The 214,917-nt window shown below is 35.0% G+C and overlaps 10 protein-coding genes and 3 long non-coding RNA genes across 26 annotated transcripts; 8 read left to right on the forward strand and 5 right to left on the reverse strand.

Moving 5' to 3' along the window:
- The first annotated feature begins 9,132 nt into the window (after positions 1 to 9,132).
- Positions 9,133 to 14,204, forward strand: LOC141404689 (C-type lectin mosGCTL-7-like). Its single transcript, XM_073988290.1, has 3 exons — positions 9,133 to 9,375; positions 9,607 to 9,715; positions 13,858 to 14,204. The coding sequence occupies exons 1-3, from the start codon at positions 9,217 to 9,219 to the stop codon at positions 14,136 to 14,138; spliced, it is 549 nt and encodes a 182-aa protein (XP_073844391.1). The 5' UTR covers positions 9,133 to 9,216; the 3' UTR covers positions 14,139 to 14,204.
- On the reverse strand, positions 13,863 to 108,109 carry Ptr (patched domain-containing protein). 3 transcript variants are annotated; one of them, XM_073988267.1, is made up of 9 exons: positions 107,977 to 108,109; positions 30,317 to 30,447; positions 30,099 to 30,244; positions 21,960 to 22,174; positions 21,717 to 21,898; positions 20,717 to 21,060; positions 20,315 to 20,653; positions 19,929 to 20,242; positions 13,863 to 18,744 (listed from the first exon to the last, which is right to left on the reverse strand). In XM_073988267.1, exons 1-9 carry the CDS (start codon positions 108,022 to 108,024, stop codon positions 16,849 to 16,851), a joined length of 3,615 nt encoding a protein of 1,204 aa, XP_073844368.1. In that variant the 5' UTR covers positions 108,025 to 108,109; the 3' UTR covers positions 13,863 to 16,848. The 3 variants fall into 3 exon arrangements, 2 of the variants coding, with proteins under 2 accessions (XP_073844368.1, XP_073844369.1); XM_073988268.1 differs by lacking the exon at positions 107,977 to 108,109 and adding an exon at positions 72,765 to 73,945; XR_012413063.1 differs by lacking the exons at positions 13,863 to 18,744; positions 19,929 to 20,242; positions 20,315 to 20,653; ... (2 more) ...; positions 21,960 to 22,174; positions 107,977 to 108,109 and adding exons at positions 28,585 to 29,554; positions 72,765 to 73,951 and having other exon boundaries at positions 29,838 to 30,244.
- LOC141404688 (solute carrier family 25 member 35-like) lies at positions 105,959 to 109,177 on the forward strand. The gene is made up of 4 exons (XM_073988289.1): positions 105,959 to 106,332; positions 106,413 to 106,588; positions 106,650 to 106,785; positions 108,226 to 109,177. Exons 1-4 carry the CDS (start codon positions 106,261 to 106,263, stop codon positions 108,757 to 108,759), a joined length of 918 nt encoding a protein of 305 aa, XP_073844390.1. The 5' UTR covers positions 105,959 to 106,260; the 3' UTR covers positions 108,760 to 109,177.
- Positions 108,225 to 126,142, reverse strand: LIMK1 (LIM domain kinase 1). Of its 6 annotated transcripts, none has more exons than XM_073988253.1 (8): positions 126,016 to 126,142; positions 124,896 to 125,655; positions 124,167 to 124,241; positions 122,757 to 124,047; positions 122,454 to 122,608; positions 120,770 to 122,394; positions 109,269 to 118,952; positions 108,225 to 108,732 (listed from the first exon to the last, which is right to left on the reverse strand). In XM_073988253.1, the coding sequence occupies exons 2-7, from the start codon at positions 125,618 to 125,620 to the stop codon at positions 118,570 to 118,572; spliced, it is 4,254 nt and encodes a 1,417-aa protein (XP_073844354.1). In that variant the 5' UTR covers positions 125,621 to 125,655; positions 126,016 to 126,142; the 3' UTR covers positions 108,225 to 108,732; positions 109,269 to 118,569. The 6 variants fall into 6 exon arrangements, with proteins under 6 accessions (XP_073844354.1, XP_073844352.1, XP_073844353.1 ...); XM_073988251.1 differs by having other exon boundaries at positions 124,167 to 124,253; XM_073988252.1 differs by having other exon boundaries at positions 124,167 to 124,253; positions 125,729 to 126,100.
- Positions 126,143 to 127,937: 1,795 nt separating this feature from the next.
- Plekhm1 (Pleckstrin homology and RUN domain containing M1) lies at positions 127,938 to 131,104 on the forward strand. The gene is made up of 7 exons (XM_073990780.1): positions 127,938 to 127,981; positions 128,138 to 128,302; positions 128,689 to 128,882; positions 128,947 to 130,034; positions 130,102 to 130,270; positions 130,411 to 130,764; positions 130,837 to 131,104. The coding sequence occupies exons 2-7, from the start codon at positions 128,173 to 128,175 to the stop codon at positions 130,975 to 130,977; spliced, it is 2,076 nt and encodes a 691-aa protein (XP_073846881.1). The 5' UTR covers positions 127,938 to 127,981; positions 128,138 to 128,172; the 3' UTR covers positions 130,978 to 131,104.
- Positions 131,105 to 136,977: 5,873 nt separating this feature from the next.
- wal (electron transfer flavoprotein subunit alpha wal) lies at positions 136,978 to 138,576 on the forward strand. 2 transcript variants are annotated; one of them, XM_073988287.1, is made up of 4 exons: positions 136,978 to 137,071; positions 137,142 to 137,233; positions 137,306 to 137,446; positions 137,527 to 138,576. In XM_073988287.1, the coding sequence occupies exons 2-4, from the start codon at positions 137,189 to 137,191 to the stop codon at positions 138,334 to 138,336; spliced, it is 996 nt and encodes a 331-aa protein (XP_073844388.1). In that variant the 5' UTR covers positions 136,978 to 137,071; positions 137,142 to 137,188; the 3' UTR covers positions 138,337 to 138,576. The 2 variants fall into 2 exon arrangements, with proteins under 2 accessions (XP_073844388.1, XP_073844387.1); XM_073988286.1 differs by having other exon boundaries at positions 136,992 to 137,075.
- Positions 138,577 to 141,561: 2,985 nt separating this feature from the next.
- LOC141404694 (uncharacterized) lies at positions 141,562 to 142,298 on the forward strand. Its single transcript, XR_012413065.1, has 3 exons — positions 141,562 to 141,705; positions 141,772 to 141,857; positions 141,928 to 142,298. It is a non-coding gene; the product is annotated as an uncharacterized lncRNA (long non-coding RNA).
- A 601-nt stretch (positions 142,299 to 142,899) lies between these two features.
- On the reverse strand, positions 142,900 to 150,034 carry LOC141404695 (uncharacterized). Its single transcript, XR_012413066.1, has 3 exons — positions 149,134 to 150,034; positions 143,657 to 143,971; positions 142,900 to 143,478 (listed from the first exon to the last, which is right to left on the reverse strand). It is a non-coding gene; the product is annotated as an uncharacterized lncRNA (long non-coding RNA).
- Positions 150,035 to 150,357: 323 nt separating this feature from the next.
- LOC141404693 (uncharacterized) lies at positions 150,358 to 151,093 on the forward strand. Its single transcript, XR_012413064.1, has 3 exons — positions 150,358 to 150,501; positions 150,568 to 150,653; positions 150,724 to 151,093. It is a non-coding gene; the product is annotated as an uncharacterized lncRNA (long non-coding RNA).
- A 5,170-nt stretch (positions 151,094 to 156,263) lies between these two features.
- Positions 156,264 to 159,023, forward strand: Fmo-2 (Flavin-containing monooxygenase 2). Of its 2 annotated transcripts, none has more exons than XM_073988285.1 (6): positions 156,264 to 156,476; positions 156,566 to 156,898; positions 156,954 to 157,146; positions 157,254 to 157,425; positions 158,128 to 158,663; positions 158,739 to 159,023. In XM_073988285.1, the coding sequence occupies exons 2-6, from the start codon at positions 156,699 to 156,701 to the stop codon at positions 158,907 to 158,909; spliced, it is 1,272 nt and encodes a 423-aa protein (XP_073844386.1). In that variant the 5' UTR covers positions 156,264 to 156,476; positions 156,566 to 156,698; the 3' UTR covers positions 158,910 to 159,023. The 2 variants fall into 2 exon arrangements, with proteins under 2 accessions (XP_073844386.1, XP_073844385.1); XM_073988284.1 differs by having other exon boundaries at positions 156,293 to 156,502.
- A 5,782-nt stretch (positions 159,024 to 164,805) lies between these two features.
- Vha16-1 (Vacuolar H[+] ATPase 16kD subunit 1) lies at positions 164,806 to 172,574 on the reverse strand. Of its 3 annotated transcripts, none has more exons than XM_073988291.1 (4): positions 172,369 to 172,574; positions 171,375 to 171,478; positions 167,266 to 167,455; positions 164,806 to 167,002 (listed from the first exon to the last, which is right to left on the reverse strand). In XM_073988291.1, exons 2-4 carry the CDS (start codon positions 171,448 to 171,450, stop codon positions 166,798 to 166,800), a joined length of 471 nt encoding a protein of 156 aa, XP_073844392.1. In that variant the 5' UTR covers positions 171,451 to 171,478; positions 172,369 to 172,574; the 3' UTR covers positions 164,806 to 166,797. The 3 variants fall into 3 exon arrangements, with proteins under 3 accessions (XP_073844392.1, XP_073844394.1, XP_073844393.1); XM_073988293.1 differs by lacking the exon at positions 172,369 to 172,574 and adding an exon at positions 171,600 to 172,299; XM_073988292.1 differs by lacking the exon at positions 172,369 to 172,574 and adding an exon at positions 171,650 to 172,229.
- Positions 172,575 to 178,323: 5,749 nt separating this feature from the next.
- Trap1 (TNF receptor associated protein 1) lies at positions 178,324 to 181,038 on the reverse strand. Its single transcript, XM_073988295.1, has 4 exons — positions 179,749 to 181,038; positions 179,444 to 179,682; positions 178,688 to 179,380; positions 178,324 to 178,620 (listed from the first exon to the last, which is right to left on the reverse strand). Exons 1-4 carry the CDS (start codon positions 180,694 to 180,696, stop codon positions 178,446 to 178,448), a joined length of 2,055 nt encoding a protein of 684 aa, XP_073844396.1. The 5' UTR covers positions 180,697 to 181,038; the 3' UTR covers positions 178,324 to 178,445.
- Positions 181,039 to 204,433: 23,395 nt separating this feature from the next.
- On the forward strand, positions 204,434 to 205,802 carry LOC141404612 (mitochondrial import inner membrane translocase subunit Tim17-A-like). 3 transcript variants are annotated; one of them, XM_073988078.1, is made up of 2 exons: positions 204,434 to 204,584; positions 205,080 to 205,802. In XM_073988078.1, exon 2 carries the CDS (start codon positions 205,097 to 205,099, stop codon positions 205,607 to 205,609), a length of 513 nt encoding a protein of 170 aa, XP_073844179.1. In that variant the 5' UTR covers positions 204,434 to 204,584; positions 205,080 to 205,096; the 3' UTR covers positions 205,610 to 205,802. The 3 variants fall into 3 exon arrangements, with proteins under 3 accessions (XP_073844179.1, XP_073844181.1, XP_073844182.1); XM_073988080.1 differs by having other exon boundaries at positions 204,448 to 204,548; XM_073988081.1 differs by having other exon boundaries at positions 204,539 to 204,660.
- The last annotated feature ends 9,115 nt before the right edge of the window (positions 205,803 to 214,917 follow it).

Below are 214,917 nucleotides of genomic sequence, written 5' to 3' on the forward strand. Positions count from 1 at the left end.
CCAGGATTTATCTTGGTCCCTCTTTCATCTCAAGTGGACACTGACCTCCCCGTGGTGTTACCTGGGGAACTGCCATTAACACCCGTTAAAGGTAGTGCGATAACATGTGCCGCGCGATCACCCATAAGAACGTTAAAAACTTGGGTTTGGGCGTCGGGTTAGTAACCCTCCCCTAGAAAAAAACAGTCTACTATGAAAAAACGAAAGAAAAGAAAAACAAGCACCTCTAAAGTTGACGATCCCCGCAAACGATTTAAGGACCATGATCTGCGAATCTGGAATGTTCGCACTTTTTATAGAGTGCAAAATTTTTCAACATCAGCTTTATTTGCGCTCATGCTCCCACTGAAGACAAGGACGAACAGACCATAGATATATTTTACGAGCGCTTAGAAGAAACGTATGACCGTTGCCTGCCCATGACATTAAAATTATACTAGGCGATTTGAATGCCAAAATTGGAAAGGAGAATATCTTTGGCCCAACAATCGGGAAATTCAGTCTCCACAGTGAAACATCTGACAATGGTACGAGGCTGATAGACTTTGCAGCTGCAAGAAACATGGTAAGTAGCAGTTCGAGATTTAAGCATATCGATATTCATAAAGGCACCTGGCTGTCGCCAGATCAAAGAACAAGAAATCAAATTTATTACGTTGTGATAGATGGAAGACATGATCGGTGTAAACATAGACGCGGACCAATACCTTGTAGCAGCAAAGGTACGTACCAGATTAAACGTTGCAAATAAAACACGAAGAGATACAACACGGAAGTTGGACATCGGTAAGCTGCAATCACAACAGATAGCCACAGCATATTCCACTCAACTGGCCCAACTGCTTAATCAAAGCACTCCTCGTCCCGGTAACATATCAGCACAATGGCAAAACATTGCCCACTCCATGCAAACAGCCGCAAAATCAGTACTTGGATACCAGAGACCTCCACCAAGGAATCCATGGTATGACCAGGAGTGTTGTGCTGCTACCGAAGAGAAAAATGCGGCATACAGGGCTACTTTACAATCAGTAGCAACACGTAGCGCACGAGAGAGGTATCGGGAGAAAAGGAGAGAGGAGAAACGTCTTTTCCGTAGGAAAAAGAGAGAGATGGAAAAGCGGGAGTGTGAACAAATCGAGATGTACAGGAGACAGAATGAAGTCCGAAAATTCTACCAAAGAGTGAAACATCAAACTGATGGCTTTGGAACTGGCACATCCCCCTGTAGAGACCAGCAAGGTAATCTGGTAACTGATACAGATAGTGGGCTAAGGATATGGAAAGAGCATTTTTTCAAACTGTTGGTATCCAATAGTAGCGAAGTCGACGAAGATACCACTGATTCAATCCCAGAAGATGGTATTGTAATGTATACCACTCGGCCAAGATGAGATAAAGACAGCAATAAACCGGCTGAAGAATAATAAGGCAGCAGGAGCTGATAGCCTACCGGCCGAGCTGCTTAAAACAGGAGGCGACACGCTGACAAGGTGTATGCATCAGCTAGTTAGCACCATCTGGCAGGAAGAAAGCGTACCCGACGATTGGAACCTGAGCATCCTGTGTCCCGTCCATAAGAAAGGAGATAAGACTTTATGCTCCAACTATAGGGGCATAAGTCTTCTCCCTATCGCCTACAAGATAGTGTCAGAGATATTGTGCGAACGACTAAAGCCCATGGTCAACGAAATAATTGGACCATACCAATGCGGCTTTAGACCTGGCAAGTCCACCATTGACCAGATATTTACCCTGCGGCAAATCCTGGAAAAGACCCAAGAGATGCAGATCGACACCTACCACCTTTTTGTCGATTATAAAGCAGCCTTCGACAGCCCGCTACGTTCAAAGGTATTCCAAGCAATGTCTGAATTTGGTATCCCCGCAAAGCTCATTCGGCTTTGTAAAATGACTCTAACTGTCACAAGATCTTCAGTTAAAATAGGAAAGAACCTCTCCGAGGAGTTTTGTACCAAAAGACGTTTCAGGCAAGGAGACAGCCTTTCGTGTGACCTTTTCAACATCCTGCTAGAAAAGGTTATACGAGAGGCAAACGTCAAAAGAAGTGGCACAATCTACACCAATAGCCACATGTTTCTTGCTTATGTTGATGATGTAGACATCATGGGACAATCAGTAAAAGAAGTAACCGATACCTTTATGAAAGTCGAATGAGAATCTGCTAAAGTGGGTCTGGCGGTAAACGGCGAGAAGACCAAGCTGATGGTGTCGACGAGCAATGCGTCCATTGAGATCGGACCAACTGTTGAAGTTGGTTCATATAATTTTGAGGTAGTAAAATACTTCGTATACCTCGGCACCGCCGTAAACATATTTTTCCATGGAATACGCCGTATTTATCTAAATAGTACTCCTTAAAAATGTCTACAAGACATATGCAAAGGGTCTTTCATATTACAAGGATCTTCAGAAAACAATTTTAAAAGTGTTCTTTATCTCTGAAAGACCTCCCAAAGCAATATTCTCTCAATGGAATACTTCTTAAAGGGGTCTTCTATGTAAATATGATTTGACCATTCTATAGATCACTTTTGAAAGGGATTTTCTTTCAATAGAGTCCCTCTTAAGGTCCTACATAAGACGTCTGAAAGCGTTATTCTACGTGTAGGAGAAGAAACAAAGTAAAGAAAGAATACCCCTTAAATGGTGTCTTTCATCTACAGTTTCTTTAAGTAGTCTTCTATATACAGACGATGGAATCCTTCAATAGTTTTTATATCTATAGATTCATAACCTCTCATAAGGGTCTCCTATAAATAGAACATTTAGATTATTAGATAGAAGGGGTATTCTATCTGTAGAATATGTTTTCAAAGAGGTTTTCTTTATATGGAAGGCCGCTTAATATCGTCATTTCTCTATAGAAGAATGGTATATTATCTATAAAGGAAATCTCCTATTTATAAAATAACTCTTGAAGTGGTGTTCTATTTATTAGAGATTTCTTTAAGGGTCCTTATAAGAAGAAGAATACATCGCGGGGTATCATGTGGTCTTTTATAAACACTCATAGATATTAAAGAGTCTTTTTTATACCCCGTTTAGACTAGGCTTGATTTAGCAAGCATTTTCATACAGTGTATGTTAAATAAATCGAGATATTGCACTTAATCATCGTATAAGTGCGTAGTCTAAACCAAGTTATATGTGGGTCTTGTCTATGTGGAGTCATATATATTTAAGGTGTTTTGTATATAAAATAACTTTTGAACGTATCCTTTTTGTAAAATGCTCCTTTAGTTATAAAACACATCTTCAATTCGTCATTTTTCCATAGCAGACATATTGAAAGTGTGAACATAAGACCTCGTATTAAAGGCGTTTTTTAAGTAAGTTTACATTTACGAAATCCACTCGATTTCAACTGTAAATTCCATTGCTTAAGCGTCAAATAAAATCCAATGGTTTTCAGATGAGTTTTCATTTGACGCAGGAATTGACAGTTGAAATCGAGTGGATTTCGTAAATGTAAACCAAGCATAAGATTTGTTTGGTACACAACATAAAGTTAATTACAGGAGCTTTCCCTCTTCCCAAAATTAAAACCATAAAATTGTTTATAACAACCCACTGTACACGCCAACAATGCATAATAGCGATTTTCTTTGTTGTTTTTGTTGTAAATATGGTTGGCTAACAGTTGCGTTTAATTAACTTCAAATGCATCAACGTACTTGGCTTTATTGTCAAAGTAATTAGAGTAAGAAATACAAAGCATACTTTTAGGGATAATGATGAAATTTCTTGTACTCTTTCGTTCCTCCCATGTGCTTCGTTAAAAGCGAAAATTTTCAATTGTCATCCCCCTATTTCGAATGCATTTGATGGGGATTTCATATTCTTATCGTTAAAATCATCAAAATAAATGAAATGAATAAAGGTTAACGGGGAAATCAAAGAGAAATTTAACAGAAATTTTAATTAGTTTAATGAAGTAATAAAAATAAATGCTCGTGAAAGTTTTTCCCCTACCTGGGGATTTCTCATGGCACAATAAGAGAGGTAGAGTCATGCAAACATATGATTAAACTTTTTTCATAAATTTACCCTTGACAGAACTCAGCGTTCAACCATGGTAGAACAAAGAAGGTAAAGTAAATGCTACAAAAATACAATTCAACAACAACCACAAAGGAATTTGTTTTTGTTTGTAACGTTACTGTCACCGGTACATGTAAACAAAACAAGAAAATGTCTATAAATTATTGGAATTTATAAAACTAATAATAACAAATATTTTTTCACATTTGATTGAATATTTTGAAAAACATGAATGAAAATTCGTCACATTTTCAATTTGAAAGTATCCATATCATTCCACCAAATGGATAATTTCTCACAGAAGGTATAATTCTTGCAAAAATGATTGGGGTGGCTAAAAATTCATTGAAAAGGGAGAAGCTGTTTCAAACTTTTGTTTTTGAATTCAAAAAGCACATGTTTATTAGGGCTTTATTTTTTTAAAATTTATTAAAATACAACGCACATTAACAAATGTTGTACCGCCTCTATAAGCGGTATAGTAGTGTTCGGCACGTTGTTCGGACATGGAAGAGGTTACATATCATTGATATGAAGAAGTCTTTACGGGAAATAGTTTTTTTCTGAATGATAAATTTTTTCCTCAAAAAATATATGTCCCTAATATACATAGAAAATAGAAATAAAAATATAAAATGTCGTATGGAATTTGACACTAACATTACAGCCCAGTTCAATCAGCTGGGTATTGCTGTTATCTTGTTTTGTTCCACCATGGCTTTCAACATTTAAAATGAAATTAAATTCATTTATTTGTACGTACAATTTGTGGCAAAAATACAGTATTTATATATTTTTAAATACACGCCTTGCACGCTGAAGGTCGTGGGTTCGATTCCCCAGCCAAGCAACATCAAACAATTTTCAACGGTGGCAAAATACTAGAGTTGAGTAATCTAGTTCCTAGTTCCTTGTCCTAGTTCCAAAACGTATGAGTAACATCATGAAATATAACGTGTGATAGTAAGTATACGCAGTGTGTTCAAAGAAAAAATGTGGGCCATTGGAACTGCGAAGTGAACTAGATAGTTCCATATAGTTCCTTTGGCACAACTCTACAAAATACCCCTCAGTAATGTTAGCGACATTTCCTGAGTATTTCAGCCATGTAAAACGTTTCTACATGTGGGGTCTTAAGACGCGCCGTTCGGACTCGGCGATAAACTGTAGGTCCCATATCATTGAGCTAATATGAATCGGGATGCACTCATTGATATGAGAGAAGTCTGCCTTGTCCCATCTGGTATGTTTGTGGAACAATTATATAAAATTGCGGTAATTATAGTGCCGATAAATCAAAAGCCTCAATAATTCGTAATAAATTGTCGGCACCTAGAAGATCTTTCCATCACATTTCAACCCTGTAGAGGAATTCTATAATTTGTCACCAACAAAAATCGGTAAAATTAACACGCAAAATTATGAATGAAAAGCTCAAATAAAAGTTGAAAACACTGTTGCTATCGGTTGCTGTTGTATCGGAAATTTTGAAATTTTTGGGAAAAACGCATAATTTTAAGAAACTAGTGTCCACGGTTTCATGTGTTAGTCAATTTTGCCTTTTTGCCATGGTAGAACAAACCAGGTTAAGTAAGTACTACAACAAATACAACTCAACAACAACCACATAGGAATTTATTTTTGTTTGTAACGTTACTGTAAAAGATAAATGTAAACAAAATGAGGAAATTTCTCACATTTGATTTAATATTTTGGAAAACATGAATAAAAACATTCATTCACCTGTTGGACCAGTATGTCAGGAAGCATGGACTTGTCCACGGAACTTCATCGGTATAAACTTCCAGAGGATCTCCGAAGAGACCCTAAACTGCACTTGGACACTAATGTTAATTTTTTGTGGGGGAGGTATCCTAAAGAGAGGACCGATATTGGTCATTTTTAAAGTTAAAGTAAATATGACGAAGGCCAAATTTTGGACAAATCGGTTGATCAGTTCGAGAGTTTTGTGCTCTTCAGCTACTACGTATGGTGTCATAGCGTTTTTTTTTTTTAAACTTTCGGGCTGTTTTCCCAAGAAGTATGGACTTGTCACTGTAAAAAACTTTTACCGTCGTAATTGAGACATCGATTAAATATTTCTTTAACAGAAATCAAAGTTAGTCAAGAGCAGGGGCTGGATTCTCGTTCTATGAAAATTTGAAATGAAAAATATTTGGTGTGTCTTTTTATTTACTGAATGTTGCTGAAACATTTTTTTCAGCAACTTTTCCTTTATACAACTGTCAAAATCTGCAACATTAGTCTTATGCCAGACTATGAAAATTTTCATTGAAAACGTTTTGCCATTTTCTTCCAAATTTTCATTGACGTCCACACACACATATGAAATCATATGAAAATTTTGATATTTTCATTGCATTGCATTGCTTTGACTGTTACGAATTTAAACACAAAGAATAATTTCAGATTACAGAACCTTGTGTACAGAGTTTCACCCCTTCACACCTCTTGCCTATAAACTCATTTTCACGTACATGAAAATTTTCATAGTCTGGCATAAGACTTAGTAATAATTATTACAAATTATCACGTAATTTTTTTCATTTGACATTTATTTCCTTTATAAAATTTTTCATTTCACATTTTCATAGAAACAGAATTGAGCCCCAGGTCTTAAAGTGAACTTATCCAAAAATTTGTGTGGGAGATACCCGAAGGAATAGGCAAAACTAGTCCATATTCAAACCTGATGTATATCTGGTAGAATATAAGGATGCGTAAAGTATGGACCAAATCGGTCCCTCCCTTCAAAAGTTATCGTGCGCACAATTTTTCCTCGTTAGCATAAATGCTGAGGGTATACAAAGGTGTCATTTAATGTCAAAATGCCCACATCATATGGTAGAACCTAAAGAATACTAATTATTATTTATGTTTACCTGTTAAGGCGATGATGACCATATGTTTTAATTTTCTTATTTTTCACTTTCGAGACGAGCTGATTCATCAGAAGGTTTTTGTAAATGAAAAAGGATGTCAGAGAAATTGTCATCACAAACCACTACACTACATGTTTCACACTTTGGTGAGAAGCGCTCATCAGGTGTATTTTGTAATGAAATTCACGCTAGTGTGGGTGGACCGGGTCTAACTCAATTGTCAATTTTCAATTCAGATTGAGTTCCATAGTAGAGTAAAATCATGAAATTGCTGTAGTGGGGACTTCGATCTAAGAACTCCTAATTTTATGAAATTTTTTAATGAAATTCACGCCTGTGTGGACCGGCAAAACTGCAATCGTTGCCATATCAGATTTTTCTAATGACTACCTTTATTATTTTGCAATGGGGATTTCTTTATGGCTATATCATAACATATGCTTTTTCACATGTATGACATCAGCTGGTCTATATATAAGTATAGCCAAAGTGACAACATACATGTGAAAAAGCATATAGTGTGATATAGCCATAAAGGGTTCTCTCTCCACACACACAATCTCAACAAGCATTTCCTATCACACATTACCCGATGCAGTCACTCCCACTAATCGATGTAGTCTAACCGTTCGGGAAGAAATGAACCACGTCCACGGCACTACTTGTGAATGCCGCTTTCGAGACTTTCTAGAAGTTCTTTTAGAGACAAAATTAGTTGGACGAAAAAAAAAAAGTTTTTATTTTGCTTCCTATTTTTCTTTGTTGCTATTCTTTACCCCCTGTTTTTGTAACTATTTTTCGTTCGTTCGTCTATATTCGTAATAATTTAGGCATCCATAGCTCATGCCTCAGATGACATACGGACCTAATTTTTCATAGACGCGTTCCATATAGTTGAGAAATCCTCTTTTAAAAATTAGAGCTCTACATTTGCGCTGAGGCGAGTAAATCGATCTACAAAATTTGACAGTTCGTGTGAGAAGAATAAAAACTTTTACAAAAACAGGGGGCTAATTTTTTATTTTTTTATTATTCAAATTATTGCTCTGTTCCAGAACCTGCAAGAAGCAACTATTTTTTACTACGATAACATTTTTTCCTTTATGTTATCGGAAAAAATAGTAAAAATTAGTAGATTCTTGAAGTTCTGGAACAGACCATATTTCTACAAAGTACATACGTTTTTAAAAAACTATTCTTATGATGTGATATAGCCATAAACCGTTCTCTCTCCAAACACACAATTCAATTAATTGAAAAAGCATGCACTCACACAATGGCACCCCCAAAAGTATGCAACAAATACATATGGTGAATATCGCTGAATTTGAATATGAAATACAAAGCATAATTTTAGGGATAATGAAGAACTTTCTTGTTCTCTCTCGTTTCTCCCATGTGCTTCGTTAAAAGGGAAATTTTTAATTGTCATTCCACTATTTCGAATGCATTTGATGGGGATTTCATTTCCTTATCGTTAAAATCATCAAAATAAATGAAATTAATAAAGTTTAACGGGGAAATCAAAGAGACATTTAATAGAAATTTTAATTAGTTTAATGAAGTAATAAAAAGAAATGGCCGTGAAAGTCTTTCCCCTGCTTTGGGATTTCTTTAGCTTGTTTAATGAGTGTTAATAAAAATTAATGTGGAAGGAGAAAAAGAATACATAAATATATGGGTGATTAAATGAGTGGTAAGAAAATTGTCTTTTTTTTGTGGAAAGGATATAGTTGGTAGAGGTGCTAGGGATATAAGAGTACTGCAGTCGAATTTTCTCTATAACAAATCTTTTTATAAGACATAAATATTTATTCTCACACTAAAAAGTCCCTGTATAACGAATTTTCTCTATAGCATAATAATACTTCGTTCCGACTGCTCACTTAACCAATCCAGCAGGGTTGATATTTAAATATTTATTATCTGCAATAAGGGAATAATATTTTAAAAACTTAACTTTTAGATAATTTCTATAGCATATAGTTTGGAATCATCTCTTTCATTGTTCCAACAAATTTTTAGTGACTACCAAGCCGGCAAATAGCTCACACGTTTCATATGTTTTTTTCATCCTCATTTGTCAATGTCAAATTTGTTGAACGTGTTTGAAGGTAATGTAAATTTCTTTGATAAGGTTAAGAGAAAAATCCCCTATTTTTGTGAAGAAAAAAAAAACTATATTCTCTATATATAACAGATGTAGGCCAGACTAAGAGTATAGTTTAAAACTTGTTAAACCTTAAACATGTCATTAACATTGAAAGTTACGATTTTATTTGCAGTCTTTGCTATATTTGGTGGTGGCAGTGATGATGCCTTGGCCACACAGGTGATATCTCCACGGTCCCTGGGCTTAACGGTGGTATTGGGTGAAAAGCAATACTATGTGGGTGTGTCGCAAAAGGTGAGAGAATTAAAATAAAACAAAGGTTTTTGGGTTCAGCATTTAATTCAATATCGATGGAAGGTAGGGTTTTGGAAATATCCTCGCAAACACCTGATTTGAAATATTTAGATCACCCTGGCCTCCTAAGCCCCAACATCTATTTTTATGGCTTTTGTGGTTGTTGTTACCAAATCTAATCTCGTCTACTTGCTTCTTATTTAACTACAAATTACCCCTCTTATTTTTTAGATAAACTGGTACCGCGCTATTCAAATTTGTGCAGCCCGCGATATGTCACTGGATTCAATCGAATCTCAAACCGAATATGACAATATGAGCAGATACCTGCATGCCAATTGTGAGTATACAAAGAGGAAAAAACCCTGAAGAATCCATAAAAGGCCTTTAGAAGATCTTCTGTTTATAGAAGATCTTTAAACGGGCTACTGTCTATAGACAACCCTGAGAAGGTTGTTTGCCTAAATATGACCTTTAGAAAATCCCCTGTCTATAGAAGACCGTTAGGAGATATTCTTTTAGAAACTCTTTCATCTATAAAAAAAAACCTTAAAAAAGTCTTCTGTATATAGAAGACCTTTAGATGGTCTTCGGTCTATAGAAGATCTCCTGTATATAGAAGACTGCTGAAAGGTCTTCAGTCTATAGAAGATATTTGGAAGGTCTTCTGTCTATAGAACACATTTAGAAGGCCTTCTCTCAATAGAAGACCATTAAATGGTATTCTGTCTATAAAATACGTTTAGAAGGTCTTCTGTCTGTAGGAGACCTTTAGGTTAGGTTAAAGGACGCGCAGCTGTCGTATTGGACAGCCACTCCACTCGGAGACCTTATGGTCCATTGTGTTCATCCTATAGTGTGGGTAGGAGACAAGAAAAGAAATAATTGCATAGAAGGTATCGAGTTGAGAAGTAAGAAATAAGAATAATTAAGTAAGTAAGAAAATAACCCTGCGTTTACAAATGACAGGACAGTTGACTTCATGTATTGGTTGTCAAAATCCCAAAACTTGCCTTTGTGACGTAGGCGTCCAGACAACTACAAAAACAGTTGTAAAATTATTAATGAAAATCATCGAATTCCTTTTGTTTTCCGTTCGCATATTTTGTTTTTGTTCATGTTCTTTTGTTTTCAACACATTTCAATTATTATCTCACACATTTTTACAAAAAATGTCAAAATTTTGTTAACCCGGCTGTCTGTGAAAAAATGATGGACAGCTGGTAGCCAAACGACAAATGTATGTATGTGTTAGTAAATCAGAGTTGTATTTGAAGACAAACTGTCTAGTGTAAACGCCTAGTAAGGGAGAATATTTAAGAAAGTGCTATGGATTGAAAGACAATTGAGAAATTATGAAAGGAGAGCGAGTAAGGAGGTTTTGCCATATTAAGATGCTGTAATTCGTTCATGTTGAAGCCACTTCAGACCCTTGGCGAGAAGAAGCAGTGTTGTCGGCTCGGCAGAATGTTGTCAGAGATGATATTGTATGTTCAACCATTGTTTGGATTCTCCTGGTCCTGAGCACTGGACAACGGCATAATAAGTGCTTAATCGTCTCTGTTTCTTCTTCATCTTCGCATAATCTGCAGTAGTCCGTGGAGTCATCTCTATCCCATTTGCAGGTCATTGATCTTATTCTGCAGTGTCCCGTGATTACTCCAACCATTAGTTTCAGGTCGGGTTTTCTCATAGAGAGTAGAGAAGTGGTCTTCCGTTTGGAAAGGTTGGGCCAGATTGCCTTTGATACCTTACAGCCAGGTTCGTTGTTCCAAATCTCACCAGCCTTCTCCCTGTATACTTGTTCTAGGAGCCGCATGAAGTGACACAAGGGTGGCTTGATTGAGTTATCGATTTCGATGTCGTTTGACTCAGATCCGCGACGCGCCAATTCATCCGCTTTTTCATTTCCCTCGATGTCGCAATGCCCCGGGACCAAGCACAAGGTAACGATTGATCGTAGGGCCTCCAAAGCTTTCCTGCAGTGCAAGACCGCAGCAGACTTGATTGAATGGGATCTAAGTGATTTCAGGGCCGCTTGACTATCCACATAGATAGTCTACGGTCCAGCTATGTCGCCTTCCATGTTTTTTATCAACTCTGCTGCTTTCGTGACCGCAAAAATTTCGGCTTGGAAGACGCTACAATTTTCGTTTAGCTTGTACGAGATCCGTAAGTTGAGGGTATCGCTGTAGACGCCCGCTCCTGTTCCCCCTTCCATCTTGGATGCGTCGGTATAGACCTCTATACAGGGTGGAGGTGGGGAGTTGTGTGTCCAGGCTTCTCTATCAGGTATCCGAACTTCAATATCGTCGAAGTGTAATTGTGGTGATATATAGTCACTGATTACCTCCAATCCCACTGATAGTCCAGGTCGTCGTAAAATAACAGCGTGGAAAGGAGACCTTTAGAAGCTCTTCAGTTTATAGAAGACCCTTATAGGAAGAAGGTCTTTTATATATAGAAGACCATTGGAAGGTTTTCTGTATATGGAAGACCTTTGGCAGGCATTTAGAAGATCTTCTATCCACAAAAGACCATTAGAAGCTCTTCTTTCTGTAGTTGACCTGTAGGGTTTGAATAAGCTTACAACGATCTTCTTTAAAAGACCTTTGGATGGTCTTCTGTCTAGAGAAGACCTTTTGGAAGGTATTCTGTCTATAGAGGGCCTTTAGAAGGTCCCTAGAAGACATTTAGAAGGTGTTGAGTCCATAGAACACCTTAAAACGGTCTCCTTTAGAAGGATTTATATGACCATTAGAAGATCTACTGTCCATAGACGACCTTGGAAGGTCTTCTGTCTTCGTTCCTATGATCCCAATCTTCGGATTACCTTTGTTTCGGGTTAGATGAATTGCTCTTTCCATTCCGAAGATGCACTGACAGAAGGGATTTCGGTCTCTTTGGTAGTGATCGTCTTACTAACCTTCACGCCGCCATACGAAACAGACAGATTAGGGCGTCGACTTCTTCGCGGCGGACTGACCTCATCTTCTTCAAAAGTGCAAGTCGTGGTTTCGGTGTGGTCGACTGCGTTCACAGATCCATCATTGATTTTGGCTCCTTATTGGATGATCTACCTCTGCCCACCAGCTGTATCGCCTTTTTCACCCTGTTATGGAATTTGGGAAGTCATCTTTTGTATTGAGTTGGAGACTAAAGGTCTCAACTCCTTTTCAGTCATCACAGGCTGAGACTGAGTTATCACATTTGGATTCCCCTTAGAGTTAAGGATGGGGTTGTTGAGAAAGGAAAAGACACCAACCGGACGGTTCGAATGCTATTTCGATTCTGATCTTTATTTAATCTATTTTCTTTAAGTACTACTTAAACTAGTCTATGTAAGGCTAAACGCAGACATACAATCTTATCTATTTAGCCAGCACACATGGTGGGTTGCTTTGTCCCTACATTGTGCGCCTGCTACCTACTGAGCGTATCGCTATTTTCGTGTGTGGACTTTATGACCTTCTTTGTTATTAGTGCTCACACACATAGATTTACGATGGCTCGGAATTTAAAATACATATATTAAAATAGAGTACACATTGCCGTCTGCGCCAGCGCGTGAGAACGCTGCATATGGTATCTTCAACTCTTATCTTAAAACTCTTCCATTATCAAATCAATGGAAAATGTGAAAATCTGTTCAAAGTATTTTGAACAGGGGTAGACGAGGGCCTTGACACCTTCTCAACCTTTCCAAGTTGCGGATTTATCAAAGCTGTATTCCCACCACAACAGGAGGTTCCCACAGTTGTCAACTTCAAAGGGGTCACTCCTGCACTTGAAGTGAGACTTTCAGTAATAGCAGATTACCTCTTAGCTATGTGAGGATAGTTCTTTAAAACGTCCTCACAAACATGAGGTGAAATTCACTGATGGTTTTTGGATCCGTATTAATGCTTTCGTCCATTACTTCCTTCGCTTTAAATTTTGTTGGTACCTGTAACCGTGTGATTCTCCCTTAACAAGTTTATCACCAACGCGATCCGATGTTAACAAGTCCAGTCAAATTGACAGTAGTGAAGGAGTCGCTGTCATTCTCCGTATTTGTAATGGTCAGAGGGAGAGAGGCTGATACTTTTGTGGGAGTGAAAAGTAAGAGTGCCAAGGCATCCACCTCTACTGCCGACCAAGAAGAGGGCACACAAAATTCTGAATATTGACACCCTTTGACAGTGTGTTAGTAATGTTGTATGCACGCATGCTGCAAAACAAAAACAAATCAAAACATTTGCTCTTTTTTGTGTGCTCTTTCATTGCTTTCGGGTCGTGTGTGTGTGAATTGCCGAAAAACTTCGTAACTTTAACAATACCAACGAACGGCATTGCTCTACATCAGTGTTTAAGGTTTCTTTTAGTAGAAATGCGAATATCCCTAAAATCGTTAAGTATATTGAAGGGTTCCTATCTGTATGAGGAGATTTTTAATTAATCTTTTGCTTTATAGCCCAATGTTTAACTCATTTCTCCCTTTAGATATATTGGATGCTGGTTTTTGGATTTCTGGTTCTGATTTAGCCACTCGCAAACAATACACCTGGCTTTCAAGTGGTTCCAATTTTAATTATACCAAGTGGGCAAGAGGTCAACCACCTACTGGCAACAACAATCCAAATCGTTGTGTCTCGACCAATAGCGCATTCGAATGGACTACTTCGAATTGTGCAACAGCAGAAAACTTTTTCATTTGCTCCAAACCCACTGTACCTGCATGTGGAGCTAAGGGTTCATGTCGTTATACTTACAGTTTCTTTTAGAAAACAAAAAACAGCAAAATTCTATTAATGTATAAAAAATAAATTTTCAGAATTTAAAAAATAAAACAGTGTTTTTTTTTAATTTTTTATAGTTTACAAAAAAACTTTATTACACAAAATAGTGATTGCAATATGTTCGTTGTTTTTTTTTAATAATTTGTTTTTAATTTAAATAAAGCGTAATAAAAGCAAAATAGTATTTTAGAAATTCTTAATAAACTAATGAATTAACAAATATTAAAAAAAAAACTATAGCATTTATTAACTATTTGCATAAAGAATTAAAAATGTTTACAAAAATATACAACAAATTGAGGAAAGTGTATTTTTTCCTACTCAGTTTGTGAGGTTAGCAGGCCACCTTAGAAAGTTGTTTGAATGACACGACACACTTTTAAACCTAATTTACACTGGCACCTAAACTAGAGTTTTATAGCTTGTTTAGACTATAGCTTTTTGTCGACTTCACCTTCTTTATGAGGATTTATTTGACGTATACGCAAAGGAATTGACATTGTATTTAATATTAGAAAACCCTGAGATTTATTGATTTGAGGAAATCTCAGTTTTTTCAGAAATAAGGATTGCAATAAAGTAACACTTCCCTCGTGAATTAGTCATTCCTCTACCTACCCAATAACTAGGAGCCACATTGAATATGTGTTTGACTCGCGAGTCTCTACCAACACTATGGTCATAAATTTAATCATAAATCATGAAACATTCTGCGAGATTTTGGGGGTTATGCTTGGTTTATATTACGAAATCCACTCGATTTCAACTGTCAATTCCTTTGCATATACGTCAAATGAAAACTTATCTGAAATACATTGCATTTCGTTTGACGTTTAATCAATGGAATTGACAGTTGAAATCGAGTGGATTTCGTAAATGTAAACCAAGCATTAGTCTGAACGAAAATTCGCCGTGAGTTTTGTCTTTCCGCCGTTTCACCTAAAGGGTGAATGGGAGAAAACTCACGGTGAATTTTCGTTCAGAATAACCCCCCCCCCCCTTTAACATGTGGCGCATACACATTACAACATGAATAAAAATGGTGGATCTGTGTAAACATGATATCAGCATTCAGCCCTCCTTTTTCGAAGGTCTCTCAAGTGTGCCTATTTTATTTTTTTTGTTTTTATCAAAAATAATGACTTTTTTTAAATTTTTAATTTTTGTTTATTTGCAAATTTACATAAAAATTTTGTTTTTTGTTTGTAATATTTTTTATTCTACTAAACTATAAAAAATAATGAAAATTTTGTTTGTTTATGCTTAAATATTGGAAAAAATGTATGCATGAGTATTGTTTGTTAAATTTTAAAGTACTTCTAATTTTATAAGATATATTTATACGAATTTTTAATAAAAAACCAATTGAATTTTTTTTAGATCACATAATATTTTTCTTTAGAAAAATATTATTGAACACACACGCACGTACCTACAATATTGAATATCTACAAAAGAAAAACCCTATGAAATTGTGAAATTATTTTGCAAAGAAAACATATAACGAATATGACTGTAAATAGCTTGAAATTCCCTAAGAGAATTAAAATCTATTTATGGACCTTACCAAAACAAAAAAAAAAAAAAAAAAAAATAAAAGTATTTATATATAAAATATTAAATATAAACTAAAGTAGTTTGCTTTATAAATAGTGTTTCAAATTAATTTATGATTTTCAATAACTTTCTAAAAGTAAACAAAAAGGCCAGGGGAATTTTTAAATTGCCTGTGAAAAAAGATTTTGGCTTGGCCAATAAAATTTTCGTGTTTTCCTCAGTAATTTCTCAACATAACCTCAAATGAAGTGGGACGTATTTGTAAAACCATTCAAAGATCTTATAATTTTAAAGCGCCTCTCCATACTAACGGTATTATTTCGAAAATCCATAAAAAAGTTTTAAAATGTTAATCTGTTTCTTCATTACCTCACGTTTGCTGTCCATAAAAAAAACAAATTCGTGATATGGCCTGGCGGCTTTACAATTTGTACATGAAGATCAATGATGCCAACCCCTCCATGTATTTTGTGTAAAAACGCGTTTTTTCTTTGTTAGCCGTTTCTTATAGTACGTTTAGATTTACGAAATCCACTGGATTTCATGTGTCAATTTCCACAGCGAATACGTCAAATAAAATCCACTGGATTTATGACGTATACGCAATGGAATTGACATTTGGAAATCCATTGGATGATTTCGTAATTCTAAAAATTCTACTAATCCGAAATATTGTTTTATGAGAAATTTTACAATACTATCCCCTGGCTTTCTACTCCTCTTTCTCTCTCTAGAGTCACATTTCAAAAATCTTTTCCTAAAACTTAAAATATACTTAAAATAAAAATATTACATTAATTATTGTTTTGTTTCATTTCTATAGTTTTTATAGATTAGGAGCAAGGCTAATCATTGTCGCTTTCTCTTGAGAAATTTGTAAAAAAATTGCTTGCCTAAAATAATTAATTTAACAAATTAATTACATTAATAATAGTGTGGTTGGTAGTGGTCGTAGGAAAGACCCTAATGTCACATCATATGCGGCATTTCTTCTAAATTAAAAAACAGAAATGAAAAAATTACACACTATTCACACTTTGCTTCACTGCTTGGGCGAAAAACGATGGGTATTTTCCATTCAAATTCGCGCGAACAGTGAATATTCGCAGCAGCAACGGCTTTTGATTATCCTAAAATATCAGTGATTATAGCCGAATTGATATTTCGTGGGTGGCTGCTGTTGTGACGTTTTACTTTGATTCGGATAATAGAGATTGTGATGTGACGAGGAACGCCTTGGTGGCTCGGGACGATATGTGGCGGGATAATCACCATCTTCATGGCTGGGATTGCGTGATGGTGAATGGCGGCGCATAACTCTTTCTTCTATATTGGACGTGGGCCAACGTTGAAAATGGCGTGTTGATTCATCGGAGGAACGTCGACGTTGATAACGTTTGGCTGAGGAGGTGGTGGTGGCAAGGTGTGGATTATCCAGTGATTGTTGGTGATAGGTGGCTTCATCACCACTTCCCGCCCCAACTGCAGTTGCCCCTGCTCCGGTGCTAACCCGTGGCAATGCAGATCTATATTTACGTCTAGAACGTTCATCCAAAGATGAGGTGGGTGTAAAATGGCGTCTGGCTTCCACAATTTCATCATCATCGATAAATTCACCATGACGTCTCTGCAAATCAGCACCGTAATTATCATAGGCAAAACGCTCACCACTGCTACGACGTTTACGTTCCTGGTGTTCCTCTAGTCTTGTGCGCCATTCATGGGCTGTGACTTTTTGATTATATAAAGCTGGATGGGCAGCGAATTGGGCTGGGCTGTTGTTGGCAAACAGATCATGATAGGAAGATTTTCTCCATCCCTCCTCATAACGACGCTGGGTTGTTTCATCTTCCAAGGCCTGGCGTCTTTGGGAACGAGAAGAACTACTTTCAGAGGAATCTTCTCCCGATGTGCCTATGCCCAAATCTTTTTCATCACCATAGGCCTTATAGGGTGCACCCAAAAAGCCTTTAGAGGTAAAGCCATTGACACCCGTCACATTCGAGGCATATGGCATATAAAAGGCATTGGCAAAGTTTTTATCCATTTTGGCCAACTTAATTTTGCCATCAATTTCAACAATTTCATCCTCATTATCTTTATCACGTCCAGTCCATGTTTGCCAAGAGCCGGGACCGAAGAGTGACAACAAAACTGGCAGCAGGAACAAACCATGCATGGCACCAAAGAATATGACCAAGAACACCATTTTAAAGAATACCAAGAAGATGTAACTCTGGGCTAACAGCAATGCCACAATACCCAAAATCGTGGAACTGGAACCTTGAATAATGGGCAAACCCAGAGAATGGAAGGCCTCACGTACCCTAGCCTTGGGACTCTTCTTTTTCGATGACATATAGGTATAGCAAATGTGAGCCGTGAAGTCCACCGAGAAACCAATACACATGATGAGATTAATCATGGAAATCGAGTCCAAATTAACATCCCACAATGCCATATAGCCGGCCACACCCATTTCAATGGATATCACAGAGAAAGCTACCCACAGGGAGCACAAAATATTTGGTATGAAAATAAATGAGATAATCATCATAATAATGGCACCAATAACCATGGACTGGATCGAGGTGGGACGCACCAATTCGAATTGATCGAAGAACACAAAATAGGGATGGAATATGGTGGCATTTAAAGGTGAATCTTTGCAAATTTGCCGCAAGTCGCGTACCATTTCTTTCTCATGATTGGTATCGGTAATGTTGACAGCTTGTATGAGGAATCGTGAAGCCACAATTTTTGTGCCATTTTCATTGAACTTAACATCCAAAGAGAAAGGATTTCCGGGGAATAGCCAGTGCTCTTTCACGGCATCAATGAAATCTTGTTCTGTATCCAAGGTCAAGTTCAAGTAGTCATTATTACGATCCACAAACGAGACAAAGGAACGTATCCAGGATTCGGTGTACAAGGAGTTGGTCACATACGAAGTGTTTTCCAAGTTGCGAGTTAATTCTTCAATTTGATCCTGTACAATGGGATCGGAATAGTTTAAGTCGCCAGTTATAATGACCTGCAAAAACAAGAGAGAGATAAATGCTGTTAGGTCAGGATTATCAGAAGAGGTAGGTATTACTGAGAAATTTTTCCTAATTTATTTTGATTTTACTTAGCAGATATTCAACGGAATTAAGTTGTAAATGCGCTATTCGATTTGATGTAAATGCGCTATTAGATTTTATTTAAATGAGATATTTGATTTTATGTAAATGCACTATTAGATTTTCTATTAGATTTTTGGTCTGTTCCTTTACTTTTGAAAATGGTGAAACCGGCAAAAGTAGTACAAGTTGTAAACTGCTCCCATATGAATTGTATGGTGTCTGAAGTAAAGGAACGCTTTTCGAGTAAAATGTTGTAAAACATGAAGATTCTTGCGCGTAAAGGAACAGAGCTTATATGTAAATGCGTCATTAAACGGCTTTTGCACTAGAGCTTTTTGCGGGTTATAGTACGTTTAGACTTACGAAATCCACTCGATTTCAAACGTCAATTCCATAGCATATACGTCAAATAAAATCGAGTGGATTTAAAACTGACGTATTTGACGAATACACTATGAAATTGATATTTGAAATCGAGTGGATTCATAAGTCTAAACGTACTATTAACCTTCCTTGTGAGAAATTTTTTGACGTTTGCGCTATGGAATTGACATTTGAAACCCAGTGGGAGTCTAAAGCGGGGTACACACGATCAGTCAGACGGTCAGTTTTGCTCAAATAATCGGTTGCTTGCCGGTGTGGCCGTTCACTTTTGTCAGTCATCAGGCAACCACAAAATATTTTGTGGTTGCTGGACGATTGGACAGTTATCGATAATTCCGAAAAATCGACAGTCAAAACTGATCGTGTGTACCCCGCTTAATAGCGCATTTACATAAAATCTAATACCCCGTTTACACTTAACCAGATTTAATAAACCCACTGGGTTTCACATGTCACTTTCATAGCGCAATCGTCAAATAAATCCTCACAAAAAAGGTTAACCCGGCATAAAGCTCTAATTCAAAAGCCGTTTTAGATATAAGAAATCCACTGGATTTCAAATTATAGTTTCGAAAATGTCAAATAAAATTATTTGGCGTATACGCTATAGAATTGACATTTGAAATCCACTGAATTTCGTTAATCTGAACATACTATAAGATTCCGAAACCACAGCTGAAATAATCTCTTTCAATGTCGCTCAACTCACCTGCATACGATATGGAAATTCACGATAATAATCATCTTCACGATCGAAAAATTCCACTGAATAAGAATCTGAACGTGAAAGCTTGCGTCGTTCCAAACCCTCCTTGATTTGGGTAATGCCATAACAAGCACCAGCGAGATAGGCACCAAAAATCAAAATAATTAAAAATTTGCACCAATTGTTGTTGATAATGGCTGACAATTTGTCACGGAAGAATTTCATTAAAATGTGATCTTTGTTATCGGTGGGATTGTCGGGATCTTCACGGTTGATACCACCCGACATAATGGCTCTATAGAAAATGTTACGTTTTTCTGCAAAAAAAAAAAAAGAGGGACATTTATTAATTTTCTCATTTAGGAATGTTGTTACTCTCAATCTCTTACCCTTTAAGGCCACCGATAATGGCTGGACCTTGCAACCGAATATGGCATGCCGGTTTTGTTCTTCCCTATAACCTGAGATGGCCATGCAGGCAGCAAAGAAGGTAACATGCCACAAGAATGTGAAACCCACAGCAAATACCGAATATTTACAAAAGATTTGCACTGAACGGAAGGGACTAATGATGCCAATCCAGAAAGATATCAAATCTGTCAAGGAGGTTATGGTAATGGAAACAGCTGCCTCAGACATCATGTGGGCCATGCGATCGGGTACCGACATTTTCAACGAAGTTCGACGCCAAGCAGCCAACATAACAAAGGTGTCATCGATGCCAATACCTAAAGGAATAGAGGAACAATTTAGAAACCACAAATTAAAGAGATTCAATTCAAAATACTTACCAATCATCAAAAATGGTGCTGCCAAATTGATGCCAATAAATTCAATACCCAAATACATGGCCAAACCGAAAGCAGCACAAGTGGCCATAACGGCTGAAATGTTACCCATTAAACCCAACCAAGGTTTGGAACGTACAGCATCACCCATCATACAAGTGATGACACTAAATAAGGCCATTAAAATAAATGTGGAACTAAAATAGGGCACCACCGTTTGTGTGTTCTTTTCCAATTCATGATCCAAAGTCCGGGAGGCAAAATAGGCCACTGAAATGTGTTTAAACAGACCGGTATTTTCTGCCTCGCCGACTACATGCAAAAATTTTTCTTCCCATTCGGCACCTCTGCAAAAACAAGAGACATAATGGTTAAAATCTTCTTTACACTGTCATCTATAACAAGTGTCTATGTTGGTCAAATAAGTGGTTTATTTAACAGATATTCAATGAAAATGGCAATTTAAATTACACATTTTATTAAAATCCATTTGGTGTAAATGCAGCATAAAACCAAATTTACTTGTCATTTAGTTGACAGATATTCAATGAAATTGACAACTTAAATGTTTATTTTATTTTTAGTTTTAAAATCCGTTTGTTGTAAATTCAGCTTAATAGTAAATTCGAGTTGATTTCAATTGTCAATTCCTTTGCGTACACGTCAGATGAAAACTCATCTGAAATCCATTTGATTTCATTTGACGTTTAAGCAATGGCATTGACAGTTGAAATCGAGTGGATTTCGTAAATGTAAACGTACTATAAGTATCATTGATGGGTGTTAAACAGGATTTATGTGACAAACAATATACACAAGTCAGTGTGTTCGTTTACTCAAAATTTTTACAAATTGTTACTGGATGTTGTTCGTTTACTCTACAGTACAATGCAAAAGACATTAGCCGATTACAAGAAGTTACTGAACTTGTACAAATTTGTACAAATTGTTGAGTAAACGAACACACCTAATGTGTGTAAAATAAATCGACTTTACTACTTACTTTGCATCTTGCCGTTTGGTATCCGCCGTCACAAAATATACCAATTGTATAGCTGGCACACTTATAATAATATTATCCTCGGTGACTTTGGTACCACCAAAAAATACCGGAAATGCATGGGCATCCCATGTCACTGGATTAAACATCAAGGGAAATGTCAAGTTCAATTCTCCCGACTCAATCTGCAACAACAGAAACTTTTTATTACTTATCTGAGAAAAAGAGGAGATAACCTTGACTTACATCATCCATAATATAGTCCAAATTGAGAATATCATTTTCAAAGCACTCATTCTCCCATCTGGCACATGCATCCTTATACGTAAACGTTTCTCCATCATATGTCACTGTGGCATTTTGTATAATATTATCCAATTGACGTAATTCTTTGAATACTTCACGACGTATCATATTGTCATTGCCATCTTTTGGTATGACAATTACACGACCAAAACGTCCTATAAAATAATTTGAAAAAAAAAAACAAAGATGTTAAAAAAAATTGGAAAAAAAGTTAAAAATAATTGCAAAAATACTATTAAAGATCTTTTGACGTTAGTGAAAAATTGATTGCTTTTTTTACACGTAGGCAATAAAATAGTCAACAACAATAAAACTAAACTGCAAAATAATAGAAATTGTGAAAAATATTGGAATAGAAGCTTGTTTAATGCGATGCTATAGATGGAAGATACTCAAAACCTGCTTAAGACATGTTGGCGGATTGTTAAAAATTGCCCTACAATCACATTGACCCAGAGAATGGAATGCCTGACACCAAGAAACCAATACACATGATGAGATTAATCATGGAAATCGAATCCAAATTTACATCCCACAATGCCATATATCCGGCCACACCCATTTCAATGGATATCACAGAGAAAGCTACCCACATGGGGGCACAAAATATTTGGTATGAATATAAATGAAATAATCATCATGGCACCAATAACCATGGACTGGATCGAGGTGGGGCGCACCAATTCAAATTGATCGAAGAACACAAAATAAGGATGGAATATGATGACATTTAAAGGTGAATCTTTGCAAATTTGTCGCATGTCGCGGTAAGTGGACATCTCGTATGTGGGGTTAAACGGCGTTTGCACTAGAGCTTTTTGCCGGGTTAACCTTTTTTTATAAGGATTTATTTAACGTTTGCGCTATGGAATTGAAATGCAGTGGGTTTGTTAAATCCAGCTAAATGCAAACGTTGTATTGCTATGTAAGTGTTAAATGTGATTTACATTAGCTCTTATTATGAACTCTAATGTAAACGAACTCTTATTTCCGTTTTTTCAACAAAAGACTGTTAGTCCCAATTTACATTAGGCGAGTTTACTTGCGGCAATTGTCAGTTTGTAGGTGAAAGAGGGGGCTGAGAGGCAAAGGGTTACCATATGTCTCGCCTCTTTCTCCATCAAACTGACAATTGCCACAAGTAAACTCGCCCAATGTAAATTGGGACTTATAGATAGAGTAGGAATATTCCAGCAAAAAAAAATGGATGTGGTGCAATGTATATTTATGATTTCACTACATCCTATGATGCAGTCCACACGGAGTTATGAAAAATTCACTCCGTTCGATACATTTTATAAGCAGTTGGTTTAGAGATCCCTACAAAAAACTGTTGCCTGATCCCTTTAAGCAGCGACACATTTCTTCAAAAGACAAACAAGACTGAATACATTTCGAAGAATTTGTTATAAAATAAAAAATACAAACTACGCAATGGAATTGAAATTTGACATAAACCTCTCGACGTAATTTTTGTTTCTGCCGTTCAGATTCGACGAAAGAAGTGTTATAGCTCATTTAGACTAGCCATAAATCCTCAACTGGATTTAATTAATCCAGTACAAATCTCATTGCATTTAGATATACCTTTGGAGGATTTAAATGGCAGTCAGCTGATTTTTGTTCGTAGCACAACTACCAAGTTAGATGCATCAGCCCATCTGATCGAATTCGAAACGCCACAAGAAGTTGTTGTAAATTGAATTCGTCTCAAAAAACATACGGCAAATTACAAATTTATTGCTTAATATAAAAAATGCTAGCACATTATGCTACCAATGCTAACTAATGAGCAAATAATGAATTATTATTAGAAAACTTCGCAAATAAAAAGTATTTGCAAGTTCTTGCAAGTACTTTCTACAATTTCCATTCCTCTTTTATTGAAGAAATTTGTTATTGAACAGCATTTTGTAAAAGTTTGTACAAACTTTTGGGTTATCGAACAGGCCTATTTTATCGTTTAGACATCGTAAACATTAGTCTAGGTTGATTAAAATCAACTTTGTATATCAATGCAAATTTATTTTTTTTCGCCTTGTTTACAAATTTTGACATTTAAAATTATTTTTGTTGTAGAAATTCAACGATGCATCTACCTTGTTTCTTGTGCCAGCTTGCAACTTTTTATATTTTCTAGCAACATGTTGCAAAAAAACAGAGTTGTATACGAAGATTTATGCCGGATTTAAAATAAATCCACTCAATACGAGGATTTATTTTTGTATGGGAAATCTGGTAGATTATCTCCGGATTTAGCAAATAAATCCTGAAAATTCGCTAAGCCCGACTAATGAGGTCATATCTAAATGGCCTATTATCGCATAAGGCTCTTTAGTCCGTGTTTATACAGGGAAAGTTGTGGGAAAGAAAATTGTGTTTATGGGCGTGGAAGTAGAGAGGAATAAGAGGGGGTACACACACATCTGTACTGGTAAATTCTGTTTTGTTTCGTTTTTCTTCGTATACAACCTGAAGTTGGCTGCAGATTTGTTTTTGCATTTTCTTTCATTTTATTTTCAATGTCGAGAAACAAACAACAGCGAAGACAATTGAATAAAAAACCTTTTAGAGGAAGAACTATTTTTTTTAAGCAAAAACAATTCGAAATAACTGGAAATATCAAAATTAAAACGCTTATGGCTATATTACACCATATGCTTTTTCACATGTATGACATCAGCTGGCCTGTATATCGTGTGATATAGCCATTAACACTCCTTGAAAGAGTTGTTCCCTTCTGGGCCGTTCCCTGGGGAAATAGTTTTCATTCTTCAATTTGTTATCTAGTGTAATTAATGAGTAAATTTCTATGTATTCTATGAAGTGAGTAATTTTGTTAAACGTTCAGTTTTGCTTTTACTACGTGATCATACGCGTATGGACACAACGTTTACCCCTTCTTTGGTCATATTCACACATTTATTGTTCTTTTTTTTCAGATATATGTATTTATATTGTTCATATTAAGTTGCATGTTTTGTTCAATTACTATTACGTTTTGAGTTTAGAAAATAAAAGAACGCAGCAATGGCAACAAATAATCATAAAATATATTGCGCTTTTTTGTCGGTTTGCTTCTTCACAATTGTCACCAAAAAACCCCTCCTGGGTAATAAATCTAATGAACAATCGTCACCACCGCCATCATTATCATTGGAAAACAAAACAATTGAATTGCTTTTCTTTGGATGGATGGATAATGGCTACAATGACGATGTTTTGTTGTTACAAATTATGTTGGAGATTTGTTTAGGCAAAATAGAAAAAAATCAAGGCGAAATGTGCAATATGAAAGGAAACTTTAGAGAGAGAATTGTGGATAAGTAAGATTTTTAGGGAGAGGGTTTAAAGTTGGATTTAAAAACAAGGATAAATCGGTTTTTAAATCTAACATGTTTTATAAAACATACAAGTGTAAAATGTGTTTAATACTTTGATTTTAATAGGTGTGTTCGTTTTCTCAATAATTTGTACAAGTCCAGTAACTTCTTTTAAACTATTAAAGTGGGGTACACACGATCAGTTTTGCTCAAATAATCGGTTGTTTGCCAGTGAGGGCATACTTTTTGTCAGTCATCAGGCAACCAGAAAATATTTTGTGGTTGCTGGACAGTTTGACACTTATCAATATTTCCGAAAAATCGACAGTCAAAACTGATCATGTGTACCTCGCTTAAGGTCTTTCGCATTATAGTGTAGAGTAAACGAACAACATCTAGTAACAATTTGTACAAATTTTGAGTAAACGAACACACATAATATTAGAATTGAAATGTTTGTAATGACACGTTTACATATAAGCGGAATTAAAAAATCCACTGGATTACAAATGTCAATAGGTCTGTTCGATAGCCCAAAAATTTGTACAAACTATTCGATAACAAACTTGTTCAGTTCAAGAGAAATAAGAAGTACTTGCAAGAACTTACAAGTACTTTTTACTTGCGAAGTTATCAAACAGGCTAAATATAATTAAATCCTCATAAAGAAGGTTAAACTGGCAAAATGCTCTAATGTAAACATACCTTAAAAGGTGGTTTAGTTAGTCCTGGTCCACACTAGAGTGATTTCGTTGAAAAAATTGCATGAAATTATGCGTCTCTAGATCGTCTTCCATAGTAGAGCAAAATCATAAAATTGGTGTAGTGGGGAATTCGATTTAAGAACGCCTAATTTCATGAAATTTTTAATGAAATTCGCGCTAGTGTGGACCGGGACTTAATTGAATGATAGAGCCCAATTTACATCTAACATATTTTATAAAACATGCGTCATTTAAATTGTCAATTCCATAGAATATTTTTCAAATAAATGACGTATGTTCCTTAAATACTAGTTTTAAGTGCAAGTGTGAAGCGGACTTAACCGACTGAGATTCTGCTAAATCATAATGACTAAACTGAGAGATTTAAACAAAATTTCAAAAGAAGTGTGCTTTGAACTAAACACATAGAGTCATCCAAGCAAGTAAGTTCTATCCATCCATCTGTCAGTCAGTGTTATTCTAACCCTGCGTTTACAAATGACAGGACAGTTGACTTCATGTATTGGTTGTCAAAATCCCAAAACTTGCCTTTGTGACGTAGGCGTCCAGACAACTACAAAATCAGTTGTAAAATTATGAATGAAAATCACCGAATTCCTTTTGTTTTCCGTTAACATATTTTGTTTTTGTTCATTTTCTTTTGTTTTCAACACATTTCAATTATTATCTCACACATTTTTACAAAAAATGTCAAAATTTTGTTAACCCGGCTGTCTGTGAAAGAATGATGGACAGCTGGTAGCCAAACGACAAATGTATGTATGTGTTAGTAAATCAGAGCTGTATTTGAAGACAAACTGTCTAGTGTAAACGCCTAGTAAGAAAACACAAATTTACCCTGCGTTTACACATGACAGGACAGTTGACTTCATGTATTGATTGTCAAAATCCCACAACTTGCCTGTGTGACGTAGGCGTTCACGCAACTGCAAAAACGGTTGTAAAATAATGAATGAAAATCGTCGATTTCTTTTTGTTTTCGGTTCAAATATTTTGTTTTTGTTTCATCTCAGTCCTATTGTCTTTTTTGTTATTTGAAATAGTTTTGTTTTCATTTATTCAAAAATGTCCATGTTTACTGTCTACGAAAATTACCAGACAGTGCCGAGGCAACTAGCCAAATGTTTGTATGTATTTGTAAATCAGAGTTGTATTTGCAGACAGTCTGTATTGTGTAAACGCCAAGTAAAGATACAATTAAGTAGATCACCAAAAAATAAATAGGTTAAGGCCAAGCACGGTGGATGGTTGAGGTTAAGGCAAATCATGACCTCGGCTAACTTCTTGTGACAAAATTTACATGAGTCATCTTTAGTTAATTACAACCACGCCACAACCATCATCTTCAAGGGAAAACATTTATGCATTCCAATAACAATTCAATGATTCAATTGAAAACAAACAAAAAAAAAAAATAGACAAAAGTCAAACTGCACTTCAAGCTTTGTTTGAAATGAGATACACCAAAAAATTAAATGAAATGGGTGTGGGAATAAAAGATGAGTAAATAAAGACGGGTCATGGCCCAAAACAAAGATCGGCAATGAACATACGGCACAGAAAAAAATTGTTATTGTATAAAAAATAACAAATTACCTAGAAACAACAACAACAAAAAGATTGCTTTTTTGGCATGGGACCCCACACATGATTTTAGTTTTTGTGGCGGCCTTTTGATTGGAAATTAAAAACCTTGTGAGATTCTTGATTTTTTGTGAATTAGTTCATCACCCGAACTTTGCTTAAAATGATCCAGTGTTCCTTATTCTCTTCCCTCTTATGAAGAATTTGCCATTAGTCATTTGTGATGAAACAACCCAAAGCTCAGCTCAGTAGTGCCTTCAATTGGTTTTTCTTTCATTACAAATTCTTGTTTACAGCTACTTTTCTACACCGCCACTTTAAGAATCAGAGGCAATGCTGCTCTCAAATGATGATCATAATAATTTTATGCATCCCCATACATGTGTATTCCGTATGTATGAATGTTCGTTATGTGTATCTTTCTTATTAAGTGACGTACAATGGAGAAAACAGAAAGTCCCAGAAAGAAAATGTTTTACTAAAGTGAACGACAATGATTGAAGCTTCCAGACAATTCGTTGGATTTTTTCAACAGATTTCCAGTGACTTGCTCTAATACAAGATACACAAACAGCATGGTATGCATGTGAGCAAATTAAATAAGGCAGGTCAAATTGTTGGGAATGAAAAGGCCTTCAATGCAAGGCCCTATTAGAAAGCTGTGCTCATAGAATTTTCATATAAAATTGAACTTATCACGACACTGGAAATCAAAGCACTTCCAGGGGGCAAGTCGTTCTAAATTTAGATGGAGCCCCAATATTTCTTCCACACTTCCGATGTTTTAGATATTTCTTTTCAGTAGATTTTACTATGGTTTGAGATATAGGACTCTGAGAGGACCATATACATTATAGTCATAATAATAGTTATGGTAAACATATTTTTGTGCCAAAAACATTAATTACAGCGTCTATTGTTTTTTGTGGGAACAAATCAAAATTTACTCGGGATAATCTCTCATATATTTTCAATCAGCAAAGAATAAAAATATTTGAATATTTTCTCAAAGCAAGGCCCCTCTTGGCCGAGGCCCTCTAGCCTCTGCTGACCCATCTTAAAGAAGAACTATCACCAGCGTCATCCACAACATCATCAAATGAACCGAGAACCCACCGCCGAGTGATGCTGCTGGGCTGAGTGGCAGAGGGCACACAACAAACTACGTATGAGAATAATTCTTCTAGAGATCTGTATGACAGTTTGTGTGTGTGTGTACGAACACATGTCCAACGTGCAAACATATTTAAATTTACAGCTTAGTTTAGTAAATTGAATTAAATCGCGCTCTTATTATTTTTTATTTAAGCTGAAAACAGACACATTCCCATCATCAACGCTTAAATTGAAATGTAAAGAATTGAATGAACGCAAGCAAACAAACGAAGCAGAATGGTGGTGATGATCTGAAATGACTTCAAAAAAAAAAATCGGTCATAAAAAAACAACAACAAAAGAAGAAAATAGAAAACGAAAGTCAACGCCTACCCATTGACATGACTTGGTGCTTTTTGGCACTTTTTGAATGGATGAATGGAACTTAAATGGAAATTCATAACAGAGATTGTCATGTGTAGATCACTAGTTTGAGGAAGATTGCCTAGTGGATTGATCGTCATCTCAAAAACAAAACTTTCACATGTGCGATTTCGCAGAGTTGGATTCATTTTTTGGAGTTCATCAATGATAAGTGCAATGACAACCATCCATAAATGTTTAATGACTTTACAGCGCATTTATTTCAAGACGTTCATAGGGCGTATAAGTATTGTCGTAACATATACGCACTATAATCTGAAATATTGAGATTGATTGTGAATCTCAATATTTAAGAACTAATAGACAAATTATCACAATGAATCGTTTTTAAGACAAAACAAAAATATATGCTCTGTTCCAGAACCTGGAAGAAGCTACTATTTTTTACTACGATAACATTTTTTCCTGTATTTTATCGGAAAAAAATTGTAAAAATTAGAAGATTTTTGCAGTTCTGGAACAGACCAATAAATTTATCTATAACTAATAATTGGTCTGTTCCTTTACTTTTAAAAGTGGTAACTGTGGCAGAAAATGGTAAAAGTGGTGAACTGTTCTCATATAAATTGTATGCTTTTAAAAGTAAGGGAACAATTTGCGGGTAAAAAGTGGTAAAAACTGGTAACCTCTGGCACGTAAAGGAACACGACTAATGCTTCGTTCCTATTAGCTACCTCATAGAGAAGTTCTACTGTATTTTCAAATAGAAATAAGTAAAAGAAGTCTTATCGCAAAGAGTGCTATCTATCACGATTTTTTAACACAATGGGAAATGGGACTCTTGTCACTCGCCGAGTTGAAATAATACGAGACAAGTTTTATTTTTTCAAATATTTGGAAAATTTTACATCGTATATTTTCTTGCCAATCACAATGAATTTAATATTTGTGCTTATCTTCACACTTACCCGGTCTTGTAATACGTCCAACATTAAAACGATGTGTATAATTAACCTTAAAATACTGTTCAACTATGGCCCTTTCAGCTTTACCCTCACCATTTATGGGTGAGAATAGATATTCTGGATCAATTTGATATTTTAATTGTTGATAACTGTAACGAAAGAAATTCATTTATTATAATGGAAATATTCATCAATTGGTTATTTTTTTAATATTAACTTACCCCGTAATACATAGTAACGTTAATAATATTGGCACAATTATAAAATATCCTGGATGTCGGGCAATAAATTTACCCAAATAAAAGAAGGTTTTATTTAACGTATTGTCCACACAAGATATGCCACAAGCCATCTGAAAAGAAAATACAATACAAATTAAAGGAGATTAATTTAAGGTTGAAAAGGATATTTTAAGTTCATATTTATTTGTTGAAGTTGTAAAAAAGCACTACAAATATCTTGAAGTGGCAACTTTGCAAGTCATATGCAATGGGACTTACAATGTCAAATTCAGTGCTATGTAAACGTACTGTCATTTTCTGTTATCTAATCGACTGTTATATAATTGCAGATCATCGTCTTTTTAGGTGATATTTTGTACTAGTTATTACGAAACGTTAAGCCGAAAACACATTCAACGTTTCAGTAAAGTTGGGTGTCATTTCTGATAAAAGAATAAAAGAGTCAGGACAACATAGCTCCATTTCTTCTTTATTCGTTTGTCGGAATTGACGCCCAACTTTATAGCTCATTTAGACTAGTCATAAATCCTCGACTGGATTTAATAAATCCAGTACAAATCTCATTGCATTTAGATACACCTTTTGGAGGTTTTAAATAGCAGTCAGCTGATGTGTGTTCATAGCACAATTACCAAGGTAGGTGCATCAGCCCATCTGATCGAATTTGAAACGTTAAAAAAAGTTGTTGTAAATTGAATTCGTCCCAAAAAAAAAATACGCCAAATTACAAACTTATTGTTTAATATTGAAAATGTTAGAACATTATGCTACTAATGCTAACTAAAGATCAAATAAAGAATTATTTTATTGCTCAGACATCGTAAATATTAGTCTTGTTTGATTAAAATCATCTTTGTACATCAAAACAACTTTAATTTTTGCCGCCTTGTTTACAAATTTTGACAATTTAAATTATTTTTATTGTAGCAATTCACCGATGCATCTACCTTGTTTCTTGTGCCAGCTAGCAACTTTTTGCATTTTCTAGCAACATGTTGCAAAAACCAGAGTTGTATACGAGGATTTATGCCGGATTTAAACCAAATCCACTCAATACGAGGATTTATTTTTGTATGGGAAATCTGGTAGATTTTGGCTGGATTTAGCAAATAAAACCTGATATTGTGCTAAATCCGACTAATGATGTCATATCTAAATGGTCTATTACTGAAGCGTTGGATGTCTTTTCGTCTTCACTAAATTCTGTCTTTTTACACAAAAGCAGTAAAAGAAAGCGAAATGAGAGAATAATTTTGACAATTGTTTGCTGGGAACTTGCTAACCCTGCGTTTACACATGACAGGACACTTGAGTTCATGTATTAATTGTCAAAACCCCAAAACTTGCCGGTGTGACGTAGGCGTCCCGACAACTGCAAAAACAATTGTAAACTTATAGGTATGTTATGTCTTTGTCGGGTTAATCTTCCTTATGAGGATTTGTTTGACGTTGAATTTACATTTAAAACCCAGTGGGTTTGTCCGGTTATATATAAACGTACTATTATGAATGATTTCTTTTTATTTTCCGTTCACATATTTTGTTTTTGTTCATATTCTTTTGTTTTCGATACATTTTAATTATTATCTCACACATTTTTACAAAAAATGTCAAAAATTTGTCAATGGACAGGTAGGAGACAAACGACAAATGTATGTACATATGTGTTACTACATCAGAGTTGTATTTGGAGACAAATTATCTGGTGTAAACGCCTTGTAAAGGTTGCTATAAGAATTTTTCTCGGCAACATTTAGGGGTAGTTTACACTATATGTAAATGTCATATGACATGAAATTTTCTATCATTATATAGTCGCTAATATGTGCAATATTGGAGATTTTCATTACGCCATTTACTTTGTGCGTCCACACCAGCAAAAATGTAATAAAATTACGTCTCCGCATTGCATGCGTGGGTAGATATGGAATGTTTTTATTTCGTGTCATATAACATAGATAGATAGTGTAAACTACCTCTTAGCAATTACGATCAGCTGTTTTACAATCATCTGTTAATGGTTCAAAGTAAAAAAGTAAAAAGTAAACAGACACCTTCCCAGCAAAAACCAGCAAGCAATCAGCTTGCTTGCCAAAACAGAACAATTTGTCCGCCAAAAGAAGAAAACACGTTGTATTTTACTAAAAATAAAAAAGAAAATGAAACAAAAAAGTATTTTTTCCATTTTACAAATTTGTTCTCCATAAAACAATACAATTAAACTATGCTATTTCCACAATAAAATAGTTTTTAATTTTCACAAACTTAAATGAACAAAAAACTAAAAACAGATGATTGACTGTTTTCAGGAAGAAGAAGAATTGCTAGTGCTTGCTAGAAGAAATTTGTCCAGCAAGAATTTGCAAGCTCTCAGTGAAAGAACTGTCAAAACGTCTCTCTCGAATCGCGCTCTTTTGCTGGTTTTTTGTGTTAACAGACGATTACTAGCAACAATTGGTACAAGTTGTTACCAATTTTAGGGTAACCAGCAGACCTAATATTGCGATTCCGCCATTTATTATTTTATTAATCTATCATTTATCTTTTTTATTTTATTGTGGAACTGGGCCTGTTCGATAACTTCGCAAGTAAAAAGAATTTGCAAGTTCTTACAAGTACTTGTAACTACTTCCCATTTCTCTTTTATTGAACAAGTTTTTTTTTTTTAAATTTTGTACAAACTTTTTAGTTATCGTATAGACCTACTTTCACACATTGGCGCCAATGTTTTTGTTTTTGTTTTGGTAATCAACTGTTCTCTTCCTAAATTTTACTAAATGCTGTCCTTTTACTTTTTTTCTCTATTTTAATGTGAAATAGTAAAATCCTTCTTATTCTCTGAAAATAAGTTACTGGATAAATCTTTCGGAAAAGAAGATACAGATGTTCTCTTTAATCCAGTTAGAATGTTATTATTGGGAGTATTCTTGTTACTCAATCACACGAACATCAAACATCCGTGAACATGTCTAATGTAAACAAAAACTCTGCAACTAAAACTTTATTTGCACTGGCACCTAAAATGCATAATTGTTTTTGTTAAATCCGCAATTTTTTCAACAGATATTCAACTCATCACTCGTTTTACTAAAACCCCCTTGATGTAAATATGCTATAACCTTGTTAACGTATCCCTTATTGAGAGAAATCGGGTTTCTTAATAACACGAGTATCAAGTAGAGAGACGAGCTTTGTCTATTTGAAATTGCCGTGGAAAAATTGACATAAAACTTTCTTCCTCGACATGAAGATTAACTATAACTAAAAAAAAAAAAATAGACAATTTACAATTCGTGTAAACAAATGCATACACGACAAATCACATTAATGAACTTCGTCGCCGTACTTTATTGTATCACATTCTTACTTATTAATGATTTATTCCTTTTATGTTTCTACTCATGGTGGTACTCTATAGACGAAAATGTCATACGTAATATCTTTGCATTGACATTTAATAATTGGTCTGTTCCTTTACTTTTAAAAAAGGTAAAAGTGGCAAAAATGGTAAATCATATAAGTGGATTTAGTCAATCCAGTGGATTACAGTGCTCTTACATTTTGTTAATTCAGTGGGTTTCAATTGTCAAATTCATGCCTACGCGTCAAATAAATCCTTATAAATGAGGTTAACCGGGCAAAAACGTATGACAAATGACATCGGTGGGCATTTTCGCTGATATTCTTCTTTTAGTTATGTTTAGTAGGTATATTCCTGTTGTGTTTTACTTTTGTTGGCCGTCATTGATATTATTGATATTCAATTACATAGTGCCGAGACGGTTTTAAACCCCTTCAGAAACTAACAAATCTTCCCTTTGAATTATCATTTTATTATAACAAGAAGACGAAACTTCACATGAATAATTCACAATTTAAATATGAATGAATGAAATATGATGAAGTAATATCTAAAACTCAACAATCATTGTACAGTCGTTAACCTCGTCTAATCGTTTCTTATTAAATATGTTGGAACACTTACAACAATGGCAGCAACAACAATGAAACTATGACCCTACTCATTAATAATAATAATAATAGTTGTTGTTGGGTTGATGGGTTGGGAAACAATTCATTTGACACTGTGAAACTATTAACGCAGCAAAAAAAACGAATAATCATCATGCCAATCATCACATTTGGGGGGGTTTTAAAGGGAAACAGATAAACGATTCACCTGGAAAGGCATGAAATACGTGTTCATTGTCATATGGAGAGGGAATTTATGCATACGCATTCATACATATGTATGTAGATATGTATATGGAGGAGACTCTAAACGTTGTATTAATAATAATTGTGTGCTTGACAAAACGCTTTAAATCGCTTTTAATATGAAAAAATATATACCCACCTAATGTTTTTTAATAGGGTTACGCTTCATTGTCCAATGCAACAAAAAAATGAAATAAAATAAAATTAGTAAGGGAGTCTTATTTATGTCTCACCTTGGCTAATGTTGGGTTATTTGTTAATAATTGGCGTTTAGAAACTAGAGGTTTAAGAGAGGGATGACATGACACTTGGCAAGAATTAAGGTAAACGCATGTAAATGAGGGAATGTTGGTATATTAGTGTGTCAGTATTGGTATTATAATAGCCTCTTTATATTAGAGATTTTTGCAGGGTTAACCTTCATTAGCAGGATTTATTTGACGTATATGCAATGAAGTTGACATTTGAAACCATTTGAAATCCGCTTATATGTAAACGTACTATAAGGCTTTCAATTTGTAAGGAACGAAAAAATATAAAGTGTGAATGGAGCCTAGATAGCAATAACATAATTGATTGATACCATGGCACAATAATACAGGTACAGCGGCAAAAACAGCTGATCTTCATACTAGTTGTCAAAATGCATTATTGCGAATAAAATCACATACAAAATGTAAACAAGCAATACACGGTAATGCATTAGCTGTGTCTGGTTACCCTAAATTTTGTAACAATTTGTACCAATTGTTGCTGGAAGTCGTCTGTTAACACAAAAAACCAGCAAAAGAGAGCGATTCGAGAGAGAGACATTTTGACAGTTCTTTCACTGAGAGTTTGCAACTTCTTGCTGGACAAATTTCTTCTAGCAAGCACTAGCAATTCTTCTTCTTCCTGAAAACAGTCAATCATCTGTTTTTAGTTTTTTGTTCATTTAAGTTTGTGAAAATTAAAAACTATTTTATTGTGGAAATAGCATAGTTTAATTGTATTGTTTTATGGAGAACAAATTTGTAAAGTGGAAAAATATTTTTTTGTTTCATTTTCTTTTTTATTTTTAATAAAATACAACGTGTTTGCTTCCTTTGTTGGCGGACAAATTGTTCTGTTTTGGCAAGTCAGCTGATTGCTTGCTGGTTTTTGCTGGGAAGGTGTCTGTTTACTTTTTACAATTTTCTACCAAAAGAGAATAAAAACCCCTTACTCTCTGAGAAAGTTCTTGCTGGGAAAGTAACCAGACAGATTTATTATTGTGAGCAAATTTGACGTTTTGCATGATTTGATGTAACACCTTCTTATTCCACTATTATTGATACATAGCGATTCTTCACTAAATTTTACCATAAAAATAATTGTTTTCAAAATGAATTTACATTGAAAGCCCTTGTATATGTTTTACTAGGTGCATATTTAACTACATTTATGGCCATTTTTCATAATAATAAAAAAAAAACTAAACAACTCGAACTTTGGGGTTTTACTTTATGTTCAGAGTAACACACATATTTTTTTGTAAATTAATGCTCGTCATCTCCCTGAACCGAACTCAACCACTAAAATATTTTTTTAGGTAATGTAACTACATTATCGTGCATCAAATGAATGGGGGTTTGGAAGTAATAAAACAAAAATAAATATTAAATACAAACACGAACTGCAGTTGGCAACAACAATAGCAATAAAAAAATGAAAACGTTTGCATTAACAGTAATAACAAAAAATAAAAAAAAATCCATACAAGTGGTTACTGGATGGACGCATTAAACATCAAAACTCAATTATGACGAGTACAAACAACACTTTACACAATTGGCTATGGTGCTCTTACGTTTGTAAAAACTGTTCATGATACTTTCAAAAAAAAAAAAAAAGGCACGCAGCACTAAGGTACAAAAAAACCAAACCAATTTTTGAAATAAATACACTTTTCATTAGCGTCTTTATGCCAAACAATAGATGGAATCAATCATCCAAAAAAAAATTTACTACACATTCATTCATGAATTTCCTAAGCTCTGCAACAGAGTCAAGGGTTTGTAATATCTATCTTGAAACTGTAGACAATGTTGTCTGTCCCCTGTCATTACTACCCCCGTACCTCTGTCCATGATGTTTGGTGATACTTGAATTTAAAATTGAGCCGGCTTTTTGGCCTCTCCATCATCAAAGTTAAACTGCACAAGTTGTTAGCTTTTTTTTTTTGCTTTTTTGATAATGAACTTTGTTGGCATTTGCGACATTTTTTCTCGTGCTGTTTTTTTGCTGTTGTTGTTGTAGATTTCATTGTAAAAAATCTTGATTTATGGCCAATGGGTTTTTGGTGTTGATGTTGGCGTTGATGACAGCCCAGCCAACGTTAGTTGACTGCTCTGCTATCCAAGCCATTATTGTTAACAATGTTGAAAAACATAAGCAAATTAAGTGGAAAAAATTTCGTAATTAAATTCATGGCTAATGATAATTATATTTTTGTTTCTTTTTTCTCCATTTTTTCAAGACGCCAGCTGAGTTGTGTACGCAACATCCACGTTTTTTTCCCTGAGGATGCTAATCATAATTGTAATCTGGTGTTAATAATGACAAGTGTCAACATGGTTGCTTTTCTGTTACATTTTGGAAATCAAAAATTACATTTTTGTTTTGAAGTTGGGCCACATGTTTGCCTTGGAGCTTTTTGAGAGGCTAATCTCCTTTATGAGAATTTAGTTAACACAAACAGCAATTGACAATTTGACAGTGCAATGTAAACCTATGGTTATTTTTGGTTGCTTACACGACTGTTTAAGTCTGTGTTTAGACACACAAATTTCTCGGGAAAGTAAATTGAGTTTTTTTTTGGGAGAGAGCGGAGAGGGTAGAGCTCTTCAATACTCTTTCCTACAAACTGAATTTACTTTCCCGAAAAATGTGTGTGTCTAAATACGGACTAAAATGAAAATTTAGCTAATAGGACATATCAAATCGAGCAAACACCGAAAAATATGGCACTTTAAGGTACTGCTCTCTTTCTCTCTCACTTTGTATTTGCTAAATTGTGCTGTTATATTATGAGTTTGTTGCTTAAGTCTTTTTTGTATGTACCAACAATAACGGTGCGTTTACATTAGTAAATAAAAGCTTTGTTCCCGTACTTTTTAATAGTAAAACTCGTAAAAAAGAGAGAACTGTAAAATTTTTTTCTCACACAAAAGTTTTTTGAAATAGTTCGGGAACGGAAAAATTGAAAATACGTCAAAAAAAACTGGAACAAATGTCAAAGTCGGCGTACCAGCCAATCAGACGCCGGCAACCATGTTACTATTTTTTACACGCTCAAATTTGTCGAGTAAAAAGTTTTTAAAGAGAGCGCAATTCAGCCGTTTTCTGGACAGAAGACCTTCTAAAGGTTATCTATGGACTGAAGACCCTCTAAAGGTCTTCTATGGCCAGAACGACTTCTAAGGGTGTTCTGTGGACACAAGACCTTCCAAAGGTATTTTATGAACAAATAATCTCCCAAATTTCTTGTATGAATAGAAGATCTTCTATCGGCAAAAGTCCTTCAAAAGGTCTTCTATGGACAGAAGGCATGCTAAAGATCTTCTATGGATAGATGACATAGAAGACATTTAGGTCTTCTTGGCTAGTTGGATATGGCTAGTTACTTCGATTTCAAGGGTTAATTCAGTCAATTTTATAAGAGCAGGAGTAGCAGTCATCATTACAGTATTTAGGACCATGCCAAAACCATGGATGTTAGGACTCGTATGTCAGATATATATTCACTGGACAATAGCCGTAGACTATCCTCGCATTTTCACATACAATATCAGGAACCTATGACTTATCCGGATGACGTTATTTTAGTTTATAGTACTAAAATACGAAATTTTTCAAGGTCCAATCTGAGTTATCAATATTTTCCCTATATATATTCACCATAGATATTTCAAAAACAGTTTGGATCGAGCACACATAATCTTCAAAAAACATCAATAAAATATATTTTGTGACTGCAGATAACGAAAATGCGAATAAAAACGGTAGAATGTGGTCCTAAATCATATATAAAAAGCGAAAGCTTCTGGAAATGTTAAATATTATAGCTACAAATTTCTTTTGTTCAGAGACTTATAATGAAATTTCATTTGGGACATTTCTTCTTTTGACACAACCCCCAAAAAGTGAAGTATTTTAGGAGATTTTGACTCAGTATGGAATAAATTTTAATAAAGAGTCTAAAAGTTTAACAAATAATTTCTACCTATAATATCTAATATTGTAACGTAATTTTCTTAACAAAGTATTTTACTCAGATATCTAGTTTGTTCTAGGACTAACCATGAAATTTTGTGTAGAATATTTCTTCTTTTAATATCTTTCGCCTAGAACTAAATTTTATGTTACTTTCATGCATCAACTCGAAAAAAGAACAAAACAAATTTTTTCAAAAAATATTTTGGTGTTTTGTTGGCAAATTTGATGTATATATTTTCTTGATATATATTGCAAATACATATTTCATTTATTCGGCGACTGAAATTTGATGGAGAATATTTTTGTCTTTGACGTCTTCTATCTAGAATGAAGTTTTGTGGGACAAAACTTAATAAACTCAGATAAAGTACAACATTAACCCTAAAATGTGATTTTACTTTTGGCAGATTCCTGGCGTTCAGGTACGATTTAGAGTTTTGTGTGTATTCGGGGACCTATGGTAAAATTTTATAACAAATAATTTTGTAGAATATTTTGATCTGATTTGATCACATTTAAAATGAGTTTTTAAACGTTTTTAAATAAAGGGGCCAAAAATACCCCTTTAGTGACTCGCATGAGGGTTAATTTATTTCATAAAAAGATACCCCGCATTGTTGTCAGTAATATTGCCAAAGACACTTTATACCTAAAATGCAAGGATTCCAAGGAATCGGATGTCGAATATTTCAAAACCTGTAGAAATGGGCGTAACTTGCCACGCCTATTTAGGTTACTTCCCGACGTAAACTTTCAAAACGCCGATACGCGTGTCTTCTTTTTTTCAATCCTGTTTCATAATCTGGCCGATTTATCTTGTAATTACTTTTTAGTGTTGTACAGTGTAATCTACATTTTGTGTAGACTGTCTTGATTTGGTCTGTCTGTGGAATAAGTAGGCCCACTGTTTATGATACCTAACCCACAAACACCTTAATTTTTACGCTGGTCACTTCCAAAACTTCGTTTGTCACCTACGGAAATGTTATTTATTTTTTAAAATTATGGATATGATAATATGTCGTTTAGGGCCACCACTCCTGTTATTTTATTTTTTTTTTCTTACTGCCATAGTCTGAGTTATCTTACGTCAAAACACAGTACAACTTTGTGCTATTTAATAAAATACGGGAACAGACCGAAAATGTCAGATGTTATAACAGTTTCATAATGACGTTTGTAGCTTAAGTCTTTCGTTTTTACTCTCTTTCTCTCTCTCTCTCTTTTGAAAAGATATATTCTGTTATCTATAATAACATACAACTCTTGTTAGAATCCCTGTTAAACAGCTACATATGTAGATGTTAATTTAACATCCGCTGCAGACAGGGATGCCATGTTGGCGGTTTTCCCGCTACTTACGGTGATTTTTGATGTACAAAAACACTTTTAAGAGTCGTAGAGATTTTTTATTTTAAATCGCTACAGTAGCGATTTTGGCTGTTTACGGTAGCGGTTTTTACGCAACAATGTTTATTACCATCACTTTTAAAACAAGCAAAACAGCATTGCTCTGCTCCAGAACCTGCAAGAAGCTACGATTTTTTACTATGATAACAGTTTTTCCTTTATGTTATCGGAAAAAATAGTAAAAAATAGCAGATTTTTGTGGTTCTGGAACAGACCATATATTGTGAAGCGAGTGATATAATTGGTCTGTTCCAGAACTGCAAGAATCTACTAATTTGTACTATTCTTTCCGATAAGATAAAGGAAAAACTGTTATCATAGTAAAAAAATAGTAGCTTCTTGCAGGTTCTGGAACAGAGCAAATCATACATTTTGATAACCGATCATGTTTAATAATATAGAAAAGCATGGGAATCGAATATTTTTATTGAAGAAATGGATAAAAACATCGATGCGTGATTTTTAAAAATTTTCGCTTTCTGTGTAACAGAAACATTTCGTAGTGTTTTTTGGTCCTTGTCGGTAGTGATTTGTGGCGGCTTTTAACACAACGTGTCTGTAGCGATTTTTAACTCGGAACAGTTGGCATCCCTGGCTGCAGATGTTCTTTCCTAATTAGTTCTTTATGGCAACAAAGCTCTGGTGGTCATTCTTTAAGTTCATCTGATATTATTATTATTTTTTAATAGAAAATCTATCAAACACAACTATTATACACATATTGTGAGCAATCCTGCCCTAGTGTAATGAACTGTTATTGAGTAATCACTTCTCTCAATGAACTTAACATCACTGTTGGGCAGAAATGCTCGGCCTCATACACAAAAGTGTAAAAAATACATGAGTCTCTCGCAATTTGCCCACCATTGCTTAACATAATCAACGAGAGACCAGTAATTACATTAATTACTCTCTCTCTCTCTCTCTCTTGTTGAGAAATCAATAATAAGGTTTGTTGCTTAAGTCTTTTGTTTATATTTTGTGAGAGATTGAAAATAAATAAAATAAGAGTATTTTGTACAAAACAAGAAGTAAAGAGAAGAGAAAAAGGGAACAGATAACTTTTAATTAGATTAGGGAGTTCTGTTATCAAAATAAAGCTAGGACAATAAATTAAAAAAACAATGGATTTTAGATTAAAAAATTATTTTTAATTAAAAAGGAGGAAAAAGACAAAAATAAAGATAAACATTATTAAAGAAGAAAATTAAAATTTGTAAAACTTTTCGAATTAATAAAGGGAACCATTTTAAAAAATAAATTCTTGTAAATTCAGGAAAGGAGCAATAATTTTATTCATGCTGCCTTAGCAGTGAACATTTTTGACCATAAAGTTGTCCCATCTTTATACTCACTCATATGTCTTTGCCATTTATTTCAATTACTTAACGACCTTTTGAAAACAAAACAAATCTTTCTTCAATTTGCCAGAAAATAACATAAATATTTCTTTCGTTGTTCAAGGATGATGTCTATGAATGAATTAACTAATTTGGGTTTACAATCACCACCAAAAAAAAAAAAAAAAAACAAATTAATTAAATAATCACCCAAATGTTAATTGGTATTTTATAATGTTGTCATATTAAAGCTAATTTAAACGTTTTTAAAATGTGACCTTTAGATTGTATGGTTTAGTGATTTTATAGTCAGGTTTTTAACAATGTAAAACAACTTAGAGATAATTTTTATGTGGAGGAAATGAAGTTCTCTAAAACATGTCTTGCAAAAAAGGGCCCCATTGTATAGTCTATTCCATAAAAAAAACATTTAATGCCTTAATTTTTCCAAAGAAATGGAAAAAGAATCATTTAATAAACTATAATGGCTTGTTTCTCTAAGAGAATTTGAATTTGATTTCGAATATCATTATATGCTTTGATGGGTTCCAAAAGTCTACCATTATTTCCCATCTTTTCCTCCATTATTTCCCATCTTTTCCTTCAAAAAATAGATTCTTGCAGTTTAGTTTATTTATTATTGGAATCATTTTTGTCTTGATTCAAACAAAAAAATAGTCTACAATAATTGAAATTTAGTGGTAATTATAATGAATATTGTTTCAAGAGAGAGTCGTATTTCGTAGACCATGAAGACATTCACATTTTGAGGCAATTATTTGTTTGTAAACATAACTTTGGGCCACCATCAGACTCATAGCCCAGAAATACAGAAGCGCAAACACAATTAATGTTTTACTCATGGAAAAAAATATTATTTAATTGCAAAATATTACTTAATATTAAAAAATATATATATTTGAGGAAGCTATGCAATAAATTAAATACAAAAGGACGGCATTGAAGCGGTGCTTCTATAGACATTTTCTGAAAAGGCTACTTCTATAAACCCTTTCCGAAATGATGCTTCTTCTATAGACCCTTTCTGAATAAACATTATTTGAAACATTTTAGTCTTGATTCAAACAAAAATAGTCTACAATTTGAACTCCAACTGATCATAAATATCACCACATTTCAAGTAACCATTTGGAATAAGAAATGCCCTTGAATTTTGCAGCAAAAATTTCAACATATTTTTATTAATTCGATCTCCAATTAATGCCCATAAAACTGTCTAACATTCACACTTGGTATATTACATTGAGGGCCATAACAAGTTACACATTAAACAAATTTGGCCATGATTATAAAATGCAAAGAAGCTGTAAAACGTTTAATTTAACACAGTTTTGCAATGCAAAAACATGTCAAAGAGATTTGGCAAAATTTCACGAACAGACCAACTGTGTGATGGTGTATCATGATAACAAATTTGAAGGATTTGGCCAATATACACAAATACCTACAATTTCGATATGTCTTTGCCAAGCCAATGACCGTAAAAAGCCAAAAAAAAGGTTAAACTTCAATAGCAAAGCCAAAATAATTATTATTGGACACAATTAAGTGGTTTGCCATGTTAAAATGTCCAAGAAAAGGCAAATATGATTGATATACCACCCACACACATACACACACACCGAGAGAGACATAGAAACTTTTTGGCAAAATGCAAAGAAGAAGTTTGAATACCTAAAACCTCATTATCTATTACAAATTCATTTAGATTTTAATACGAATTGAATATTAAAAAAATTAACACACACACACAAACATACACAACAATATGTGTACATGAGCAGGCACGTTTTATTAATATGAAACTGTGGTTGGTTGACGTTCAATTTTTAATAAGTTGGGTCGAGGCCAGAGACCAGTGGCATTCAATGTCTTGCCAGACAGCTGTGGCTATTTCAAATCTATTTACAATAAAAAAAATTATGTATGCTTTAACTAACTAATCTCTTGATTCTAGTTGTTGTTGTTGTGTATTAGCCAAGTGAACTTTGTAATGAGTTTGCTTTGTTCTTGTTTTTATGCCATTACAGCAGAAATGCTGTTTTATTTGAAGTAGTTTGGTGACGCCTTACAATATCCACTCTCAAATCCACAAAGTCAAAGCTTTGTAAAGAATATGTATGTATGTATGACACACAAGTCCACTTTCTAACTATGTTTCTGTGTTAAAACTTAACATGGCTAATGGGAACATTAACGTTTTCATTCATTCATTCATTCGTGTTTATTGTTGTTTAAAGTATTCTCTTTTTTATTATTCAAAACAATAATGGAATCAAGAAATTATAATCAAAACATCAAAAAGCAAAATTATTGAATCAATTAGAAATGAAAAACAAAAGCGAACAAACAAATTTTGCTGCTTAAGGCATTGGCTTTTGATATTGGCCACAATGTTTGCGTTTGTCTGGTGTGTGTGCAAGTATCTTATAAATAGAAATAGGAAATTGGGTCAAACAAGAAAGAAAACTACGCACAAAAATACACACACTAGTACATACACGGACCATACATAAATATGTATAAAAGAAGCTAGGCAAAATTCATACATTCCACACGACACTCACAGAAAGACAGAAGACAGTAAGTCCAACCACACTTTTGCTTGGGCATGCCCACAGTTATGCCGGAATAAACAAGTTTGGGTTACATGCATATTTAATCAATTGTTGATGTTAAACAACAACAACACCAACGATTAACTAAAGGCAATTTAAAATTACAACAAAAACAACAGCATAGCTAAAAAAGGAATTTTTAATAAAAAATAGGTGAAACTTATAATGGAATTCAAACACAGTCATCATCAAACCTTCACACACACGCACTCACACACTCTTTTCAAGGTAAAGAATGCCAAGACAATTTGCAAGAGGAAGACGCCAAACCAAAACAAAAAAAAAGAAATCAATTTCACTCTCTTTTTACTATGCAAAGACATAATTTATTACAGAGTTATACAACAACAACAATAGCAGTAATACTAATAAAGAAATTCCAAACAAGTGTAGAGAAGAATACTGTAAATTATTACGGTACATACGAGAAAGAGTTAGTGACTCTTTAACGGATGGTAATCACAAACAAAACAAAAGACTTAAGACCCAAACATGAAAGTGCAAGTTTACCTTTCTTTAATTGTGTGGAAACAGAGAGAGACAAACACAAATTGTCTGTATTTCATGGCCGAACAAATCACTTTTAACGCCTTTTAATTGACAGACGACACAACTCGGAAGTTAACTAAACCATAAAGTGGAAATCATTTTTTTTGAGCAATTTTTTTCAAACAAAACAAAAAAATCTTAAAAAAATTTATGGCTGAAATTTGTTTTTCTTAACAAGTGTGGAAAAATACTTTGTGTTATACACCTTTTTAATTGCCATTTTTGTAATGTCTTCATACAATTTTTTTTTTCGTATTTCCTAGACCATGAAGACATTCACATTTTGAGGCAATTATTTGCTTGTAAACATAACTTTGGGCCACCATCAGACGCATAGCCCAGTAATACAGAAGCGCAAACACAATTAATGTTTTACTCAAGGAAAAAATTATTATTATTTAATTGCAAAATATTACTTAATATTAAAAAAATTATATATTTGAGGAAGCTATGCAATAAACAAGTGAGCAAAGGCTATAGTCGGGACGGGGCCGACCATGTGATACCCTACACCACTACCCCTGTGCATAAGCACTGGTAAACATTTCTTTTGGGGAATATAATCCGATTACCACCAAAAATAATATGCCTCTTTCTCCCTGGGACCCCCATAAGCAACCAAAATTTCGTGACCATCCGATCAAAATTACGACCTGTAGCTTGATTGCAAAAAATGGAAGAATTGAATGCATTACCGACTATTGTGGTATCTCCCTTGTCTGACCACCTTCGCCAACTTGCTTTACACCAATGTAAAGGTAATATTTTCTTCTTCCATTGACAGGCTTTGTCGTTGGAATACCCCTACTAGAAGCCGATATATTTACAAAGAATAAAACTTTGAATTTGTCTCCAAATGAGTTTTTCCCCATTCCGACCCCTAAATATTATCCGGCTATCACCAAAATCAATAGGCTTCTTCCTATGTGGGACCCGCATCAACTCCCAAAAAATTCGTGACGATCCGATTAAAATTGCGACCTGTAGCGTGATTACAAACAAATCGGAAAATGGGATGCATTACCGACTATTGCGATATCTCTGTTGTTTGAGCAGCTACGACAACCTACTTTACATCGTTGTAAAGGTGATATTTTCTACTTTCCTTGCCAGGTTTTGCTTTTGATATACCTCTTAAAGAAACAGAGATATTGGATTTGAAATAAAACGTTGACATTTCTCCAAATAAGTGTTTTTCCATTCCGACCCCTAAATATAATCCGACAATCATCAAAATCAATAGGCTTCTTTCTTTTTGGGACCCCCATTAACCCCCAAAATTTCGTGACCATCCGATCAATACTGCGACCTGTAGCATGATTACAAAAAAATCGGAAAATGGGATGCATTATCGGCTATTGCAATATCTTTGCTATTTGACCACCTACGACAACCTAATTTACACCGTTGTAAAGGTGATATTTTCTACTTTCCTTTCCAGGTTTTGCTTTTGATATACCTCTTAAAGAGACAGAGATATTGGCTTTGAAATAAAATGTTGACTTTTCTCCAAATAAGTGTTTGCCCATTCCGACCCCTAAATATTATCCGACCATCACCAAAATCAATATGCTTCTTCATCTGTGGGACCCCCATTAACCCTTAAATTTTCGTGACGATCCGATCAATATTGCGACCTGTAGCGTGATTTCCAAAAAAATAGAAAAAAGAGATGTATTACCGACTATTGCGATATCTCCGTTATTTGGTTACCTACGCCGACCTAGTTTGCATCATTGTAAAGACGGGATCTTCTACTTTCATAGTCAGGCTTTGCTTTTGGAAAATTTTCAACCAAAGCTGTGATATTTGTCAATATAATTAAAATCGCAAAAATAAAAATTGGGGTTTTATTTGCTACTATTGCGATATCTTCGTTGTTTGATCACCAACGAGCACCTACTTTACATCATTAGAAAGGTGATATCTTCTGCTTTCATTGTCAGATTTTGCTTTTGGTATACCCCATATAGAAGCTGAGATATTGGCTTTGGAAAAAAACGTTGTCTTTTTATCCACCTAAGTTTTTTGCCCTTTCCGACCCCTAAATATTATCCGAGCATCACCAAAATCAATAGGCTTCTTCCCCTCCGGGACCCCCATCAACATGCAAAATTTCGTGACGATCCGATCAAAATTGCGGCCTGTAGCGTGATTACAAGGTTTAGATGGACAGACGGACAGACGGACAGACGGACGGACGGACGGACTGACGGACGGACACACATAGCCAGATCGACTCAGCTCGTCGAGACATTCATTTTGATATATATAAGTATGGGTCTACGACCATTATTTCGATGCGTTACAAACTTTTTGGCCAAAACCAACTTATAATACCCTCCCCACATAGTGGTGTAGGGTATAATTAAATACAAAAGGACGGCATTGAAGCGGTGCTTCTATAGACATTTTCTGAAAAAGGTACTCCTATAAACCCTTTACGAAAGAATGCTTCTTCCATAGACCCTTTCTGAAAGAAAGCGGGTTTCTATAGACCCTCCCTGAAACAAGTAAAACGGTATCAGTCGGCTTTGCCGACAGAGATATACCCTCAGCCTGTGTATATTGAAACAATTTTTTCCCAAAAAAACTTATGTTTTTAAAAATGTTGGGCGTTTGAAACGACAAAAATTTTGATTAGGATTAAAGATCAAACGTTTTGCGGAGGAGATACTAAAACCATTATGGAAGTAAAAGTTTTTTTCATGGGCAAGTCCATACTTCTTGAGCACAGCCCGAAGGTTGGAAAACCCCTATGGCACCACATGTAGAGGCTGGACTACATATGGAGTCGTAGGGGTTTTCCAACCTTCGGGCTGTTTGCTCAATAAGTATGGAATTGCCCATGAAAAAACTTTGACCATCATAATTGAGGCAGTGAATGCAAGTTGCTTTAACAAAAATCTAAGTGATTCGATAGCAGGTCTTAAAGTGAACTTATCCGAAATTTTGTGTGAGAGGTACCGGATGGAGTGGACAAATAAAGTCCATATTTGAACCTGATCTATATCTGGTAGATATATTAGGATGTGTAAAGTATGGACCAATTTGGCCACTCCCTTCAAGAGTTACCGTACGAACAAATTTTCCGAACATTTTTGAACTTTTGTTGGGGAGGTACCTGAAGGAGTGGACCGATATGGCTTATCTTCTAACTTAAACTATGTTTGGACAAAATATTACTAAGGCCAAATATTGGACCGAATCGGCAGATCCGCGCAAGAGTTTTCTTGCGCTCCAACCACCTCACACGGTGTCATAGGTGGTTTTTGCAACTTTCAGACTATTTTCTCAGGAAGTATGGACTTGCCCCTGATGAAACTTGTACCGTCGTATGGGGGAGCAGTGAATAAAAGTTGATAAAACAAAAATCAAAGCGATTCGAGAGATGGTCCTAAACTGAACTTTTCCGAAATTTTGTGTGTGAGGTATCCGATGGAGTGGACCGATTGAGTCCATATGTATTGAAACTTAATTTAAGTCTGATGCACATTTTACGATGGGCAAAGTATGGACCAAATCGGTTAATCCCTTCAAGAGTTATCGTGCGCACAAATATTCCGAACATTTTCGAACTTTTGTGGGGGAGGTACCGGAAGGAGTGGACCGTTGTAGCCCATCTTCGAACTTGAATCAAATCTGGACAAAATATTTCGATACCCAAAATTTGAACCGAATCGATTGATCCGTTCGAGAGCTACCGTGCGCACCAGCCAGACAGGCAGACAGACAGACGGACATTGCTCAATCGACTCCAAATTGTCTGAAACGGATATCGTACAAAAATACTTGGGTTCTAAAACCATTATTTCGATGAGGCACATTTTTGGTCGTATCAAAGTGTAAATACCCTCTTTAGCTTAAAGGCTGAGGGTATAAAAAGGCGGGCCAATATAGACCCTTTCTCAAAGAAAGGGTGTTTCTATAGACTCTTTCGGAAATATAGCGACCTTCTATAGAGCCTTTCTGAAACAACGCGCGCTTATATATCCTTTCTGAAGGAAAGCGGATCCTTTCTGAAAGACAGGTTGCTTCTATAGACCTTTTCTGAAAGAAAGCGGGCTTCTATATATCCCTTCTGAAATAAAGTGGGTTTTTGTAGACACTTTCTGAAAGAAAGCGGGCCTTTATAGATCCTTTCTGGAAGAAAACGAGTTTCTGAAGACCCTTATTGAAAGAACGAGGTCTTCTATAGACTCTTTTTGAAAGAAAGCGGGCTTCTATAGACCCTTTCAGAAAGAAAGAGGGCATCTGCAAACCCTTTCTGCAAGAAAGCGGGCTTCTATAGATCCCTACTGAAAGAAAAGGGGGCTTCTATAGACCCATTTTAAAAGAAAGCGAGCTTCTATAGACCCTTTCAGAAAGAACGAGGGCATCTGTAAACCCATTCTGAAAGAAAGCGGACTTCTATAGATCCTTTCTGAAAGAAAGGTTGCTTCTATAGAAAGAGGGCATCTTTAAACCCTTTCTGAAATAAATCGGGCTTCTATAGACCCTTACTTAATGTAAGCGGGCTTCTATATACCCTTTCTGAAAGAAAGTGGGCTTCTATAGAGACTTTCTGAAAGAAAGCGAGCTTTTATAGAAAGTTTCTGAAAGAAAGGGTCCTTATATTAACCCTTCCGGAAAGAATGGGTGCTTATATAAACCCTTCCAGAAAGAATGGGTGCTTATTTAAACCCTTCCGGAAACAATGGGTGCTTATATAAACCCTTCCGGAAAGAATGGGTGCTTATATAAATCCTTCCGGAAAGAATGGGTGCTTATGTAAACCCTTCCGGAAAGAATAGGTGCTTATATAAACCCTTCCGGAAAGAATGGGTGGTTATATAAACCCTTCCGGAAAGAATGGGTGGTTATATAAACCCTTCCGGAAAGAATGGGTGCTTATATAAACCCTTCCGGAAAGAATGGGTGCTTATATAAACCCTTCCGGAAAGAATGGGTGCTTATATAAACCCTTCCTGAAAGAATGGGTGCTTATATAAACCCTTCCTGAAAGAATGGGTGCTTATATAAACCCTTCCTGAAAGAATGGGTGCTTATATAAACCCTTCCGGAAGGAATGAGTGCTTATATAAACCCTTCCGGAAAGAATGGGTGCTTATATAAACCCTTCCGGAAAGAATGGGTGCTTATTTAAACCCTTCCGGAAAGAATGAGTGCTTATATAAACCCTTCCGGAAAGAATGGGTGCTTATATAAACCCTTCCGGAAAGAATGGGTGCTTATATAAAACCTTCCGGAAAGAATGGGTGCTTATATAAAACCTTCCGGAAAGAATGGGTGCTTATATAAACCCTTCCGGAAAGAATGAGTGCTTATATAAACCCTTCCGGAAAAAATGGGTGCTTTCTTAAAGAAAATATACTTCTACAGACCTCTTCTGAAAGGAAGGATGCTTCTGTGGACTCTCTCTGAAAGAAGGGTGCTTCTATGCAAGAATGAGTGCTTCTATCTTTTGCAAGAATGGGTGCTTCTATGGGCCCTTTTTGCAAGAAAGGGTGCTTCTATGGACCCTTTCTTCGTTTAGAAATTTTCCGATATGCAAGTTTCGGCCAAATCGGATCCTCAATTCGTATGTTATGGTACTTATCAGACATTTTAGTAGGTGCCGACAGGGTTTTTTAAAGCATTTAGATCATTGTCTTAAGAAGTATTTACTTGTCCCCATAAAAATGTACGACCCTAGTGAGGACAACCTGCGGCAAAAAAATTCAAAACATTCCTAGAAATGTTCCTTATCCAAATTTGTTCGAAAAATGTTAAAGTTTCGTGTGGGAGTCGCGGCTTGACCGATTTGTCAATATTTGATCCTGATCTATTTCTAGACGACATATTACAAGCTGCAAAGTTTGGTCCAAACAGGTTACTCCCTTCGAGAGTTATGGTACTCAACATTTTACACAGAAAAAAATCCGGCGATAAAAATATATCATATTGACGAAATTCGATAAAATTATTTGATCACAAAGTAAAAAATACAACTGATAAAATATTTCACATATTGACTAAAATATTTATCGATTTTTTATATTGAACTAATAAAATGGAATATGTGGAATATTTTGATAAATATTTTTGTCAATATGTGAAATATTTTATCAGTTGTATTTTTACTTTGTGATCAAAAAATTTTATCGAATTTTGTCAATATGACCATTTTTTTATCGCCGGAAAATCGAAACATTTTTGAGTGAATCTTTGAATTTTTTATCAAATGCTTAAAAATTTTTTCTGTGTGGCGAAAAATTTTGAACTTTGGTGTGAGAGGCATCCGAATGAGTTGATCGATATGGCCCATTTTCGTATTTGATCTAATTTTGGACAAAATATTGCGGTCGAGCTATTTTTTAACCAAATCGGTTGATCCGCTGGAAAGTTATTGTGCGTACCAGTCAGGGCTAAATGGAACGGATTCTGCCCAAACCGACATGGCGCCCAACACTTTTGTTACGATTAGTCGCATTTTCAATGGTATCAAAGTGTTTACCCTCCTTAGCCTAAAACCTGTGAGTATAAAAACCAATAATTTTTTTATACAACAATTGATTGTTGATTACAGCATTACAAAACTCTTTAATTTGTTACTCCAGTAATTTCAACATAAGAAACAAAAACTTACTTAATAATTGTTTTTCCTATTGTGTTTTTATTGTTTGAATGCTGGCTGCATTGAAAGTAAATGTTGAATAATTTATTCTTCATAGTCGCAACAGCAATAACAACAACAATAAAAAATTTAAACGATGAATTGTAAAAAATAAGTTATAGAAATGCAGTTGCCGCGTTGTAACTTTGTAAATGAAAGTGAATGCAAGTTTGTTGGCTAAGTCTTTTGTTTGCGACTTGCATTAACAACAACAACCAAAAAGAGAGGGGAGTACGTTAGGAGATTGAAAATAGAGGGAGTTGGACATTAAGTAATTAGGAAAACCAAGAAAAGTTTGAAAAATTATTAGGAGTATGAGAGAGGGGGACAAGAGGGAATTTGACTTGAAGTAAAAAAAATATGACTGTAATTCTTCATAAGAAGCTTTAAGAAATGTTAACCATAGATAGAGAGAGATAGGTGTAGGAGAAATAGAGGGAGTTGTACATTAAATCAGGGGTGCTCACAACTGTATTTAAGAGAAATGTATATTTTCGTTTTTCTTGAGTTTTCGTTAGATGATTTACAATTTTTAAATATAATTGTAATTCAAACAATTTTGTAAGATGAATTAATTCAAAAATTACAACAAACTTCGATGTGTTGATGGATTAACAACATTAAAGGGAGAGTCTTGCATTTACGATAGCGTAAAGACGTGAGCAGCAATGCATTAAATAATTAGAAACCCAAGAGAAGTTTGAAATTGAGAGAGGTGTGGGTGTTAATTAAAATTTTCAGAAAATTCACTTAAATTTAAGTGAATTTATGATTGTCAATAAAAATGTCTATAGCTTAAATAAAATTCGAAACAAGAAGCTTTAAGAAATAGGCAATTACCTAAATGATTTTCAAAGTCATAATTTGAATTTGAAATTTAAATTTATAGTACATCATAAATCAAGGTTAGAACTTTTTTACTTCTAAATAGCTTGAACAAGCTGCCTTGTTTATTTAATTTAGTCAAATTACCATGAATATCATTAAATGTTTCCTGATATTGGCAATAAATCTTTTTTGATTTGACACATTTCTTGCCCTGCTGGCATGACACACAAATACAGTTCCTTGATAATTATAATTAATAAATTTATTGATGTTTTTATTTGGTGTTTGTTTCATTTCAATTCTGTTTCAAATTTGTCTTGTCTTTGGATGTTGTTGTTGTATTTCATTTGTCATTGATCCGCGTAGTTTGTTGTTATTGTTTGCTGTTAAATATACCTGATCGTAATATTAAACTGTTACGTCCACTTGACATCACCTTGACGATCAACCAATATTTGTTTCGTTTAGTTTCGTTTGTTTAGTTAGCGGTGCGTGTGTGCCAAAGCCACCGACCGACCACCTTCAGCTACATGTATTTAAGTTTTGTTTGTGTGAATATTTTGTGAAATATTTAAATCAATGTTAATCAGCAGCGAGACAGCAGTAAAACCCCACAATTTTAAATGAATCACTAAATAAAGTCAAACACAAACTCACACACACACACACCCTCACTCTGGCATAGAGAAATCATCATCATTGATTTTAAATATTTCTTGGCAGGCCGGCCAATGAAATGAAATTGAAGACGACTTGACCCTTGTCTTCACTTGGCTAGGCTTTGGTATTTGAGTTTGAATAATTTTTCAGCCGCAAGTTTTTAGTTTATTTTTATTTCAGCTATTGGCGGATGTTGTTAAAGTTTTTTTTTTTAGATTGGTGTCTAATGTTTCCCGTTTTTAAAAAAAATGGTTTGTTTTCTTTGGTTTGTTTTGAAGTTTTCAAATGAAAGTGAAACCATATTTCACACAAGACACACACACACATGGCCCAGTCATTCAAACTATTATGAGATTGATGATGGTGTGGAGTTAAACAAAAGAAAAAAACAATATTTCATCATTAAGCTATTGGTCGTAATATATAAAAACCTAAATAGCAAAAAAGTCTCTATTTTGTATTAAAAATCACGACGAAATCACGTTTTTGCAAGCCATTCACATCCTCAAAATAAATACTCAATGTTTCTTATGAAAGTGCGATCCGTAATTACGAAAGCAGGAGCTAATACAAGATTACACCATTTAACTGAACTTTAGCCAAGACAAGGAGGAGACTTCTCTGATATCAAAGAGTCCAGTATAGAGCTCCTTCTAACCGTCGAATCCAAATGCCAAAGTACAACACCAAATGTAGAGTTATTTGGTGTCGTACCCTCAGCCTTCACAGAAAAAAAATCCGGCGATAAACAAATTATCATATTGACGAAATTCGATAAAATTATTTGATCACAAAGTAAAAATACAACTGATAAAATATTTCACATATTGACTAAAATATTTATCGATTTTTTATATTGAACTGATAAAATGGAATATGTGGAATATTTTGATAAATATTTTTGTCAATATGTGAAATATTTAATCAGTTGTATTTTTACTTTGTGATCAAATAATTTTATCGAATTTTGTCAATATGACAATTTTTTTATCGCCGGAAAATCGATAAATTGTTGATTGAATTTTTTGATCAAATGGCTAAAATTTTTTCTGTGCTTAGGCTATAGAGGATATATACACTTTGATACGACATAAATTGTGCCTAATCGAAATAATTGTTTAAGACCTCAAGTATCTTTGGACGAAATTCGTTTCAGACAATTTGAAGTCGATTTAGCCATGACCTCCGTCTGTCTAACTGGCTGGAGCGCACGATAACTTTCGAATGGATCATCCGATTGGAACAAAATTTTGCACTTTGTAATATTTTGCCCAAACTTGGTTAAGTTTGAAGATGGGCCATATCCATCCACTTCTTCGGGAAACTCCCCACAAAATGTCAAATTTTTTTCTCTAAAATGGTGCGCACGATAACTTTCGAAGAGAGTAACGGACTGGGTCTAAGAGACATATGAAGATCAGAATCGAATATGAACTATATCGATTCACTTATTCCGATACTTTCCACGCAATTCGGAAAAGTGCAGTTTAAGACCTGTTTTCGAATTGTTTTGATTTTTATACAGCAAGCTTTTTTCGGAATCAGCATTACGATAATACATTTTTATACCCTCAGCCTTTAGGCTATGAAGGGTATATACACTTTCATACGGGCAAAATGTGCCTCATCGAAATAATGGTTTTAGACCCCAAGTATGTTTGGACGAAATGTGTTTCAGACAATTTGGAGTCGATTGAGCCATGTCCGTCCGTCTGTCTGTCTGTCTGCCTGTCTGGTTGGCTGGAGCGCACGATAACTCTCGAAGGGATGAACAGATTCGGTTCAAATTTTGGCTTTCGTAATATTTTGCCCAAACTTAGTTTAAGTTCGAAGATGGGCTATATCGGTCCACTCCTTCCGTTACCTCCCACACCTATGATATGTGATCCGGCTCGAAGGACCAAAGTGTAAAAATATGATATGTGATGCGGCTCGAAGGATCAAAGCGTAAAAATATGATATGTGATGCGGCTCGAAGGACCAAAAAATATCATCCGGATCACGGCTCGAAGGACCAAATTGTAAAAAAATATGATACGTGATCCGGTTCGAAGGACCAAAGTGTAAAAATATGATATGTGATACGGCTCCAAAACGGGACCAAAAAATATCATCTGGCTCGAAGGAAATGTAAAAATGTACGATATTTGATCCGGCTCGAAGGACCAAAATATAAAATTCTTAAACCTAATTTTACACTCACAAATGTTCAAAATTGTCTCAATTGGTACTAGCGATTTTTCCTTAAGGGAGCACCCGATTTGGTCCAAACTTTGGACTTCGTAATATCTATTCAAGCTAAGTTAATGTTCGGTCAATAACGTTTCACTCCTTAGAGTACCTCCCTCACAAAAGTTAAACATTTTTGTTTAGGTGAAGTTTAAGATTCGAGTTCGAGAAGTTTTAGGAAATTTTTAACCGAGAGCCATTCCTTGTTTACAGTGATATTATGCCGTAGGCAAGTTCATGCTTCCTGACATAATGGTCTAAAAAATCCTGAGGTAACTAACTAAGGCTGGTGGTCACGATAACTATCAAAACCAGTAAGGAAAGGATCACAGTCGGGCGGGGCCGACTATATGATACCCTACACAACTGTGAATATGTAATAAATATATGGGAGCTATATCCAAATATAATTTGGCACACTTATTTCTAGGCCAAATTCAGTCAATCGTTCCAAATTTCATAAAAATCTGACGTATATAGCGTGTTTGGTACAGAAAATACGTGAAATCGGCCGAAAATATATATGGGAGCTATATACAAATCTGAACCGATTTCGATATAATTTGGTACACTTATTTCTACACCGAATTCAGTCAAACATTCCAAATTTCATCAAAATCGGAAGTATATAGCGTGTTTGGCACAGAAAATACCTGAAATCGGCCGAAAATATATATGGGAGCTATATCCAAATCTGAACCGATTTCGATATAATTTGGAACACTTATTTTTTGACCGAATTCAGTCAAACATTCCAAATTTCATCACAATCGGACGTATATAGCGTGTTTGGTGCAGCAAATACGTGAAATCGGGCGAAAATATATATGGGAGCTATATACAAATCTGAACCGATTTCGATATAATTTGGCACATTTATTTATAGACCGAATTCAGTCAAACATTCCAAATTTCATCAAAATCGGACGTATATAGCGTGTTTGGTGCAGCAAATAAGCGAAATCGGTCGAAAATATATATGGGAGCTATATCGAAATCTGAACCGATGTCAATATAATTTGGTACATTTATTTCTAGGCCAAATTCAGTCAATCGTTCCAAATTTCATAAAAATATGACGTATATAGCGTGTTTGGTACAGAAAATACGTGAAATCGGGCGAAAATATATATGGGAACTATATCCAAATCTGAACCGATTTCGATAAAATTTGGCACACTTATTTCTAGACCGAATTCAGTCACACATTCCAAATTTCATCGAAATCGGACATATATAGCTTGTTTGGTACAGAAAATACGTGAAATCGGCCGAAAATATATATAGGAGCTATATCCAAATCTGAACCGATTTCGATATAATTTAGCACATTTATTTCCAGACCGAATTCAGTCACACATTCAAAATTTCATCAAAATCAGTCGTATATTGCGTGTTTGGTGCAGCAAATACGTCAAATCGGCTGAAAATATATATGGGAGCTATATCGAAATCTGAAACTATTTCAATATAATTTGACACATTTATTTCCAGACCGAATTCAGTCAATCGTTCCAAATTTCATAAAAATCTGACGTATATAGCGTGTTTGGTACAGAAAATACGTGAAATCAGCCGAAAATATATATGGGAGCTATATACAAATCTGAACCGATTTCGATATACTTTGGCACATTTACCCAGCAAAATTTGACGGAAGGGGTTCTTTGCGATGACGTGATTTCATGTCATCTTTTGCATTGGTTCAAAGGAAGTCGTGAAATATCCGATCTTTTCATTAGGATTTGAACCAATGCAAAGGAAGTCGTGAAAGATCCGATCTTTTCATCAGCATTTGTACCCATTCCATCGATCCAATAGAGATGATGTTTGTGTTTTTATTTACACACCTGTTTATTTTCATTTTGGTATGTTCCAGTACTGCAAAAATCTACTAATTTTTACTATTTTTTCCGATAACATAAAGGAAAAATTGTTATCGTAGTAAAAATAAGTAGATTCTTGCAGTTTCTGGAACAGACCAAAGTTGTTAGAACTGTCGTCGTGATGTTGTCTTACATTTCCTGCGTATCAAACAACTAAAACTTCTAAACAATTGGTATTATATGAAGTCCCAACCATTGAGCTAAAAATAGAATCGGACTGCACACATTGCTATTTTAAAAGTTCCCTTGTCTGTTCTAAATCTGACATAGAATGAAATCAATCAAATCTCGCTTCTTGGAATTTGAAAAAAAAGTCCGAAACGAAAAGGAACAAGAATCTGAAAATAAAGAAGAAACTACTTTTGGAAAGAAACAATTAAAAATAAATTAATTAAGCATAAATGGTATTTTCCATAAAAAGTCTCTCCTCCCCGTTCGTTACATTTTGTTCTCAGAGATCCCTAAAGCAAGCCGGTTGTAAATCCCTACATATTTCCGTCAGTAAACAAAAGAGTATAAATTACCAAAATGTTGTTATAAAATAACAAAATTATAAAATAAAAGTAATTTACGAAATAAAAATACTTAAAGGAGTGCTTTTGGAGTCCATGTTGAAATCTGAACTGGTGATGGGAAGATAATTGAAAAAACCTTTTGTAAGATGAAAGAATATCAGTTGCGGAGAACGGAGGAAGTAATCTTTTGCGTTGCAGCGGTAGTGATTACATTGCAATTTTGGATGTAAACTTTTGAAAAACTAAACTGATAAATTAATTGTAGTTATTTCATGAATTCGTTTGAATTAATAAAGAGTTTTGTTTTTCATGAAAACCATATTTCAATACAGCATTTCCATTTTCCAAACAAGACATGAACATTTCATGCCAAGGGGTTGGTGAAAATGACATGCTTTGGATCCAAAAATGAATAGCATCTTTTGGGGTCCACGCTCATATAAAATTCATCGATGAAGATGCTAAAAAGATGACATGCTAGATCACTTGCACCCATGATTGAATGTCATCTTTGGCATCGAACATTTTGCTGGGTATTTATAGACCGAATTCATTCACACATTCCACATTTCGTCGAAATCGGACATATATAGCGTGTTTGGCACAGAAAATACGTGAAATAAGCCGAAAATATATATGGGAGCTATATACAAATCTGAACCGATTTCGATATAATTTCGTACACTTATTTCTAGACCGAATTCAGTCACACATTCCAAATTTCATCAAAATCGGACGTATATAGCGTGTTTGGTGCAGCAAATACGTGAAATCGGGCGAAAATATATATGGGAGCTATACCCAAATCTGAACTGATTTCCACCAAAAGCAATAGCGTTCTTCCTATGGCTAAAAAAAATTGTAGTCCCCAATTTCAGCTGAATCGGACAAAAAATGCGACCTGTACGTTGCGAACAAAAATACATGGACAGACGGACATGCATAAATCGATTCAGAAAGTGATTATATGTACATATATCCCCAAAAGGAACTATGGGTCTATTTCGTTTCCTTTTGTATGTTACATACAAATGCACAAAGACATAATACCCCTTACCACAGTGCGGTGTAAGGTATAAAGAGTGAGTGACATTGGCCCAACCTTCGCTAATAGCGGTCGGTTCTGGTATCTGTCACACAAAATATCAAAATTGTTCACAAATGTGCAGCATTGGGACAACCTACGGCCACAAACGAATGTTTTTAATTTCTGTGCTTATATAGGCCCTTTTTGAAAGAAAAGCTGATTGTATGGACCCTTTCCGAAAGAAAGAGTGCTTATATAGACCCTTCCCGAAAGAAAGAGTGCCTATATAGACCCTTCCTAGAAAGAAAGGTGCTTATGTAGACACTTTCTAAAGGAAATGGATGCTTTTATAGATCCTTTCTAAAGAAAGGGTGCTTATATAGACCCTTTCCGAACGAAATGGTGCTTATATAGACCCTTTCAGAAAGAAATGGAGCGCCATTCAAATAAAATCAAATCATTTCAATTATTATGCTAACACTAATATGACAGGTATAATGTCATATAATTATTATTTTGCAAATTATTGCACATTGTTAAGAACGCCTAATGCTAATTAAGCAACTTAATCAAAATCTCCCATTTATTTGCTAAATACTTACTAACGCCAATCAACCTGCTAAATAAGTTGTGATAAAACGATGAATGAATGAAAATGAAACCCATTTCACAAACAGATGTGTTAATTTTATAGCGGTTTCTGACATCAAATGAAAAAAACACTCAATGGGGTGCTAATTTACTTTTTTTGCTTAATAAATTGCTCAATCTTATTTGTATAAAAATAACAACAAATAATATTGGCATTTTTCTATAGAAAGATATATGAGAAATATAGAAATATTTCTTTAATGAAGAGATGAAGATATTTGCCATTAAAAATTAAAAAAAAAACAACACACTCATATTGATGCCTGTGGTGCCAGCCAAAAATACCAAAAATTACAATAACAACAAGAAAAAGAAAAACTTACATATGTACATAAATAAATAAAATAAAAAAATAAATAAATTCCAACAGAGAAGAGCCACAAAACGAAAAAAATTAAATCGAAAAAAGTGAAAGTTGTGCACCGGGCCACCACCACCACTGACAACTTTTATTTATTTTTATTATTAATACATACATATGTATGTATGTGTATGTGGTGCTGTATAAACCAGCAAGCCAGCCACTAAGGTTGGGTCTGAGCCGGAATGCTTGCTTTTTCGTCTGCCATGCACATGAAGGCGATATTTTTCGGCCATTTAAGCACCATGCACAAATGCACTGAAAAAAGTGTTATAAGTGCATGTGTAAATGTGCGATATGCAGGCAGCCGAACACACATTTTTCCATTTTGTGGGTCTTTCAACACGGATGTAACAAAACGCCAGCTAAGGTTAAGACATGTCACCTTTACAACATGATATCACAAAGAGAAATATAACATCAACTATTGGCAGAAAAGAGAGAGAGACTTATACCAAAGTGAGAGTCACAACAGAAAATCAACTGCATAACTACAAGTCTATTGAAGAGGGTCAAGGACGTAGTTAAATCTTGTTGAAGCTGGGTTGGAAACTCCGCCACACAAGTCTTGTTTAATGCAATAGCCATGTTTATATGTTTATGTATGTATCGGTGTGTATCTTTATCAAGATATTGGTAATTTAATGTGTGAACTTTGTCTGAAGTTACCATCCACATTGCTGAAAGTCTTTTTTTGCAAGCGTGATCATTTTAAGCAGGTAAGGTATTAACAAGTCGATGTTGACACTTATCGGTTTTGTGGTTTTACAGTTATTAACTGTTTGCTTTTTTGGGGGTAGGCAAGAGGGGGGGCTTTTGATCACCAAACATAGTTGGGAAATACATACATAAATACATGCAAAATTTTGCAAAATCCCAGGCATATTATAATTACATCGATAGTTTTCACAGAGGCATAAAGAGAGTTTCAGAGGGAAGTAGAGAAAAAAAAACAAGTAATTTTAGAGAAGTTAAAAATTTTGTTTGTCTTAATTATTTAAAACTTTTAAGGCCGTTTAAGATCGGCCGTAAAACTAATTATAAAAAAATAAAAAAGAAATGCCTGTAAAACAAAGAGAAATTTTCTACAACCTTGATGTTATTGGAATGTTGTTGTATGTACATACATATGTATGTAACAAATTTGCACCAACGTAACCATAAACTATGTTTTAATAGGTAGTTTTTTGTAGATTTTACTCAAAAATTATAATTTTGGAAATTGGTGTAGAGATTAATGGTCTGTTTCTCTAAGACGATTCGAATTCAAATTCGTTCGAATTGCTACCAAAACTCCTATTGTTGTAGAAAAAGTTATTTGATTGAAAATACAATGAATCAAATATTTTTCAAAAAAAAAACAGAAGTTTGGTAATATTTCGAACAAAATTGTATTCGAATCGTCTTAGTGAAACAGACCATTACCTTCTCCATGTTACTCCATGTTTATATTATAGCTTTTTGCTAACCTTCTTTATGAGGATTTTGATTTGACAGCTTAAATCTACTGGATTTATTAAATCCAGTTATCCACAAACTAACATTATTTTAATTAATTTTTAAAACGTAATTACGATTTTTTAGCAGCTTTTATTATTTTTTTTTTTTTTTGTATTTTTGTAATAAAATATTTCACTCCATGTTGTTGTTATTATTTTAATAACTTCGCCTTAAGTAGGTGGCTAAAGCCACGAAAGAAGCAAAAAAAAGCAAATCAATTTCTTTATAACATGCGGGAGAAAGTTTCGATTGTTTTATAGAAATTTTTGTATTTGCTGAAGATATAAAGAAATATTACTTTGTCTTCTTCTTCTTGTTATTCATATTTTTTGGGGCAGATTTGTCTATCAATATTGAAATTAAAATTAATTTTAAAATTCCAGATGATGGTAGATTGCTTGGTGTAATGATGAAGATGACAACTTGACAGGGGTGGATTAATGGAATTTTTAAAAGAGATGTGGATGTGTCAAAATGCCAATAAAACAAGTAAGAAAGTATCAGCCTGCTGTGTCGACAGAGATATACATACATTAGGGTTATGACTTTTTAACATTTTTTGCTCAAAAATGATTTTGTGTAGTTAGAATGAATGAACTTTTGTCTATTAATAACTAAAATAACATTCAATTAATTATATTATAAATCGGAGCTATATCCAGATCTTAACCGATTTCGATATAATTTGGCACATTAATTTCCAGACCGAATTCAGTCACACATTCCAAATATCATTGAAATCGGGCTTATATAGCGTGTTTGGTGCAGCAAATACGTGAAATCGGGCGAACATATATATGGGAGCCATATCAAAATCTGAACCGATTTCGATATAATTTGGCACATTTATTTCTAGACCCAATTCAGTCACACATTCCAAATTCCATTGCAATCGGACATATATAGCGTGTTTGGTACAGAAAATACGTGAAATCGGGCGAAAATATATATGGTAGCTATATCCAAATCTGAACCGATTTCGATATAATTTGGCACATTTATTTCCAGACCGAATTCAGTCACACATTCCAAATATCATTGAAATCGGGCTTATATAGCGTGTTTGGTACAGAAAATACGTGAAATCGGCCGAAAATATATATGGGAGCTATACCCAAATCTGAACCGATTTCGATATAATTTGGCACATTTATTTATAGACCGAATTCAGTCACACATTCCACATTTCATCAAAATCGGACGTATATAGCGTGTTTGGTGCAGCAATTACGTAAAATCGGGCGAAAATATATATGGGAGCTATACCCAAATCTGAACCGATTTCGATATAATTTGGAACATTTATTTCTAGACCGAATTAAGTCACACATTCAAAATTTCAACAAAATCGGACGTATATTGCGTGTTTGGTGCAGCAAATTCGTGAAATCGGGCGAAAATATATATGGGAGCTATATCCAAATCTGAACCGATTTCGATATACTTTGGCACATTTATTTATAGACCGAATTCAGTCACACATTCCACATTTCATCGAAATCGGACATATATAGCGTGTTTGGCACAGAAAATACGTGAAATCGGGCGAAAATATATATGGGAGCTATATCCAAATCTGAACCGATTTCGATATACTTTTGCACATTTATTTGCAGACCGAATTCAGTCACGCATTCCGCATTTCATCGAAATCGGACATATGTATATAGCGTGTTTGGCACAGAAAATACGTGAAATCGGCCGAAAATATATATGGGAGCTATATTCAAATCTGAACCGATTTCAATATAATTTGGCACATTTATTTCCAGACCGAATTCAGTCACACATTCAAAATTTCAACAAAATCGGACGTATATAGCGTGTTTGGTGCAACAAATACGAGAAATCGGGCGAAAATATATATGGTAGCTATATCCAAATCTGAACCGATTTTCACCAAAAGCAATAGCGTTCTTCCTATGGCTAAAAAAATTGTAGTCCCCAATTTTCAGCTGAATCGGACAAAAATTGCGTCCTGTACGTTGCGAACAAAAATACATAGACAGACGGACAGGCGGACGGACATGCATAAATTGACTAAGAAAGTGATTATATGTAAATCCCCAAAAGGAACTATGGGTATATTTCGTTTCCTTTTGCATGTTACATACAAATGCACAAAGACATAATACCCCTTAGCACAGTGTGGTGTAGGGTATAAAAATGATTTTGAAATACTGTCAGACCTCGATTATCCGTAATGGTCGGGACCGGAGGCATTACGGATAATCGATTTTCCCGGATAATGGAGTAACACTGTTTCTCATATATTTTTGATGAAAAAATATACGTTTTTACAAATATTTACAAAAAAGTGAAATTATCAATTTAATGTGAAGTTTAAAATATTGACACTGTTCTAAAATAATGCATTTGTGCATCGCTTTTGTCAATTAAAATTTTTGTCGAATGAATTATAATGCCGGATTATAAAGATTTTATAGATATAACAAAATTTTAATTTGGGGCACTGCTCAAAATCGTTGATAAAATCTTTCTATTAATAACATTGTAAAGCTCTGAATTAAGTCAATTTTTAATGGTACTGACAAATGATGCAGGTCTCATAATGAATATGAAATTTTGCAAATTTTAATGAATAGCTGGCAAAAGATGCATTGACTTATATTTTTTAATTGTCGAAAATCACAATTAAAATTTTATTGCTTAAACTGTAACGTAGCAAAATTGAAATAAAAAAAACTCAGGAAATGCAAAATTAACAAAAATCAGTTTAAAAAATATTTTGCAAAATGTCTGTCTAGACTCTAGTGAATACTTTTAAACCCAGATAACCAAGTCTTTAGTTAGGAATTTTCAATTCTCTAAACTACACATTTGTTTTCATGCATTCAAAACACTTTAACTTATTTCATTGTACCTATTTTTTGTCGACCATTTAAACTTCGTAACAGCAGAAGGTATCAACAGGTCATTTGATGTCGTTGTTATTGTTGTTGTTATTATTATTTTATGCAATGAGCCATGCAATTATTTTCCATAACAAATTAAATAGATAAGAAGAGGAGATTTCTTGGCAGAAAACATACACTGGCCAACTAGGCTAACAGGCAGAAAGAAACTGTCAAGCAAACCAACAACAATCCATCAACTAGGCAACTAAACAACAAACTAACAAATTATGATTATTGTTATTTTGATTGAAGGCATATTTCTGTGTTTTTTACAAACTTATATCACTCACTCAAGTAGCACGCAAATATGCTTCCAGCTTATATTTGCATGAGTTTTTTTGTCGTTTTTTTTTGTTCGAAAATAATACTCCAAAGAAATAGCAGCAGAAAACGCAACACATAAAAAGCCACACACCAAAAAAAACCAAAAATAAAACAAACCGGACCAACCAATTCAAGTTATTGCATCGTCGTAACTATCAGTTTTAAAATTCACCATGATTACATAAAAATATCGGAGGCCAAAGTATGCGCAGAGTAGTACAATAATAATATCAGCACAAACTATCAGAAAATAAAACGCCAAACTAAACGAAGAAAAAAACTAAACAGCAACAAATTAAAAAAGCGTTTTAATTTGTTGCTGTTTTTGCTTCTTTTTTGGATTTGCTAAATAATAGGTCTGTCTGGTTACTTTCCCAGTAAAAATTGTCCAGCAAGAACTTTCTCAGATAGTAAGGAGTTTTTATTCTCTTTTGCAAGAAAATTGTAAAAAGTAAACAGACACCTTCCCAGCAGAAACCAGTAAGCAATCAGCTGGCTTGCCAAAACAGAACAATTTGTTCGCCAATAAAGGAACCATAGGAAGCAAACATTTTGTATTTTATTTAAAATAGAAAAGAAAATGACCCAAAAAAGGAATTTTTCAACTTTGCAACTTTGTTCTCCGAAAAAAACAATACGATTTTCACAAACATAAATCACCAAACAATTAAAAACAGCTGATTGTTTTCAGGAAGAAGAAGAAGAGTTTGCAAGTGTTTGCTAGAAGAAATTTGTCCAGCAAGAATTTGCAAACTCTCACTAAAAGAACTGTCAAAATGTCTCTCTCGATTCGCTCTCTTTTGCTGGTTTTTTGTGTTAACATACGACTTTCAGCAACGATTGGTACAAATTGTTACAAGTTTTAGCGTAACCAGACACTCCTAATAATGAAAAATAACTAAAACATGTGATTTGTGAGAGAATGAGTGGAGTTTTATTAGTAAATTAACATCAAATAAACAACAACAACTGCAACAACATATAGTTATGATTGTTGTTGATTATTTAGTTGGTTGCAGTAATGGGGCAACATTGTATTCGAATTCAAATGTGCACAAATACAAGGTGGCACAGACTATAATAGAGTTTACATGTGAACTTTGACCCGATTTCCGTTTAGTTTATCTGTTTCTTTGTTCGAAAAAAGATTTAAGCCATATTTTCTAGTCGAATTAGGTGTTAGGTGTGCAGTTCATATTTTCAGAAAGTAGAAACCAGAACTCCAAGTACTCATTCGAATTCGCTCGAATTCCACTCTCGAGTGAAACTCTAATCGATAAAAATTTTAAAACAGTCCTCGAACAGACCTTAAACAGAACCTAAACAAACATTTTGAATTTTTGTGAGATAGCAAATTATCGAACTCCGTTTAAGTTTGGGAGAAAAATTACCATGTGCAAAAGTTAGACCAATGTGTGTCACTACCCATTTTGTTGGTCACTGTTTGATTTTTTTAACATTTTCGGGCCAGCCCTTAACTGCACTTAAGCGAACATTTTGATCTTTTGAGAGGGAGTTACCCGAAGGTTTTGTCCAATATAGAGCTTCTTTGTACTTGATGCACGTTTGGAAGATGTTTTACGATGTTTCGCCAAATCGAATCGTCGACATCAGTCACCCGGCAGGGTGTTTCAAAACTTTTGGGTCATTATCTCAGGAAGTATGGACTTGATCCCCCCCTCTACAAAACTTGTATCGTTGTAAAAAAGGCCGCGAGGACAACCTCTTGCACGAAAAAATCATTCAAAAACGATCCGAACCATGTTCTTAAACGGCACTTGTGCGAAATTTTTTTAAAATTTGTGTGGAAAGTACCCCAAAAGAAACCAGTAAGGAAAGGATCAAAGTCGGGCGGGGCCAACTATATAATACCCTACACCACTGTGAATATGTAAAATATATATGGGGGCTATATCCAAATCTGAACCGATTTCTACCTAATTTGGCGCACTTATTTCATCAAAATTGGACATATATAGCGTGTTTCGTGCCTCAAATACCTCAAATCGGTCGAAAATATATATGGGAGCTATATCAAAATCTGAACCTATATCGATATAATTTGGCACACTTATTTCTAGACTAAATACCGTCGCTCATTCCAAATTTCATTGAAATCGGACATATATAGCGTGTTTCGTGCACCAAATGCCTTAAATCGGGCGAAAAAATATATGGGGGCTATATCCAAATCTGAACTGATTTCTATATAATTTGACACACTTATTTCTAGACTAAATTCCGTCGAACATTCCAAATTTCATTGAAATCGGGCATATGTAGCGTGTTTTTTACACCAAATGACTTAAATCGGCCGAGAATATATATGGGAGCTATATCCAAATTTGAACCGATTTCTATCTAATCTGGCGCACTAATTTTTAGACTAAATACCGTCGCACATTCCAAATTTCATTGAAACACGCTATATATGTCCGATTATATATAGCGTGTTTCGTGCACCAAATTCCTTAAATCGGGCGAAAATATATATGGGGGCTATATCCAAATCTGAATCGATTTTTACCAAAACAAATTGCGGACAATAAATGCGACCACGGGTGCCACCGTGGTGCAATGGTATGCACGCCCGCCTTGCACGCAGTCGGGGGGGTCGGGGGTTCGATTCCCCGGCCAGCCAACATCAAACATTTTTTCAACGGTGGCAAAATACCCCTCAGTAATGTTGGCGACATTACCTGAGTATTTCAGCCTTGAAAAACTTCTCTACAAGTGCTGTCTTAAGACACGCCGTTCGGACTCGGCGATAAACAGTAGGTCCCATATCATTGAGCTAAATATGAATCGGGGTGCACTCATTGATATGAGAGAAGTCTCCCTTGTCCCGTATGGGATGTTGTGGAACAATGTTTTTTTTTTAATGCGACCTGTACTTTGTTTACAAAAATACATGGACAGACGGACATGCGTACATCGGCTCAGAAAGTGATTCCATGTATATCCCTAAAAGGAACTATGGATCTATCGCGTATCCTTTTGCATGTTACAAACTAATGCACAAAGACATAATACCCCTTACCACAAGGTGGTGTAGGGTATAAAAATATTACGTGAGCAAAGTTTTAGCCAACATTTGTGAACCTTTGTTCTTCGAACTTGATCTAAAATATTGCGAGGACTAAATTTTGGACCAAATCGATTGAACCGTCCGAAAGTTATCGTTAGCTCCAGCCAGACAGACGGACAGACAAAAAGACGGTGAGGGATAAATCGACTCCAAATTGTCTGAAATAGATTTCGTCCAAACAAACTTGGTATCTAAAATCATTATTTCGATAAGGCAATTTTTTTCGTTGGGCGCCATCCTGCTGTGTGGTTTTCCAAATATTTTTGTTTGTTTGGATTTTCAACCTCGGAGACACTACAATATCAAATTATAGCTAAATTTGTTAAAAACTATGGAATAACCAGTCATCATAATTCGGCAATTCGTAGGTACCATTAACGAGGGCTAGACCAAAAATTTGTTCGTAAGAAGATTTTCTATGCAGCGAGAAAACGGAATGTAAAATACAGCTAATTCGGTTGTAAAATAGGATCAAGACATTCAAAATACCTTGAATCACGAGCACATATGGTTATATGGAGTTTTTATGAAAACATGGACTTGTACCGAAAAGTGTTGGCAAAAAGGTTTTCTGTCCCTACGAGGCCAAACTACGGGATTACAACCAATTTGAGGAATATACAATATCAACTATCTAAAAGAAAATCTTACTTCTGGAAGACGCATAGACAGTTAAATCTCTAGAAGACCTGTAGAATAGGCCGGGGCGATTTGTGTGGAATGAAAAAATCCTTAATAGGCCCTTCGCGTTTCTGATTCCTGGGATTGAACTGAGCAAAAAAGTCTACTGGACCATATGTCTACGATGAAAATAGAGCCTCCGATTTTGACTTTAACCCCCAGTTTATGTATTTCGAAACGAAAATATGTACGCATGAAACACACCCAAACCTTAGTTTTTTAAATATTATTTCCTTTGCTTTTGTTTCAAAACAAAAAACAAATTTGAAAAGCACACTCAAATTTGGTAGTTTTTCTTGCGTATTGATTTTCTTATCGACATACATAAACAGGCCCTAAGTTTTTTATCTACGTTTTTTGACATCTTGGCATATAACAGGCAAACCATTGAGATTTTCGAGTCAACACAAAGACAAAATTGTAACCAAGACAGTAATTAAGAACTCTCTAATACATCGCAAAAGCATTGGAACGCTTTTTCAGGCAGTTTTGGTCTTGGGCCTGGAGAAGGTGCAAACTTAAGTTTTTATCTATAGAAGATTCCATCGTTAGAAGACCTATAGAAGTTATGTCTATAGCAGAGTACGTAAAAATACTTTAAATAAAATGTCCAATCGTTTCGTATTTTCCATAGGAACAATACAAAACGAAACATAACCCTCGTTGGCCGAGCTCGCTGTTTAGTTTCGTTTTGTTTACATTCGTGAGTACGAACAAAACGAAAAGCGAAAAGTACTCAACTCCACAACAACAGATAGAAAACTAAATAGTACTTAACACATGTGAATAAATCAAAAACGTTTGGTGGTTGATAAAATTCACTGTGGTATGCTGATGCTAACTTATAGGGTTGTTAAGCAATCACGTGTGTCTGAGTGTGTAATTGACCATAACGCATGGCAAACGTTTCCCAAAAATACTTGTCGTTTCGGTGGTGAATGAAACAACTCGGCAAAGCATAGCTGAAGTTACATTTCACCAATCGTACGGTTTCCATCTTTTTACGTTGAAAAGTTTGTGTTTTTGTTTTGGTTGTGAGAATGAAACGATTCAGAGAAGCTGAAAAGTTTGTGGCTTTGTGTGATTGGTACGGGAATCGTTTTGTTTCTTTCCGTTCATTGGTCTATAGGAGACCCATAGACCTATAGAAGATCTGTGTAATTATTTGTATATATGTTCTAGTCTTCGGTAGAGTTGCGTCGTTCATGAACGAACCGGCTCAAAGGAACGATTCCGTGAAAAGAACGAACGGATCCGTATCCAGCTCATTATTTTATTTCGTTCATTTAGATCCCCGATGGACGTGTCATTGCTGCTTACAAAATTAGCAGCATTGGTTTTGCAGTCAAACTCTAAACAAACTCTGCGTTACCACAAACAGCACAAATTTCCACACAAAACAAACAATGATTCAGAGAGTTACTCTCGCTCAGTAACTCACCTCATTCAGTAGCACATCTCTCTGTCATATCTTTCTTTTGCATCAATCGTTCATCTGGTTCTTTCATATCAAAACCACCACCACTGCGTTCAGAAACAAAACCACCCCCATTAGCACACAATGTGTCATTCGTGAACGAACATTTTCAAAAGAACGATTCGGTGAAAAGAACGACGGAGTCATATGCAGCAGAGAACGAACGACTTCAAAAGAAAATAATACAGTCAAATGTATTGTTGAACGAAAAAGAACCAACGAACGAAGTAAAAGACCCGGATCTTTTTGGTGAACGGAATGAAAAAATCGATCCGCTCAATGAACGAGATTGCCCAACACTAGTCTTCGGACCATTGTTACCCACAGATAGATTTTCAGCAACATATTTTAATTTATTTGGAAGTTATTAATTCAGAGCAGCTATATCAGTGATCTTGACCACTGTGGGATGTCGACAAAATCTGGGCTAAAACGATGCTCGTGAAAGCAAACAGAAAAGTAAGAGCGCATTTACATCAAACAGGTTTTACCAAAACACGTGATTTAAGTTGTCAGTTCTATTCATTGTCTGTCGAATAAATGACGTAAATTCACAAAAAACTTCGTCTAGGTTCAAGTGCAGAGTTGTGTAGTTCCGGAATGAACTAATTCCCAGGAACTATTCCGAGCACGGAACTATTGGAACTATATCCAGCTCTTGTGTTTATATAGTTCCTTTAGTTCATATAGTACCTTTCGTGTTTCTCGTTCCTTCAATTTAACGCCTACGCCGATCTTTCGTTGTTGCTTTTTACCCGCAAAGTGTTGCCTTACTTTAAAAATCATACAATTTATATGAGAGCAGTTCACCACTTTTACCATTTTTTGCCACTGTTACCATTTTTAAAAGTAAAGGAACAGACCGATTATGTCAATTCACCCACCAAACAATAAAAGCATTTCGGTTTCGGAACTAATTGGAACGAAGGAAACAAAAAGAGCGACAAAAGAGAAAGATTCGTTGAACTATTTCGGTCTCGGAACTATTTGGAACGAAAAGAACGATGAAAGAGAAATTTTCGTTGAACTATTTCGGTCTCGGAACTATTTGTAATGAAAAGAAAAGAGAAAGAGAAAGATTCGTTGAACAATATCAATCTCGGAACTATGGAACTATTTTAAGGAACTAGTTCCTTTTGTGAAAAGGAACTAGAAAGATCGATCCGCTCCGGGAACTAGATTGCCCAAGTCTATTCAAGTGTAAATTAGATTATAAATTGGTAGGAGAAGTATGGCATAATTTCAATACTCATAAATTTGAAATATGCCATGTTGTATTGCCCGCATTTTTTGCCAATTGGCGTCTGTGTGAACCTTGCTATGGAGGCTCAAACTCAATCAGCTCGCCGCTTCCTTTGTTTGCTTTACAAATGTCCAATTATAAAGGAACGCCAGAGCCTCTTTGCAATTGCGCCGTCGTTCTCCTCGGTAATTTGGCTTCGTAAAGCGAAGAAATCAAGCAAATGCTTGGTTTACATTTACGAAATCCACTCGATTTCAACTGTCAATTCCTTTACGTATACGTCAAATGAAAACTCATCTGAAATCCATTGGATTTCATTTGACTTTTAAGCAATGCAATTGACAGTTGAAATCGAGTGCATTTCGTAAATGTAAACTTACTAAAAGATTAACACAGCATACTTCGCTATGTCGAACGAAAATGAAAACGAAAGAAAACAACTAAACTCGTGTATGATTTTTAAATTTGGTAGTTGTTTTAAAGCAAACACAAAGTCAATATTGATATGAAAACCAAGGTTTAGGCGTTTTTTCGTTTGCAATCATTTTCTTTCGACATAGTGAAACAGGCCCTAATTGAGTTCTGGCCATGGCTCTTTTAAACACTGCTTTAAAATGGCATCTTACAGTACGTTTACATTGCGATGGATTTAAGTTGTCATTTCCATTTATATACTCCAAATAAACAAAGACATAAATATAACAAGATAGGACATTTTAATGCTATCATTCATCAGTGAATGGCTTTTGAATTTAACATAATGTTATGTTACGATATGGTGAAATAACATTTTTTTCTTTTATACATTTTTACGTATTTAACCGAATTTACCGATCCAATTGACATGGAATTATTCTTGAATAGATCCTTGAATTCATAAATTTCGTTTCTGATACCATTACATGAAATGTTCCTCCTTGGTTCCGATTTTGAATTAACTGCAACCTGTTAAGGGTAATGTTTCTATACATAGTTTCGTAAACATTTTTTTGTTGCATGCATTTTGTCTAGTCTTATTTGTTCTATGTCTTTGAAATAAATCCCCGTAAGCAAAAAGCTCTAATGTAAACAAGCTATTGGCTTCTACTTCTGTAAATTTTGTTTTATTTTCTTCAGAAATATGGTGGCAGATATGTGATATTTACTACCTCTCTCTCTCTCTCCTTCCCTCCTCTATCTCTCGGTCTATCTTTATCACAAGTCATAACAATTGATCGCCTAACTTCCTAATCCCCAAAAGTAGTGACCAATCATGGGTTTAATGTTACATTTCCTAAGGAAATTGCCTTGATACCCCACTTCAGTCTCATTTTTAAGGCTTCACTGTATCCCCTACATCTCAAATGGATTGTATATATCACCACAATGCAGCTGTACACATGACACTTTGTAAAACATAATTGTTTTTGTTAATGTAAAATGAGTTTAGTATTTTTTGCGCTAAACAAAAAACACAAAAAATTGTAAACTCATTGGGGTCCAAAGAGATCGCTGGCAACAAAACCAAAAAAACCAGTTGTCGGTTTATATAACCAAAAAGAAAAACAATTAAATTATTCGATAGTGGCTCAAAATACATACATACACAATCACCAACAAATCGATAATGATGGTGATGACCATTATGATGATGATAATGGAAAGAAATACAATTCCATTCCAAACAAAAAAATCAATCTCATCATTGAAGCTATCACATGTACCCCCAAGTTTGTTGTTGCTGCAAAGCAAAGAAAGAAAGACGACAAAATTGCACATCCGATTTAGTTTTTCTGTTTACCATGGATGTTTTTCAAACTCTCTGTGTCTTTGGTTTTATCTTCTTGGGAAAAACCTGTGTACCTGCTGCTGCCGCCAGCCAGGTATTCATTGAACATGATATTTGATCTTCATGGATTTTGGGAAATTTTCCAGGTGCAAAAGAAAGTGCCAGACAGTTAACAGATATGAGGCAATTTTTTGTTACTGTTGTTGTCATTGTTATTTACTTACCTTGAGGCCGTTTTGTTGGTTTTTTGTTGTTGTTTTAATCCCAAAAAAATTTGAGCTGAGTAACTTTTTGGTGGATGATGATTTTAATCACTTGTTGTCTTGATTATATTTCTCCTTGTTGTTGTTGCTGGTGATTTATGCAAAAACTTATTTCAAAATCTCAGAGTTATGATGAAATCTTTTTCGTAGATTTTTTATTACTCAACATCTTCTCATTGGAGTGGCGTAGGAGACATTATCATTTATTTTTATTGATTTTTTTTTTGCAATGAAAATTTATTTTATTTTTTTATAGATTTCTTTTCGTTTTCTTTTTTCTTATTTTTTACGCTTAACACCGTTAAATATTTTTCTTTACTTTTTCGCTTAAATACTAGTTTCGTTTTGTTTCTTTTTTGGCGTTTTTTTCTTTTTTTGTTTCTTGAATATCGTGGACCGCACGCTAAAGCGCACAATTTGTTACTGATGATTGGCTTATCTCTTTTAAAGCCCGTAACCGCTCACTTTGTCATTTGATCTTGTAGAGAAACTGGCAAAAATTTCGAGAGTTTAGCAGTTTTGTGATTGTAAATCGCCCTGGAAGAGCGCCACCAAATGTTAATCTCCTTTTATGTTAATTTGATTTTTTTTTTTGGATTCAATAAAAACCAACTAAATTTAAATTTCATAAACAATTTATCTTAATATTTGGAGAAAATACCAGAAGTTTATTTGTTATTTTTCTCCTTTGATTATTGCACAATTATTCGGCAATTTTAGTTTCCATTAAAATGTTGACATAATTTAAATTTTCCACACCAACAACAGCAAATGTTTCACTTTGATCACTTTTTGACGTTACCGGCTCCTCACACAAACTCCGTTTTTTTTCGTCTTCTACTTCTTTCAAATCCAGTCAACAAACACCGTTTTACCACTTGTTGCCGCACCAGTCAAGTTGCCTTTAGCAATTGCAACACCCCACAAAACAAATGAAGAAAATAATAACGAAAAAGAAAACCCCAACAACTTCATCAAAAAGAAGAAAGTAGGTTTATGATAGACAGACGCAATACGAATAAATTTCTTAGTAAGGCAGGTCGGACTTTCCGTCTCGTCGACGACGTTGAATTTTGGTTCGTTTGTAACGTTTTGCCGCCGTGTCTTTTCGAATCAAGTCTTTACAGTTGAACGTTCACGATTTTAATAACAGAGGAAATAGGCTTAGCTCAAGACTTGAGCACAAGAGACGATGAGTTAAGCCAAGCTCACACACAGGTCATAAAACTAACTCTCTTTCTATGGCATGGATTGATTTTCTCTACATAATCAGTGCACAACTAACTCTCTCTCACTCTATCTCTGCCTCTTTTAGTTTTACTCTCATAACTGCAACTCACCGCTACCTTAATTAAAGGAAATTGTTTGCACACACACACACACACTAACACCATCGCATGTGTGTATACAGGTGCCGTTATATGCAGACTCACAGGTGCTAAATGAAGAAAAATACGCATTCGTTCTGGTGTTTTATGGTTGGTTTTATGACGTCTACACTTTTCCTTGGAAAATTGATCGAAATTTACCCTTACACCTCAAATGCTTGCACGCTTAGTACACGTTATTAAATATTAGTAATTACTCAGATTTTTGTAATCTTTTGTAAATGCTAACAAGGAAAACAGTAGCTCCCAGAACTACGTTTTTACTTTTCTTTCCAACGAAATCTAAATTTGTGTAAAAGTGAAAAGTTTCAAGGCCAATGGATATGTAATGGGCATCTCAATGCATTCCGTTATGTGAGATTGATAGCTTATATCCTATGTTAATAAGAGCCTAATGTTTGGTTTACACTTACGAAATCCACTCGATTTCAACTGTCAATTCCATTGCTTAAACTTCAAATGAAATCCAATGGATTTCGGATGAGTTTTCATTTGACGTATACGCAAAGGAATTGACAGTTGAAATCGAGTGGATTTTGTAAATGTAAACCAAGCATAATATCAGATATTTTATCCATAGCATAATGATAGGAAGTTATTTACCCAATTGAAGACCTATGGACAATCTTCTGCTCACAGAAGACCTATAAAAGTTATTTTATATGTAAAAGATCTACACAACCAGAGGTGGACTGGGCTGGCCGAGCACTTTGATAGCTCCAAATTTTGCGTCTATAGAAAGGGTCTATAGAAGCACAATTTTTTTAGAAGGGTTCTACAGAAGAACAATTTCTTTCAGAAAGGGTCTACTGAGGCACAAGGGTCTGCAGAATCACCATTTCTTTCAGAAAGGGTCTACATAAGCACCATTTCTTTCCACATTTTGCACGGTGAAGGAAGACCCCACTGCCAGCATAAGATGAGATTGCCACAGTTCACCAGACATCACTGTTGTGGCGCCCGATCTGAAATATAATGTATCCTGAGAACTCGTCATTTCATTTGGCTATGACCATCTTCCAATCATCGTTTCCGTTAATAGGCCAGGCGACTTCTGACGACGTACTTTTTTGAACACATGGAAAATCTGATTGGCAAGGGTTCAGAGATTTTACCAATCATCGCTTCAGAGTGCTGCTCATTTCTCTCATTTATTTACCCAATTGAGACCTATGGACAATCTTCTGTTCACAGAGGGCCTATAAAAGTTATTTTATATGTAAAAGATCTACACAACCAGAGGGGTACAGCGCTGGACGAGCACTTTGATAGCTCCAAATTTTGCGTCTATAGAAAGAGTCTACAGAAGCATCCTTTCTTTTAGAAGGGTTCTACAGAAGCACAATTTTTTTCAGAAAGGGTCTACTGAGGCACCATTTATTTCAGAAGGGGTCTGCAGAAGCACCATTTCTTTCAGATAGGGTCTACATAAGCACCTTTTCTTTCCACATTTTGCACGGTGAAGAGTGCTGCTCATTTCCTCTGGCGAAAGGACAAGCAAATAAGCAGCATTCGTAGAAGCATAGGTCTGATGCTGGGTTGGCAGCCGCTGGCCGAATCACTATGTTTTCGGGCCAATTCGGTACGCAAGAACCCGCTGTCGTGGGATTGAGCAAATTAGCTTGATGAGAGCGAGCATAAGCGAAATAAGTTGCATGATCACCTGAAGCAAAGTAAAATTGGTACAGGATTACGTAAATTAGCTCTGTTCCTTTACGTGCAAGAATCTTCAAGTTTTACTACTTTTTACTCGAACAGCGTTCCTTTACTTCAGACACCATACAATTCATATAGGAGCAATTTAGAACTTTTACTACTTTTGCCGGTTTTACTATTTTCAAAAGTAAAGGAACAGTCCAATTGTGGGAAACGGTTAAATCACTCTCAAATCAAGGGTGTGCCAATGACTGATGCGATGAGGTGCGCGTGTTATTATAACCGACAATTTAGCCGAGGTGGGGATTACGGACCAGTTGTTCATTGGAACATCCTTGTTCATCTTCGCCAAATCTTTCATCAGTTTCGGGCTGTCGCAATCTATCATGGCACGAGTTCTCATCGGGTTTTCTTGGGCTGGGATAGACCTCGCTTGAGTCGAAATGGGGCACAGGAGAATCTTCGTTTGTGAAAACATGTTCAAAAACTTATTCTGACAACTTGTTTTCTACCATGCCCAAATCCTCAGTGGATGATAGGGGACGGCAACCATCAGGTTGTCCTTAACGACTTCAGTGAAGAGGCAGTTGAGTAATGTTTCAGCTTTTTCCTATTAGCGGGCTTACGATTTTGGTAAAGGTGATCTTGTCCTCTTCATTCCGATCGTACACTGTACTATTAGCGCAATCTTGCAGAGAATAAATTTTGCCTTCTGCTACAGAACCTTTAGAAAGTCGGACGGACTTTTCTTTAGTTAGCAAGCTATCAGCTCCAGGCTAAATGCTAAAAGGAGTCCTGGGAATAGTTGTCAGACTGAAACCGAGGGTTTTTTATTTGTGTTTTTCTCCATGTATTGTTCCCACGAGTGTGTCGTTAGGGGATGCGCCATCGCACGCAGTGACGGCTTGCGCAGACTAGGCTAATAATAAGTACAACTCGACCCGTGCCCTGGCGTCGAGGGATATTGTTAGCGACCAGACTTTTTTAGACACTTGTCGGCCATTCAGATCTTAAGCACAACTTGCACTACCTAGATCTTAAAAGAGTGTATATACATATGTCACTCGTCCCAAGGTGGCTTGTGAAATAGTCCACCTCCTCGGCTCATGACAATTCTCTTCTCCTTTTGGAACCGGGCATTGGAGCGTCTTAGCCACCAACATTGTACAAGAAGCCTGGAAAGTTGGCAGGATGGTCCCGCTATTGAAGCCTGGCAAGGATACTAGCAGAGGTCTATCGAACAGGCCGATCTCTCGCTAGTAGCTAATGAGAAGCAGTTCCCAACTCTCCAAGAAGGCATTACATGCCTTATTCACACATATCAGTCGAGGACTGAACCAGAACAGGTCATGTGATCTATCGAAGGCCTTCGATACCGTCAACCATGCCAAAACTGTTCGAGGATATAAAGAAGACTTCCCTCCAGTCGTGTTTGGAACGTTGCAGTCGTTTGTAGAACTCATATACAAGAAGTGCAAGACTCGTACACAGGGAGTTCCCCAAGGCGGGGTGATATCTCCGAAACTCTTTAATCTCGGCCTTTCTAAAATTCCACATCCTCCAGACGGCAACGCGATCGGATCGGATGATTGTACGATCTTGGCGTCGGGTTCTACCACACGATGGCGCATTTGTGAAGGGTTTAATATTTACATACTCGTACCTAGCTGACTTAGTGCATTTCTTCCATCTGGATCCACAGACACACTATCCACCTCCTGGACGGCTGAAATGAGTCACCCCTAAACACATTGTTAGATGGTGTCCCACCCTTAGATATGGGGTGTAACGTCCGACAGCATGTGTAAGTCGTCCGCGCCATCCACAGTTATTGGAGACAAGATCAGAAGTGAAGAAAAGGTTCTCAAGTCGCTGGCTGGCAGCACTTTGGGCGCTGACATAAAACTGTTATAAAGCAATAGGCTGGTTTGTTGTAAGCTATGCGTTGCCAGCGTAATATGCCAATGTTAACGCAACGCTGTGCAAGAATATTCAAATCTGCCGTCCTGAGGACTGTGACAGGATTCTGGGCGGCTGAAATGAGGCTGTCGGTAACCAAAAAATGAGTTACAGAATTCCACTACAGAAGTAGAAATGAAACAAGATTCTCATGTCGCTGGCCGATAACAATCGGGGTTGTGACAAATAAACCTTGTTGACCACTTACAAAGCAATAGGCCGGTCTGTGGTGAGCTATGCGCCGTCAGCGTGGTATGCAACCGTTAGCGCTACGCAGTGAAAGAGTGTTCAAACCTGCCAGAATGCCGCCCTGAGGACTGCAACAGATGCCCCCTCATGGTACCAGTGGACAATCTTCATGAGGAAACCAAGATTTTACCGGTACATCAGCACAACAAGATCTTGCCTGCACTGATGTTACCGCCGTGAGCATCCCTATAACGATCTAGTGGACAGGCTTCCCCCATCCAGGCACGTCAGGAGAGATCTTCATGATCTAGAGAGAGTGGTCCAATGGTACACACGAGAACATTACGAACATCAATGAGCTTATCAGGCGTGCTTGGATAGCATTCAAACTGATGCAGCCCATACATAGACAGTACTAAGGTACAGTGTAAATGCCGTACTCGGAGTCCACGCCCATCCATCGCAGCAGAAGAACGCCAGCTGTCACCACTCGTGTTTTTTTAGCCCAGTTAACATCCGGACCATGGGAGTCAGCGTGGTGCAGTGGTAAGCACATCCGCCTTGCACTCGTAAGATCTGCGGTTCAACCGCTGAACAGAACTTCAACATACTCGGAGGCACCGACGTAGCCAGGGGGGGGGGGGCCGGGCCCCCCCCCGTAATGATTTTCGTTTCCATAGGATATTAGCTAATGTTACAATTTTTTTTTAATTTTTGAGTAAAATTTTAAACTGTTTTAAATTTTTCAAGAAATTTGTAATGTATTTCGAGGAAGTATTACAGAGAATTATTTAACTATATTGGTATGCTTATTGTTCAACATATTTGAAAGTATAAAAATAATGAACACTTTTTAGAGCAATTTTCTGCATAGTTGTTGTTAAGTTTTAAGGTATTGTTTAAGCGTTTAATCGAATTTTAGACTGACTGTAAGTGTTACTGAGTTCAGAACAAGACTTTTGTTTGTATTTATTGAACATTTGTAGCATATTACGTCCAATACTTTGGCTTATAAACAATATCTAGAAAAAACGTTCTTGCGATCTTTTGTTTTTAAAAGAGCAATAAGTCTCTAACACGTTTTTGTAATGAACTATTTTGAACATCATAGCAATTACAAATTTTTTATTATGTTTTAAATTTGCAACAAAAAAACTATATCAACCATTTTTTATGATTAAGATTATTTGGAACACGTCTCTTCCTACAAATTAGTAAACGGATTTTTCTGTCGTATTTTTATGTTTTGTTCGATCTTTCGAATGTTAATAAAATCAAGATTATTGAGATTGAGGACAATGTTTATATTTTATTTATTGCATATTATTTAAAATATTTCGAAATTACATTGAATTTCATCTTCAGGGAATTTTCTGTCGATTACTCTTTGAATTGTATTTTGGGAAGTACTTTCAATTGATGCACATTTCTAGAATTGTTCCTTTTTCCTTCTTCGGCAAAGGACTTTATAACGACAAACGAAAGAAAAAAAACTGAACGGAAACAGATTCAGATTCGTCAAAATCTCTACAAGTATCAGTCGGCTTTGCGGATAGGAATATACCCTGAGACCGTGTGAACTGAATCCTTAATCTATGGACAGATCGAATAGCGGCTACACAACCAAAATCCTTTAACCCAAAGCTATGTATTTAGGAAATTTTCAGAATTGTGTAGCCATTTTCGGACGTATGAACTCACCAGCAAAGTATGGATTTTATCATTGATCACAAATGTTACAGAAGAAGTAACAGAAGAAATGGATTGCGCCCACCAGTCATTTCAGAGTGTCACAGTATAATTTTCGGTTTTTTAAGAAAAATATAGACTTGCCCATGAAAAACATATTACCGCTCTAAACACATTGAATACCGACCTTAAACTGCCTTAAACAACTATTTTGAAGGGAAGTGACGTTGGGATGTATCAATTTTCGAGCTAAAACTAAGTTTGGAGAAAATATTACTAAAACCAAAGTTCGGAACAAATCTGTTGCTCCGTTCATGAAAAAATCGCAGAAATATTAAGTTGTCGTGCGCACCAGCCACTACACATGATGGCCGTAGGTGTTCCTTACAGCTTTGGGGCCATTTTCTCTGGAAGTATGGACATGTCCCCGAAAAAACTTGTATTGTAGTAATAGGGGCCCCGAGAACACTTGTTGCAAAAAAAGCAAACCTTTTCCAAAGAGGTCTTTTTATTAATTTATTTATTTCATATTTTACTTAAAAATAAGTAAAGCAATGATTACTGAGGTCTTAAGCTTACACAGGTATATTTACTAATTATCCAGAGAGGTCTTAAACTGTACTTCTCTAAAAAATCTTCAAATACTCTGTGGAAGGTTATCGAAAGAGTGGATCGAATCGGTAGATCTGTTCGAGAATTATCGTGTTCTCCAGGCAGCCACCCAGACGGACGAATATAGCTTAGTCGACTCCAAATTTTCTGAAACAGATTTCTTCCAAACACACTTTGGCCCTGAAACCATTATTTCGATGAGGCACATTTCATGGCATCTTTTGCATTGGTTCAAACGAAGTCGTGAAAGATCCGATCTTTTCATTAGCATTTGAACCAATGCAAAGGAAGTCGTGAAAGATCCGATCTCTTCATTAGCATTTGAAACAATACAAAGGAAGTAGTGATTGAGATGAATTTTGTGGTTTTATTTATAAATTTTTTTCTAAATATATAAGATTAATTATTTACAATACGCTTGATGTTGTCGGAGACTAGAAATCATTAACAACGTTGTTAAAACTCTCGTTCTAATAATACTGTCATTGCAAAGGGTTGGTGAAAATGACATGCCAAAGCATTGGTGGAAATGACATGTCAAAGCATTGGTGTAAATGACATGCTTTGGATCCCCAAATGAATAGCATTTTTTGGGGTCCACGTTCATATGACATGCCAGATCACTTGCACCAATAATTGAATGGCATCTTTGACATCGAACATTTTGCTGGGTCACTACTGCTCAGCATTAGTTCTCTATCAAGAAAACCATCGGCCTTCAGAAATTCTTTGTGATAAGATCTACGATTGGACACCAAAATATCTTTAGGGATTAACTTCAATGGCAGTAAAAGTAACAACGATTGGACACCTGAATTTCCGAAATTGAAAAACTGACCAGATTGTGACACCCCAGCGTGATAAAATACAAAAAAGACACATGTCTCAGCATTTTATATAACTCCTAAATCTACCTGCAAATATAACAAATACTAGTGGATAATGCCATGATATCCGAACGTTCCCTCTGCAAAAATCAATTCTCTACTAATCCAATTTTCCTTCCATAAATAACTCAATAAAATTGGAGTGGAAAATTGAAGACATGATTTTGATTTTTGTGAAGTAGGAAACAAAGGAAAGGTTAAGATATTTCTAAGGTTTTCCGATTGTATACTCTTTCTCTTGGTCTTACCGAAGTGATATCACTGAATTACATAACATTCACTGTAGTTGTGAGTTATTTGATAAATGATACACCCAAAAGTATATGCGATTATTAATATATATATTGTTTGAGCATATATTAACTCTGATATATTGTAAAAAAAGTTCTGAAAACAAAGGGAAATTGGCCATGAAGTCTTACGTCATTTTAATTAAAACAAGTAAAAAAGTCTCAGTCGGCTTTGCCGACAGAGATATACTCTCAGCCTGTGTATATTGAAACAATTTTTTCCCAAGAAACGCATGTATTTATGGAATTTTGGGCGTTTGAACTGGCAAAAATTTTGATTAGGAGTAGAGATCAAAAGTTTTGCGGAGGAGATACTAAAAAAATGAATCTCCAGCCACTACATATGGTACCATAGGGGTTTTTTACAACTTCAGGGATGTTTGCTCAAGAAGTATGGACTTGTCCCTGAAACAACTTTTACCATCGCAATTGAGGCAGCGAATGCAAGTTGCTTCAACAAAAATCAAAGTGATTCGAAAGCAGGTCTTAAAGTGAACATGTATCCGAAATTTTGTGTGGGAGGTACCGGATGGAGTGGACAAATATAGTCCATATTTGAACCTGATCTATATCTGGTAGATATATTAAGATGTGTAAAGTATGGTCCAATTCGGCCACTCTCTTCAAGAGTTATCGTACGCACAATTTTACCGAACATTTTTGAACTTTTGTGGGGGAGGTACCTGAAGGAGTGGACCGATATGGCTTATCTTCGAACTTAAACTATGTTTGGACAAAATATTACTAAGGCCAAACTTTGGACCGAATCGGCAGACCTGTTCAAGATTTATTTTGCCCTCCAACCTCCTCACACGGTGTCATAGGGGTTTTTTGCAACTTTCAGGCTATTTTCTCAGGAAGTATGGACTTGCCCCTGATGAAACTTATACCGTCGAATGGAGGGCAGTGAATACAAGTTGCTAAAGCAAAAATCAAAGCGATTCGAGAGATGGTCCTAAAATGAACTTTTCCAAATTTGTGTGTGGGATGTACCCGACGGAGTGGACCGATTGAATCCATATTAAAAGTCTGGTACACGCTCCACGATGGGCAAAGTATGGACCAAATCGGTTACTCCCTTCAAGAGTTATCGTGCGCATAAATTTTCTGAACATTTTCGAACTTTTGTGGGGGAGGTACCGGAAGGAGTAGACCGATATAGCTCATCTTCGAACTTAAACTAAGTTTGGGCAAAATATTACGAAAGCCAAAATTTGAACCGAATCGGTTCATCCGTTCGAGAGTTATCGTGCGCTCCAGCCAGCCAGACAGACAGACAGACGGACGGACATTGCTCAATCGACTCCAAATTGTCTGAAACACATTTCGTCCAAACATACTTGGGGTCTAAAACCATTATTTCGATGAGGCACATTTTGCCCGTATGAAAGTGTATATACCCTCGTTAGCATAAATGCTGAGGGTATAAAAATGGTAATGAAGATTATTTCATCAGTAATATAAGTATAAAATAAGGTTTATATCCTTGCTAAATTAGAAATTTTCGCTAACATGAACTTACAAAATTTTGGTCAGATGGCCCCCCCCCCCGGAATTGAACTCCTGGCTACGTCCCTGCTCGGAGGTGGCAATCCTCTCAGCGTAATGATGGCTTACATTTCCTGGGTATTCCAGCCATGAAAAACATCTCACCAAGTGATGTCTTAAGACAAGCCGTTCGGATTCGGCGATCAAAAAGTTGGTCCTATATCATTAAGCCAATATGAATGGGCATGAATTTCGGAAACAAAATCGTTGAGATTTCGTTCTTATTTCTATAAGATTTTTCGTAGGGGATTTCGTTCAACAACCATCAAACCAGTTGGTTTCGTTTTAGTTTGTTGTCGAAAAACAAAGTGATTGGTTATAAAATTCGCATATACCATATTTTTGGACATTCACACGGCATTATTTACAAAATCGTTCAGAAATCTGTACGAAACTACGGAATGTTCATCAAATTTTCATACGACATTATTTCCGAAATCGTTCAGAAATCTGTACAAAGATTCGAAACAAAAAATGTCCCAAAAAATTATGTCAACCCCCTTCATACAACTTCCGTTAGGACATCGTTACTATTTCTGATCCAACATGAGACGTAGAGTCCGAATTTCGTACTGATTTCGTTACGATGTTGGTATGATTGGCTTGCTGGAAAGTCTCCCTTACCTCTTCGGAGATGTTGTGAGAACATATATATCTCTGTTGTTGTTGTTGTGACAGTGTTTGTTATTATGTTTGTGTGTTCGTTCTTCTGTTCAATCTGGCTCTGGGTCTATCTCCAGTTCCAGGAAAGTGGCTGATATAACCACAGATCCACTGGAGTTAGATGAGTAGGTTTGGCTGGGCAGTTGGAAAGGTGTTTTGTGTCGTACGGGTCCTTGCCACATACTGGGCAGATCTCTTGCACGGCGCGGTCGTTTTCCGCCCAATAAGAATTTAGGCGACTGCAATATCCCGAGCGTAGCTGAGTCAAAATTACTCTAGTTTGTCGTGGCAGCTGACGCTCCTCAGCTGCAATAGATGGGGGATGTATTTCGAGGACTTTATTCACACTATAATTGCTTAAGGCCTTGGCAACTGCATCCGTGTGAATACTATTTAAACCTGCTTGATACGATTGTTGATCTAGGGGTTCTCTCCTGTATCGTTGGACCTCTCCCTCTAGAGCATGGATATCCTTCCTGATCTGCCTGTATGTGTCGGGCCTACCCACAAGATGGTGATTGGGATGGCTCCCACGGTAACATCCAAGCAGGTACTGCAACGAAAACATCTTATTGTGTTGCTTTACTGGAAGACTCTTTGCCTCCTCATGTAGATGGTCCACTGAAGATTTGAGGAGGCGCCCTGTTCTCAGGACGGCATTCTGGCAAGTTTGAAACTTTTTCCAATTCGTATCAAATAATCTCGGGGACCAGACTGGCGCCACATAGTTTACCACAGACCGACCTATCGCGTTATATGTGGTCAACAAGGTTTCTTTATCTGCACCCCAAGTGCTGCCGGCTAGGGACTTGAGGACCTTGTTCCTACTTTTCAGTTTGTCGCAGATAGCTGTGGCGTGCGCGCACGACGTGAAAGTAGTGTCGAATGTGACCCCTAACATTGTGGAACAGTTTGTGGTCGGAATTCTGCTACGGTCGACCACGACATTCCATTCTCTTCCAAACTGCGCTGTCCATGTGGTGAACAGAATGGCTGTTGATTTTGTGGCGGAAATCTGCATATTCCTCGAATGGAAAAAGGTGGTGAGATCGGTTAAATAGTTGTTCAGTCTCTCACAGATGTCATCAGGATAGGTACCCGACGCCAGGATCGTGCAATCATCCGCATACGTTACGATCTCGATGCCGTCTGGAGGGGGCGGAATACAGGAGAGGAACAGTTCCGGAGATATCACCCCACCTTGGGGAACTCCCTTTTTCACTCTACGGGGTTTGGACTTCTTGTTCCTGAATTCCACGTACGACTGCGTCCACCCATATAAGCTTGGCCGGAGGGTTGTCTGCTCAATGTCCTCAAACAGCGTGGAGTGCCTGACTGTATCAAAGGCTTTTGATAAGTCAAGCGCCACCATAAATGTTCTATCGCAGTCCTTGACAAATATGTATGTGTGGTAATGGCGTGCAGCGCAGTTGTCGTGCTATACTGCTTACGGAATCCATGCTGATGATCGGCAACTTGATAGCTATTTCTGATACTGGGGAGGACTAAGGCCTCAAGGGTATTTGCTACGGGCGACAAAACCGAAATCGGCCTGTACGATTCACTTTTGCTGGCATCCTTGCCGGACTTCCATAGTGGGACCACCCTGCCCATTTGCCAAACTTCGGGAACAATGAGGGTGGATAGCAACAAGTTTAGAACTTTAGTGAGATACTCCACTCCCGGCTCAACCAGCTGCTTCAGCATTACCATGGAGATTCCATCAGGGCCCAACGCTTTGGATGATTTAGCGTTCCTGATGGCATTGGCAACATCATCCATTGTAAACTGTGGTGGTTCCTCCTCGGCAGCCGCCTCAATTCGTCGATGCAGCCGCCTCAATTCGTATTGGGCCCGAATTGATGGAACGATACCGATTGGGACCACAGGATGCTCTGCATTTGTTTAATTGCCCAACTAAACCCACTCACCTGTCTCCTTATTTTTTATGGAGGCAGCCAGTTCAGTAGTGGAATTCTGTAACTCATTTTTTGAGATACCGACAAAAATCGGTAACATTAAAACGCAAAATTATGAATGAAAAGCATCAACAAAGGTTAAAAGTGCCGTTGCTATCGGTAGGACTTAGCAAAAGCTTTATTTTGGTTATTAATTTACCGACAATTTTCCTTAATTACCGGAATTATAAGCATTTTAATTTTACCGATATATGTCGGTAGGTAACTCGAAAAATGAGTTACAGAATTCCACTACTGGTTCCAAAATTGTTCTTTCATAAATCCTTTTTTACGTAAAAAAAAAAAAACATAACTAAATTTCTAAACATTATCAATTATTATGAGATTTACACTAAAAGTAAGAATCAAAACAGAGTCTAGCTTCAATTTCAGTTAAGCTGTCCACGGTCTATTTAGCAGAAATGCAAAAAGCACCCATCATTAAGTTAAAAGTAATAAAGCAAATGCTACTATCCGAACAACAAACGATGGTAGTTCGGTAATGGGGAAACAGAACTACTTAACATGACAGGCCTAATAGTACGTTTATATATAACCACGGCACAATAATAACGTACAGCGTCAAAAACAGCTGATTTTTAGACTAGTTGTCAAAATGCATTAAGCTTGGTTTACATTTACGAAATCGTATACGTCAAATGAAAACTCATCTGAAATCCATTCGATTTCATTTGACGTTTAAGCAATGGAATTTACAGTTAAAATCGAGAGGATTTCGTAAATGTAAACCTAGCATTACAGTGAATAAAATGTCATACAAAATGTAAACAAGCAATTCACAGCAATGCATTATTGTGATCAAATTTGACGTTTGGTATGATTTGATGTAACACCTTGTTATTCCACCATGCATATAACCGAATTTAATAAACCCAATGGTTTTCAAATATCAATTGCATTGCGTATACGTCAAATAAATCCGCATAAATAAGGTTAAAATAGCTATAATATAAACAGAGTATTATGTAAGTCAGAGTTCAGATAAAAAATCTGTTCTAGGATTAATTGAATCCAGTTATATGTAAACGTACTGTTAGATTAGAACTTATAAATTGAATCATATGGTCTGTTCCAGTACTGCAAGAATCTACTAATTTTTACTATTTTTTTACGATAACATAAAGGAAAAAATGTTATCGTAGTAAAAACTAGTAGCTTCTTGCAGGTTCTGGAACAGAGCAATAATTTTCTTACAACCCTCATATTTGTAGGCTATACAATGTTCAGCCATTAACAATATTGCAAGCAGTACCTATCATTATTTTCTTAAAATTACCGCTACTATTACTTTATTTATTTCCCCATTTACGATCTTCTGCCACCTTAGCTAAAACACCAGCAGTAAAATGCAAATTAATAAATTTAGCAAAAACAATTTACTTCTAGGATCGCATTTTTACACAGACAGCAAAAGAGAGAGAGTGAGTGTTATTGTTTTTTCTTGAACTTTTTTACATGAGCCTCAATCGTTTGATTTTTGTTTTTTTTTTAGCGGAAATTTCAATAAAAATCATTTTGGTTTATATTTCAGCAAATCACATTTGATAGATGAGCGGCAAACTGAAGCAACCAACAATGAATGCAATGAGTGGATGTTGTGAATGGGATGCTAGCTAGTATTCGAGTAAAGATAATCTCTGAGTGTCAGATTTGTGGTATGCGATAGTCGCGCCGCACTCAATCTGCTCTGTTCATAATAGCATTTTAATTTAATTTAATACTTGGTTAGTGGCGATGATATCTTTATTTAATGGATTCACACTACCACCATCACTCACCGGGTATGGTTTGTTGTTGTTCGTTCTCCTTCTCTTAGCTCTTGCTAATTGACTGACACTCATTTGTATTGAGTTGCTATGATTCTGGCATGCATTATGTTTGTGCGTATCGAGAGCAGACAGAGAGCAAATAGACGGGCGGCATCATTGATTAACAAATTGACAAAGTAATTTGCATGACACAGTAATATTTTAAATGAAAATTCCGGTAATATGAACATTTATGGTCTGTTCCAGAACTGCAAGAATCTACTAATTTTTACTATTTTTTCCGATAACATAAAGGAAAAAATGTTATCGTAGTAAAAAATAGTAGCTTCTTGCAGGTTCTGGAACAGAGCATTATTTTCATTTCTGGGTCTCTGTTTTGACTAATTGTGCAGGAACCTGGGAGGTATTAAATGCCAATGCAATTGCGTATACGCCAGATAAATCCTCATAAAGTAGGTTAACCCGGCAAAAAGCTATAGTATAAACATACTATAATGAACATTAATTAGGGTTATAACATTTCTGCATTTTTTGTAGATATAAAAAATACCACCACATAGCCGTATAGAGCTTGGAAAAATATTAAGAAATGCATTATCACTTTTCCCCTACCGTTAAAACAGTTTCCGCACCGATTGCATACAAGTTTTTGATTGCAGTTTTTTCTTATAGTTGTGTTCCTTTACTTACCTGAGGTTACCATTTGTTACCATTTTTAACCTGCAAAGCGTCCTTAACCCCAAAAAGTGGTAAAAGCGGAAACAATTTTTAAGAGAGAGGAGAGAGCACATATGATTTTCTCTTCTACCACAGGCTACCAGACAAATTTATTCAGGTAAAAAATGGTAGAACTGATTTTTCGACACATGTTTGACGATTATTTGACAATGAATAAAAAAATGAACAAAAACAGAAGAAAACGGCGAACGCTGACAAAACAAAAGCTCTGTTCCAGAACTAAAAAGTTTTTACAATTTTTACCACTTTTAGAAATTTTGCGTTCCCGTACACAAAATTTATATGAAAATCGTTTACGACTTTTACTACTTTTACCACTTTATAAAGTACGGGAACAGGCCAAAAACTAAAAACCATGGTAGAACAAAGAAGGTAGAGTAAATACTACAACACATACAACTCAACAACAACCACATAGGAATTTGTTCTTGTTTGTAATGTTAGTGTCAACGGTAAATGTAAACAAAACAAGAAAATGTCTATAAATTATTGGAATTTAAAAACTAATATTTTTTTCACATTTGATTGAATATTTGGAAAAACATGAATGAAAAATAGTTAAATTTTCAATTTGCAAGTATCCATATCATTCCACTAAATGGATAAATTTACGCAGAAAGTAGAATTCTTGCAAAAATGTTTGGGGTGGCTAGAAATGCATTGAACAGGAGAAGCTGTTTCAAACTTTTGTTTTTGAAATCAAAGAATCACACATTTATTAGGGCTTTCATTTTTTCAAATTTAACAAAATACCACACATATTAACAAATATTGTGCTGCTTCTATAAGCGTTGTTATAGTGTGCGGCACGTTGTTTGGACTTGGAAGAGGTTACATATCATTGATATGAAGAAGTCTTTACGGGAAATAGTTTTTTCCGCATGATATATTTTTTCCTCAAAAAAAATATATCCCTAAAATACATTGATAATTGAAATAAAAATATAAATGGTCTGTTCCAGTACTGCACATTTCTACACGTTTTTACTATTTTTTTCGATAACATAAAGGAAAAATCGGTTATCGGAGTAAAAATGTGTAGAAATGTGTAGTACGGGAACAGACCAAAAATGTCGTATCGAATTTGACACTAACATTACAGTCCAATTCAGTCAGCTGAGTATTGCTGTTACCTTATATTGTTCTACCATAACTAAAAACTGTGAAATAAAAGAACATTTGTAGCTGGTTTACATTACGAAATCGAGTAGATTTCAAACTGTCAATTCCTTTGCTCAAACGTCAAATGAAATCGAATTGATTTCATTTGAGTTTTCATTTGACGTATACGCAAAGGAATTGACAGTTTGAAATCGACTCGATTTCGTAATGTAAACCAGCTATTATTTTTTATGTTTCTATTTGACATTAGGTGTGTACGATAACTTTCCCAGCAATAATTACTCAGTCAGTTCCAGCAACCTCTCTCAGTTAAATTTACTCTCTCAAGCAAGAAAAATTGCAGAAAGTTATCGAACAACATTTTGCAAAAACTTGCAAGAAAGTCAGCTGTTTCCGAAAATGTATGAAATTTGTTTTTGTTTCTTTTGATATTTAAACCAAATGGAACAAAAACATAAATTTTAAAATTGCAGTTTACTTATTTAATGCTTTAATTCTATCCACAACGCTTTAGAATCTAACCCCCTGTTTTTGTAAAAGTTTTTATTCTTCTCACACGAATTGTCAAAATTTGTAGATCGATTTACTCGCCTCAGCGCAAATGTAGACATCTGATTTTTAAAAGAGAAATTCTTAACTATATATGGAACGCGTCTACGAAAAATTAGCTCCGTATTTCATCTGGGAGCCGAGCTATGGATGCCTGAATTATTACGAATATAGACGAACGAACAAAAAATAGTTACAAAAACAGGGGGTAAAAAAATGTGCAATTGTGAAATTTTCTTGGCCAAAAAAGTTAACATTTCGAGTTGTTTACATTGAACAGGTGATTAAAAGTCAGCTGATCAGACTTGCAAATTTTTGCAGGACAAATTTTCCAAGGAAAAAATTTGCAAGTTCTCAGTAACAAAACTCTCCATAAATCTCTCCACACTCGCTCTCTTTTGCTGGATAATTTTGTTATCGAACAGCATTCAGTAAAAATTTGTACGAATTTGTATAAATTTTTGGTTTATCGTCGTAGTCCATATTTACATTAGGCAATTTTCCATGCGGCAATTGTCAGTTCGTAGGTTAGAGAGAGTGTTGAGAGGCAAACGGTTGCCATATGCCTCGCCTCTCTCTCCATCAAACTAACAATTGCCACAAGGAAAATTGGCTAATGTAAATATGGACGTACAGACCAATTGCTACCAGATCTACCATTTTTCGTTCCTTTGCTTCTCTAGTAAAACTGATCATGAGAGAGCAATTTTGAAAGTTTTCTTCTTTACCACTTTTACCATTAAAAATGTAAAGGAACAAAGCTTATACGTTTCCATTATAATAAAATATCGTTACCAAATAAGCTATTGAAATTGAAAATTCAATACATAAATTTCGTTAAATTGCGATATTTTAAGCGTTTATTTTAACATAAATAAAGTATATGTATACAAATAAATGTTTATTCAATAAACTAAAATTAATAATTTTCTCTATAAAAATGTTCAAGAAGCATTTAAAAATCTTAGTTGGTGCGGTAACTTCTTTCAACGAATAAGTTGCAATATGGCTTTTTATATGCATATCGTTAATATATTTCCCGGCAAAGTGTGTCACTTCTCAATAAATACCACCCTCTGTGATCGTGAAATCCAATCATTTTTACGTGTTAACGGAATTTTATTTCACCATGATTCAACTTGACAATTTTCTAAAGAAGTGTCACAAAAAATAAAATCCAGGAAGAACTTTATGCTGCATGGAGGCAATACCTTATTTGTTGAACAAAACAAACAAAAGATTGTGAGCTTCTTCTTCCTTTCAACATCGCTGCCGCTAAACAAAGAACGATAACAACAACAATAAATAAAATGTAATTGAATTATGAATAATAGCGATTACATACCATGATCATCTGGAATCTTTTCCTTCACAGAAACACCACAAAGTAATGGAAGAAATTCGCGTACGTGTTGCAAAGAATAGGCACGTTGGCAATAACCACAATGGAATACAACTGAACACATTCATCTTGACGATTCACCCTTTTTTACGCTATGCAACTGGAATGCTTTTTATTGCCTAGCGGCACGCTTGCGTTATATCGTTACTGAGACTATCTCATGAACTTTTACTTTCCATATTTTATTGCTTTTCTACATTGTTGTTCTACTACTTGGAATATATGTATGTACATTGTCCCGCCGCCACTGAATTTATAGTACCCAAGATGATCTTCCTTATTTGATCTAACTTTTTAAAATGTCTTGTTTAAATGTTCATTGACTTTAATGGCTATGAACTTCCTAAAACACTAAACAAAATCAAGAGAAAGAATACATATCTTAAAATAAATCTATTTCAACAGTGAGAGCGAAAAGTTTTCGTCAAAAAACTTAAATATTTTCATATTAAATGTGTGCATATATGCTCTGTTCCTTTGCGTGCAAGAATCTTCAAGTTTTACTACTTTTTATTCGAAAAGTTTTATAGTAGATTTATATATAAAGGCTATAATATAAAACTCCGTACACACTAGAGCTCTTTTGCCGGGTTAACCTTCTTTATGAGGATTTGTTTGACATATAAGCAATGGAATTGACATTTAAAACCCAGTGGGTTTGTTAAATCCGGCTATATATAAACATACTAGGTCTGTACAAATTTTACAAAAAGCTGTTCGATAACAAACTTGTTAAATAAAAGAGAAATGAGAAGCAGTTGCAAGTACTTGAAAGAACTTGCAAATACCTTTTACTTGTGAAGTTATCGAACAGGCCTATTATTACTTCAGATATCATACAATTCAAAAGAGAGCAGTTCAAAAATGTTGGTACTCTTGCCACTTTTAAATGTTAAGGAACAGTCCAATTAGTAGATGAGATATTGCACATACGTTTACATTTATGAAATCCACTTGACTTCAACTCCCAATTCCATTGCTTATAGGTCAAATAAAATCCAATGGATTTCAGATGAGTTTTCATAATAGGTATACGCAATGGAATTGACACTTGAAATCCACTCGATTTCGTAAATAGTACGTTTACTATAAGGGCCAGAACCAGGGATGCCAGATAAGTTTGGTCGAAAATCGGCACTTTTCGGGTGCCAAAATCGGCAAAAATTTTTCAAAATCGGCAAAAAATCGGCAAATTAAAAAACATTTATTTCAGTTCAAATTATCGCATTATTTAATGAGCATAAGTTTAAAAAATAACATTTTAAGTACAACAAAACAATTATCAATTCATAAAACAAGGCAATAATTCAAAATATGTATGAAAATAAATGGTTTTACCATATGCATATGTAGTATATATATCTATAAGTACGTGTATATTTGAGATCAATATATTTTCAATTCAGTCAAGCTAAACAAAACGTATACAAATATTGTCTTAAGAGGTTAATTAATAAGGTGATGACTGGTGCACACGATAACTCTCGAACGGATGAGCCGATTTTTTCCAAAGTTTGGCTTTCTTAATATTTTGTCCAAACTTATTTTAAGTTCGAAGATGGGCAATATCGGTCCATTCCTTCAGGTACCTCTCCCACAAAAGTTCGAAAAAAAGTTCGAAACATTTTTGCGTACGATAACTCTTGAAGAGAGTAACCTATTTGGTCCATACTTTACATCGTGAAATGTCTACCAGAATTAGATGAGGTTCCAATACGCATTTCAATAGGTGCACTCCAACAACCCCTATGGCACCAAATGTAGTGGCTGTAGAGCACGATAATTCTCGAACTGATCAACCGATTCTAAAAGTTATACGATGACCCACTGAAATGACTAGTGGGCGCGATATCTATCGAAAAGATATAACTCTCATGTCGGTCCATTCCTTTAAGTACCACCTCCACAACACTTTTGAATTTAAATTTTTATCCACATTTTTCGGCAAGTTCAAATGTCTAAAAATGGCCACAAAATGCTGAAAAGACTTTAAAAACATTCGATCTGTCCGTAGAAAAAAGTTTCAATTCACATAGGCTGAGGGTATACCTGTTTCTTACTAGTTTTATTGGAATTTTGAAATGTTGGTTTACAATTAAATTCAATTTCTGTAATAAACATTTGTAACAAATCATTTTTAATGACAACATTATAACAGTTAGGGCCATTATTACATGTCTTCTTTTACTATTGGATGGATTTGAAAACGAAAAATAAATCAATTTGGAGACATAAAAAATATAATTTTAACATAAAAAGTTAATGCCACGAATGTCCTCTTTGAAATTGAATGATCACTTTTAACGTTTAGTTAACCGGAACGCTATAAATCTGTTCGGAAAATCCAAACTATAACAAAAGAAGACTTATAATAATGGGGGTTAGACTTATTTAATTTTAAGTAGTCTTTAGTAAAGAGAATTCCATCCACCGAATCCCTAACTAATCGATTTCGGCACTTGTTTTTATTTTAATTAACAAGGCTAGAAACTTTTTCCACATTTGCTGAAGAATGTGGCAAGAATAAAATATGTTTAATAAATTTGGACAAAATAGGAAATAACGGTTTAGAATTTGCACATATTAATTTACACACTATTTTCCAAAATTCTAGCAACTCTACGTTTTTATCTTTGAACAAATTTCTGAAATTTAAACGTGAAAGTTCGCTTGATTCTTGCTTTTCGTTTATGTTTATAAAGCATTCGTATTCCTTTATAATGTCGAAAAATGAATCTTCTGTGCCATTTATTATAAAACTTTGATTTATTGAAGCTAGGCACTTAAATTTATTGTTAAAATTAAGCCGCTTCAAAATCTGACAACAAAGGTCAATGTAAAAGTTTGAGCACTTTTTAATTATTTCCACTAAACCACTTTTCGACAAGTTCGTTTTTCTATCAATTTCCTTGCCGTATATACTGAAGTACATGTTTTGGTAATCAAGAAAATTCAAACTGTTTTTATAATATGTAAAAAAATGTTATTATTATTATATAATTGTCTTTGTTATCATGGTTTAATAAGAAAGGTTAGCCAAAGCTTCATGTCAATTTAATTTTTTTCATTCGAATATGCCTAAAACTTCAAAACAATATAAACAAACTGTGTATGTGTGTGTGGTATTTGAATAATATGCCAAACAATTTTAAAAACAATCGAATTCAATGATTTTTAAAATTGTTTTTAGACCATTTGTATGGAAGAAATTGGTGAGATTTGCATTGAAACAATCAGTTTATCATATTCACAACTCGATTATGTGAAGAAAACTTAACTCTTCATTCATTTTCGCGTTTTTTATAAAATGCTCAAAAAATGCATTGTAAACAAACCCACTTGTTGCTTTTATTTTGAAGTTTTAGGAATTCAAGAAAAACAAGGGTTCTATAGATTTTTTTTCATTTAAATCTACCTCTTTACTTATACCATGTTTGTTATTGTACCAAATTAGTTCTAACAACCACAATTTTCATACAAAACGGAAATTTTATGTGAACAAGTTGCCTTAACTAAAAATCGGCATTTTAGGGGTAAAAATCGGCAAATCGGCATTTCTATTTTTTTGGACCAAAAATCGGCAAAATGCCGATAAATCGGCAAATCTGGCATCGCTGGCCAGAACAGAATCAATCGTCGCTTGCTTCCCCAAATGTCAAATTATAAAGGAATGCCAGAGCCTGCAAATCCGCCTGCGTTCTGCTTTAGGAGGCTCTTTTTAATTTGACATTTGGGAAGCAAGCGACGATTGATTCTGTTTCTACCTTTAGAGCATGACACAATTACCAAGATGCGTCAGCCCAGCTGATCGAAAGTAAAATGTCAAAATAGACTGAGAATTCGCCATGAAAAATCAAAACAAATACCAAATGTCAAATCAAAAACATATGATTCATTTGTGTTGCGTTCTTATTGGTTAAATAAATTTGTCGCGAAGTTCATATGCCGAAGCGAATTGTTTTATTTTTCGCCATGTTTACAAATTTTACATTACAAAACAGTGGTTTTGTTGCAGCAATTCTCCGATGCATCTACCTTGGTAATTGTGTCATGTTTTTGTAACTAATAGCTCATTTAGACTAGCCATAAATCCTCGAGTGGATTTAATAAATCCAGTACAAATCTCATTGCATTTAGATATACATTTTGGAGAATTTAAATGGCAGTCAGCTGATTTTTGTTCATACCACAATTACCAAGGTAGATGCATCAGCCCATCTGATCGAATTTGAAACGTCAAAAGAATTTTTTGTAAATTGAATTCGTCTCAAAAAACGTACGTCAAATTACAAATTTATTGTTTAATACTGAAAATTTAAGCACGTTATGCTACTAATGCTAACTAGAGAGCAAATCGCAGTTTGCCCATCTAAAATAAATTAACGAATTATTTTATCGTTTAGACATCGTAAATAGTAGTCTTGGTTGATTAAAATCAACTTTGTACATCAAAACAAATTTAATTTTTCCGCCTTGTTTACAAATTTATACATTTTAAATTATTTTTAGTGTAGCAATTCACCGATGCATCTACCTTGTTTCTTGTGCCAGCTTGCAACTTTTTGTATTTTCTAGCAACATGTTGCGAAAAACAGAGTTGTATACGAGGATTTATGCCAGATTTAAAACAAATCCACTCAATACGAGGATTTATTTTTATATGGGAAATCTGGTAGATTTTGGCTGGATTTAGCAAATAAAACCTGATAATGTGCTAAATCCGGCTAATGAAGTCATATCTAAATGGGCTATAATTTTTATTCGTTCGTCTTTAGTCGTAATAATTTAGGCATCGATATATCGATGAGCTGAGCAGACCTATAGCTCAGCCCACAGATGGGACGCGTTTCATGTATGGTTAAGAATTCCTCATTTAAAAATCAGCTCTCTACGTTTGCGCTAAGGCCAGTAAATCAATCTACAAAATCTGACAATTCGTATGAAAACAATATTTTTTACAAAAACAGGGGGTAAGTTTAAATACAGTGTCATTTCCATTGCATGCTCGGTAAATAAATGTAAACGTGCTATAAGAAAAAAATAAACTGTTTTACCTTGTTCGCTTAAAGCATCTCCTCTTAATCCCGGTCCACACTAGCGTGAATTTCATTAACAAATTTCATGCAATTGGGTGTTCTTAAATCGAATTCCCCACTACAGCAATTTTATTATTTTACTCTACTATGGACGTCGATCTAGAGACGCATAATTTCATATCAAAATTTCATTTTGTTCATCCCAATTGCTCCTATTTTTGCGAAGTTCTTGGGCCTACGATTCATTAGGGTGTTTAACAGGAATACTCGACAAATATGCGTAAATTGAGTGAACAAATTGCTTGAGTCGGAAAGTGAGAGGTGAAGTGTGTCTCAGAACATACCCGACTATCGATTATTGAATTCACTATGTCGATGGTCAGACTAGCACGATTTCAACATGGTGACGTCAAGTTTATAGGCGAGGGGTATGAAGTAGTGAAACCCATGTACATGGTTTTCTGTGTTTGTTATGTTGCCTCTTCTTGTTTTTCGTTGCAAGATTTTTTCTTCCATTTTCTTTCATTTTTATTTTCTCAAGCAAACGTTAACAACAAAACAAACATAAAAAGATTTAATAAAAACATTTAATTAATGAAATAGTGAAAATTTAACTATTAATATTAATTTAGTTATTAATGTTAATTATTTTATGTTGTTTTTTTGGTTTATTTATGTCTTTTTTGTTTTTATTGGTATAAAAAACACAACAAACGCGAATGGTAAAATAAAGAGGACACGCAAAAATCTTAAATTTCACGTTAACGTGTGTGGACACTAACGAAACTTGAAAAGAAACTTTACCGAAATTGGTTTCAAGAAACCTTGCTAGTCTGACCATCGACTATAGTGTGGACCGGAACTAATAGGCTGTTTATATTACAGCTTTTTGCAGGGTTAACCTTCTTTCTGGATTTCAACTGTCAAATCCATTGGATTTCATTTGACGTTTAAGTAATGGAATTGACATTTGACTGTCAGTTTGTTAAGTCCGGTTATATATATAAATGTACTATAAGAACGACAAATTTATTCCTCCATTGAATATAATCAACCCGACTAATGTAATCATGCTATAATAGTACGGTTATGCTTGGTTTACATTTACGAAATCCACTCGATTTCAACTGTCAATACCTTTGCGTATACGTCAAATGAAAACTCATCTGAAATCCATTGGATTTCGTTTGATGTTCAATCAATGGAATTGACAGTTGAAATCCATAGGTTAAACGTCAAATGAAATCCAGATGAGATTTTATTTGACGTTTGAGCTATGGAATTGACAGTTAAAATCGAGTGGATTTCGTAAATGTAAACTTAGCATTACTATTACACTAGAGTTTTTTGCCGGGTTAACCCACTTCGAGAGGATTTATTTAACGTTTAATCCGGTTGAGTGTAATCATGCTATAAGATCATTATATGAAAGTAAATCAAATTCTTTATGAAATACATATTATTCCTCTCATATTATTTTCAAGACTTCCCAACACCACTGTTAACATTCAGAACCGCGCGCATCAGTTGAGAAAAATGTCAAGACAATTGTGGCACAAACACGTTTCAATTGACATTATGTGATTAACTGAAACTGACTAAAAACAGATTTAAAAACAAAAAAGAGGAAAATTTTCAACGGCAATGATTCTTTCTGTCTGTTTCCCTATGAATAAAAACCCAAATAACTGACTCAACATGTTCGTGTGTTTGTTTCTGAGCGTTGTGTCCAGAAGCTAAGCCTATCGTAAATTCTAATTTCCACATACAAAATAAAATATTAAACAGATGCCAGATGACGGACAGACATGACTGCCGGACAAGTGTGATACAATGTACTACTGGAAATAACTTTTTTGTGTGGATTAGGGTGTACCGTTGCTAATATTAAAATAATGCCTATAACAAAAATATATTTGTAGTCAGATTAGAAAGGATTTGCCGGCTTAGAGAGAACTTTAGTTAAGGTAGACGATTTCGCTTAAAGTCAAGTGATTTTAAATCTGTGGATATTTTAGCATACACGTGGATTTTGAACAAATGTTTTGGATTATATGGCTATCGCTAAAAATGGGAATTTTAGAAATTGATGGTAAAGTGGATTATTTCTAAAACTAAGTCGAAATAAAAAGTATGTGAAGAAGTATTTTTAGCTCGCTAACTATTCTACAAGTTTTGTTATAATAGTCTCATTATACCCTAATAAAGAATAAAGTCTTATATTTCTATGTATAATATGATCATAAAATAAACGATCCACTTTTAAAAGCCATACTTAATTAGATTTAATATCCAGTGTATTCGTTTGTGTGCTGTATGTGCTGAACTTTTTACGGCACGTCAGTGGTCTACACTACTTGGAAGTCACCATATGTCCAAATGGCCGCCAATGAAATTCTTAACTTTGACTTTGAGATTTGTATGAATTCGTTCAATTCCTGTCCATTCACCAACACTTGTTAAAGACTGTGAGAATTGTTTTAAAACGGAAATAAAAAATGTTCCTTAATTCCGCTTTTGTTGCTAATATATTGACATACAAATTATGTGTATGTAAATGCAAACTTATTTTATTAAATACTTATGCTTCTGATCATATATTACGGCTGTTTCTTTTGTAAGCACGACACACATATACCACCATACGACGAGTATAGATGTATGTATTTCAACATATCCTCTTCATTGTGGTTTCTGCTATACATCAATACTTAGATTAAATACAAGAAGTTATTATTGAAAAGCGTACAATTTAAATATTTGAAAGCAAACCTCAAAACATAGATATTTGACAAGTTAATAGCATCATACCGTACCCTAACATAAACTAGTTGTACTATACCCTATGTACATATAGTTATTGTTGCATATTGCTTCCTCGTCATAAACGTAAATCGTATAATTTCCATATAAATTCGTTTTCGCAATATATGTATGTAGGCATTCTTTGCATGAACCCACCAGGAGAATCTGGAAGAGAGTATATTTGCGCTGACAAATTATTGTGAAGAGCTACCATCATCATCAGACAGGTGATTGTGCCCATACATAGTAGGTCTCTTGTTGTTTTGCGTTTTGGTTGGTAGTTTGCGGTAACAGCCAAAAATAACCGGAAAAATTTAGTTATTTCTATAAGAGAAACCATAAACATAATAATGTTGTGTATTTTGTTTTGTTGTTAACGACAAACACAAAAACAACAAGTTAATATTACGAAAAAGTTTTATTTTTATGCTAGATGTCCACATGCAACAAACAATAGCAGGTCAAGTACAAAAGTTGCAAAGATTTAAAATAAACAGACAAAAAATATTTAAATTTATATTATCCAAACATTGGTAATATGTAATCCTCAAAAACTGGCGGTGGTCATTTTAACAAATAAAATTTGTAAATAATTAATTATAAGCTTGGATAAGTAATGAAGTAAATTAAGATTGAAAAAAATATAGAATCCTGCTTTTCCATTCTCTTCGGATTGCATTTTTAATCTGTCCAAAGATGCAATTAAAATGCAAGCCATTGCGAAATTGGTATCCCAAAATAAATAAAATGCATTTATTATTTGTGTAAAACAAGAACACAAAGAACCAGGGGTGCCAACTTGGTGGTTTTCCCGCTACATGTGGTGATTTTTGACGTACAAAAACCACTGTTTAAGCAGGAATGTCAACTGTTTTAAGGTAAAAATCGATACAGACCTATGGTGCGTATGTGGCTGTAGCGATTTTTAGCTCGGAACAGTTGGCATCCCTGCAAAGAACTTTATTATATAAACACAAATTAAAAAAAGTTTCCATTAAATTCAATCACATTTGAGCTTACTTCCTCGATTTAATCCTGGCGCATCTGATTTTCTTTCATCATCCTAAAGTTGTTTTATGTTGCTTTCCCATCACTAGTTTAGCTTTCGACATGGACTCCAACTCCACTCCATTAAAAATTTCCGTTTCGTGAATTAACGCAAAAATATGTTCGCAACTTAAGTTGTTATTTCTTTATTTTATAACTCTGTTGGACTACATCGAAAGATGTTGTGAAATCATAACTCCAACTTCCAAAATTTTTTGCTGGGTTCATACATATAACTTCAAAATTAGTAAAGTGGGTTAATAATACTATTTTTTGGGAATTTCATAAAAGTGCGAAAAATTAATGAAACTTTCTCTAAATAATCGAATTGAGGATATGATTAATGGTCTTTTCCAGAACTGCAAGAATCTACTAATTTTTATACCCTCCACCATAGGATGGGGGTATATTAAGTTTGTAAAAAACAACAGAAATAAAAGGAATTTTTGCTTATTTTTGAATATATAGTCGAATATAGTTGAAATATGGTCTGTTCCTTTACTTTTGAAAGTGGTAAAACCGGCAAAAGTAGCAAAAGTTGTAAACTGCTCCCATATGAATTGTATGGTGTCTGAAGTAAAGGGACGCTTTTCGAGTAAAAAGTGGTAAAACTTGAAGATTCTTGCACGTAAAGGAACAGAGCTATAATGTGCAAAAGTAATGAAAATATAGAAATAATCGATTTCGTGAAAAACATAAACCAGCCAAAACCAAGAACTGGGAGGGAAGGTAGGTGAATCTCCTGAAAAATTACGGCTAAACCGCCTTTAATTTTCTTGAAATTGGTCACTGAGTCCTAAATGACTTTCAGAAGATAGAAAATATGCACTTACATTACAAAAAATCGTAAGGATACAGTCTTCCATAATAATAATCATTGTAGACTCCACAAACTATATACATACATATGTACATATATTCTTGATCAGCGTGCAATTCTACATCGATATATCCATGTCCGTACGTCTGTACGTCAGTGGAAATCACTTGAGCGTCCGAACGGATTGAAGTAGGTGGATGAAATTTTGGTAAAATCTATTATATGTACGTAGGACTTTTGGTATTGAAATTATTATTTGGCACCAAATAATTTTTGTGGCGCACATATTATTTTAATGGCGATACTTAACTCTTCAGTACAATGCAAAATACCTTAGTGATTTACAAGAAGTTACTGAACTTGTACAAATTATTGAGTAAACGAATACACCTAATATTTTTATAATTATCTGATAGTCAATCCAACCCATGGCACAAACACCAGGTAGAGGCATCAGCCAACAACTACAACAAAAACCAGTTCAGTACTGTGAAATGTCAAAAATGTTTTCCAAAAATAAAGCGATTCACATAATTTTTTCAACAAAATTTTGTTAGGCAGATGCTAATAAAAGCTTTATTACAAAAATCCACCAAAAATTCACAATTTTTCGTTACAATTTTGTGTTTTCAATTACAACTTTTTTGACAGCTTGCAGTACATTAGCTGGGCTGATGCAGGTACCTGTATGATTGTGCCACGATCCTTGTTCAGACTGACGGTAATGCCAAGTTTACACTTGCGTTCCAAAATCCACTGGATTTCACGAAATCCTGAAATACACCCCGGAGTTTACACTTATTTTTTTGTTGATTTCAAACATATCACAATGATCAAGGTAGATGCATATGCGCAGCTGACCGAACATGAATTTTCAAAACAAGTTGTTGTAAGTTGAATTAGTCATCAAAAATATACGACAATATAGAACTTTACAACTTTATTTCGAAAATTATCGTAAAATTATCTATATATCGTATTAATTGTGTATATTAAAAACAAATGAAAAAATAAAAAAATGATTTTATCGTTGAGACATCATAATAATAAATTTTGATAGATACAAGTTGTGTTCAGTTTTCCCGTTTAGTGCTAAAAATGCGTTCCCGTACTCCGAAGTTTAGCAAGACTTGCACTTCTCTTTAAACAAAAACAGCGCCGAATAACACCCTATTCTCCTGTTTTTTGCCATACAATTTTGGCATAGTAGAAACTAGCAACTTGTTCATTATCATCTAAATACGATAGCTGATACGTTGATTTGCTGCAGTTTTTGCAATTTCCGTAATTTTTTCGTTCCATTATTTTTTAAGAAATTTGTATGGGGAATCAATTTTTGACAATTCGCTCCTTTTTCTAACATTACCATTAAAAAAAGTACAATAACACACTGAAAAATAGCATTGTGACAAAGTAATTTAATATTTTTTCACATTGTTTACTAATTTTGATACTAAAAATTTTTGTTGCATCAATTGACCATCTACCTTGTTTATTGTGATTAGTGAAAAGTGTTGCAACTTTTTGTACTTTTTCAGGCAATAACAGGGTTGTAAATCATGTGTACTGCGATTTCGATGTTGATTTCGCTGAAATCACGAAATGAGATGATTTCATTTTTATATGCGAAATCATGATAATTTTTGCTTGATTCCGCGCGAAATCACGAAACGCCTTCGAAATCTCGAAAAGACGCCGAATGTAAACCAAACATAATTCGCTCTCTATTCGTTGTTCAACCCCATGGCACAATTACCCAGGTAGTGGCATCTTAAAATTTTGAATATGTTATGTCAAAACTTTCTTTATGTTGTTGGGGAAATTACAACAAAAATAATATTTTTTTTTTATAAAGGGATTGGACTTTTCATATTCTATCAGCTGGTGTGATACCACTACCTGTTAGTTCTACCATGTTCAACCCCAAATTACGATGTAAAGGTCTGCGTACATAAGCTGCTCTGCCTGATTGCCTTGCTTTCCTGCTTCATTTTTGACATTATAAAAATAAAAGAATAAAGAAGGCCGAGGAAATTTCGAACTGGGTTGCCCTTTTCTTTTTTAAGCTTTTATCAGAAGTAATACTATGTTTACATTTACGAAATCCACTCGATTTCAGCTGTCAATTCCTTTGCGTATACGTCAAATGAAAACTCATCTGAAATCGATTGGATTTCATTTGACGTTTGAGCAATGGAATTGACACTTGAAATCGAGTGGATTTCGTAAATGTAAACATAGTATAAGCAAGGTAAGCAGACAAGGCAGCCTATGTACGCAGGCCTTAATCACTTCATTTTTCATACAAAATTTTGAGAACGAACAACGATTTGTGTACATTGTTCAATTTAAACTACTATCAGAACGACGATAAAATATGTCCCATCTCTAACAAATGAGAGAATTTACCGAAATAAATCAATTATGACAGGACAAATACAAAATTTAAAAATTTATTAAAAACCCAAACATTTTTAGAAAAACTGCAAAATATGAATGAAAAGAAACCGGTTTAACGACTAGTATACATTCAAATCATAGCAAATTGTGTCTTCTTTTTCATTGCACTTGCATTTCTTGTCCATCGTTTCAAATTCGCGTGCAAATTTAGAAACAAAAATCAAATGCCTGCCGGAAAGTCTGTATACCAAAAAGTTGTTTTGGCAGGTCTCTCTCTAGTTAATTATTAAAATAGGAAAATTTGAAAATATACTGAAAACACCAAAATTGTGAGAAAAAAATGGAAAACATGAATGAAACTAATATAATTTAATATTAAATAAATATCTGAAAGAAGGACAAATATTTTTTCAGTTCATATCAATTAACTTTACTCATCTCTTGGCGGAAACTTTCTTTAAAATCAGTAAACAAAAACTATGAAAATATAAATCATGTTGCTATGATTTGTGTACCATGTCGTATGAACGGGTTAATTCGTGTACGTAATTGTGTGAGCGAACAACGTAATCGAATTGCCGGTCTGAACATGGCATTAACTTTCTCAGTTTGACATATCAGCTTTGTTCCCGTATTTTTTAATAGTAAAACTCACACAAAAGTTTTTTCAACAAATACGGGAGCGCAAAAATGGAAAAAATGTCAAAAAAACTGGAACAAATGTCAAAGTCGGCGTACCAGTCAATCAGACGCCGGCATCCCTGTTACTATTTTTTCCACGCTCAAATTTGTAAAAGTCGTAGTTCTGGAACAAAGCTATTAAGTGTCAAAAACTAGGAAACTTGTCCGATGCACGCACAACAGCTGTTCACTGCCAAAAGTCCCGGGCCACACTAAAGGTAGAACCACAATGAAATACGCCGCTTTTTCACGCTCAGTTTCATGTAAAAGACTAAAGGCCTGCGTACATAAGCCGCTCGGCTTTCTTATTTAATTCATTTCTGGTAAAGCAATAAAGAAATGTCAGAACCACATTTCAATTAGGTCGAACTTGGTCTTTTACCAGAAATGAATTAAGCAAGAAAGCCGAGCGGCTTATGTACGCAGCATGGTACAATAATACAGGTAGCATTATCAAGCCAGCTGATGGTAACACAATGTGTCAACTGCATTGAATTGATGTCAAATTTTAACATCTTATGTTGCCAACAACTGCAGATGCGGCTACCTGTGTATTTGTACCATGCATGGTACGCAGGCCTTAAAGGCCAAGTACTACCTAATTCAAATGAATTAGGCAGCATTTGAATTAGGTAGTACATGGCCTTTAATCTTTTACATGAAACTGAGCGTGAAAAAAGCGGCGTATTTCATTCTGTTCACACATTAAGAGTAATTTCACTGAAATTTTGACATGAAAGTAAAAGAAAATGTAAAATAAAACGGTCTGTTTGTTTCATACGAATATTGCAACAAAGCAAAATTGCAGAACACATGAAACCGTGTACACTATTTTCTTGAAATTATATGTTTTTACCAAAAAATGCAAAGTTTCATGTCAAAATTTCAAATAACAAGGAAAAGACTGTATGTACAAAATAAAAAAAAAACATCTGTTGCTGTTTCTTATTTTTTTATTTATTTGTTTATTCATACTGTAATACAAAGCCTTTGTCGAATTGGCCAAAAAATATATTACTAGACATCGGATTTTTGCATGTTTTTTATTATTTCTTATCCGATTGGACTCAAATTTTGGATCTAGGCGTTTTAAGGGTCAATTTTTCGATATTTGGGGTCATATCAAAAATATGCAAAATATATGCCAAAAAATATGCACAAAATATGCAAACAGTTAATGGGCGAAAATCGTCATAAAAGTCGTAAAATTTACAATTAAAGTTGGAAAAAATCATCAAAGAAACTTTAAGGGTCATTATTACATGTGTTTTTTTACTATCTGATGGATTTGAGAATGCAAAATAAACTAATTTGGAGGCATTAAAAATATATGGCCTGTTCCCGTACTTAAAAAAGTGGTAAAAGTCGTAAAAGTTGTAAAAGTCGTAAACGATTTTCATATAAATTTTGTGTACGGGAACGCAAAATGTGTAAAAGTGGTAAAAATTGTAAAAACTTTTTAGTTCTGGAACAGAGCTATAATTTTCACATTGAAAGTTAATGACTTGAAGCTCCTCCTTGTAATTCAATCATCGCTTTTAACTTTAAGTTGACAGGAACGCTATAAATCTGTTCGGTAAATCCAAACTATAACAAAAGAATACTCAAAATAATGGGGTTAAAGGTGTCCTAAATTAAGACTGTTGGCCATAAAATGTCGATTTTCTAGCAGATTATTATGTTATTGATACCTCTTACGACAAAAAAATCTTTCTGATCCGGAATTGTAATTCCCTCGACCAAATTTCCAGGGATAGAAACAACGCAATCATTAATTATTTTGAAACAGTTTCTTTTAAACTCAACATTAAATTCAAAATGGTTTTTATTTATACTTTCCAGAACACTTATTTTTGATTAAAAACATATGAGAAACAGTGTTACTCCATTATCCGGGAAAATCGGTTATACGTAATGCCTCCGGTCCCGACCATTACGGATAATCGAGGTTCGACTGTAGATGAAGAAATGTAGACATTTGGGTTATCTCCAAAACATATTTCGACTTTGATTTTAAAACTCTTCAACCCAAAAAGTCGATTATTCGACGTGCATATCCCTAAAAAGAACATTTTAGCAGATTACAGCGACACACAGCTGATCAGTAGGAAGGAGCTCTTCAATCCAAAAAAAGAAAAAAACTCGCAATTCTTCAAATAAATATGAACATTGAAGGTTACAGGTTCAACACACAGCTAACGAAGTAGGAGTTTCTATCTATATGGGCCATGGATGCATCTGATTTTGTGTTGGGCGGTTGTGCCAGTGTTGGTGCCACACTCTTCACCAATCCCATTGAAGTATTGCTTATTGTTTTGAATGAAAATTGTTGTGAAATAACTTTTTACTTGTGATTGTTGTCTGAATTTCGATTTTAAAGGTCATCAAGACACGCATTCAACTTCAAGGTGAATTGGCAGCTCGAGGAACCTATGTGGAGCCTTACCGCGGCATCGTCCATGCCTTTGCAACTGTGGCCAAAAACGATGGCATCGTCGGACTCCAGAAGGGTTTAGTACCAGCTTTATATTTCCAATTTATTATTAATTCATTTCGGTAGGTGGCAAAATTTTTAAAAGGAGATTTTAATTTAATTGTATTTTGTTTTCTCTTACAGTTTAAGCATTTATAATATGGCTATAAACAAGGGATGGATGCATAAGAAAAATGGTGAAATATCTTTTGGTCTGGGGATGATTTGGGGTGCTACCGGTGGTGCCATTGGTTCCTATTTTTCTAGTCCATTTTTTATGGTGAGTCTTAGAGATAAGTTTTTTGAGGAAATAACATAAAAGTTGTTTGATTTTCTTTGCATAATTAGTTTATTAGAGATAACGCTAAGTTGAAACCTTCTGCCTTTTATCAAATTAGCAATGTCAGCGTAATTATCTATAATTAGTTGTGATAGCAGTTTCCCTTATCCATTATGGGATTTTTGTGGCAACAATTACTTTTGATAGGAATGGAAAAACTGTTTTGAGTGTATTACTTTATAATTTTCATATTTAAGAGCAAGTTTTTGTTTACAATTAATCTGCATAAAAATCATAGTAGAAATCTTTAAATTTATTCTTGTGATAAGAATAAGATTAGCTTTTCCGCGTAGATACAAAAGATTGTATACTTTATGGCAATTATAAACAAATTAACACAAGTGTTAATTGTTTTATCTATGGTCAGACTTCTTGTATAGCTCGTTAAAGCGGGTCTTGCTTATTTCTTTGCGTTTTTAGGTATTATACTTTATAAAAACCACAAAATTAGTGCCAGGTTGCAGATCTTGAGATCCTAGAATACTTTGAAGTTGTCTTTGTGCCTACCTTCCTGGGCCTCGATAAATGCGCGTTCTTCCTAACATTTAAATTGGGAAAGCATTTTCGAAGACATTACCAATAGCAACATTGATCCTCCATATAATGAAGAGCAGATGAAAGCAATAATGATAACCCTATTATCATCGAAAGGAAAATACACAATAGCACACAATCTGAAGCCATTGCAACTTCCATCGCCTGAAACTTTGGAAGAGTTATACCGGCAATGTCCAATGGGTTTTAACGAAAGTACAACAGCAATTTTACGCAGCATTTTATCACAAAAACCCGAACGAGAAAGGTTATGCGTGCTTTCGTTTGATGGTTTCACACTGTGCAATCATCAGACTGAAGTTCAAATGTTTCTATAAACTAGCCTTTACGGCAATTGAAAAATTTTTATTGGTGTAAAACACAAAATATACAATGGCGCAAGGTATTGTAGAGATTTGGACATGTTGATATTTATTTATTATACAAGTTTTCTTTTTAGATATCGAAAAAAGTGTAAAAAATGTATGATTTCAATTTAGGACCTTTTACCTTGCCTCAATATTCCATGAATTAATATATACATACACATGTTCCCATGATGAAATGAAATTTCCAGATGTAAAATAGCATACTTACATTTAGGAAAATTTGTGTGGTCACATTGTTACATTGTTGCTCTGCCATTTCAGTTCCTTATTTTGATACAAACAAGCCATTTTACAATATTTACTCGCATGCTAGTTGTAATTTTGTTTACATCTTATATCAGCAATGTGATTCGTCATACATCTAATGCCAGACGTAAAAGTCTAATTTTGTTATTGCATAGTAACCTCATGTGTTTTTAATTATAAGAGAAAAATGCGAATTTTCTTCTACTTATAGGTTAAAACACAACTACAATCACAGGCAGCAAAACAAATCGCTGTTGGATATCAACATGCCCATACCGGCATGATGGATGCCCTATCACAAATCTATAAACAACGTGGAATCTTTGGTTTATGGCGTGGTTCCATGTCTGCTATACCCCGTGCTGCTATCGGTTCTGGGGCACAAATTGCCACATTTGGCAAAACCAAACAAATGCTCAAAGAATATGATCTTGTTACTCAGTCAGCATTGAATTCATTCTGTGCCGGTCTTATTGCTGGCTCGCTAATGTCTGTGGCAATTACACCTCCAGATGTTATCTCGACACGTCTTTACAATCAAGGATGGGATGAACGACGTAATTATAATGGTTGGATAGATTGTTGTGTAAAGATATTAAAATCAGAAGGTATTTATGGTCTGTACAAAGGATTTTGGGCCAATTACTTGAGAATAGCACCCCACTCGACTTTGGTTTTGTTGTTCTTTGATGAATTGTTGTTGGTGCGTGATAAATATCTGCAAGAAAAAAGTAATAGACATTAAGCCAAGAACAAAGACACTTGTTATTTGTGCAATATTTTCTTCATTGATAAACAAATATTTTTTGTGATTTTTTTTATTTTAACAGAATTGTTAATTTAATTATTTGTTTTTTTTTTTTATTATTATTTTGCCAGTACAAAAAAAAAAAACGAAACAAATTTTTAACAAAAACATAGTTGCTAAGCTTTCTCGTAGTCCTTTTTTTACGATAACTCAAAACAAAAGTGCCTTCCACAATCCTGCAGACAGAGTCTAATTAGTTGTTAGTTGTTTAGAAAAAAATATCCATTAACAAGAATAAACCAAAAAAATGTTGAATTGATCTGGCAACGCTGTTACGATGTGTCAATAAATAATTTGTTGCTCCCGGAAAAATATAAAATTTAATAAATTAACTATACGAAACAACATAAAAAAAGTCTCAATTGATTGAATGACGCGTTAACATCAAACGTTGTTGGAGGAGTTTTTATTGAGTTGTTATTTGTTTGTTTACTACAAATAATAACCAAATGCTTTGGTAGCTGAAGAAAAAGAAGAAGAAAATTTGTTGAAATTGCCGTGTAATGCTGTTGCTGCGAAAGTTGTTTCTTCACTAATCTATGAAAAACAAAATTGAGTGGTGCTGTATGCTCTCTGCCTAAATAGATGTTGGGATAGTGGTGTTTGCATATGTTTGTACACACACATTTGGAGGAATTGTTGTCAGCTGTTTGGATGCAGATTTGGTTTGGTGTCTTTTTGCATTGTTGTTGTTGATCCAATATTTCTTTGGCTTTGAATATTGTTGATCTTTGTTCAAGTTTTGCAATCTGTTGGATACACAACATTTTTGTATTGTTGTTGTTCTCACTGCTGGCTGGTGCGTCTTATATTTGGAATTATTGCTTATGTTTACACTTGGGCAACAAAATGCCGTCTGCAACAAAATCATATACGTGCCCTTCGTGCAAGAAAATTGTTAAGGGCAACCAAAATAGTGTTGGATGTGGTGTATGTGGGTTGTACTTCCATATAGATTGTGTCAACGTTTCTAAAGAGCAGCACACTTTTTTATACAAAAATAGGACAAATAAGATGTTCCTATTTAAATGTCCCCCATGTATCAAGGTCGCTAAGGAGAGTAGGGCCGTAAACAGTCGGGTAGACGAGGAGGATGTTAACAGTGCTGGGATTGAAGCGCAGATCATGGAGTCAGTACAAAAGGAGTTTGAATCATATAAACTTTGTTTAGAACAGCAATTTCAGAGTTTTATGGTTAATATTAAAGACATTGTTAAAACAATACGTTCTGATGTTGATAATCGTATTAGACAGATGGAAGAAACTGTCAGAGACTGTTGTGCTGCTGTGAACAAAATTGAAAAGGAGATGCAGGAGTATGTAATTGAGAATGACGTCCTTACGAGGCGTTTAAACAGATCGAATGTAATAGTCAGTGGGTTGCCTGACGGCATTAAGAATCTGAGAGAGCCAATTTGTAAAATTTCTGCCTTGTGTGGCATCGAAGTACACCCTAACGACATCAATCATTGCTGTTACATCTCTAATGGAAAATCAGTCCTGGTTAAGTTCAACTCTGTCCATGTTAGAGATTGTCTTATGGCTAGTTACCAGAGTCGTCGTGATCCGTTGATGCTTAGCGATATTACTGGCGTGGCTGTAAGGAGTCGTGTTTTTTTAAATGACCACCACAATAGGGCAGCGTCAAAGTTGATGTATATATGTCGCAAGCTGTGGAGAAGTAAAAAAGTTCGGAAGTTTAAGTTGATAAGTGCTGATAATCCGAAGGTCCTGATCTTGCTGCCTAATGGAACTGAAGTAGAGTATGACATCAATGAGTGTACGAATTTGCTTGAAGGTGATGTAAATGCGGTCGAAGCAACTAATGTTTAATGTGCAGACATCTGATGAGTTGATATAGTAGAGAATTAGCCTGAGTAGTACAGTTTATTTATTATTTTTTTATTTTCGGGATATATTTTTAATTGTTTATTATGTTTTCTACGTGCTTAGGTGATATTGTCAGTGACAATTCTTTTCTATCCTCCCAGTTGTGCAATTTAAAGAATAATTTTAATATTGGTCATGTAAACGCTAGAAGTTTTAAGTTGCAAGCCAACTCTTACAAGGTTCATGACATTAGGAGCATACTTGAAGGGCATAACTTGGATGCTTTTGGTGTTACTGAAACATGGTTGAAGCCTTCAGTTCATACCAACGCCGTGAAAATTCCAGGATACGTGTGTCACAGAAGTGATCGCCCTGATATAAGAGGGGGTGGAGTAGCCTTGTATGTTTCTGACAACATTAAACATAAAGTTTTGTGTAGAGGTATGTCTTATGGTGTTGTAGAGTATATTTTTTGCGAACTTTATGTTAACGAGTGTTCCTATTTGGTTGGTGTTGTTTATCTCCCCCATGGTGACGTGAGTGTTATGGAACAGGAGATTTGTGACATTGTTGTTAGGTATTCTAACGTTGTTATTATGGGGGATTTCAACTGCAATATGTTTGATATGTCTAAAAGTGTGGTTGTTAGGGATGTCTGTAGTCGAATGAATCTAAATATCGTTCACAATTCCATCCCTACGCACTATGATGTGGCCCATAATTCTACTTCTTTGTTAGACTACTTTTTATTGTCGTGTCCGAGTGTGTTGAAATGTAGTAGTCAATTTGCTTGTCCTGGTGTGTCTGATCATGCGTTTATTTTTCTGTCACTTGAAGTTTATAATCCCTTTGTAAAAATGTACTATGATTACGTTGATTATGATGCATTAGGACCTGAAGACTTGACTGATGTTATTTCCTCGTGTAATTTTGTGGATATTTTTAGCCTATCAGATGTGGATGTTCAAGTGAATTTGTTGAACACCAACCTTCTCCGCATTCACTCTGCGTTTCCCGTCAAAAGGAGAATGGTAAAGATTAAGGACGGCGACTGGTACAAAGCGCTGGAAATACGGTATTCCTTATCCTTAAGGGATATTGCATATAAAGCGTATCTAAATGACAGAAGTGGCGAGAATTGGAGGAGATATTGTAAGTTGCGCAACAAGGCAAAAAATGTAGTAAGAAGAATTAAAAGATTGGCCCATAAGAGCCTTTTTTGTGGCAAAACATCCAAAGAAATTTGGTCTACGTTGAAAGTTAATGGGGTTGCTTATGATGCCGAGGATATTGTTGAAAGTGATAACGTTGAGCGTCTTAATTGTGAGTTTGTACGTAATCAATCTAATGAAAACATACGTGTTCCTTGTTTACCTACAGGTGTTTGTGAGGGCTTTAGTTTTCGAAATGTGTGTTGTGATGACGTTGTAGAAGCTTTTGGTTTGATTAAGTCAAATGCAGTTGGCTATGACGGATTTAATCTAAAGTTTCTAAAGTTGGTGTTTCCCCATATATGTGAGTACGTTTTGTATATTGTGAATACCATGATTATGACGTCGACATTTCCCATGGATTGGAAAGTGGCTAAAATTGTTCCGATACCTAAGAGTAAGGACTCTAGCGATATGAGGCCCATTTCGATTATGCCCGTATTATCTAAAATGGTAGAGTACGTAATGAAAAAGCAAATTATTGGGTATTTAGATGACTCCTCCTTATTACATGACAGTCAGTTTGGCTTTCGTCCTAATCGTAGCACTACATCCTTGCTTGTTGGGTTGACAGACAACGTTAGGAAGAAAATCAGCGATGGTGGCTGCTGCGTACTTTTGTCTCTTGACCTGGAGAAGGCTTTTGACAAAATTAACCATGCTACTTTGATCGAGAAGCTTTTTTATAACTTTAAATTCTCCTCCTCTGCTTGTAAACTTTTGTATTCTTATTTGTTTGGTAGAAGGCAATATGTTAGTAGTAGAAATGTAATGTCTAGTGTCTTGTCTGTGAGTAGTGGGGTACCTCAGGGTTCAGTGCTGGGTCCCTTGTTATTCATAATGTATATTAATGATTTGTTTAGTCGTGTTAACTGTACAAGCTGTTTGTCTTTTGCATTTGCAGATGACATTCAATTATTGTTTTTAGGTGATTTCGTCTTTATGGATGTTCTTCAGAGCACCATTAATTTTACCGTTAGTTTGTTGGTGGAGTGGATGACTTCGAATGGCTTGAAGATAAATACTGAGAAAACTCAGTGCATGTTTTTTGGCAACATAGCCGATGACGCAATTTTAGTTTCCATCTATAATAAAGCTATAGATGTTGTAAGCAAGTTAAATTGCTTGGGAATTATGTTGGACAATAAATTAACATTTGAGGCTCATGTAAGTTTAGTTTCGTCTAAAGTTAACTTTGCTCTGCGAAAGTTGTACTCGTTGGACATCGTCTTGCCTCGAAATATAAAAACTCGTGTGGTTCATGCACTTATAATGCCTATTTTTCTGTATGGCCTCGAAGTGTATAGTGGTAGTTGTGGTTATGTGTTGCGTAAATTGCGGTTGCTGTTCAATAGAGTTATACGTTATGTTTACTCTTTAGGTTGGCGTCAGCATGTTTCGTCCTTTGTACGAGAATTTCTTGGTTGTAGTTTTAAAAATTTTGTAAATGTTAGGAATCTTTGTTTCTTTTATAAAATGTTTAAATTGCAAGTGCCTAAGACTGTTGTGAATTTATTCTCTGTTGGTAGATCGGTCAGAAACTTACAATTTGTGATTCCAAGGATGACACCGATTTTGGAAAAGACTTTTTTTGTAAGAATTGCGCGTGTGTTTAATGTCCTACCGCCTGAGCTTAAAACGTTTAGTTTTTCTTCCTGTACTTTTAAGAGGAAGTTTGTTGCTTATGTTCGAGCTAATGAAATTCAAATTTAACTGTGTTTTTATTTTTTTTTTTCTTTACGTTGCAAAACTGGGATTTTAAAGTTAACATTTTTATTGCGTTGTAATGTTAGGGAAATCGTATAAGTCTGAATTGTTTCAATTTTCATTAATGAATATTGTGAGTAGTTTAAGTGAAATACTGGGATTATATCCCCTTTTTATTTTTGCTAATATTTAATAATTTTCAATGCAATTTACTCTTATTATATTTTTAAATTTTATTATTTATTTTACTATTAAGTTTCATTATTTTCAATTCAATTTATTAGTAGCATATTTCTAAATTTTATTTTTTATTATATTATTAAGTTTTTTGATCTCAGAGTAGTATAATTTCTGTTGTTTTGTGTAACTAGATGGCAAAATGTGCTTTGTTACTATAACGTTAAATAAATAAAAAAAATAAAAATAAATAAAAAAAGAATAATGAAATTGCAAAAAAGGGGTTTATTATTCACATATTATTCACATATAGAAGTCTTTCTAAATAACATCATCATGAGAAGACACCACCTTGTGCATTTCTCAACAACCTGAAAATATGTGAAAGTTGGAAGGCGTAATAAGGAGCCTAATTACGAAATTCGATCGAGTATTTGCTCGTGAATGAAAAAATCGAACTATGAAAACTTATTGCTCTTCAAACAAAATTAAGAAAATAGATACTAAAAAATGCGTTTATTTTTAAACAAATTCTTAAAAACAAAATTATTAATGAAAAAATGTAAATATTTGTGGAAATTGTTGAATAATACTTTGGGTACTCAAGCGCGCCAAAAAGAAGTCATGGGTTTGTTTCTGTGAGTCTGTAGAAGAAGTAAACGACGCTGCCAGATTCTGCAAGATACTCTCCAAGGACCCCAAATCCATTGGTAGTATCAAAAAACCGGACGGCACGTGGACAGACTCCGGTCTTGAGACTCTAAACCTTCTAGCTGAGACGGACGCCAGTAACCTTCACATTGAATGTGACAACTTCCAAGTCCAAGAGTCAGTGGACGAGAGCCTCATCGATAAGGTTGTAAGCAGAAACAAGATAAAGTGGGCAGTAAGTACATTCAAACCCTATAAGTCACCTGGTCCGGATGGAATAATTCCTGCGATGCTTCATTTTGCCGCACCACAGATATACCTAATTCTGGAGGAGATCTTCAGGGCCTGTTTGTTTCTTTCCAGCGTACCAGATCTGTGGAAGGAGGTAAAGATAACTTACATTCCCAAAGCGGGGAAAGCCAGTCACTCTGCACCAAAAGACTACAGACCTATAAGCTTATCCTCCTTTCTCCATAGCCACTCGAACGACTGATCGATCTGGAGATTAGGAGCTTTGCAGACACTGCCTCGCTGAGCAACTCGCAGCATGCTTACATGCAAGGTAAATCTGTGGAAACAGCTCTTCATGAGGTCGTGCGTTTTATTGAGAGAAATATGGAGAATTCAAACTTTACCTTGGCGGCTTTCCTGGAAATAGAAGGGGCCTTTAACAACGTTAAACTTGAGTCCATTCATCTCTCGCTTAGAGCGGTCAACACCCCGGAAACCCTGATATGCTGGATAAATGGGATGCTGGAGAGCAGGATCATTAATTCCATTATTGGGGAGTTGACAATAAGGAAGACAGTAACCAGAGGTACCCCCAGAGAGGTGTACTCTCACTGCTGCTGTGGCTACTTGTGGTAAACAATATTTTGGCGGAATTCGACAATCAGGGCATCAAGGTTGTCGCATACGCGGATGATGTGGTTATACTAATAACTGGCAAATTTTTGTCCACAATATCGGAGCTTAAGCAAAGAGCCCTATCAAAGCTGTCCCGTAGGGCCACTGCAAATGGCCTTGGTGTAAATCCAACGAAAACAGAACTGGTACTGTTCACAAGAAAGCGTAAGCTCGGCGACTTCGTGCCACCAACATTGGATGGAGGGCAATTACAAATATCTCCACTATCTCCTGAGGCCAAATACCTAGGTACAATCCTGGATTCTCAATTGAGATGGAAGAGGAACGTCGACGAACGGAAGAAGAGAGGTATGATTGCACTTTATTCATGTAAGAATTCGATTGGGAAAAGCTGGGGAATAAATCCAGCTATTTTACACTGGCTGTATAATACTGGTGTGAGACCCATCTTATCCTACGGATGTCTTGTCTGGTGGCATGCGCTTCGACATAAATCGAACTCCGGCAACATAGACAAGGTGCAAAGGGCAGCCTGGAGCTTTTAGAAGTACACCACAAGCAGCTCTAAATGCGATGTTGAATCTCTTGCCCACGAGACAGCATCAAAGGTCAAGCAGCACGTAGTGCCCTTAGGCTACAGGAATTGAATCGTTGGCGTGACAGCACCTATGGACATGCATGCATTCTTCGGGAGCTAGGACCAAACCAAACTATGTAAATCTGCAGGGGAAATTTAGCGACTACTTATCACCAATCAAAAGATTTGAAGATTTTGAGGTCGTTATCTCTAGTAGAGATGACTGGATCCGTAGTAACCCTCCTCTGGACGGTCTGGCTTTCTACACAGACGAAAAGCTTTGTCTCGAATACTCATATAGGTTGAACAGTGACTGTAGTGTTTTCCAAGCAGGAATCTTCGCGATCAAAATGGCTGCAGAGTTGATAAAAAGTCTGGATGCAGAGATCTTTGAACCGGTGACTATCTTCGTTGATAGTCAGCCGGCTCTTAAACCATCAAATCCTCCAACATCATGTCTGAGGCCGTTCTTGAGTTTAGAACTGCTTTGGCGAACCTCACAAACGCTATCCGACTTTGCTGGGTACCCGGACACTGTGACATTGTGGGAAACGAGAAGGCAGATGAACTGGCAAGACATGGATCCCAATCTACAAGTCTAGCAATCACTGATTCAATCAAACCGCCCATATGTCACCTTTTTCGGAGAGTGGAGAGGTTCTTTGAAGAACGAGCCAAGGAACTATGGCATAATGAAACAAGGTGCAACTTGTCAATGGACATTTGGCCGACGCTATCAACAAACAGAACAACTTCACTCTTAATTTTGACAAATCAGAAATCAGGGTTTTGACGGGAGTCATTACCGGTCATTGCAACATCCGAGCTTTTATCGGCAAATGGCAGGATGATGGCGTGGACTATTGCAGGCTCTGTGAAGATGTGGAGGAAATGGAGACTATTGAGCATATTTTATGTCGTTGCCCGATGTTAACTCCAAGCTTAACCTTCTACTCAAACATGGAACCAACAATCATAAATAACATCATCAAAAATTTGAATTGGCTGGGACGGCGCGACCCATAAGCGTAACTACTTCTCTGACAGTTTTCTACCATCACCAAATAAACAATCCTTCTTTCTTTATTTCATCTTCATCTTTAATAATTTCCATTTATTATTACTTTCCCCAACCCCACCCTCTTTTCTTTACTTTTCTCTCTTTTCTCTTCTCTTGCCTTTTCAGGTAATTTCTGAACCTCTTCATTCTGATTTATGGATGATCACAATGGACCGAAAGGTCTTCGAGTGGCGTAGTCAACAAATATTGACTACACATCCCCAAACCTAACCTACTTTGGGTAATAATTTCGGAAGGAAGTTGTGCTAGAAAAATGTACGAAATAAATTATTTTTGTAAAACTTTTTGATATTGTTGTAAAAAATTGCTAAAGATCTACCTTAGTAAATGTACGGTTAGGGGTACTTTACACGGTATGTTTTTTACATATGGGTTGTCACTTCTGCCATACAAAATGTGTATGCAAAGTGACAACTCATATGTAAAAAACATATCGTGTAAAGTACCCATTAGTGGCGCGAATAGGTTTTCATAGTTTGATTTTTTCATTCACGAGCAAATGCTCCATCGAATCGAATGTCGCGATTAGGCCCAAGATAAAAGATCGAAACCACTTTCTTTAATAAACATTTCTCTCTTTGTTTGTTTTGTTTTCTTTATTTATAATTACATATACATATATCAATAATATTAGTAATTTTCTTTATAAATATACGCAACGTTGTACATTATCTTTTTTTGTTTATCTTACATGCTTTGTTGGGTTGTGTAAAAAATGCATAAAAATATTTGAATGTTTATTTTTTGTTTTAAGTATATTTTCTGTTTATCGTTTGTTTAATACTAGTCTCTGTTTTATTTTAATAAGAAAACAATTGTTCTTAAAACACAAGTTAACAATTAATTGAGAGAGGAGATATTAGTTAAGTCTTAGGCAACTAGATTATTTTTTATTCGTTAAATAAAATCTAAACTGGAAAGAAAATACTTGAAGATAATAAGCAGCAGTATTTGTATTGTAAATGTCTTTTGAGGCTTTCTTTTTCGAAATTTCTCTTACTTGAGCAATTAAATTGACATTTTTTTGTTTAACAATTATACAAAGTAGATGAAAAAAACACTATATATAATTGTATAAATTAAAAAAAAAAAAATAAGTAAAAAATTGTAAAAATTAAATACTGTTAACTTTTTTTGTTTAAACATACATTACATAATGGCATTAACATTTAGAATTTGTTTGTTTTGTCTTATAAATTTAAAGCAGCTAAACAATTGATTTAATGCTAATGGCACTACAAAGAAAATCGTATAAAAAACATGTCGTATTTTTTTTGTCTTTTAAGTTGTAAGTTTTGTTGTATATATATTCGAATGTGTATAATATGTTTTATGGTATTTGTAAAATTATTGCATTTTACTTTAGATATTGCTAAGATAGTTGTGTATATAACTATGATTATTATTATCAGGCACTTGGAAACATAGTTTCTTGTTACTCATTCAAAACGCTTATCGTTTCTTAGTTTTACACTAATTATTGATTTTTTTGTTGTTGAGCAAATTGTCCGAACCAATTCATCATCATTCTTATCGTGTTTATTCATCTCGTTCGTTTGTTTTGATTTTTTTTATATTGGAGTATTATTTTTCCATATAGAGATTCTGTTAAGTAACAACAACATTTTTTTGTTTGTTTTGTTAAATTAACATCTGGTAAAGAATTGAGACCTTGAAAGTTGTCGTTTCTGTTTCGTTTCATGTTCGGAATTTCGATTTATGTGGTGGGTTGGCGATGATGATGTTGTTGCTGCTGCTGGTAAGAGTATCGTGGACGGTGGTGATAATTTTCTGTATGTTGATGTTGGGGATGACGTTCCGGTGGTACATGTTTCGGGTATTTTATTACTGTTATTGTTGTTATTAATGTTTGTCTTGGCAACGGCGGAGGATAGGTGTTGTTTTTTCTGATCGGTTAATTTGGCATTTAAACGATGCACTTTTTCCGGACTTAAAATAGTAAGGCGATTACTCGGTTTTGTTGTTGCTGCTGATTGGGATGCTGTGAGGGAACGGTTTCTTGTTGAAGCTGAAAGAGGACAAAGATAATTATTTGCAAAATCGAAATCAAAATTTGGGGAACGACGACCAAAACTTACAGATAGTAGGCCTTTTAAATGACTTCATAGTTATAAAACACACAAAGGTCTTCTAAATGTCATGTTTTGACAGAAGGCATACTTAAGACTTTACTTAATATTTAGTAGACCAACTAAACCTTTCATAGATAAATGGTCCAGTAACAAAACTCATCTTCTTTGATGGACGACTTTCAATAGGTTTCTAATTTCTTCTAGAAATTTAAATTTTCTACAGGTTGTAGGACGACGTCCTTCTCAAGGGGTTCTATAGATTGCATACCTTCTAATGATTTTCTCTAAATTGATGATCTACGAAAGATCAGTTCTAGGTATTCTTTTGAGCGAAGACCTGCTAACTCTTCCATAAAACAAACAAAATTACTATCAAATATTTCTAAATATGGACGAATTTTTGATGGTCTCCTATCGATTGAAGTTAACAGGGTGATTATGAATGTAAACTCCCCGTGAGTTTTGTCTTTCTGCTTTTTCAACTTAAAGAAAGAAGAGTTTATATTCATAATTGGGCTGAAAGGTCTTCTCTAGCTAATTTTTTCTAGAAAGAAAGTCTTCTGAAGGTTATTTGTAGATTTAAAACCTTCTAAAGGTTCGTGTCGTTTAGGCCGATGGAGTTGTCTAGCCCTGCCGCGGAAACTACTGGGGTCCGCAAGGGATACGAACATCTTGAAACCAAGGATGTTGTGGACTTGGCTGGACCCGGACTGGTAAGTCATCGCAGTTTAGCAAGGCTTGACACAATATTTCACCACTCTCTTATAGGCGAACTTGTCCTTCCTTTTCCGGATCTTACTGAGAGAGTTGCTCCCTAGAGCAACTCAGGAGGTCGCCTCTCTGAAATGCGATGACCGTAGTGTCCATCTTGTCGCCAGAAAGATGATATTATTCCAGCTGCTCACGGGAGACCTTTCCCGACTCAGACCTAGATTAGCACTGTCTCTCTAAGGAAATCGAGCAATTCCCTGCTCTGCGTCTGAGTTGGTTCACTCACACCGTCTAACGTCGGTGTGAAGCAGTCATCCTCGTCGTGATGCAGTGGTCATCATGACTTTTTCAAATGGGCGAACTGAGAGAAAATCGGCATTTAAGCCTGACACTATTTTAGGCGCCCAGGTATTAACGAAACTCCGTTCTAATACACTCGGCACCCTACTGCAAACCAAAAAACACCGATAGGCTCGTGTTCGCTTAACACCCCCGCGGTAGAGCATCTATTTTTCGATAGCCGCAAGATCGCTCTTCCTTTCTCTAAAAAATTCTTCTCCAGATAGAATACCTTCAAAACGTTTTCTATAGACCAAAATACCTTGTAAAATGTCTGTATAAATTGAAGGCCTTCTAAAGTTCTGGTATAAATTAAAGGTCCCCTTAAGATCTCTTCTTCTTTCTACAGGTCGTGTATAGATCCCAGATTATTGAAAGGCCTCTTAATTATCGGTGGCTTTCCAAAGTTCTGCCAAAATTCGAACACGTTATGAGGAACATTTTTTGGCAGACCTTAATTGGAAGTTGGCCTGAAAGTCCTTCAAACGGTATATTTACATTCAAGAATACATTCAAAGGTCTGTGGAAAGAAATGCTATATCAAATTCCTTCTTAAGGCCTTCTAATGAAAGCCTTTTTGATCAAAACATTCTTAAAGCTACGTATAAAAATACATACATAGAACGAAAGATACAAGATCTTCCAAGGTTCTTTTACAAAGAAAAATTTCAGACTACTTGGTCCTTTTGTTAAAAACACTTACTTGTAGGCAAATCTGGCTGCTTTGTGGCGGCTGTAACACGTTTGGCTTCACTTGATTTTGTTGGCGATAAGGTGCGACGACTAAAACCTTTTGTTGACTCCTCGTTTTTTGTCGTTGGCGGTGATGATGATGTCAAATGCAATGTTCTTCTTATGTTCTGCAAATTACTTGAGACTTTCAGTCTACCACTACCACCAAATAGCTTTCTTGTATGGCTGCTAGGAGCTATTGGCTCCTCGTCTAATGGAGTTGGTGTCGGTGTTATATCCAACGATGTTATGTAACTCTTAAAGGTTCCTTCTTTGGGTAATTTTGCCCTTTTTGCCGGACTTGTTTCTTTCTTTTCACTACTTTTCTGGGCATCAACAACTGTGGGAGAAATTCTTTCTAAATTTTCCAAAGAATCGGAGTGGGTTTTATAGAATTCTGTTGGTTTTGGTTGTGTTGATTTTCGTCCAAATACTGGAGTTTGATTAACCCTATAGGTGTTCTTTACACCACCATCAGCATTATCAAGGGATTTTGTTGGTTTCAAACGTTGAAACATTTTCAAGGCTTCTGGTGGCGACTTAAAAACTTCCTCCGAGGTGTTGACTTTAAACAAAGAACGCATTGAATTTTGTGAATTATTGAAATTTTTGCGATTTGCTTCTTCAATGGCATCGAATTTCGTTTTACATAAATTAAGACGTGCCCTAACATCTTCTAAGGCTACTTTGTACGATTTATCGGCAAGATTGTGTTTAATATTATTTAAGGAATCCAAAGACTTCTCTTCCTCGTTAGCTGCTATATGAGGGTAATGTTTATTTTCCCTTACGAGATTTTCATTGTTTTCTTTCAATTTCTCAATTACAGGCTGTGGAGATTTACATTCATCTTCCATTTCTTCTATTGCCGTTGTCAATGGGTTTGTTTGTTCCTTTATTTCCTGGGGAGGTTTACGAGTTTCATCTGTCATTGCCGCATCATCAATGCTGGTATTGTTTACTTCGTGATAATTGAGACTTGTATCACAACTTGAATCAAAATCTGAGAGATTATTAAGATCCCGTACATTGTTGATGTGAAGTACCCCACTACGATTAATGTCCAATATAAAACCTCGTTCCAAATTACGTTTATTCTGCGTTGTTTTACTTTTGTGGCAATCAATTTGTAGGGATTCTTTAACAGCTTCCAAAACACGTTCTGTGCTCTGATCTTCATTCGCACCCAAGTTCTTTTGGGCCTGTAGAGAGCGTTGTCTCCTCCTTGCACGCATACTATTGTGTATGCGTTCTCCAGTTGGTGAGAAATCTTTACCCAAGTGCGGTGATTTTGGTATACCATCTGGCAGCCGATAACTACTATCATGTTTGTCTTCCTCTATTGGTTCTGGTTGCGTCTCTTCTTTTGGCGAATTTATTGTGGTGGTTGGAAATATCGGTTTACCAGTCCCCACTTCATCTAAGTTGTCACGACTTAGATTGGATTTTGGTGTTAAGGTATCAACGGGAGTTGAACAGATACTACCACCTTGATAGCTGTCTATGTCATAGAGAAGTTCTGGAGGCACAGGCTGATTTGATGATATATAGGTTTTTAAACTATCCAACCATACTTCCAATATTTCAAATGAGGGTCTGCAAGAGAATTTTAATTAAAATCTAGGATGAATAAATTGTGATTTTTGTGTTCTTACCTCCTATCTGGATTTAAATCACAGCAGAGAAAGGTTATTTTGTAAAATGCTTCCGGACATTGACTGCAAAATGTTTCACGAAACACTTTTTGATTTAAGCCAAAATCTGATGTTCGCGGAAGGAAATCAGGATCCGCTTGCACACGACCAATAATCTAGAAATTTGAAAAAAAACTATTATATTTTGTAAATATAAAAAGTGGAAAGAAATATATCGTCAACATGAGCCTAAAATTCTTCAATCGTATACCCAGTTATTTAAGATGAAATCATTTTAACAACTACAAAACGCATTACACTCACCTCACACAACACAATACCAAACGAAAAGACATCAACTTTTTCATCATAGATGTGGCCTTTCATCATTTCGGGAGCCATCCAATAGGGATTACCCACAACTGTATAACGTTGCCTACGTTGTCGACTCTTGCTACGTCCCCATGTGCCCGTTCTACTGGCACTGCTATCAGTTTGTGTTGCTTCCGTGCATTTTGTACTCAATGAAGTGTTGATGATGCGTGCCAAACCAAAATCGGCAACAATTATGGTCCGATCTTCTCTAACTAAACAATTCAAGGAATTCAAATCACGATGTATAATATCCTTGGAGTGTAAATATGACATTCCACAAGCAATGTCTTTGGCAAATGATATGCGCTCTGTCCATGTCAATGGCAATCCCGAATCATGTAGTAGTTCCTTCAATGAACCACCGGCCACATATTCTGTAACCAAATGCAATCGTTTCTCCTTGTACAATACTCCAATAAATTTCAAGACATTTTTGTGATTCAATGACTTAAGAACGGCCACTTCTTTCAGAAAATTCTCTTGGGCACTTTCATCTACGCGATAGAGTTCTTTCATTACCATGACCTCCTTGGTGTTGCGATGTGTAACCTTGAATACTTGTCCAAAGAAACCTTTACCCAACAATTCACCGACGACCAAATCAGAGGGACGAAACACCCGCGATGATGGTTGTTGTTCCACACGAAAGGACTTGGTCCGCGATAAGTCGTTCATTTGTTGTGTCTGATCGGGATGATGTTCTCCCATTAGCTTGGACATACTCGAACATCTTTCCTTGCCACGAAATGAAATTGAGGTTGTACTATTCGTCTCGCTGTTCGAACTGTGATTCAGCAGATCACTTGCAGCCATTTGATTTAGATTTTTATATTTTCGCAGTTGACGGGTTTTGGTGCCACTAATATAGCCTTCATCTTTCCTCTTGTAGATTCGTTCTTTGTCCTGTTTCGTTAGGCGTGTAGGCGAGCCACCATCATTGTGACTGATGGCGGTGGTGGCGGTACTTGTGCTACCACTACTTTCGTAGGTACGTCCAAACACCTCCACACTTGATGCTGAGGTAGCCAAAGGCAAAGACACTTCGCTGGTGACTTTCTTGATATCCACATTACTACAGCTGCGACATACTTGCAAAGGATCATGTTCCACTGTCAGTTGCAGGATCTCTGTACTACGTATCATTTTATCGATCTGTTCTATGGAATTGTCACTAACCGGTGTACCATTGACTTCCAAAATGCGATCTCCCACATGCAGGTTGGTGAGATTTACATCAATCCTAACAAATGGTAAACAAATTTTCGATTAGTCATATACAGGTTTAGGATGTAGTGCAGCCGATTGTAGCTGGAGTTAAGCAATGATATTAATTTGTTGTTGTTGTTGTTGTTTTATTACCTATAAGCCCCACAACACTGATCAATAACCGATGTGATTAGGGAGAAAACGTATTTGCCAACACGTCCGTAAACTCTACAAATGAATCTGGTAGGTTTTAGTTTTGTTTTGCAGAAACCAAAGTAAGGTAAGGAGGTATGCGTTATAAAAGAGAAAATGGAAATTGGATTTGGTGATAATATTAGTTAGTAGTGCCAATTACGAATGATTTTGTTGTTATTAGTAATGCAATCGACTACAACACTTATTGGACCCTATAATGAGTATTATGATGATTGTTTTTTCATTGCTAGAAATACCTCTATGTGGTCGTCACTAATTTATTTATATGTACGAGTATATATTCGCTTATGAACAATGTTTTTTTGCAAAGAAGCAAATCTTTACTGATTCAAAACTCTTTCCTTTGCTGATAACAAAGCAGTAAGTAAAAATAAAAATATAAATAACAAACAGTGACGACATGCATAAAGTAAACATTATTGTATTGGTGATATCTAAAGTTAAGGATTAAACATGATATTTGCAATAAATATACATATATGAAATGATAAGGGTAAGTAATACGTTTTGCTATAAAATATGGCCAGAGACTTGGGGAACACTTAGTTTGGATGGCAATCAGTGGCCTAGTTTCCTCATTGTATGGAGTGTCACAGTTTTCCAATTCTCTGGCCTGTATTTATTTATCTTAAATTATTTTTCTTTCGTTTTGTTTTATTCACTCACTCAGATATTCGAACAGCCGGACATAATTCCGACGAACTACCTGTCAACAGGCCAGCCTTTCCATCAACTGTCGATGTCGAAGCTGAATTATAAACGCGGGCATACCAATTATCCGTGTTGCTCAAGTGATGATGACGCTGCTGTGCTACATTTATGTTATCAACTGATAACCGCAAACTTGGTGTCACATCTTTTGGTATTTCCACCAAGCGTATAGAGTGTAGTGGTTTAACGCTTTCAAAGGCCGGACTTTCGAAATTTGTCAATTTCTTATAGCAAGTATCGCAATACAGCTTTGAACGTTCGAGCAAAGTAAAAGCTTCGCCATAGCCAATAAACGAGCGGCAGTCAGTACAGCAAAAACATTCCGGATGAAATTTGTGATCGCCAGCCACCATAACAGGACCTGATATAAAGTGACTGCACTGTTGGCATGCCTCACCGAAACGTTGGTAGTAATCATCTCGACAGAATAGTAAGCCCTCCTTTTCAAAATACCAATTATGTAGATGATTATCACATACGGAGCAACGAAAACAATCTGTATGCCATTCCTGACCCAAGGCTATGGTATAATCATCGTTGGAGGAGTGCAATTCATTGAGACAGCCAGCGCAAGTAGCCGTCAGACGAGGTAAACTCTGGGAATTATTATTGCTGCAGGATTTTTGCAAATGGGATTTTACTTCTGCTGCTGCTGTTGTTGTTTGTGTTGCGTTGGACATGTTCAACTTGCCATAGGAACGTCATATAAATGTATCTGAAAACAAAATAAATATTTTACTGCAGAGTCGAGTTTCACGGTACAGCATTCCATTTAGAAACACACAAACCGAAATTATGCCTTAATGTTTATTTTATCTTATTCCTGTTTGATTTTGTTTGATATCTTTAGAGGGCTAATGAATCCCAGTTGTTTGTCATTGAAAACGAAGTCGAAGTCTCCGTTCAAATGATTCATTCACACAACACAACCAAACATCAAGCTCGCTCTGCGTGTAAACAAAAATATTTTGCAAGCCAACTTCAGCCCATCCTTTTGTTTCTCTCAATTTAATGCGTTTTATTAAAATATTATGTCACACGCAACCTTCGAAACCTTGAACTTCTTAACTCTTACCTTTGTAGAAAATTTTTGAAGAAAAAACATAAAAATTAAACGGAGTTTGGGATTGATTTTTTTTGCCTTGAATTAATGGAATGTGAATGTGTCAAACTACCCACACAGTCTAATTAATTTCAATATGGCAACGCTGTTTCATAGTAGTATAGTATCCCAGCAAATATTGGAGGTGGTGAAATGTAGAGTCATGATTTCACTTCATGTTTTGACGCAGGGAAAATGACACTTCGTTCTTTACATTTTATAAGTATTTGTTTAGATACCTCCCTACAAAGACAAAAAAGAGTGTGTACATTTCCAAAATTTTGTTATAAAATTTATAAACTAAAGTTGCGAACTTTTTTGCTGAGACCAACCTCACGGTTTAGGACAACAACCATTCTATTTCAATTCAATTTTATTTAACTTGGTTATTTTGGCCGAAAATTCTTCAAGATGTCAAAATGTTTGTCTACGTTTTCAAACAATTTATTCACAAAAACAAAAATTTGACAGATTGAAACCACAACGCGTTTTATGCCACCTTATAATACGTTTAAACTTATAAATCCACTCGATTTCTAATGTGATCGTGATCAAATCGTAGATCTAAATCTACTGGATTTTATTTGACGTATATTCTATGGGATTGACAGTTTAAATCATAGTAAAACTTCATAGTCTAAAGTGGTGTACACACGATCAATTTTGACTGCCAGTTTTGCTCAAATAATCGGTTGCTTGCCAGTGTGGCCGTTCTTTTTTGTCAGTCATCAGGCAACCACAAAATATTTTGTGGTTGCTGGACGGTTTGACATTTACGCTAAAGTTACACATGCCAGTAAATTGGTGCCAATTGAGTACATGTATTATACTCGAAAATGCCGAAAAAGTGTTCGATTGGCATGCAGTTTTCTTGTGTGTTTACACATGCCAGTGCAAGTTCAATTTCAAAATTATCTTAAGCCGCATTAACACACAAAAGTGCATTATATTTCAGATTTAAAACACAATTCACAACATATTTTATTACTTTTTACTTTATTTCGTTTTAAAAAGATTGTTTTCAATCATAAACATAATGAATCTGGTATTGCCGCCTTTTCAATATTGTATAATCCCAAAGGGAAATTGTATATCAACCTAGTCCCAATTTACATTAGGCGAGTTTACTTGCGGCAATTGTCAGTTTGAAGGAGAGAGAGGTGAGGCATATGGTAACCCTTTGCCCCTCAGCCCCCTCTCTCACCTACAAACTGACAATTGCCGCAAGTAAACTCGCCTAATGTAAATTGGGACTTATATTTGCATGAAAAACATCAAAATTATGTCTTTACTAACCACTAATATATTGCAGCTACCAAGACGTATTATTTGTGTTTTCTAATCTTTTTGAAAATATGCATTAAATCTTTACATTCTTAAAAGAAACAAAAAATGTACATGTATTAAAAAATAGTCTCGGCAACTCTTTTTTCATTTTCGACATATCACTGGCAGCCAGCTCAAAATTTTGCTGGCATGAAAAATCTAGTGCCAGTGGAGTCGACAATTCAAAAAATGTAATTGTGGTAGTAAAATATTGTGTATGTATTGAATTTTTCGAACTGTCACTGGCATGTGTAAAGGTTGGGTTATCGATGTTTCCGAAAAATCGACAGTCAAAACTGATCGTGTGTACCCCGCTTAACAGGCGTTTTATAATTTCATCATAAATGTATTGTATTTACTTTGAGATACCCTGCATTTTTATAATTAAACTAATTAAAAAAATATCCTATGTATGTCTTTAAATAATCTATTGTAAAAATAATTATTAAACTGCATTTTTTAATGTAAAATTTTGCTGGGATATTTATTTGAACTTGTTCTTTTCAGTTTTTCAGTAAAATGATAGCACACAAAGCGTTAGCCATTCACTTTGTATTTTCGTTCAGAAAAATGACATTTTTATAAATGTCATTCAGGCTCAATGAAAACAAGGAAACTCCATATTTACATTCGGCAATTTTCCTTGCGGCAATTGTCAGTTTGTCGGTGAGAGAGGGTGTTGAGAGGCAAAGGGTTACCATGTGCCTCACCCCTCTCTCCGTCAAACTGACAATTGCCGCAAGGAAAATTGCCGAATGTAATTATGGACAAACTATTTTATTTTTCTATTGACCTAATCCCAACATGAGTTCCTTGTTTCGGAGCCTTAGTGGAGTATCGAGTAAACGGGAAATAGCAGTTAAGGAAGCGATTCTGGAAGCTCTACAAGAAAATGTGAAAGAAATTGAATACGATATCCAAGACAAAAGAGAAGGTCAGTTGAAAGCAAAACAAACCTACATACAAACGAATGTAAACTGTCAGGAATCACGAAAGGATTGTTTACATGATATTATATGATATTCACCATGTCCAATTTCCTAATTTCTAATGGAAGAACTTTCGGAACAAATTGAATACTCTCCCAGCTGTCGGAAAAATATGAAATTTTTACCAAACGTTTTTTTCGTCCTGATTACGAGAAGTTCATACTTCTCGAGATATGGGCCTCTGAAGTGAAGTTCCAAAAATTCACCTGTGTAAAGGCCTGCTACTTGGAAAAAATACAATTTAAAAGAAAAATATATTTTCCGCCATCTGTGAGAGTATTCAATTTATGCCAATGTTTCATATGATCTAATTACGTATTTATTGTTTAAGGTGTTGTTTTGGAGCTTTGCGAAGCCTCCAATAATTTGGTAACAACAATAGAAGCTGTTTTCCTACATGGCCTTAAGGATTCATTCCTGTGGCAAACATTAAGCATTATTACGGAGGTTGAAAATGAACGTAGGCCCGAACCAAGTTTCTATTCACCAATTATGGTGTTTCTGCACAAAGAAGTAATAGAACAGGTAATTTGGAATAAACATTTCCGAATGCATATACATATATCATATTTGGCTTTTCTTTTTTAAGTTATCTTCACTGACGCAAGTGACTTCAGAAGTTGGTATGTGCCGCGCTTGGATTCGTCTGAGTCTCAATGATGGCTTACTTTCTTCATATTTAAATAATATGGGCAAGAACTCATCATCACTGAGTCCATACTATAAAAAGTATGCCTTAATCAAGGACTCATCACGCCTAGAGAGAGCAATACATTTGATAAATAATGTAGAAAGTTTAGTACAATTCAAATTACCCTTTAATACTAGCCTAATGAATCAGTGGCCAGATCATGCTTTACAATTATCAGGACTATGGACTCCCACAATGAAATCATGTCCTATTAGCAGTGGTTTAGATGTGGCAAGTTCTTTGGTGGAGGAAACAAGAGCCATACCTATGCCACAGCCACTTTGCACAAATCAACTTTTTTCAGAATCTATTTCGAATAGTCCTTTTCAGAGTAGCACGCCGTTTGCCACTGATGATGTAAATACTCGCTTGAATGTTGATTTATTCCTACAAAAAGTCGAAGAAATGGAAGAGGACAGTTTGGCCCAAGAGCCAACAACAGCTGTACAGCAATCTTCGCTAACGGATGAAATGCCCAAGGAAAATGTGGAAACATGTATGGAAGCCAATCCAAGTGGTAGCAATTCTCTTAGTAGTCTAATGCAGAAATCCTGGTGTTCTGATATGAATTATGGTGATAATACTCAGGAGCGTCCATTCCACTTGCAACGGTCACTAAGCTTGACCAGTTCTGCCAGTTCATTGAGATCTCCTGCAACAGATCGTTGCAGTTATAATGCCTTGCTACGCAAACACGAAAGGCAGCGGGAGGTGGACTGGACAGAGGTGTGGGAAAAGTTTTTATTGCAAAATACCACAGGAATTGCAGTTTCACAGTCCACCTTGAATTGTGACGATGAATGTGAATCAAATAAGTCAGATTTCGAAGTTGTTTCAGGAGGTTCCATGGAGAGATTTGATATACAAGAATTGCAAGAAATGGTAGAACAATTATGTAAATTGGCGCGAGAACCCGGATTGGATGTTCAAGGATTTTTGTGCAAGTCATGTCAACATCCATTGGGAATAGGTTATTCTAATTTTAGGTAGGGCTGCCGTCTTTGTATTATAATAGACTAAATAATATGCTTGGAGTGTTTTTTCTTGTTCTAGGGTTTGTGCATTTAGTGGCAACTATTTCTGTGATAATTGCATGGATATTGAACCGGTCATTATACCAGCAAAAATAATATATAATTGGGACTTTCGTAAGTACTTGGTATCAAAGAAAGCGGCATCATTTTTGGCGGAATTTCGTACACAACCATTTATTGATTTAAAGGTAAGATGTTATTTATTTTGTATATTTATTGAAACATTTTGAATAGAAAGCCTTAAGGCCGATACATTTTGCAATTTACATCTAGTTTACCTATCTTTTGAAAATATTTTTGAATTAATTTTAGTAACCTCAATTTTTAGCTACTTAATCCAGATATCTACAATGCTTCGGAGGCCATGGCCGAGTTACAGGCTTTACGCATTCGCCTCAACTTTATACGAGCCTACTTGGTTACATGTAGTCCCAAAAGTTTTGAGGAATTGCAAAGTTTATTTTTCGGTAAGGAATATTTGTATGAACACATTCATCAGTATTCCATTGGTGATTTGGGAATGATACAACGCGGCTTGTTGTATCAGAAATTGCAAAAAGCCTTCAAAATGGGCGAAGCTCACATTTTAAAATGTCCCTTATGCAGTTTGAAGGGTTTTATATGTGAAATATGCAAAGGACCTAAAGTTTTATATCCCTTTCACATAGAAACAACTTATCGGGTAAGTTTATTTTGAAATAAGTTTTACTTAAAATAGTTCTTTCTTGATTCGATTTTTTTAACTCTTAAACAGTGTTCAACATGTGGATCCGTTTTCCATGCTGATTGTTTAAACGACAATCAACCATGTCCCAAATGTGAAAGGCATCGCAAACGTATTGCCTTATATGAATCGTCGTCCTTGGAAGCTGGAGAAGAGGAAAAGGAACAGTAGTTTGTAATTTTTTCAGTAATAAATTAAATATTACAACGTATTTATGTGTTATTTAGCTTTAACCATCGCCATGTCCGTATATAATTATATATTCTAATATAATGCTTATTTATTAACTTGAAAGAAATTTCAATTATTTAAAAGTCGAGGAGAGAGGGTTTTGCAATAACATTTCCTAATTAAAACTACTTTCAAAATAAATGTTGGCTTAACTCTAGTTTAGGTTACCCTGCTACATATTTAAGCGGGTTAGACCCGGTTCTGCGTCCGGCGGGCTGATGCGGATACCTGTATTCATGGCACAATAATACAGGTAAAACCATGGCGGAATAAGAAGGTGTTACATCGATAACAATAATCGGGCCATTTACCACACCAAACGTCAAAATAAAGGATTACTGTGAATTACTTGTTTACCTTTTGTATGTAATTTTATTCACAATAATGCATTTTGACAACTAATGTGATAATCAGCTGTTTTTGCCCGTGTACTTTTATTGTGCCATGCAAGATCTATTTAACAGGTCACGTAAGTACCACAACAACAACTCTATTTTGGCCGAAAATTCTTCAATATGTCAAAATGTTTGTTTACGTTTTCAAACAATTTATTCACAATAACAAAATATTTGACAGATTGAAACCAATCAGCTGGCCGTTTTACGCCACCTTATAATTTCATCATGGTGCCATGGTAAAATTAGAAAGGTAGATGCCTCAGCCCAGCTGATCGAATCTAAAACGTCAAAAAAACTATGAATTCGCCATGAAAAATCAAAACAAAAAACCATATGATTCGGTAAGTAAGAGATAGCAAGTCTACACTTTATAGACAAACACAAGCGATAAAAAGAGACAACAAGAGACCGTTTGGCGAAAATTTTGACAGTTTACATTACAAAAAAAGTTGCTTTGTTGTAGCAATTCGCCGATGCATCAACCTTTCTTATTGTACCATGTATTGTGCCATGGGTAAAACGGCAAAACAGCTGATTATCATTATTGTGAATAAAATCACATACGAAAGGTAAACATGCAATTCACAGTAATGCGTTATTGTGAACAGATTTGACGTTTGGTATGGTTCATGGCACAATAATACAGGTACAGCGTCAAAAACAGCTGACTATCACACTAGTTGTCAAAATGCGTTATTAGGAATAAAATCACATACAAAATGTAAACAAGCAATTCACAGCATGTATGGAAGCATTAGCAAATTTGACGTTTGACATGATTTGATGTAACACCTTCTTATTCCACCATGGGTAAAACGGCAAAACAGCTGATTATCATTATTGTGAATAAAATCACATACAAAAGGTAAACAAGCAATTCACAGTAATGATTTATTGTGAATAAATTTGACGTTTGGTCTGATAAATGGTACAATTATTGTTATTGATGTAACACCTTCTTATTCCACCATGGTATGGTTAATGGCACAATAATACAGGTACAGCGGCAAAAACAGCTGATTATCACACTAGTTGTCAAAATGCATTATTGTGAATAAAATCACATGCCTGTATTATTAGGTGTGTCTTTTTACCGCCCGGTTTCACTATGTCGAATGAAAATGAAAACGAAAGAAAAACAACTAAACTCGTGTATGATTTTTAAATGTTGAAATTGTTTTAAAGCAAACACAAAGTCAATATTGCCATAAAAACCAAAGTTTATGTGTTTTTCGTTCGCAATCATTTTCATTCGACATAGTGAAACAGGCCCTACGTGATAATTTGTAATAATTATTACGAAATGTTACTAAATGCTGTCTTTTTACACAAAAGTTCAGTAAAAGAGAGCGAAGTGAGAGAACAATTTTGACAGTTGTTTGCTGAGAAATTGCTAAAAGTTGCTGAAAGAATTTTTCCCAGCAACATTTAGCAAGTTCGATTTTTAATCATCTGCTTATGGTCAGCTGCTCAATGTTTACCTTATTTTTGTGGAAAAATACTATAAATATTACGATTCAGCTATATTTATTGATTATTATAGTAATTGGTCTGTTCCTTTACTTTTGAAAGTGGTAAAACCGGCAAAAGTAGCAAAAGTTGAAAATTGCTCCCATATGAATTGTATGGTGTCTGAAGTAAAGGAACGCTTTTCGAGTAAAAAGTGGTAAAATTTGAAGATTCTTGCACGTAAAGGAACAGAGCTAATATATTAATAGTTTTTTTTTTATTTATTTTGCTTAAAATTTTTCCTTCATGCATTGGCGCCAATGTTTTTATTTTGGTAATCAACTGTTGTCTTGCTAAAGTTTACTATGTTTTTGATGTCTTTTAACGATAATCTTGGTCCAGTAGTGAGTGGTAACACCTATCTAAAAAGTTTATTGCATCCATATAAAAATAATCTTAAAATTGCTCATCTAAATTGCAGGAGCATTAAACCTACTACTAAATTTGATGAAATTAAACGTATTTTGGAAGATAATACATTTGATATCTTTGCTATTTCTGAGACATGGCTCTCGTCTGATATATTGGATTCTGCTGTTTCTATTCCAGGCTTCAACATGTGTCGTAATGACCGTCAGATAGCAGCTAGAGGTGGTGGTGTTGGAATATATGTTTCTAAGGGTCTTCAATACAAGTATGTTTCTAAAACCTCAGTCCGACATTGTGAGTCTCTTTTCATAGAGTTGCAATTTTCTAATACTAAACTTCTTTTCGGTGTTGTTTATTTACCTTCGGGTAATGTAGATGTTTTTGAGAACCTTCATTGTGACATGTTTGCTGAATATACTAATATAATAACTGTTGGAGATTTCAACTGCAATTTATTTAATCCTTCGAGAGCAAACCTGTTTCGGTCACTTTGTACTGGATTGAATCTAGATATTGCTCATAACTCAATCCCTACGCACTTTGACTTACGTAGTCGGTCGACATCTCTGATTGATTTCATGTTAGTCAGTGACTGTGCTCTCTTGAGCTACTCTAATCAGGTTCAGTGTCCTGCGATTTCTGACCATGCTCTTATTTTTGCATCTCTCTCTATTAATTATAATCCTTTACCAGACTATTTTGAATTCCGCGATTTTAGGAACACTGATTGGGATGGTTTATTTTCATTCCTTGCCTCCTTTGATAGCAGTTTGATTGTAGAGTGTACGGATGTGGATGTTAAATGTTCTTATTTATGTTCTCTCTTCGATGAACTTTTTTCGTTTGTTCCTATTGCTAGGAAAGTAATTCGTTACTCGGGTGATCCTTGGATGCAGTCAAGTGGAGTCAGGTTTGCTACTTCGATAAGGGATCTGGCTTTCCTTTCTTTCCAAAGGGACCCATCTCGGCAAAACTGGCGGGTCTATTGCAAGTACAGGAACAAGGCAAAATCTGTTATACGCAAAGAGAGGAGAATTCATTATGCGAGGCTTTATGGAAGAATGGATTCCACTAGACTTTGGAAGGTTCTAAGAAGTCATGGCTGTGTTGGAAACAACAATGAGGGGATAAATATTGATGTTGATACTATCAATGAGTTCTTTGCAAATGCTTCTGATGTATCTTACGATGTATCTTTTAATGTGGATGATTTCCTGGATGCTGATTCGTCTTTTTCTTTTCGTTGCATTAATGAAGATGAGCTTTGTGAAGCAATAAATAAGGTTACATCTAAATCTGTTGGTATTGACGGCATACCTATATCCTTCATTAAACTAGTTTTTCCATATGTCTCGGGCCTTATACTGAACCTGTTTAACTCTATTTTAACTACGTCAGTTTTCCCATCTGCGTGGAAGACAGCTCGAGTAGTGCCAATTCCAAAATCGCGGTCTATTAGGGATTCTGATGACTTGAGGCCAATTTCTATTTTGCCTGCTGTATCAAAGATTATGGAGCATGTCATTAAGAATCAAATGCTTCAGATTTGTGAAAGTCGGATTAATGATTGTCAATTTGCTTTTCGCAAGGGACATAACACTACTCATTTATTGCTTCAACTAACTGAATCTGTTCGTGAAGCCATCAACGATGATATGGTTAGTGTTCTTATATCCTTAGATTTGTCCAAAGCCTTCAATTCTATTAATTATACCTCACTTATTTTAAAATTGAGAGATGAGTTTAACAGCCTGTTTCTGTATGTCGAAAGAAGAATGTGTGCGAAAGAAACACGTCCAAACTCTTGTGTGTTTTTCAAATTTGTTTTTTGTTTTGAAGCAAAAGCAAAATTAAAATTATTTCGAAAACTAAAGTTCGGGCGTGTTTCATTCGCACACATTCTTCTTTCGAGATACAGAAACTGGCTGTAACTTCTCTAAATCTGCTTGTAAACTAATTTTTTCCTACTTGTGTGATAGGAGCCAGTTTGTTGTTCTAAATGGTTGTCAATCTAATTGCCTACCCTTGTTCTCTGGTGTTCCACAAGGATCTGTACTTGGTCCCCTTCTATTTATCCTATATGTGAATGACCTTCCTCGTTGCATGAATTCTGTTTTTTGCTCTACTTTTATATTTGCAGACGATATATTCTTGCTCTTTAATAGTAGACGTGATACTATCAACATTCTTGAAAGTAATATAAATTCAAATCTAAATTATTTTCTTCGTTGGGCGACAATGAATTCATTAAAAGTCAACCCTTCTAAGACCAAGGCGTTATTTTTTGGTAATAATAACCTTTTGCCTAATATTGACATCTTCTTGGATCGCACTAAAATTGACTTCGTACAGCAGCACAAGTGTTTGGGTGTAATTATTGATTGTGATCTTTCATTTGAGAGTCATATTGATGCTTTGTCTGGGAGAGTTTGGGGTATGTTGCGTAGAGTTTATGGATCAAATTTATATCTCCCTTACAGAATTAAGTTAATGCTGGCGAATTCTCTATTGTTATCTCAAGTCTTGTATGGGTTTGAGGTATATTCTGGCACTATTGGCGGAAATATTGACAAAGTGAACCGTATTGTGAATACTATTACACGTTTTTTATTTAATCTTCGACGAAGAAGTCATGTATCTGAACATGTCATTCGTTTTCTAGGGTGCTCATTTGATATGTTTGTCAATTATCGTTGTGTGTTGCTTTTTTACAATCTTATTAAAAATGGCATGCCTTTTGCTCTTAGTAGGACATTTACTTTTTTAAACACTATTAGAAATCCTCAGATTTTTATTCCTTTGATTTTGAAAGATGTGTATTCTAACAACCAGTTTCTGTATGTCGAAAGAAGAATGTGTGCGAATGAAACACGCCCGAACTTTAGTTTTCGAAATAATTATACCTTTGCTTTTGCTTCAAAACAAAAAACAAATTTGAAAAACACACAAGAGTTTGGACGTCTTTCTTTCGCACACATTCTTCTTTCGACATACAGAAACAGGCTGTAAGTCTTTCTTAGTCAGAGTCGCTCGGTTTTGGAATTTTTTACCAATAGAACTACGTATTTTTTCTCACACCAATAACTCTTTTCGTTTGAAAATCCTTAGATACATGCAAAGGCTACGTGAACAACAATCCATATATATTTAAAGTCATGTATAATAAGTCACTCTTTGAATAATCAGCACATGTTGAGTTACTACTCTTTGGACTTTTTTTATTGTTTTTTTTTTTTTTTTCTCTTTAACTGTTTTTATGGCTTGGGAGCCGAAGAAATATATCTGCATTTAAATAATAATTATTTGTTATATATTAATGTATTTAAGTAAATTAAATTGAATTTATTATTTTTATAACTCAGGTTTTTTTTTTGTCTTGAGATACGTTTAATTGGCCATTGAGGCTTTGTATCATATATGAATTTTGAAATAAATAAATAAATAAATAAATAAATGCTGTCTTTTTACTTTTTTCTTTATTTTCGTATCAAAGAGCAAAATATCTCTTACTCTCTGAAAAGAAGTTACTGAATAATTATTACTGAAAAAGTAAAAAGACACAACTATTATGGTCATACCCCGATAATGAAGATTTTGACGGCGGGCTAGTCACCCGAAAATGATAGCACGGTGTGAACTAATCACCCCGAATTGATAGCTCACCTGTTGCGCCGCCAAATAGTTTCCCACTTCAGCTCCAAAGTGTGCGATTGGCCGACCCGACCTTTGATTTCATTCGCTCGGTTAGTGAGAGTGAAGTGAGTGAGTGGTTTAATTAATTTGCCCTTATTACAATTTAATTAATAAAAATATATTCATCTATTACAGCTGTGATTTGCTTTGTGCCAACTAATATATTTTTATAGTAAAGCAAGATGTTCGCCGCCAGCTCAACTCGTGGTGTATTACGTAGTAGCATCGTAAGTTGCTTTATCAAATCAATACCATGTTTTTATGGGTTTAAAAATATCTTTGGTTTCTTCATATTCTAGTTCCATCGTTGCAAAAGCACATTGGTAGTAGCTGAACACAATAATGAGGCTTTGAATCCCATCACATTGAACACGATTTCAGCAGCCAAGAAAATCGGTGGTGATGTTACAGTTCTGGTAGCTGGTACCAAATGTGGTCCCGTAAGTTTGCGCAAACTGTTTGCATAACACTTATCATTATTCGTATGCTTATCATATGCTGTCTTTTGTATGTCGCATAGGCCTCTGAAGCTGTTGCCAAAGTTGAGGGAGTTGCCAAGGTTTTGGTAGCTGAAAATGATGCATTCAAAGGTTTCACAGCTGAATCTCTGACTCCTTTGGTCTTGGCTGCCCAAAACCAATTCAAATTTACTCACATTTTGGCTGGTGCCACTGCCTTTGGCAAAAATGTTTTGCCTCGCGTTGCTGCTAAATTGGATGTGTCCCCAATTTCCGAAATCATTGATGTCAAGAGTGAAGATACTTTTGTGCGTACCATTTATGCCGGTAATGCTGTTCTCACTTTGCGCTCAAAGGATCCCGTGAAAGTCATTACTGTACGTGGTACCAATTTCGCTCCAGCTGCTGCTACTGGTGGTAGTGGTGCCGTTGAACCTGCTCCTGCTGGGGATTATGCCCAAAGTCTTAGCGAATTTGTTAGTCAAGAATTGACCAAATCGGATCGTCCTGAATTGACAAGTGCTAAGGTTATTATTTCCGGTGGTCGCGGTTTGAAATCAGGTGATAACTTCAAATTGTTGTACGATCTTGCTGATAAATTCGGAGCTGCTGTGGGTGCTTCTCGTGCCGCTGTCGATGCTGGCTATGTACCCAATGATTTGCAAATTGGTCAAACTGGTAAAATCGTTGCCCCCGATCTATATGTTGCTGTCGGTATTTCCGGTGCCATTCAACATTTGGCTGGCATGAAAGATTCCAAGACTATTGTAGCCATCAATAAGGATCCTGAAGCTCCAATTTTCCAAGTAGCCGATATTGGTTTGGTTGCTGATTTGTTCAAGGCTGTACCAGAATTGACTGGCAAATTGTAAGATGCTTTCTTCCAGAAGGGATCAAAAACAAGTTAAACTTGTGGTCGATCAAAAATAATCTTCTTTGGAACAGAAGAAGTGTGATTGGTTTTAAGTGCATTTAATTTTGTTTTAGCTAATTGTAAGGAAAAAACAGCGATTTAAGAAATCATCATGAAACGAAAATAAAATTGTATTTTTTTTTTCAATAAATGCTGAGATTTTTATACAACCAGAGAAATGTGATTGATCGACCCTAAATTGAATTTTGTTTGTGTGCTTGTTTTCTGGTTTCTTGCCATGTATTTCAAAGCGGGTTGCAAATTCTTATCAACAATAGCAGCTATTTGTTGATGTTACGCAAGTCGATGGAACTAGAAATACTAGACATACCTACACTCACCAGTTATTTTCAAGGGAAATCAAGACAATAGATGTCGTTAGGGTAATTAGTGATCAATACCAAAAATGAACACGTAACTTGTGAATTAAATCGAAGTGACAAGGACTAGTTTTCTATTTTGAGCTGCTAAATTTACATAGCTCTGTAATTTCTAATATTCCCTACCACATTCTCCACTTCACGGTGAGGAAATTTATGTTAGTACTAAGAGTTTCCCCGCAATTCTTAGATAGAGAAAAGTTTGTTTTTCAATATTATAAAACCTGGAGAACCGTTTCACTTTACAAACTTTTTTCACTTTTTAAACTCGTCCAGAGTAATTATTTACGGTTTGAGTAGCAAGATTATTGAACATTTCTGAACTACCTAAAAAACTTGCAATATCATTAAAATAAATACGTAAATGAAAAATGAATTTGATCAGAGTGTTTTGAATTGCTTGAATTTTGTAACATTGCTGAATCTCATTATTTAATTCAATTCACTGCTATACTATTTTTTTGTTAGAGCCCTTCAAATTTGCGCCTAAAAGTATGCAATCATTTTTACTCTTTTTCTACATCATATTAAGTCTGGTTACCCTAAAATTTGTAACAATTTGTACCAATTGTTGCTGGAAGTCGTCTGTTACAAAAAGTAAGCTAAAGAGCGAATCGAGAGAGACATTTTGACAGTTCTTTTACTGAGAGTTTGCAAATTCTTGCTGGACAAATTTTTTTCTAACAATAACTTGTAACACTTCTTTCTGAAAACAATCAATCATACCTATGTTTTTAATTGTTCGTTGATTTACATATGTATGTATGTCTGTGCAAATTGAAAACAATTTTATTGTGGAAATAAGCAAGTCAAAGTTGCAAAATTAAGAAATGTATTTTTTATCGTTTTCTTTTTTTTTATTTTTAATAAAATACAACATTTATTGGTCTGTTCCAGAACTACAAGAATCTACTAATTGTTACTGTTTTTTTTTTTTTCGATAACATAAAGGAAAAAATTGCTCTGTTCCAGAACCTGCAAGAAGCTACTATTTTTTACTACGATAACATTTTTTCCTTTATGTTATCGGAAAAAATAGTAAAAATTAGTAGATTCTTGCAATACTGGAACAGACCAAATGTTATCGTACTAAAAAATAGTAGGTTTTTGCAGGTTCTGGAACAGAGTATATGTTTCCTTTGGTTCCTTTATTGGCGGACAAATTGTTCTGTTTTGGCAAGTCAGCTGATTGCTTGCTGGTTTTTGCAAAAGAGAATAAAAACTCCTTACTCTCTCAGAAAGTTCTTGCTGGGAAAGTAACTAGACAGACCTATTATTTCTTTACCACTAGAAGAAATAAAAAATATAACAAAGACATATTTATGTCTTTGAATATAATAAGGGCCATTATTATATGCTTTCTTTTACTTTTGGATAAATTTGAAAACACAAAATAGTCAACTCCAATTTGGAGACATCAGAAGAATAATTTTCACAATAAAAGTTAATGCGAAAAGGCTCTACTTGAAATTTTATGATCACTTTTAACATTAAGTTAGCCGGAGCGCTATAAATCTGTACGTAAAATCCAAACTATAACAAAAGAAGACTTATAATAATGGGTGGATTAGCTCGGTTAATGATGTGATTTCGTCGTACAAAATTCTGCCAAAACTTGTTTTTACTGATTGCAATTAGACATACATATGTATGTATTTTCCACATTATTTACTTAATAGGTATACATAGTAATCAAAATTTAGAAATCGAATCATCTTGAGCTATGTTGAGTGCACAACACAAGTGTACATGCACATTTTATTGTATTGCTACGAATTAAAGTCATCAACAAAGAAGACCAATAATTGCAACTAATTTCAATGTCTCAAGGATATTTTAATCACAGTTCAATGGACGATACGTGTTGCGGGGCATCATAAATGTTAAGTCCCAATCGCCAAGCAAAAAAAAATTTTGCGTGGAGGGACCTTAGGGGGTGGCTTTTGACGCCTCCGTGGCAGCCACATAACCACGAAATTCCACCAGCTCTCGTGATGCATTAAAGTTGGGAGAGCTGGAGGTAGCTAGAGCGAGCACTCCCGAGTGGCAGACCACGGTAATGCCTGTAATGGTCCGCCGTGCCCACTGACGTCGATTCAATGTTTTTGTTTTCGTATTTTTTATAAATTTTTATCAGGTGGCACTTGATAAGGGTATCCATGGGTATGCGAGCCATGGATAGCCATGCCGATTGGTGGCACTTGTTAAGGGTAACCATGGGTATGCGGGCCATGGATAGCCATGCCAAGAATTGTTGTGGATGCGGATATTGGGCTGTTTTGCATGTATGGCCGATGCAATGGATATCGTCTGCAATACTGAAACAGCAAATTGGAAGCATAATGTCCCCAAGATGTGTTTCACAACTGCAAATGATAATCCAGAGTATCCCCATAGTGGCGCCTGAAAAAGAAAAAAAGATATTAATTAATAAAAATGAAACAAACTAAAAAATTGGAACGATACCGCCAGCGTGTTGTGCGTGTGTTTTTGTTTTATGTTAGTTTGACATTTCGATCATATGGGGAATCTATAGTCTCCAAAAATTGGGAAGTGTTCAGACGAGCAGCTGATTCCGCGTTGCCAACCAAAATGTAAAAGGTACGATATTATCATTAACAGGAGGGTTCTCTAAGGGCAAGTTTCTCTTAAATAAAGTTCTAATGTTAATGTTGCAAAGGTTTTTTTTTGCAGGCAAACCGAGAAGGGGATGACTAATGGTAGAAAAAAAAGGACAAATCTAGGGTAATTTCAATATGTCGCGACTTGAAAAGAGGCCATTTTCTCTCACGAACCTATAAAAGAGAGTAAAAATGGGAAAAAAGGTTAGTTTTTCAGTGGTGTTGAGCTAGTAAGCGTTTTTATTCCGTAATAAAGTCAACAGTTTTGAACAGTTTAGCAGTGAAGAAAATATTATATATCTAAAGACTGTTTTATTGAGAATAAAGGTAAAGATTCCAAAATACAAGAATACAAAATGTGACATAAAAGTGATTAATGAGTGTTTAACGTAGGTTACGAGTGTGGGATAATCCATTTTTTTGAGTGGTGAAAGTCTAAGCGAGCCAGTATATTAAATATACTTCGACAAACTCAGAAGGTATACAAAAATTATTGTTATTAAAGAGTATTTGGCAGTTTATTTAATTAAACCTTTTTGGGTTTGCCAGGTCGAAGCCAGGTTCGTGGACAGATAGCGATATCTTGTAGGCGATAGTGACACTACAACCACACACCCAAATAATCCGGGGAAAAATAAGGTAAGATACTGCATTACCTATATTTGCCAGTACCATCTATGGGCAAAACCCGGAACGACAAATTGAGTCCCCACTCGTCGCATCCAAGCTCAGCACCAAATAATTTATTGGAGACAACAAATTTCATCTTATACAAAGAAGTCTCCACACCGTTTATTACCACCACAGTGTTCTGGAATTGTTTCAAAAAGATAAGAAAATTATGTGCACATATACCAATCCAAAAAAAGGTCCCAATTGACGGTGAAAATTGATTGATCGAAGAAGAAACTACTTTTAATTACAAAAAACCTGGTGACGGAAATATCCGGCCAGATTTAACTATTGATTTTTGTCCATCATGAGAAAAAGCTATTGGACCTAAATTTTAATCAACTATTAATCAATTTATATTTGACTTTATTAGTATATTTAGTTTATTTTAAATTTTTATCCTATATCTTTATATATTTTTATAGACATATTTATATTTATTTGTTAATTTTGTTTTTTTTTTCAAATTTGTTAATTGTTTCAACTTTTCAAGCTAAATAGGTACGTCAATTTAATGTTTAGTTGATCCTTATTTGGACATTATTTCATAATTTGCTATAGAGCAAGCTTTCGTGAATCTGATTGTTAGACCCCCTTAGTAGTCCCTTGATAGAAAAGAGCTCTTTTTTTGCGACATTAGGGTGGGTTAGGTACTCAGAAACATTGTGCTTGTCTGTTGAGTCTTTTGTTTTAAGTAATCCTTTTTGGATATTGATTTTGATTTGGTCCTAAGGACGATTAAAGACATTAAAGTGATCTGTTAACTGGTCAATAGACCGATCGTTTAATTAATTAAAATGTTTTGACAAAAAAAATAGGCATAAGGCCTTAAAAAAAAAGAGAGATTGATTTATTTTAATAATACATTTTTATTTATTTTAATTTTTTTTATATTACACTTAGAGATTACTTGATCTGCTAAATATAAAATAAAGAAATTTGTTAGCTTTTAGGATAATATTAATTTTACACTATTAAAAAAATAAAATATGACTTGATGTTTTGAGGATAGAAAACATGAGGTGTTAAAGCATTATTAAGGAGGTGGTGAAGGAAAGGTAAGTGGTGTGGTGAAATGCGGGAATAGGGGTCATCAGGAAAGGGGATTGGAGCTGATGATCATGGTAGGGTGGGCGGCTAAAGGACCTCGATGTTTGGGGTTTTTGGTGTTGTGATGGGATAGGTTAATGATAGATGTAGTTTGCAGCAGTTATCCCTGTTTATTTTTGATTGTTTACGTTCCTGGGCTTGAGATGTCGGGATGGGACCTGCCCTCAGAGAGTCGGCAGAGTTAGTCGGAGTTTGTCAGGACATCTCCTAGCCGAGACAAAAAGGGACACGTAACAATATGGCGCCCAAGCCAAAGAAGCCCTCGCGGTGAAAGATGTTAGGAAGTGTAGGTCATCAAAACACTTAGAAAATATCCCACTAGAAAAGAAAAAATAGAATAACATTACTATTTTGGAAAATGGAGTGACTTAATCAGTGATCGTTGTAACCCTTCTGGACAGGTGCCAGGAAGTGATGTACAAGGATATCTGATGGTGGATGCTCTAAAGGAAAAATTAGTAATGACCAATACACACTGGTGTAAGATGTGACATACCTGTTTTGTCGTAAACAGCCGTATCCGCACAGATTATGTCAGGTAGGAATCGAAGTTTTAGAATCAGCCTGAGGTTTGATAGTGATCCAGTTTAAAGATGAGGGTATCCGCTCTGGATACAGTTTAGAGGTCAGTAGTACCCTTATACATGAACTGATATCTGGTGTCGTTTACGGAAATGGCGAAATCAGTGCACTTATCAGACTGTGTAAAACGTATAGCCTTTGTTTGTGTTCTTGAATGATCCATCACAACCCAAGAAGACGGATAGCCAATGTTAAACCGCACACACCATACCTCTCCAGAAAACACCTCCTGGAAAAATATATAGAAGAACAATTAGTACGATTTTTATATTTATATAGTGATAGAGTTTTGAATTAGTTAAAAGTTTAAAAAAATAATTAAAAGAACGACCTTTTCACAATTCCAAAAGACGTTTTGTTTTTGCAAATACTTGAACAAGGGGATGAGTAGGGAGACCCGGTCCCAATCTAAAAACAGAAAACGAGATAGACCTAGTATATTCGACCTGAATAGGACTATAAATAGTGTAGAAGAGAAAAGAAAAAAGACGGGTGTTCAAGGAAACATGGCCGAAGAGAATCGAGGGGGTGATAATCCGATAATGGATTTCTCTGAAACCATTAATGTAGGAACCCCGGTATCAAATTCCTTGGGTCCGCTATACTTACAGAATAATCTGCCTCAGATAAGAGTTTTGGAATCTTCAGTTCATAATGTTCAGTCCGAAATGAGGGACATTAAAAAGACACTTGGGGATTTGAGCTTAGCTATGGAGAAGCTCCTGCGATCTACCACAAACCAGGCCCCAAATACCGCCAGTAACCCAGTAGGTCAGTCGAATGTAGTGCAGAATAGGGAAGTACCCGGGACATCGACGACTTCCGGAATAAACGAGACAGCTAGGGGTTCAGATGTGTCGCAAGGTAGACAGGTGATAGTGGAACCGAGGAAAGAGTACAGTATGGTACGAATTAACAAGTTAGGTCTAACTTTTGATGGGAGTTCAAGTGGATTAGGGGTTGAAGAATTTATATACCGATTAGAGTATTATCAAAATCAGTATAAATTCCCCTGGTCAGAAATCATCAGAGACTTTCCTCTCCTATTATCGGGAAGGGCAGAATCATGGTACTGGCTATTTCTGAAGACCCACGGAGTCCATGACTGGGAGCAACTGAAATTTAGTATTATGAGCCAATACCAGACTTCTAGGTCAAATGTTGAAATCGTCACCGACCTAGCCCAGAGAAAACAGCAGATGAATGAATCGATAGACAGTTTCTTCCATGCTATGGGTCAAATTCGAGCCAAGTTGATACAACCGATCTCAGATTTTGACATGATCAAGATTTTGAAAAAGAACATGAAAGAAAGTATTGGTAGAATTGTTTACCCGATCCCGGTCTCGTCTGTTGAACAACTTAGGGTTGAATGTAATGAGGCCGATAGGAACTTTTTGAGGAGGGAAAATCGACAGCCGATTCCAAATTCTCGTCCTATCCGACAGGTTAGTGAGATTGTAGAGGATATATATCATAGGTCTGACTATGAACAGGATGTGGGAGAGATGGAAACGGCCTCTGCAATTCAATATAATAGGCAATCAAAACCCCAACTAACCTGTTGGAACTGCAGGAAGTCAGGACATGGTTTCCGCGACTGTGAGGAGGTTGCCAGATCTTTATTTTGTTACCGATGTGGCAATCCGGGAACTACAACTCCCAGATGTAATATTTGTCAGCAGGGAAATGGGAGCAAGGGCGGGGAACGCGAAGGGGGTCCTCGTCCGAACTAGATACCCCTGGAAGTATTTTAAATAAACAAGAAAACGTTAAAGAGTCAAAATATATGAACGAAAAGACCGTAACCGGTAATAAAAATGTAAATTATGCTAGAATTAGACACTATTTACCTGTCCAAGAACGAGAGGCAAATTATGACATAGTAAGACAGAGAATATTTGGAAGTAATGAGGTCCCACTGTCAACTAAAAAAATTCCCAAAGTCAGACAGAAATTCGCAGAAAAGAGAACCATTTTTAAAGGTGTTATTGAGGCCATAGCCAGAGCCAATCGTCAATACGATCCAAGACCTTTTGCGGAAGTGGATTTAGAAGGACATATACTGAAAGGACTGCTTGACTCTGGGGCGTCAGTAAGCTTGTTGGGGAAAGGTTGCAGGGAAATAGTTGAGAATTTGGGAAAAGATATAAAACCAATTTTCTCGAGTGTGAAAACTGCCTCTGGGAAACAACATAGAGTCATTGGAAAGGTCAGAATTAGAATAAAGTATAATGAAAGTGAGAAGGATATCGATTTATATTTATGTCCCGACCTAGAACAGGAGCTATATTTAGGAATCGACTTCTGGAAACTTTATAATATAGCCCCGAATATATTACCGGTCGAGGAAATAAATGTAGAGCAGATTCAAAACGATATGGTAGACGGAGAAAAGTATAAGTTGAACCCCCATGAACTGTCGAAAGAACAAGAGGAACAATTGAATGACGTCATTAAGAATTTTGATACTTTTGAGGAGAAGGGTTTGGGAAAAACAACATTAGAAAAGCACTCCATTAAGCTCGTTGATGGCGCGGAACCAGTTAAAGACCGCCATTACCCAATATCCCCGGCAGTTCAGACAATCGTCTATGAAGAGGTGGACAATATGCTACGATTAAACGTGATAGAAGAAAGTGATAGTCCATGGAGTAACAGGACTACAATAGTGAGAAAACCAGGCAAGAATCGGTTCTGTTTGGATGCCCGAAAATTAAACAAATTAACCGTAAAGGACGCTTACCCGCTCCAAAACATTGACGGCATTATAAGCAGAATCGATGAAACGCATTATATAAGTAGTGTCGATCTCAAGTACGCCTTTTGGCAAATAGAACTTGATGACGAGAGTAAGTCCTACACAGCGTTTACGGTCCCAGGCCGCCCATTATATCAGTTTCGGGTAATGCCTTTTGGGCTTTGCAATGCGGCCCAACGCTTGTGTAGGCTTATGGATAAGGTTATACCGTCACATCTAAAAGAAAATGTATTCATTTACTTAGACGACCTACTGGTCATATCTAGCGACTTTCAAGATCACCTGAGACTCCTAAATGAAGTAGCGGAATGCCTAAAGAGAGCAAATTTGACGATTGGGTTGAAGAAATCTCAATTTTGTTTTAGGGAATTGAGGTATCTGGGTTTCATTATTGGCGGCGGGAAGTTGAAAACCGACCCCGATAAGATAAGGGCAATACGAAATATCAAAATTCCAAGAAATGCCAGAGAAGTACGAAGCTTCTTGGGGACTGCGGGATGGTATAGGCGTTTTATTAAAGACTTTGCCACCATCTCCGCACCTCTAACCGATACGTTGAAGAAGACAAAGAAATTTGAAATCAGTGAGGCAGCAATAAAAGCATTCGAGAATTTAAAAAAAGCATTAACATCTGCTCCAGTGCTTCGCCATGCCAATTTTGCAAAGCATTTTTACATACAATGCGATGCATCCGAATATGGCATAGGAGCAGTGTTATATCAACTAAATGATAAAGGTGAAGAACATCCAATAGCCTTTTATTCGGCGAAATTGAATGCCTGTCAACGCAATTATAGCGTGACAGAAAAGGAATGTTTGGCTGCTGTGATGGCAATCAAGAAATTCCGACCATATGTCGAATTAATGCCATTCACAGTCATTACAGACCACGCCTCACTGAAATGGCTTATGACTTTAAAAGACTTGACTGGAAGGCTAGCTAGGTGGTCTTTACAGTTACAAGCTTTTAATTTTAATATCGAACATAGAAAGGGGGCAGATAACGTTGTTGCCGACATGTTGTCCAGAGCTCCGACTATCGATGTCAGTGAAATTACGAAAGACGAACTTTTAGATTTTGAGACCACCGAGTTTGAGAGTGAAGAGTATCTTGAACTAATTAAAAACATTAAAGAGAACCAAGACAAATTACCCGATCTTAAGATAGAAGATGGGTATGTGTATAAGAAGGTACTACCTGATCAGGATGATGAAGAGATTCGATGGAAACTGTGGATTCCATCTAGTATAACGTGTGAATTAATTAAAAAGGCCCATGACACTAACACATCAGCGCATGGCGGTATAGTTAAGACACTTGAACGTGTTCGGAGATTTTTCTATTGGCCACGTATGACCGTTCAAGTTAGGGAATATGTGCGGAACTGCCAATTGTGTAAAGAATCCAAACCCAGTAATCTGCACATGATGCCTAGCATTGGACAAGAGGTTGTAACTGATAGGCCATTCCAAAAATTATATGTAGACTTCCTTGGGAAGTACCCAAGGTCTAAAAAAGGCAATACATATATTTTTATCGTTGTGGATCACTTCACCAAGTTCACATTTTTGAAAGCCATGAAAGAAGCAACCACCGGAAATGTGGTGAAATTTCTCGTGGATGAAATTTTTCATAAATTTGGTGTTCCCGAGGTGATCCACAGCGATAATGGGGCACAGTTTACTTCCCAATCATTCAAGGATCTGATGGAGGCCTATCAAATTACACACCTGAGGACCGCAGTATATTCACCTCAGTCCAATGCCTCAGAGCGCGTCAACCAATCCGTAATAAATGCCATAAGGACATATCTAGATCAAGATCATAGGGATTGGGATATGTATTTATCCGAAATAGAATGCGCTCTGAGAAATTCGATACATGCCTCAACTGGCGTAACCCCTTTTTTTGCGGTATTTGGTTACCATATGTTCTTAAATGGCTCTGATTATAAGTTAGCCAGGAAATTGATGTCTTTTACCGACCATGAACTCAAATCATTGCATAGGTCTGGCAAGCTTGAGCTGGTTAGAGAAAAGATAAAAACCAACCTTCACCATGCATACATAAGAAGTTCCGAAAAATATAACAAAAGGGCTCGAGTAGTCAAGTTTCGTCCGGGACAGGAAGTCTATCGCCGGAATACCATACTATCCGACTTTTCAAAAAACATTAATTCAAAGTTTTGCAAAAAGTTTGTTAAGTGTCGAATAGTACGGCCGGTAGGGCAAAACATGTATGAATTGGAGAATATGCAAGGAAGGTCCATTGGTATTTACCATGTCAAGGATATAAAGTATTAGTGCAATATAGAATTAAATCCTGTGATAGACAAGTGCAATATTAGAATTAGGTAGCGTTAAGTGTATGTCGTGCTTGTCTCATTCATAGATTTACTTCTATAGGTGCAATAAGATACCTCGTCTGTGATAGATACCAATGTGTCTGATACTTTCCCTAAATTATATTCTACTTAGTATTCATACTTCTCCTATACCTAAATTATACAACCTTTTAATTATACACCCTATCTTGATTATACCTTTTGATTATACATCCCAACTCTTAATTATACTCCTACCCAGATTAACCCTATCACGAATAAACATAAAATATAGAATACCCTTACCCGATGTCTTCGTCCATTTTTTTTTTCGATCTTGGAATCGGTAGCTTATGTGACGTTCACTTTTGCCTCAAAATCCCGGTGAAAGATCTGTAAGAACACACCAAGTAATATCTTATACTTAGGACTGTTCAATAATACTTCCCTAAGACCAAGAATGGAATCCAGAGCCCGGCTTAATCTCAGGGCGTGAGAATTCCCCACGTTGGGCTTTACCGCGGACTTCAAACTTCTATAGCCCCGCACACCAGTCCTGACTACATTCCTTTGCCAGCCCTGGAGTTTTGTTGCGGGGCATCATAAATGTTAAGTCCCAATCGCCAAGCAAAAAAAAATTTTGCGTGGAGGGACCTTAGGGGGTGGCTTTTGACGCCTCCGTGGCAGCCACATAACCACGAAATTCCACCAGCTCTCGTGATGCATTAAAGTTGGGAGAGCTGGAGGTAGCTAGAGCGAGCACTCCCGAGTGGCAGACCACGGTAATGCCTGTAATGGTCCGCCGTGCCCACTGACGTCGATTCAATGTTTTTGTTTTCGTATTTTTTATAAATTTTTATCAGGTGGCACTTGATAAGGGTATCCATGGGTATGCGAGCCATGGATAGCCATGCCGATTGGTGGCACTTGTTAAGGGTAACCATGGGTATGCGGGCCATGGATAGCCATGCCAAGAATTGTTGTGGATGCGGATATTGGGCTGTTTTGCATGTATGGCCGATGCAATGGATATCGTCTGCAATACTGAAACAGCAAATTGGAAGCATAATGTCCCCAAGATGTGTTTCACAACTGCAAATGATAATCCAGAGTATCCCCATAGTGGCGCCTGAAAAAGAAAAAAAGATATTAATTAATAAAAATGAAACAAACTAAAAAATTGGAACGATACCGCCAGCGTGTTGTGCGTGTGTTTTTGTTTTATGTTAGTTTGACATTTCGATCATATGGGGAATCTATAGTCTCCAAAAATTGGGAAGTGTTCAGACGAGCAGCTGATTCCGCGTTGCCAACCAAAATGTAAAAGGTACGATATTATCATTAACAGGAGGGTTCTCTAAGGGCAAGTTTCTCTTAAATAAAGTTCTAATGTTAATGTTGCAAAGGTTTTTTTTTGCAGGCAAACCGAGAAGGGGATGACTAATGGTAGAAAAAAAAGGACAAATCTAGGGTAATTTCAATATGTCGCGACTTGAAAAGAGGCCATTTTCTCTCACGAACCTATAAAAGAGAGTAAAAATGGGAAAAAAGGTTAGTTTTTCAGTGGTGTTGAGCTAGTAAGCGTTTTTATTCCGTAATAAAGTCAACAGTTTTGAACAGTTTAGCAGTGAAGAAAATATTATATATCTAAAGACTGTTTTATTGAGAATAAAGGTAAAGATTCCAAAATACAAGAATACAAAATGTGACATAAAAGTGATTAATGAGTGTTTAACGTAGGTTACGAGTGTGGGATAATCCATTTTTTTGAGTGGTGAAAGTCTAAGCGAGCCAGTATATTAAATATACTTCGACAAACTCAGAAGGTATACAAAAATTATTGTTATTAAAGAGTATTTGGCAGTTTATTTAATTAAACCTTTTTGGGTTTGCCAGGTCGAAGCCAGGTTCGTGGACAGATAGCGATATCTTGTAGGCGATAGTGACACTACAACCACACACCCAAATAATCCGGGGAAAAATAAGGTAAGATACTGCATTACCTATATTTGCCAGTACCATCTATGGGCAAAACCCGGAACGACAAATTGAGTCCCCACTCGTCGCATCCAAGCTCAGCACCAAATAATTTATTGGAGACAACAAATTTCATCTTATACAAAGAAGTCTCCACACCGTTTATTACCACCACAGTGTTCTGGAATTGTTTCAAAAAGATAAGAAAATTATGTGCACATATACCAATCCAAAAAAAGGTCCCAATTGACGGTGAAAATTGATTGATCGAAGAAGAAACTACTTTTAATTACAAAAAACCTGGTGACGGAAATATCCGGCCAGATTTAACTATTGATTTTTGTCCATCATGAGAAAAAGCTATTGGACCTAAATTTTAATCAACTATTAATCAATTTATATTTGACTTTATTAGTATATTTAGTTTATTTTAAATTTTTATCCTATATCTTTATATATTTTTATAGACATATTTATATTTATTTGTTAATTTTGTTTTTTTTTTCAAATTTGTTAATTGTTTCAACTTTTCAAGCTAAATAGGTACGTCAATTTAATGTTTAGTTGATCCTTATTTGGACATTATTTCATAATTTGCTATAGAGCAAGCTTTCGTGAATCTGATTGTTAGACCCCCTTAGTAGTCCCTTGATAGAAAAGAGCTCTTTTTTTGCGACATTAGGGTGGGTTAGGTACTCAGAAACATTGTGCTTGTCTGTTGAGTCTTTTGTTTTAAGTAATCCTTTTTGGATATTGATTTTGATTTGGTCCTAAGGACGATTAAAGACATTAAAGTGATCTGTTAACTGGTCAATAGACCGATCGTTTAATTAATTAAAATGTTTTGACAAAAAAAATAGGCATAAGGCCTTAAAAAAAAAGAGAGATTGATTTATTTTAATAATACATTTTTATTTATTTTAATTTTTTTTATATTACACTTAGAGATTACTTGATCTGCTAAATATAAAATAAAGAAATTTGTTAGCTTTTAGGATAATATTAATTTTACACTATTAAAAAAATAAAATATGACTTGATGTTTTGAGGATAGAAAATATGAGGTGTTAAAGCATTATTAAGGAGGTGGTGAAGGAAAGGTAAGTGGTGTGGTGAAATGCGGGAATAGGGGTCATCAGGAAAGGGGATTGGAGCTGATGATCATGGTAGGGTGGGCGGCTAAAGGACCTCGATGTTTGGGGTTTTTGGTGTTGTGATGGGATAGGTTAATGATAGATGTAGTTTGCAGCAGTTATCCCTGTTTATTTTTGATTGTTTACGTTCCTGGGCTTGAGATGTCGGGATGGGACCTGCCCTCAGAGAGTCGGCAGAGTTAGTCGGAGTTTGTCAGGACATCTCCTAGCCGAGACAAAAAGGGACACGTAACATACGAGAATAATGTTAGGTTGCATTAAAGACTCCCGTAATAACATGTTTGAATCAACATAACCTTTGTTCGCAATAATCTCAACTCTTATCAAAATACGGTACAACTTATTTATCAATATATAATTCGCATAGATGCGTTTTATACGCCAAGCTAGTCAGTCTTGCAATATTCTTTAGTTAAACAGCATGAAATACATTTTACCGCATAAAAAGATGGGTAAGCTCGCTTTTTGTATATCTGCAAAGTTTTGAAAAATGAGGTGGTGTCTCTGAAACGAAACATTAGCTTCGTTCCCGTACCTTTTAATAGTAAAACTCGTAAACGTTTTTTGAAATAGTTCGGGAAATGGAAAAAAACGTTAAACGTTAAAAAACTGGAACAAATGTCAAAGTCGGCGTATCAGCCAATCAGATGCCGGCGAGCAGCAAAAAGTTTTTAAAGAGAGCGCCATTCAGCGCCATTTTTGTTCAAAGAGAAGTGAACATTTTACAACTTTTTTGTGTACGGGAACGGGGTTTGGGGTAAAATGTGTAAAAGTCGTAAAAATTTTAAAAATGGTCTGTTCCTTTACTTTTGAATGTGGTAAAACCGTATGAATTGTATGGTGTCTGAAGTAAAGGAACGCTTTTCGAGTAAAAAGTGGTAAAACTTGAAGATTCTTGAACTTAAAGGAACAGAGCTAAACTTTTTAGATCTGGAACATAGCTTATGTATTTGTAGATAACCGGACTCTTAATTAAGAAGTTAGTGTGAAAATATGGCTGTGCCAGACACGGTATGTGATAAGTGGCGGTGAAACATTGTTGCAGATTTGACCTACGAAGCGATTAAGCGATTAATTGGTAGACAAAATGAGACACGAGTTGTCGACAAAAAGTGCTATAAAATTGTTTGTGATTCGTTCTATAACGTCCATTTTTAATTGGTTTTAGGTGATATACTGTTTTTGATAGATATGTATGTGTCCATAAGATAGCAATAACGGAATATTTTATAAGCACATTGCTAGTTATAACTGGTTTTAATAGTATAAAGTACAACGAATTTTAGGAATTATTTTTTCTCAATGGACAAATACTTTCGTAGTAAGAGTTATTTTGATGCAATTGCAACATTACATTTATGTGGGATTGATTGTAATTATTTGTAATTACTTCAATGATGAAAACAAGAGAACACTTGTATGGTGAATTCGGCGAGTGCTCATTTTGTTCATCTATGACACTGATGGGCAGAAATGCTCTGCCTCACACACAAAAGTGTAAAAACTACAGGAGTCTCTCGCAATTTGCCCACCATTGATCTATGAATTACTTTAAGCATGCACGCGCCTTTACGAAAAGCATGCACGCGCATTTAATACAACACTTTAGTCGTTGTTGAGACGGCAACAGATAAACATCCGCACGGATATACACCACAGCTTCGTTCCAGAACAAAAAAATTTTACACATTTAACACATTTTTCCCCAAAATGCCTTCCCGTACACCAAACAATTTGCAAAATGTTCATCTCTCTTTGAACAAAAATGGCGCTGAATGGCGCTCACTTTAAAAACTTTTTACTCGACAAATTTGGGAGTGTAAAAGTAAAGGCCTGGGTACATAAGCTGCTTTGCCTGATTGCCTTGCTTTGCTGCTTCAATAAAAAAATAAAAGAACAAAGAAGGCCGACCCAATTTCCAACTGATGGCAACCCAGTTCGAAATTTCGTCTTTATTCTATTATTTTTATTACGTCAGAAATGAAGCAGGTAAGCAAGGCAATCAGGCAGAGCAGCTTATGTACGCAGGCCTTTACATGGTTGCCGGCTTCTGATTGGCTGATATGCCGACTTTGACAATTGTTCATGATGAAATAATAAGGTGGCGTAAAATGACCAGATGATTGGTTTCAATCTGTCAAATTTTTTGTTATTGTGAATAAATTGTATGAAAACGTAAACAAACGTTTTGACATATTGAAGAATTTTTGGCAAAAACAGAGTTGTATTTGTGCTACTTACGTGACCTGTTAAATAGATCTTGCAATTGTTCCAGTTTTTTTGACGTATTTTCCAAATTTCCGTTCCCGAACAATTTCAAAAAACTTTTGTGTGAGAAAAAAAATTTTAAACTTCTCTCTGTTACGAGTTTTACTATTAACAAGTAAAGTAGTATCAGTCGGCTTTGCCGACAGAGATATACTCTCAGCATGTGTGGATTGCAATACTTTTTTACAAAAAAAAAAAAAAAAAAAACGTATGTATTTAGGGGGGTTTTCAAAATGTTGGGAGTATGAACCGACAAAAGCATGGATAGGTTTAAAGCTCAAAAATTTGCCGGGACAACGATAGATAGGGCTTTTTTATCTCACTAGCCTACGAAAAACATAATATCGCTGTAAACAGGGCCACTAGGAATATTTTCGAACTTTTTGGGGGAGGTACGGGAAGGGGTGGACCTATAAACAACACCTTCAAATTTCATCTAATATTCGAAGAAATATTATAATATTTAAAATCCAAAGTGTGGACGAACGCAGTATTCGGTTCGAGCTCTGCAGCCACTGGATATGGTGTCATAGGGGTTTTTTTTACAACTTTCGGACTGTTTTCTCAAAAAGTATGGACTTGCCCTGAAAAATACTTTTACTGTCGTAATTGAGTCAACAAACGCAAGTTGCTTCAAAAAAATCAAAGTGATTCGAGAGCAGCAGCTGGATTCTTGTTCTATGAAAATTTGAAATGAAAAATATTTCCTTTATAATTTTTTTCATTTGACAGTTTTTTTCCTTTATAAAAGTTTTCATTTCACATTTTCATAGAAACAGAATTGAGCCCCAGGTCTTAAAGTGAATTTATCCAAAATTTTGTGTGGTAGGTACCCGAAGGAGTGGACAAATCTATACCATATTCGAATCTGATCTATATCTGGAATATATACTAGGATGTGTAAAGTATGGACCAAATCGGTCACTCCCATCCAGAGTTATCGTGTGCACAATTTTTCCGAACATTTCCGAACCTTTGTGGCGGAGGTACCGGAAAGAGTGCACCGATATAACCCATCTTCGAACTTAAACTAAGTTTGGACAAAATATTACGAAAGCCAAATTTTGGACCGAATCGGTTGATCCGTTCGAGAGTTATCGTGCTCTCCAGCCAGCCAGACAGACGGACATACATGGCTAAATCAACTCCAAATTGTCTGACACACATTTCGTCCAAACATACTTGGGGTCTAAAACCATTATTTCGATGAGGCACATTTTGCCCGTATGAAAGTGTATATACCCTCGTTAGCATAAATGCTGAGGGTATAAAAAGTACGGGAACAAAGCTATTATCTTAACTATATTTCTGTGTATGATGTCTAATTGCACAACAACAACAATGACAAATTAAATTATCCTTTACTACATTTTTTAATGTTATACCCCGGTTACACTTAACCGGATTAACCCAGTGGTTTGGGTTTCAAATGTCAATTCCATAGCGCAAACGTCAAATAAATCCTCATGAAGTGGGTTAACCCAGCAAAAAACTCTAATGTAACCGTACTATTAAAATCACCAATTACTCCCTCTCCCAAAATGTATTCCACAGTGGAGATGACAATTATCAGAGTGTAAATCTGCAGCAAAGAGTAACAAACTAGAATGACACAATAATTTTAAAAAGTAGGTGATTGGCGAATGACGATGAAATCAATCAGAAACTGTTTTTATGTTTTATTGATAACACCAGATTTTCAACGTATAAAACAATGTAGTGGAGGTATACAAAAGGCCAGACAATTGATTTCTTTTTCTTTTGATAACAGCTTTTTCTTTTTTGAAATAACAAACGAATAAGAGCACAAGTGGGCGAGAGAGCGATCATATTGTTAAGATATAAAATAAAAAAATTCCTTACCTTTTTTATGTAATATTTATATTTACTTTGTTGTTAATGGTGGCGGAATTATCGTTAAGAAGCCTGCCAATCTTGTGGAGATAGCACAGTAAAGTTGTTTTTATTTTATTATTTGCAAAGATGAGCAGAGATAGTAGGAAAAACTCATGTCATTTTCTGTTAAATGCCTGACAGTAAGCAGACAATCCGGTAGGCAACATACATTGTTAAAAACACTACTACCCAACTGCCTGCTGCAATTTTTGAGAGAAATTACAACAGTTTTTAAATTACTGTTATTTAATATTGCAACTGACCAGTGTCGATCGTTGTCTACCTTCCTTTTTAAGAAAACTGGTCAGTCAGGATGTAATTTAATTGTTATTAAAAACTAATAATACCAAACAGGCAAGCAAGCAATTATCTTTAGTTGTGTTAGTTCGTGTATACCTGATTAGCTGTAGGGTGTTTATAGTTTATTGCTTTCGTTTTTGCAGGCTATAATGCTAAATCTATTTGAGCAATGTTTACAGTATGATTTTAAACTTTTGAATGAACGGTCGCTAATTTCCATTCTTTCTAACATCGCTTTTTACAACCTGAAAAAAAAAACAATCAACAGTGACAACAATGACTACTGGTATAACTGTTTGTGTGATTGGAGCTGGTACAGCTGGTCTCACGGCTTTGAAAAACTCTCTCGAACATCAACTGAATGTTGTTTGCTATGAACAGGGTAAGGCATTAGGCGGTACTTGGGTATATGAAGATCTATCGCCCAATATTCGAGATGACGATGATATACACAGTAGCATGTATCAAGGTCTAAGGTAAGTTAAGATTTGTGGGTTTTATTGTGATAATTGTTAATGCTTATGTTTTCAGAACAAATCTTCCCAAAGAAGTAATGGGTTATTTGGACTTTCCCTATCCCCAAACTATGCAGGAATCCTTTGTCAGCTCTCAAGTGGTTTTAGATTTTTTACACATGTATGCGGAACATTATGATTTGGAGAAGCATATCAAATTTCAGCATGAAGTTATTAGAGTGAAACCACGATACAACAATCAATGGGAGGTAAGTATCTGTATTTGGGTGACAGGTGCGGTTGTGTGTGTGTTTTTTTAATCACCAAGTGAAATTTATACTAATCAATATGTACATGCTTTGCTTTTCAATTCCAGGTTCACGTGTTAGATCACTCAACAGATAAATGTTTTGTGACTGTGTTCGATAGGATCTTTATTTGTAATGGTCATTATACAAAACCCCAGTATCCATGCATAGAGGGAATGGACGTATATCAAGGCTGTCAAATGCATAGTCATATATATCGAGAACCACAAAAGTTTAAAGGTGAGTTTTACTGACTAGTCGGAAACGTCATAGCAAAGAGAGCGGTGACCTAATTGAAATTGTCTAGTGTTAATCAAAACAATTTTGATGTTTCCTTACATACAAATCTGTGAGACTTTTCAGTTTGCAATATATATTTTGTTCAGATTTAGTAGCTTGAGAAAATTGAATACTACAACACTGTAAATGACGATATTGTGTACTAGTATTGATTGGATTTTCTTTTCATTGATGAACGTCTCATAGGTATAAAGCCAACGCACTTAGCACAGCCTTTGTTCAGTCCATTTTTGTATCTTCAATGTTTAACAAAAGAGTCTCAAATATAACACACAGCTTTTCAAGCATACCTATGCCTGATATAAAGACAATTTGGAATATTACGCATACTTCCGTTACTGAAGTACGAAGGTCACACTATAAACTTAGAATAAAAATTCCTAAACACAGTGTGATTCGCTAATTGTCTGCTGCAACAAAATCGTATGCAAATTAAGTAACAACTATGCAATTAGCAGTCGCGTAACACAACGCTATCACAAAATTGAACAGCAATAGACAGTAAAAAGGCAACAACAAAACAAATAGAAAACGAATCTAGTTAAAATTCCTGACATGTTAATCCCATCCCAACTGTTCATCTAATAAAAACATGTAAAATATTTCACTCAAAATAATCGAATTCTACTTTACATTTGACAGGTGAAGATGTGTTAATCATTGGTGCTGGTCCATCGGGTATGGATTTAGCCAATCATATTAGTAAAACCGCCAATAGAATATTTCTCAGTCATCATTTGAAGGAAGCTCCAAATACGGATTTTATGGGAAATGTGACCCAGAAACCCGATGTTAAACGTTTCACCCGCAACGGAGCCATTTTCAAAGATGGCAGCGAAGAGGAATTTTCTTGTGTCATTTTTTGTACGGGCTATCAATATTCATTCCCATTTTTGAGCGTTGACTGTGGCATTTATGTAACCAACAATCATGTCCAACCTCTGTACAAACATTGCATAAACATTCAACATCCAACAATGGCCATAATTGGTATACCATATCTTGTTTTGCCCACACAATGTTTTGATTTGCAAGTGAGATTTGCATTGAAATTCTTTGCCAATGAAAAAGAACTACCAACGCAAGAGGAAATGATGGAAGAAGTGCGTCGTGACTTGAAGGAAAGAAAAGCAAGAGGTTTGTCCGAAAGAGATGCCCATCAAATGGGTGAAAAACAGGTGAGTAGTATAGACTCATTGATAATACCAAGTGTTAATCGTCATACTAAATATCTAAATTTCTTATTGTTTCAGTTCGACTATTACAAAGAGCTGGCACAAGTTGCGGGACATAATGTAAAACCTGTCATTGCCAAAATTATGAAGGATTGCGGCAAGAAGTACATTTATGAATTGGAAACCTACCGTGAATATCAGTTTAAAATTGTGGATGATGAGAATTTTGTTAAAGTATATTCAAAATGAAAAGCTATGTGTATTTGGCGTTACATAATTTGTTTTGCATTTATTGTTAATATGTTTTATATATAGAGTTATACATATTTTTATATTTTAATAAAATTCCAACAAATCTTAAAACTCACTGACATTTTTTTAAAGATTGGAATATTTCTGTACTAAAGCTGTACCAAAAAAGTGATTTTGATCGGTTTTCCACAACATTTTTAAGAACTAAGAACAATTCGGAAAACGGAATGAAGAATATTTGCCGTAGATTAACAAATGATTTGGTTTATTACATATATCGACACCTCCAAATAATAGTATGCTAAGTCTAAAAAGTGAGATTTGCAGGAGAAGCTCTCAAAGTGTGGAAATTTTTTTGAACTTCAGTACTATGCTAAGTCAATATTTGTTTATAACTTCTGTTCGGATTGACCGATCATTGCCAAAATTTGACAGAATTTAAGTAAAAGGACGTTCGACACCTCCAAATAATAGTTTGCTAATTCTGAACAGTGAGTTTCGCAGGACAAGCTCTAAAAGTTTGGAAATTTCTTTGACCTTCAGTACTATGCTAAGTAAATATTTGTTTATAACTTCTGTTCGGATTGTCCGATTATTACCAAAATTTGACAGAATTTAAGTTAAAGGACGTTATCTATAAAAATGTAAAGAACTTGAAAACATGCTAAGCCGACTTAGCATACTATTGTTTGGAGGCGTCGATATGTATACAACCTTTCTGATCTCTCTCAACAAGCCCAACATGGAAGGAAAGCAGTACAGATTATTGCAGGCAACACTGCGAAGAGGAAACAAGAGTCGATATTTTTATGACAATGTATGGCTGACTTCCGTATTGTCAGTTGCTTTGTATTCTTGCATGAATGTAGGGGTTCTTAAATCGAGTTCCATACTAGAGTAATTTTATGAAATTGCAGTAGTGGGTAAATCGATTTAAGAACCCCTAGTTTCATGCACGAATACAAAGCAACTGACAATACGGAAGTCGGCCTATCCTATGTATACAAATTGTCACCTCCTTTTCCAATGTTGATTCTGCTTTACTACACTCGCATTATCTACAGGAATTATAGCCAAAACACTGCGGCGTCATTATTACTTAATTTTGAAGAGCATAAACCTGGAGGCATCATTTAACTAAGGTCTCTTCTTGCCTCATCGGCAAATATATTTGCAGTTTTAAGAATAAATGTGAAAATAAATTATTGAAAATATTGAAAGGAAAAAAATCAGCGTGGATGTTTTATCCGTGACTAATCTGAAAAATTCCCTACATTCCCTTTTCAATGTTCCTCTTCCATTCCAGATGACACATAAGGAGATGACTTACTGAGCGTAAGTTTTTGTGTGAATTGTCATTGTTGCGGCGAACGCAACGGAGTACGCATTTGCAGTGTTCCAAAACCTGCAAGAATCTACTAAATTGTACTATTTTTTGATATCCAAAAGTAGAATTAGATTCTTGCAGGTTCTGGAACAATGCTTCCAATATAATTTTAATTCATATTTTTTATTTGAATTAAAACTTTTTACTACTTTTTTACATTTGAAACATGGCACAATTACACCCAGATAGTGGCATCACACCAGCTGATCGAATATGAAAAGTCAAATCCCTTTATAAACAAATTATTTTTGTTGTAATTTCCCCAACAACATAAAGAAAGTTTTGACATAACATATTCAAAATTTTACGATGCCACTAACTGGGTAATTGTTCCCGGTGAACTTTTGTATAGGAAAAGTCATCTCCAGTGAACTTTTGTATTGGAAAAGTCATCTCCGGTGAACTTTTGTATAGGAAAAGTCATTTCCGGTGAACTTTTGCATAGGAAAAGTCATCTCCGGTGAACTTTTGTATGGGAAAAGTCATATCCGGTGAACTTTTGTATGGGAAAAATCATCTCCGGTGCACTTTTGTATTGGAAAAGTCATCTCCGGTGAACTTTTGCATAGGAAAACTCATCTCCGGTGAACTTTTGTATGGGAAAAGTCATCTCCGGTGAACTTTTGTATTGGAAAAGTCATCTCTGGTGAACTTTTGTATAGGAAAAGTCATCTCCGGTGAACTTTTGCATAGGAAAAGTCATCTCCGGTGAACTTTTGTATGGGCAAAGTCATCTCCGGTGAACTTTTGTATTGGAAAAGTCATCTCCGGTGAACTTTTGTATTGGAAAAGTCATCTTCGGTGAACTTTTGTATAGGAAAAGTCATCTCCGGTGAACTTTTGTATGGGAAAAGTCATCTCCGGTGAACTTTTGTATGGGAAAAGTCATCTCCGGTGAACTTTTGTATTGGAAAAGTAGTCTCCGGTGAAATTTTGTATAGGAAAAGTCATCTCCGGTGAACTTTTGCATAGGAAAAGTCATCTCCGGTGAACTTTTGTATTGGAAAAGTCATCTCCGGTGAACTTTTGTATGGAAAAAGTCATCTCCGGTGAACTTTTGTATAGGAAAAGTCGTCTACGGTGAATTTTTGTATGGGAAAAGTCATCTACGGTGAACTTTTGTATTGGAAAAGCCACGGATTTGAAAAGAGTTTACATTTGTTTTTTTACATTTTATATGAGGGTGTTATATTATAAGTTAATTTTTCCGTTTCCAACACGCTGAAATACTCATTTGCGACACCATAATGTATAAACATTTTTGATCAGGGTAAAATTGTGAGTCGATATATGCATGTTTCCCTTTACAGCACTTTCCATTTATTTTCCTTGGATGATCACAGTGGACCGGACGGTCTCCGAGTGACGCAGTCAGAGTTAGTGACTGCACATCCCCAAACCTAACCTAACCAATGCATGTCCATCCGTCTGTTGTAATCACTCTAGGAAATGGAGATTGGACGCTGAAATTGGTTTGCAGGCAGGTCAAGTTCGATGATGGGCTTTATCCACGTTTGGTTATAGCCCCCATACAACGGTACCGCCCGATTGCAGTTATTTTGATGTTTTAGTCACATTTTTAGTTTCAAGATTTTTTATTAGTTTTTATCTAAATTTTTGGCAAGAATGGTTGTTATTTGGTATTTGTGTTCCCAGTGGTTAAAAACCTTATCCATCAACAATTGTAGTCATAGGTCTTTTGTGTGGTATAGCTCCCATTAAACGGCACCCCTCGATTTCAAGTATTTTTTAAGTTTTTAGATGACGGAATTAGCTATAATTAGGCGTTTGGGATTTCCAGTGGTCAAAAATGTCTCCCCTACAATCATGAGCATTAGTACTTTCGTAACAGAATAGTAGATTGGTGAAGGGTATAAAAAGTTCGGCCCGGTAAAACTTAACGCCTTTTTACTTGTTATCATTGAAATATTGAATTAATAGACCAACCAATGTCTATAATAGGTCGGACAGTAAGCCCAGCTGACTAATAAATTTGCTGTCAAAATACATTATTGTGATTTGAAATAAAAAGGGAATCAAATCACAATAGTGTAAAATTTATTATGTTTATTGTTAAAAGTAGTCTAACTGACCGACCTTGTGTAGGCCTTGAGACCAACAAAAGTATAATTTTTAATTCAAAAATTTATCTGAGAATAATTTTTCTCGTTCCCTGCCTTAGGCCATGTTTATATTATAGCCTTTTGCAAGGCTATTTCTTTATAAGGATTTATTTGAAATATAAGCAATGGAATTGACATTTGAAACCCACTGGGTTTATTAAATCCGGTTATGTATAAACGTACTATTAGCGTTCACTTTATATTCAAGATTATCCACAATTGCCAAATAGTAATTTTTGGAAAATAACATTGAACATTTTTGTTTTAAATAATTATCAAAAATCATGACACACATTTAAATATTACTATGTATAACACATATTAAAAGACTATAAATGGAATGAAAAAATCATGACCTAGTGCAAACATTTACAAGCTTACTTTTTTACTTTATCACGTTTGAATTTATTTAAAAGTTCTTAAAAAGGTAAAACGATTAATACATAATAGCTTATATGGGATACAATGTTGGAACATGAGAAAGACTGACTTCCGTATCGTCAATTTGTTTGTGTTTTTGAAACTTCGTCAAAATATTTCAGTTACACACTCATGCATTGTTCCTCGAAAATGTAACTAAAATGTAACTAAATGCATCAGAAATAAAAAAGATATTTACACGTTTTCTTTTTTCCTGCGTTAAAAATGAGTATTTTTGACGTTTTGAAACACGTAGCTTCGCAGTTGTTAAGTACAACGGCGTTAAGAAACATAATACTTTGCACATTTGCAGTCATTTGCCGAGCAACTGACGATACGGAAGTCAGCCATTTTGTATGCTTGATACATGATACAATCGGCCCAAAATATCCATTGTAAAACTATTTTGTTTCACAAACGTTCACTAAGGAAGACGGAGCAAATAGCTATTTGAAAGTTGGCATGTTCGAATCCAAAGGTTCAAATATTTTTTTGAATTCGAAATTATTGGATAAATTTATATCAATGTATAAACAAAATGGACTACTGGGGCATATTCTGTAAATTTTTAACAATTTTACTAATTGTTTATTTTACAACAATTTCATTTGTTTGTTTTGTAGTTGTTACAAAAACAAAATAAATTTTAACAACTTTTCAATCGATTGAAGTTACAGAATAGGCCTACTGGTCAAACAAGAAATGTTTGTCAAATTCAACTTACCACATATTTTTCCATCATTAACAATATTGTTATTCCTTGTGCCATTCCAAACACCCTTGAACTACCATGTTTGATCGACATTTCATTAAAATATCCAACTCTGCTTGATGATTGAAAGTTATAACCAACTAAACATTGCCAAAAGAAACTAGTAATTGAAAAATTCATTTTGATGTCTCTAAACTGTTGCATTTTGCGCACCTCCTACTACTTGTACTAGCACTCCTCATCATGATTTCTAAAGTAAAGTAATAATAAAACAAGTTAGTTTTTTTTTGTTGGAAATTAGAAATTACAATTTTATTACATTCTCTTTTTGTATTTCAGTTTGCATTGATCTTATAGCAAATATGTTTGTAATGTATTTCTCGCTCTTTAAAAAATGCCTCAAAAAAGATGGAAGATAGGCGTTTTCTTGACAAAAATAATTTGTTAACATTAAACATTTTACTCAATCCAATAAAGTTACAGCAAAAGATGAGCAAAAAAGATGCACTCACAGGATAGTGGCAGCTTGAACACCTCCACATTTTCAGCATCACAAATGTATTGGCGAACAAGGGCCCCTGTAAATAGAATCTGTTGATTTCCGCTTCATGCAATCACTGGGACAAAATCGAAGTAAGGAAAATGTTTCGATATAAATAATTTCTAATTAATATTTGAGTGTGTGTGTGTGTGTTGCGGGGGTAATTTTACGATTTTTTTGTAAAGGATTTTTTTCGTTTTTTTTAGTTGTTGTGGTTTCTTTTCTCTCTTGTTTCACATTCTTCTCTCGCGCTACATAACATTTTTCTTTAGTTTTATATTATAATTATATAATTTGCTACTACAATTTGTTTTTTGTTATGAATTGTACATTACATTATACATAATACATATACATATATAATTTGTTTCATTATTATATCATTTAGTTTAGTTGCATATCTATACAATAACAAAGAAAAATCAATGGGGTTTGTGATTGATTAGTGTGTGGTGGTGGCAAACATTTGAAAGAAAAGTCATAGGAAAGTTAACAAATAAGCGATCGCGATCGACCAATTGATGGATGGATCGATCACCATCAGCACGCACAAGTGCAATAACAGGATTATTTAGTTGTTAGTTGTGTAGTCTTTGTATTTATCCTTTTGCTGCTGCTCACTTGTGGCTGGTAAACTCTATTAACTTTCCGGTTTCTCTTTCCATTCACATTCGTTTTGTTTTATATATGCATATGCTTTTGAATATGTATTTTGTTTTGAATATATATAGTATATAATATAAATACCATAAGTTTTTGTTTGTTTTTAGCTTATCACAAAATGAAAATAATCATATAATTATTCATTATAGTCAATATATTATTCTTAGAATTGAACAATAATTAAACATAAAAATATAGGACTTATTCGTAGTATATAAATGGTTGTTGGTTGATTGGTTGTGTGTGTGAGTGAGTGAGAAATGATCAACAGTTTAGTGTTCAATTTTAAAAAATCAAAATATCCCAACAAACTGCTAATCATTGTAAACATCATCTAGGTTTTAATTAAATATTTTTTTCGAAATAAAAATCAATGTATTCGCACTCAAATGTTGTTGTTTTTTATATATACGATAATAGTTGTGTGTGTTCTTTTCATATATATATAGAGGTGTGTGTGTGTAAGTTCCTTAAAAAAGAATACTTTTTGTTTGTTAAAACAGTCTAAATTTTTATTTGTTTAAAATATTTAACTAAAACCTAATTTAACTCTTTCTAATGCACACAACAAAAGGGCACTTATTGCATCAACATCATCATCACCAACTTTATCCCTTTTCCCAACTACTCTATCACTCCCCTGTAACGGAGAGCTGGATAATTGATTCCAGGGTTACAAGTATGATGAATGATGACTCTTTTCTTAGCGGGCGTGTTCTATGACTCGAAAATAAGTGGCCCCTCTGGCTAACTCCCTTTTGCGGTGTCTTTGATTTTGGTTTCTCTCTTTGTCGTTTTCTTTTGTTGTTGTTTTTTGTTATTCTTATTATGATGGTTGTTCTTTAAGTATATTATTATTGTTGTTGTTTTATACTGGTGGTTTTCTCACTAAATTTCTTTAACATTAAGTATTTATAGTATGATGAAATGGTTTGTTGTTTGTTTTGTTTCAATTTAAATTACATTTTTTTGAATATTATATTTAATAATTATGTGTGTGAGGGTGTGTTTGCAAAAATTACAAAGAAGGCGGGCGCGACGAAACAAAACAAATTGAAAAAAAAAATGTTCACAGAAATTTTGTTTCTAAACAATTAACGAACAAATGTATGTGTGTGTCACTTGTGTAGATTTTTACAATTAAATTAAGAATTATTACGAAAAAATAAAACAATAAAAACAATAACATAAGATAACGCAAAAAATAAACGAAACTAATAATTAAAAAATATATAATTTTTCATAATAAAATAAAAAACAGGCCAATAATGAAAAACAATCTATCTACGATTCCCTATTGAAAAACTGCAACAACGACATATCAGCAGACAATAAATTGCTGTGTTCTTCGTCAGCGTTGTCGCCGTCTCTGAGGTTGTTTTTTAAGACAATGTTAGCGGGGTACAGACTTTCAACTCGAACCAATACAATCTATTCTATATATACAAATTGTATTGATTAGATTCACACCAAGAGATGATGATAGGATAGAAATGATGGTAGTTGTTGTTTGATTAAATAAAACATTTTGGGATTGGTTGAATGAACGATTGATTCTTTTCGCTATAATTTGTACAAATACTTGATTGATTTCATTCAAACACTACTAACACTGTGTTTTAATGTTTTTGTTTTTTTACACATTAAAATGCAAACCTTTTTTTGTTCTCTTGTATACCTCTGTTATACATTTGTAATCTTATACACTTTCATCAGCATCATCATCATCAAGAAGAAGACATTAATGAAAACCAGTATTGGGAGAACAGTTGAGGAGGCGGCGACGGTGATGATATTTTCTTTCTGTTATTACTGATATTGGAATGATCAGTAATTGATGTTGAACTGTTGCTGTTGTTTGTCATTGCTGCTGGTTGATGATGTTGGCTGTTTTGCTTTTTAACAGGTTGTTGCGTTTCTATATCAGAATATCGATATAACGAAGAAGGAGAAGATGATTGTTTTCTTGATGGTTGTTTTTTACTATTATTGTTGTGTTTGTTGTTGTTCTTATTGTTATTGTTGCAGCATGGATTAATTTATTTGGTGTACAAGTAAATGGCAACAATGAGACCGTACAGACCCAATACTTCAGCGAAAATGAGAATCAAAATCATACCGACGAAGAGACGAGGTTGTTGAGCTGTACCTCTGACACCGGCATCACCAACAATACCGATCGCAAAACCTGCCGCTAAGCCTGAGAAACCTACAGCCAAACCAGCACCCAAATGAATGAAACCCCTAGAGATGGCAGAGACAAAACAAGTAGAAAACGTTAGAAAAATTTGTATTGAATTTTCCAGCGTTATACTAGGTATAAACAGAGGTTGACTTTCAAACCGCATTAAAACAGAGTAGATTTATCCATGCCAAAACATCAGTGGGTAAAATGATGCTAAGTTTGCGGCATTTTGGAACAATTACTAAGCTTTTGTTCAAAGCAAATGGCGATTTAGAAGACAATCTCGGTTTTTGTGTGTCTGCGGATAAAATGTGGTACTTACTTGTAAAGGGAGTATTTTGAGGGTTCATCCAAAGCACCAGCAATAAGGACAGCGACGACCAAACCGTAAATGGCAATAATACCAGCCATGACAACGGGAATAATGGACTTCATAATCAATTCTGGTCTCATCACTGACATAGCAGCGATACCAGTACCTGATTTAGCTGTACCATAGGCAGCTCCCAAAGCTATGAAAAGAAATGAATGTTTATTAATAAAAATTTGATTCAAACGAAGTTGTTGTGAAAAATGAGCACACAAAATTACTTCAATGTGAAAACATAATAAGAATGAATCCCTTCTAGTTAACAGATGTTCATTAGATCATTGTACAACAAAAATGGATTCTCAAAAGTGTCGTCCAATATTTTATTGGCGAGTCTTAAAATCGGGTAAATTTCACTTTTTTTAATTCCATATTTTATTAAGACAATATTTGGATATTTGATCGTAATTAAAGTGGCATAATGTTGAAAAACGTTAGCAATCTGTGAAAGGTACATTGCAGAGTGCCGGAGGAAATTAGGTTCAAACTGTAAGCTTGGAAAGTGATTAAAATAAAAAGTGTTTGGTAACTATGAAGCAACAAAAAAAAATGAAATGTGTTTACCAGAAAAGTCCCAATTTACATTGGGCGAGTTTACTTGCGGCAATTGTCATTTTGTAGGAGAGAGAGGTGAGGCATATGGTAACCCTTTGCCTCTCAGCACCCTCTCTCACCAACAAACTGACAATTGCCGCAAGTAAACTCGCCTAATGTAAATTGGGACAAAAAGGCAAAATTTTAAAAATTGTAAAAAAGAAAAGGGTTTGAAACAGATCATAAATTTCCTCACATATAATTAAAATATTCCTTTAATAATGAGATTATGAACATGATACAAATATTGGTTAACATGAGGGTTAGGCTTTTGTTAAAAATTTCATTCGTGTTAAACGAATTGTCAAATTTTGTACCTCTGTTTATACGTCTATGAGAAAATTTAAAATTTAAATTTAAATGAGGTATTCTTAGCTATATGTGGAACATGAACAATGAACATGAGCAATTGATGTCCAAATTATTACAAAAATAAACGAAAAAGATTTCCTTACAAAAACAACAGGGGGTAAAAAATGGGCATAATTTCTTTAAAATAAAAATATATTAAAATGTTTTTGTCCGTTTAATATTATAACAATAGTGAAGTTTTAAACAAAATGACATGTGACCGATTGAATAAATAACTGTGTTTCAATGTCAAATGAACGAAGGATATTCATAATGAAAATCTAGTTTTTGTGTCCCATATTCAATGGATCCAAGACATGGTTCAAAAAATATCGATATTTAATTTCGAAGACATTTATTAAAGATTCGATATTATATGCAGTCATTTTTATCAAGTGTATGAGAACAACTGTTTGCGATACCAGATCATTGGCCTTGCAAGTGTAGGCATATTACAAATGATCTGGAAAGAACACTGAAAAAATTTGCGGACATGATACGGGTAGTTCAATGATTTGTTAATTTTATACAAATAAAAAATCAATGATCACGATCGCTTTTTGAAGGGTGTGAATATTGATTGGCTTACGAATATTCCCAATACGCTAATCATTATATTAATTTAATTTGTTAACTTCATATTTTCACTGGTCATGTGATACTTGAAAAGCTTGATATCCATAAATAATTTATAAAATAAGCTTTTATTTCATGGAATGCTACTCTCTTCTCCCAAAGTCAGTTAAGAGAGTGATAACGAGTTTGATATCAACCATTGTTACCATGTTTTGACAAAAACAACAAGCTGGGAACTTGAGCAATGTTGCCATCAGCTCGGTATGTTGGTACAAGGGGTGTAAGGGGGGAACTCAAGTAAATCGCTTTGACAAAAATTAAACACATGACTACCAACCATCAATTTGGAATAGTAGTACTAATATGCTGCTGTTTGTTATTCATGATAAGAAATATGAAAAACAGTTATTTTTATATTACGCAAAGTAGTTGACAACAGCAAAGTTGCGGAAGAGGTGGGAGATCAGGGTGTAAATTAAAAAAAATAATAATAAAAATCAAGAAATTGCTATTGAAAACGAGGGAACATCTACGTGAAAACAAAACACTGGAAACCAGTTTTAATTGCAATGAATAAAAACTTATTCATTTTGTTTGTGTTTGTAGGAAATTGAGAAAGAGAGAGCATATATAATTTAAAAGTGCTCTTCAAATCGGCCACAGTCAATGCTCTCCACCAATAGACCCCAAATGGAGTAGAGGTTTTTTGATTGTTGTTGAAGGTAAGACCCCCAACAACACTAACACCGTAAAAATCAGTCATGTGATTAACTCGTAACGCTACTCTTTTTACTATGTCGGTAGGTTTTTTATTTATTATTACTAACATATTTGTATATTTGTACTTGAATGAATAATTTTGAAAAGCAAAATGCATAACAAAGAAAGAGGTGGAATGAAATAATTCAAAAAAAAAAAAAAACGACTGTGTCATGCACAAAACACAATGTGCAATGGTGGCCACCTGTTTTGTTTAAACAAAATCAAAATTTATTGATTATAATTTCGAATAGTTTCGTTCTTAGGGAATCCTTAGACATTGTGTTATTGTCATAGTCATATTTTTGAATACAAAGTCTCATTGATAAGTATGTTAAGATATGGGGGAGTATGAATTATAGATACCGTTAAATATGTATGTTTCGCAATGACCTTTTTCACAGTTCTATTGTCACACATCATCGTCGTCGTCATCATCAACATCTTGTAAAGAGTGTACCAGTATATTTTTAGTAAAATGATACATATATCTACATTTACATGTACATAGTTATGTATACATAAATATGATGGTCGACCGACCTTTTTTCCTTATTTCTCTTACTACTATTTAGATGAAAAGGAGTTTGCGCACATCAAACCGTTAAGGCAGACTAAGATGAATATACATCATGATGTAGCTGCTAGCAGGAGCTATGAAAATTTATGCAGTTAGGAAAAAATAAATCAATTATTGAAGAAGCAAATTAAAACATAATTTAATTCCCAACAGATCCTAATGTACGCCCCATAAATGAATGCAATTATGAATGACTCAAATGCAAGAGTCATCAACTTGTTAAGATAAAGAAAGCGTATACTGAGACAATGTTCGTACGGAATGTAATGTGATAAAGAAGAAAGCAGTACCCTCCCTTAACTGCAATGAGCCTGTATTCTACAACGGCGACTATAACTTTTCAAGAACATAAGAATTGTACAATTAATTCTTATCTTATCACCGAATAAAATTCTTTTACACACAAGCATGTGATTGCATATGATAGCGGTAAAAGCAGGGGAGTAATTGAAGCAAATATACGACAGGTAGTAGTACAAGGCATGTGATTGATGTCTGCTCACATGAAACTTCATACATCGTATTATGTTATCTACATTTAATGAATAAAATTTGTTTTTGTCAAGTGGCAACTCCATTGTAAGCCAAGTCTTGTGACTTGACAAGTGTCAAGCATTCTTTCTACCCATAAATGAAGGTTGACTTAACCTACAAATTTATTGAAACACGTAAACCTTATTTGTTCTTTCGCTCTCTGTATTTCATCTACCATTATTCTAAGAGAAATCTCCTAAAAAGAGAATTAGTAATTTGTATTTGTTAAGAATACTTCAACTTTTATGAAATATTTTCTTTTGTTTTTCGCATTTAGTTATTCTTTTTTGAACTTTTTTGCACACTTTTTCCCTATTCCGATTTCTTTTGGTCATTCCTTTCGCAGTGGTCGTAATTCGTAAATATGCGTGTGTATTGGGTTTTTCACTTTTTCATTTGCTCTCTCATTCTCTTTACATTTTTTTCTTTGAAGAAAGTCCTCTATTCAGTGGCTGTATCTGCCAAGATATACCCGATTTTCCCCCAACCATAGTTACACCTATATATCTATTTTTTTCAGTTTGTCCACAAAAATCCCCAGACATATTCCGTTTTTCAATAGGAATTTTTGTGGTTTTTATCGATTCTTTTTGTTTAACGGAGAATTATGTATGTCACTTGAAGCAATGTAGGATGGATGCATGTATTGTTGTAATTGATTACTCACCACTGAAGATGATAGCTGAGGCGGCTCCCATAACACCGAAGAAGGGTCCGTAGATTGGATTATCGGAATCGGCCATTTTAACTGTGTTTTTAAATTAAGGAGTTCTACAAAAGAAAATTGAATTGTTGTTTTAAACTTGTATTAACTTGTGTAATTCGTTATAGGATAGCTTATTTTTGCTTCTTCTTTTGTATTGGCAGATGAAGAGCTTTCTTTTGTCTTTACTTTTATTTTCTGAATTTGCACTTCACACAAAAAAACAATTGCGCCTTTACTTTTTCAGAGGAGTGCTGCGAGTATTCTCTTCGACGGTTGCCAAACGACTGTTTTTTACTTGAATCGACGACCACACATGAAAATGTGACGTTGTCATTCATTCACTCACACACCAACAAGATTTGGGTCGTCCGTCCGTTTGCTGCCTTGTGTGTTTTCTGATAAGATATAAGGTGACGTCTTTCACATTGATTTATTGGTGCAAACAATTATTACATTAACCGAGGAAATTGTAAATAATTTCTTGATTTTCCTTTAAATAATGATCAATAAAAATAATTTAATAAAATTTCCATGATAATCAAAGATTGGTTTTTATCGTGTTCTCACAGCAATATGGCAAGGTTGTTTAATATTGCGAGAATATGCAGCAGACTGAGAAACTCAAATTTTTGAAGAGAAAGAGAACTCTCAGAACAGAAGAGCATTTTTTTCGTGTCAACTTTATAAAAATTTTCCATTATTTATACAACTTTTTAGAATATGTAATAAAGTTTTGATTCGAGTTCTTAACTTGTTTATATTGAAAATTCAGTTTTATCCTAGAATTGGCAAGTTTTTCCTTGTTAGTGGTTCTGTTAGTCGTGGCAGCGCAAGCAATTGTTTTCGTTGTGTATAATTGTCAATTCCTTTCGTTTTCTCTTTTTATTGTTTGTTTATTGACAAATTTGTTCTTTAGTTCTTAATTTCACTAATATTTTATTTTTTACAAACTCACTTGACAAAGAAAAGAATTTGTTTTTTGGTTTTTAAAAAAGCTTTTGGCCTTCTTCGGTAATTATTGGTAATTTGGGGAGGAGTTGGCTAGAGTCTTGCACTTCTCAACTAACGACTTCAACTATTTTTGCTCTTCAATTTATTTTCAAAAGTCAACTACTCTGTAAAAGTCATATGATGTTGACAGGTTGCCATGTGGTCAGTAACCATAACCAGTGTTGCCAATATTCAATCAATTTAGGCCTGGGGATTTTATAAGGTTAAATGCATAGTTGGATTATATTTAAGGGGAAATTAAAACTTCGATTTTTCACCTTTTTAATATTTTTAAGACACAGACGGCATATGAACGACAACAAAAAACAATTTAATAAAAAATAAAATGACAAAACGACCCGTAAATGTTGTTTTTTATATTGTAACAACGAAAAAGAGAAACAAACCACAGCAACGGTGGCGTGCGGGAAGACCATATATGTGCTCTGTTCCAGAACCTGCAAGAAGCTACTACTTTTTACTAAGATAACATTTTTTCCTTTATGTTATTGAAAAATATAGTAAAAATTAGTAGATTCTCGCAGTAGTGGAACATACCTATGGTCTTCCAATAATTTTTAATGATAAAATGAAAAATGAGTTTCACATACATACAACTTTGTTTAAAAAGTGCGGGAAAGAAAGAAACTTCAAAAAAATGTTAATGTCGACATACCAGCCAATTAGAAGCAGACTATTTTTAACCCGCCAAAATTTGTCGTGTATAAAGTTTTCAAAGAGGGCGTCATTAGCCCCTTTTTCGTTTAAAGAGAATTAAACCATTTACAATTTTTTTGTGCACGGGAACGGTTTTTAGGAGAATGTGCAAAAGTAAGACAAATTTTAAAAACTTTTTTGTTCTGAAACAAAGTTAATAGCTTTGTTTTTGGGTAGCATTCATATTTGAATAATTGTTTTGACTTTTTAGTCGGCCTTGCCTTGTGTTAGTCGGCGTTTAGTCTTCAAAGTTAATGGGAAAGAAAATTTAGTTTATGGGAGTGGGAGTAGAAAGGAATAAGAGGGGGTACACACACCCCTGCACTCGCAAATTATGGTTTGTTTCTTTATTCTTCGCAGTTTTTTCTGCATTTTCTTTCATTTTATTTTCTCCGCCGGCAAACAAACAAAAACGCATACATTTGAATTAAAAACTTTTGTGATGAAAAATATATTGAACAAAAAATTATCAGTAAAAATTAGTAGTAAACATATACATATGTATGTATTTATTTAATTTTTAATTAAATACCGCCTTAGAATTGCCTTTGAATGATCAAATGAGAAAATGAGTGTGAAGAAGAATCAAAAAATAGACAAAAACATTATTTGCGTGTCTAAACTACAAGGAAATTTTAAAAGAATTTGAGAAGAAAATTAACCATTCCAGTTTGAACGTATAAACATGGACTTAGCAGATAATATAATTTGTTGCTTACCCACAAAGAAACTCCCGAACTCCCTTTCAAAGGGGAGAAAAATGTCGGTCTGGCACACCGACTTAACACAGACAAGGAGCTGCCACATTTTTTCAACTATTTTCACTCCCCAATTTATTTTTAAACGTCAATTCCGAATACTAACTACTCTGTAAAAGTCATATGATTCTTGTTGGTTGGATGATGGTTGGTTGTCATGGGAGTAACCATGAAGTGTTGCCAATAGCAAAATTTTATGGTAAATTTTACGGGAATTTTATGGTAAAAGACATAACAAATTAGGGAATAGCGAATAGCTCTGATATAATACAAATTGTAAACAATTAAGAAGGGTTTACTTTGCAATTTTTGTACCATATTAAAACCCCAAATGAAAATGAAACATTTTTTTATCTAATAGCTGGTTTACATTACGAAATCGAGTCGATTTCAAACTGTCAATTCCTTTGCTCAAACGTCAAATGAAATCGAATTGATTTCATTTGAGTTTTCATTTGACGTATACGCAAAGGAATTGACAGTTTGAAATCGACTCGATTTCGTAATGTAAAACAGCTATAAGTGATCAAACATGTGTATTTGGGGTAAATGAAAACGAAAATCGAAGATATTATAGGACAAATTTAGGCAGTGAGTCTTTCAAAAAAACAACTTGTTTGGCTTGAATGGCAACAAAGCGTGTTGAAATTTTTGTTTTTATATGGTCAAAACATTGTTAACAATATTTCTGAAAACTATTTTCAAAGAAAAGTGCAAAAAAACTTGTTCAATACCCTGATTTTCACCTCTATCAGGGCAACGCCGTTAGTCCTTGGTCACACTAGCTGGTTTCATTGAAACAATTTCATGAAATCCAAGGCTCCTAGGTCGATTTTCATAAAGTTGCTGTAGTGGGGAACTCGATTTAAGAATCCCTAAAAGTTTCAATGAAACCTCTCTAGTGTGACCTATCTTAGAGACTATCAGCCCAATCATGAATATTCTTGCGGAATACAACTCTCGCGGAATGGATTTTTCTCGAGAGAACATTCCTCCTATCATGAATAATGTGAGAAAAATAATCATTGAATTTGGCAGCACTGAAGGGTCTTTTTCATACCTTGTGTGCCCTAATCGTTGTGAAAACAAAGAGAAAATTTTGTGTTTTTAGACAAAATCAACAAATTTAATCAAATAAATTACACTTTTATACATCACAGACATTCAGAAGATGTTACTAATTATGAAAAACATCAGATGTGATTGGAAATTGTTAAGAAGAAAGTGCAATTGACTCCATTGTGCTATGGAACTGCCACTATCATGAATGTGAAAGAAACGAGTGTTTTTAATTAAATAATGGCAAAAATTGAAAAAATACCAATTCTGAAATAAAAATTGAAAATATGCTTTTATCCAGTGTTTATTCAATAATTGTTGTGCAACAATTTTGTATGTCCAAAATTTTATCATCCCATCGTTGATCGGTACAAAAAGTGGAGAGTGACTGAGTTTACAAAGTGATGTTATTTTGTAAAATTTATTCAATTTTTAATAAATTTCCAACCACAAGTAAAAGATTTTAGTATAAAATCCCAATAAAAGTGTTTATTTTGCATGTTTTGTGGGAAATACTAAGATTTATTGTAAACTCCCTTCAGTTTTGCAAGAGAGATTTTTTTGGAGGAAAACACATGTTTGAGAGCGTTCATGATACCTACTTTTTCTCCATCGGAATTTTTCTCCGTGCGGATTTTTTGTTTGTGATAGCAAAGAATGGAAAAGAGAGAAATTCCGCACGGAATTTTCATTCATGATTGGGCTGTAAATCATTATTTTTGGAAAATAACTTCAAAAACTAGACATTTCTAGCAAATTGCAAAGGGACACTAACTACGATCATGCCAAAATTATGTCAGAAACATCATTCTTTCTGTCGGAATCAATGACAAAACAACTGATAACGATAGGGAACCTATTATTCCACCATTCTGATTACTAAAATGACATAAAAAGCGAACAATTTTGAAAATTATTAATTATTATTATTAATGGTGCATCATTTTTAATGCTCAATTCAAAAATGCCCATTTTTTATTTTTGGGGAAATTTTAGTATAAAGGTACTGTAAACGGAATATTTTTGTATGCCATCTTAAAGACAATTTTTCAGCCTACAAAATTGTTTTTTGAAAATCTGAACTCGTTTTCAAGTTATCAACGTTTACATTTTTTATTTCAGGTTGCATCATTTTCAGTGACAGTCACTGTACATAGGACACAGTAGAAATGTTTGCTAAAGGGCTGTTTACATCATCTATCAATGTCATATGAGCTGCCATTTCTTTCACCCATTCGACATTCTCTATGTTTGTCAAAATTGACGTCATCCATACAATTTTCAATTTGTGCGTTCATACCTGCAAGTGTTATTTTCGTATGACATAACCTAAAAATATAAAAACAGCTGTTTTTGTCATTATTTACATTTATTGTTGAGTTGCTATTTTGCGCCAATTTTAATTTTGGTTGAAGGAAACTGAATTGGTGTTTGGAGTTATAGAGGCATTCATGTTTTTGCCACCAAACAATCATTTCAAAGACTGCTTCTTTCGACCAATCTATCTAAAAATAACATTGTAAACGCCATTTTTTACTTTACTGAATATTTAAATATAAATACCTTTCCATTTTCTTTTTTAAAAGATTTTGTTTTTCATTTTTTGTTTGAGAATGTCAGAAAACAGCTGATAAATTTATGTTTACATACGAGAATGACGTATCAAATAGAGCGCTCCCTAAATGAAAAAATTACATATGAGTTGCCAAATCATTTTGATAGATGAAAATTTTCATAGTGGTTACACCATGTGTACAACATTCGCAGGTAGAAAATTTGGCATCTCATACGACATTGATAGATGGTGTAAACAACCCTTAATGGCTATATTACACCATATGCTCTTTCACATGTATGTTGTCACTTTGGGTATCCTAATATACAGACCAACTGATGTCATACATGTGAAAAAGCAGATGGTCTGTGGTGGGATTCTCTAACTCATTTTTTGAGTTACCGACAAAAATCGTTATAATTAAAATGCTTGTTATTTCGGTAATTAACGATATTATTCGGTAAGTTAGCGACCAATAAAAAGTAGTCGAAAAGTTCTAACGATAGCAACAGTGTTGTCGTTTTATTGTTACCAATTTTTAACTCAAAAAATGAGTTAGGGAATCCCACTACTGATGACGGTCTAATGCTTTTGATAGTTTTATAATTAACTAGCGGACCCGGCGAACTTCGTCTCGCTATTAAGAAATAAAATTTCATACAAAAACTCAATTTTCGATTTTTCCAATTTTCCGACTTTTCCAGAGAGATTTTCCAAAATTTTCTTCCGTAAAGACCTTCTCCTCGAAAATACGAATAACTGACAAAAAATTTTACAGAAATCGGCCTAGCCGTTCTCATTTTATGAATTACTATACATTTTTTACACCATTTTTATATATACAAATTAGTAATAAAAATTAAAACATATTTCGTTTTTTGGACTTGTATAAAGAAATCTGGCTTTCATTGATACAAGTGTGAGGATTTAATTAATATTATTATTACAATTAGAACCTAAACTAGTAGCATTTTGTCTTTTCTTCATAGGAATTGCGATATCAAATATTTTAATAGAATTATAATCACGAGCCCCTTTCATTTCATTTGAAGATCACGTGTTGATTTCTTATAAAAAAATACATCCAAAATTAATTTAACAACAATAACAATACAAGTTATTTACATTTGTTATTATCAGATCAACACATACTTGTACGTACACATGAAGAATTGTCAATATGTATCATGTTATCTTAAGTTTTCTTGAGAATGCCTTCATCGTCATAAGAGTCTAATTCCGACGATATACAGAGAAAGAAGTTTGTCATATGACCTCACAAAGAAAATCAGAGGGTGGAAAATGTTTGAGTGTATAATCAATCTTAGAACATTAGGAAAATGTTGAAGGCTGTTGGTAATATATTTCTTTAATTATTTTCGAGTGAATTGGTGTGGCGATAAGACATTTTGCCAAAAAAAAAAAATGATTTTGCATTTTATGTCGGTTTCGAAACCTTCGTAGAATAGTTCAACTCACTAACTAATATATACTACTTGATTTTGTGAAGCGAAGAAACACTTTTGCATGAAGGTTTTAACGGATATGAATACAAATACATATTCAGATAAAATTTCTTTAAGAATCATAACATTGTTTCTTTTTTAAATATCATATATAATAATCTGTTCCTTTTTAGCCATTGCGTCTATCAGTTTGATAATATACACAATTTAATTTGCACAGATTAAATTGCTGGGCATCATGTGCTCTGATAACGAAAATAAACAGATAACGAATTCGTGATAGGGTGCTAACACTGATGACGCCAAAAAACTGAAATACGCTTTAAAACGAGTTTGTCTACAAAACAAACAACTACGACAAAACATTTTAGTTAATATTACTGAAAAGTTTGAACACATTTTTTATTAATTTTTTTTTTAATCAAGAATGTAAACACAGATTACTTATATATAGTTTTATTTACAATAACCTAAAATAAACAAAAAATCAACATTTTTCTAAAGCTTTAGTCAGCAAAGCATTCATTGTGGTTAAAAGTGTACGAGGATCTTCGGCAAGTCCAGCTCCCACCATTGCGTTGATAAATAATTGTTGGACCAATAAATCGGCCAGTTCTTCATCACTGGTTTTTAATGTGTACAATTTCTTAACTATTTCGTGTCTAAAAAGAGAGAAAAAAAGCATTTAAACAATTTCAACTTAACAGAAACAACAACAAAAATATATACTTTGGATTAATTTCAAGTTGAGGTTGTAGTAAAGCATAGCGATTCTCTTCTGGCAATTGATGGCTTTGTGTCTTGATGAAATGACGAGCAGCTGCCATTTCTTCCACAGTGACTACACAGGGATGACTATCAAGTCTAGTGGTGACTTTTACATTGGCCACCTTGCCTTTGAGCTTATCCTTGATCCATGGTAAAAGCTCATCAACTTGTGATCTCAGTAAACTTCCTTCCCCATATTCAATGGTTGCTTCAGAACCGCTATCACGTCTCATTTCTTTTTCTACAGAAACTAGATTTTTGGTTTTGAACATTCCCAACTGCATGAGCACAAGTTCATCATAGGGCTCATAGCAAAAGAGAACCTCAACGTCACGTTTCTTCAAATTCTCATAGTAAGGCGAAGATTCAGCTAAAACACGATTTGGTGCAGCCAAGTAATAAATGTCCTTTTGTTCGCCAACATTTTTCGTATAGTCTTCCAAAGAGATACGTTGCCCTTCCGTGCATTTTGAAGATTCGAAACGCAATAATTTAGCTATATCCTCTTTTTCATTCTGGTCGTTTGATGTTACAATGCCCTCCTTAAGGAATAGACCATAATCTTTGTAGAAGGCTTCATATTCTGCAGGTTCCTTTTTGGATTTATCAATTAGGAAGCGTATAATTCTGCTTGTCAATACAGTGGAAAGCTTTCTGAAAAAAGAAACATGTATATAAGAACATGTCTTACTCAATATCTACAAATTGCTTTCCTACCTGATAAGAGCACCATTTTGCAAAAGCTCTCTGCTCAAATTCAATGGTATATCTTCGGAATCAACAACTCCTTTGACAAATCTAAGCCATTTTGGTACCAAATTTTCGGTTTTAGATTGAATGAGAATTTTACGGGTGTATAGGGAAACACCTGCCGAACCATCACGGGTCATTTCAAACAGTCCTGGTTTACCCTCAGGGAAGTACAGCAAAGCTCTGATGCTAAGAGGAACATCGGTCTAAAAAAAGAGCAAAACATAATCTAAAATTGATGTTCCAATACATATACATCAATAACTACATACCTTATAATGCAAAACAAAACGTGGAGTATCAAAAGTATTACCAATGAAGCGATAAAATTCGTCATGTTGCTCTTTGGTCACATCCTTGGTTTCCATTAACCATACGGGTTGTATATCATTTGCTTTCTGGCCATTCAACAAAATTGGCGAACCCACAAAGTTGCTGTATTTTTTAATCACAGCCATTATGCGATCTTCATCGGCATATTCTCGACATTCAGGCTTCAGGTGAATAACAATTTTTGTCCCTAGCTCGACCCCCTCAGCCTCTTGAATTTCATAGCTACCAGAACCATCGCTGGACCAACAGAGACCAGGAGAATTAAGTTTGGATGATCGTGTAAACACCTCAACTTTGTCGGCCACCATAAAGGCGGAATAGAAACCTACACCAAATTGTCCAATAATGTTTGAGGAATTTTCAGCAGTTGTGCCCTTCTCTCGAATTTGTTCAAGAAATTTCTTAGAGCCACTGCGTGCGATCGTTCCCAAGTTATTTATAAGTTCCTCTTTTGTCATACCAATGCCGGTATCTTGTATAATCAATTGTCTGTTGGTCTTGTCAGTAGCAATACGTATTTCCATGGAACGATCTGTACCTTCATAGTCTTTTTCAGCTTCGCCAGCAGTATGAATGGTGTAGCGAAACTTTTCCAAGGCATCACTAGCATTGGAAATGAGTTCTCTTACAAATACCTCATTTTCAGAATACAGTGATCGTGCCACTATATCTAGCAACATACGTGTCTCAGCCTGGAATTCATGTTTATCTGCAGTTCCAATGGGTTTTTCAGTTTGACGTATTTTTTGGGCAGTAGATTCAGAACACAAATAACGTTTATTGAATACAATTCTCTGTGATGCTGCTGTTCTAGACTTGATTGCATAACGTTGCAAAACATTTGTGTTGCGTACGGTTAGTCGCAGGAGCCTAGCAGCAAATGACATGGTGGCTTCAATTTATTTTTCTTTAATTAATTTAGTGTTAAAATTAATTTAGAAAATATATTTTGTTGATTTGGTAACTCGTTCGCTCAGCCTTGCACGTTGTAGAACTTCTTATCAATAAATGGCATTCACTTCGAGTGGTAGCTTCCCGTTCTCTTAGAAAGTTAATAACACATACGGTAATTAAAAAAAATTAGTGCTCTCAATTATAGCATTTTAATTGAATTTTTTAAATATATATAAAAAGGTCCAGAAAGTAAATGATTTAATTCAAAAAATTACAAAATAAATAAAACCAAAACCGGCTTCTGATGTGTTATCAATTAAAATTGAATTATAGTTACTTCTTGAATGATGACTAGAGTTGTATAGTTCATGAACGAACTAGTTCATTTGGATAGAGCGTAATGTCATGTTCACACGAGCGTTTCAATTACTTTGTTCGCCTGTCGAACGACGTGCACGAATTAACCCGTTTCCACGACACCATTCGTAATTAACAGAAACATAAACAAAATTTCCTTTATTTTTGATTCCTTGTTTTCACGAAAATTTAAACCGAAAACACATAAAATATACATTGAATTAATAGGAAAAGCAATAGACTTTCCTTCAAATGTATCTTCTATATTTAACTACACACATTTCATTAATTTTTTCCATAAATTCTGAATAATTTTTTTATTTTCAATATATTTTTATATGTTTCTATTTTCAAAATTAAAGAAAGAGAGACATGTCAAAACAATGTTTGTGTACACAGACTTTCAGTTATTTGTTTCCTTTTTGTTTCTGATTTTTTACGCGATTTTGAGCTAATGGACACGAAATGTGTGTGGAATTAAGAAGGAAACACAACCATCTTCCTTCTGCATCTATATAAAATGTTTAGTTCATTAATTTTCATTCATATTTCTCCTTTTTTCTAAAATTTTTTGTTTTTTCAACAGATTTTTCAATTTTAAATTTAGATATGTCATAATTAATTTTTTCGATAAATTCTCTCATTTGTTAGGGATGGGACATACTTATTCGTCGTTCAGAGAGTATTTCTAATCGAACAACGTAGAAAAATCGTCGTTCGTTCATAGAATTTTGTGTGGGGAAATAAGTAATTTATTCGTAGTTATGGGTCGAACAACGAATAGAGAACGAACGACGTACCGTGGAAACGGGCTATAAAATATACAATAGATGAACAGGAAAAGCAATAGACTTTCCTTCAAATGTATCTTCTATATGTCCCGGTCCACACTAGCGTGAATTTCATTAAAAATTGCATGGAATTAGGCGTTTCTAGATCGAGTTCCATAGTTGAGTAAAATCACGAAATTGCTCCCAGCAAAAACTTTGCATCCGCGGATGCAGTTAATCACCAGAACAACCCAGCAAAAAGCTTGGAAGTAGTGCAATGCAGAGTTATGATTTCAATACATCTTTTGATGCAGTCCACACGGAGTTATGAAAAATGCACTCCGCTCGATACAATTGTACTAGTGATTTAACTGCATCGGCGGATTTCAAACTTTTTGCTGGGAATTGCCGCTGGAGTACATCTTTTCCTATGAATTTATGCGCAGCTGATCGAACATGAATTTTCACAAGTTGTTGTAAATTGAATTAATCATCAAAAATATAAAAATATAGAACTTTATAACTATATTTGGAAAATTATCGTAAAATTATCTATAGCTCTGTTCCAGAACTAAAAAGTTTTTACAATTTTTACCACTTTTACACATTTTGCGTTCCCGTACACAAAATTTATATGAAAATCGTTTACGACTTTTACAACTTTTACGATTTTTACCACTTTATAAAGTTCCCGTACTTTATAAAGTGGTAAAAATCGTATTAATTGTGTATATGTCGTATATATCGCGTATATATCGTATTAATTGTGTATAGTAGTAACAAATGAAAAAAAAATAAAAAAATGATTTTATCGTTCAGACATTATATGGCCTGTTCCCGTACTTTATAAAGTGGTAAAAGTTGTAAAACTTCTGGAACAGAGCTATAATAATAAATTTTGATAGATAAAATTTGTGCTCAGAACCTGCATAATATTAGTACTTGCAGTAGTTTTCCCGTTTAGTGCTAAACATGCGTTCCCGTACTCCGAAGCAAGACTTGCACTTCTCTTTAAACAAAAATAGCGCCGAATAACACCTTCTCCATGGTACAATCATTACAAGGTAGGACACAGCAAACATATGATTACAATTTTTTCCTGAGGTCCTCCTATTGTGTCAAAACTGTTTTGACAAATAACAAAATAAATTGATTGAATATAAAATAATAAAATCAAAATATAAATAAAAGTAGAAGACAATAAATATATTATTCGAAAACAAACTTGATTTCAACATTAGCGAGCAATCCTTTTAAGCAATTGTGGCAGTTCAGTGGAATATGCTGTGGCTATCTGTTCTGATTGAAATTTACCGATGTCCAACCACAACGTTATCAACTTGATTTGGTCTGGAGACAGCCGGGTGCCCTTATGATAGGGAAGATGCTTGAATCTGGTGCTGTTATCTATTGTGTGTTTTGTCAATGCGAAGTCTATCAGCTTAATCCGTAGTCCGATGCATCATTGTGACAAACTGAATTTCCGGATTATTGGGTCGAACATATTCTGCTTTTAAATTTTGGCATTAAAATGTCCTAGAATAATTTTAATCCCATATGCAGGATACTGGTCATATGTTTTTTCTAAGCTCTCGTAAAATATATCGTTGGTCCATTCGTCCATGTCTTTAGTGAGAGCTTTCGAATTTCAAATAAAATTCATTTTGAAAAACTTAGCCTTTATCCAATTGCAGCAAGACTTTATTCAGGGTGAAGCTGGATACCAGATTTTTTAACCTCCGAAAAGGTATAAATCCGCAACCGAACTCATGCTTTAGGTCATTGTATATGATACAGTGCATTTCCTTTCCCTATCCATTGTATTTCCTGTATGCAGTAATATCGGCATTGTTTTTTACAAACATATTTGCCAGTGCATAAAGTGCACCTTCTCTATGAAGAGTCCGGAAACTCAGGTACATATTCGCAGATCATGGTCGTTAAAAATTCTCGAGTCATCAACTTTAGATGGGGTTTGTTTTTCATAGTACGATGTTTTTATAGGGTGGGTTACTAGCCCAACGCCCAACCCAAGTGCTTATAGATCTTATGGATGGATCAGGGTCCACTTGAAATGAAAGAGGCACCATGATAAGTCATGGGCATAATCATGTCAAAGACGGTTAAAATCGTTGCTTTTAACTTTCTCCCCTATGTCATCCTCACCATACAAACGCTTTTTTAACCTCTAGAAACACTAATGCAACCTTCACTATTCCTAAAAGCGATGCGTCGTGTTATATGGCGGATATACCAAAATGTGGACTAATATAGCCAATTATCAATACAAACAATATAAAGGCCTACAATACATTTGACCAACATCCACAACTTCAATCCTTTCGGACACTAGAGTGATCTCCACAGACAGACGGACGGACATGGCTATACATACATATGTTTATTTCATGTGGGAGCGTCAATAAATGAAAAAAATAATTTACATATATTTCAATTAAATGTAAACAAAACAAACGTTGACATTACTTCCAATAAACAAAACTTGTTGCTTTTGTTATTAGTAATTTTGAAGTTATAAGCAAACTGGTTTCAGAGTTGTTTTTTAAAAATTTTGTCAACCTGCCCAACCTTCTAATAATTGAACCATGGTAGAAACCATGGCATAATAAGAAGGTAATCTCATTTTAAAAAACCGTCCTTGAGCTGCCAAATACAACCATGCATTCGAAACAATATGAAAGTTGTTGTTGTTTTATGTCAAAGACAACAATAACAAAATATTGTTTGTTTACGTTTTATTTATATTTTATTGGAACAAATATTTTAATTTTTCGAGAGAATGTGCGTAATGTTTACTTTTCTGCGGCTGGAGAATAAAATATGCTCGTAATTTTGGGACAACATTTCAAAATACATATGTAGTAAGCAGTGTAGAAGCAGACCGAAATTTTATTTTCCTGTATCTTGGAAGAACTAGCAAATCGAGGTAAAGAACATTTCCTTACCAGCAATAATATTCTCACTGATGTCAACGAATCCACCAAATGATTGTCCCGAGAGCAAAAGCATTTCGGCCAGCGGCTGTCAACCTTTGCAACAACAATCAATTGATGAGCGGCAACATAATTCTGATAGAAAACAAACCGGTAAGTAATAGCACTGAAGCGATGATGAATGCATTTGTATTCATATACTGAATGCGTGTTCCTTGTTACAGATCACCAGACCTGTGCCGAATCATTGGGTCGTGCTGTTGTGCGAATTCCCCGTGTCGGCGGGGTCGCTCTAGTCAGAATGCTTTTGGTAACATTTGCGTGGTGGTCATGATAAGGTCAATGCGAACAAACGAAGCTACGCGTTAGTCTATGCCTTCCCTGTTTCTAGCGTCCCCACCCATGTCCAAGATCACATCATTAATGGCGCCTTCAATTCACCATTAGACAACATTCTATAACGGTGCAAGATATACGCAAGTGCGGTCAATCGCAACAATCTAAACCTATTGTGCCGGAATTGTTTTTGGAGCACACATCCAATATGTGTGCATCGATTGTGGCCAAAAATGCAGCTGCTTTGGATATATATATATATAGGTTTATGAGGAACTATATTAAAGGTTTCTTCACATTTAATACGAAATAAGAAAAGACAAACTGTTTCCATTTTTATATTTATTATATTTATTAAATAAAACCTATAAAATTTCGTGGTATGTACTAAAAATCAGGTTTGCTGAAGAAGAGGATAAAATTAAAAATTACGTTATTGGGGCAAGGACAACCACAGATTTTTCTCCTGTCGTTTTTATCCTTATTAAAATTCAATTCAAATTCCGAAACGTCATAAAACTTTTGTTTCAGTTATAGATAGTGCATTTTAAAAGCATTTTAAAAGTATTTTAAAATGCACACCGTTGCAAAATCTACTCTGCGTTTCAAATGCACAACAGCGACGTTATGAAATAGGATACCTAAGAGATTTACAAAGCAACTGATGTTTCGCAAGTCAGCCATAGCCTTCCGCTTTTATATACCCTGAGTCTTCATGAACAAAATGTGCTCACCGTTTTAGACCCCAGGTATGTTTAGACGAAATCCGCTTCAGACAATTTAGAGTCTATACTTAGTATAAGTTAGAAGATGGACCATATTGGTCTACACCTTCCGGTACCTAACCCAAAAGTTGAAAAATGCGCTAAAATGGTGGATGAAAAAAGCAAACAATTTGATCCAAACTATGGATAATATTTTGTCTAAATTGAGTTTAACTTCTAAAATGGTCCATATCGGGCTTCTCCTTTTTTTACCTCCCCCACAAAAGTTCAACTTTTTTGTTGCAGTTCAGTTATAGTCCATTCCTGATCTAGTCCCGAGATAAATGCTATTTTTGGACTATCTCAGTTGATACGTTCGAGAGCACTATTTTAACGAAAATATCTAATATTTTGTTGTGGTGGTACCGGAAGATATGGTTCATTTTAGAACCTAAACGAAGATAAAAAATTACGATTCCCAAATTTTGAAGCAAATCGGTTGATCCGTTCAAGAGATATCGTGCGCACCAGCCAGACAGACGGACATGGATAAATCAACTCCGAATCGTCTGAAAAGGATTTCGTCCAAAAACGCATGGGATCTAAAACCATTATTTCGATGAGCACAAGTTTGACAGCCTGCCTATTGGCTGAGGATATACACATTTAGCTTTTATGTGAAGCTGGAGACCAGACGTTTTAACCTCTGTAAAATTATACATCCGCAACCAAATTCATGATCATGTCACGGAAGCTATAATACAGTGCGTTGTTGTGACGCCTTCCCCAATCCATCGTGTTTCGTGTGTTTGACCAATGCTTGGAAAAAATATTACGAGGACCACCATTTGGACCACATCGGCTGATCCGTTCGAGAGTTATTCTCCAGCCAGATAGACGTAAATTGACTACCATCTGTCTAAAAATTTTAAATTAAAAAAATTTAATTAAATTTGTTTGGAATTTAAAATGTAAATAAACCTGACATGTATGTATATTTTAACATATACATACATGTTCTACCATGATATACATACAAAGTTTGTCAAAATCATTTTGCCAATGAAGGGACGGCAAACCAAATACAACTCTGTGAGCTGTGAGCGTGAGGTTACCTTGTATCATTGTATCATGGGTAGAAACTAGCAGCAAGTATTTTCATTGGCATCTAATATGTTAGCTGATACGTTGATTTTGACATTTTTTTGTGTTTAAAAGTTGTCAACCTGAAAATGAGTTAATACTCCTTTCGGGTTTATTGGCCGCTATATCGCCACAACAAGCAGTAAATATTAAATTTATTTTATTTGAAGCCCGTAGGAGTAATCACTAATTATATAGGTTAGTTTTCGAAAGCGCACATGTCAAGCGATAGCCCAACATGACGCCATTTTGTTTTAAAGCCCGTAGGCGTAGTCTCTACATGTAATTTTGTGTCTTCACGGTGAGCCGTCCGAAGACGAACTGGATTTTGACATTTATGCAGGAGTTTCTGCAATTTCCGTCATTTTTCCGTTCCCGTATTTTTTAAGAAATTTGTGTGGGGAAGCAATTTTTGACAATTCGCTCTTTTTTCTAACATTACCATTAAAAAGGACGGGAACACAATGAAAAATAGCATTGTAACAAAGTAATTTAATGCCAAGTTTACACTAGCGCTCCAAAATCCACTGGATTTCACGAAATCCTGAAATACACCCCGGTGTTCACACTCATTTTTTGTTGATTTCAAACATATCACAATTATCAAGGTAGATGCTTATGAGCAGCTGATCGAACATGAATTTTCACAAGTTGTTGTAAATTGCATTAATCATCAAAAATATAGAACTTTACAACTTTATTTAGAAAATTATCGTAAAAATAGCGCCGAATAACCCCTTCTTCTCCTGTTTTCTGCCATGCAATTTTGGCCTAGTAGAAACTAGCAGCAAGTATTTTCATTGGCATCTAATACGTTGATTTTGACATTTATGCAGGAGTTTCTGCAATTTCCGTCATTTTTCCGTTCCCGAATTTTTTAAGAAATTTGTATGAGGAAGCAATTTTTGACAATTCGCTCTTTTTTCTAACATTGCCATTAAAAAGGTACGGGAACACAATAAAAATAGCATTGTAACCATGGAACAATTACCCAGGTGGTGGCATCGTAAAATTTTGAATATGTTATGTCAAAACTTTCTTTATGTTGTTGGGGAAATTACAACAAAAATATTTTTTTTTTAAAGGGATATGACTTTTCATATTCGATCAGCTGGTGTGATACCACTACCTGGTAGTTCGCCATGATTGTAACAAAGTAATTTAATAATTTTGTCACATTGTTTACAAATTTTGATACTAAAATTTTTTGTTGCAGCAATTGACCATCTACCTTGTTTATTGTGATACGTGAAAAGTGTTGCAACTTTTGGTACTTTTTTAGGCAAAAACAGGGTTGTATATCATGTGTACTGTAATTTCGATGTTGATTTCGCTGAAATCACGAAATGATATGATTTCATTTTTGTATGCGAAATCATGATAAATTTAGCTTGATTCCGCGCGAAACCACGAAACGCCTTCGAAATCACGAAACGACGCCGAATGTAAACTAAGCATTACTCTCAGGATGACGATAAAATATGTCCCATCTCTAACAAATGAGAGAATTTATCGAAATAAATTAATTATGACAAGAAAAATACAAAATTTAAAAATTTATCCAAAACCCAAACATTTTTCCTAATTTTTCAATGTATTTCAACTCGAAAGAGAATTAATTAAAGAAAGTTTTTTGTTTATTTTTTTCGCGATGCATCTACCTGCTTCTCTACAGTTTGACATTTCTCTATCTGTTACATTGTTCATGGCGAATTAAAATGACAAATATGAATTTAGACAGCTCAAATCGAAATCAGCTGTTTTTGAGAGAGGACCTATACAATTGGGCCATGTAAGTTTTTATTTCTTTATGTTATAACCATGATGAAATAATAAGGTGGCGTAAAACGGCCAGCTGATTGGTTTCAAAATGTAAAATTTTTTGTTATTGTGAATAAATTGTATGAAAACGTAAACAAACACTTTGACATATTGAAGAATTTTCCGCCAAAAATGAGTTGTTGTTGTGCTACTTACGTGACCTGTTAAATAGATTTTGGTTATAACAAATTCTTAGATATGTATACACTCTCTCTCTCTCTCTTATTTTTAGAATAAATGATTTCGCCAGCGGTGGGTAGGGATCAACCAACTGTTTTTTTGTAGGGATCTCTAAAGCAACTGCTTATAAATTGTATCCAACGGAGTGCATTTTTCATAACTCCGTGTGGACTGCATCGAAGGATGTTGTGAAATCATAAATCCACATGCACAACTTCCAAAAATTTTTGCTGGGAAGCAAAGCAAGCGACGATTGATTCTGTTCTGACCTTTAATATCATGAAATTGCTGTAGTGGGGAACTCGATCTAATACTACGTTTCCATTTACGAAATCCACTCGATTTGCATCTTTAAAGCTGAAAACACATCCAACTTTTGAGTAAAGTTGTTGCGAGTCAACATTTTTTCTTATTAAAAAAATGAAGCAAAATTGCAAGGCAAAACTTCTGCTGCAAGCACGACCAATAAGGAAAGCGGAAATGATGAGTGGCCGGTTGACATTATTGATAGGGGTGTTGCCATTGATAGATCGGTCAGCTGACAGTTACTGGTTATTGGGCACGTATCGTAATTGGTAAAATACAACTCTACCATGTCGTAAATTCCGCAAGGGAATGAGCCAAAAGGAAAATAAATAAAACAAGAAAATTGTGGGAAAATGCCTGAGAAATCTCATGCCGGCGCCTGTGTTGGCAGTATTTAAAGAGAAAAGTCCAGGAAATCGCCATTATTGTCAAGCGTCGCCTGTAGTAGTCTACACCAAGTGTTACCAATACTATATTAAAACACATTTAAACCCAGTTTAATACAAAGTGAAGTGCAGTTTATTGGTGGCATATTTTGTTCAAAATTTTGCCTTGTGTGATTTAAGTCAGGTGTATGCAAACAGATATGTGAGTTTTTTTGTGAGGGGAAAACCAAAAACATGAAATTTACAAGTAGTATTTTCTTTGATTTTAAAGATTATACCAGCCACCAAAGCAAAAACTGGCCTCTTCGGGAATAATTCCAGGGGGTCATCTGTGTTTTTTCGTCCGGAAGCCAAATCCGATATTGGGTGTCAGTGGTGCCAAAAGGAATAATCTGAATTCTTGGATATCTACTCCTCACTATATGGCCAAAAATTATCTGCAATTCCTTTACGTTATCCTGAAACAAGAATAAAAATCAATAAGTATAGTGGAGACCAGGTAACGATTTGCTTAGTAATATACTAACCGGATGAAAAGCTCCAGTTGAGAAACATTAAATTAGGATTAATTGCCGCCGAGAAACTCGCGCTTGAACCCGCTTAAACTCCAAAAAAAACCAGTCTGAAACAAAAACAAAGAAAAAAATTAAGAATTAAAATTTATGATAAAAAGATGCTTGCTAGATTTTGATTTTTTTTGACCTACAAGAATTTGAATTTAAACTGCAAAGATTTAAATATTGATTTTTTATAATACCAAAATTATCTAAACTAAAATAGCTTAAAACAAAAAAAAAATAATTTAAATATTGATTCTTTTCTAATACCAAAATTATCTAAACTAAAATAGCTTAAAACAAAAAAAAAAAGTAATTTAAATATTGATTCTTTTCTAATACCAAAATTATCTAAACTAAAATAACTTAAAACTAAAAAAATAATTTAAATTTGTTCTTGATCTTATATATTAAACCTAGTATAATGTGTATTGTCCCATTTATTTAGTGTGTAAAATTTAGTATATAATTTTTGTGTAAGAATTATTAACGCCGTGTGATTCCTTTATTTCTTTGCGAGAGTAGGATTACCCTGTTGAGAGTGAACAGTTAAATACCTAGGAAAGCGTAATTTGGGACCTTTAATGGAGAGGTCCAATTAACCCTTAAGAGAGCTCTTTTAGGAAGGTTTATCCCAGTTTTTATTATAATATATAGCCGCATTGGCTTACTGCGTTCGCTTATTGTGAGGTAATCTGAGGCAGTGGTTCGCAGATGTTTTTTTATCGGTGTTAGTGATTCCCCTATTTTTAAATTCTGATGTTTACCTGTTCAATAAGATAATAAATGACTTTGTCAAATAAAATACTTATATGTTTAAAGTTGTAAGAAAAATCTAATATGTCGTGCTAAAGTTATTTGTGAGAGAGGGAATTAGGGGATTGTTATAGGGAGGTAAGTGTGTGTGGCAAACGGGGCCCTTTGTAAAGAAATCTCTATGTCGTGGAATAAAAGGGTCATGGAAGGGCGGGCGCAGTGTGGGAGCACTTTCCATCAAGCTCCAATGTCATAGGCGTATGTTGTTTTTTTGTTTTGTAATCGTTTTGTTTTGTGTTGTGTTTATTCGATTCATTCATCTTTTATTGTTATCCCGTCTTGTGCTAGTGGTGGTAGGGTTGAGAACCCCCTGAAGAGGTCCACCGTCTGAGCTGGTTGAACCCCACCGTAGCGCCACAGTAGTCGGAACTTAACAATATGGCGCCCAAACGAAATACCTTATTGCCAATAAGAATCCTAAGTGCAATTATGCATCAGCCAACTATTGAGCGAAAAAAAACAACAAAAGTGCCAAGAAAATAAAATGGCGTGCAAAATTGGCAATAATAACATTAGTCAGTGCATAACAGCGAAGCGCTGTGCAATAGCCCATAGGGAAAAATAGATTCAAACGATTATCGCATTTCCTATACATGCTAACAAATATTGCTTCCACTTTTTTATGATTGAAACTGTGATATAATGTGCAATATTTAGTTTAGAAAGTTAGGAAATTAGGATAATTCGTTCTATGTGATAGTGTCAATGTCAATAACTCTTGTTCGTAATATGTAACAATGAATGTATTGTTTGTTTGACCTTTTTTTATATGTATTCGTTTTTGTATAATTCCTTGGTTAGAGTAAAATCAATAGATTAAGGATATAGTAGGGAAAGTTGCAGTAACTGATAAGACGATATCCGTCTTATACTGTATTGTATAGCTTTCGCCATTCGCAAGATCTTTTTCCATCCATAGATGGTTAGGAAAATGTCTTGAAACAGCCTTAAATCCATGTTCATGTTTGCTAAGTGTAAGTCCAGTCTAACCAATACCCTATGACAACCAGATTAGGACACTGTCTTTTAAAATATATTGTTTTTTTTTAAAGCAAGAAAACCACACACTTTACCCCCTAATAGCTGAAAACGCCTCTGAGGACCTCTCTTTTTATGTATTTGTGCCGTATAGAAAACCTAACTGTCTGTTTTTTTTTTATCATTTAACATTTAACTGTAGAGTAATATATTTTAATTTTTATTTAATTATTTGTATTTGATTTATTTATACGATTTTATTATAGAAATATACCAATAGCATCCGACGGTGATTTAAACGTTGGTAGTAAGTGTATCTTCTAAAGTTTACTTTTGACGCATAAAAAAACCCGTCTTGAAAAGAAATTTTGAAACTTTTTGTATTACGGTCTAATGGGCAGAAGTGTGGCAAGTAACACTCGTAGTAAAAGAAATCGATCTATATCGTTTGATTTAAATAGGACTCAGACCCAAACGCCCAAAAAGAAAAAAACCAACAAAAAGGCAACCAATTCAAAAATGCAAGACTCTAATGTCAATAACGATCCTACTTTTCGAGATATGTCTCAGTCCATAAACAACCCCAACCCCAGCACTAGCGCTGCTGCAGGTGTTCCACAAAGTAACATACCACCAACTTTTCCGCCCACTAACCCACCAGAAGTTGACCAATTAGTAAGAAGCCTAGTGCAAGATAGTTTGAATCATGCCCAAGCTAATTTACAATCTATGGTAGAGGCTAGTGTTTCAAAAGAATTACAAAAAATTTACACTGTAATCAATAAATTAAATAGTACGGTATCAAACTTGTCGATGGGTGCCCAAAACAACCCACAAAACCCAACACCACCAAATAACCCAATAGATAACACTAGATGCCGATCTCCATCGTACAACAGAAACCCTATCCCAAGCATAAGTCGCATTAACAACGTTACACCTTCCGTGATGAGTAACCAAGGTATAAGACTCGAGCGCTTAGCAATAAATTTCTCTGGTAGGCCAGGTACTTTGACCATAGAAGACTTCATATATAGACTAGAGCATTTTCAAAGACAATATGAATTGGAATGGGTAGACATTTTGAGCGAGTTTCACGTATTAGTGTCAGGAACTGCTCACGAATGGTACTGGCTTCAAGTCAGAAACGGTAATGTTACCTCATGGGATTCTTTGAAACACTCTCTATTGGAAAGATTTAAGATCAGGAGAACATGTTTCGAGGCAATGCGAGACATGTTAGAACGGAAGCAAATGCCAGGAGAGTCGATAGATGAGTTTTTCCAGGATATAAACTTGATGAGAGCAAGATTGGAGAAATCAGTACCGGAGTACGAATTGATTGCCCTAGTTAAAAAAAATCTACGCAAAAATCTTTCCAGCATTGTGTATGCAATGAATGTGTCATCGCTAGAGCAGTTGAGAGTAGAATGTCTGGAGGTAGAAAGGACATTTTTCCGTAAGGATCCTACGCCAATACAACCCACAAACAATAATAATAATCGACCTATGCGAGTCAACTCAATCCAAGAAGAGGAGGAAGATCACTTCCCGATTCTTGAGAACGATGAAGGAGTAGTAGAAGTTTCCGCCATTAACACACAACTAGCATGCTGGAATTGCCAGAAACTAGGTCACGGGTTTAGGGACTGTCCCTCCTCCCAGAGAGGCTACTTCTGCTTCAAATGCGGGAAGCAAAACACCATTACACCAAAATGCTCAAATTGCAGGACGGGAAACGGAAGGAAGAACGTGATTGCGGCGGGGAATCATCGTTCGTCCGAACAGCCCGCAGTCCAGAGCCCCCAGACAGATCAATAAACAATCAAGTCAACTATTCCCAAATCAGACATTATTTGCCAGTAGAGGTGAGGGAACAAAATTACCAAAACGTGAAAGCCAGAATCTTCCAAGAAAATCATAACGAAAACCGATCAACAGATCAAAACAAAAATCGAAATAAATCCATTAAAATTAAACAAAAAATTGAAAATTTAAGAAAGAAACAGAAACAATACAAGTTATTAAAGAGATCGGTATCTGAAACCATATTGAGATGCAAACAGAAAATAGATCCGCGGCCTTATGCTACAATCAAAATACAAAGAAAAGAAATTACAGGTCTACTAGATTCAGGAGCGACGGTAAGCTTATTGGGTAAGCAATGTAGGGAGATTGTGGAAGAGCTAGGAATCGATATCAAACCTTACATCTCAAATGTTAGTACTGCTACTGGGCAAACGCATCGTATACTAGGTATAGTCGAAGTAGAAGTGGAATATCAAAAGGAGGTTGCAAAAATGTCCCTCTTCTTATGTCCTGACTTAGAGCAGGAACTGTATCTCGGAGCCGACTTTTGGAAATTATTTAAAATCGCTCCAGAAATCTTTCCAGTAGATGAAATTAATATTGAATTGCAACAGAAAATACGAGGTGATTCTAGAAATGGAGATATCAATATGCACGTGTTGAGCGAAGATCAACAAAAGAAACTGTCAGGAGTAGTTGCGAATTTTATTACTTTTGAGAAGAATGGATTGGGATGCACGACATATGAAAAACATGCCATAAAACTTATAGAAGGGGCAAACCCAGTCAAGGACAAACACTACCCCTTGTCGCCTGCCGTACAGGAGATAGTTTACCATGAAATAGACAACATTCTCGCTCTAAACGTGATCGAGGAAAGCGACTCCCCGTGGAGCAATAGGACAACTGTGGTCAGGAAACCGGGGAAAAACAGGTTTTGTTTAGATGCGCGAAAACTCAATGCGGTGACTGTCAAGGATGCATATCCCTTACAAAATATAGACGGGATATTGAGTAGGATAGACCAAACGCATTACATTAGCAGTGTCGACCTGAAGTATGCGTTTTGGCAAATTGAACTGGAAGAAGAGGCCAAACCATACACCGCCTTCACGGTGCCAGGTCGACCGCTCTACCAGTTCCGCGTAATGCCGTTTGGTCTATGCAACGCCGCGCAGAGGCTTTGTAGGTTGATGGACCGTGTAATTCCAGGGAGGCTCAAAGCTAATGTTTTCATTTATCTAGACGACCTCCTCATCATATCTGAGGATTTCGACACCCACCTGCGGTTGCTTAATGAGGTTGCAGACTGTCTTAGAAAAGCCAATTTAACGATCGGTTTAAAAAAATCATTGTTTTGCTTCCGGGAATTAAAATATCTCGGTTTTATAATTGGTAATGGTTGCTTAAAAACCGACCCGGAAAAGGTTAACGCCATTTTAAAAATACCCATACCGAAGTCACCGAGAGAGGTTAGAAGTTTCCTGGGAACCGCCGGCTGGTACCGACGGTTCATAAGGGACTTCGCTACCAAATCCGCTGCACTGACAGACACTTTGAAAAAGGGGCAGAAATTTACGATCACTCCCCAAGCGATGGAATCTTTCAATAATTTGAAAAGAGCCCTAACCTCCGCGCCCGTACTTCGACATCCTGATTTTCGACGTGAATTCTATATTCAGTGTGATGCCTCAGAGTATGGACTCGGGGCAGTCTTGTTCCAGAAGGACGACGATGGCGGCGAAAATCCGATCGCCTTCTACTCGCAAAAGCTGAATGCGTGTCAGCGTAATTATTCGGTAACGGAAAAGGAGTGCTTGGCGGCGGTGCTTGCCGTGAAAAGGTTCCGTCCTTACGTGGAACTAATGAAATTCACGATAATCACGGACCACGCGAGCCTTAAGTGGCTGATGTCACTTAAGGATTTAAGTGGAAGGCTGGCCAGATGGTCACTACAATTGCAGGCTTTTGACTTCTCGATCGAGCACCGCAAAGGCTCAGAAAATATTGTGGCTGATACGCTATCCCGAATGCCCATTGACTCACAAGTAATAGTGGAACAGATAACCGATAACGACCTTCTCGATTTCGAAACCACCGCGTTTGAGAACGAGGAATACGTGGAAGTGCGAAATAGTATAAGTGAAAACCAACAGCAACTCCCCGATTTGAAGGTGGACGGTGAGAAAATATTTATAAGGGTCAAACACTTTGACCCGGATACTACAGAATTCGAGTGGAAGTTATGGATACCACAAGAAATCACTTATCCCCTCATTGCTAAAGCCCATAACTATGTCGAGTCCGTTCACGACGGCATAAAAAAAACCCTAAATCGACTTCGGACATTTTATTATTGGCCCAAAATGGTCTCCCAAGTTCGACAGTACATAAACAACTGTCAAATTTGCAAGGAGACGAAACCGTCGAATCAAATTATGCGCCCTAGTATAGGAAATGAAGTAGTTACTGAAAGGCCGTTTCAGAAACTGTATATAGATTTTCTTGGCAAATACCCAAGGTCCAAGCAAGGGAACGCATACATTTTTATAGTGGTAGACCATTTTACCAAATTCACATTCCTTCATGCTATGAAGGAGGCAACGGCCAAAAATGTCGTAAGTTTTTTAGAAAATCAGGTATTTCGTATATTCGGAGTACCACAGATAATACATAGCGATAACGGAAAACAATTTGTTTCAGTCACGTTTGAGGAAATGATAAAGGCATATAAAATAATCCACCTCAAAACCGCTTACTACTCTCCGCAATCGAACGCGTCAGAGCGTGTAAACCAGTCCGTACTGGCAGCGATAAGGACTTACGTCGAAAAAGACCACCGCGACTGGGATTTGTACCTTGCTGAAATTGAACAAGCACTCAGAACATCGGTGCACTCCGCGACCGGTGTGAACCCCTTCTTCGCCCTGTTCGGCTACAATATGTTCACTAGTGGGACTGATTATAAATTAGCAAAAAAACTTCAGTCATTGACCGACCATCAAATAACACAGTTAAATAAATCTGATCGCTTAGAAATGATGAGAGAGAAAATTAAGAGTAATATGCATCAGGCATATGTGTCCAGTGCCACACGGTACAATTACAAATCACGAAACATCACTTTTCGACCGGGACAGGAGGTTTACCGCCGAAATCACATTCTGTCAGATTTTAAAAATAATATAAATGCAAAATTTTGCAAAAAATTCGTCAAATGCAGAATAGTGAAGGCTGTCGGAAATAACATGTACGAGTTGGAAACCCTTCAAGGGAAACCTCTCGGGCATTTTCATGCTAAAGATATAAAAGTCTAGATATCAAAATCTAGAACAATGTGCAATAAACTCTGTGATATGATTAACTAAGTGCAATATAGATTAGAACATATGTGTCGTGAGCGTCCTTTTTTTTAATCTATGTTGTGGCTGCTGTGATTATACATAGAGATTATTGTCTCCATTTATACAACATAATGATTAGGATAGTGGACCTATCTGAGTACCCGGCTATTGAGACTCCAGGGTGTGGGAGTTCCCCACGTGATAATAGGAAAGACCAGTGGCGGGCCATAAAACAGTTCAAAACAAAACGATTTTTTTTCTTTGAAACATTTTTATTGATTCAATGTTTTATTAAAGATCGGAGATAATACATCAAAACCCTTTCAACAGATTTTAGAAACCCCCCATAAACTTTCCATCCGATCAATTTCTAGAATGGAATTAATTCAAAATAGCAAATACTTTACTTGGAGAAACTCCCTAAAAATTTGACCAACGAACTGATGAGTTTAAACATCACTTTCCGTAATAAAATATTTTTTTTAACCTTGCACTAATTTATGCGAACTGCGCTATGTAGAATTCATAAAAAAAGTTTAATAATACTAATCAGATTTCTTATCTCGCCCCATGATAAAAAAATATAACGAATATAATATGGAATTAATAAATATGTACAAAAAAATAAATTAAAATTATTTAAAAATATTAAAATAATATAATAATAGCATATAATAATAAATATTAAAATAAAATATAAAAACGATTAAAATTTATAATATAAAAAGGTAAATAATATTAAATTACTACATGAGGTTGAGAAGCGTGTAAGTATATGTGTGACGGAATCCCATAAAGTGACAGCAACTTTAATTAAAATATATGAATTATCGGTAGAAATATTTATTTTTCTGCATTCGTTTCAGTAAAACTACTAAATAAACAAAATAAAAAGAATATTATTTCATTCAAATAAGTTTCACTTCAATGAACTCATTATGTCAATGAGTGCAGCATTATATATAAGTTTTTTTTAATCCATCATATGCAACTGTATATGTACCTATCCACAGGGTTAGCAAGCATTTAATATGCAATTAATAGTATTTTATATTTAATCAAAATAAGTGTTCACTGTCATGGACATAATCAAATCACCTTTTGCCTGCCGGCCACATATCCGGTGCTCATATTCCAACAATATTCCGGTTTAATATCACGAGCCATTACTTAAGTTGTTTATCTTACAACAAGGGATGAAGTCACAATATTTTTGTTATAGCATGCGATAAAATGCCTTCATCACTGTAGGCCGCAAGGCAATACACAATAATTACTCACTTTCCACAAGCAGGTAAACAAAGACTTTCTGTGAGCACTCGATAATGTTCACATTACATGCTTATCTCCACGCACAACTTCATAATGATTATAAACATCCCCTCCACACAAAACTTCATAATGATTTGTAAACACACTTCAACACTCAACCTCATGATTATCTTTTAAACAAATTGTAAACAAACTCACCCGGAGTGGTGTCTCATATTTATTCATCCATTGAACAGAAGGGGTGGGGTGAAGTCATATACAACTGCCACAGATGTAGGAATATACACAATTCACTCATTTTATGACTTTTATTCGGCAAACATTTTCATCATGGTGCAGTGTTTAGAAAGATACTGCGAAATCCTGAAATGAAAACAAGTGAATTAGTACAAGGTTATATTATCATGGAAGTTTTTTGTTTTGGTTGGTTAATAAAGTCACACAAGATTCTGTTGCAATAGTAAAAACCCATATCCCATGTCAGGTACAATGTTCCCACCGAAAGATTTTATCCCAATATGTGCAATTATGCAGTCGAATTACCTTTATGCTAGAGTTTTTTTGGTGGTGCAAAAAATTCAGGCAAGTAAACAGAAAGATTTCTTTCAAGCAAGGAGAACTACACCACAAACACTTACAGACATTAACTCCGCAGAATTACTCAAAAGTACAAACAGAAGTAATAATATTCCTACAGATTGAACAACAAACACGCACAACACAACATAAACAATTTACCATCCCTTTGCAATGATGAGTATGGAGGAGGAAATCTTGCTTACCTGTCGGTCGTATACGGCAATATGTTTAGGTAAACAATAATGAGTATTCACATCACGGATGAGCATGGACTGCACGCATAAGCACAAAAAGCGTTGTCCATTTACATATGTATATCCAACAGGTACATGACGGGTATGCATTTTCATGTTTGTACGTGTGTTGTCCGATTCGGCTTAGGGAATTATTACCTACAAAGGAAAAAAAGAAATGAGATTAGTAATTATAAATAAGCAAATGAAATAAAAAGCAATACGTACATGCGGATCAATTGGAAACAATTCTTCACGTAAGGGAACACCATAATTCCATTGGGTCGGGTGGGTATAGACCAATTAGTCAGAAAAAAACAAGGCATGAAGAAGACACAAAGTAGAACTATTGTGTTTTTTTAGCGGGAGTGGCACTTTGTTTTAGTCTGTTACGGCAAATCAGGTCATTATATGTGAAAAGTTTGTGGAGTTTTAATAACGACCAACAAGGCTGTAATATAAAGTGAATTTCTGTTAGAGATATTTTTTTTAGAAGACTTATAAAAATACTCACCATAACCTCAAGTAAAATAGAAATGGCATTCACAATTGAAGGTAGCCCATTCAATAATGGCGGGTTGAATTACTGAACATACAAGGTCACGTCCGAGTAACGGCAAGCAGGTATGTGTGTGTGTGTATTGTAGAATGGCACGCGACATTTAAAGAATGTGCTCGACGGACTGAGTAGTGCGTATACACAAACGTACACACACAACAGTTGACGGTGTTAGCGCCGGCAGCGACTTCATTGAGGCTTACGTACATGTATGTATGTAAGAATGTACATGCAAGAATGGCGTGGGTCGTTGAGACACCAAACTATTGATTAAATGTTTAATGAGTTGCCTGGGTGAGAAATAAGTAAATTGGTTAGGATAAAGGATTTAATACATAGCTTTAAACATCTTACCTATTTGTTAATGGACAGATTACGGAGTTGGACTGCGAAACAATTTGTCAATTTGTCTTGGCGTGGGTTACTAGCAGGTTTCTTCCAAATTTCTAATCATGTTCCATTGATATTGATGGTCTATCATCACTCACAAAAAAGAAAATAAATAATGACCGCACATCACAATTTTCGTCGGTTAACTTGTAAATTGTGAAGTTTTGTTGCGAGTCAACATTTTTTCTTATTAAAAAAATGAAGCAAAATTGCAAGGCAAAACTTCTGCTGCAAGCACGACCAATAAGGAAAGCGGAAATGATGAGTGGCCGGTTGACATTATTGATAGGGGTGTTGCCATTGATAGATCGGTCAGCTGACAGTTACTGGTTATTGGGCACGTATCGTAATTGGTAAAATACAACTCTACCATGTCGTAAATTCCGCAAGGGAATGAGCCAAAAGGAAAATAAATAAAACAAGAAAATTGTGGGAAAATGCCTGAGAAATCTCATGCCGGCGCCTGTGTTGGCAGTATTTAAAGAGAAAAGTCCAGGAAATCGCCATTATTGTCAAGCGTCGCCTGTAGTAGTCTACACCAAGTGTTACCAATACTATATTAAAACACATTTAAACCCAGTTTAATACAAAGTGAAGTGCAGTTTATTGGTGGCATATTTTGTTCAAAATTTTGCCTTGTGTGATTTAAGTCAGGTGTATGCAAACAGATATGTGAGTTTTTTTGTGAGGGGAAAACCAAAAACATGAAATTTACAAGTAGTATTTTCTTTGATTTTAAAGATTATACCAGCCACCAAAGCAAAAACTGGCCTCTTCGGGAATAATTCCAGGGGGTCATCTGTGTTTTTTCGTCCGGAAGCCAAATCCGATATTGGGTGTCAGTGGTGCCAAAAGGAATAATCTGAATTCTTGGATATCTACTCCTCACTATATGGCCAAAAATTATCTGCAATTCCTTTACGTTATCCTGAAACAAGAATAAAAATCAATAAGTATAGTGGAGACCAGGTAACGATTTGCTTAGTAATATACTAACCGGATGAAAAGCTCCAGTTGAGAAACATTAAATTAGGATTAATTGCCGCCGAGAAACTCGCGCTTGAACCCGCTTAAACTCCAAAAAAAACCAGTCTGAAACAAAAACAAAGAAAAAAATTAAGAATTAAAATTTATGATAAAAAGATGCTTGCTAGATTTTGATTTTTTTTGACCTACAAGAATTTGAATTTAAACTGCAAAGATTTAAATATTGATTTTTTATAATACCAAAATTATCTAAACTAAAATAGCTTAAAACAAAAAAAAATAATTTAAATATTGATTCTTTTCTAATACCAAAATTATCTAAACTAAAATAGCTTAAAACAAAAAAAAAAAGTAATTTAAATATTGATTCTTTTCTAATACCAAAATTATCTAAACTAAAATAACTTAAAACTAAAAAAATAATTTAAATTTGTTCTTGATCTTATATATTAAACCTAGTATAATGTGTATTGTCCCATTTATTTAGTGTGTAAAATTTAGTATATAATTTTTGTGTAAGAATTATTAACGCCGTGTGATTCCTTTATTTCTTTGCGAGAGTAGGATTACCCTGTTGAGAGTGAACAGTTAAATACCTAGGAAAGCGTAATTTGGGACCTTTAATGGAGAGGTCCAATTAACCCTTAAGAGAGCTCTTTTAGGAAGGTTTATCCCAGTTTTTATTATAATATATAGCCGCATTGGCTTACTGCGTTCGCTTATTGTGAGGTAATCTGAGGCAGTGGTTCGCAGATGTTTTTTATCGGTGTTAGTGATTCCCCTATTTTTAAATTCTGATGTTTACCTGTTCAATAAGATAATAAATGACTATTTCAAATAAAATACTTATATGTTTAAAGTTGTAAGAAAAATCTAATATGTCGTGCTAAAGTTATTTGTGAGAGAGGGAATTAGGGGATTGTTATAGGGAGGTAAGTGTGTGTGGCAAACGGGGCCCTTTGTAAAGAAATCTCTATGTCGTGGAATAAAAGGGTCATGGAAGGGCGGGCGCAGTGTGGGAGCACTTTCCATCAAGCTCCAATGTCATAGGCGTATGTTGTTTTTTTGTTTTGTAATCGTTTTGTTTTGTGTTGTGTTTATTCGATTCATTCATCTTTTATTGTTATCCCGTCTTGTGCTAGTGGTGGTAGGGTTGAGAACCCCCTGAAGAGGTCCACCGTCTGAGCTGGTTGAACCCCACCGTAGCGCCACAGTAGTCGGAACTTAACAAAGTTTTGTGTTATTTCTGGTAGAAGAATAAAACAAACACAAAACTTTACTCAAACGTTGGATGTATTTTCAGCTTTATAGTACATTTACTAAATCGAGTGTATTTCAACTGTCAATTCCTTTGCGTATACGTCACATTAAATCTTATCTGAAATCCATTGGATTTCATTTGACGTTCAAGGTATGGAATTGATTGTTGAAATCGAGTGGATTTCGTAAATGTAAACCTAGCATTATATTTGTTTTTAGCAAGGCGAATTTAAGAAGGTGATCCAAAACACGATATGTTTTTACAAGTGACAATGCATATGTAAAATAACAAATGGTGTAAAGTACACTTTAGAGATCTCCACAAGCTACCCAGCAGTAAAATAAATAATACAATTAAAAGCTCTGTTCCTTTACGTGCAAGAATCTTCAAGTTTTACCACTTTTTACTCGAAATGCGTTCCTTTACTTCAGAGACCATACAATTCATATGGGTGCAGTTTACAACTTTTGCTACTTTTGCCGGTTTTACCATTTTCAAAAGTAAAGGAACAGACCAAAAATGAAAAATAGGTTGAAATCGAGATTTATATGTGGTGTGTTCGTTTACTCACAATTTGCACAAATTGTTACTGGATGTTGTTCGTTTACTCTACAGTACCATGCAAAAGACATTAGTCGACTACAAGAAGTTACTGGACTTGTACAAATTTGTACAAATTATTGAGTAAACGAACATACCTATGATGTATGTAGACTTTGGTCCCTCACTGTAATAGCTCATTTAGACTAGCCATAAATCCTCGACTGGATTTAATAAATCCAGTACAAATCTCATTGCATTTAGATATACATTTTGGAGGATTTAAATGGCAGTCAGCTGATTTTTATTCATAGCACAATTACCAAGGTAGATGCATCAGCCCATCTGAACGAATTTGGAACTTTAAAAGAATTTCTTTTTTAATTGAATTGGTCTCAAAAAACATACGTCAACTTACAAATTTATTGTTTAATACTGAAAATGTTAGCACATTATGCTACTAATGCTAACTAAAGAGCAAATAAAGAATTATTTTATCGCAGTTTGCCCATCCAAAATAAATAAACGAATTATTTTATCGCTTAGACATCATAAATATTAGTCTTGGTTGATTAAAATCAACTTTGTACATCAAAACAGATTTAATTTTTCCGCCTTGTTTACAAATTTTTACATTTTAAATTATATTTAGTGTAGCAATTCACCGATTCATCTACCTTATTTCTTGTGCCAGCTTGCAACTTTTTGTATTTTCTAGCAACATGTTGCAAAAAACAGAGTTGTATACTAGGATTTATGCCAGATTTAAAACAAATCTACTCAATAGGAGGATTTATTTTTGTATGCGAAATCTGGTAGATTTTGGCTGGATTTTAGAGTTGGGCAATATAGTTCCTGGAGCGGATCGATCTTTCTAGTTCCTTTTGCCAAAAGGAACTAGTTCCTTAATATAGTTCCAAATAGTTCCGAGAGCGATATAGTTCAATGCATCTTTCTCGTTCCATGTTCTTTTTATTTCCTTCATTCCAAATAGTTCCGGGACCATTATAGTTCAATGCATCTTTCTCGATCCTCGTTCTTTTTATTTCCTTAATTCCAAATAGTTCCGAGAATGAAGTAGTTTAACGCATCTTTCTCTTTCTTTTTGTTTTCATTTTTTGGTGGATGAATTGACACAAAAATAAATAAATTGCAGCAATGTAACAAGGATGTAATTTACATTTATTTAACAATGTGTGGAATGATGAAGGAACCAAACGTGAAAGATCGAAGAAAGAAAATGAATTATATAAATGAAAGGAATTATGTGCACGGCTGGAACTATATGAACTAAAGGAACTATATAAATGAAAGAGCCGGATATAGTTCCAATAGTTCCTTGTCCGGAATAGTTCCTTGGAACTAGTTCGTTCCGGAACTACACAACTCTACTGGATTTAGCAAATAAAACCTGATAATGGGCTAAATCCGGCTAATGGTGACATATCTAAATGGCATATAAGCGTTTTGTACGGCATGATTGTGTAGGCAACACTTTTTGACATTTTCGCATACATATGTAAAAAATACATCAGCCGAGTAGCAAGCAAGCGTGCTTATTGTGTAAATTAATTAATTTATATAAAATCCAATAAAAAAGTAAATTTTATTTTTATATTTAAAAAGATAAAGAGTGAAATTTTATATTTGGAACATATTAATATATTTTGGAATAGTGAGATATCTCTTATTTACAACGTTATGTAACAAAGAGCGAAGGGGGATGTCTGTCCGTGTTTTTTCCGATAGCACTATTGGTATTTGAACCTGTCCGTCGTTCTTGAATAAAAATGTGGTTTTTTGTAAACAATTTAGTGTTCAATGTATTCTGGAAATGATGAAATATGATCAATTAATGATGAATAGGTATACGGTATATCTCAAATTTAACTGAAGCATACGTCTTGTATGTGAGGTTGTATGGTGTGGGTTATGGAGACAAAAGACAAATGCAAATGTTTTATAATATATCCCATGACAAACCAAACTAATAGCTTCATAACTTACCTTTATCAGTTCTTAATTGAGGCAATAATTTGTAATTTTTTTATTATTTAGAATTGCTTCCAATAATAGATTTGTATTTCATTACAGCACACACACAGTAAGCAATGGAGGAATACGCCAGAGAACCTTGCCCATTCCGGATAGTTGATGATTGCGGAGGTGCGTTTGCTATGGGCTGTATTGGCGGTGGTGTATTTCAAGCTATCAAAGGTTTCCGCAATGCTCCGTCCGGTATGAGCCGCAGAATGCTCGGCAGTCTGTCAGCGATCAAAACTCGTTCACCCGTTATTGCTGGTAACTTTGCTGTTTGGGGTGGTATGTTCAGTACAATCGATTGCACACTGGTACATTTCCGAAAGAAAGAAGATCCCTGGAACTCAATTATAAGTGGAGCCGCTACAGGCGGAATATTGGCGGCAAGAAATGGTGTACCCGCCATGGCTGGCAGTGCTATCATTGGTGGCGTTCTATTGGCCCTTATCGAAGGTGTCGGTATTCTATTCACAAGACTTTCATCCGAACAATTCCGAAATCCCTTACCTCCAACTGAAGATCCAAGTGTGTTAGGTGCAGCAGGTTTTGGCCAACCACAGGGTAGTCAGGGACAGTATCAATAAGCTTAGCTCTCGAGAATATTACCTAAATTAAATTATCCGTACTTTGTAATTATAAACAAACAAAAAATAATCTGTTTACCAAAATTAACTAACATAATTAGCATAAGAATGTTAAGAATGTATTCAAATAATAAAAAAATAAAATACATAAAAAATAATATAATAAATGAAAAGAAATTGACATACATTTTAATGCGATTAGTTTTATTTTTAACAGAATAATAAAATAAGGAAAGAGAATGGACTAAATTATTAGATATTAGTTAGTAGTGTGCAAAAAATTATGCCGCTTGTTTGCCTTTACATCCCTATGTCCATGAGACATAGAATCGTAAGGGACTTTTAGGAAAAAAAGGTTAGAATTCCATAACAAGTGTACGAAATCGAAAAAGAATGTCGGTTGGGGCCTCATGTTGGTTTATGTCCTCACGTATGTGTCCAGGAGTGTGTTGTTTGGGTGACTAGGCAGATAGCATTCCAGCAGGAACTGTGTTAAATGGTTAATTGTCCGAATTTTGGTCTACAATATTGCTTCTTTACTGACCTAGTCCAGTCATTGATTAAGAACGGAGTGACCGATCAAAGACGAGACTAATGTTTGCCTGTCTTTGTCCATTTTTAAATGCAGACTGTTTTCGAAAATAAATCCAATATGAAGTTCTAAATTGAGTACTCATGAAACACAACACCTTTGACTTTGCTGGAAACATTTGGAGATTCAACTGATATGGCAGTGCATGATATGACGAAGGAAATGGGAGTATTTTTTAACAGGGAAGCAAGTTGAATGTAGTTGCTGGATTTGAAACTTTTCCACAGAAAGTTTTCAAAAATTAAATTTTTGTCGAAAAAAACCGGGCTTTGGACGGTATTTAAGACTTTCTCCTATGGACAGATGGGGAGAAGTACCGAAAGTTGTGGACCGGTATTGCCCATGAAACTAGATATAATATGACAAAGACCAAATGTTGGACCAAATCGGTTGAACAGTTCGAGAGTTATGGTGTTCTCCGACCGCCACATATGGTGACATAGGAGTTTTTTACAACTTTCGGACTGTTTTCCCAAGAAATATGGACTATATGGACTTGCCCCTGAAAAAAACTTTTACCGTCGTAATAGAGGTACCGAATGCAAATCGCTTCAACAGTGAACTTATCCGAAATTTTGTGTGAGAGATACCAGAAGGAGTAGACAAATATAGTCCATATTCGATCCTGATCTATATCTGGTAGATATATTAGGATGTGCAAAGTATAGATTACATCGGTCACTCCCTTCAAGAGTAATCGCGAGCAAAATTTTTCCGAACATTTTTGAAGTTTTGTGGGGGAGGTACCTGAAGGAGTGAACCGATATAGCCCATCTTCGAATTTAAACTATGTTTTGATAAAATATTACGAAGGTCAAATTTTGGACCGAATCGACAGATCCGTTCGCGAGTTATCTTGCGCTCCAACCACTACACAAGGTGTCATAGGGGCTTTTTGCACCTTTTCGGCCATTTTCTCAGGTAGTATGGACTTGCCCCTGGTGAAACTTGACCGTCGTATGGGGGGAAGTGCATACAAGTTGTTGCAACAAAAATCAAAGCAATTCGAGAACAGGTCCCAAACTGAACTTATCCGAAATTTTGTGTGGGAGGTACCCGAAGGAGTTGGCCGATTGAGTCCATATTGGAACCTCATCTAAGCCTGGTAGAAATTTCACGATGTGCAAAGTATGGACCAAATCGGTTACTACCTTCAAAAGTTATCGTGCCCACAAATTTTCCGAACATTTTGGAACTTTTGTGGGGGAGGTACCGGAAGGTGTGGACCGATATAGCTCAACTTCGAATTTAAACTAAGTTTGGACAAAATATTACGAAAGCCAGAATTTTAACCGAATCGGTTCATCCGTCTGGCACCAGCCAGACAGACAGGGGTCTAAAACCATTATTTCGATGAGGCGCATTTTGCCCGTATGAAAGTGTATATATGTACCCTTTCTAGCCTAAATGCTGAGGGTAGAAAAACACACACTCTTTTGAGTTGGCACGACTACAAGGGTGGATCAATTCCAAGGCAGCAGGTTCTAACATACTGGATTGATCCGAAACCGTAGCGTTTCGGCCAGCGGCTGTCAACTTTCTGACTTTATCGAGTCATTTCTCAAGAAGCCTTTATCTCATCCTAATTAATAATAAACTTCCTAAGCTAAACTTAGTGAAATATTATACTGTGAAAACAATAGCGGTTTTACTTTATTTACTACACTGGGGGTTGACTTCTCATTGATCCAAAACATAAACATTAGAATATAGCTCTGTTCCAGAACTAAAAAGTTTTTACAATTTTTACCACTTTTATACATATTTCGTTCCCGTGCACAAAATTTATATGAAAATCGTTTACGATTTTTACAACTTTTACCACTTTATAAAGTACGGGAACATGCCATATGCTGCGTGTGTATAAAAAATTAATTTTTTTATGAATTTAACAAAAACCGACAAAAAAACCGAACAAGAATAAAACAAACTTTTTCTTGTTTTCTGTTTTAATATACCGTTTATTATAGGGAAATTGTTTTTTTCTTTTTTTTTTCTTCATGGGTATTGGATTGATTACTACATACACATATTTATTATTATAATTATAAATAATTATTATCATTATTAAATTTAAGTAGTTTTTTTTTTGTTATTATATAAGAATATGTTGTTGTTGTTTTAATGGTTTTCTTAAATTTAAAACTAAGATTAATACACTTTCTACAATTGGGTTGAGTTGGTATGATAATCTAATGAAATATTGGCGGTGTTTAACATATAGAAACATATTTTGGGAAAGATACATTCTTTGGGTTACATTGGGAACAAGGAAATGAAATTGATATTTGGGTCTTATTTGGATATTTATTCAAAATAAACAATTCTTTTTCGAAATAGCATTGATTTCCATGAAAAAATATCTAAAGTTGTGGAATTTTGTTATTGTTAATTTTAGTTTTTGTTGCTGTTTTATAAATTCTATTAAAATTTCTTTATATTCCCATGTTGTGGTTTGTTCATTGTGTGTGTGTGTTTTCTGGGGGTTTTGTCTTTTGAACTTGTTTAAAGTTTTTTTCTTTTCTATGTCTATGTGTTGTTGTTGCAAAATTTGTTCTTGAGGTAGTTCTTAGATCTTTTTATTTTAATTTTTATTTTAAATAAAAATTATCAATTTTTTATGTTTTCTTGTAATACAAAACACTGCTGTTTAGATGGGATTTATTTATGTCTAGATACGATATTGGGTGTTTGTGCTCTATTAGGAGAATCGTGGGTAGCAGAGCAGGGTAATTGGGGGGATGTTATAAAATGATTTATTATTTTGATTTAAATTTTAAATGTTGTGTTTAAAAAATGAAATAAAACTTACATTCACACAAACATTTAGTCAAATTTACAAAAGTAGAAATCTCTTGCATATCTCTAATAATTTTACCTTATATGATTCTCATCAATATTATATAAAAAAGTAAAAATTGCTCTCCTTTTTTATGTTAGCTTATAATTTTCCCAAAAATTCTAGACAATGAAAAAAACACGAATTGCTTAAATTGATTGTTTGTTGTTAGTTTTGATCGCTTCGTCAATGCATGAAAGACCGCTACTGATTGTTAATAAAAAACGAAGGCTTCATATATTTGTTTCTCTCAGATGTGCGCTACTTTTTTTTGTTTGTTGTTGTCCAAGTGTCCTAGTTTTACATTAAGGATAGTATTGAAAGGAAACTGTATAGCGTTTGGCGGAAATAAAGACTGTCCAGGTGGTGTATTAAGACGTTCTCTACACAGCCTTACATCAACCCTATAAAGTATTTATTCTGTTGGCCAACAAAGACTCTCTTCTGGAACTTTAAAAATACTTACATATCTAATTCAATTCAATTTATTTAACTCAAACGGCCCATTCAAAGCCAAACGGCCCATCATCTAATACCAACTATAAATGTTTCTTCCAGTTCTAGACCATTATAAAAAGTGCTGATCTATCTGTTCGCCTATATATGTAGATGTCCTCTGGCACCGACGTTTACAGTAGAATCGCTATAATACGTAATCTTCGATAATTCGTAACAAGCTGCAGGTTCCCTGAAGACATATCCTTGGCATTTTAACACCGTTAACTCGAAATCCTCGGTAATTCGTAGAAAATGACCGGTCCCTTGGATTACGAATTATCGAAGTTCTACTGTACATTGTAAATGTTCAAATTTTGGGTTCGAGACGCAATTCTGGCTACGTCCCTGTACGCTGGTGCCTATAAAAGTTCACATCGTTAGTGAAATTCTGTAACTAGCTAACGACAGAAGTGCGTGCCAATATCTTTTATTATTATCGAATATTTTCGGTAAGTTAGCAACGAAAATAAACCTGTCGGTAGGACTTATCGATAGATAGAGGACTACTAATATATAATTAAGTGCTCTGTTCCAGAACCTACAAGAAGCTACTATTTTTTACTACGATAACATTTTTTCCTTTATGTTATCGAAAAAATAGTAGAAATTAGTAGATTCTTGCAGTACTGGAACAGACCAAAGGTTTTAATTCAAAAACTTGCTTTTAGGGGTCTATTATGTGGTCTGTTCCAGTACTGCAAGAATCTGCTAATTTCTACTATTTTTTCGATAACATAAAGGAAAAAAATGTTATCGTAGTAAAAAGTAGTAGCTTCTTGCAGGTTCTGGAACAGAGCAATGGATAGCAACTCCACTGTAGTTGCGTTGTCAGAAGAGAAAATCATAGAATTAAAATAAGTGAAACGACAGAATTTTTCGTCAAATTCGTTTAATATCAGTTGGTCTGTTCCAGAACTGCAAGAATCTACTAATTTTTACTATTTTTTCCCATAACATAAAGAGAAAACTGTTAAGCTGGGTACACATTGTCAGTTCTGAATGACAGCTTTGTTGGTGCTTGCTAGTGTGGGCGTTCATTTTTGTCATTCATCATGCAACCGCAAAATGTTTTGTGGTTGCTGGATGGTTGGACAGTTATCGATATTTGAGAAATATCGACATTCAAAACTGACAATGTGTACTGCTCTTTAATTTCATTGTAAAAAATGTTTGAATTTCAATGTGGAAATGGAAGTTTTTATTATTAAATTGTTTTTCGGTAACGCAACTGGAGTTGGGTTGCTATCCATAATCGACCCCTTAATTTCTACAGACTTTCGTCGGCAATGAAAAAATGGGTACAGACGAATTCCACTACTGATTGACAATAAAGACTACCTTGAGGCATGGGTCCATGCTTTGAGGTATTCCATAATGTACACCAATCAGCATATAAAGTCTAGTATTAGGCCCCATAATTCCCAAAATTCCTTGCCCATAAATTCTGGCCCTTGATTCCTATCAACAAAGAATTTTTTTAGTCATCTACAATGATTACCTTCAGGTTGTTCATAGGGTCTCTGTATAGAGTCCCACTGGTGGCCTAAAAATACTCCTTTTTGGTCTTTAATATCGACATCTTTATGTTTGTATAGATACTTATTTCTTTTCGTATTTTAATCCTTTGGTCACCAACAAAAACTATATTCACTTTTGTTTTTGATCGTTCATAAAGACTCTCTTCCTAATCACCCATTAATAGTCTCGGATCGTCGTATCGTCTTAAAAGCTTAGAAGCCCTCTCCTTAAACAAACGCTTTCTTGGTCTTCACCCTTCTGAAATAATCCACACAAAGTTGTTCAGTTTCGTTTCATGACAATCCTTAAGGAATAACCATATGTGATATTGGAAGTTTTCTTGTTTTGTTTTTGTTGTTAATCGTACTTAGATATTATGCTGATACTTACGAATTATTACTACTACACACATTTATTTAAATATATATTTTGGTTTTTAATTGTTTTTTTTTCGATAAATGTTTTTGTTTTGTATAAAGTTTCATCGTGTGATATATGCAAAGTACTTTTACAATTATTACAGTTATAATTTATTTAATTTATTTGTTTATGTGAATTTTTGTTTTTCTCTTTTTTAAGAATATTCAGTCATAATTTTTGTATGCTTGTTCTGTTATTTCTTAATTTTTCATTCCTTTTTGGCAGTGTTTATTTATTTCCCTTATTATTTTTTGTTCTTCCCAAATAATGATTTTTTAAGGTTCTAGCTTTCATTTAGTCGAAAATTATTTCCCTTAATAATGTAAGACACGCTTTACCATTTAAGAGTTCAAGAAGTGTCAATGTTAGATAATATGCAATGCAATGAGTTGAGTTTTTTGTTTGTCTTAGATGAAGAAGGCACCAAAAATAAAAACGCACAAAGCAAAAAAAAGTTAAATGAAACAAATAAAAAGTATTAATGTTTTGTGTTAAAAATGTATATTTATTTGTTTTTTGCTTTTTGTTGTATTACAATTAAATTAAAACTAAATTAGAAATTATACAAAAATAGAACATGATTCTCCTTTGTTTTACCCAACAAAAAAAGAACCTTTTGACTAACATCATGTCAAGCAAACTAGCAATTAAAAAGCTTTTAAAAAATAATATTTTCCATTTAAAAGTTGTTGTTTTTTTAGATATAATAAACTTAAATTAAATATTTATTTTTAATTTAAGTTATTTTCTTTTTAAAAATATTTGCATTGTTGTGGCAGAATGTTCTTTTAATATTATTTACAATATATATTTATTTTAATTAAAACTATAAAATTTATTTATATTGTACATATATTTTCTAAATAAAATAAGAATTAAACAATTTCTCTATGTCAGAGATCAATTGGGGTGTGTGATTGTGTTGTGAAAGAAAAAAAAAATATTTGCATTAAGTTTTTAGTTCTGAGAGTTTTTGTTCTTGTCAGCAGCAATCGGTGGAGGCTTTTTATATTTAAAAGAGTTGTTGTAGAACCTTGAACTATAGAGGGGGGAAAATTTATATTGGTATTCGTATTAATTTATTTTTATATTTTAAGATCCAAACGCATTAATTGCTTTGTTCCAGAACCTGCAAGAAGCTACTATTTTTTACTACGATAACATTTTTCCTTTTATGTTATCGAAATAAATAGTAGAAATTAGTAGATTCTTGCAGTACTGGAACAGACCACAAATCTCAGTTATTTGCCAGCCCATAAGGATCTTCTTTTGGTCGCCTATAGATAGATACGCCCCACTTGTAGCCTATAAAGTTTACATATTGTCGTCTTCAAACACGACTTTGATCTATGTCTGTAAATATCCCTTCCTTCTTGTATGTATGTATGTATGTATTCGTCTTCTGTAGTGCGATTCTGCAACTAGTTAGCGACAGAATTACCGACAATTACACTGTGCAACAAAATTCAATTTTTTTCAAAATGATGGGAAAGATCGAGTAGATTATGTGGCATTTACGTAATTAACTATAGCAATTGACATAAATGAATATATCCTAACTGGGTTCGTTATGGTCATTCATGATACAGCTATTTACGTCAATTGCTATAGTTAATTACGTAAATGCCACCAAAGTAGGAGTGAGTCCCATCATTGTAGTTTTTTGGACCACACCAAATTGTACATGTGAGAACCCATATGACACCTATATTTTCACTGGACCATAGCCGTAGACCTCTAATGTATTTTAACATACAATATAAGCAACCAATGGCTTATCCTAACTACGGAATTTAAGTTAAGGGTTTTCTATATTTTTCAAATATATATTCACCACAAATGTTTTTAAAGCTATTTAAACTGAACACACAACATCTTCTGTATGCATTTATAACGAAAAACCATCAATAAGATATTTATATTTTTTAATCACAACGACAATCTGGTTAAAAATTGTAAAATACTACCCTAAACCCTACACCAAAAACAAGGGCTGCTAAGAATGTTATACGTTATGGTTACCGATTTCTTTTATTCAGAGACTCACAATGAAATTTCTTTTGGAACATTTCTTTCTTTAACAATATTCCCAAAAAGTAAAGAATTTTGCTAGATATTGATCCAGTATGGAATTATGTAAAATTAACAGTCCAAAATTAAAACATATAATTTCATCCTAATATATATAAATTTGTAATCTAATTTTTTAAGGAAATAGTGTACATAGATATATTGTTTATTTTGAAACCCATAGTGAAATTTTGTGTAGAATTTTTCATCCTTTGACACTTTTCACCTATAACCAAGTTTTATATTACTTCCATGTATCAACTCGAAAAAAGAGGGAAAAATATTTCATCAAAAAATTGGGAAATATTTTCATGTTTTTTCGGCAAAATTGATACTGACATTTAAATGCTATAGAATGTAAATAGGCATTTCATTTCTTTGGTGACCCATAGTGAAATTTGATGAAGAATATTTTTGTCTCTGACATGATCTCTCTAAAATTATGTTTTGTGGGACAATTTTGAATAAACTCAGATGAAGTCCGACTTTAACCATAAAACGTGTTTTTCATTTTTAGAGATTCCTGGCGATTAGACAAGAGTTACAGATTTGGTGTATTCTTAGACCTATAGTAAAATTTTATGGCGAACAATTTTGTAGAATATTTGGATTTGATACGATCACATTTTTAAGGAGTTTTTGAAAGATTTTCAAAAAAAGGACAAAAAAGACCCCTTTGATGAACCGCATTTAGAGTTAAAATTTTTATCAAAAATATTCCCCATACCCTCCTGAGTAAAGTTGCCAAAGACACTATATACCAGAAATGCAAGGATTCCTAGATATCTTAATTCGAATATTTCGAAGAAATTATAAATGGGCGGAACTTGCCCCGCCTATTTTGGCTACTTTCCGGCGTAAACTTTAAAAACGCCGGTACACGTGTCTCATATTTTTAGCTCTACTTTCATAATCTACTCGATTTTCCTTGTCATTTTTTTTTGTTGTCGCACAGTGTTATCGTTAACTGAAAATTTGTATTTGCTTATAACTTATTCGATCATTAACGAAATTTTTCGGTAAGTTACCGACCAAAAAAAAGTTGTCGTTAACCCCTACCAATACCCCTCAACCTTTATTTCAACTTTTCATTCATAATTATGCGTCTTAATTTTTTTTAAAAAGTTACAGAATCCCACTACTGATCATCTGTAAGGACTCCCTTTTGTAGTGCGATTCTCCAACTCATTTTTCGAGTTACCGACAGAAATCGGTAAAATTAAAATGCTAATAATTCCGGTAATTAACGATATTATTCGGTAAGCTAGAGACAATAAAAATAGTCGTAAAGTTAAACCGATAGCAATAGTGTTGTCAACTTTTATTTGAACTTTTCGTTTTCAGGTTTCGGCAGTAAAAAAAGTTGTAACT

Source organism: Musca autumnalis, unplaced genomic scaffold (genome assembly GCF_047663935.1).
Source record: "Musca autumnalis isolate F117 unplaced genomic scaffold, ASM4766393v1 scaffold_5, whole genome shotgun sequence".
Classification (NCBI taxonomy): Eukaryota; Metazoa; Arthropoda; class Insecta; order Diptera; family Muscidae; genus Musca; species Musca autumnalis.

Bases quoted from the DNA above. Each gene is read 5' to 3' on its own strand.
- LOC141404689 (XM_073988290.1), top strand. From the start codon at position 9,217: ATGTCATTAACATTGAAAGTTACGATTTTATTTGCAGTCTTTGCTATA. The intron at 9,376-9,606 runs GTGAGAGAATTA...CTTATTTTTTAG, and splicing joins ATGTGGGTGTGTCGCAAAAG to ATAAACTGGTACCGCGCTAT. The intron at 9,716-13,857 runs GTGAGTATACAA...TTCTCCCTTTAG, and splicing joins CAGATACCTGCATGCCAATT to ATATATTGGATGCTGGTTTT.
- LOC141404688 (XM_073988289.1), top strand. From the start codon at position 106,261: ATGGATGCATCTGATTTTGTGTTGGGCGGTTGTGCCAGTGTTGGTGCC. The intron at 106,333-106,412 runs GTATTGCTTATT...TCGATTTTAAAG, and splicing joins TCTTCACCAATCCCATTGAA to GTCATCAAGACACGCATTCA. The intron at 106,786-108,225 runs GTGAGTCTTAGA...TTCTACTTATAG, and splicing joins TTTCTAGTCCATTTTTTATG to GTTAAAACACAACTACAATC.
- Ptr (XM_073988267.1), bottom strand. From the start codon at position 108,024: ATGGCAGAGCAACAATGTAACAATGTGACCACACAAATTTTCCTAAAT. The intron at 30,448-107,976 runs GTAAGTATGCTA...TTTTCTTTTCAG, and splicing joins CCACACAAATTTTCCTAAAT to ATGGCTTGTGGCATATCTTG. The intron at 22,175-30,098 runs GTAAGTGTGAAG...ATTATTTTATAG, and splicing joins TGGACGTATTACAAGACCGG to GACGTTTTGGTCGTGTAATT.
- LIMK1 (XM_073988251.1), bottom strand. From the start codon at position 125,620: ATGTCCAACGCAACACAAACAACAACAGCAGCAGCAGAAGTAAAATCC. The intron at 122,609-122,756 runs GTGAGTGTAATG...TCAAATTTCTAG, and splicing joins TTGGTATTGTGTTGTGTGAG to ATTATTGGTCGTGTGCAAGC. The intron at 118,953-120,769 runs GTAAGTGTTTTT...GTCCTCTTTCAG, and splicing joins GCAGCCAGATTTGCCTACAA to CTTCAACAAGAAACCGTTCC.
- Plekhm1 (XM_073990780.1), top strand. From the start codon at position 128,173: ATGAGTTCCTTGTTTCGGAGCCTTAGTGGAGTATCGAGTAAACGGGAA. The intron at 128,303-128,688 runs GTCAGTTGAAAG...TTATTGTTTAAG, and splicing joins TATCCAAGACAAAAGAGAAG to GTGTTGTTTTGGAGCTTTGC. The intron at 130,271-130,410 runs GTAAGATGTTAT...CTCAATTTTTAG, and splicing joins AACCATTTATTGATTTAAAG to CTACTTAATCCAGATATCTA.
- wal (XM_073988287.1), top strand. From the start codon at position 137,189: ATGTTCGCCGCCAGCTCAACTCGTGGTGTATTACGTAGTAGCATC. The intron at 137,234-137,305 runs GTAAGTTGCTTT...TTCATATTCTAG, and splicing joins GTGTATTACGTAGTAGCATC to TTCCATCGTTGCAAAAGCAC. The intron at 137,447-137,526 runs GTAAGTTTGCGC...TATGTCGCATAG, and splicing joins CTGGTACCAAATGTGGTCCC to GCCTCTGAAGCTGTTGCCAA.
- Fmo-2 (XM_073988285.1), top strand. From the start codon at position 156,699: ATGACTACTGGTATAACTGTTTGTGTGATTGGAGCTGGTACAGCTGGT. The intron at 157,147-157,253 runs GTAAGTATCTGT...TTTCAATTCCAG, and splicing joins GATACAACAATCAATGGGAG to GTTCACGTGTTAGATCACTC. The intron at 157,426-158,127 runs GTGAGTTTTACT...TACATTTGACAG, and splicing joins AGAACCACAAAAGTTTAAAG to GTGAAGATGTGTTAATCATT.
- Vha16-1 (XM_073988291.1), bottom strand. From the start codon at position 171,450: ATGGCCGATTCCGATAATCCAATCTACGGACCCTTCTTCGGTGTTATG. The intron at 167,456-171,374 runs GTGAGTAATCAA...TTCTTTTCATAG, and splicing joins CTCAGCTATCATCTTCAGTG to CTTTGGGAGCTGCCTATGGT. The intron at 167,003-167,265 runs GTAAGTACCACA...TGCCATCTCTAG, and splicing joins TCAAAATACTCCCTTTACAA to GGGTTTCATTCATTTGGGTG.
- Trap1 (XM_073988295.1), bottom strand. From the start codon at position 180,696: ATGTCATTTGCTGCTAGGCTCCTGCGACTAACCGTACGCAACACAAAT. The intron at 179,683-179,748 runs GTATGTAGTTAT...CTCTTTTTTTAG, and splicing joins GTTTTGTTTTGCATTATAAG to ACCGATGTTCCTCTTAGCAT. The intron at 179,381-179,443 runs GTAGGAAAGCAA...TTCTTTTTTCAG, and splicing joins CAAAATGGTGCTCTTATCAG to AAAGCTTTCCACTGTATTGA.
- LOC141404612 (XM_073988078.1), top strand. From the start codon at position 205,097: ATGGAGGAATACGCCAGAGAACCTTGCCCATTCCGGATAGTTGATGAT.